This window comes from Oryctolagus cuniculus, chromosome 8 (assembly GCF_964237555.1).
Source record: "Oryctolagus cuniculus chromosome 8, mOryCun1.1, whole genome shotgun sequence".
NCBI lineage: Eukaryota > Metazoa > Chordata > Mammalia > Lagomorpha > Leporidae > Oryctolagus > Oryctolagus cuniculus.
In genome coordinates this window covers 55,140,504-55,386,422 of record NC_091439.1, presented here as the reverse complement: position 1 = coordinate 55,386,422, position 245,919 = coordinate 55,140,504, and the positions used below count along the sequence as shown (strand labels likewise).

The 245,919-nt window shown below is 43.4% G+C and overlaps 6 protein-coding genes and 2 pseudogenes across 19 annotated transcripts in view; 4 read left to right on the top strand and 4 right to left on the bottom strand.

Annotated features, from left to right (window-relative positions):
• The first annotated feature begins 2,505 nt into the window (after nucleotides 1-2,505).
• MCUB (mitochondrial calcium uniporter dominant negative subunit beta) lies at nucleotides 2,506-107,742 on the top strand. 2 transcript variants are annotated; one of them, XM_008267492.4, is made up of 8 exons: nucleotides 2,506-2,743; nucleotides 88,377-88,452; nucleotides 89,249-89,419; nucleotides 94,129-94,233; nucleotides 102,107-102,267; nucleotides 104,730-104,933; nucleotides 105,779-105,895; nucleotides 107,541-107,742. In XM_008267492.4, exons 1-8 carry the CDS (start codon nucleotides 2,651-2,653, stop codon nucleotides 107,616-107,618), a joined length of 1,005 nt encoding a protein of 334 aa, XP_008265714.1. In that variant the 5' UTR covers nucleotides 2,506-2,650; the 3' UTR covers nucleotides 107,619-107,742. The 2 variants fall into 2 exon arrangements, with proteins under 2 accessions (XP_008265714.1, XP_069903860.1); XM_070047759.1 differs by lacking the exon at nucleotides 94,129-94,233.
• On the bottom strand, nucleotides 2,792-16,533 carry LOC138843447 (glyceraldehyde-3-phosphate dehydrogenase-like; annotated as a pseudogene).
• Nucleotides 107,743-108,375: 633 nt separating the features above from the next.
• On the bottom strand, nucleotides 108,376-136,037 carry CASP6 (caspase 6). Of its 3 annotated transcripts, XM_070047760.1 has the most exons (8): nucleotides 135,844-135,946; nucleotides 126,855-127,104; nucleotides 126,511-126,553; nucleotides 125,874-126,020; nucleotides 125,395-125,471; nucleotides 123,113-123,288; nucleotides 120,631-120,790; nucleotides 108,376-108,998 (listed from the first exon to the last, which is right to left on the bottom strand). In XM_070047760.1, the coding sequence occupies exons 3-8, from the start codon at nucleotides 126,537-126,539 to the stop codon at nucleotides 108,757-108,759; spliced, it is 831 nt and encodes a 276-aa protein (XP_069903861.1). In that variant the 5' UTR covers nucleotides 126,540-126,553; nucleotides 126,855-127,104; nucleotides 135,844-135,946; the 3' UTR covers nucleotides 108,376-108,756. The 3 variants fall into 3 exon arrangements, with proteins under 3 accessions (XP_069903861.1, XP_008265713.1, XP_069903862.1); XM_008267491.4 differs by lacking the exon at nucleotides 126,855-127,104 and having other exon boundaries at nucleotides 135,844-136,037; XM_070047761.1 differs by lacking the exon at nucleotides 126,855-127,104 and having other exon boundaries at nucleotides 135,688-136,025.
• A 4,772-nt stretch (nucleotides 136,038-140,809) lies between these two features.
• On the bottom strand, nucleotides 140,810-159,942 carry PLA2G12A (phospholipase A2 group XIIA). Its single transcript, XM_002717190.5, has 4 exons — nucleotides 159,517-159,942; nucleotides 149,398-149,474; nucleotides 146,639-146,804; nucleotides 140,810-141,361 (listed from the first exon to the last, which is right to left on the bottom strand). The coding sequence occupies exons 1-4, from the start codon at nucleotides 159,704-159,706 to the stop codon at nucleotides 141,243-141,245; spliced, it is 552 nt and encodes a 183-aa protein (XP_002717236.1). The 5' UTR covers nucleotides 159,707-159,942; the 3' UTR covers nucleotides 140,810-141,242.
• A 9,615-nt stretch (nucleotides 159,943-169,557) lies between these two features.
• CFI (complement factor I) lies at nucleotides 169,558-230,998 on the bottom strand. 9 transcript variants are annotated; one of them, XM_070047754.1, is made up of 17 exons: nucleotides 230,935-230,998; nucleotides 230,400-230,535; nucleotides 229,602-229,695; nucleotides 226,090-226,140; nucleotides 204,874-205,153; nucleotides 203,229-203,382; nucleotides 197,788-197,969; nucleotides 196,063-196,176; nucleotides 195,814-195,924; nucleotides 191,913-191,936; nucleotides 191,737-191,757; nucleotides 185,438-185,473; nucleotides 182,242-182,345; nucleotides 181,966-182,069; nucleotides 177,957-178,234; nucleotides 171,450-171,554; nucleotides 169,558-169,971 (listed from the first exon to the last, which is right to left on the bottom strand). In XM_070047754.1, exons 5-17 carry the CDS (start codon nucleotides 205,097-205,099, stop codon nucleotides 169,754-169,756), a joined length of 1,677 nt encoding a protein of 558 aa, XP_069903855.1. In that variant the 5' UTR covers nucleotides 205,100-205,153; nucleotides 226,090-226,140; nucleotides 229,602-229,695; nucleotides 230,400-230,535; nucleotides 230,935-230,998; the 3' UTR covers nucleotides 169,558-169,753. The 9 variants fall into 9 exon arrangements, with proteins under 9 accessions (XP_069903855.1, XP_069903854.1, XP_069903856.1 ...); XM_070047753.1 differs by lacking the exon at nucleotides 229,602-229,695 and adding an exon at nucleotides 208,210-208,477; XM_070047755.1 differs by lacking the exon at nucleotides 230,935-230,998 and adding an exon at nucleotides 230,685-230,910.
• LOC138843513 (programmed cell death protein 5 pseudogene) lies at nucleotides 206,351-206,806 on the top strand (annotated as a pseudogene).
• GAR1 (GAR1 ribonucleoprotein) lies at nucleotides 230,999-239,785 on the top strand. 3 transcript variants are annotated; one of them, XM_051819521.2, is made up of 7 exons: nucleotides 230,999-231,288; nucleotides 231,642-231,858; nucleotides 234,955-235,109; nucleotides 235,571-235,630; nucleotides 237,143-237,226; nucleotides 239,035-239,106; nucleotides 239,468-239,785. In XM_051819521.2, exons 2-7 carry the CDS (start codon nucleotides 231,654-231,656, stop codon nucleotides 239,645-239,647), a joined length of 756 nt encoding a protein of 251 aa, XP_051675481.2. In that variant the 5' UTR covers nucleotides 230,999-231,288; nucleotides 231,642-231,653; the 3' UTR covers nucleotides 239,648-239,785. The 3 variants fall into 3 exon arrangements, with proteins under 3 accessions (XP_051675481.2, XP_002717233.1, XP_051675482.2); XM_002717187.5 differs by having other exon boundaries at nucleotides 237,085-237,226; XM_051819522.2 differs by lacking the exon at nucleotides 230,999-231,288 and adding an exon at nucleotides 231,383-231,403.
• A 3,126-nt stretch (nucleotides 239,786-242,911) lies between these two features.
• Nucleotides 242,912-245,919, top strand: part of RRH (retinal pigment epithelium-derived rhodopsin homolog) — a 15,165-nt gene continuing 12,157 nt past the window's right edge. The window contains exon 1 of the mRNA XM_002717186.4: nucleotides 242,912-243,154. Coding sequence (XP_002717232.2) covers nucleotides 243,049-243,154 — 106 coding nt within the window. The 5' untranslated portion in view covers nucleotides 242,912-243,048. The remainder of the gene's footprint in view (nucleotides 243,155-245,919) is intronic.

Sequence of the window (245,919 nt, the reverse complement as noted above, 5' to 3'; positions counted from 1 at the left end):
GCAATGGGTTAAACCCCACCTGTGATACTGGAGTCTCATATGGAGTGCCAGTTTGAGTGTCAGCTGCTCTGTTTTTGGTCCAGCTCCCTGCTAATGTGCTTGAGAAAGCAACAGAAGATGATCCACGTACTTGGGCCCCTGCAATCCACGTGAGAAACCTGGGTGGAGTTCCAGTATCCTGGCTTCGGCCTAGCCCAGCCTCATTGTTGCAGCCATTTGAGATGGAAGATAACTCTTACTCTCTCTCTCCCTCCCTTTGTCTCTAACTCTTTCAAATAAATGAAGTAAATCTTTAAAAAAAAAAAAAAATTGGCCTGAAAGTGAAGAGCCAATAGAAAAGATCTGCTTATCATGACTAGAAAAAACATAAGGGTAAGGCAAAATCCTCAGTAAATGAACAGGATCTTCTTGTGTGTTCATTCTACGTTGATGTCTGGGTCTCATTTCTGAAATATTTTCCTTCTTTTTTCTTTTTAATTTTTGACAGGCAGAGTTAGACAGTGAGAGAGAGAGAGAGAGAGGAAGGTCTTCCTTTTTCTGTTGGTTCACCCTCCAAGTGGCCGCCACGGCCGGCATTCTGTGCTGATCCGAAGCCAGGAGCCAGGTGCTTCCTGCTGGTCTCCCATGCGGGTACAGGGCCCAAGCACTTGGGCCATCCTCTACTGCACTCCTGGGCCACAGCATCTCTGGACTGGAAGAGGAGCAACTGGGACAGAGTCTGGCGCCCCAACTGGGACTAGAACCCGGCATGCTGGCGCCGCAGCAGGCGAAGAATTAGCCTAGTGAGCTGTGGCGCCAACCCTTAATGTCATTTTATAAACCTCTTTCTTACTAAATAGTTAGGATTTTTTCCTTACTAATCAATTTTAAAGAAAGGAGCTACCCTTTTTAAGACACTTGCAACATACTAGATCCTTTACTATCTCATTAACCCTCATTTTAATACTATGGCTCAGATTATTAGTATTATTCCTGTTTTCCACATAAGAAAAATGAGGTTCATCGAAGTGAAGAACCAACACAAGACCACAGGTTAATTAGTAGCAGAGTGGGAGATTTTTAATTCAAGCAGTTTTAAAATTAGGTTCTTTCTATAAAATGAGATGGAACTTTTTTTCTTGGTTGATGACAGATATCTTGATTTCCCGAAGATAAGCTCCTTGCATAAATTTACAGAAAAAAAAAAAAACACTAGAGACATATGAATTATAGTTGTAACTTTTATTGTTGCTTTTTTTTTAAGATGTATTTATTTGAAAGTCAGAGTTACACAGAGAGAAGGAGAGGCAGAGAAAGAGAGAAAGAGGTCTTCCATTTGCTGGTTCACTCCTCAATTGGCCGCAACGGCCAGAGCTGCGCCGTTTGAAGCCAGGAGCCTTTTCCAGGTCTTCCCACGTGGGTGCAGGGGCCCAAGGAGTTGGGCCATCTTCTACTGCTTTCCCAGGCCATAACAGAGAGTGGGATTGGATGTGGAGCAGCTGTGTCTCGAACCAGCACCCATATGGGATGCGGGCACTGCAGGCGGCAGCTTTACCCGCTATGCCATAGCGCAGGCCCCAGCAATTGTATTTTGAAACAGATGCTAATTAACACATGCGAATCAGTTTTTAATTTTTACTATCATAGAAACTTCCAGTTCTTTTTTCTATAAAGACAGAAAATCATCAGGAGTGATATGACAGCTGTGACACTGTTTGCTAACTTTGATTAATTAAACATTTTGCAAATAAAAATACGGGGTGCCCAGTTAAATCAGAATTGAAGGTAAATAATTTTATATATGTATATCCCAGATACTTCATTGATTAAAGAATAAGTGTGACCCAGGTATTATTTGAGACATAACTCATACTAAAACATAGTAGTTGGCATGGAACTCAAAAAATTATTATATGAAAGGTGAGAGTGAGTGATCTCCCCCCCTTACAGGTTCACTCCCCAAATGCCCTCAATAGCTGTGGCTGGGCCAGGCCAAACCAGGAGGCTGGAACTCAATCCCTGTTTCACATGTGGGTAGCAGAGATCCAAGTACTTGAGTCGTCTCACCTGTTGCCTTAGCAGGACGCAGAAATCAGGAGCCCAAGCACATATGGGATGCGATGTCCCCAGGGGCATCTTCCCTGCTGCACCAAGCACCTGCGCCTGAATGTTCTGTGACAACCCTCTTGAAAGCTTGGTTTCAGTTGCTTTTCCGTGACTTGTGTTTGTTTTTACAAACAAGAAGTTGCCAACACACAAGTGTCCAGACTTGACGAATTTTGCACTCGACAGCTCGCAAGGGGTGAGTCATCTGCTCCGGTTCATCCCGGAAGGGGCATCTGCGGAAACAGGAGAGGCCCCTTGGCGCCCCAGCCCGGGAGGGCGGTTCAGTCTGGCCCTCGTGCTCTGTTTCTAGCTCCTTCCCTCACACTGGGTCTGAGAGAAAGCACCCGCGTTGCGCCGGGGCGTGTGTGAAGCGGAGACGTGGAAGCAGAGACACCACACCCTCCCGTCAGTCCGCCCACGGCGCGCGGCTCCGGCTAGGAGGCGGGGGGCGGGCTGCGCCCACGGCGAGCGCCCGCTGCCAGCCGCCCCGCGCTGACGAGGAGCCGGGCCGCGCCGGGAGGATGCGCCGCTGACGCTGCGGGAGCCCCGGCGCCCGCGCACCACGATGCTCCCGAGGGGCCTCCGGCCGTGGCGCCTGCTGCTGCCGCCGACGCCCGGATCCCGAGGCCGAGCACGTCCGAGGCCGCGGCCGCCCCAGGTACGAGACCCGGGGGACCGGCGGGTGAAAAGTTTGCGTCGGGCAACTTTAGCCAGAGCGAGAGCCGGGGCTGTCCCCTGCGTTCAGCTGCCCGCAGGCTCCACGCGCACGGAGGCCCGACAGGTGGCGGCGGGCAGTAGCCGTGGGCCCTGGGGCCCAGAGAAGGAAAGGCTTGGAGAGCACGCGGGACGCCTCTCGACGGCCCGGACACCGTGCGCGGACCAAGGCGCTGAGCCTCAGGGAGCGGCTAGGAAACCCAGGGAGCAGTTGCTCAGCGTTCAGACCACGGGCAGGAGTACGTCCCCAGGGCGGCTGTGCCACCTGCAGGTTCCCGCTGGGCGGTGGGCACAGGAAGCGGCTGATAGGGTGGAGGGCAGGGGGCTGAGGAGAGGACGGAGCCGCGCGGCGACTGTCCCGAGGGCGGGCTGTCCCGGGAGAGGGAGCTTTCCATCCTGAGAACCGCGCGCGGCTCCCTTCGAAAGAGGAAGGACGAGCTCGCGGTCTGCGGAGAGGCCCGAGAGCCGCTGAGTAACACTCAGCTGGGCCGGCACGGCCGTGCTGCGGTCTGGGCAGGACCGTTGCTAGGAGGAGGGAAGAGTGCGGGGCTCCGCAGGGCGGGCGGGCCGTGGGCTGAGTGTGACCGGGGTGGTGAGGCAGGCTGCGGGGAGCCTGCTGCGTGGGTGTGGCCGGGCAGCGAGTCGTGTTAGAGGAGTTTCAGATGGCTCGAGGTAAAAGTTTTTTGGTTTGTTTTGTAACCAGCTGTGCAGTCTGAAAGAGTGAGCAGCGCGATTCTCTGGTCACTTTGATTTCCTGTTTCTTTGGGGAGCCTTTGCTTTGTTTTGTTTTTCTCTCTTCGCCTGTCTCAGAGCTTCAGAGTTTGGAGTGGCGGAGGAAGTAGTTAAATGTGTTACTGGGAAGGCCATTTTGTTACTACTACCTAAGAAGGGGCAGAGGGCAAACTCCTTAAAATGTAAAATGGGAGACTGAATAGAGTAATTGGAGAGATGGGCTTTTTGAACTTTTAATAATTGTACTTTTATTATAGTGTTGCAATTCATAAAGTTACATCAAACATTAAAACAACCCAATACAAGGAACTCCCTTCACCACACACCATTTAAACACAGATGTTTGATTGTTGTCTGTTAAATCCGTTTAACATCTTGGATGGCATTTTTATGGATCTCGGGACAGGCTGCCCTATCTTATATGATGAGCTACAGAGTGGGAGTTAAGATGCCCATGTTGCACATCAGAGTACCTGGGCTGGATAACTTGGCTCCGGCTGCTGTGCAGACCTCTGGGAGGCAGCAGCTGATGGTTCAAGTAATTGGGTTCCTGCTGCTCCCATGGGAGACTTAGATTGAGTTCCCCCACTCCTGGCTTAGGCCTAGCCCCAGTCCTAGCTGTTGTGGGTACCTGGGGAGTGTGACAGTGAATGCAAGATCTCAATGTGTCTCTCTCCGCTTCTCAAATCAAAATTCAACATATCGACTCCAAGCTCCTTTCTCCATAATTCCTAGTGCTATATGGGGAGGCACTCTTCTTTGCCTGCTCTAGCAAAGGAAGACCTTTCTCTCTGTCTCTCTCTCTCTCACTGTCCACTCTGCCTGTCAAAATAAATAAGTAAATAAATAAAAAAGATTTTAAAACTGATAGACCTTTTAAGCCTTAATGGGGAACAGTGGTTAGTATGCTGCCTTTAGGTAATCACCTTAGGAAGCCTTACCCTTGAACGTTTCTGTAACTTGGAAATTTTTTAGTCAACTGTGCTATAGAGGCAACATGCAGGACTTCAAAAGTGGAAATTCTTCCATCATTTTATCTGTCTGATAAAATACCCCTGCCCGCCCACAAAGTATAAACACAAGTCTGTGAATTTGCTTTATTTGAACTTTGAAATCTTGCCATGAAAGAACTGACAAACATTCTGGTCCCTCAGGTGTTTATACAGGGCTGCTAAAACAGCTTTCTGAAAATCAGATGACTCGGCTGTCAGGACATTTTTCAAAGTCTGTCTGTTTTGTGAGTGTGCCATTTGATAGAAACATCCTGTGGCTAAAGACAAGTATTATTTCTATGTAATTTGTTGTTAAATTGAGACTCCTGGAGCCTAGAAAGCAGTTTGGAGAAAATAAAAGAAGTGGTTTGGACCTGACAGCTCATAAAATCCTAGCCTGCAAGGACTTGTTATTAGTAGTATCTGAAGTAAGTGTTCCCAGTTATAATCGGCCTTTTCTGAAATTATGAGTTTGCTTTATAGGAGTCTTTAATCAGTGAAAAATATACAGTTCTCATCCTTCATGTGGTAGGTGGATCATTATCTGCCAGTGTTTCATGGTGGGAGAGAAAAACCGAGTTTGTTGACGTGGATATGTTTAGTGTAGCAGAACTATATTTTAAAGAGCACATTTAGTCTGAACCGTCAGAGCTGGAGCATATCGTATTATCTTCAGCCACGGCATGGCCTGGCGTCTCTGAGGACTCATGGTGGCAGCCTCTCTGCTCTCAGCACGCAGGCTGAGTGGTTGTCAGGGCAATCTGCGGCTCCTGCGCGTGTTTCCGTGCACAAGGACACAGCTTTGAGTGATTATGGTGCCTGGTGAATTCCCTCTAAACTGAAAGCTCTTGCCTAGTTGTGCCTTTTTAAATTAGGTTTTCTGTTCCTTAGGTTGAGAAACACCTTGATAGGATTTTGTGCTCCTCATACAGCCTGAGTCCCCACGTAAGCTACTTCACTTTTTTGAAAATCATGTGTATTTTGCAGAGAAGCTTATCTGTAGTGTGTGCCTTTTTACAAACTCCTAAAAACAAACCGTATGGATATTTTAATTTCATCACAAGGTGTTAAATTAGGAATCGTTTTAATTGTTTGAATTTAATGTCATTCTTATTTGATGCTTTCCTGTATCTGCAGTTGGCACATTTTAGTCTGTCATACTGTTTTGAGAGCACTCTTCTGAGGGCTGCTGCTTGTGTGTGTGGAGGTGGGATTATGTTCACACTGTAAAGAGATTGATGTTTTCATCACAGACTAATTTGAAATGAGTTTGTCTATTAAGTATTACCACCTTCCCAGCACTTACATATTAGTGCTTTTTTATTCAGATTTTAGATTTTCTTTATTGTAATTAAGCAGTGCAGTTTTTGTGCTGTTTTACAGTAAATGCCAAGCTAGGAAATCAGTTGCATCTTGGCAGGAAATATTTGTTGACTGAGGTAGCTGTGAAACTAACGGAGAAAACCTGAGTATTGGTTCATGTAACATCTATTATATAAACTGTGTTTAGGTCCTAAAATAGAAATGAGAAACTAATTTAACTAATGTTAGGCAGTTGATCCATCTGAGTGCCAGCCACCCTGGCCCTCTACCACTTATCTCTGTCCATTTAGCCAAGTCATTCAGTTTGTCTGGGTCTGTTTTGTCCCCTTTTCAAAACAAAGGGATCTGTCTAATTGGCCTTAAAATCTTTTCTATCTATAAAGTTGCCACTTTGTTATTTTACCAGAGGATGTAAATATACCATTGAACAAAGTATTGTCAGTGTTGGGATGGTTGTTGTAATGATTGAAAAACTTTTATGATCGTCCATGGTCAGTAGAACAAGTGGTATTTTTACTTAGTGGTTCTAATACTGTTTGTCCTTGCAAAAGAAATTAAAAGTTGTTTGATGGTATTAGCATGTCAGAATAGATTCTGTAATGCTTCATTCTGTCATTATCAGTGTTTTTGTTTTTGAAATGTTGCTTGTTTGAGAGTATCTAGTAGGGCCAGCATTGTGGTGTTGCTGGTTAAGCCACTGTCGGTGATGTTGGCATCCCATATTGGCACAGGTTGGAGACCTGGCTACTCCACTTCCAATCCAGCTCCCTGCTAATGGCCAGAGAAAAGCAGCGGAAGATGGCCCAAGTGTTTGGGCTCCTACCACCCACTGGGAGACCCTGCTGAAGCTCCTAACTTTGTCCTGGCCCAGTGCTGGCCACTGCAGCCATCTGGGGAATGAACTGTAACTCTTTTCTTGTTTTAAAACACTTATTTATTTTGAGAGAGAGCATTATAACCCTAAAATGATTGTGTAGTAAACTAACCTACAGGCTATAAAATCAGTTTGTAATAAATAAAACATTTTCTTAGACATTTTCTAAGTGACTTCTTTTTTGATCATTTAATTTACCAATATCAACAATATCAATTTTGATTTTTTTTTTTTTTTTTTTTTTTTTGCCAGCAGAGTTAAACAGTGAGAGAGAGACAGAGTTATACACAGTGAGAGAGCCAGAGACAAAGGTCTTCCTTCGTTGGTTCACTCCCCTAATGGCCGCTATGGCTGGCGCTGTGCCAATCCGAAACCAGGAGCCGGGTGCTTCCTCCCGGTCTCCCGTGTGGGTGCAGGGACCCAAGCATTTGGGCCATCCTCCGCTGCCCTCCCGGGCCACAGCAGAGAGCTGGACTGGAAGAGGAGCAACTGGGGCTAGTATCCGGGGTGTCAGCGCCGCAGGCGGAGGATTAGCCAAGTGAACCATGGCCCGGGGGATTTGGTTTTTGAACAGTACTAGCTCTCTGTTCTCTAAGCTATGTGTTTATGCTTTGTGGCATGGGATTCCCCACCCAAGTCTTTTTGCTGAATTTTCTGCATCTGCACACCTTTTCAGAAACAACTCCATGAAACGTAGTCAATTAAAGGGTGGCCTGTAAAGGGACCCATGAAAAAAACTGCTGTCTGATCTTAGAACACTAGGGTTTTATGGAGCAGGTAAAATTGTTATTGCTTAGTGGTGGTGTCTATACACCTGCTGCTGGCAGCTTAGGGTCAGGTTTTTCACTCATTAACATGTGAAATATCTTATGACGCGTATGTTATGTATTCACAGTATTCATGGTTTTGTCTTCACCTTCATGTTTTTCTTACATTCATGTCATCACCTGTTTCTCAATTTTCTTTAATGGGAAAAAGGCATAAGTAGGTTTTAAGAAAATTTAAAAACCAGCTCTGGTGTTTGAACAGATATATTCTACATAGTGAATTGTGAAATTGTGTGGCAAGCTAGACTTTCTGGTTCATGTAGTGTTCAATAGATACAGATTGTGTTGAATGGAGTTGCCATAAGAATACCTTTTTTTTTTTTTTAAGATTTGTTTATTTGAAAGGCAGAGACACAGGGAGGGAGAGACAGAAACAGAGTGCAGAGGGAGGAGAGAGAAAGAGAAAGAAATCTTTGATCTGCTGGTTTACCTCCCAAATGGCTATAATAGCGGGGGCTGGTCCAGGCCAAATCTAGGAGCCAGGTCTCCTATAAGGTGGCAGGGGCACAAGTACTCAGGTCATCATCTGCTGCTTTCTAAGGCACATTATCAGGAAGCCATAGCAGGACTTGAACTAGTACTATAAATATGGGATGCCAGCATTGCAGAGGTAACTTAAGCTGCTGTGCCACAACATGGGCCCCAAGAATTTACATTTGATACTATGGTTCCCTCTTAAAGAAAGGTGATGTTGCTGAAGTTAATTTATTTCTCTTTATGCAAAGAAATAAATTCTTCTCTTTTTCTCTTTCTACTACCCTTACCTGCCCTAAATCTTCCTATTTCTTTGCTATCCCCACCATCCCCACCAGAGTTGAAATAGTGTGGGTCTGACTTACTCCTATGGGTAAAGCTAAAAACTTGCCAAATCCCATTAAGCTAGGTGGTACTAGTGCCATCTTACTAAAGTGATCATTTTAAGTGTGTAACTGATCATATAGTTAGGAATAAGTGTCAAGGGGATCACATAAATAAGACCAAGTGTCTGCTAATGACAATAGATAAAATGGAGAGAAGGATTCAACATGGGAAGCAGGCCACACAGCAGACTCATCGAATCACAACCGCCCTAAATAACACTCTGGCAGAATCAGCCCTTAAGGCATTCAGAGCTGGCTAAAAAGCCCATGAGAGCATTTCAGATATGGAAAGCCAAAACACTGTGGCAAAAAATGACCTACATGAAGGATCTCTGTGAATGAGATCCCAGTGGAAAGAAGGGACCATCAAAGAAGGAGGTACCTTTCTCCGAAGGGAGGAGAAAACTTCCACTTTGTTTATGGCCCTGTCTAAAGACTGACGGAGTTTGTGGACTCAAAAGGCTTCCATAGCCTTGGCAGCTCATGACAAGAGCTTTGGGTGATCACTGACATCATAAATAGGATTGTCAATTGTTAAATCAACAACAGGCGTCACTGTGCACTTGCTCCCCATGTAGGACCTCTGTACTTAATGAGTTGTATTATGAGAATTAACAGTAAAACTTTTCTTCAAACAGTACTTTATACTTTGTGTATTTGTTTGGGTGCAAACTGTTGAAATCTTAGTATAGAGTTGGTCTTCGGTATATAAAGATAATTGAAAATGAATCTTAATGAAGAATGGGATGGGAGAAGGACTAGGAGGTGGGATGGGAGAGGGGATGGGAGAGTGGGTTGGGGGGGAAGAACTGATAAATTCCTAAAGCTGTACCTATGAAATTTATATTTATTAAATGAAAGCCTTCTAAAAAAAAGAGAAGAAAGAAATATAGTGTGGGTTACTACCAGGACCTGTAAATTTCTTTGAGAGTTTCCTATTTCATGAATCTCTAAAATTAAATGGCACCAATATTTGATTTTACCACATTTTAACCTTAGTTATAGGTTCATCATAAAGGGAAGAGGAAGCATTATAGCTTTGAATTTTTAATTTTATAATTTTACTTTAATTTTTTGTTTGAAGGACGAAGACACACACACATACACACACACACACACGGATCTCCTATCTATTGGTTTACTCCCCAAATGCCTACAATGTTGGGCCTGGGCCAGGGCAAGCTCAAGAGCCTGGAACTCAATTCCGGTCTCCTGTGTGGGTGGGAGGGGTTAAGTACTTGATCCATCCCTTGCTGCCTGCCAGGGTGCATGTTAGTGCGAAGCTGGAATTAAGAACTAGGACTTGAACCCAGACACTCCAATAGGCATCCCAAGCAGCATCTTAATCACTGTGCCATACACCTGTGCCAGGATTATTATTATTTTTTGGCATCTCTTTAGGGGATAATTAGATTTCTAAGATTGACAATATTAGTGAGAAATGATACATGAAATCTGCACTATGAACAAAGTTCATTTAACAGTTTCTTTAAATAGATGTAAGGATAAGAAATAGAGAGCTGTGAAAGAGAACCAATAAGTTGGTCTAGAGTTTAAATTGTTACATTGTGGGGGTAGTATTGTGGTATAGCTGGTTAAGCCACTGCCTGCAGTGCTGGCATCCCATATGGGTGCCAGTTCGAGTATTTCCAATCCAGCTCCCTGGTAATGCTCCTGGGAAAGCAGTAGAAGATGGCCCAAGTGCTAGGCCCCTGCACCTACATGGGAGACCTGGAAGAGGCCCCTGGTTCCTGGCTTCAGCTTGACCCAGCCCTGGCTGTTGTGGCCATTTGGGGAGTAAACCAGCAGATGGAAGACCTCTCTCTGTCTTTCCTTCTCTGAAACTCTGCCTTTCAAGTAAATAAAATAAATCTTTAAAAATAAAGATTTTCTTCAGCTTGTAAGCAGAATCAAGAAGTGCTGTAGGGGCCGGCGCTGTGGCGCAGCAGGTTAAAGCCCTTGCTTGAAGCGCCAGCATCCCATATGGGCGCTGGTTCTAGTCCCGGCTGCTCCTCTTCCAATCTAGCTCTCTGCTATGGCCTGGGATAGCAGTAGAAGATGGCCCAAGTCCTTGGGCCCCTGCACCCACGTGGGAGACCCGGAGGAGAAATAAATAAATCTTTAAGCTCCTGCTCCTGGCTTCAGATTGGTGCAGTGCCATTTGGGGGGTGAACCAACAGAAGGAAGACCTTTCTCTCTGTCTCTCTCTCTCTCACTGTCTAACTCTGCCTGTCCAAAAAAAAAAAAAAAAAAAAAAAGTGCTGTAAAACACTATCAAGAAACCGACAGATTCACAAAACTTCTTTGTGGCAAATTTCAGGGAGGAAAAGTCTTGGAGGCTGGCCAGTAGTTCTCCCTGAGGGTCTTGTGATAGTCACTGTTTACAGTAGATGGTTCCGTTAGATTTTGTTTTTTCCTCTTTATTTCCTCTTTTTTTTTCCCCTTGAACTGCGTAGATTAGTGGTAATCCTATTGTATTCAATTGTAATATATTATGTTTTAGACATGGCAGCAATTAAGAAATGGACTGAACCTGGCTGGAGGAAGGAAGAAGGTATCATTTCTATTTGACATATTTTTGTTTTTCTGTGTGTATGTGTATGTAGCTCTCTCTCTCTGGTTAAACATTTTGTCTGTCTTCAATATATGAAATTTTCCTAATGGGGGCTGAATTGAGTATTTGAAGAGGGATCTGGAAAAGAGACTGACAGTAGTGTGACCATAAACCTGGAGAAAAAAATGTTTTGGAAAATGTTTTGCAAACAGATCAGCACAGCATTGGCTCTGTAAGCCATTGCTGGAGGATATTTTTTGTGAAATTTTATAGCCCAATGACTCATTTCTGCAACTCTGCTTTGAGAATGTTAGATAGTGTATAATAAAACAATTTTCACTTTTTAGGAGAAAGTATAATTTCTTTGGACCTTGTAGATACCCTTTTATGGGTTTGTTGTTTTTGAAGCCAAGGCAAGAGTGCTTTGAACATAAGGTGCACTTGATCCAGAACCATGCTGTAGCTCAGCCCTCTGGCTGTACTTCCTACGCCATGCCTTACATAGCCTACAGACCAGTGCATCTGCACTAATACTTCTTGTGCCTTGCCATTGGTTTCATCCTTCCCTGTTGGTGTTGTGGGTTCCCCAGACAGTAGTATCTCCCTCTCCCTCCCCTCCATTTTCACCTAGTCAAATAGCTGCCCTCCATCCCAGCTTTGATGAAGTCTCTGTATAGTTAATTGCAGGTGGAATTGATTACAGTTTCCTTTTCGCCCTAGAGCACTGAGGTCATTTGACCGGGCCTTATTTTTGTGCTCATGTGATCCTCTGCCCTCTATCCTCCAAGCCCCACTGCTGCCTGCCAGAGATTGTCAGAATTACTGTGGTCAGAACTATTTCTTCTCTATCTTGATCACCACTGCCCTAGCATAGTAGGTGCATAATAAATGCTTGTTGTAAAGAGGAATGAGTGAATGGATGATAAAGATAGAAATATTATAAGTAGTCCTTTAGTGATATGTTCTCTTCAGATCATCCCAATTTTCTCTGCTTTATTTATTTTTAGGATTTATTTTATTTGAAAGGCAGAGTGACAGAGGATAAGATAGGGATCTTCCATCTGCTGCTTCACTCTCCAATGCCTGCAGTTGGGGCTGGGCCAGGCAGAAACCAGCGGCCGGGAGCCCCATCTTGGTCTCTCACATGGGTGGCAGGGGCTCAAGTCCATCTTCAGCTAGCTTCCCAGGCACATTAGCAGGGAGCTGGGTTGGAATTGGAGTGTCTGAAACTTGAATCAGCGTTCTGATAGAGCATGCATCACAAGCTCCAGCTTAACTCGTTGTGCCACAATGCCTGCCCCTTCCAGCTAATTTAGAAAGGGTAAAGCCTGAAGGTTCTTAGCCACTTTGTGTGGAACTTTTTGAATAATTGAAGATTTTTTAAAAATTAGCCAGAATCTCTTTATACATGTTGCATTTTCTGCTATGAGCAGAGAGGGTGCTAATGAGGTTCCAGCTATTACCAGAGCCTCTGTCACTTCCACCATGGCTTAGAATGAAGATGTAGGAGGGGTGGCCCAACTTGGGCCTTCTGGAGGCACACAACCCTCTAGAGGGTGGATAACTAGATAGAAGGAACCTAGACATCTGGATGACCATTAGGTCATCTTCCTCATCCTCAATTACTTTTATAGAGCATAACAGTTAGTCCCCTGTTCACTTGATCTGCCACTTACATATTCTAGTTGTGACTAAAAGTCCAGAATTGATGTCACCACTTCCATGAATAAAGTCTCTCTTAATTACCTAGATGGAAATCATTTTTTCTTATGTCTGCATATACTCATAGTGTTTCTTTTTAGTCCTCATCTGGTACTTGTATAATCCCCTGTGTTACGGTTTTTTTTTTTTTAACCAGCATTCCTGCCTCCACATACATATTTCTTTTTGAGAGGTAGAGTTACAGACAGAGAAAGGGAGAGACAGAGAGAAAGGTCTTACATCTGCTGGTTCACTCCCCAAATGGCCACAATGGCTGGAACTGAGCTGATCCAAAGCCAGGAGCTAGCAGCTTCTTCCAGTCTCCCACAAGGGTGCAAGGGCCCAAGCATTTGGGCCATCTTCTACTGCTTTCCCAGGCCCTAAGCAGAGAGCTGGATTGGAAGAGGAACAGCCAAGACTTGAACTGGTGCCCATATGGAATGCTGGCAACACAGGTGGAAGCTTGATCACAGACCTCTTTTATTCTATAGCATTTCCAAGAACTTCTTCCAGAGTACTACTTGGAAAACATTCCATTAAAAATTAGATTGAGTTTCAGTTCACAATTGATCATAATGAAAGGACTAAGAGTCAAAGGGAGCACATAAACAAGTCTAGTATCTGCTAACACTAACCGATAGAATAAATAAAGGGGAGAGTGATCCAACATGGGAAGTGAGATACTCAGCAGACTCATAGAATGGCAGATGTCCTAAATAGCACTCTGGCCTCAGAATCAGCCCTAAAGGCACTCGGATCTGGCTGAAAAGCTCATGAGAGTATTTCAGGCATGGAAAGCCAAGACACTCTGGCAAAAAGATCTCTGTGAGTGAGATCCCAGTGGAAAGAACAGGTCTTCAAAGAGGGAGGTGCCTTTCTCTGAAGGGAGGAGAGAACCTCCACTTTGACTATGACCTTGTCTAAACAAGATAAGAGTCGGAGAACTCAAGGGGCTTCCATAGCCTTGGAAACTCATAACTGGTGCATAGGGAGATTACTGATGCCATAAACAGGAGTGTCAATTTGTAAAGTCAACAACAGGAGTCACTGTGCACTTACTCCTCATGTAGGATCTCTGTCCTTAATGTGCTGTACACTGAGGCTTAATGCTATAACGAGTACTCAAACAGTATATTTCACTTTGTGTTTCTATGGGGGTGCAAACGGTTGAAATCTTTACTTAATGTACACTAAACTGATCTTCTGTAAAAAAAAAAAAAATTATCAATTCCCAACTTGACTCTCACTGGGATTAAACATGACAATAGGTCTGATCTGATTTCATCATCATTTAAAAAAAAATCATCTATTATTTTTCACTTTATGTTTCTGTGTGGGAACAAACTGTTGAAATCCTTACTTAAGGTATACTAAGCTGATCTTCTGTATATTAAGATAATCGAAAATGAATCTTGATGTGAATGGAAGGGGAGAGGGAGTGGGAAAGGGGAGGGTGGTGGGTGGGAGGGACGGTATGGGGGGGAAAACCATTGTAACCCATGAGTCGTACTTTGGAAATTTATATTCATTAAATAAAAGATAAAAAAAAAAAAAAACAAAAAACAAAAACAAAAAAAAATTAGATTGAGGACATACTATGTGGAAAAACAGGTGCTTATTATATTACTCCCTAGCCTAGTCTACTACACCACAGCGATGGCCCCTATGTTGTAACTTTTGAAGAACAAGTGCTATATCTTTTATATCTTTGTATATTTATACTTGTAAATAAAATTTTAACTGGGGAAGAGAGAGCACAAGTTGGTATTCTTCTTACTGGGTCAATCACTAAATGCATATAATGGCTGGAGCTGGGCCAGGCAAAAACCAGGAGCCTGCAGTTCAATTCAGGCCTCCCATGTGGTTGACAAGAACCCATTTCCTTGAACCATCACCACTGCCTCCTAGAGTTTGCATTATCAAGAAGGTAGATTGGGATTTGAACCCAAGCACTCTGATGTGGGGTACAGACATCTCAACCAGTGTCTTTACCGCTAGGCTAAATGCCTGTCCCATGTCTTTGTATTTCTTGTTCTGCAAATACACATACTTGTGCTGCTGAAGAAATTAGGTATAAGGAGACAGCTATCACTATCTGTTTAGTTGTCCATCCAATGCCTGCTTTACACCTTTTTTTTTTTTTTTTTTTTGACAGGCAGAGTGGATAGTGAGAGAGAGAGACAGAAAGAAAGGTCTTCCTTTTGCCGTTGGTTCACCCTCCAACGGCCGCCACAGCTGGTGCGCTGCGGCTGGTGCACCGCGCTGATCCGAAGGCAGGAGCCAGGTGCTTCTCCTGGTCTCCCATGCGGGTGCAGGGCCCAAGCACTTGGGCCATCCTCCACTGCCTTCCCGGGCCACAGCAGAGAGCTGGCCTGGAAGAGGGGCAACCGGGACTAGAACCCGGTGTGCCGATGCCGCTAGGTGGAGGATTAACCTATTGAGCCGTGGCGCCGGCCTGCTTTACACCTTAAAAATATATATTATTGGGGGCTGGCATTGTGGTATAGTCAGTGAAGCTGCCACCTGCAATGCTGACATCCCATATGGGCACTGGTTCCTGTCCTGGTTGTTCCACTTCTAATCCAGCTCCTTGTTAATGGTCTGGGAAAGCAGCAGAAGATGACCCAAGTGCTTGGGTCCCTGCCACCTTCATGGGAGACCCAGATGATGCTTCTGGCTGTGGCATGGCCCTGGCCGTTGCAGCCATTTGAGGGAGTGAACCAATAGATGGAAGATATCTGTTTTTCCTTCTCTCTGTAACTCTGACTTAAAATAAATAGATCTTAAAAAATTATTTGTTTGAGATGCAAAATGACAGATTGAGAGAGTTATTGAGAGAGAAAAAGATCTACCCACTGGTTCATGCCCCAGATGCCTACAAAAGCCAGGGATGGGCCATGCTAAAGCCAGGGGCCCAGAACTCCATCTAGGTCTCCTGTGGGGTGGCAGGGATCCAAGTACTTGAACCATCATCTCCTTTTTCCTAGTGTGTGTATTAGCAGGAAACTGGATCAAAGGGAGGCAGGACTTGATCACAGGCACTCCAGTATGGGATGCAAACATCTCAAGTGGCAGCTCAACCTACTGTGTGAAAATGCCAACCTCTTACCACTTTTTTATGTGATATTTGGCAGCTTTCTTCAGATGGCAGGTTATATCCACAACTGACACATTGTCAAGTGGGCACATGGAAGGCCGTGTGTATAAACTTCTCATTCAGCTCAGAGATGACTGTGTCCATCGCTTTGCTAGTGCCACTAGATGCAAGGACAATGTTCTGGGCACCCCATGGGCGTCGTGCCACAGTTTCACAGAAGGTCTCTCCACATCCTTCTGAGTGGCAGTGATGCCGTGAACTGTGGTTGTGAGTCCCTCTGTAATGCCAAAGTCATGATGGATGACTTTGGCTAAGATGACTAAGCAATCGGTGGTGCATGAGGCTTTGCTGAAAATCTTGAGGGAGTTGGTAACACTTCTCATGGTTCACACCCATCATAGACATGGAGTCACATCAGCGAAAAGAGAAGAGAGGATGCCCCTGCTGGCTTCCTTCAGGTGAGCGTCAGAATTCTCTAGGGTAGTGAAGACAACAGTGGACTCCACAACATTTGCTGCCCCAGCATCAGTCTGTTTGATATTCATGGGATCTCACACCTGGAAGGTGGAGATGGGCTTCCCATTGATGACAGACCTCACCTTCTCAGCCTTTTTGTTCCATTGAACTTGCCATGGGTGGAATCATACTGGAAATTATAGACCATAGAGTTGAGGTAAATGAAAGGGTCATTGATGGTGACTTTGCTAGATTGAAAAGCAGCCCTGATGACACATGGCCAATACAACCAAACTCATTTGCTGCAGCCTTCACCATCATGTCTCAGGGACTTTTGACTGAAAAAATGTGGCTGTCTTTCAAACATGGAGGAACAGAGTACCAGAGAATAGACACTGTAGATGTTGTGACTTATTGCTTCTGTCCCTGATACTTGATTCTTCCACTCTTATGTGAAAGCAGATATGAACAGTGCATAAGCAAATAGACATTGTTGTGTTCCAGTACATTTTATTTTTTAATTTATTTTTTATTTAGTAAATATAAATTTTCAAAGTATGCAGGGTCTGAGTCCACCCGTACAAGGATGGACTGGGTCTGAGGAAAGGTAAGTGCGCCGCTCGCCTGTTCCCCAGCCTCCTGATCCTCCTTGACACCGTGGGGAGTCAAGTCTAGCAAGAACTCGTTTATTTCACGCATAACAGAGCCTTTTAAAGCACAAAACTGCAGAGTCATTGGGGCAGGGCTAAGGACCAACCAATCACTTAAATGGTCATTTTATGGGGCGATTTTCATAGGACTAGCCATATGTCTATACACTTGATATCAGTTGTTGCCACTTCCCCTGATGTTGCTTAGCCAATTAGTTTTAGTGGTAAACAACTTTGGATTCCACCCACCTTACTTCCTCTGGGCACCATCTATTAATTGCTTCATGTAACTAATTTCCCCACAAAAGTACAGTTAATGGGTTACAATGGACATTTTATTTTTAAAAACAGGAGACAGATTTGGCTGATAGCCATAGTTTAGCAACTCCTGTTCTGCTGGATTTTTTTTCAGTAGTAATAGAGATGTTATGCTAGAAGATAGATTTTCATTGTGGTATGAGGTGAAACAGACAAATCATGACGTCATGGATACCGTACATGGAGCTGGAGTAATCATGGAGCTGGTGGAATCAAAAGACAAGGGGAAGACTGTGAAGATGTGTAGAGATTTCAGCAGTTTTCTGTGGTTAAGCTTATACCCAATCATGGGCCCACAGTGTTCATTCAGCAAGTAGGAGAGAGGAAGAGAATGGGAAGGCTGGGAGTATGGTGTACAAAAAGTTGCTGTCTGGAGTAGAGGCCAAAATGAGTCTTGTGATAAGTTCTGATTACAATGGGAGAAATGACACAATGGGCAAAAAAGGTGAAGGCTTAAATAAGGAATGTCGAAGGGGCAGTGTACCTGCACAGGCATTTAGTAGACTTATTTTTCTTTTGGATTATCATTAAACCGTAAGAATGACTTGCCTTTCATTTGAGCTGAGCATTAGAACATGCACAGTGTGTGTGTTTTCCCTTTTACTTCCCCAGACCTTTTCACCTTTCAGTTAAAATTTTTGTTAGCATTTAATACTTGTACACCTTTATGAGACAGTGTAATATTTCAACAAATACATATATCATTAGCTGATTAAATCAGGCAGTCAGCATTCCTCACTTCCCACCCTTCCTCCATGCCAAACTTTTTTGTTAAAAATGAATTTTTTTCTTTTTATAAGATTTTTTTTACTTGAAAGGCAGAAATAGGAGAGAGAGAACCTCTCAACCACTGGTTCATTGTGGCCCAATTGGCCACAATGGCTGGGGCTGGGCCAGGCTGAAGCCAGGAGCTTCCTCAAGGTCTCCCATGTGAGTGCTGGGGCCTAAGGAATTGGGTCATCTTACCCGCTTTCCAGGTGCATTAGCAGGGAGCTGGATCAGAAGTGGAGCAGCTGGGACTCGAACCAGTGCCCATATGGGGTGCTGGCATCGCAAATGGCAGCTTAACCTATGCCACAGCGCCAGCTGTATCTCTATTCTGCAGTATAAGCTATGCTGCTAAAACAAAAGACCCAACAATAAACTTCTGTATTTTTTCAAATATTTATTTATTTATTTATTTGAAAGGCAGAATTACAGAGAGGCAGAGAGGCAGTGAGAGAGAGAGTGTGTGAGAGAGAGAGAGCGAGCAAGTGTGAGAGTGAGTGAGTGTCTTTCATCCACTGGTTCACTCCCCAGATGGCTGCAATGGCCAGAGCTGCACCAATCTGGAGCCAGGAGCTTCTTTCAGGTCTCACACAGGTGCAGGGGCCCAAGGACTTGGGCCATCTTCTTCTGCTGTCCCAGGCCATAGCAGAGAGCTGGATGGGAAGTAGAGCAGCTGGGACTTGAACTGGTGCCCATATGGGATGCCGGCACTGCAGGCAGTGGCTTTACCTGCTATGCCACAGCGCTGGCCCCAACTTCTGTATTCTTAAAGCCAAATTTTTTTCTGTCTTAGGAAATTATTTTGTGTTGAGCTTTACAGGTCAAGCCTCTGCCCCTCGCAGTCATTCAGAGCCCTAAGATGACATGTTTGTCACTTTTCCACACATGGTTTCCAGAATAAAAAACACAGTTTTTGTTTTGTTTTGAAAGTCCTGCAAGGTATTATGGACTGTGCCTAGGAGTATTACATGTCATTTGAATTCATTTTCCATTGAGCATTTCATTGAATGTGTCAGTTGGCTACATTTAGCTGCAAGAAGGCTGACGGATGTAGTCATAGCCAGGAGCCACATTCCAGCTAAGACCTGATTTCTGTGGAAGATTTTACTGGACACTTAGCTGTATCTGCCACAGTCCACCTTTGCCAAAAATAGTATAAATAGTATTTTTTGGTGGAGGAGGAGGGGAGTAGTTACTGAATTTCCAAGGCTTTGCCGAGCCTCACTTACAAGTATTCCTCAGCAGTAGCTATTTACAGGGAAACAATTTCTCTCTGAAAAGCTTGAAAAGCAAAATGTGAGATTTCAGCAGTTTTCATTTGACATAGAACAGGGACATTTGACACCTTGTTGGGTTCATTATAAACTACCCTCCAGGCTGCAATTTAATAGGAAGGGGTATAGTCTCACTTCTGTATACTCCAAGGGAGGAAAATGTATTCTAATGGTTCACTAAGAGTTTGAAGCCAAAATTCAAGTTTATGCAATGACACATGATAAGGAAGAAAAGAAGAGAGCTGAGAAAACATGCTGACAAGCTGGTTTTTCTAAGGAAGGACTTCCTTTAGAGAAATTATGGTAATATATATGGTAATAGGTAAATGAGCAGAAGGTGAAAGTTATAAAAGTATCATGCATATCTAGTTTATGAATTTAGTGGCATTTTATAGGCTAGCTTATTATAAATATGGGTATGGTCCAAGAAAATTAAATCTTGGATACAATGATTTAAAGATGATAACTAGCTTAAAATATATCTTTTTTTTTTTTTAATTTTTTTTGACAGGCAGAGTGGACAGTGAGAGAGAGAGAGACAGAGAGAAAGGTCTTCCTTTGCCGTTGGTTCACCCTCCAACGGCCGCTGCGGCTGGTGCGCTGGGGCCGGCGCACAGCGCTGATCCGAAGCCGGGAGCCAGGTGCTTCTCCTGGTCTCCCATGCGGGTGCAGGGCCCAAGAACTTGGGCCATCCTCCACTGTACTCCCGGGCCACAGCAGAGAGCTGACCTGGAAGAGGGGCAACCGGGACAGAATCCAGTGCCCTGACCGGGACTGGAACCTGGTATGCCGGCGCCGCAAGGCAGGGGATTAGCCTATTGAACTGCGGCGCCGGCCTAAAATATATCTAAGTATATAATATAATACTAACTAATCCACAGTAGTTCAGGGTGTGTTCAGAAAAGATTTATTAATGTCTTGGGGCCGCTGTTGTGGTGTAGCCGGTAAAGCTGCCGCTTGCAGAACCGGCATCCTGTATGGCCACCAGTTCGAGTTCTGGCTGCTCTATTTCTGATCTAGCTCTCTGCTATGGCCTGGGAAAGCAGTAGAAGTTGGCCCAAGTCATTGGGCTCCTGCACGCATGTGGGAGACTGGAAGAAGCTCCTGGCTTCAGATTGGCACAGCTCCAGCCATTGCAGCCATCTGGGGATTGAACCAGCGGCTGGAAGACTTCTCTATCTCTCTGCCTCTGTGACTCTGCCTTTCAAATAAATCAATAAAGAAAATTTATTAACGTCTTACGCAATGTCTCTTCACATTATTTAATCAAATCTTTTGGCATATACACAAACTTTTCATTTTAAGTTTCTAGTCTTGCATATCACTGTTACTCAGTATATTGTTTTTTAAAGATTTATTCATTTATTTGAAAGTCGGAGTTACACAGAGAGAGGAGAGGCAGAGAGAGTGGTCTTCTATCCGGTGGTTCATTCCCCAGATGGTTGCAGTGGTCGGAGCTGCGCCGATCCAAAGCCAGGAGCCAGGAGCTTCTTCCAGGTCTCCCATGCAGGTTCAGGGGCCCAAGGACTTGGGCCGTCTTCCACTGCTATCCCAGGCCACAGCAATGAGCTGGATCGGAAGAGGAGCAGCTAGGACTAAAACCAGCACCCATGTGGGATGCTGGCGCTTCAGGGCAGGGCGTCAATCCACTGCGCCACAGCGCCAGCCCCATGTTGCTCAGAATTAAGTCCATAACTTGAGATACTAGAACCACTTTCCTTTTCCACTGCTTTTCATGATATTTCAATATAATTTTTTAAAAAATGAAATGATTGGATTACCTGCTTATACATTCCTTGATATTAGACACTTTGTCTGGAGTGTCAAACATTAATAAGCCTTACTTGTCCTAAAGGGTTGTAATATATATGTGAGGTCTTCAAAACTTACATGGAAAATGTACATTGTGAAAAAACTATGAATGTATTTCAATTTCTTCTGCACCAAAATAAATTTACCTTCTAATTCCATTTGCATGAACTTTTTGAAGAACTCTAGGTATTAGTCAGCTTTGCATCACTATGACAGATATCTTAGAGCAGTTACTTATGAAGGAAGGAGGTTTATTTGGTCTCATACTTCTGCAAGTTTTCAGTCACAGATCAGGTGGACTCCAATGGATGACATTTGTCTGGTGAGGCCAGAGGATGTTAAGAGAGGTGTATACGTGAAGGAAGAGTTATACTGAGCCAGGAGGCAGAGAGAACAGTTGGGCCCAAATCACACTTTTATAACCAGTGTTCTCAGGGACCACCTTCCAAGGGCACATCCCCAGTGACCTGAGGACCCCCCAAGAGGCACATCTTCCAGACACTATAATTGGCTCTGGTCTCCTCCTGTTAGTACCATCAGTCCATGACTGGGACTTAACCATCTGCATGAGTTTGGGAGCCAATTCTTGTTAAAACTATAGCACCTTATATGTAATACTGAAAGTATATTGGGGCCGGCGCTGTGGCATAGCCGGTAAACCTGACACCTGCAGTGTTGGCATCCTATATAGGCGCCGGTTCATGTCCCAGCTGCTCCACTACCAATCCAGCTCACTGCTAATGAGCCTGGGAAAGCAGCTGAAGATAGTCCAAGTCCTTGGGCCCCTGCACCCACCCAGGAGACCTGGAAGAAGCTCCTGGCTCCTGACCAAGGATCAGCCCAGCTCTAGCCCTTGCAGCCATCTGAGGAGTGAGCCAGCAGATGGAAGATCTCTCTCTCCCCACTCCCTCCCTCCCTATAAGTCTGCCTTTCAAATAAATCTTTTTTAAAAAGTATATAATATTACTCATTTAAACATATACACTGTGTGCCTGGCCTGACCATGTCAAAATATAAAAGGTCTTTGTAGGTCCTGTGGAATTTTTTTTTCCCTGCCTGGAAGCTTGTATTCTCATCCCAAATTGGAGCATTCTGATCTGGGCTTGGAAGGCTTTAAGAGGAGTAGAATAAAGCCAGTTTATCAATGCCAGAAAAATGCACAGTTTCTCTTAATGGGGAAAGAAAATAAGGATTGAGGAAGTCTTGGCTTGGTAGTTGTGTCTAAAGATCTGGGAGTTTCAATTGACATAAGTCACCTGATTCCAGAACACTAATGTGGCTCCAGGCCACAGAAAGTGAAAGTCCCAGTACATCTTATTGGGATTGTCAGACTGTTATGGAGGCATTATGTTTTGTTGATGGGGTGATACTTGAAAAAGAGCACTGGTGAACCAGTGGGAAGAGGAGTGCATCCAGAAGGTAATTAAGATGCTGAGGATTCATACAGGAGTTGATGAAGGGGTGGAATATTTTCAGTCTGGTGAGAAGAAAGCAAAGGAAAAGCTGGAATGAAAGGTATTTGGATTCTGAGACAGTGTCATGTGAAACAACCTGGCCATTCATGTTACTTCAGAGGGAAGAAATCACTCCCTGGATTGGGCAGTTTAGATAAGTTCAGCTCAGTTTAAGAACTGTATCCAGGGCTAACATGGCATAGTGGGTAAAGTTGCTGTCTGTGATGCTAGGTACCATTCGGATGTCGGCTCCTGTCCCAGCTGCTCTGCTTCCAATCCAGCCCCCTGCTAATGACCTAGAAAGGCAACAGAAAATGGCCCAAATGTTTAGATCCCTGCCACTCATGTGGGAGACCCAGAAGAAGCTCCTGGCTTCTTAGTTTGCCTGGCCCAGTACTAGCTGCTGTGGCTATCTGGGGAGTGAATCAGTGAATGGAAGGCCTCTCTCTCTCTCTCTCTCTCTCTCTCTCTCTCTGACTTTCAAATAAATACATAAACCTTTTAAAAAAATAAAGAGACTGTGTCCATTCTGGCCGTTCACCAAGGCTGCTTCCTGAAGTATAGGACTTCTGGGTTATTGGAGGAAACCAGGCAGGAGCTAGAGAAACATCAGATACACCACCAGCACTGTAAGAGCCTGGTTCAGGAGAGCCTGTATCCAAGTGGTAGGAGCCTGGAAGCAAAGCCTCCTTCCTCATTCCAGTGTCTCTCCTGCATCTTCTACTGACAAAACTTTGGTGCTGGCCAATGAAGGAAAAATATGTTAATGAAGGGCCCCAGATACCTTTTCACAGAGCAATCACAAAGGGTGAATTTGGAGCACACAGGCAATACAGGAAGAATGAGGCAACACCCGTGCAGTAGTTGAAGGTGGCAGCAGCATTCATGAGCATGGCCAAGGTGGGATGGGGGACAGAGCCTTCCTGTGGTCAGGGAGCTGGCGAAGGACTGCAAATTTTGAACACAGTGCTGTAGCCCAGAACAGAAGTCAGGAAGGTAGCACGTGGCTGTTCAAAAACAGAGACCCCAATACAAAGACGGATTGGGTAAGAAAAAAACAGTCTGAGTCATAAGTAAATGACAAAATTGTAAGTGCATCAGAAAATTAGACTGAGCAAATAGGAAGATGAGGGCTAGATGATTGAGAAGCTGAGATGTTGGCCTGACTGGGGATTAGGAACTGGGAGTGGCCCAGGTCAAAATGGAAAATGTGGTGGGTGATCACAAAGTCAGAAACTGCTACGGATTGATAAACTCACACAGCTGACTAAAAATTTGTCAGCTGCTGCTCTTACCCTGTCCAGCCTTCTTCTTATCACTTGCCTCCCCAACCAAGAAAATCTTCGAATTCTTTGTGGTGTAATAACTATACCTTTTATTTTTATGAAATTAATATTTCTATAGAAAATTTGAATTTATAATGTTTGCTATGTGGTTTTGCCTGGATACAACACACGTGTGCTCCAACAGGCTATAGTCCCTCTTAGCACATGAAATTCACACTATAATGAATCTAGGCAGATTCATTTAATTAACGTATTCTGTGTCGTGAGATTGTGCTGCCCCTTAATCAGTGAAGTCTGAATTTGTGCCACTGACAAAGCTTTATAATCAACAGTTGTTACTCCTGTAATTATGTGAAAGGCTGAGTCAGTCTCAGTCTCTCTCTCTCTCTCTCTCTCTCTCTCTCTCTCTCTGTGTGTGTGTGTGTGTGTGTGTGGGAGAGAGAGAGAAGGAAATAGATACAGATCCATCTTCCATCTTCTGGTTCACGTCCAAAATACCTTAAATGCCTAAAGCCAGGAGCCAAGAACTGCATCTGGTTCACCCATGGGAGAAGCAGGAGTGAAAGTGCTGGGACTGTCATCTGCTACCTACCAGTTGCATTAGCAGGAAGCTGGACCGGAAGTGGAGAAGCCAGGACTTGAACTGTGTACTCTAACACAGGATGGGGAACATACCAAGCAGTGCCTTAACCTACTGCACAGCAGCACCAACTCCAGGATGAAAAATCTTAATATTAATTATCTCATTTACTTAAGGCTAACAGGCATCAGAAGATCTTTCATAGATACATCAATGACATTAAAATTATTAATGCTGGGATTGGTGCTGTGGCGTAGCAGGTTAAGTTGCCACCTGCAGTGCCAGCATCATATATGGATGCTGGTTTAAGTCCCAGCTTCTCCCCTTCTGATCCAGCTCTCTGCTGTGGCCTGGGAAAGCAGTAGAAGATGGCCTAAGTCCTTGGGCCCCTGTACCAACATGGGAGACCTGGAGGAAGCTCCTGGCTCCTACCTTTGGATCAGCACAGCTCCAGCCATTGCGATCAACTGGGGAGTGAACCGGCGGATGGAAGACCTGTAGGTAGAAGACCTGTCTCTCTGCCTCTCTTCTTGCTGTGTAACTCTTGACTGTCAAATTTTTTAAAAAATAAAATTATTTCTAGAGCCTATGCAAACACATGGAGACTGAACAACATGCTCCTGAATGAATAGTGGGTCATAGAAGAAATAAAAAGAAATCAAAAACTTTCTGAAAGTAAATGAGGATAACAACACAACATATCAAAACTTATGGGATACAGCAAAAGCAGTGTTGAGAGGAAAGTTTATAGCAATAGGTGCCTACATCAAGAAATTGGAAAGGCACCAAAAACATGAGCTATCAATGCATCTCAAGGATCTAGAAAAACTGCAGCAAACCAGACCCAAAACCAGTAGGAGAAGAGAAATAATTAAAATTAGAGAAGAAATCAACAGACTTGAATCAAAAAAAAAAAAATACAAAAGATCAGCAAAACGAAGAGCTGGCTTTTTGAAAAAATAAAATTGACACACCATTGGCCCAACTAAAATAAAAAAAAAATACCCAAATCAGTAAAATCAGAGATGAAAGCAAGACCCCTACCTTACACCTTACACAAAAATCCACTCAACATGGATTAAAGATCTAAATCTACGACCCGACACCATCAAATTATTAGAGAGCATCGGAGAAACTCTACAAGATATAGGCACAGGCAAAGACTTCTTGGAAAGACCCCAAAAGCACAGGCAGTCAAAGCCAAAATTAACAATTGGGATTACATCAAATTGAGAAGTTTCTGTACTGCAACATAAACAGGAAAGTGAAGAGGCAACCAACAGAATGGAAAAAATATTTGCAAATTATACAACCGATAAAGGATTAATAACCAGACTCTACAAAGAGATCAAGAAACTCCACAACAACAAAACAACCCACTTAAGAGATGTGCCAAGGACTTCAATAGACATTTTTCAAAAGAGGAAATCCAAATGGCCAAAATACACATGAAAAAATGTTCAGGATCATTAGCAATCAGGGAAATGCAAATCAAAACCACAATGAGGTTTCACCTCACCCCAGTTAAAATGGCTTTCATACAGAAATCTACTAACAACAGATGCTGGCGAGAATGTGAGGAAAAAGGGACACTAACCCACTGTTGGTGGGAATGCAAACTGGTAAAGTCACTATGGAAGTCAGTTTGGTGATTCCTCAGAAACCTGAAGATAACCCTACCATACAACCCAGCCATCCCACTCCTTGGAATTTACCCAAGGGAAATTAAATTGGCAAATAAAAGAGCTGTCTGCACCTCCATGTTTATTGCAGCTCAATTCACAATAGCTAAGACCTGAAATCAACCTAAATGCCCATCAATAGAAGACTGGATAAAGAAATTATGGGATATGTACTCTATAGAATATTATACAGCAGTAAAAAAAATGAAATCTGGTCACTTGCAACAAAATGGAGGAATCTGGAACACATCATGCTGAGTGAAATAAGCCAGTCCCAAAGGGACACATATCATATGTTCTCCCTGATCTGTGACAATGAACCGAGTACCTAAAAAGAAACCTGTAGAAGTGAAATGGACACTATGAGAAACAATGTCTTGATCAGCCCTTGTCCTGACTGTCCAGGAACAACTTACTATTTTATTCCTTTTAGTATTTTTTTGTTCTACTTATTACCAGTAGTTGAACTCTTTAATTTACACACAATTTTTCTTATGTGTTTAAATTTAACTGAAAAATGATCCCTGTTAAATATAAGAGTGTGTATTTATTAAATTATTAAATATGAGAGGGAAGAGATGTACAGTTCGGCACGTGCTCACTCAGACTTACCCTTAATGGTAGAGCTAGAAACGTGCCAGGGGATTCCAATTCAATCCCATCAATGTGGCATGTACCAATGCCATCTTACTAGTCAAAGTGATCAGTGTCAGTTCATAATTGATCATAATGATAGGATTAAGTGTCGAAGGGATAACATAAACAAGTCTGGTGTCTGCTACTACTAACAGAGAATTAAAAAGGAAAGAACACTCCAACATGGGAAGCAGGATACACAGCAGACTCATAGAATGGCAAATGCCCTAAACAGCACTCTGGCCTCAGAATCAGCCCCTAAGGCATTCAGGTCTGGCTAAAAAGCCCATGAGAGTATTTCAGGCATGGAAAGCCAAGACACTGTGGCAACAAACAAACAAACAAACAAACCCTAAATTTAAGATCTCTGTGAGTGAGATCCCAGAGGAAAGAACAGGCCAGCAAAGAAGGAAGTACCTTTCTCTGAAGGGAGGAGAGAACTTCCACTTTGACTATGGCCTTGTCTAAATAAGATCGGAGTTTGTGAACTTAAGAGGCTTCCATAGCCTTGGCAGCTCATGACAAGAGCCTCTGGTGATTACTGACGCCATAAATAAGAGTGTCAATTTCTTAAATCAACAAGAGTCACTGTGCACTTACTCCTCATGCAGGATCTCTGTCCTTAATGTGTTGTACTATGTGAATTAACGGCATAACTAGTACTCAAACAGTACTTTATACTTGGTGTATCTGTGTGGGTGCAAACTGTTGAAATCTTTACTTAGTATATACTAATTTGATCTTCTGTATATAAAGATAACTAAAAATGAATCTTGATGAAGAATGGGACGGGAGAGGGAGTGGAAATGGGATGGTTGTGGGTGGGAGGGTGGTTATGGGGGGAAAAAGTGCTATAATGCAAAAGTTGTACTTTGGAAATTTATATTATTAAATAAAAGTTAAGAAAAATAAAAATAAAATTATTAATGCTATATTTTAGTATAGTAAGCTCTCTTTTTTAAGATTGATTGCTTTATTTTGAAAGTCAGAGAGACGGGTCTTCCACCAGCTGATTCATTCTCCAAGTGGCTGCAGCAGCCAAGGTAGAGCCAGGCCAAAGCCAGGAGCTTTTTTGGTCTCCTACATGGGTGGCAGGGACCCAAGCACTTGGGCCATCTTCTGCTTTTCCCAGGTCATTAGCAGAGAGCTGGATCTGAAGTGGAACAGCTAGGACATGAACTGGTGCCCATATAGGATGCCATCCTTGTAGGTGGGGGCTTTACCTGCTATGCCACAGCACTGGCCCCAAGTTCTTGATTTTGAAATGTTAGAAGACTGGCCAGTGCCATGGCTCACTTGGTTAATCCTCCGCCTGCAGCACTGGCATCCCATATATGTGCCGGGTTCTAGTCCCGGTTGCTCCTCTTCCAGTCCAGCTCTCTGCTGTGGCCCGGGAAGGCAGTGGAAGATGGCCCAAGTGCTTGGGCGCCTGCACTTGCATGGGAGACCAGGAGGAAGCACCTGGCTCCTGGCTTCGGATCGGTGCAACACCAGCCGTAGCAGCCATTTGGGGAGTGAACCAACGGAAGGAAGATCTTTCTATCCTTTCTACCTCTCTCCCTCTCACTGTCTAACTCTACCTGTCAAAAAAAAAAAAAAAAAAAAAAAAAGACAACTTGTGGCCTAGTTAGTTGAAGGCAGTTCCTTAATGTTCCTGGAAACTTGCTCCCTCATTTAATAGGCAGAATTGGCCATCTTAGTGCAATGCAACATTTGTTCAGGTGACCACCTGAGCTAGGAAGTTGAAATTGGGTCCACGATTCCCAGCTCCACTGACTGCACTTATGAAAAGTGGAGTTGTACCTGTTTGGTGACCATTTTCTACCATGTGGAGTAGGAAGTGGTAAAAATCATTTGGCAATGATAAGCAGAATGACACTAATGTGCAGAGAGGACACAGAAATACAGATCACGAGGACTTCCAGCCTCAATATGATATTCCAGTCCTTGATTCTAGACGATTCCTGAGATTTAATTGAATTCCTCTATTTTGGCCCAATGAGATACAGCCCTATGTACTTAAACTTCCATTCTTGCATAAGCTGTCAAATAGGTGTTTGCTCCTTTTATCCAAATAACAAACACACATGAGGCGATCATTCAGACTTACAAGAAGAACACTAAGATCTCAGAGAGTAATGGGCAAAGGACATGATGTTTCTCAGAAAAGCAGATAAAGTGCAAATATAAAAATGGTCTCATTGATAGTGAAAGAAATGCAAAAACAGTAGTATAGAGTATTTCTTCAACCTTCTGACCCCCCCCCCTTTTTGGCCCATCAAATCAGCAAAGACAAACAAAGATAATATTCAAAGCCTAATGTACTGTTCATGTGGGATCCCTTTTGGACTGCTGGAGAGAGTGAAAAGTGATTGTATAATTTCTGGTTCCAGAAGGAAGCAGATGGCCCACTCAGATCAGGGTAATTAGAGGAGAGTTTATATACAAAGGATTAGTCACAGAGGAGTGGGTGGGTGCCGAGAAGCTGCTAGAGATGGTACTGTAACCCCGGACTAGGATTTGCCAGGGCCCAGGGGAAGGAAGACCACAAACTGGAGTCAAGGGCTAAGCCAGATACTCAATTATTTCTTCACTGTTCTTTTTTTTTTTTTTTTTTTTTTAGCATGACTTTTAAAATTTATTAAGCTCAAGGATAAAATGTAAGGGAACTTTTTTTGGTGGTAAGAATATATTTTTTGAAGGCATTTATCTAATGTATACAAATTTCATATGTATAGCTTTTAGGAATATAGTGATTCCCCCCCGCCATTCCCACCCTCCCAACCCCACTCCCATCCTACCTCCTATTCCCTCTGCCATCCCATTCTTCATTAAGGTTCGTTTTTAATTGACTTAGTATAGAGTTGGTCTTCTGTATATAAAGTAAAGATTTCAACAGTTTGCACCTACACAGACACACAAAGTATAAAGTACTATTTGAAGACAAGTTTTACTGTTAATTCTCATCATACAACTCATTAAGGACAGAGGTCCTACTTTGGGAGTAAATACACAGTGACTCCTGTTGTTGATTTAACAACTGACACTGTTATTTATGATGTCAGAGATCACCCAAGGCTCTTGTCATGAGCTGCCTAGGCTATGGAAGCCTTTTGAGTCCACAAACTCCGTTAGTATTTAGACAGGGCCCTGAGCAAAGTGGAAGTTCTTTCCGAAGGGAGGAGAAAAGTACATCCTTCTTTGATGGCCCCTTCTTTGCAATGGGGTCTCACAGAGCTCCTTCTTGCAGAACATCTTTTGCCACTATATCTTGACTTTTCTCATCTGAAATGCTCTCATGGGCTTCTCAGCCAGATCCGAATGCTTTAGGGACTGATTCTGATGTCAGAATGCTGTTTAGGGCATTTGTCATTCTATGAGTCTGCTGTGTGGACTGCTTCCCATGTTGGAACTTCCTCTGCCTTTTAATTCTATCTATTGTTATTACCAGATACTTGGTCTTATTTATGTGGTCCCTTTAACACTTAATCCTATCTATATGATCAACTCCACACATAACATAATCACTTTATCACATAAGATGGGATTGGTACCACCCAGCTACATGGGATTTGGAGTCCCATGGCAAGTTTTTAGATTTACCCTTAGGGGTAAGTCTATGGGAATGTGTGCCAAACTGTACAGCTCCTCCCTCTCTCATTCCCACTCTCATTTTTAACTGGGATCTATTATCAATTGACTTAATACACCTATGATTAACTATGTTAAGTAAAGAGTTCAACCAATAGTATTATGTAGAAAAAATAAACAAAAAATGAAATAATAAACTATTCCTCAACAGTCAACACAGGGCTGTTCAAGTAATTGCTTCTCATAGTGTCTGTTTCTTTTTTTTTTTTTTTAATATGTATTTTATTTCTTTGAAAGAGTTACAGAGCAAGGTAGAGCCAGAGAGAAAGAAAGGTCTTCACCGACTGGTTCACTCTCCAAATGACCGCAAAAATGGCCAGAACTGAGGTGATCAGGAGCTAGGAGCCTCCTCTGGGTCTCCCACATGGGTGCAATGGCCCAAAGACCTGGGCCATCTTCCAGTGCTCTCCCAGGCCATAACAGAGAGCTGGATCGGAAGTGGAGCAGCCAGGACTCAAACCGGTGCCCATATGGGACGCCAGAACTGCAGGCCGCAGTTTTAACCTGCTGTGCCATAGCGCCGGCCCCTATAGTGTCTGTTTCACTTCCATAGGTTTCCTTTTAGGTGCTGTGTTATTTATCACAGATCAGGGAGAACATATGCTATTTGTCCCTTTGGGACTGGCTTATTTTACTGAGTCTGAAGTTTTCCAGACTCATCCATTTAGCTATAAATGACCGGATTTTGTTTTCTTTTTAAACTTTTTTTTTTTCCATAGAGTACATATCCCATAGTTTCTTTATGCAGTCTTCCGTCGACAGGCATTTAGGTTGATTCCGTGTCTTAGCTATTGTGAGTTGAGCTGCAATACACATGGAGGTGCACATGACTCTCTTATTTGCTGATTTAATTTCCCTTGGGTAAATTCCAAAGAGTGGGATGGCTGGGTTTTATTGTACGACTATATTCAGATTTCTGAGGTATCTCCAAACTGTCTTCCGGGGTGGTTTTACCAGTTTGCATTCCCACCAACAGTGGATTAAGGTGCCATTTTCCCCACACCCTTGCCAGCATTTGTTGTTTGTTGATTTCTGTGTGAAATCCATCCTAACTAGGGTGAGGTGAAATCTTATTATGGTTTTGATTTGCATCTGCCTGATGGCTATGCACTATTCTTTCAGCATCAGCATTTTAACACACATTAAAACTGAAATTTCAAAATTCTGAGTCTAGACCAAGACTGCAGGTGGCTTAGCCAATCATTTTTAATGAAGGAGCTAATTTTTCAAAGTTAAGCCTATACATATGTTTTTATTTATTTATTTATTTGAAAGAGTTACATAGAGAAGGAGAGACAGAGATTTTCCATCTACTAGTTCACTCCCCAATTGGCTGCCAACACTGGAACTACGCCGATCCACAGCCAGGAGCCAGGAGCTTCTTCCAGGTCTCCCATGCGGTTGTGGGGGCCCAAGAACTTGGGATGGTGGCACTGGAGGAGGCAGCTTTACCCACTATGCCACAGCGCTGGCCCAAGCCTATACATATGTTTTATACTGACAGCTATTGAAATAACTGCTTTTGTTTAATTAATAGTATTATAAAATAATAGCTAAAAGTTAACATGAGGACACTACTGTAAGCTCTTTCTCACTCAGTCCCCCTTCACTACTGTCCTGGAGTGCCAACATCACCCTCTTGATGGAGCAAGTAAGGCTCAAACCAGGCCTCTCAGACCTGCATTTCACCAAGCTGGTCTGCTTTGTTGCAGAGGTGTCCTTTCTCTTTGAAAACAAGTAAAGAAGCAAAGCAGTGTCCTTTCAGGCTTTGGTGCTTCAGCTTCCCTTTAGAAAGTGCTTTGAATATTGCTGAAACTTGATGACTTTGTAGTCTAAAATGGGCTCTTGAATTCTGTAAGAGCTATGAGATTAAATTTTAAAAGGTACCACAAAGATGACCTAGCCATATCATTTTCATGTGGAAAACTTGTTGCTGATAGAAAAGTATAAAATTATCTAAAGTCTTTTTTAAAGGTTTCCAAATAAACTGCTAAATAAACTGCTGAGTAAAATTCCAAATAAACTGGAATTTTGCCCCCAAAATAAGCAGTTGGTTTTACAGAGAAAAAAAAATCAAGTTAATTATCTTCAATTTTAATTAAAAGAGAACTTGTTCTTTGCAAAGTCGGTCATATGTCAACTCTGTCTTCACACAATCCAAGAATATTGGACAAAGAATTTTTAAGGACATTTGGGTAAATATATTTGTAGCAAGATTATAGTTAAACTGTACATGGCTATCTCCTGATACATAAAATCACTCTTTCCTTTGGAAAAGGAAACAGGCTAGTGTCTTAAATTTTAAAACTAGCCTCTTAAATGCTCATTAACTGATATACGATTGAGTACTCAGAATCTGAATGGCTAATGGGTGGAAATTTGATAACTCAGTAAGAATAACTTACTACAAATTTCTGTATACACAGTCTTATACCATTTCAACACAGCCTCATCATACAGCTATTTGGCTTGTACGGGTAGGTAAATAAATACCCATCCATAAATAAATTATTAACATAAGTAATTAAGTTAAATTATTCACATAATATAAGTAGTAGAACCATTAGGATCTGGACTTACATCTGTACTTTGAGTAAACTAATGTGCCCTATTTTTTTCCTCCTTTCTCCTTTGGAGCACAAAAATAATAAACTAGAGTAGGGCAAACCCAAGATTGAGGCTATGAAGGAAATCTTAATTCTTGGATGGTGAAAATGAACAAAACAAATCGCAGAGAAAAGCAGCTTGCTGTTTGAGGGCATCAGGGCTCTCGTAGCCTGGTTTCCTTTCCTTTGTATCCAGGTCCTGTCCATTGGAGTCCTGCCAGCCCTGCAGTGTTCTCTAACAACTCTCTTCCTTCACATTTGTTTCCACTGCCTTCATTGTCATTGCTTATATCATAAAGAGCATTGAGCATCCAGGTGATTTGTACTTGCTAATTCAATTAGAAGGACGTTCTCTGAGGCCAGGGACTATGTGTTTTGTACTTTAAAATGCAGGGTTCTGGATTTGAAAATTGGAGTTTGAGGGTTGATCTCCTTTACCTCTACAGCATATTTTAGTAGTTGAGACCCTGATTACACTTCACGTTTGGAACCAAACAGAACCACCACTTGGGTTTGTGCAGGTCTGTGCTTATTCCAGAGTACTGTATGTAAGGGTGGTATTTGCATTGTGGATAGGTGCATTTGTGATGATCCTCTGAACATTAATCTGAGGAAGAGGAGCTGACTTCTAAATTCATACAAATGTATCCATAGGTTACTGCAAAATTCCTGACCACTGCCAAATAGAAAGCATACATGTATTACAAAAAAATTTTAAGCTTGTTCAGCAAATAGATCAAAATAAAATATTTAAAGTCTGAAAATAGCATTAGATGAAAGAAGAAATAATAAGCCAAATCCCCATAAACAAACAGAAAACTAATTACTTTCACAGCAAGTTTAAAACAAAAGCTTATGGGAAATGAAATTATTATTTTAAAAAATTCTAGATTATAACAAGAAGCAGCCATTAAATGACTAAGTTATAAATCTGTATTTTAAGTATTGTATAGTTGAGGTCAAAATCTTTTTCCAAGAAATGGACCCGTATTAAAATAGCAGATACCAGTTCATTCTGGAAGCTTTGTAAATGAATTAAATTCAAAATTATTTTTCTTACTGGATGTTGTGAGTTTGCTGTTTTTAGGATAGTACTGAAAAAATTATAATAGCAGCAAAAAGTTCATTTAGCTATTTTAGTTGCTAGATTTGAAATAATTAGTAGCAGAATCCTAAGTGATTGATGGCTGTGATACGATTGGAAATACAGAAACCTTAAAGAATTGCATTCATTATCTAATGGACAGATCTAAAAACGTTCACTTTTTTTTCTCATTTAAGGAGTTGTTTTTGACTACTTAGTTTAACAGTTGTCCTTGTCCTCACAGATGTGAAGCCAAATGATAGTTTTGTGATTGCCTCTTTGCCTCAGTGTCCTGACTGAAGGGCTGAGTAGACTTGTGGCCCAACTGGGAAGAATACTTCGTTTAAAATGTGTCTGGAGTGCCTGGTTCGAGTCCTGGCTCCTCTGCTTCTAATCCAGCTTTCTACCCTGATCCATACCCTGGGAGGCAGCAGATGATGGCTCAACTACCTGAGTCCCTGCCACCCATGCAGGAAACCCAGATGGAGTTCTTGGTTCCTGGCTTCAGCCTGGCCCAGCCTGGCCATTGTGGGCATTTGAAGAGTGAACCAGTGGATGGAAGATCTCTGTCTGTTTCTCTGCCTTTCATATAAATGTAAATGAAGAATTTTTTTTTTTTTTTTTTTTTTTTGACAGGCAGAGTTAGAGAGACAGAGAGGAAGGCCTTCCTTCCGTTGGTTCACTCCCCAAATGGCCGCTACGGCTGGCGTGCTGCGCCAATCCAAAGCCAGGAGCCAGGTGCTTCCTCCTGGTCTCCCATGCGGGTGCAGGGGCCCAAGTACTTGGGCCATCCTCCGCTGCCTTCCTGGGCCACAGCAGAGAGCTGGACTGGAAGAGGAGCAACCGGGATTAGAACCCGGCACCTATATGGGATGCTGGTGCTGCAGGCGGAGGATTAACCAAGTGAACCACGGTGCCAGCCTGTAAATAAGAATTTTTAAAGTATCCATTTCTCACATTTAAAGATAATTAAGCTAAAAGATGACGCATCAAAGTGAGAGTGAAATCTTAAAACCAGTGGATGGGTTGATGCAAACCGTCTGACAACTCATTGTTTTCTTGGGCAGCAGCTGAGACATTGCTGTGTGACTGCAGAGAGAATGAGCTTTGTGTTTGAGTCACCAAACTGTTGCATTTCACTGTGTGTCAGCTAAATGGATGTTTCTGTGTTTTTTGTGGAGATTTTGATGTTTGGGAAAACCATCAGCACTTACCAAAGTTTGATGTTGGAAAGGACCATGTGAAAGGAAATGTTAACTTGCTACCACTCTCACCCATCCCCAGTTGAGGATTCCATTTGCTATTTTTAGCTTTTATGAAGGGTTACATTTCTTTGTTCAGTGCCAGCAAAAATTCCTCTTCTGACAGATTAACATCTTTGTTAGGTAAGTCAGCCTGAGTTTTTTTCCCCCTGTCCTACCTAGTAAGAAGGCAAGAGCCAAGTGTTGTGCTTCGTTATGGTAGCTTTCCAAGCTCATAGCACCCATGCTTAACTTTCAAAAACCTGTTTTAAATCATCTCTGTTAGTTTTGGTTACTCCATATTTTTGTAGGGACTGAATGGGATTTTTAAAATGATGAATGAAATTATAAAGCCATGCATTAGGATTTTTCATGGACAGTGAAAAATTTTGAAATTACTCTGGAAAAGAACTGAATCAGAAATTTTAGAAAAAGGAACAATGAGAAAGGACTTGTCATAACAGATGTCACAGAAGGCAATCATGATTAAAACAGTGTAGCATTGATCTCCGAATTCTAAATGGGTTAGGGGCTAGAATGAGTAGAGAAATAGACTCCACATTAATGAGAATTTAGCACGTTGTAAAAGTAGACTTTCACATCAGTCAGAAGGTATATTGTCTGGCCAATGGTTTTAGGACTTGATTATCTATTTGGAGAAATAGAGAAGTATAAATTAGTATTCCACAAATAATTCACAAAGTAAATTTTGTATGTATGTAGGAGAATATTTCTATTCCTGAGTAGGAGCTAAAACTGGAAAATTTGATAAATTTATATGTAAACTTACGCCATAAAGTTAAAACACTTATGTGGTTATTAGTACATTAGCAAAATTCAGTAGATATACTTTTAATATTTGCATAGTATTGCATAATGTAATTATATCATTATTTACCTAATAGTTCTCAGTTACATTTCAGGTTCTCACATACAATTCTTTTTTTTTTTTTTTTGTAAGATTTATTTATTTATTTGAAAGGCAGAGTTACAGAGAGGGGGAGAGGCAGAGAGAGAGAGAGAGAGAGAGAGAGAGAGAGAATATCTTCCATGTGCTGATTCACTTCCCAATTGGCTGCATCAGGTAGGGCTGGGCAGGGCCGAGGCCAGGAGCTGTTTGCAGCTCTCCCATGTGGGTGCAGGGGCCCATGCACTTGGGCCATCCTCGAATGCATTCCTAGGAGCATTACCAAGGAGCTGGATAGGAAGTGTGGTTGCGGTACATATGTGATGCCAGCATTCAGGTGGCGACCTTATCTGTTATGCCGCCACACCAGCCCCTCACACAAAATTCTTTAAATCCTCCAATAAATTTGTTTTCTAGATGGTACTCTGAACTGGTTCCCATAATGAGAAAAGCTTTAAATTAGAAAATTCTCTTCAATTATTTTTCTTTCTTGGAATTTCTCATTTGATATTCTAATGAGGAATAGTTTTTAATATATTTTTAAAGTTACCTTTTAATATCACTCTTCTAAAATTTGTTTTGAGGGGCCAGCACTGTGGCATAGTGGATAAAGCCACCACCTGCGATGCCATTATCTCAAACGGGCACTGTTTCCAGTCCTGGCTGCTCCACTTTTGATCCAGCTCCCTACTAATGTGCCTGGAAAAGCAGCAGAAGATGACCTAAGTTCTTGGGCCCTTGGACCCACGTGGGAGACCCGGAAGAAGCTCCTGGCTCCTGGCTTTTGGTCTGGCCTAGCCCTGGCTATTGGTAGCCGTTTGGGGAGTGAACCTGCAGATGCAAGATTACTTCTTCTTTCTCTCCCTCTCTCTAACTCTGCCTTCCAAATAAATAAAATATATCTTTAAAAAAATTTAAAAAGATAAAATTTGTTTGAATTGTTTTATGGTTACCAAACTGTTTGCTCCCCCATGTTATTTGTGAGTGCTTTGGTAAATCACCAGTCATATAATAAGAAATAAAGAACATAGATTTACAAGGTTTTCAGGTTTAAGTAGTGGAATTTTGTTCTCAAGGGCTGTGTCTGGACTATGAAGCAGATGAAATTGGCCTCGAGCAAATGGTGGTGGGGTTGCAGATTCTTCATGTGTCTAGCCTTTCTTCCTGCCATCTGCCACTAGGTTTGCAAGGCTTCTCTACAGATTTCAAATTGGAATGCATGTTGAAAATCACTGACATGAAAATAGTGTTTGTGTGTAGTAATATAATATCATTGTTGTCATTATTTAATAATAATACTGATATAACTCCTTGGTTTAGGTTATTGATTAATTATGATGATGATGGTGATGATTACTAACAAAACAAAGTTGTGAGTATAGTAGTAAACCCATTAATGTTCCCAGGACTTAAGTGCCAGTCTTCTTTTTTTTTAACTTTTATTAAATAAATATACATTTCTTTTCCCCCCCATAACTTCCCTTCCACCTGCAACCCTCCCATCTCTTGCTCCCTCTCCCATTCCATTCACATCAAGATTCATTTTCAATTATCTTTATATACAGAAGATCAATTTAGTATATATTAAGTAAAGATTTCAACAGTTTGTACCCACACAGAAACACAAAGTGTAAAGTACTGTTTGAGTACTAGTTATAGCATTAATTCACATTGTACAACACATTAAAGACAGAGATCCTACATGAGGAGTAAGTGCACAGTGACTCCTGCTGTTGACTTAACAGTTGGCACTCTTGTTTATGGTGTCAGTAATCACTCTAGGCTCTTGTTATGAGTTGCCAGTCTTCTTTAAAGTGAGCATATCGGGGGCCAGCCTTGTGGCACAGCAGGTTAAGCTGTTGCTTGTGATACTAGCATCCCAGACTGGAGTGCCCCTTGAGTCCCAGCTATTCACTTATTTTTTTTTTAAGATTTAATTTATTTATTTGAAAGAGTTAGAGAGGAAGGAGGGATTGGGGGGAGGGAAGGTGAGAGAGAGAGAGAGGAGGGAGAGAGGGAGGAAGGGAGGGAGGGGTCAGTCTTCCATCCGCTAGTTCAATCCCCAATTGGCCTCATCGGCCAGAACTGTGTCGATCTGAAGCCAGGAGCCAGGAGCTTCCTCTGGGTCTCCCACACGGCCCAAAGACTTGGGCCATCTTCTACTGCTATCCTAGGCCATAGCAGAGAGCTGGATCGGAAGAGGGGCAGTTGGGACTAGGACCGGCACCCATATGGGATGCTGGCCTTTCAGGCCAGGGCTTTAACCCGCTGTGCCACAGTGCCGGCCCCCTGATTCACTTCTTATCCAGCTCCCTGCTAATGTGCCTGGAAGGCAGCATAAGATGGCCCAAGTTCTTGGATCCCTGCCGCCCTTGTGGAAGACCCAGATAGAATTTCTGGCGTCTGACTTCAGCCTGGCCCACCCCTGACTGTTGCAGCCATTTAGGGAATGAACCAGTGGACGGAAGGTCTCTTTCTCTCTCTTTTCATCCCTCCCTCTTTCTCTGTCACTCTGCTTTTCATATAAATAAGATAATTTAAAAGTTATTTCGTGTAACCAAGATGGCATTCTTCAGATGATATCTACTGATGCTCTCCTAAATTTCTTTGGAAGTGTTAGAACTTCTGCTATTTTTTAGGCTCAAGGTGAAGGCCACGCCTGTGCAAACAGTGCTTCCTGTGTGAATCAGTAGGGTAGGTGTTCTCAGAGCACCCTGTTTGCCAGAAGACAGGACAGAGCTGGTTTGACTCCTGGGTGTAGCTCATTAGCTATGCTCTGGCATTTATCTGCCTGCCAGGAAGGACTTTCAAAGGAGCTGGTCTGCAGAAAAACACTTGGTTCACTCTAACCCAAAAAAAATGCTCGCTTGTCAGTAAGTGATTTCCCTGTCTCTGAGATAGAGATCCGGAGCCAGATCAGCTTTCTCCTCGCTTTGCCCTAGTTGAAAGCAGTAGAGAAACCCTTCGGCTTCTGGATCTGGAGCAGAATCCACAGATAAGCTTCAGTTTAGTTGCCATCTCCTGCAGTGGATGTGGAAATGGAGCACAGATGCAGACCTTATTGTAGTGTATCGAGTCTCTTACCGGTGAGTTTAACTGCAGCTTACTGAAGCCAGCAGGTTTCTCATAGTGGTTTTCTTTCTTGGAGACCTCCTGAGTAGTAAGATCTGAGGGGAAGGTTGTAGTATGTTCATTTTGGGTCCACCTGGCACAGGGCAGGTGCTCAGTGCATCCTGTGACCTGATTTTTGTGCGTCTGCCTGTCTGTGCTGGAATCCTCATGTTTCTCCCTCAGAGAGGGCCTTATCAAACCTTAGACAAGCATGGTAGGAACATCTTGTGTTTCTTTTCCTTGCTTGATACAAATCCCCACCCCCCCCTCCCCAAAATTTTCATCAATCAATTTGTCTGGTGGTAAGTCCCCTCCATTATTTCTTTTTTTTTTTTTTTTTTTTTTTTTGACAGGCAGAGTGGACAGTGAGAGAGAGAGACAGAGAGAAAGGTCTTCCTTTTGCCGTTGGTTCACCCTCCAATGGCCGCCGCGGCTGGCACACTGCGGCCAGCGCACCGCGCTGATCCGAAGCCAGGAGCCAGGTGCTTTTCCTGGTCTCCCATGGGGTGCAGGGCCCAAGTACTTGGGCCATCCTCCACTGCACTCCCGGGCCACAGCAGAGAGCTGGCCTGGAAGAGGGGCAACCGGGACAGAATCCGGCGCCCTGACCGGGACAAGAACCCGGTGTGCTGGCACAGCAAGGCAGAGGATTAGCCTAGTGAGCCGCGGCGCCGGCCTCCATTATTTCTTTTCTTAACTGGTGGGAAATACTGCTCCATTAAGCCCAGTTGTATCAATGATCTGTTTTGATTCTGTTGTTTTGTGAGGAGGGAATTTAAGATTTATTTTATTTATTTGAAAGGCAAAATTAGAGAGGGAGCGATACAGAGAGAGAAAGAGTGAGCGAGTGAGCTAGCTTCCATCTATCAGTTTACTCCCCAAATGACCAAAAGGCCAGGACTGGTCCAGGCTGAAGCCAGGAACAAGGAGCTTTGTCGGGGTCTCTGACATGGTTGCAGGGGCTCAGAGACTTAGGCCATCTTCCACTGCTTTCCCAGGTACATTAGCAGGGAGCTGGGTCAGAAGTTGAACAGCCAGAATTCAAACCAGTGTGCATATGGGATGCCAGCATCGCAGATGGTGGCTTAACCCACTACACCACAGCGCTGGCTCTGAGGGCGGCAATATTCTTAAAAGCTGACGTTCCTTTACAGGCAGTTAGAATTAGGCTAGGAGCAATAGAGGTCTTCATTTTTTTCACCTATTTCTATGAGTGAGTATCCCTGTAATCTCCACTTTCTTTACTTATTAAAAAAAACTTTGAAGATGTGGGAAAATGATACATTTGAAAAATATTTTCTGAACAGTAAGGTGCCTGCAGTTGTTACTCTAAAATTGACTTATTTATGTTTTTTTGTTTGCTTACAACTTAAGTCTTTTCTACTCCAGTTTTAAAACGTTGATTAGAATAGTGAAAACTGAACATAGTGCAGTTTTCATGTGTTATCTAGCTATTTCATGGGGTTTAAAAACTATTATTAGAAATATAAATGGAGATAAAGGGAGCAGTCTTCCATCTGTTTGTTCACTCTGTAAATGTCTGCAACAGCCTTGGCTGAGCCAGGCCATAGTCAAAAGCCATGAACTCAGGTTGGGTCTCTAGATTGACAGAGCCCCTCTTTCAAAAGATCCGAGGGCATCAGTGTGTACTTGTAAATGATACATAGCTTAAAGCCTTTTCCTTGGGTTTTGTTCGTATTGAACTTGAGATGGAAAGCATTTTCCTCAGAACTTTAGACGTCCTTCTCAATTATATTTTAGCTTCCATTGTTATTTTGAAGTCCAATGCCATTTTGATTCTTGATGCTTAATAGGAAACCTATTTGATTATTTTTGAAAGCTTATAGGATGTCTTCTTTGTCCATGGTGTTCAGAAAGTTCATACAGATGGGCCTGGGGCAGATAGATTTTCTGGATCATTGTGCTGAGCACTTGTAGGCCCTTTCAGTCTGGAAACTGGTGTCTTTCAGCTCTGGGAGTTTCTGTTACTTAATGGATGATTTTTCTCAATCTTCCTTTCTATAATTAAGCTTCTTAGAACTCCTGTTACTTGGATATTGAACTTACCTCTGACTTTTCTACTGTTCTAAACTTTTTTCTCTTAATTACCATTTCTTGGCTTCTTGTTTTCACTAAGAGGATTTTCCTTAACCCAGTATTTTACATGTTTTTTTGAGAACTTCCTTCCTGCTGTTTTAATACTTCAGTTTCCAAGAACTCTTATTTGCTGAATTTCCTCCTTTAAAAAAATCCAGTAGCATCCTGTTGCTTTGTGGACAATGTCTTCTTTCTTCTCTGAAGATATTAATGAGAGGTTTGATTATCTTCTTCCTTGTTTACTCCAGATTGTTTCCTTTCTTTGTTGCTCCCTCTTTTGTATTATATATGTGGTACTAAAGTAGCTTATTTGGAAACTCTACCTTTAGATGACGTTCACCTTACATGGCCAACACCCTTTTCAGTACAGGTACATAGTCCTTTATTTACATTTCCAAAATTTAAAAAGTTCCAAGTGCCAGTATCAGTAGTTATTTAAAGATGATTGTATTCAATGGATTTTTTTGCTATCATTATTTATTGATATGCTCAAGTGGACCTAGATTAGGCCAGTTGGAGCCCCTTCAAGTCTGACTTTTGCATCCTTACAAAGCCATCCTGTCATTCTGTGAGCAGTTCTTTGCTTTTGGTACAACAAGAAGTTCCAAGCTCATTTCATATATTTCCTACCCTGATCTTAGAGTTAACTTTTTCTCCAAAGGGCCCGAGTTTGTTAGTGGATACCAGTATTTATAAAGCAATATCTGTGGCTTGCTGAGCTCCTTGCTACGATCTCAGTTATAGTGTTAGCCCAGAAGACCAGACTGGTAAGTAAAAATATTAATATATACTTAAAACATCCCTGCATATTTTATAACACATTATATGCATTTTATTTAACACACCATAAATACATATTTGAGAGCAATCATTCCAATATCACACTAAAGGTTACATTCTCCTGTTTCAAGTTCCATATGTGTAACCAACTGCTCTTATGGAGAAATTTGTTTGACATCATTTCAATACATTTAATCATTTCTTCAAGCCTAAAATATACAGAAAATAGTAGTTTTAAAATCACTATTCTATCTTGTTGCAAAAAATAAACCTGCTCATAAGAGTCCCATCTTTGTTTATAGTTCTTGTATAGATGAAATTTACATACATTGAAATCCACACATCCTCTGTGCACACTTTTGTGAGTTTTGAAAATACAAAGTTCCATGTAGCCCATGGCCCTGTAAAAGATACAGAATATTTCTACCACATGGAGAAGTTTTCTCATGCTTTTTCTCTATTTTGAGGAGAATTTTTTCAAGATTGATTTATTTATTTGTTTGAAAGCTACAGAGAGAGAGAGGGAGAAACAGATAGAGTGGGTCTTCCATCTGCTGATTCACTCCCCAAATGGCCACAATGACCAGAGTTGTGCCAGGCTGAAGCCAGAAGCTTCATCTGGGTCTTCCATGTTGATGACAGGTACCCAGATACCTTCTGCTGCTTTTCCCAGGCTGTTAGCAGGAAGCTGGATTGGAAGCTGAGCAGCCGGGACACGAACTGGCACCTATATGGGATGCCAGCATCTCAGGCAGCAGCTCTCCATGCTACACCACAACACTGGCCCCCATGGGGAGAATTTAAGATCAGTAATATACACATGGATGTTTTGAAAGTAAGAGAGTCAGGAAAAAAACATTTTTAAGGCTTGCCCTGTATTAATTCAGTCCTTGTTATGCATTTACTTAGGAGATACCACTAGGATTTTATTTTCTTTCATGGTAACAGACTAGTGTTTCAGTGCCAAAAGTGCCAATACACACTGTAAGCCTAAAGCAAATTGGTTCTACATGTGTACAAATACCAATGCATGTATCTTTCTTATGTGAGTGGAGAGTGGGGAGAAGGTAGTGGAAAGGTATGATTTGGATCATGCCCAATGGTATTTTAGGAATCTTATTTCGTATCAGGAATCTTGCTTCATACCATCAGTATTTCATTTCCTATATACTTAAAGTTTTCTTTAAAGATCATTGGTACAATTATAATAAACACTACAGTACTCTAATACATTGTTTTGTTGGAAAGCAGGCTTGGGGAGACATACCCACTGCCCTTTATTTCCAATTTTCCTATGGAGCTTAGTGAAGGTACTATTGGAACAGTAAGCCCCACTTGTAACCTGCTTGCTTTTCCAGCCTATCAATTGCTCATTCTGGTTAGTATATCCCACTTGTTTCTTTCTTTTTAAAGATTTGTTTATTTATTTGAAATAGTTACAGAGAGAGACAGAGATGGAGAGAGATGTTGCATCCACTGGTTTACTCCCCAAATGTTTGCAATGGCCAAGGCTGGGCCAGTCCAAAGCCAGGGCCAGGCAGAAGCCAGGAGCCAAGAGCTTCGTTCACCTACATGGGTGTAGGGGCGTAAGTGCTTGGGCCATCTTCCCAGGTGCATTAGCAGGGAGCTAGATCAAAAGTGGAGCAGCTGGGACATGAACTGGCATCCATATAGGTTTCCGGTGCAGCGGGCGGCAGCTTTATCTGCTGTGCCACAGCACTGGCCTTTGTCTCACTTGTTTCTGTGTCTGAATATGTGATGATCAGGCAAAGTGTCCAAAACAGGAAATGACTTTTAGTCAGATGTATTTAGAACTCTAAGGTGAATACTCTTGTTCAGAAAGAAGGAAAGGACTTGATTGAAAACTGGCCCTATTAACTGAGAAAACAGTTATCTTAAGATCGGCAGTGCAGTATGCACTTTTATCTCCTTCTGTGGATCTAGTCATAAAGTAAGCTAATGATACCATAAGAGGAGATTTATCCCTTTTGAATTGTTCTGTATTATCTTTAGTGAAATCATGCAGTCAATATTTTGTTTAGATAATTTGGCTCAGTTATTCCCTGGCATCATATCTGATAGATTGGAAGCCAGGGGGCAGAATTAAGACTGTGTCAACTTCCCAGATGTGGTCTCTGTGCTCTTTGAAGGCTGTAGTAGTCCACAGATAATGTCAGCCCTCCAGAAGCACTTGTCAGCTTATCCACAGACAGGAATCATTGGCAGAGTTCTGCTCCGTTGCACTAGAGGAGAAAAGCCTGAGGGAAGAGGTGTGTGTAGCCCGTTCTCCTATTTAATTATACCTGCTGCCTAGAAGACTGTCCCTTCTCTTCCAAATTTAGCAGATCTCTGAGAATTTCTTAATATTTGCCATGGGAGACAGTCTGTATTCTGGGCACTCAGTATACATCTGTGTAAAGCCTTGCTTCATGGAGTCTGCACAGAATGTTGAGAACTAGCCCTGCTGTGAGGGTTACAGTTCTCCAGGGAGGTTCTGGTTTTCTACCTTGTGACCTATTTGCAAGTTACTAGATTTTCTTTCTTTTTTTTAAAAGAAGTATTTATTTTATTTCAAAGGCAGAGTTGCAGAGAGAGAGGGAGAGACAGAGAGAAAGGTCCTCTGTCCACAGCTATACTTCCCAAATGGCCTCAACCACTGGGGTTGGGCCAGGCTGAAGCCAGGAGCCTTGAGCTTCTTCCTGGTCTCCCATGTGGCTGCAGGGGCTCAAGTACGTGGGCTATCTTCTCCTGATTTCCCAGCTGCATTAGCAGGGTGCTGGATCAGAAGTGGGGTAGCCAGGTCATGAACCAGCGCCCATGGGATGCTGGCATAGCAGGCGGTTTTACCCACTATTCCACAGTGCTGCCCCCATGTCACCAAGCTTTCAAAGAGAGCAGTGAACAGCACTCTGGTGCCCACTGGTATGTTGCTAGATGCTGGCATTAAAAAGAGGGAGGAGAAGGCAGCCCCTTAAAAAACAAACAAAAACCCTGGAGAAAATGCCTCAGATAGACAGCACCTCAGCCCAAAATGGGGACAGAAAGGAGCTGCCAGAAGGACATGTATTTCAGGCTGGGATTGGCAGGGTGTTAGGGGAGGGCTGTGAGTGCAGCATGAAGTGGTGCCCTATGCTCCATCTCCTTCCAGCTCCTTGGTGTAAATGGATTGCAACCATACATCTGAGAGAGGGTCTTCTGGAATGAGATGAAATCTCAGGAAAGGGGCCAGCCAATCCTGAAGCTGACTAAACCACACACACCTGCGACCCACATCAAAGCACTGGTTCAAGTCCTGGCTGTTCTGCTTCTGATCCACCTCTCTGCTAATTCACTTGGGAAAGCAGTGGAAGATGCCCATGGGTCCCTTATACCCATGTGGGTGTCCCGGATGGTATTCCCAGGCTCCTGGCTTCAGCCTGCCCTTCTGGCCATTTGAGGAGTGAACCAGCTGTTAGGGGATCTCCCTGTTTCTCCCCTTTTCTCTGTTACTCTGCTTTTCAAAGAAATCTGTTTTAAAAATCTCAGGAAAATTGGGTCATACTCTTTAAGCATAATCTGATTCCTTTCTAAAAATCAATTTCTTTTTAAAATTTTTACTTTAATTTTATTTGAAAGGCAGTGAGAAAGAGTGAGACAAAAGAGACAGATCTTCGATCCATTGGTTCTCTCCTCAAATGCCCACAACAGGCAGGACTGGGCCAGTCTGAAACCAGAAACCTAGAACTCCATCCAGTTCTCCCCTCTGGGTGGCAGGGACTCAAGTACTTGCAACATCATTTGCTGTCTTCCAGGATGCACATTAGTGGGAAGCTGGATCAGAAGAGGAGTAGCTGGGACTTGAACCTGGCACTTTTTGGGTGTCTCAGGCTCTTGCACCAAATGCTGACCTCTGGGCCTTTGATTTTCATATTGCCAGTGAGTCCTATCTACAAAGGATTTGATTGAGAACTTCAAATTGAGACCTCTCTTTGAGTCCTTTTACTTTCAAAATACATAGAAGTATATGTAGTTGTTCTTACTATAGTCAAATGGGTAATTTTGTTCTCTGAATCATCATCAAAAGCAATAATTGTGGAAGTATTTCAGTAGAGCAGTAGGCATTCACTGTTCAGAATAGTCAGCAATTCTGTATTATCCAAGTTTGTGTCAGAATAAATAGGCTGAGCATTAATCATCTTTGAAGGATGCTTAAATGTAACTTTGGATGAAGAAGCATTGAATGACCTTGACATTTAATACATTTACAAAACACTGTCACTTCATTTGGGGGGAAAAAGTGAAAGTGGAGAAGGTATTCTTAACAATGGGTATTTAATAAAGTTCTGTGGTCCAAAACCAGAATTGAACATCATGGCTTACAGTGGAATTTGAAGCTTAAAATAAGTGCTGGGCTCTGCTTAGGTTTGAATGTCAATCAGGTGAGACTTGTTTTTCATATGGTTTCCTTTCAGCACCCCTTCCACCCATCCATCCAGGCTTTGTGCTCCTCTGCCGCCTCTCTTGGTTGCATGCCTTACATGACTGAAAACATGTGGAGGTAATGGAAACCATCAGAATGACAGAAAACAACTTGGTAGCTTTTACTCTTATTTCTAAAGTTAAATATTTTTAGTTCCAAAGCAAATAGAGTGTCTTTGGAAGGCTATCTAGAAGCTCCTGAGAGGAGACCCTAACTTAGCATGTTTTTCTGTGCTAGAACCTGTGAATGTTCTTGAGGATTCAGAATCTTGATTTCTGTCAGTTCCCTTGGGTGGTTCAGCCCTAGTGAAAATTGAGCTGTGCTGGCTAAACCTACACTTATTATTAAAATTATATTAATGTTAATTACAATGCAAAATCGAATGAAGTGCAAATCATTCAGAAAGTTGTTGGCCAGCATTTAAGGGATATATTATCTAGGCTGTGATGAACAAGCCACTTCTGTTATATAATATAGATTTTTAAAAAATTGTATTTATTTATTTATTTGATAAGTAGAGTTATAGGCAGTGAGAGAGAGAGACAGAGAGAAAGGTCTTCCTTCCGTTGGTTCACCCCACAAATGGCCGCCACGGCCGGCGCTGTGCCAATCCAAAGCCAGGAGCCAGGTGCTTCTCCTGGTCTCCCACGCGGGCGCAGGCGCCCAAGCACCTGGACCATCCTCCACTGCCTTCCCGGGCCACAGCAGAGAGCTGGACTGGAAGAGGAGCAACCAGGACTAGAACCCGGCGCCCATATGGGATGCTGGTGCCGCAGGCGGAGGATTAAGCAAGTGAGCCACGGCGCCGGTCCTATAGATTTTTTTAAATGGTTAACCTGAAGAAGTATGTCATTACAAATCAGGAGATCTTTGTTCTATGATAGTTCTGCTACCATCTGTGCTGCCTCAATAATTCCTTCACCTTTTTGGATCATGGGGCCCTCATCTGGAAAAGAAGAGCTGAAGCTGGGTGACCTGGAGTCCATGAGACTTGGCAGCTCAGGGGCTACATTTTTTTCTTTCCCTTACTAATGCTTGAAGCATGCAACAAGTTCCTACTCTCATTGCAACTGCTGTGGAGTAGCCTCCATGTTCCACTTTTGGCTTTCTATGTGGAAAGCATAAAAAATGGTGGATGTGGCCTAGTGAAAAGGTAGATCTGTAGGTACAAAGCCATTGTAAAGATTAGTTCAGCAGTCACTCATCTGATGTTTGGGGGAGCCCATAGTGAGTGACTTGATTGTGGTCAGCTCTTTGGGGCTGAAACTCTGACTTGGGTAATTAGACATTCCCAAGTCCTTTGGTCCCTTGGTAGTAGGAGTTGGTCTAAGAGGAGGCTGAGGGAAAAAACTTCCATTCCTGAACTTAGCATTGACAACAAGATCTAGTTAGGATGGATGACAATCCAGAGACCCACTGCTCTTCCATGGGGCAAGGTGGAGTGTTCTCTTACACTTTTTAATGTAAGATCCTGTTGTTATAGTCTCAAAGTAGGAAGGCATGGGCCAGGTTCTTTTGAACTTCAGAATGAATTGAAGGAGGCTCAAACACAAGTGTAATAGCAAAAGTTTGCAATAGAAAAGAAAGTACACTCCTTGAGGGTCTAGGACCAGTCAGACTTGAGGTCCCTATGGCATTAGTGGTTGTGACTTTTATAGGGGTGGTTAGATATTGGGTGAGGGGCCTGAGTTTTTTTTAGTGTTTTTTGAAGGTTTTTATTCAATGAATAAAAATTTTCATATGTACAGCTTTTAGGGATATAGTGTTTCTCCCCACCACCACTACTCCCATCCCACCTCCTATTTCCTCTCCCATTCCATTTTCCATTAAGATTTGTTTTTAATTGACTTTATATACAGAAGACCAACTCTATACTAAGGAAAGATCTCAACAGTTTGTACCTACACAGACACACAAAGTATAAAGTACAGTTTGAAGACAAATTTTACCATTAATTCTCATAGTACAACTCATTAAGGACAGAGGTCCAGCATGGGGAGCAAGTGCACAGTGACTCCTGTTGTTGATTTAACAATTGACAATCTTATATTTGACGTCAGTGATCACTTGAGGCTCTTGACATGAGCTGCCAAGGCTATGGAAGCCTTTTGAGCTCACAAACTATCGGTTTTTAGACAGGGCCCTGTGCAAAGTGGAAGTTCTCTCCTCTCTTCAGAGAAAAGTACATCCTTCTTTGATGGCCCCTTCTTTCCTCTGGGAACTCACTCACAGAGATCCTTCATACGAAACTGTTTTTGCCACTATGTCTTGGCTTTCCATGCCTGAAACGGTCCCATGGTGTTTTCAGTCAGGCCTTAGGGGCTTATTCTAATGTCAGAATGCTGTTTAGGGAGTTTGTCATTCTATGAGTCTGCTGTGTGGACTGCTTCCTGTGTTGAAACTTTCTCTCCTTTTTTAATTTTTTTTTTTTTTTGTGGGATGCCAGTGCTTCAGGCCAGAGTTTTAACCCGCTGCGCCACAGCGCCGGCCCCCCTCTCTCCTTTTGAATTCTATTATTATTATCAGGCATTTGGTCTTATTTATGTGATACCTTTGATTTATGGTCTTATCTATATGATCAATTCCATACTTAATATGAATATGGCTCTTGGTTCCTCTCTAGCCTCCTCCTCTGGTCTCTTAGCTCTCCTTTCCTGCTCTCTGCTCCCCTCTCCTCCTCTTGGCTCTATCTTCTCTCCTCACTAGCTCCTCTCCTCTGGCTCTCTTATGCTTTCTCTCTTTTTCCTTCACCGCCCCTTCACTCTGGTCTGTAGGGTGTTCCCCAATAAACCCTTTCCCTTAAAAAAATATGAATATGATCACTTTATAACATAAGATGGGATTAGTGCCACCCAGCTAACTGGGATTTGGAGTCCCATGGCAAGTTTTTAGCTTCACCCTTAGGGGTAATTTGTGGGAATGTGTGCTGATCTGTACAGCTCATCCCTCTCTCATTCCCACTCTTATTTTTAACTGGGATCTATTTTCAGTTGACTTAATAACATCTATGATTAATTCTGTGTTAAGTAAGTAGTTCAGCCAATGGTATTAAGTAGAGAAGAAAAAAGAATAAAAAAAAAGTGATATAATAATCTATTCCTCAACAGTCAAGACAAGGGCTGGTCAAGTAATTGCTTCTCATAGTGTCAGTTTCCCTTCTACAGTTTTCCTTTTAGGTGCTCTGTTGTCACAGATTAGGGAGAACATATGGTATTTGTCTCTTTGGGACTGGCTTATTTCACTAAGTATGATATTTTCCAGATTCATCTATTTAGCTGTAAATGACCAGATTTCATTTTTTAAACCACTGTGTAGTATTCCATAGAATACATATCCCATAGTTTATCCAGTCTTCCGTTGATGGGCATTTAGGTTGATTCTATGTCTTGGCTATGGTGAATTGAACTGCAATACACATGGAGGTTCACATGACTCTTATTTGCTGATTTTATTTCCTTTGGTAAATTCGGAGGGGTGGGATGGCTGGGTCATATGATAGGGCTATATTCTGATTTCTGAGGTATCTCCAAACAGTCTTCCATAGTAGTTTTACCAGTTTGCATTCCCACCAACAGTGGATTAGGGTACCTTTTCCCTCATGTCCTTGTCATTTGTTGTTTGTTGATTTCTGTATGAAAGCCATTCTAACCGGGGTGAGGTGAAACCTCATTGTGGTTTTGATTTGCATTTCCCTAATGGCTCATGATACTGAGCATTTTTTCATGTGTCTGTAGGCCATTTGGATTTCCTTTTTTGAGAAATGTCTATTTAAGTCCTTTGCCCACTCTTGACTGGGTTGTTTGCTGTTATTGAGTCTTTTGATCGCTTTATATATTCTGGTTATTAATCCTTAATTAATATTCTGGTTATTAATCCTTATCTGTCTCTTCTCTTGTGTCAACTTCTCCACTTAGCTCACCTCTGCCTCTTTTTAAGATTTTTTTGATAGGTAGAGTTACAGACAGTGAGAGAGACAGAGAGAAAGGTCTTCCTTCCGTTGGTTCACCCCCAAAATGGCCACTACTGCTGGAGCTACTAAGATCCAAAGCCAGGTGCTTCCTCCTGGTCTCCCATGTGGATGCAGGGGCCCAAGCACTTAGGCCATCCTCCACTGCCCTCCCCGGCCACAGCAGAGAGCTGGACTGGAAGAGGAGTGACCAGGACTAGAACCCGGCACCCATATTGGATGCCGGTGCCACAGGTGGAGGATTAACCTAGTTTGCCACACCTCAGGCCTCTACCTCTGCCTCTTGTCTCATGGTTAAGAACAAGGGAGGCAGCCGGCACTTCGGCTCAATAGGCTGATCTGAGGCTAAACTGAGACCAGAGAGTTTTGGAATTTGCTTTTCTCAGCTTCCCCAGTTAACCCTTAGCTGTCTCTTGTTTCAGTTCTAAGGAGGTCCTTTTCTCCAAAACTGATCTAATATACTGAGGGACTTGTTTGCTTTCTAACTTGCTAATATGGTCTTAGGTCTGCTGTTCCCTGCTGTTTTGTCAAGACTGCAAAAGTTTTCAGCTGCTGAAACATTGTGAAGTTAATATGAATATATGAGGCAGCTTCAGAAAGCTCATGTTTCCATGAACTATTTGAAGTCCCTTCTCAGGTGTGTGTGTGTGTGTGTGTGTGTGTCTTAATATCTGTGGGTAATATGGGGAGAGTTGGGGAAATTTCTCTGTGCTTTGGCAGATTTCTCCCTATAGACATGAAACAGAACAATGTATTTTGTCCATTTATATAAAAGAGAACAGCCTTACTTCTCCCCCTCACAAAATAGGAAAAGCTTTTTTCTTTGTTCTTTTGAGATAAGATGGAAAGGATCTGGGTTCTTAGCAACCTTTTGGAATGCAAATGTATCTTTTGCAAGGGCCAGATAAACATCCTGGGGTGCACAGTGAAGGAGGCAAGTGCCATTCACCAAGAGATATCTCCAAGGCTTGGATTTATGTCAGTACCCTGGAAGATAGTTCCTTCCTGGTATGTTACAGTTTAGCCTGAGGGCCTATTCTGAGCTGTACCACTTGGAGAGATAAGAAAAGTTTTATCATCCTGTTGGGTCAAAGCAATTAACTAGACAAATGGCTACAGAGCCTAATCCTTAGGGTATGTGAAAAAATAAAATGCTTCCAGGGAAAGTGAAAGCAAACATTCTCTGACTTTATATCCTTCATGATTACTTCAGAAGTTTGTGGAAACTTGGAATTAAAAATGAATTTAGGGATGGGCATTAAGCTTAGCTGTTAAGACACCTGCATATCAGAGCCAGTGTTATAGCATAGTGGGTAAAGCCGGAGACACCAGTGTCCTGTATGGGTGCTGGTTTGTGTTCTGGCTGCTTCATTTCTGATCCAGATCCCTGCTAACGTCCTAGGAAAATCGTCAGAGAATGGCCCAAGTTCCTGGGCCCTTGCCACCCATGTGGAAGATCTGGATGAAGCTCCTGGTCTTCCAAATGAAAGAGTTCTTTCTGTCTCCTCCTCTCCTCCTCCTCCTCCTCTCCTCCTCCTCCTCTCCTCCTCCTCCTCCTCTCCTCCTCCTCCTCCTCCTCTCCTCCTCTCCTCTCCTCCTCCTCCTCCTCTTCTCCTCTCCTCTCCTCCTCCTCTCCTCCTCTCCTCTCCTCCTCTCCTCTCTCCTCCTCTCCCCTCTTTTCCTCTCCTTTCCTTCCTTCTCTCCCTAACTCTTCATTTTTTTTTTTTAAAGCTACGGGAGCTGATCTACTCCTTCTCTCTCTCTCCCTCCTTTTTTCTCTTTTTTCTTTTTTTTTTTTTTTTTTACAGTGAGAGAAAGAAAGGTCTTCCTTCTGTTGGTTCACCCCACAAATGGCCACCACAGCCGGTGCTGCGCCGATCTGAAGCCAGAAGCCAGGAGCTTCTTCCCAGTCTCCCACGCAGGTGCAGGGACCCAAGCACTTGGGCCATCCTCCACTGCCCTCCCAGGCCACAGCAGAGAGCTGGACTGGAAGAGGAGCAACCAGGACTAGAACCTGGCACCCATATGGGATGCTGGCGCCGCAGGCGGAGGACTAACTAAGTGAGCCACAGCGCCGGCCCCTCTCCCTAACTCTTAAAAAAAAAAAAAAAACCTTAAAAAAAAATGACACCTGTATCTCACATCAGTTGCCTGGATTCCATTCCCAGCTCAGGCTCTGGCTCTCAATTCCAGCTTCCTGCTAATGCTCATCCTGGGATGCAGCAAGTGGTGGCTCAGGTAGTTGAGTCTTCACCACCCACATGAGAGAACTGAGTTCCCAGCTACAGACTCCAGGCCAGGGCCAGCTCTGGCCATTGAGGGCATTTGGGGGAGTGAAGTAATAGATAGGATATTATCTGCCACTCAGGTAATAATTTTTGGTGCAAAAAAAAAAAAACGGAAATACATCATAGTTTTTTCATAATTAGATTTTCATCAACTTTTTGAAGACTCATCGTAAACATGGATTTCAATTTTTAAAAATTTTTTTATTTAGAAGGCAAGTTAGAGAGGAGAGACAGAGATCTTCCATACACCAATTCACTCCCCAAATGGCCATGATGGCTGGGGCTGGGCCTGACTGAAATCAGGATCTAGGAGCTTCTTCTGGGTCTCCCATGTGGTTGGCAGGGGCTCAAGGACTGGGGCTATCGTCCACTGCTTTTGCAAGCCATTAACATGGAACTGGATTGGAAGTGGAGCAACCTGCACTTGAACTGTTGCCCATATGGGATGCCAGCACTACAAGCAGCAGCTAAACCACTGTGCCATAGCACCGGCCCTGATAGCAATGTTTTTTACCAAAATAGATTTATCTCTTAATATGCTTTTCTATAAACTTTTAAAAATACCCTCACATGTATTTCCTTGTCTCAGGAGCACTGAGAAATCCAGAAGAGTTTTATTTACCCACAACTGGTGTGGGCATGAGCATATTAATTTGTATTCCAGGTTCTTGCCTCATGCAGATAATAAGAATTCTGAGTGGATATTACAGTCATGAAGGGGAGGGTGGTTACCAGAGCATGTTTTGTGGGTTCTTTTCCTCAGTTTAGTACAGATAAAAAGGCAGGAAATAATTTGCAAAAAGAAGCAAAAATTTTATTTGGTTTGCAAAGCAGCTGCAAAATATCTAGTCCAAGAAGAGACCGGATGGAGAACCCCATCGGACACTGGCTTTCAGGAAGTGCCCAGGGTTTCTATGGGCATTACTGTCTTTTCATTGGGACATTCTATGGGGGTACCCATTGCATGGGGGTTTCACCTGCTGCATGTTGATTGGCTTGGGGCTTGGGGACCATGGGGATAGCCTTAGGGTCTCAGCCTCTTCCTCTGCTAACTCTGGGTAGAAGATGGCAACTAATTTGAAGACATGGTTAAAACTACAGGCTCGCATATACTGAACAGGAGGCTACTATAGTGGGGGAGATGCCAGCAAGTCTGGAAATAAAGCTTTCCGTCAATGTTTGGCAGCCTGCTTGCACAAAACTTGCAAACTGCTTTGTGCAGGACATTCTACCTATGTCTGAGGGACCCCACAGACCCCTAGTCCCACTAGACGTCCTCAGTGGAGACTGGTAATGTGTGCAAATAGGAACAGAATTTATTTAACATTAGGGGAATGAACATAAATTTCCGTGTGAGTGTGGGTCACTCCACAAATACTCATCATGAATAGGTCAGAAGATGCTCATGAGAAGGCAAACAATAGGAGTACCTTTAAGTGTGGTCTGTGGCAGAAAGAGCCCTCTTCCCCATTCTCAGCATCTTTCATGAGGTAGGGGGTGGTATCTTAATTGGATATACTATTTTTTTGTGTGTGTGTGACAGGCAGAGTGGACAGTGAGAGGAGAGACAGAGAAAAAGAGAGAAAGGTCTTTCTTTGCCGTTGGTTCACCCTCCAGTGGCCACTGTGGCCGGCGAGCTGCGGCTGGCACACCGTGCTGATCCGAAGGCGGGAGCCAGGTGCTTTTCCTGGACTCCCATGGGGTGCAGGACCCAAGGACTTGGGCCATCCTCCACTGCACTCCCGGGCCATAGCAGATAGCTGGCCTGGAAGAGGGGCAACCGGGACAGAATCCGGTGCCCCGACCGGGACTAGAACCCGGTGTGCTGGCGCCACTAGGCGGAGGATTAGCCTAGTGAGCTGTGGCGCTGGCCTTAATTGGATATACTATTGCTGTGGGCTCCTTGTCTGTGCCTTGGTCCCAGATGAGACAGGTGCATTCTGGGAAGGTGGATGTATATCAAGCTGACAGTTAAAGAGATAAACAGTACTTTTCAGGCTTGTGAGAAATCCAGCTGACCTAAACTTGTGCTAAATGCTTAGTTATATCATATCATAACTACTCTACCAAGGATACTTACACAGTGTGCCATTACCTGTTTTTTTTTTTTTTTTTTTTTTTTAAAGTAACCACTTGGAGCTGGCATTGTGGCATAGTGAATAAAGCTGCTGCCTGCCTGCCATCCCATATGGGCGCTCATTTCCCATATGCTCCACTTCTGATCCAGTTCCCTGCTGATGGCATGGGCCACCCACCTGGGAGATCTGGATGAAGCGCCTGGCCCTTGGCTTTGGCCTTGCCAAGCCTGTCCATTGTAGCCATCAGAAGTGAACCAGCAGATGGAAGATTTCTCTCTCTGTCTTTTCTTCCCCTTCGCTTCCCAACTGTTTCAAATAAATTTTTTTTAACTTTTATTTAATGAATATAAATTTCCAAAGTACAGCTTATGGATTACAATGGCTTCCCCCCCCCCATAACTTCCCTCCCACCCGCAACCCTCCCCTTTCCCATTCCCTCTCCCTTTCCATTCACATCAAGATTCATTTTCATTTCTCTTTATATACAGAAGATCAGTTTAGCATACATTAAGTAAAGATTTCAACAGTTTGCACCCACACAGAAACACAAAGTGAACAATACTGTTTGAGTACTAGTTATAGCATTAAATCACAATGTACAGCACATTAAGGACAGAGATCCTACATGAGGAGTAAGTGCACAGTGACTCCTGTTGTTGACTTAACAAATTGACACTCTTGTTTATGGCATCAGTAATCACCCTACGCTCTTGTGATGAGCTGCCAAGGCTATGGAAGCCTTTTGGGTTTGCCGACTCTGATCATATTTAGACAGGGTCATAGTCAAAGTGGAAGTTCTCTCCTCCCTTCAGAGAAAGGTACCTCCTTCTTTGATGACCTGTTCTTTCCACTGGGATCTCACTCACAGAGATCTTTCATTTAGTTGTTGTTGTTGTTGTTTTTTTGCCAGAGTGTCTTGGCTTTCCATGCCTGAAATACTCTCATGGGCTTTTTAGCTGGATCCGCATGCCTTAAGGGCTGATTCTGAGGCCAGAGTGCTGTTTAGGGCATTTGCCATTCTATGAGTCTGCTGTGTATCCCACTCCCCATGTTGGATCGTTCTCTCCCTTTTTTATTCTATCAGTTAGTATTTTCAGACATTAGTCTTGTTTATGTGATCCCTTTGACTCTTAGTCCTATCATTATGATCAATTGTGAATAGAAATTGATCACTGGGACTAGTGAGATGGCATTGGTACATGCCACCTTGATGGAATTGAATTGGAATCCCCTGGTATGTTTCTAACTCTACTGTTTGGGTAAAGTCAGCTTGAGCATGTCCCAAATTGTACATCTCTTCCCTCTCTTATTCCCACTCTTATATTTAACAGGGATCATCAAGTAAATAAATCTTAAATAAAAAAAAAAAAGCCTTAAATAGGTCAAAGGGGTAATGGAGTTGTCCAGGTACCATACCAGTGAGGATTTCCTGAAATTAGAGTGAAGCCTCACTGTGGTTCAAATAGAGCCCATGGTCTAGGCATGCATTTTTTTCATCTCTGTTAAAAGAAGGCTGATGATTTGAAGGCTGTTCCTTTTTGTTGGTATGGCTCATGCTTGTGAAAATGCAGCAGATGGCAAACTGGGGCATTTTAAATTCCACTGCAGTCTGAAACTATAAGAAGGAAATAAAGCCCTATGATTATGTTGCTTTGACCAAGTAATTAAAACAAGAGAACATTTTGTAACATGGAATCTCTCTTGAGCTCCCTGAGTAGACTCCTGGCACAAAAATTTTAGAGCAACCCATTTAAAAGAGATTGCTTATTAATTCTGTTTGTCATTATTTTGTATTCTGTGGTCTTTGTGTATGGTCTGCTTAGTTTGCTATAACAGAATACCAGTAGATTACATAGCTGAAACAAGAGACATTTATTTCTCCCAGTTCTGGAAGCCAGAAGAGCTAAGATCAAGGTGCTAACAGATTCCATTCCTACTGCGGGCCTCCCTAGCTTGCCGAGGGCCATGCTTGTTTTGTTCTCACACACAGTGAGAAAGCTTTGGTATTTCTTCCTCTTCTTTTATGGTGTCAATCTGACCCTAGGGGCTGCACCTTCATGACAGCTTCTAGGCCTTTCTTCCAGAGGCTCCACCTCCTAATGCCTTCAACATATGTAGTTAGGGGGAAAACAAACTTTTAAGATTGATTTTATTTATTTGAAAGGCAGATCTGCAGTGGGGGTGGGGACATACACACACACACACAAAGAGCGGGGAGAGGAGTGAGTGGAGAGGGAGAAAGAGACAGATCTTCCATACACTGGTCCACTCTCCAAATGGCCGCAATGGCTGGAGCTAGGCTGATCAGGAACCAGGAGCCTTCTCCAGGTCTCCCACATGGATGCAGGGGCCCAAGCACTCAGGCCATCATCTGCTGCCTTCCAAGACCCACTAGCAGGGAGCTGGATTGAAAGTGAAGCAGCTGAGACATGAACCAATGCCCATTAAGATGCTGGCATCACAGGCGGTGATTCTACCTGCTATGCCACAATGCTGGCCCCAGAAACATTTAGCTTATAACAAAAGACTTGAGGGTGACTTCCAGTAAAACATGGCAGGATCAACAAATATATAATGGTTTTCTTCTGACATCCTAACAAAACAAGAATACAGGAATAAAAAAAAAAAAAAGATAAGCCTACAAACATAAAGACATTGGAGAATGAAAAAAGAGGCAAAATTGGAGTAAAAAAAAGAGGAACAGATAGTAACACTCTTCTATTAATTTATTGTTGCCTGACAAAATATACTAAAATTTAGAGACTTAAAAAAAAAACATGCATCAAGGGCTGCTGCTGTGGTGTAGTGGATGAGCCGCCACCTGTAGTGCTGGCGTCCCATGTGGATGCTGGTTCGGGTCCTTGGCTGTTCCACTTCCAATCCAGCTCCCTGCTAATGTGCCCGGGAAAGTAGCGGAGGAAGGCCCAGATCTTTGGGCCTCTGCACCAATGTGGGAGACCTGGAAGGGGCTCCTGGTTTCGGATTGGCCTAGCTCCAGCTGTTGTGATCGTTTTGGGGGTGAACCAGCAGATGGAAGATCTCTCTCTTTGACTCTCCTCCTACCCCATAACTTTGCCATTCAAATAAAATGAATAAATCTTAAAGGCGGGGGGGGCTGATGCTGTGGTGTAGCAGGTAATGCTGCTGCCTGCAGTGCTGGCGTCCCATATGGGCACCGATTTAAGTCCTGGCTGCTCTACTTCCGATCCAGCTCTCTGCTATGGCTGGGAAAGCCGTAGAAGATGGCCCAAGATCTTGGGTCCCTGCACCAACATAGGAGACCTGAAAAAATCTCCTGGCTGCAGATGGGCACAGTTCCAACTGTTGCGGCCAGTTGGGGAGTGAACCAATGGATGGAAGACCTCTTTCTCTCTCTGCCTCTCCTTCTCTCTCTGACTTTCAAATAAATAAATAAATCTAAAAAAAAAAATACATCATGCTGGTGCCGTGGCTCAATAGGCTAATCCTCTGTCTTGCAGCGCCGGCACACCGGGTTCTAGTCCCCGTTGGGGCACCGGATTTTGTCCCGGTTGCCCCTCTTCCAGGCCAGCTCTCTGCTGTGGCCGGGGAGTGCAGTGGAGGATGGCCCAAGTCCTTGGGTCCTGCACCCCATGGGAGACCAGGATAAGTACCTGGCTCCTGCCATCGGATCAGCGCGGTGCGCCGGCCGCAGCGCACCGGCCATGGCAGCCATTGGAGGGTGAACCAACGGCAAAGGAAGACCTTTCTCTCTGTCTCTCTCTCTCTCACTGTCCACTCTGCCTGTCAAAAACAAACAAACAAACAAACAAACAACAACAAAAAAAAACCAAAAAACCACATCATAATCTCCCGGTTTCTGTGGGCCATGAATACAGGCATGCTTCAAAGTCTTGCAGGCTGAAAGCACAGGATTGGTGGGAGCTCACTCCTATTGTTGTTAGGATTCAGCTCATCACAGGGGAATATGGCTGTAGGCTTCCTATATCACTAACTTTTGACTAGAGACTGCCCTTAATGCTTGGCTACCTGAACCCCTCCAACATGGCATCTTTATCACAGTGTGCAAAGAGGGAATCCACGGAGCCAGGCCTTCACACAGAAGTCATTGATTGGTACCTAATCATTGAAGTGACATCCCATCACTGTTTCTATGTTCTGTTTGTTCAGAACACTTCTCTGCCGGCCTGGCATTGTATGTAACCGGTAAAGCTGCTGCCTGCAATGCTAGCTTCCCATATGGACACTGGTTTATGTCCCAGATGCTCTACTTCTGATCCAGCTCCCTGCTAATGGCTTGGTAAAGTAGTAAAAGATGGCCCAAGTGTTTGGGTCCTGCCAGCCATGTGAGAGACACAGGTGAAGCTCCTGCTTCCTAGCTTCAGCCTAGTCCAGGCCTGGCCATTGCAGCCATTTGAGTAGTGAACCAGCAGATGGAAGATTCTCCCGCTTCCTCACTCTCTCCCTCCCCTCTCCCTCCTTCCCCTTCTTCCCTCTCCCTCTCCATCTTTGTAACTTTGCCTTTCAAATAAATAAATGTTTTTAATTTATTTTTAAGGAATACAGATTTCGTAAGTACAATTTTAGGAATATAGTTATTCTTCCCACCATGTCAGCCCTCCCATCCACACTCCCACCCCTCCTTCTCCCTCTCCTCTTGCCAGTCCCATTCTCCATTAAGATTCATTTTCTTTCTTTCTTTCCTTCTTTCTTTCCTTCTTTCCTTCCTCCCTCCCTCCCTCCCTCCCTCTCTCCTTACTTACTCACTTACTTACTTACTTGAAAGGCAGAGTTACACACAGAGAGAAGGAGAGATAGAGAGAGAGGTCTTCCATCTGCCGGTTCACTCCCTAGTTGGCTGCAACAGCCATAGCTGTGCCGATCCAAAGCCAGGAACCAGGCACCTCCTCTGGGTCTTCCCATGCAGGTGTTGGGGCCCAAGGAGTTGGGCCATCTTCTACTGCTTTCTCACGCCATGGCAGAGAGCTGGATCAGAAGTGGAGCAGCTAGGTCTCGAACCAGCACCCACATGTGATGCCAGTACTGCAGGCTTTACCCGCTACACCATAGAGCTGGCCCCCATGATTCATTTTCAATTAACTTTGTACACAGAAGACCAACTCTATACTAATTAAAGATTTCAATAATTTATGTGCACACACGCTCACACACACACACAAACTGAGAACTGGTTTTACAGTTAACTCTTAATACAACTCAGTGAGTACAGAGGTCCTACATAAATAAATCTTTAAAAAAGCCTCTGGAGGACCAGCGTTGTGGCACACTGCAGTTTAAACTGCTGCCTGGGACACCAGTATCTGCTGTGAGCACTGGTTTGAATCCTGCTCTGCTTCATATCCAGCTCCTTGCTGACGTGCCTGGGATAGCAGCTGAGGATGGCTTCAATACTTAGGCCATACTTATTACCTATGTGGGAGATCCGGATGGAGTTCCAGGCTCCTAATTTTGGTCTGGCCTAGCTCTGGCCATTGTGGTCATATGGAGAATGAACCAGAAGTTGGAAGATATCTCTGTCCTTCAAAAAAATAAAATAAAAACAACAACAACAAAAACCAAGAAACAGGTTGTTGGGTCCTGCCCACACTGAAGGGGAAGGGTTAACATAAGGGTGGGAAAATCAGGAGTCAGCGTTTTTAAAAATTTTTTTTTTAATTTGTTTATTTGACAGGTAGAGTTGTAAGAGAGAGAGAGAGAGAGAAAGAGAAAGGTCTTCCTTCCGTTGGTTCACTCCCCAAATGGCCAGGAGCCAGGTGCTTCTTCCTGGTCTCCCATGTGGGTGCAGGGGCCCAAGCACCTGGGCCATCCTCCATTGCCCTTGTGGGCCACAACAGAGAGCTGGACTGGGAGAAGAGCAACCAGGACTAGAACCCAGAGCCCATATGGGATGCCAGCGCTACAGGCGGAGGATTAACCAAGTGAGCCACAGCCTCGGCCCCAGGAGGCAGTGTTTTTAAAATGAGAATACTTGTTGAGATATTCACAGGCAGTTTGTAGGAAATAACATAGAGGAATCTGGTGTATACTTTTTCATTTTCTCCAAAGGTAACATTTTGTAAAACTAATGAAATGTCACAGTTAGGATGTTATATTGACATTGAGATATCTACCAAACTTGGGCACAGTTCCCAGTTTTACTTGTTGGTATATGTTTACTTTTTAAAAAAAATTTATTTATTTGAAAGGCAAAGAAGGGAGAAGAGAAGAGGATGAGACAGAGAAAGAGATCTGCCATCCTCTGGTTTACTCCCAAGTGATTGCAACAGCTGGGCCTGGGCCAAGCCAGAGCCAGGAGCCTGGAATGCCATCCAGGTCTCCAGCGCAGGTGGCAAGGGTCTAAATACTTGGGCTGTTTTCTGCTACTTTGCCAGACACGTTGAAGGGAGCTGGATGGGAAGTGGAGCAGCCAGGGCTTGAACTGGCACTCATATGGGAAGCTCGTGTCACAGGCAGCACTAACACTGCACCACAATTCCAGCCCCTGTGTATGTTACTTCTATACACACGTATCACATGTGTAGGTTTGTGTGTCTACCACCACAATCTAGGATCCTTCATGTTGAAGGACCATATCTGAAAGCTACAAATTTAATAGTTTACTTGATGATTTTCATTCCCCAACATGCAAATCTATATTAACCTCTTTCTGAAGCTCCCCAATTCTCCTAATACAGCATCAACTCAAAGTCCAGAATTGTGGTATCTGAATCAAGTCCAGGCCTTGACAGCAGATCCATGATTATAGTCCATGTCCATCTACAGACTGTGCTGAATGTTGGTGATTACCCCCAGTTTACCTGTTGAAACCCAAATCTGCAATGTGACAGTATTTGGAGATGGCATCTTGAGAGCAGTTTGGTGTTGAGTCTTCACATACACCATTCTGACCAATACACATTTCGCTTCTCCGGATCTTGAAAGTATTGGGGAACAGTATTCCATCGCGCCTTACCCCTAGTGCATACACAGTGCGACTGTATTGTCAATGGCCTGAGCCACTTACTACCCAGCAGTGCAGCCAATGGCGAGGAAACAGCAGACTCCAAATCTTATTATTCCCCTTGTAATCTAGTCCAGCTTTATTTTGCTATAATTTGGACTTGACACTCACCTTAAATATGTGTGACTTAGCCTGTCTTGCTGACTTGTGGATCTTCTTGAGAGACTTGCAAACTTATCTTTTATGCTACTCAAAGTTCATTAAAGAAGAAAATGAAAATCTCTGGTAAGTTTGTAACTCAGAAGTAACAATATTATTATTTTGGTATTTTTCCTATTAGTCATTTCTCTGTGCACAGGCATGTGTGTACAGTGTCTCTTAAAAACATGTACCAGGCCAGCACCGTGGCTCACTAGGCTAATCCTCCGCCTTGCGGTGCCGGCACACCGGGTTCTAGTCCCGGTCGGGGCGCCAGATTCTGTCCTGGTTGCCCCTCTTCCAGGCCAGCTCTCTGCTATGGCCAGGGAGTGCAGTGGAGGATGGCCCAAGTCCTTGGGCCCTGCACCCGCATGGGAGACCAGGAGATGCACCTGGCTCCTGGCTTCGGATCAGCGCGATGCAGCGGCCACAGCGCGCCGGCTGCGGCGGCCATTGGAGGCTGAACCAACAGCAAAAGGAAGACCTTTCTCTCTCTCTCTCTCTCTCTCACTGTCCACTTTGCCTGTCAAAAAAAAAAAAAAAAAAAAAAAAAAAAAAACCACCATGTACCAGGAGCTAGCGCTGTGGCACAGTGGGTTAATGCCCTGGCATGAAGCGCCAGCATCCCATATGGGCACCAGTTTGAGACCGGGCTGCTCCACTTCCAATCCAGCTCTCTGCTATAGCCTGGGAAAGCAGTAGAAGATGGCCCAAGTCCTTCGGCCCTTGCACCCACGTGGGAGACCCAGAGGAGGCTTCTGGCTCCTGGCTTCAGATTGGCACAGCTCTGGCCATTGTGGCCAATTGGGGAGTGAACCATTGGATGGAAGACCTCTCTCTCTCTCTCTCTTTCTTTTTCTCTTTCTCTCTCTCTCTCTGCCTCTCCTCTCTCTCTGTAGCTCTAAGTTTGAAATAAATAATAACTCTTAAAAAAATGTACCTAAGTCAAAAGTACAAATGAGTAAATATTTTTGTATGTATTTGTTGTCTTCCAAGAATTCAAGAATATGTTATAAAATTGCAAATGATACCTCATCTTTTAGATACATATCAGAATTATGAATTTCTAGTATTTACATGTTGACTTTTATATTTTTTGACTTAGAATTGAATACATGTGTATTTAATTGACCGCAGCCTAAACTTGACTTTAAATTAAATATGCATGACTCTTTGCACTCTGTTGATTTTCTTCTTTGTTTCAATAGAATTTTGAGCTGTCTGCTTTATATTACCATGGACATTTTGATTGAGTCATCTTCACCCAGTTTTACAAAATCATCGTACTATACACAAATAAGCAGTCCTAATTTTCTGCAACTTTCTGGCACAGATACTTGCAGAACTGAGCTGTTGATTGGTGTGGGATCATCTCAATGTTTCTTCCTTACCTCCTTGTTTTCAGTTATGATACTGTTGGCATTTTGGTGGGAGACTTTTTCTTGTTCTGTTTTGTACATTGCAAGATGTTTATCATCTCTGGCCTTGTGTACTATATGTTTGTAGTACGCACCAGTCAAAATGAAAACCCAAAAAGGGCTGTACCCAAGTTTCCATGGGAGGGGTCACCTTAGATGGTTAGCAGATGCAATTAAATCCAGATTTTGTGTTGAGGTAGTTTAGAAGTAAAAATGTACAATTCTGATGGTGCTGCTTTTAAAATGTAAGAAATTTGAAGATTACCTGTTTACTGCTTTTACACAATTACAATGACACTATATATAGTTTTGGGTCTAAATTCTATCAAAATGTCATGCATCTTTTCTGGTATCATTAGTAATTTGAAGACAATTTAATGGATAATAATATTTTATATATTCATAATTTACTTCACTCTTGCACTATTACTGGACAGTTGGATTGTTTCCTGTTTTTTGCCATTACAAATAATGTTGCAGTTAACCTCCTTTAGAAGTAAAATATAATTATTTATTAAGCTCAGTGTAACAATTTTAGGCAAAGATTTTCTTTAGGCAAAGAATTCCTCTTCCTTGCTTTTTAAAAAAAGATTTTATGTGTTTGAAAAGCAGTTAGAGACAGAGACAGAGGTCTTCCATCTGCTGGTTCACTCCTGAAATGGCTTCAACAACCAGGACTGGGTCAGGTTGAAGCCAGGAACAAGGAGCTTCTTTCTAGTCTCCCACATAGGTAGCAGGGGCCCAAGTACTTGAGCTATTTTCTGCTTCTTTCCCAGGCACAAACAGGAAACTGGATGGGAAGTGGAGCAGCCAGAATTCAAACCAGGCCCCATATGGGATACTGACATTGCAGGTGGCATCTCAACCTGCTGCATCACAATTCTGGACCCTCCCCCCTACTTTTGATATATTATTATATCTATTTTAGGTAAATATATTTTCTTTTTTTGATATATTTATTTTAAAGGCAGAGTTATAGAGAGGCAGAGAGAGAGAGAGAGAGAGAGGTCTTCCATCTGCTGGTTCACTCCTCAATTGGCCGCAACGGCCGGAGCTGCACCAACCCGCAGCCAGGAGTTTCCTCTGGGTCTCCCACAGGGGTTCAGGGGCTCAAGGACTTGGGCCATCTTCTACTGCTTTCCCAGGCCCTAGCAGAGAGCTGAATTGGAAGTGGAACAGCTGGGACTTGAACCGGTGCCCATATGGGATGCCAGCACTGCAGGCGGCAGTTTTACCCACTATGCCACAGTGCCAGCCCCAGTAGAGATATTTTCAAAATTGTCTAGGGAAGATCAAGATAGTAATATCTTCCTCTTATTTCTTGGAAATGCCTGGGAAGTCTTATTTTCACTGTGTAACTTGTAACTTGAGTGTAGAAGGTGCCTTTGAAACGTGTATGTGTCCCTTTGCCCACCTGTGATCTCAGTTGTAAATGTGGTTTCATGTGGATTCTGACTCACCTTCCCTTGCTGGCATTTCATCTCAGACTCATGTTATACCCATCTTCCTGCATGCTCCTCAAATACATTCCACACAGGAACCAGGGAGTTTGCTGAGCTTGTATGTTAATATTGCTCCTCCCTTCTCTCCCTGACCTCAGCCAGCAGAGATAACAGGATAAATGACCTAGCCCACCTCTCAGATGGACATTTCTGGAGATAGTCTAGATGCGTCTCCTGGGTACTGACAGGATAAGTCCCCTGTTGTCTATGCAGTGGCTTCAGTAATTCTCTTACATTAGCTTTTCTTCCTTCACTGAGTCCTGCCTCCCATTTTCACTCCCGCTTCATAGAATCACCTCCCAAACAAAGTGCTGCATCCAAATCCTTGTCTTAGCCTCTGCTTTGGGGAAACCGAAGCCAAGACTAATATAAGTGTGACTTTTGTGCTTATCATGCTTCTTGATCGCACAATATATTTTTACTTAACCAAATGGTAAGTAAGAAAACATCCTGATAACACGTTATAATTAGCAAAGAGACAAAACCACAGGGCAAAAGTTAAGTAGGACCTGTATGGGAAATAAAATATCCTATGACCTAATTAATAGTATTCTTTCTAGTAAATACTATTTGTGGTTAAGTAGTTGCTTAGTTTAAAATTTACTTAAAATAATAGTTTTGGGATTGGTGGAAGAAAGAAGGGAGGGAAGTATGGTTAATCTTAGAATTGTGTTTATGAAATACATAAAAACTGTCCTTTATGTTAATTAAAAAATTAACTGGACAATAAATGTAGACATTTTAGGGAAAAGTAATAGCCTTTCTTCATAGGCTCTTTCTTATGACTTACGTGCTGTAAATAAAATGATCAACATAGAGGATGTACTTATACCCTCCCCAGACTTAAGCATTGTATGTTGCAGATGGTTTCAAGCCCATCATTGAATATTGAATCTTTTGTGATATGTTTGTTCTTCTTGAAGGTAACAGAACTTTTAGGTTATCAGTGAGTTAGTTTGTGATTGTGTTCAGGGACCATATTGCTTCTGCCTGAGAATTTACATTATTATTGTAGTATTTGATGTTGTAGCACTTACTGAGTGCTAAGGTACTTTACATACCTGCTCACCTTGAATGTTGTGTCAACTTTGTGAAGTAGGTAATTATCCCATTGTATGGGTAAAATCACTGAGGTTTAGAAAAGTTAATGTACCTGGGCCACAAGGCTATTGAGTGTCACCTTAGATGTCCATTCCTGCCTGCCTAACTCAGCTCTGCCTTTAAATAATTATGCTTATTCGTTGTCTCATCAGATGGGTTCTGAGGCCTCTAGGAATGGATATGATAGCACTCTAAATGACAGAGGCACTGCTGAGCGGATTCAACTGTTTATTTGCTTGTTATGAACAGGCCCTGAAAATCCCAGAGAAATCATTTGCTTATCTTTAACATCAATGTGCTATCAAAGCAAAAGTTTACAGAGGACTCCTGGCTCACCAACCCTAGTGCAGGAAACAGTTCCTCACTGGACAGTACTACTTATATTTTGGCATCAGAAGTTGTAAGTTAAATCATAGGAGAATTTTAGTTGGTAACCTTCACTCCTAAAATTTCTTATACATGTTCCCTAAAGAATAAATTTATAAGGAAATTCTAAGTAACTTACTAGCTGTGACAGAGAAGATGGTAGGGAGAGGAATGTTTGTTTAGAGCCTCCCAAATGCTGGGTATTATAATTTCATGTGGGTATAAATGATCATTGTTTTTATTGTAAATGTCTCTCTGTCTCAATAATTTGATGACAGTAACTGCTTTTGTCTTTGCTATTGATGGAGAGATTGACTTAATTGAGAGTAAATAGGATTTATTTTTCCAGAAATTATTTGAAAGAGAGAAAGAAAGAAAGAGAAATCTCCCATCCAGTAGTCGCTGGCTTACTCCCCAACAGCTAAGTCTGGGCCAGGTAGTGGCCAGGATCCAGGAACTCCATCCAGTTCTCCCATATGGATGGCAGGAACCCAAGTACCAAAGCAACTTCTGCTACTTTTCCAGGCACATTAGCAGGCAGTTGGATCTGAAGCGATGGCTGCTGTCAGCAAGGAACAGCTTAACCTGCTGCACCACAAACAAAGCTGGCCCCCAGTAAAAAGCATGTGTTAATAACACATTGTTTATGATACTTTATATTCCACAAAGCCTCTTCCTCTGAGCCTTCCAGTAACTCCATGTAATAAAGAGGTAACTTGATGAGACTGAAACTCAAGAGAAAAACTCGCTCAGAGAGCAATAGTTTCAGCATTCTTGTAACTATAAACCATAGTAAATCTTACCTGTTTACTACTGGTCTCCATGAATAGTAGTAGACTTGTTTTTCCATGAATAGTAGTAGACTGGATTGGTTTGGAAAAGAAGGGCTGAAGAGGAAAGACTGAGAGATTATGAAGTGTTTTGATTGAAAATTATACTGCTTATTTTACAGTCTGGGCGGTACAAAGAATAGATGATCTCATTTTCTGTCTTTATCTCTTGCTTATTTGAAAAAAGGCGGTGATTACTCTAGTTATTTCTAATGCAAAATGCAGAAATGTTGCAAGATTGATTAACTGAAGGCTCCATAACACTCTGAAATGCTTAGAAGAAAAAGTACATAAATTTTTCTTGGCAGTATTGAATCATAATGCCCAAGAGAAAGGAATGCAATGTTCTATGGTTTCACACAGAAGAAAGCAAGCAAATGGTACTCCTTAAGATGTGCTGTAATAAGGGGCAGAGTGCATTAAATAGAGTATTCTCATTTTGTACATGTTCCTGCTTAATGCTAAATCACACAATTACAATGCCAAGACCAAAGTTATCACACAATATCACACAATAATAAGTAAAGCACAATGAAATGACTTTAGTATACTCCTATATATGCAGTTGATCCACAGAAAACATGAACATAAAATAATGTATGGATTTTATGACATTGTTAATGTATGTGCAATATGTGCTTCTCATTTATAAAAAGGAATACATGTTTATTGTAAAAAGCTTAAAGAATTCAACTGTTAGGGGGCAGCATTGTGGCACACTAGGTTAAGCTGCCGCCTGAGATGTCAGTGTCCCATATGAGCTCTGGTTCAAGTCCTGGCTGCTCCACTTGTTATACAGCTTCCTGCTAATGCATCACCTGAGAAAATAGCAGAAGATGCCCTGCCACCCACATGGGATACCCAGATGGAGTTCTAGGCTCCTTGCTTCAGCCTGACCTAACCCTGGCCATTGCAGCAGTTTGGAAAGTGAACCAGTAGATGAAAGAACTCTTTGTCTGTCTGTCTGTCTGTCTGTCTCTCTCTCTAACTCTGCCTTTTAAATAAATAAATATTTTTTAAAAGATTCAGCAATTAGAAAGTAGAAGACAATGGTCTGTTCTTCATCTTTCCTCTCCCTTTATACTCGGTGTGGTAATTTGCAGTGTATATTTATTTAAATGAACAAAAAATTAGTAAAGAATATTAAAACTAATGTGAAATTTGGGAGAAAATACTTATACATAAAATAAACCAAATTGCTTATTGACAAAGAGTTTCGAATGGATGGAAACTAAAAAGTTAAAAAAAATATTGGAAAGATCTTTATGATATTATAAAGCTATTCTGCAACTTGAAGGTTGTTTCATTTCTAGCAGAAATGTCAGTATGATATAAGAGTAAGAATCATCTGAGGCACTTTAAAAGTCAATCATCTAGACTGCAATTTTGATAAAATGTCCTCCAGTCACTTGAAGATTAAACCATATAAATGCCTGTCTGGATGTACCCACAGCACCCTGAGCTTAATCCATCATAGACTTTATCGCACAGCATTTCAATTGTCTATTTCCTCATCTATCTCACAGAGTAGCGAATGTGTCTTGTTTGCCAGGATCTGGTACATTATATAACAAATAAAATATGTGCTCAATAAATGGTTTTGTGAGACAGGGAAAGGGGTGCAGGATGAGCAAGGCACTTCATCTTTCTGAGGACTGCTGGTTTTCTGTTGGGTATAATCAGAAAAGCCTTGAGGTTGTCTGTCCCAGTCTTTGACTTAATGATCTTTCTAGGATGCATCTGTCCTAGAATATTAAAGCTCAGGAGCAATTGAGTTTTACCTTTTTGTTGTTGTTGTTGTTTTTACTGTTGTTTCAATTACAAAGAGTAACCTGAATTAGCATTCCTACTGGGTGGTGTCTGACATTCTACGATAACAATCCAAATGAAGTTCAGACTCTGAGACTGGGCCTATCGTGGTTCCCTCCTTGGTTTCACTTCTCATGGTTTCAGTTACCTATGGTCAGCCAGGGTCCAAAAAAATAGAAAATCAAAAAAATACACAACTCATACGTTTTTTATTTTGTCTGTTCTGAGGAGTATGAGACCTTGTGCCATCCCTCCCTGTCTCACCTGTCCATGAATCCCCTTATCCAGCCTTCTCTCTGTTAGTCACCAAGTAACCATCTCAGTTATCAGACTGATTTTCGTGGTGTCAGTGCTTATGTTCAACTTACTACACTTACTAAAGGTCCCAAAGCACCAGAATAGTGATGCTGCCAATCTGGATATGCCAAAGAAGAGTCAGTAATGTTTTTCATTAGGTGAAAACGTGGATGTTCTCAACCTAATAAGGAAAGGAAAAATTGTATGCTGAGGTTGCTAAGATCTATGGTAAGTTGTTGTTAATCTCTACTATACTCAATTATGTTTTAAACTATTTTAGAGATGTATATATTGGAAAAGACAAAATATCTGTAGGGTTTGCTACTATCTGTAGTTACAGGCATCTACTGGGAGTCTTAGAATGTATGCCCAGATGATAAGAGGGTACTATTATATGACTGGTCAGCATGTTCACACTGAACACTCCTCTCTGTGACATTACATCTTTTGCTTGATTTTACAATTCATGTTCATTGCAAATTCCTCCTAGAAATTCTTCTGTTTAAAAAAATATTCACGTATTTGAAAGAGAGGAAGACACACACACACAGAAAGAGAGAGAGAGAGAGAGATTGAGATTGATCTTCCATCATCTTGTTCACTCCCCACATGGCTGCAATGGCCAAAGCTGGGCCAGGTGCCAGGACTTCATCTGGGTCTCTATGTGATCACTTTAACAATTAATATGATGACTTTAACACTTAAGGTGGCATTTTTACCACCTAGCTTAACGGGATTTAAGGTCCCATGGCAAGTTTTTAAACTGTAGCCTTAGAAATAAGTCCAGGCCGGCACCATGGATCAATAGGCTAATCCTCCGCCTGCGGCACTGGCACCCCGGGTTCTAGTCCTTGTCAGGGTGCCAGATTCTGTCCCGGTTGCTCCTCTTCCAGTCCAGCTCTCTGCTGTGGCCCGGGAGGGCAGTGGAGGATGGCCCAAGTCCTTGGGCCCTGCACCCTCATGGCAGACCAGAAGCACCTGGCTCCTGGCTTCGGATCAGCGCGGTGCGCTGGCCACAGCGCGCTGGCTGCAGCGGCCATTTTGGGGGGTGAACCAACGGCAAAGGAAAACCTTTCTCTCTGTCTCACTGTCAAAAAAAAAAAAAAAGAAAAGAAAAGAAAAGAAAAGAAATAAGTCCATAAGAATGTATGCAGAACTATACAGGTTTATAGTTACAAGCTTCCTCCTCCCTCTCTTATTTTTTACTCAGATCTATTTTCCATTAACTTTATACACATATAATTAACTATGTTAAGTAAAGAGCTCAACAAATAGTATGAAGAAGAAAAGAAAAAAAAACTGTTTCTCAAAACTCAAGTCATTGCTTCTCAAAGTGTCAATTTCACTTATAGACTGCCTTTTAGGTGCTCTATTGGTTATCACAGAACAGGGAGAACAAATGGTATTTGTCCCTTTGGGACTGGCTTATTTCACTAAATATGATGTTTTCCAGATTCATCCATTTGGTTGCAAATGACCAGATTTCATTTTTTTTTTTTACCACTATGTAGTATTCCATCGAGTACATATTCTATAAGTTCTTTATCCAGTCTTTGGTTGACAGGCATTTAGGTTGGTTCCATGTCTCAGCTATTGTGAACTGAGCTACAGTAAACATGAGGGTGCAGATAACTCTTTCATAGGCTGATTTCATTTCCCTTGGGAAAATTCCCAGGAGTGGGTTGGCTGGGTCAAATGGTAGGTCTATATTCATATTTCTTAAGTATCTCCATACTGTCCTCCAGAGTGGTTTTACCAGTCTACAATCCCAGCAAAAGTGGATTAGGGAACCTTTTTCCCCACATCCTTGACAGCATTTGTTTGTTGATTTCTGTGTAAAAGTCATTCTGACTGGGGTGATGTGAAACCCTATTGTGGTTTTGATTTGCATTTCCTTGATGGCTAGTGATCCTGAACATTTTTTTAATGTGTCTGTTGGCCATTTGGATTTACTCTGAGAAATGTCAGTTTTAAGTCCTTTGCCCATCTTTTAACTGGATTGGTTATTTTGTTGTGGAGTTTCTTGATCTCTTTGTAAATTCTGGTTATTAATCCTTTATCAGTTGCATAGTTTGCAAATAATTTCTCTCATTCTGTGGGTTGCCTCTTCACTTTCCTGAATGTTTCTTTTGCGGTGCAAAAACTTCTCAATTTGATGTAACTTCATGTGTTAATTTTGGCTTTGACTGCCTGTGCCTCTGGGGCCTTTTCCAAGAACTCTTTGCCCATGCCAATGTCTTTCAGGATTTCCCCAATGTTCTCTAATAATTTGATGGCTTTGTGTCATAGATTTAGATTTTTAATCCATGTTGAGTGGATTTTTGTGTAAGGTGTAAGGTAGGGGTCTCACGTCTTACTTCTGCATGTGGAAATCCAGTTTTCCCAGCACCATTTATTGAATAGACTGTCCTTGCTCCAGGAATTGTTTTAGCTCCTTGATCAAATATAAGTTGGCTGTAGATGTTTGGATTGATTTCTGGTGTTTCTATTTTGTTCCATTGGTCTATCCATCTGTTTTTGTACCAGTACCATGCTGCTTTGATTATAACTGCCTTGTAGTATATCTTGAAATCTGGTACTGTGATGTCTCTAGCTTTGTTTTTGTTGTATAAGATTGCTTTAGTTATCCAAGGTCTCCTGTGTGTCCATATGAACCTCATAATTTTTCTGTATCTGAGAGGAATGTCTTTGGTGTTTTCATTGGTATTTCATTGAATCTGTAAATTGCTTTCAGAAGACATTTTGATAATACTGATCCTTCTAATCTATGAACATGGAAGATTTTTCCTTTTTTGTATCTTCTAATTCTTTTTTAATGTTTTGTAATTCTCATAAAGATCTTTGAAATCTTGGTTAAATTTATTCCAAGATATTTGATTTTTTTGTAGCTACTGTCAATGGGATTGATCTGAAAAGTTCAGTTTCAGCCTTGGCATTGTCAGTGTATACAAAGGATGTTGATTTTTGTGTATTGATTTTATATTCTGCTACTTTACCAAACTCTTCTATAAGTTCCGATAGTCTCTTGGTGGAGTCTTTTGGGTTGCCTATATATAGAATCATGTCATCTTCAAATAGGGATAGTTTGACTTCCTCCTTCCCAATTTGTATCCCTTTGATTTATTTTTCTTACCTAATGGCTCTGGCTAAAACTTCCAGGGCTCTACTGGATACCAGTGGTGAGAGTGGGCATCCTTGTCTGGTTCTGGATCTCAGTGGGAATGCTTTCAAGTTTTCCCCATTCAGTAGGATGTTGGCTATGGGTTTGTCATAAATTGCCTTGATTGTGTTTGAGGAATGTTCCTTCTATACTCAGTTTGCTTAGAGTTTTCATCATGAAAGGGTTTTGTATTTTATCAAATGTATTTTCTGTATCTATTAAAATAATCATATGGTTTTTGTTATTCAGTTTGTTAGTGTCATGTATCTCATTGATTGATTTGCGAATGTTGAACCTTCCCTGCATACCGGGGATACATCCCACTTGGTCTGAGTGGATGATCTTTCTTGGGTTCCATTGGCCAGAATTTTGTTGAGGACTTTTTGTTTATGTTCATCAGGGAAATTGGTCTATACTTGTCTTTCTCTGTTGTGCCTTTCAGATTTAGGAATTAAGGTGATTCTGGCTTTATAGAAAAAATAATCTTGGCCAGAAGACTTTTGAAATCCATGAGTATTTTTTTCCTAATACACATTTTCCACAAACTCTTTATAAAAATTTTATTTGAGAGAGCAAGAGCAAGAACACTCCAATTGTCTGGCTTACTCCTCAAAAGCCAGCAATGGCCAGGGCTGAAGACAGGAGCCAGGAACACTAAATCCAAGTCTCCCATGTGGGTGGCACAATCTCAATTACTTGAACCATCCATGCTGCCTCCCTGGGGTCTGCATTGGTAGCTGGAGTCAGGAACCAGAGGCAGGAATTAAACCCAGATACTCCAGTGTGGAATGTAGGCATAACTGCAGGACTAAATGCTCATCTCTCCATGAACTTTTTGAAGACCCCTCCTTCCACTCAATCCATCACCATTCTTCCTAGTTTCCTCTCCTTCCATATTGTAATTCCCTTCTTTGACAGGAGAAGTTTGGCCTCTATTTTTTTTAAGATTTATTTATTTAATTGAAAGGCAGAATTTTAGAGACATAAGGAGACAGAGAGATCCTCCATCCACAGGTTTACTCCCCCAATGGCCTGAACGGCCAGGGCTGGGCCAGGCTGAAGCCAAGAGCTTCATCCCGGTCTCTCGCATGGCTGGCAGGGCCCAAGTCCTTGGGCCATCTTCTGCTTTCCCATGAGCATTAGCAGGGAGCTGGACTGGAACTGTAGCATCTGGGACTTGAGTCGGTGCCCATATGGTATTCCAGCATCACAGGCAGTAGCTTTACCCACTATACTGCAACACTAGCCACTCCATTATTCTTGACGCAGCTGCTTCTATGCTCAGTCTTCTTGTGTGGGACTCTGTCTCCCCTGCATGCATGCCTTCCTCACTGTGTTTGTTCTCCAGCTCCTCCTTTTCAACCTTCTTCTCATGCGGATGCTGCCTTCCTCCCATTTAGGCTGTGCCACTCCACACTAACCAGCCTTCAACTCTGTGGACTCCCTCGTTGCCCTGATACTGTGTATTGGGCTGCCCCTCTGAATAGACTCCATCCACATTATACCTGAGCTCAGTCTCCCCACACCAGCCTCCAGCACCTGCCATGAGTCTCCTTCTTAGAATGAATCTTTGGATTTAAGAATTGTAATGAGTTTTATGCAGGCAAAATGAAATTAAATCTGTAGCTTACACACTGTAATAAAAATGTAAACCCCAGAAGCAAAAATCTTAAAATTCTTAAGAGTGTTAAGAAAAAGAAGTGAATTTACAGAAGACAAAGCAAAGGATTATCTTCACAATGTTTTAGAGAAAATAATGATCTACAAAACAGTAGGCTCTTTCCAGGAAGAACGAAAGTGAACATCTAAGAAAACAAGACCTGAGAAGAATTAGAGAGGAAAACAGTTGGAAAACTTGCTTGAATCTAAGAAGTTGTCACTATATAAAACAATAGACATGGTGGCAATTTAGTAGCTCTAAAAAAAAGTAAGAAAGAACTTCTTTTTATTCATGATTGTTTCATTCTTAAATCCTTATTGTTGGCCAATAGCAGAGTAGAGAAATTAACTTCACTTTCTAAACCAAACGTGTCTCAGAATGCAAAGGGCAAACACTGAAATAATAGAGAAAAATGTGTGTACTTCAAATCAACAGGGAGCGATAAAGAAGTATTTAAAAAAGTGAAATCATTAGAAGACAAGAAAGGATAAAGGAAAGAAACAGAAAAATCAAGATAAATAGAACAAAATAAGACGATAGATTTCCAAATTTGTCTTAGATCACAATAAATGTAAATCATTCATCTCAACCATTAAAAGCCAACAGTTGAATTTATAACAATACAGACTGAGGGTTTACTACCCACTGGAGGCACTACTCAAAGCCAGTGAACAAAATGTAACACGGAGGAAATAAGAATGCAGAAAAAGTGTTAACTAAGAAATTGGTAAAATACATGCCTAAAAGTTAATTCAATTCATCACTTTAGTATGTTCCACTTATTGTGTAGTACTTAGAGGCAATATGTGAAGCAAGCAAAATGATGCTTTTGGATTTAGGTTGCTTTGTAAACTCCTGAGTTAGATAATTGTTTTTCTTGGAAGCTTGTCCTTGGGTTCATGAGTTTCTACCCAGTGTTGCATTATGCTTTTTAATAGAACTTTATACAGTGCTTTCATGATTTCTTTTTGCTGCACTGTACAACAACAGACTTAATAAAAATCAAACTACTTCATGCAGCTCTTTTGATGAACTCCTTACTTGCTTTAGATTTACATCCTAAATTGGCCTAATAACAGTTGTATTTCAAAGCATGTATTAGACAGTTAATTCGTATTTCATCTTCTCTCTGGTATTAATCATCCCTGTTAAAATAAATATTTTCTTTTTGGTAAGAATGGTCTAAGAAGGGTTGTTGTAACACAGCATGATTGAAACAGAAGTGATACATACAGCATTTGGCTAGTAACCAACAATAACTCCCACAGGTTGCTGCAGTATCTCTGCCAGTGTCCTCTCAGCCAGGCCATGTATATATGCCTTCTATGCATGAGGCATTTAAGTTATTCCTCTCTTCAGACTGACCTTAGCAGGTCCCCTTACGTTAAATTCTTATATAAATGTATCTGCCTGCCTGCCTTCTTCCTTTTCTTCTTTTCAAGAGGGAAATGTTTTTGAGAGCAAATATTAAAGAATTACTACTCAGAGAGAAGATCCTAGACTAATTTGACTTTTTGTTTGTGGCCTGTTAGAAAACTAACTGCAATTCTTGTGTATATTGGCTTAAAAGAGCAATACAGCAGCAGGCACAGTAGGTTAAGCCACCAGTTGGGTTATCTGCATCCTGTATGGGAGTGCTGGTTCAAGTCCCAAAACCTCTGCTTAAGATCCAGCCTTTCTGCTGAGGCATTCTGGGAAGCAGATGATAGGTTAAGTGTTTGGGGCCCCACCACCCCTGTGAGAGACTCAGATGGAGTCCAGCCAGGCTCCTGGCTTACTACCTGGCCCAGACCTGGTTGAGTGAACCAGAAAGTTGAAGAACTGCCCCTTTCTCTCTGTGTGTTCCTCTGCCTTTCAAGCAGATGAAAAGAAAATTTTAAGATTTATTTTATTTATTTGAAAGGCACAGTTACAGAGAGAGACAGAGGGGGAGAGAGATCGATCTCCCATCTGCTGGTTTACTCCCAAATGGTGGCAGCCACAAGGGCTGGGTCAGACCGTAGCTAGGAGCAGGAGCTTCTTCCCTTTGGGGTCTCCCACAGGGGTGGCAGGGGCCCAGGGGCTTGTGCCATCTTCTGTTGCCTTCCTAGACACATACACAGGGAACTAGATGGGAAGTGGAGCAGCCAGGGCTCAAATCAGCACCCAAATGGGATGGTGGCTCCCAGGCGGCAGCTGTACCCACTACACGACAGTGCTAATAGCCCTGATCAAAAAAATGTTTTTAAATTTTTTTTTTATGTAATTTGAGAGGTAGAGTTACAAAGATAGGGAAACAGAGAAAAAGGTCTTCTATCCACTGGTTCACTCCTCAAGTGGCCACAATGACCAGAGCTGGGCCGATCAGAAACCAGGAGCCAGGTCTCCCATGTGGGTGTAGGGGCCCGAGCACTTGGGAGTCTTCCACTCCTTTCTCTCGTGATAGCAGAGGGCTGGGTCAGAAGAGGAGCTTCCAGGACACGAACTGACACCCATATGGGATGCCAGCACCGCAGGAGGAAGCTTAGCCCACTACATCACAGCACCAGCCCCAAAAATATTTTTTAAAAGAAAACTTATTATTTAAAGTTAATAAATTACTTTCCACATCATTGTGTAAATGCAGTTTCTTAAGATTTGCTTGTAATAGGCATGCTTAGTATTTTCCCCTCTAGTTCAGATTATGTATGCCTGGAAGCCTTTTCCATGGGTTTCAATAGTGTGGAAGTTGGTTTGAACAGCTTCTGTTTATACCTGCCTTGGACCCCTCCTTACCCTTCATTCGGAAACGAATCCCACTACTCCCCATGAGGCAAGTGTGAGCATGTGATAACCTGTGCCAGGTGCTGTTTAAGAGGTGGCAGTACAGGGAGGCACTTAAAAGGGTAGGGTATTCTAGCTACAGTAGTTGACTATTTCACTTACCAGCTGCATGACTTTGAACAGACTACTCAATCTCCTTGTGTTCCATTATTCTAATCATTGAGATAGAAATAGATTGCTCACAGTTTGTAGCCACTTTATTCATAATTGCCAAAATTTGAAAGCAGCCAAGATGTCCTTCCGTAGATGAAAGGATAAATACTGTGGCACATCCTGACAACAGAATGTTGTTCAGCACTGAGAGAAATGAGCTATCAAGTCATGAACCGTAAATGCATACTTAGTAAGTGAAAGAAGCCAGTCTGAAGGGGCTGTGTATTGTGATTCCAACTATATGACATTTGAGAGAAGGTGAAATTGTTGAGACAGTAAAAAAAAATTACTGGTTGCCAGGGGTTGAGGATGAGGAAGATAATAGAGCACAATCACTTCTCAGCCTTTTGGCTAAGATCAAGTGTAATAGAGCACAGAGAATTTTAGGGCAGTGAAACTACCCTGTCTGATACGATAATAATGGGTACAGGTCATTATACATTTGTCCAAATGCATAGAATGTACAGCATCAAGAGTGACCCTTAATGTAATGGGCTGTGAGTGACAGTGATACGCCAGTGTAGGTTTATCCACTGTAAGGAATGAGCCACTGTGGTGAAGGATGTTGACAGTGCTGGAGGTTACATGTGGAGTGGTAGACACGGCCTACATGGAAACCCTGTACTTTGTGCTCAATTGCTGTGAACTAAAACTGGTCTGAAAAAGTCAAAAGCCAGTGTTATGGCATAGTGGGTAAAGCTGCTGCCTGCAACACCAGCATCCTGTGTGGGCGCCAGTTTGTGTCTCTGCTGCTCTGATTCCAATCTGGCTCCCTGATAATGGCCTGGGAAGCAGCAGAAGGTGGCGGAAGTGCTTCAGCCCCTGCTACCCACATGGGAGATCTGGAAGAAGCTCCTGGCTTTGGTTTGCCCCAGACCTGGCCATTGTGGCCATCTGGGAAGTGAACCACTGGATGAAAGATCTCTCTCTCTCTCTCTCTCTCTCTCTCATTTTCAAATAAATCTTTAAAAAAAAAACCAGCAAATAGTCTTTTTTTTTCTTATTTATTTATTTATTTTTGACAGGCAGAGTGGACAGTGAGAGAGAGAGAGAGAAAGGTCTTCCTTTTGCCGTTGGTTCACCCTCCAATGGCTGCCGCAGCCAGCGCGCTGCGGCCGGCGCACCGCGCTGATCCGATGGCAGGAGCCAGGAGCCAGGTGCTTTTCCTGGTCTCCCATGGGGTGCAGGGCCCAAGCACCTGGGCCATCCTCCACTGCACTCCCTGGCCACAGCAGAGAGCTGGCCTGGAAGAGGGGCAACCAGGACAGAATCTGGCGCCCCGACAGGGACTAGAACCCGGTGTGCTGGCGCCGCTAGGCGGAGGATTAGCCTAGTGAGCCGCGGCACCGGCTATTTATTTATTTATTTTAAAGGCAGAGATAAGGAGAGAGACGGAAGAAGACAGAAGAAAAAGAGAAAAAGAAGGGGAGAGAGAGAGAGATCTTCCAGCCACTGGTTCATTCCACAAATGGCCACAGTGGCTAGAGCTGGGCCGGTCTGAAGCCAGGAGCCAGGAGCTTCTTCTGGGTTTCCCACATGGGTGCAGTGGCCCAAGGACTTGGGCCATCTTCTACTGCTTTCCCAGGCGCATTAGCGGTGTGCAGAATCAGAAGTGGAGCAGCCAGGACTTGAACCAGTGCCCATATGGGATGCCAAAACTGTAGGTGAAAGCTTAACCTTCTGTGCCACATGCTGGCTCCAAAAATAGTCTATTTTTGAAAGAAAAGGAACAGGTAAGGGAAAGAGAGCTGAATTTGCGCCACGGGCTGTCTTTTACCAGATTCTGTTCTGTAGTTACTTTTTATTATATCAACACTGAGCTAGTTTTTAAAAATAAATTAAGCGGGCTGGTGCCACAGCTCACTAGGCCAATCCTCTGCCTGCAGCACGGGCACCCTGGGTTCTAGTCCCAGTCAGGGCGCCTGATCCTGTCCCAGTTGCTCCTCTTCCAGTCCAGCTCTCTGCTGTGGCCCAGGAAGGCAGTGGAAGATGGCCCAGGTGCTTGGGCCCTGCATCTTTGATGTACTTGGTTAAGTTTATTCCAAGGTATTTGATTATTTTTGTAGGTATTGTGAATGGGATTGATCTTTGAAATTCTTTTTCAGCCGTGGCATTGCCTGTGTATACAAAGGCTGTTGATTTTTGTGCATTGATTGTATATCCTGCTACTTTGCCTAACTCTTTTATGAGTTCCAATAGTCTCTTGGTAGAGTTCTTTGGATCCCCTAAATAAAGAATCATCATCTGCAAAGAGGGATAGTTTGACGTCTTCCTTCTCAATTTGTATCCCTTTAATTTTTTTTTTCTTACCTAATAGCTCTGGCTAAAACTTCCAGAACTATATTGAATAGCAATGGTGAGAGTGGGCATCCCTGTCTGGTACCAGATCTCAGTGGAAATGCTTCCAACTTTTCCCCCATTCAACAGGATGCTGGCTGTGGGTTTTTCATAAATTGCTTTGATTGTATTGAGGAATGTTTCTTCTAGACCCAATTTGCTTAGAGTTTTCATCATGAAAAGGTGTTGTATTTTATCAAATCTTTCTGTGCCTCTATTTGAGATAATCATATGGTTTTTCTTCTGCAGTTTGTTAATGTGATGTATCCCATTGATTGATTTGCGAACATTGAACTATCCCTGCCTACCAGGGATAAATCCCACTTGGTCTGGGTAGATGATCTTTCTGATGTGTTGTTGCATTCTATTGGCCAGAATTTTATTGAGGATTTTTGCATCTATATTCATCAGGGATATTGGTCTGTAATTCTCTTTCTCTGCTGCATCTTTTTCAGGTTTAGGAATTAAGGTGATGCTGGCTTCATAGAAAGAATTTGGGAGGATTCCCTCTCTTCAGATTGTTCTGAATAGTTTGAGAAGAATTGGAGTTAGTTCTTCTTTAAATGTCTGGTACTATTCAACAGTGAATCCATCTGGTCCTGGGCTTCTCTTTGTTGGGAGGGCCTTTATTACTGATTCAATTTCTGACTCATACACACATACTTAATTGTAACTTTGTTAGAAAAGTCTCAAGATTTTCAGTATCCTTGGCCAATCCTGAATATGAGCAGGACCTTTGTATGTTCTGACTTACTGAATATAAAATACCAAATTCTAATTAACATTTTTCACTCACTTTAACACAAAAGTTCTATTTAAAGTATTTTATAGTACACAGCTTATTTACCAATGTATTCTACATCTTGGTGCTTGGGTTGGTCAGTAAGGGTTTCTGTAACAAAGTACCACAGCCTAGGTGGCTCACAGACATCAGAAACTGGTTTTCTCTCAGGTGTCTAGGACAGTAGTCCAAGATGAAGATGTCAGCAAGACTGGTGTCTTCTGAAACCGTTCACCTTGGCTTGTAGGTGGCTGCCCTCTCCCTGTGTCTTCACTTGTGGATGCACAGGTCTGTGTCCAAATCTGCCCTTCTCAGAAGGACACTTGCTTATATTGGATCAGGGCCCACACTAGGGATCTTAACTTTTTTTTTAAAGATTTATTTACTTACTTGAAAGTCAGAGTCACAGAGAGGCAGAAGCGCAGAGAGAGAGAAGAAGGTCCTCTGTCCACTAGTTCACTCCCCAGACGGCCGCAATGGCCAGAGCTTTGCTAATCCAGAGCCAGGAGCCTCCTCCGGGACTCCCACGTGGGTGCAGGGGCCCAAGGACCCAGGCCACCCTTTACTGCCCTCCCAGGCCACAGCAGAGAGCTGGATCAGAAGTGGAACAGCCGAGACCCGAACCAGCGTCCACGGGGGATGCTGGTGCTGCAGACTGGGTTCCTAACCCACAGCGCTGGCCCCAGGATCTAAACTTTCTAGCTTGCATTCTGAGACACTAGGGCCTCAACATATAAATTTGGCAGGAGGAACACGATGCATTATGCTCCCTAAAGAAGTTCCCTAGTGAAGATCTGTGGGCAGGAGAACATGCAGTCTGTATCTCTGAAAGGACTTCATTGTCTTCAGCTGCCATTTTCCTGTGTCTCGCTTTCTAGGGTCGTTATCTCCCTTTAGCACCTTGCAGGTGCTCATGCATTCATTCAACATGGATTTGTTGAGCCTCTGTGGTGTGTCAGGCACGGTTCCAGGTGCTGGGGATACAGCAATAAACTTGACCAAGTCCCTGCCTACTCTCAGGGAATAGAAGGAGGAAATTAAACGGTATTTGTACAGCCGGTATGAATGTAAGTTTTCACCTCTCTGGGGTACGTGGCTAGCCATTGCTGGGTCTGTATAGCTTGGTAAGAAACTGCCACACATTTTACAGCAAGATGAAAATTAGTTGCTTTTTAAAATTTTTTTAAAGATTTGTTTATTTGAAAGGCAGAGTTACAGAGAGGCAGAGGCAGAGAGAGAGGTCTTTCATCTGCTGGTTCACTTCCAAAATGGTTGCAATGGCCACAGCTGTGCCAATCTGAAGCCAGGAGCCAGGAGTTTCTTCTGGGTCTTCCCATGCAGGTGCAGGAGCCAAGGACCTGGGCTGTCTTCCACTGCTTTTTCCAGGCACATTAGCAGGAAGCTGGATTGGAAGTGGAGCAGCCACTCAAACCAGCACTCACATGGGATGCTGGCATTGCAAACTGTAGCTTTTTTTTTTTTTTTAATTCCTTTTTTAATTTTTATTATTTTTTGACAGGCAGAGTGGACGGTGAGAGAGAGAGAAAGGTCTTCCTTTGCCGTTGGTTCACCCTCCAATGGCCGCTGTGGCCGGCGCACCACGCTGATCCCAAGCCAGGAGCCAGGTGCTTCTCCTGGTCTCCCATGGGGTGCAGGACCCAAGGACTTGGGCCATCCTCCACTGCACTCCCGGGCCACAGAAGAGAGCTGGCCTGGAAGAGGGGCAACCGGGACAGAATCCGGCGCCCCGACCGGGACTAGAACCCGGTGTGCCAGCGCCACAAGGCGGAGGATTAGCCTAGTGAGCCGCAGCGCCAGCTTAACACAGCATTGCCACCATGCTGGCCCCTCAGTGCTAATTTTTATAAATATAAATTTAAAAGACATAATTTATTTATTTTTTTGACAGGCAGAGTGGACAGTGAGAGAGAGAGAGAGAAAGGTCTTCTTTTTTGCCGTTGGTTCACCCTCCAATGGCTGACGCGCTGCGGCCAGTGCACCACGTGGATCCGAAGGCAGGAGCCAGGTGCTTCCCCTGGTCTCCCATGGGGTGCAGGGCCCAAGCACTTGGGCCATCCTCCACTGCACTCCCTGGCCACAGCAGAGAGCTGGCCTGGAAGAGGGGCAACCAGGACAGAATCCGGTGCCCTTACCAGGACTAGAACGCGGTGTGCCGGTGCGCAAAGTGGAGGATTAGCCTATTGAGCCGCGGCACTGGCCTATAATTTATTAAAATAAGTTTTGGATGACTTATTTTCAGTAAAGTTAATCTTCAAAATAAATTTGTTGGTTCTTTTTTAAGCATTTACTTTCTCATATTTAGAATTTAGGATTGCAGACTCTAAGCAGGAGTTACGTTTCTGTAGTTACCCCTCATAATTTTGTTAAAATACTTTTTTGGAAGGTATTGAGACAGGTAGACAGATCTCTCATCTGCTCTTGTACTCTCCAGATACTCTGATAGCTGAATTTGGACCAGACCAAATTCAGGAGCTGGCAACTCAAGCCAGAAATCTTATGTATCCCATGTGAGTGGCAGGAACCCAACTACCTGAGCCATCACCTGCTGCTTCCCAGGGTGCACAAAGCAGAAAGCCAGAACGAGGAGCAGAGCTGGGACTTAAATTCAGGCACTCCAGTCTGGCGTGTGGGTCTAAACCTCTATGCCAAATGCCTGCCCTATCCCTTTGTAATGTTATATCTCCTCCGACTTTGGCCTGAGCCCAGACTCTCTTCCTAATCTGCCAGGTCATTGTCCTGGAGATATTGCAGATATGACAGAGCAAGCCAGTCACTGGAAGACCTGGTGTGGTCTTGCCATGGGCCACTTTTAGTGTCTCCCTGCACGAGAGTCAGACTCTCAGTTGCTTCTGGTTTTTGTTTTTGTTTTTTAAAAAAGATTTATTTATTTATTTGAGATACAGAGTTACAGGCTGAGGGAAGAGACACAGAGAGAGAGAGAGAGAGAGAGAGAGAGAGAGAGAGATCTTCCATCCGCTGGTTTACTCCCTAAATGGCTGCAATGGCACTTGATCGAAAGCCAGGAGCCAGGAACTTCTTCTGGGTCTCCCATGCTGGTGGAGGAGCCCAAACACTTGGGCCGTCTTCCACTGCTGTCCCAGGCAGTTAGTGTGGAGCTGGACTGGAAGTGGTACAGCTGGGACTTGAACCAGCGCCCATATGAGATGTGGTGCCGCAGGTAGAGGCTTAACCTACTACTCCACAGCCCCAACCCCTGCACTATTAAGAGATCAGTTTCAGGGGTAGGTGTGGTGGTTCAGCAGGTTAAACCACCACTTGTGATGCCTGCTTCCCAGGTTGGAGTGTCTGGGATTGAATTCTGCCTTTGCTTCTGGTCCAGCTTCCTGCTAATGCACATCCTGGGAGGCAGCAGGTGATGGCTTAAGTAATTGGGTCTCTGCCTCCCACATGGGAGACCCAGATGGGCATTTGGGGAATGAACTAGCCAGTGGAAGATCCCTCTCCCTCCCCCTCTCCCTCCCCCTCTCCCTCCCCCTCCCCCTCCCCCTCCCCTCCCCCTTCCTCCCCCTCACTCGATTCTACTCTGCCTTTCAAATAAAAATAATTTTTAAAAATCAGCATAAAATAATTTTCAGAAAAATTAACACAGCTGTCATACAAATGAACTGTTTCTACCCATGGAACATTCCTAACACTAAATGTGTGGAGTTTTTTTTTTTTCACTCTAACGAGTAATTCTCCAACTCTCTAGAGCATCAGCTGAATGTGATTCAATTCTGGCACTAACTACCTGGAGTTAGCATCAGATGCAGCAGGATAAAGGCTCAGTCCTGCAAGACTGCGCCTGCTTCACATGCCATTCACAGTCCCAGGCTTCCTGCACTTCTGACCAGCTGGCTGTGAATCAGAAGTCCCCACAACTCCCTCTTTGGCTGATGGTTTGCTACAACAGCTCACAGACCTCAGGGAAGCACTACTTATGTTTACTGATTGAGCATAAAGGAATACAAATCATATCATAAGGAATACATATCATAAGGAATACAAATGAACAGCCTCGCCCCCTGAGGAGGTCCCTAGGGCAAGGTCTAGAAGTATCCCCAGCCCAGGAGCTTCTGTCCTGTGGGGAGCAACTCGGACTAGACTAAGTTACTGGAATTAAGACTTATTCTATGCATCTGCTCTCCCACAATATGGCGCTGGGAGAGAAGAAAACAGCTTCTACACAGCTGCCTCCAGTTCAGCCAATAAACTGTAGGACTTGCTCCTGATTGGAGGAGAGCAGCGTACTCGGCGTGTGGGCAGCCGAGTTAGGATTGGCGGAGGAGGACTATAAAGGAGGAGAGAGACGGCATGCACCAGGAACATCTAGGAGGAACATCTAAAGGGAACATCTGAAGGAACACCTGTGCAGCCCCCGAGAGAGCCAGCCGGCGGTGTGCCGCTCCCCTGTGGAAGTGGGGAATGTGGCAGGGGGAACCGCCCTTCCACGGAGGTGGAAGGGACAGTAGCCAACCCGGGAAGAACCAGCAGCAAACCCGGGGAGGGCCAAGCAGACAAAAGAACAGCGCAGGGTCCTGTGTCGTTCCTCCACGAAGACGGGGAGCGACATAATGGTGCCGTGACTCGGATATGAAGCCTAGGCAGGGCTTAGTGTCGTTCCTCCATGAAGAGGGGGAGCGACATGTCCTGTTTAATTATGGTGTGCAGTTCCTGGTATATGGATGCATTTTCTGAACCTTGTCATTTAGAGGCTTTCATGTGGGTTTCATCATATGGGCATGAGAGAGTATTAACTCACTCTCTAGAGGAACTGGAAGTTTGAGGCTTCTGATCAAGGCTTTTCTTTGTTAACAACCAGCCTGCATCCTAAGGCCAAGATCCCACCAACAGCTGCCTCATTAGAGCAGAAGAGGCTCCTGGAACCCAGGAAATGACAAAGCCAGGAGCCAGGCACAAAGATCAAATACATGTTTCCTATTATTTAAGAAGGAGCCAGACAGATGTTAAATATATGTGGTTAAAAGGAAAAATTGAAACAGCACAAATTTATATGGCAACAGGAATGTTAATGGAGCAAATAAAAAATCCTACTACACTCAAGGGGAAATGTCAAATCACTGCCAGATTGAAGAGAATTTGCATACCTTTCAGTTACCTACTTTCACAAATAGTTGCAAAAAGAGTACAAGCTAATGAACAGGACTAGGATCTGACAGCCTGGAGAGGTGCATGGTATCGTGTGTGCACTATATTCCACAGAAGCATTTTTTTCTGCAGGACCCAGAACCCAGCTGACTCTCCACCGGCACATTTCGTTTCTCTTTTGTTTCTGGTACATGGAGATACTTAAAATCAACTCTCAGTATCCAAGGGGTCCACATCCAGCTTTAACCAATTGTGGACAAGGAACAGTTTTTAAAAATTGTGTCTTGACTGAACATGTTCAGACTTTATTTATAAAGCATTTACATTGTATTAGGATTCATACCTAATCTAGAGATGATTCAAAGTATACAGGAGGATGTGTAGGTTAGATGCCAATAACATTCCATTTATAAAAGGGATTAGAGCATTTCTCAGATTTTGGTGTCTGCAAGGGCTCCTAGAACCACTCCCCTCAGAATCCTAATGGATAATAGTATGCTGTTTTTTAATACAGAGTAGAGGAGGCCCTTAAGTATGAATTTAAACCACCATCTTGAATGGAACTTGTGCCTTCTGTAAATAGTAATATGTTCAAGATATGACATAGCTATAAGCTCAACTTTAATTTGCCCCAATGGGATTATTATACATTTCTCTGCTAACACCTCTATTAGAGACCAGCTCTCCAAAGGGTTTATTCAGGAATAGCAAGATTGTAATCTAGGATATATGAGCTATAGCAGACCATAGATACATCCAAGGAGTTTCAGACAAAGGGGATGCTTTTGAGACAAAAAAGGAGAAATTGACATAAGCCATTTTGAAACAAAGATCACTGATTACAGGGGCCTGGGGCAGGAGTTAGCTTTAATTCGTTGGTGGAGACAGCCATTGCAGGTGTCCACGTGCAAGGGGCCTATCTGTAATGGTGGCTTTGAGGACTTTCTTGCACAGTTCACAGTTCCCATCTTAGGCGTATGTGTGTGTGAGAGCCTGCCTTCACCACTTCCCTGCCCAGCTCTACTGTGTTTGGATTTGACAAAGGTGACTATTTTTGTTCTGACAAGTTTCACACCTGACTCCTCTTCCACTTGGAAGTTCAAGCAGATCTCTCCCATACTGATGATGACTTTCCCCACTCCTGTCTTTTTCTAACCATAGCTCTGGCTCCCCTCTGCACTGCCAAACTTGTCCTCTTCCCCCCAACCCCCCTCACTTCTTCCTGAACCCTGTGCCTGAAAAAGATGACAGTTGCCTGTAGATGTATTTAGAGGCTAGGATTTTGCTTGTGTTCTTTCACCACCACCCCCTCCCCAGGGAGATTTCAAGGACAAAATTATACTGCAGCTGGATCTTGAGGGAATGACAGGATTTTGTTAGGCAGAAGTGGACAAGGAAAGACACTTAATGATAAGTCAGTGACAGGTAGACCCTGCAGTACAGCAAAATAGGAGAAAAATCTGGGACCAAGGTTGTGGCTTGCATCCCATATTGGAGTGCCAGTTTGACTCCCAGCTACTGTTATTCCAATCCAGCTTCCTACTAATGTGCCTGGAAAGCAGCAGATGATGCCCCAAGTGCTTAGGCCCCTACCACCCATGTGGAAGGCCCTGAATGGGACTAGAACCCGGTGTGCCTGCACACTAATAGCAGCAGTTACCTTTGGGGGTAAGGGGTGGGCTGGTAGAGAAGTTGTTATGGCAAAAAGGCAGCTGAGAAATTATTATTACCTCGGTTCTTTGTCTCATGTGGAAGAATTTCAAAGCAGACAAGCAGAGATTTTAAAATATTTATTAGAGTCAAAGACCTGTAGCCAGAGCGGCATGGAGGGGGGCTTCCAAAAGAGGGAAAAAACCCAAAGGGCCCCGTAGCACTGGGGTTTTTAAGTACAATTTCGTTGGAAAAAATACTTGTCAGATTGGCATTTAGTTACCAGGCAGGGACAAAACCCATCAAAAGACCTGATTTACAATTCTCCATCCTGTCTGGCCTGTTCATGATAAAACAAAAACCATCCAGAAGGGCTGTGGGATGGGTAACTTGTTTTCACATTAAGCGGTGGTGCTAATTCTCTAGCATTAAGTTCAAATTCCAAATGCCTGCGAATGAATTATTCAGTGTCCTTGTTTCTACTACTGTAATATCTTTGTTCACACAGTGCATGATGGTGCCTTTGGGTCTTCATTACTTACCAATCAATACATCTGTAAACACAAGCGCCAATGCAAGCCCTAAAAATGTGTTTCATAATAAAGTGGGCCAGATATAGACTCATCAGGACTGCCCGGTGGAGTGTTCTGTGATGATGGAAATCCTCTATTTCTGTGCTAATAGGGTGACCACTAGACTTACAGACTGCGGAACACCTGAAACGTGGCAAAGGTTACTAAGGAACCTAAGTTTTTGTTTTGTAATGTAAATTTAAGTAGCCCCAGGGTACAATATTGGACAGCCTGGATCTGGGGCAATGTTTATCAAACCCTCATGTGCATGGGGATGCACTTGGGGACCTTGTTTAAATGCAGCTAGTCCAGTAAGTCTGCAGTGCCCCTGAGACTGCATTTCCAGTCAGCTTGGAGCTGACTGGATGCCGCTGGTCTGGGGGCCTCCTTTGGGACACAGTATCTAGAACATGTGTGCCTTGTATCTATTTGCTTAAATGATTGCCTGGAGGGAAAAGCAAACTTTAAAATTCTCACAGAACTCTAGGATTTCTAGGGGTCCTCCCACCCCCGCCTGAGCCATCCTGTCCCCACAGGTTACAGCCCTGCACAGAGAGCAACAAGCTTGCAGGCGGCCTGACAGGCAGATGTAGATGTGCCCAGGGTGTGTGTGGGAAGTTGCATTTTCCCATCGTGCTTGTCATACGAGGTTAAGGAGAATCTTCTGATAAAGACACTTAGTTCAGCTTTTCTGCCTTTTTAAAAGAAAAACTAATTTTCTTACAGGTTTTGTGTGTGAAGCACTGTGGAAACCTGAAGGACTACCAGTCACAACTTTATAGTACAGTGGCGCCACCTGATGGTAAGGTTTCACATCACTTCTTTGAGTCATATGCTAATCAATTTCTCTTCTTCCAAAGAGAGGTATGTGAGGTGTTTTGGTTTATTGGGGGGGGGGGGTTCTTAAAAGATTAGTTTGAAAGGCAGTGATGGGCAGCAGAGGGACAGACACAGGAAGAGAGAGATCTTCCACCCAGTAGTTCACTCCCCAAATGAGCCAGGCCCAAGCCAGGAGCCAGGAATGCCATCTTAGTCTCCTACATAGGTGTCAGGGGCCAAGTACTTGGACCATAATCTGCTGCCTTCCCAGGTGCATAAGCAGGGAGCAAAATCGGAAGCAAAGCAGCTGGTTTGAACCAGCATTGTGATACGGGATGTGTGTGTTGCGAGCAGCCGCTTAACCCATGCCAGGATGCATTTTAAGCAAAACAAGTGATTATACTTGCACTCCCCTACCCTAGTCCATCCCGTCCCTTGGTTAAGTTCCTCCCTTTGCTGTTCCTAGAACATATGTTTTTGACAGACTACCATTCTGGCAGACAGGAGCTAGAGATGAATAAGAACCAGCTGTATTTGGGAAAGCTGGAAGCAGATGATTATAATACAGTGTGGTACAAGCTGCGATAAGATGTTACAGGATGGTAGAGAACACATAGGCTGTAGTGTGATGCCGGCACCGTACAAGCCATGCAGCTTTGCATTGGAATTCAGAGGCTTATGAATTCTCTGTGTAAGCATTCCTTTTAGCATTCTTGAATATTAAATCCTTTTTCACAAGTAAATATTTTTCATTTCTGTATTCTTTTCTTTTTAAACAGAAGTAACAATTAATTATCGACATGGCCTTCCTTTGATAACACTTACTTTGCCATCCAGAAAAGAGCGCTGTCAATTTGTAGTCAAACCAGTACTGTCAACAGTGGGGTCATTCCTTCAGGACCTCCAGAGTGAAGACAAAGGTGTCACAGCTGCAGCCATCCTTGCGGCAGGTATGCATGTGTTTTACTGCTTTGTCCCAAGTCCCACAGCCTCGTCCTTGCTTTTCCCAACCTTTGTTTTCATCCTTTATTTTTCTAAAAAGAAATTGATTCTTTAATTCATTATATAATAAGTTATTGACCTTTACTGAGAACTTAAGTTTTTACACACCAGTGATTTTTTTTTAAATTTAACTCCATTGAATAAATAATCAACAGAATAAGTTTAATGTAAGTTTCAGTTTCTTTCAAACTTAGCCTGAAAATATTCTCCCTTTGTTGTGGGCAAAGTGTTACCTACATACCTATTCCAGGTCCTTGCATTTTACCTAGAGAAGCAATCTAAGTAGAGGCACACACATGGTGATAAAGTTTATTTAAAAGCTGAGTAGAACACACACACAAGTGGGAATTGTTCAGGAATAGAGTGGGCCAGGAAGGGAAAGGATGGGGGAGGGAAGTACAGAGACGACGCTTCAGTGCCTTGTCTTGTCCTCCTCTGCAGAGAGGGAGTCCGCCACCCAGTTGCCCTCCTCTTCTGAGGATGGAGAGGAATGGGTGACGTAGAACCACCCCCAGCTGCCAGGTGAAGGGAGATACATCCTGTGAAAGGGATTATTTGACTGACAGGTAGGCGGATAGGATTACATAGGGCAGAGGAGGTATGGCTTCCCAGCTCATGGCCCTAACTTAGCTACCTGCCTTATCATAAATCACCTTCAGAAATTTTAGCATGGGCATTAGCATGTAATTTTCAGCAAAATTTGAATAGAACATGGAATGCGATTTCAGTGAATAAGATAGCCAGTGAGTAGTTAAAATACATACATTGTTCATTTTTCTTTGTTATAAAGCAATTACAGCCTAGTATTTTTTGACAGAATTAGCTCATTATTTAATAACCTTATTTAGACATTTTAAGTTTATGATATATTTTTTATGTTCTCTAAAATGGTCTTCAACCAACTGCTCCTAAAATAAGGAGTTCTTTGCTTCAGCCCAGCATACAGAAGCTACAAATACAGATACATTTATACATCCGTCTTGTTACTTTAACGTAGTAGTAAATACTGAGGAAAAAATTATTTAAAGGGTAATAGATACTATTGCAGTGTTGAAAAAGAAACATTTTTCTTCCTTACCCAATTTCATAACCATTTAAAGTTAGCTACAGAAGTTTGACAAATGGGGATTAAGGAATTGGACTCATTTGACAAATACTTGCTGAGTACCTTACATATACCAAGTACTGTTGTAGATATTAGAGCAAAGAGCAGAAGGGATAAAACGTCTGCCCTTATAGAACTTACATTGCAAGAGGAGACAGTAACAAGATAGAGAAAGAAATTATGTTTTATGTTTGATAATAAGGGTATTGGAGAAAGCAGAGTACGGGAGTAGAAGTGGCGGGGTGGGGAGGGGGCGGTGGTGTGTCTCACTAATGTCGCACTTGAGTGGAGACCTGGAACAGATGAGGATGGAAGGTGGGACCCTGGAGGCCTAGGCCTTGAGGTCAGAGCAGACTCCAGTGTGGCTCCAAGGAAGGAGCTGGGCAGGAAGAAGAAATCTGAGAAGTGGAGGGGGCCAGATTATGAAAGCCTTGATGTGAGGCCTTTGGTGGAACTGGAAGGGGAGCTTGCTTACTACTAAAACATGGAATGTAGAATAAGGTTTAGCTCTTTGACCACAATGAACATACTAATACTTCATCCCTAAACTAGACCCTTCCCTGGGGCACGGGGGCAGTGGGGGCCCACGGGCCTTCTCTAGGTGGGCAGGGCCTGCCTTCCTGAGCTTCTAGGAGCTCAGATGCAGACCTAGAGCTGGGAGGGGTTGAACTGAACAGTGCTTGTCTGGGACAGGTACTCAGCAAGCATTAGTTAAATAAATGACATGAGAAAGGTTAAAGATGTTTACCCTGCTAATTTCTAAAAATAATTTGAGTGACTTTGAAACAGCACAAAGAAAGAGACTAGGAAGGAACTAAGACTTTTCTCTGAGGTTTAGAGAAAAGTTGGGTTTAAATTGATACTGGCCCAGGAATGTATGAAAAATTCAATGTTGTATCATTGGCTCCTATTTTAGGTCAATATTTTGATGTTCATACGTTTATGTAAAGGGTAATGTATTATTTCAACAAAAATTGTACTCAGTTGATTTCTTTTTATAGTAATACTTATAGACGCTGGTTTGAAGTCATTTAAAGGTAAGTTTTTAAATGACACTTGGAAAGTCAATTAAGAGGATTGGTGTGTTATTCATGCTTTTTAAGAAAATTGTGTGGGAATTTGTGCTTGAAAGAGTATTCTGAGCTTGTCAGTTTGCCCATAGTGTGGGTTGAATTATTTAGCAATTCTTGGAAAAGTGTTCTCACCTCAGCTGACGAGTGGGAACCGGAAAATCCAAGTTCTAGGAACAGAGACCTTGCAGACTTGACTGCTGCCTTCTGGAACAAAAGAACTACAGGGAGCCAGACAGGAGGTAGGCAAGCAGGTTCTTCGTGTTGTCCTGCATGTTAATGTGACTGAAATTGCTCTGCGTGAGTGTAGCCAAGCACTCAGCTGGCCAAGAGAGAGTAGACCTCCAGCATTCTCTTGCAGTTCATTTCACATAATCTATGAACTTTTCTGTAGAAGAGATGACAGAAAGAAAAACCCTACCCAGCACCAGTTTTTAAATTGTTGTTCAATGACTACTTTCTTAACACCTGGGTTACATTAAAGTTTAGTTCAAATATATAACAACTAGGCCATATGAGAAACTGAGCAAAGCACATTGAGGTTAAAAATTTCCAAGAAATTTTTTTTCTAAAATGTTCCTGGGATACTTGAATCTCTTCTGCTTCTTTCCTCACCTCAATAAATTAAACAACAGAAATGCGAATTTTGTTTTAAAAATTATTTACTTATTTGAAAAGAAGAGCAAAAGAGAGACCAAGGTCTTTCATCTGCTGGCTCACTCCCCAAAGAACCCTACAGCAGGGGCTGAGCCAGGTAGAAGCCAGAAATCCATCCAGGTCTCCAACATGGGTGGCAGGGACCCAGCTTCCTAGGCCGTCATCTGTGCCAGGTTCTCGGGGCTTTATACCCCAGTAAGGGGAAGAGGCAACGGACTGAGGCAAGGATTTGAACGGGAAGACAGCAGAGAAAAGGGGGTGAGGAGTTAACTTGCTTGGACAGCAAGTGGGGGTCCTGAGAGAAAGCTCAGGCCCCTGGGTGGCAGGCAGTTGTCTTCTTTATACCTCTGGCCTAGGAAAGGGCCCTGTATACGTGCAACAGCCCAGGGCCAAAGTGACATCTACAGTGATAAGGCAGACACCTCCTTGACAGGCATTTATCAATGTCAACAATTTACAATGTGGGATTTTAATCCGCTTGGGATGTCCCAAGCTAGTGGCTGTGAAAGCCAGAACTGGCAGAATCTTAGGCCATGAAAAACAAAGTGCCACATGACTTCTTCAGTGTCTTCATTAATTGGGCTCAGTTTGCCAAGTGTGGTGTTATCTATTTGTGTCCCAGCAGCCTAATAAGTCCTAACAATCTGCTGCTTCGTAGGTGCATTAGCAGGAAGCTGGATTGAAAGTGGAGCAGCTGGGACTCCAACCATCACTTGAATATCGGTGCTGGTATGCCAAGAGGCAGCCTAACCTGCTGTGCCACGATGCCAGCCCCCCAATTTATTTCTTAGCCTTAATTATGTTCATTACTGTCAATGCCACCCCCACCTCCTTGAAGTTCTGCCTCCTCTCATTTTCCACAAGCTCTCCAAAATGGTGGAATGAGCCAGGGTGGTGGTGGTTTGTGGTGCTGTGTGGCCATGAATTTTCAGCTGACACCAATCAGTCACCTCTAGTAATTCAGAGAAAAGTAAGCTTTAAAAATGTTGCGACCTGTGTGCTGTAAGCAGAAGCAATGGACTTTGGCTAAGCAGAATAATGACATTGGGCTCTTAGACTGGAAATGACAGAAGGGGACATGAGCAGAGACAATGTTTACTGATGGGCTGTGCTGCCAACACTCCCCAGACACTGCAACCTCCACTGCCCCAGCCTTGCTCTGAGGAGGTTCCACTTTCCTTGAATCTACATGAGCTTCTGCAGGTGTAGTTGGGCATTAACCTAGATTCCAGCCCAGCTGACCCAGTGGGACAGTGAGCTCCTGCCTGTTCCATTTGGTCCAATGAAATGGGAGGTAGAGGAGTGGGAGCTGTGGGGCATTGGGTTAAGTTGTAGTGCATTGGGTGCACTTGGGCTACCTCCATCTCATATCACAGTGGGATAGAGTCCTGCCTCTGGTTTCCATCCAGCTTCCTGCCAGTTCTCACTGTGGGAGTCATCAGATTATGGCTCAAGTACTTGAGTTCCTGACACCCACTTGGAAAATCCAGATGAAATTCTTGGCTCCTGGCTTCTGCCTGGCCCAGTCTTAGCTATTGCAGGCATTTTGGGAGGACACCAATGGCCGAGGATATCTCTGTCTCTGTCACCCTGCCTTTCAAATAAATAAATAAATCTTTACAAAGAAAAAGGAAGCAGGAGGCAGAACACCAAGGAGGAATTAGTCCTTTCAATAGGAATGCTGTTTGAGTTTGGAGGAGCCTCCCAAAAGGCAGATCTCCATGCTGTATTGTAAAGACTTGGGTCAGTAACTTTCTGTGTATTGGAAAATGGTTCTTACAAACAAACAAACAGACAGATATTTGTATTATGTTTTTGCTTTCAGATGGCAGTGAGATTCCAGCTTCCACCTTGATGGGGATTTTGCTCATGAAAGATTTTAAACTTGTCATTAATAAAATAGCATATGATGTGCAGTGCCCCAAGAAAGGTAAGAAACGCATCCTAGCCAACTGTCTCAACTGGGGCTTCTAAAGGGAGCAGAGCAGACCTTGTTGGGAACAGAATTCTTTGACATATTTCAAAATGGCTACTTTTTTCCTCCCACTGCTAGAAGCAGGAAGGGGCTTTTCTAATTTTTACTGTGAGAACCTGGTAGAACTTCCGAGGTAAAGCTGATTAAAGTGTGGATATAAATCTCAAGAGTTGTCCTCACTGAGCCCCCAGCAATTTGCAAGTTACAGTGCAGGTTTCCATACCCTGGGTCTGGTTACTTGCACGTCCTCGATCATGGTGGTCTGCTCCAGGAAGTCATGGTTCTCTGTATCCACTTCTGTCTCAAGTTCAGGGGTAGTAGTTTGTCCTGTGACTTCAGTTCTCTTAGAGATGTGAGGTGAGTTGCTGATTTTCAGTTTCTTCAGCTTTTTTGCTTACTGTTAAGATGGAGTGGACTGCCATTGTGGAACAGCAGGGTAAGCCGCTGCTTGCAATGCTGGCATGCTATATTGGAGTGCCGGTTCTAATGCCGGCTGCTCTGCTTCTGATACAACTCCCTGCTGATGTGCCTGAGAAGGCAGTGGATGATGGCCCAAGTGCCTGGATTCCTGCCACTCACATGGGAGACCAGGATGGAGTTCATGGCTTCTGGCTTCAGCCCAGCCCAGCCCAGCCCTGTTTATTGTGGCCATTTGGTGAGTGAACCAGCAGATGGAAGATCTCTCTCTCTCTGTCTCTCTGTCTCTCTCTCTCTCACACACACACACACACATACAGAGTCTTTAAATAAACCTCTAAAAAATTTTTAAGAAACAGAGTGAGGAGTTCTAGGCTCCTATGTGTCAGATTGAGAACCAGAAGTCTTAACTCTAAGACAGCTTCCCCCCACCCCTCATTTCAGAAACTACAGGTTGAGCATCCACAATCTGAAACTCCAAAACCTTTAAAGTGCTGATATCAATCCAGAGGTGAAAAATTCTACACCTGACCCTCATGATGGGTTGTAGACAGAACACAGGCACACTAACCTTGAGCGGCAGTAAGTGATGCTCCAGTGGTTGGGTCCCTGTTACCTACATGGGAGACCTGGATTCAGTACCTGGCTTCTGGCTTTGACCTGGCCTAATCCTGGCCATTGCAGGCCTTTGGCGAGTGAACGACTGGATGGGAGCTCTTCCTGTCTCTCTCTGCCTCTCAAAACGAAATAAAAAAATCACAGGTATTCTAAATGTATTTTATATACTTAATTTCAGGCTGTGTGTAAAAAGTATCTGAAACATAAATGAACTTTGTGTTTAGATTTGGTTTCATCTCCAAGATATTTGACTGTGTTCATGTAATATTCCAGAAACCAAAATCAGAGATATTTCTATCACCAAACATTTTCTACCAGTGATATTCAACCTTGTTTTTTAAGATTTATTTATGTGAAAGGCAGAATTACAGAGAGGCAGAGGCAGACAGAGAGGTCTTCCATCTGCTGGTTCACTCCCCAGGTGGCCACAATGGTCAGAGCTGTGCCGATTCAAAGGCGGGAGCCAGGACCTTCTGGGTCTCCCATGTGGGTGCAGGGGACCAAGGACTTGGGCCATCTTCTACTGCTTTCCCAGGCCACAGTAGAGAGCTGGATCGGAAGTGGGGCATATGGGATTCGAACCGGCACCCATATGGGATGCCGATGCTGCAGGTGGCAGCTGTATCTGCTATGCCACTGCACCAGCCCCTAAACCTCTGTCGTTTTTACCTTCAGCTTTTGGAACGTTTTCAGCCATCATTACTTCCAATATTGCCTCTGTTCCTTCCTTTCTTCTTCTAGTATTCCTGCTTTGTGTGTGTCATACCTTTGTAATTGTCCCATAATCTTAGGCATTCCATTAGCATTTTCCCCATTTCTTTCTTTGGTTTTTAGTTTAGGAAGTTTTTATTGATACATACCCAGCTCACAGATTGTCTTCTCTGTAGTGTCTAGTCTGATAATGAGCCCCTCCAAGACATTCTTCATTTCTGTCTCAATGGTTGTTTTGATCTGGCGGTCCCTTTTGATTCTTTGAGAGTTTCCATCTATCTGTTTGCATTATTCACGTGGTCCTGTATATCGTCCAATTTTTCTATTACAGTTGTTTTAATAACCCAGTCAGACGGCTCCAGAATCTTTGCCATGGTAGGGCCTAGTTTTGATGCTTGCTTTGTCTCTTCAGACTATGCATTTTTCTTGCTTTAACTTTTTTTTCCCTGAAAGCTGAACATAATATATCAGGTAATAGAAAGCAAAGTAAGCAGGTCTTTTAGTGTGAGGTTTATGTTCATCTGGGTGGGAGTTAGGCTATTTAATGTTTGCTTTGCTGTAGGTATCAGAGGTTTCATTTTCCTTTTGTGCCCTATTTTGGTGTCTCACACTCTTTTTTGGGGTTTCCCTAGAAATTCCTTCTTAAATAGAACCTGTGTCTTGTATAGAACTGGAGCCCAGATGATGTGCTGAAGTACTGAAGAAAGGAAGCATGTATAATCTAAGGATTGAATATTTGGTTTTATTGGCCTGCATCCCTAGGCTGTAGCTTTCACAATAATTTTCTAGCCTTTTTCTTTCCTCTTTTATCCCCTGTGTAAGACAGCAAGACTTCCAGGGGCTGGAGTTGGTTAATTGCCCTTCCCCAAGGTGGATTAGGCTCTAGGGTAGAGTGGTCTCCTTGTTCTCAAATGAAGAACATATAGGCAGGGCTATTTCAAAATGATGGCCTTTCCTCTCCCCTGCCTGAAGCAGTGGAGTGTTTTTCTTTGGTCTCTGATCTGCAGTGTGAGGAGCTGGTGAGGTTCCTGGAGGGGAAACTGATGAAAGTGTGGAGTTCTGCTTCCCAGGCAGTCTACATCGAGCCTCCAGCAGCAGTTCAAGTTCACCACCAGTCTTGGCTGCAGAGGCTTCGGCTCCCCCTGAGCGGTGATTACAGACTGCTAAGGGGAAGGGGAGGAATCCTGAGTTCATGCCTTATGAACTGATGATCAGTAAGTCAAAGAAGGCTCTTGCTGACATTTGGAATGCTGAGCGCTGCCTGGTAAATGTCGAAGGTTGTTGGAGTTGGGAAATCACCATTTTGCAGCCAGATTTTACATCATAGTAATCATCAATAGATGCTAAATGGGGGAAGGAAGAACGTAAGGAAATGTTAGGAAACGGGTAGGAGGGGAGGTATTTGGCCTCGCAGTTGAGATGCAGTTACGACTGCCTGCTTCCCAGGTCTGAGTGCCTGCTTCAATCCCAGTTCCTAGCCCCAGCTTTCTCCTAATGCAGACCCAGTGATTCAGCAGCGATGGCCCAAGTAATCAGGTTCCTGCAACCACATGAGAGAACCTAGATTGCTTTCTTTTTTTATATATATATTTTATTTTATTTGGAGTGGAGCAGCCGAGACTCAGACTGGCGCCCATATGGGATGCCGGTGCCACAGGCAGCGGCTTAAACTGTTATGTCACAACGCAGGGCCCTGGAAGCCTTATTGTCTCCCAGCTTTTGCCCTGGACATTGTGGACATCTATGGAGTGAACCAGTGACAGTGTGTTGTCTGTCACTTTGCCTCTCAGAAAAAGGGAAGAAAAAGGGAAGAAAAAATAAAGCTTCTGTTCCGAGGAGCCCAGCAGCCACCTCCAGTATAATTTGAACACCAGTGGCCCCTGTGTCTGTGACTTGTTCTCATTTTTTATTTTTCATGCATTTCTTTTTGTTGTGATATAACTAGATGATCCAGGCTGATCCTGTGCCCATCATGTCCCAGCACTGGGATTAGCCATTTCTCTGAGGATCTCTGAAAGGAAAACATCTAACAACTTTCTAAATTGTATATTTGAGCATTACATGGAATTTTTAAACACAAACAATAGAGAAAATGAATCACAAAATAGATTGAGTGATTCATCTTAACAGTTAAAACTTTCTTCTTTTTTTTTTCTAAGATTTATTATTTAAAAGGCACAGAGAGAGAGAGAGAGAGATGTCTTCCATCCACTGGTCACTCCCCAGATGGCCACAATGGCCAGAGCTGAGCCAATCCAAAAGGAGCCAGGAGCTTCTTCCCGGTCTCCCACATGGGTGCAGGGGCCCAAGGACTTGGGCCATCTTCCACTGCTTTCCCAGGCCATAGCAGAGAGCTGGATTGGAAGTGGAGCAGCCAAAACTCGAACCAGTGCCCATATGGGATGCCAGCACTGCAAGTGGCAGCTTTATCCGCTATGCCATGGCTCTGGCCCCCTTAATCTCCTTTAAATTGGGGCAAGGGCAGGCATTTGACCCAGCAGTTATACCACTTGGGACACCCACATCTTATATCAAGGTGCCTGGATTTGAGCCTAGCTCTGTTTCCTGCAAATGTACACACTGAGAGGCGGCTGATGATAGCTCATGTACTTGGGTTCCAGCCACCCATCTGGGACACCAGCATTGAGTTTCTGGCTTCTGGCCCAGCTGCAGCTGTTGTGGGCATTTGGGGACTGAATCAGCAGAGGGAGATCCCTGTCTCTGTTTCTGCCTTTCAGATAAACAAAAGTTAAATAAAATCAGGGCTGTATTTAACCTCAAAGCAATAGCGGGCAGAAGTTGAGAAATATGAAAATAGAAACCCCTGTTAAGGTCTAGTTTTCATGTCCAGTGGGTTCCTAACACCTGGTAAGGCCTTCCACTTCCTGTTCTGAGTTGAGCATCTGAGTGAGCAGGTGGGAACAAGTGTTTTCAGGGCTTCTCATTGCACTGCGTGACCTTCCTCTCCCTCGAGCCCCCAGGTGGAGCTCAGCACAGCGCACCAGCTCCCGCTGGCGCACTAGAAGGCCCTTCTGCCTGTGCGGAGGGTGCTGTGTTGGGATTGAGCATCACAGGCAGACGTCCCAGGTCTCACTGTGCCTCACCGAACACCGAGTGAAGCTTGCCCCGTGTCGCACAGTAAATTCCCAGTGGGCACAGTAGGCGTGGTCAGAAGGAAGATAACAGGAGACATCCTGCACTAATTAAAACATCAGCAAGCTTAGATATGAAAACTGAAGGGTGTGAAATAAAATCCACATATGCAGGTAAAGGAATAAGCAGCTTCTGAAGAAAAGAGGACGGAGTGATTGTGCCTCAGAGCCTGGGTTGGTAATGGATTCTGGGGCTCAGGCTTGTGAAAGCATTGCCAAGGGCACTTGTCACCGAGCTTAGATGCACATTTTATGTCACTTCCTGTCCTTCCTAGTGGGGAGAGAAGACTGGCTCTTTTGACTCATCCACCTGGCCTATGCAACCTGCAAATTCTTGGCACAAATGATTTCATCCACACACACAGACTCACACCCCCTTACCCCCACAACATTTACACGCTTCTAACAGCTCCAGGCAGCTGCCCCCAAGTGCCTGCTGAGAGAACAGCACTGTCACTGTGAAGAGAACTGAAATCCTGCTGTTCAGCCAGTGCCTGGCTCCTGAGCCCCTATCAGAACTATCACTTTGTAAAATTTTGCGATTATAAACCCTTCTCCAGCCACACTTTTTAAAAAGGATTTATTTATTTGAAAGGCAAAGTGACAGAAAGAGCAAGAGACAGATACCCATTGATTCACTCCCCAAATGCCTGCAGTAGCCCAGGGTATGAATCTTCCACTGCTCAGACCCATGTCTCAGGGACCTGAGTTGTTCTTTGAAACGCTGTTTATTTCACTCCACAGCATTGGACAAACTGGGCCCTGTCTATGCCTTTCTTTGTGTGTAGACCTTTTAGATACCAATACCTTGTTCACAGTAGCAGGAGAGCTTTTTATTTAAGTGAATTTAATTGTTTTTCTGTGAACTTTTAAAAAAAAGATGTATTTATTTATTTGAAAGGTGGTGTTACAGAGAGGCAAAGGCAGAGAGAGAGATCGATCTACCATCTGCTGGTTCACTCCCCAAATGGCTGCAATGGCTGGACCTGGGTAGATCCAGAGCCAGGAGCTTCTTCTGGGGCTCCCATATGGGTGCGGGGCTCCAAGGACTTGGGCCATCTTCTATTGCTTTCCCAGGCCGAAGCAGAGAGCTGGATTTAGAAGTGGAGCAGTCCAGAAGCAACTGGTGGCCATATGGGATGCCAGCACTGCAGGCGATGGCCTTACCCACTCTGCCACAGCGCCTGCCCCAAGGAGGACTCTTCTACAGACCTAAGAAGCCTAGAAAATCACTCTTGGCTTTAGGTACCTTCCAGGCTTTAGCTTGGAATGCAGAAGGGGTTAAAGGTCACAGCCAAGTCTTGAAGAATGCAGTGGTGGTAGATGAAAAGTAACTTCAGGGTGAGACCTGATACTGACTCTGGGATTGTAGTTTGCAAGAACCCTGTGGCGAGGACCATCTTCCCTCTGCTCACCTTGTCCCCTCCCTCAGGTTCTCGTATAACTGATGATGAATTAAAAACTCCTGGAAAGGGGTCACTGCAGCCTAATTTTATGTGGATTTATAAACTCACAGTGGAGGAAGGATGAGAAGCCCATAAATCAAAAGAACTCTGTGTCAAAAACACTGAAACTGACTCCTGTAGGGGTTGAAAAAAATATTTTTCCCTCTACCATTAGTTCTTAGCTGGTGTGATCCTTGTTAACACAAGAGAGATTAATAAGATCAAAACAAATAATAGCTTATTAACATGTATATTTCAAATATACATGGGAGAATCCTGGAAATAAATCTCAGAGGCAGTTTAGACCTCTGCTTATGTAGCATCTTAGAATAATTTCTTTGAGAAATGACAAAGGGGAAAGACCTTGAGTCTTCACGGGCAGCACATTCTGGGAGGAGGACCAAATGGCTTAATGGCAGACAAAACTAGTGTAGTGTGTTATGCAGGTTCCCAGCTGCCGTCTCCAGGGTAATAAGGGTCTAAAATGTTCTCTGGTCATCAACCTTTGTTCTTTCTGGTAGTCGGGGAGGTGGACACCATTTGTAAATTTGGATTCTGCTTTTAGGCAAATGGGAAGAGCCAGAGAGCTTTTCTTATATCTGTTTCTTCATTGCCTTCAGCTCAAAATAATCTTTCTGGCATGGTGACATATCTATAGTGGCATATTCTGGTCCCCCACATATGAGGGTTCTTCAGTTAGTGTGTGGGAAACAGAATTTATAAAGTTTTTTTTTTTTTTGACAGGCAGATTTAGAGAGAGACAGAGAGTTATAGACAGAGACAGAAAGGTCTTCCTTTCCGTTGGTTCACCCCCCAAATGGCCGCTGTGGCCAAGGGAGCCGTGGCTCCGGCCAAGTTGTTTGTTTTTAACTGTGCAAAACATTTTGAAATCCATGCATAGCTTTTTTACAGTACTCATTTTGCAGACATATTAAAGCATCTGTGTACTGCCTTTCAGATTTACACTGTTGTTTACTGTGACTCACTCTTGTTCAAAAGATCATATACTTGAACTTCTCAAACATACACTATACTTTTGTTTGCATGCTTGTATTCCAGTTTCTTTCCCTTGTGAGCCCTAAAAATAATTTTTGGAAAGATGGTTGGGGATAGAGAGGGACCTCAGGTGTAAAAGTGAACCAACCCATAAACCGATGTGTTACCAGTTAGGGTGAGGAATGAACCTGCATTCTGGAAAATGAATAATCTCCTTCTCATGTGGGCATATTTTAGGAGACCCCAAAATTTGTATTGCAAATAAGACAACAAAAACCAGGATCTTTAACCCCATTGTGCTGTAGTTTATCTCTCCAGATTGTCTTAATCTGAGACTGATGGACTCATCTCGATGTGACGGGGAGATAGGCCAGGGCCCAGTGCCTCACCAGGCTTTGGGAGTGCTCTGGAAGATGCAGATTGGGTTCCCTGGACCTTACGGGGGAAAGCGCGGTGACTCCCTTATGTTTCCCTTGTGTCTTTTCTCAGAACATCTAAATAATGAACACACCACTGAGATGGAAAATGTGAAATCCTTGGTTCACAGGCTGTTCACAGTTTTGCACTTAGGAGAATTTCAGAAAAAGAAAGAACACCATTTACTGGAGAAAATCGACCACCTGAAGAAACAGCTGCAGCCCCTTGAACAGGTTAGGAAGTACCACAGTTGTCTGTCAGAAAATATGACCTCGTATTTGGTTGAGCGCACCTCATGTGAATGCTTTTCTGAGTGCTTTTCATATGCTTGCTTCTTGACTCCCCAAAGAGCTGGGAGATCAGTACTGTTGTCCTCGTTTTCAGTGAACAGCTAACAGGTGGGAGAGCCTGACGTGAGCGCAGGCGGTCCAGCTCCAGAGCTGCCATCTTCCACCCTGCGCCTCCCCTTCAGGGACAAATTGGGACAGTAGACTGGAATGCACTTGCTGGGTGCTCTGTTTCCTTTTCTGGGAGTAGCCCTTGGCCCCAGCTCTGCTGATCAGAATTGTAGCTGCAGTTAGTAACAAAGGCTTCCTAACATGATCAGTGTAGAGGAAAAAAATTAGATTTTTGTAGAGGGGTAGGGGGCAGAATCTGTTTTACGAGAGAAACTGCTCTAAAACTCAAATCCAATTTGTGAAGTTTTGTTTTAAAAGGAGGGTATATGTGTGTCTTTATGTGAATAAGTTATTTCTGGAAATATAAGTAATCTTAGTAGTATCTCTAATGGTACTTAAGGGGTAGCAGAGGGAGGGATCTTTTGTTGTTTTCAAGATTGCTTACCCACGATTTAATTTTTTTCTTTGCCTTTTACAAAGTAAAACTGTGGGGCTGGTGTGGTGGTGCTGGTTCGAGTCCCAGCTATTTTTCTTTTTTTTTAAGATTTATTTATTTGAAAGGCAGAGTTATAGAGAGGCACAGGCAGAGAGAAAGAGATATCTTCTATCCTCTGGTTCATTCCCCAGATGGCCACAATGGCCAGAGCTGCGGCAATACGAAGCCAGGAGCCAGGAGCTGCTTCTGGGTCTCCTCCCACATGGGTGCAGGGGCCCAAGGACTTGGGCCATCATCTTCTGCTGCTTTCCCAGGCCATAGCAGAGAGCTGGATTGGAAGGGGAGCAGCCAGAACTTGAACCAGTGCCCATATGGGATGCCAGCACTGCAGGTGGCCACTTTACCCACTATGCCACGGTGCCGGCCCTGTAGCTGCTGTTTCTAATATCTGTGCTGTAATGTGCCTGGGAAAACAGCAGAACATGGCTCAAGTGCTTGGGTTCCTATTACTCAAGTGAAAGACCCAGATGGAGTTCCAGGCTCCTGGTTTTTGCCTAGCCTAGACCCAGCTATTGCAGGCATTAGGGGAATGAACCAGCAATGGAAGAATTCTTTCTCACTGTGTCCCTCTGCTTTTCAAAAAAAATCTTTTTAAAAGTGAAAATATTTAAAAATTTAAAAATCTAAAATCTAATGGATAGTTCTCCTCTTGTCCTATCCTTCCAGTTACTACATCTCCCATACCTATGAATCATTTCAGATTTTTTAAATCCCTGTACATACTCATATCTTTTCACTAATAATGTATCCTGGAAATCCTTCCAAATTGGTACATAGACAGCTTCCTAATTATAGTCACATGCATCTTGATTAACTTTGGACCGTCTTGTGCTACTAGCAGTGAACTGTAAGGAATTCACGAGTGCAGCTGCACCTGTAGGTTGACATCCTAGATGTGGAACTGCTGGGCCCAACAATGGGCCTGTATTTTAGAGGGTCCAGAGGATGACTTCTAAGTTCATTGCATACCATTCTGTAATATCTGTTCCCCCTGGCAAGTACCATCCTGAGGGTTTAAAAAAGATGAGCAAACTGATGGGGAAATGAGTAACTACTCAGCCAGGTACGCATGCTATAGAAAATTTCCCATACATGCAGTCTGTTCAGGATGTTGCGGATGTGCTTTGGTCAAAGGAGTCCTTTCAATCAGACTTACTGACTTGAAAGTGTTAGAAAAGTCTTCTATGTGCTGATTCACTCCCCAGATGATGGTAATGGATAGAGTTGGTGGTGATGGATAGAAGCAGCCAAGAGCAGCTTCTGGGTCTCCTTCCTGGGTGCAGGGGTCCAAGGACTCGGACCATCCGCTGCTTCTCCAGATGCATCAGCAGGGAGCTTGATCAGAAGTGAGGCAGGGGCTGGTGCTGTGGTGCAGTAGGTTAAGCCTCTGCCTGAGTGCAGCATCCCACTGGGCACTGGCCCTGGCTGCTGCACTTCCAATCCAGCATGCCTGCTATTGGCCTGGGAAAGCGGTGGAAGATGGCCCAAGTTCTTGGGCCCTGCACCCATGTGGGAGATCTGGAAGAAGCTCCTGGTTCCTGACTTTGGATCAGCCCAGCTCCGGCCACTGTGGCCATTTGGGGAGTGAACCAGTAATGGAAGATCACTCTGTCTATAATTCTGCCTTTCAAATAAATTAAGAGAAAATAAAGTGAAGCAGCCAGGACTTGAACCAGTGCTGATATGGGATGCCAGTACCACAGGTGGCAGCTTACCCGCTGTACCATGGTTCCAGCCCTCTTTTCTTGTTCTTTCTTTCCCTTAAGTCACTTGTAAACTGGATTGTTTCCTGTTCCTCCAGGTGAAAGCTAGAATTGAAGCTCGTTCAGAAGCCAAAACCAGTGGGCTCTTGTGGGCTGGATTAGCACTGCTGTCTGTCCAGGGCGGGGCCATGGCCTGGCTCACTTGGTGGGTGTACTCCTGGGATATCATGGAGCCAGTCACATACTTCATCACATTCGCAAATTCCATGGTCTTTTTTGCATACTTTATAGTCACGCGGCAGGTGAGTATCTTTGCAAAGAATTCATTATCCAAGTAATGAGCAATAAAGGCTTTTTATGTACTTAATTCCTACAATCTGGAGTTTCGTAAGCGGATACTTCATTGTTTTCCACAAGGCTGGCTGGAGACTTACATACAGCACAGAGAAACTGTATAAATAATTAGTATAACACAAATTCCTCCACTGGGATATACTTTTCCAATTTGTGTTCTCTACACCCTCATTTATAAATAAAATTGAATTTATAAGGCCAGCACCGCAGCTCAATAGGCTAATCCTCTGCCTGAGGCACTGGCACCCTGGGTTCTAGTCCCGGTTGGGACGCCAGATTCTGCCCCAGTTGCTCCTCTTCCAGTCCAGCTCTTTGCTGTGGCCCGGGAGTGCAGTGGAGGATGGCCCAAGTGCTTGGGCCCTGCACCTGCATGGGAGACCAGGAGAAGCACCTGGCTCCTGGCTTCGGATCAGTGCGGTGCACCAGCCGCAGCATGCTGGCCACAGTGGCCGTTGGGGGGTGAACCAACGGAAAAGGAAGACCTTTCTCCCTCTCACTGTCCACTCTGTCAAAAAGAAATTTATACTGCAAAACTCCCTGTAACTATCTAGTGATTATTTTGTCAGTCGCCCTTTTTCTCTTCCAATATGTATAATTCTGTCCTACCTTGCTTTTAAAAGCCACAGCTGATGCTTAGATGAAACTGTTATCTGTGATGGCTTATTCTTGTTCCGATGGTTACTACAGTATTTACTCATCCATCTGCCTGCCTTTGCTTTGGTGTGGCTAAATCACATCTCTCTCTTACAGAGGTATTATGTCTTTTCAAATCACGTTCTTTTTTTCCCCTCAGAATTACACTTACTCAGCTGTTAGGAGCAGGCAGTTTCTTCAGTTCTTCCATAAGAAATCACAGCAGCAACATTTTGACGTCGAGCAGTACAACAAGTTAAAGGAGGATCTTGCCAAGGTATTCTATTACAAATACATCTTACAGCTGATTTTCTTGGTAACTAGACCCTGTGTCAGGAACACAGTTGATGGCTCATGCTTGCAGGTTACATCCTGGGCTTAGGCTTAGGCTTTTGCATGCTGTACGGCTGTTGAGTGAAACAGCTGGCATAGCCAATAACAAATTTCATATCCTGTTTGTATTCTCTACCTGGGTATAGTTCAAATATGTGTGAAGACGTCTTCAATAATGTGGAGTGAAGTAAAAGGATTCCCATAGAAAGCTCTTTTTAAGCAAAGAGAATTTCAGTAAGATGAACACTGTGGTAAGGAAGTAAGCTCTAAGGGCATTTACGTTGCTTTCCCCAAGGACAGAAGAATCGTTAGTTTGCCTCCTGTGTTTTCCCTTTCACAGGAGGAAACAGGCCCAGGCGCACACTGCCAGGGTGTCAACAGCTTCCCTTGTGAAGCCTCAGGCCTGTCAAACATTTTACCGTATCTGTTTAAGCAGCTTTAAGAAAATTATTTGAAGGGGGTAGGAGGGGAGAGATCTTTCACACACTGGTTTACTCCCCAAATGGCCACCAGCTGACTTTGGATCAGCCCAGGTCTGGGCCAGGCTGAAGGGGCCTGAAGTACTTGGGATGTCACCACTGCCTGCAAGGCACATTAGCATGGAGCTGGACCAGAGCCGAGCTGCTAGGACTGAAAGTGATGCTCCGGGCTGTGCGGCAGTCATGCGTTACCACTGCACCACATCGCTGGCCCTTAGCAGCTCTTGTCTCTGGACTCCTGCTTTACTCACTGGCTTTGTTCAGGTGACTTCTCAGCACATAACTGTAGTTTTTTCTTAGTAATTTTATAACAGAATAGTTGTTCGTTGTGGCTGGCATTGTGGTACAGCAGGTTAAACCACCACTTGTGACTCTGGCATCCTGTATCAGAGTGCTTCTGATCCAGCTCCCTGCTGTGGACCCAGTGCTTGGGCCCCTGCAACCCACATGGGACACCCACATAGCGTTCCAGCTTCCTGGCTTTGGCTTGGCCCAGCCTCTGCTGTTGTGGCCATGTGGGCAGTGAATCAGCAGATGGACGATCTTTCTCTGTCCCTTCCTCTATCATTATGCCTTTCAAGTAAATCAACTTTTAAAAAAAGAATTCTTCATTGCTAAATGCATACTCATTTAATAGTCAACATTCTATCTTTTATCTGTACCTTCTAAATTACCCTCCCTGAAATTATTAAATTGAACCTTTAAAAAACTATTTCATGTAATCCTTATGTAGGACAAAGAGTAATTTTGGGCACTCCCCTTACATTTGAATGATCCAATCCAACATTAAGGAATGGATGTTCTCCCAGCTACTTTAAAGGACAGAGACGCTTAAGATTTAAAATGACACCTGTAAAGTACTACTTTTTCAGTAATAAAGGGGAGAGAAAAAGGATAAGTCATAGGGGTTTTTTATGAAAGGTTTTTTTTTCTTTAGAAACATTGTTAAAACATTTTCTAAAAAGAGAACCCTATAAAATTGACATTTTAGATATTTACTACTTAGTAGTCTAGATATGTTTCATTGCCCTAAGGAGACATTCAGCGTACAGAAGCCTCTCAAGCAGCAATGCTTTCTCTGGTCACGTGTGTTTCTTTTTCCCATGACAGGCTACAGAATCCCTGAAACAAGTGCGCCATTCTCTCAATTGGAGAATGAAAGTAGAGGAGCTCCGTGAGAAGAATTAATCTTAACGTTTTTAAACCTCATTGGATTTCTCCATGTGTTGATTGTATACCTTACAAATGACATGCGTCTCATAGTTCATTTCAATCTTTCAGTTTTTAGTTAATAAATTCTTGTAAAAAAGTATTCTTTGACGTTCTTTAGTTATTGCATTTTCATAACTCGCTACTATCAACACTGGCCTATGTCCGTCAAGCTGCTGCTGTCGGCTGAACCCCGGGGCGAGCTATCGCGTGTTCATTCCTCTGTGAAGGGGAGACGGTCTGTGTGCTTGGCACGCACTTCACTCTCAGGCTTCATCTGCAATGGTCTTCTCATTAGCCTTATCAAAAAGGTATGAATGCCCCACTAACCATAATGCCTCGTTGGTACTTTTTAAACCGTAAGTGAAACAGAGGCACAGTGTTGCTTTTGAATGACCAACTCACAAATTTTAGTTACCAAAGCCACCATTCCCCATCTTCAGCCTCTGGCAGATGATTAACAATTCAAACCTTTATGTGTCATGGTAATAATAAACCTTCACGTGACTGGGTATCGTCAGTGTATGAAGGTATATCAGAAAGCTTGTGGAAAATGAAATGTTCATTTTTGGTACAAAAAATTGAGATCCACGCGTAGTTTTTTCATAATAGACATATTCCAATAACTTTCTGAAATACCCTCCAGTAACTTAACACAGAAGATGCTGACAGTAAGACTTTGCAGGTGTTCAGCCTACAGTGGCTGAGAATTATTTTATATTTCATCATCAGAATGTCAGTTCATAAAAGGCTGTTTATTTTTAAGTGGCAGTTAAAGTCATATACAAAATGTGATAATCAGCTATTATGACCAAGTAAAACAATTCTACAAATTACAAAAATGGGAATTACAAAAATTTAATAAAATATGAATTTCAGTTTTTTTCAGGGAATAACAATGATCGATTCTCAGGTTTTAAAAACACGGTTTGGGTAACATTGAAGTTTACTAAAAAGATTAAATATTCCAAATGCTTATCAAAGCCTTATACCATGTCCACCATGGGCTATTTAAATAAAGTTTTCTGTTGAACATTAAACCTTAAAACATTTTAAATTGCTGGTGACATATCCAAGAAAGGAAACATTTTGAACACATCATAAGACAAGATAGTCCCTATTTGTTAGCTTTTGGAAAGAAATGCAGCTTTTTAGTTAGCATCGATGCAAAGCAGGGAACCTGTTTCTTTCCGATTGCACTGGGGTCTTTGCAAAAGTCCACTCGGCGCTGAGAAACTTTCCTGTTCACCAGTGTGAGGAGTTCTGTGAACTCTAAGGAGGAGCCGTATTTTCCCAACATCTCACACAAATCTTGAATGTACCATGAGCCATTCACGGTTTCTCGGTGAGAATAATATCCTAAGAAAGATGTGAAGGAGGGAAAAAAGGTCAGAAGTTTCCTGGCTTTCAAACAGAACTACAGAAGTTTTCCAAAAGCCTTGAAAATGATTGAGATGCATCCATACTTTATATTCTATGGTTTTACATAAATGGCACTAATTCTATATAATTTCCCAAGAAATCCCCAAGATGGCAGCCAGTGACTGAGAGACAGGAATTAAGTGAAAGAGGTTGCGTGGGGAGGCTGAGCAAGATGATGGCTGAGTAAGAGGCTCCAGCAACCATCTCCCCAGAGACACCAATTTGAACAGCTGTTCGTACACTAAGCCACCTTCACAAGAACTAAGGGAAGTTGGTAGGATACCACCGTGCCTGGTTTTAGTTTATTAATTAATAAAAGACAAGTTGAAGAAGGCTGCAGGGAAAGAGGTGCTCACCTTACCCCTCTCCCAGTTCCAGGGAGGTCACTCTAGAGAGAGACTTCACTGCCTACCTGGGCAGGAACAGGAAATTAAGTCCAGACCTTGGACTTGAAACAGCACCAGACCTGGTATGGTGAAACCCAGTGCCAGGTAGGACCCCACCGCCCCTGCACCAGGCCTGCAGACAGAGCCTTTGAACCCTCCTTAGCGAACCGTCTTTATTATCTCTGCCTCAGGCTCCAACAGCCAGGGGAGCAAGGCTCTAGCTGATAGGGAGCAGGGCAGGAAGGTGAGCTTAGGGTTTTTGCCTTGAAGTGCAGTTCCAGATCTGCAATATTAAGATTCAGCACCAAATAAAGCTCAAAGACCTCATCCCCAGGCCAGTACTCACTGCTCCTGCATCACTGCCAGCCTATGGGGACCTGGTGTGAATTCTCAAGACTTCCCTGGGCCTAGTGAACTTAACAGCCAGGTATGACCCATCTGACTGTCAGAATGGGTGGCCAAGGAACTCCCTCTTCTACCCCCTGTCCCCATCTCTGGAAGACAGTGGAGCAAGACTCCAACTGCTAAGGAGTGGCTGAGCACAGAACTGCATCTTCAGAATCCGTGCTGGCCTGGTAAAACCCAAAACTGAGCTGATCCCAATGGCACCTGTCCCCAAGCCAGTGCCTGCAGTAAACAGAGCCTGTGGACTTGCTCAAGTGCCAAGTGGAGACCCATGGCCCCAAGTCAGGTGGACTTACATCCCAGCTGGCATCATCTGTAGCTGGGTAGAACAGTCTCAGGCCCCAAGTCCACCTCCACAGCAGGCAGCTCACAGCAACGTGGGCCTTGGCCCAACCCTCTTGCTGCACTGGACTTGGTGGGCTGTGGGGCTTCAGATGGGGTCTAGCACCGGAGTCGTAGGTGGCCACAGGGCTGCTCACTCCATTCCTCCCACAGCCCTAGGCAGCACAACACAAAGAGTAACTGCCTGCCTGGAAGGAAAGTTAGACATGCGCATAGAAACGTGGAGCTGCCCATGCATCCCTACCAAAGGTGGGGCTGGCAATATTGTGGCCCTGCCCACTCCTGCCACTGCAGGAACCAGAGTGGCCCCTCTGACATTGGGCAGGTGCTCCTATGACCTTAAAGTCCTGGCCTTGCTTGTTGGGGCACCAAGAGACCCAGGCCACCCATGCTGGGACTGAGCAGAATGCAGAACACACCCACTGCCGCTGCCATCAATTACAGCAGAAGACACGGGGACTACGTAACACCAGCTGGAACTACACATCTTCAAGGAAAAGCCTTTTACCACAAAAGCCATTCTTTGCACATCTGGCAAACAAGTTGTCACCTGTAAACAGCTGCCAGGTAATAGGATTACCCCAACCACTAATGCTTTAGTAAAAGACTGCAGAGAAAAGGAGAATGATAAAATGTCTGAGGAAGAATGATAAGGATGTTCAGAGAGAGAGTTGAACAAATTCCAGAAAACAATGCAAGAGAAATTTTGAAAATGAAGAACTCCGTCAATAAAAATACAACTACAAATCAGCATATTAGGTCAAGCAGAATAAAGAATGTGAATTTGAAGATGGGTCTTTGAAACATCTGTCGGAACAACAAGACTACATGAACAAATATTTCTATTTGGGGGATTTCTGAAAGAGAAGCGAGGAGTAAAGGAATAGAAAACCTCTTCAAAGAAAGAATAGCTGAAAACTTCCCCTAGCTTGAGAAAGATAAGCACATCTAAGTACAGAAGACCCACAGGGTGCCAGACAGACATGACCAGAAGAGAGCATCATGACACTTTACAATCAAATTCTCAAAAGTACAACACAAGTAGAGAATTCAAACATTTCCAAGAGGGGCCGGCATAGTGGGTAAAGCTGCCAGCTGTGGGCATAGGTACGACACCAGCCGTTCAAGTCCCAGCCGCTCCACCTCCAGTCCATCTCCCTGCTAATGATCTGGGAAATGCAACGGAAGATGGCCCAAGTGTTTGGGCTCCTGGCATTCATGTGAGAGACCTGAAGAAGCTCCTGGCTCTTGGCTTCAGCCTAGCCCAGCCCTGGCCATTGTGGCCATATGAGGAATGAACCAGAAGATGAAGACCTCTCTAACTCTGGCTTTCAAATCAACAGATCTTTAAAAAACTTTTTTCTAAGAGAAAAACCCTACATCTCATTTAATATGGTCCCCAAAAGACTAAACAGCAGCAATCTTCCAGGTAAGATGACATTTATAGAACAAAAATATATTACAGGGACTGACACTGTGGTGTAAGCAGGTAAAGCCACCGCCTGCACCACTGAAATCCCATATGAATGCCGAATTGAGTCCTGGCTGCTCCACTTCCGATCCAGCTCTCTGCTATGGCCTGAGAAAGCAGAAGATGGAGGCCGGCGCTGTGGTGCAGCAGGTTAATGCCCTGGCCTGAATCGCCGGCATCCCATACGGGTGCTGGTTCTAGTCCTGGCTGCTCCTCTTCCCATCCAGCTCTCTGCTGTGGCCTGGGATAGCAGAATGGGCCCCTGCACCCACGTGGGAGACCTGGAAGAAGCTCCTGGCTCCTGGCTTTGGATTGGTGCAGCTCCAACTGTGGTGGTCATCTGGGGAGTGAACCAGAAGATGGAAGACCTCTCTAACTCTGCCTGTCAAATAAATGAAATAAATCTTAAAAAAAAAAAAAGAAAGCAGAAGATGGCCCAAGTCTTTAGGCCCCTGCACCTGCACAGGAGACCTGAAAGAAGCTCCTGGCTCCTGGCTCTGGATAGGCACAGCTCCAGCCATTGCGGCATCGGGGGAGTGAACCAGCAGATGGAAGACCTCTCTCTGCCTCTGCCTCTCTGTAACTCTGCTTTTCAAATAAATCTTAAAAAAAGTTCTGAAAGAAAAAAAAATTGCCAGCCAAGTACTATACCCAAAGTTATGCATCATAAACACAGAAATGAAAATTTCCCAAGAAAAACCAAAGAGGAAATTCATCACCACCAGAGCAGCCTTACGAAAGTGTTAAAGGGAATCCCCCACAGAAATAGCTACCACCATGAAACATGAGGAAGCAGACGGCCCAGTGGAACAGCAGACAGGCAAGAGGACCAAACCACAGCAACAGCACACTGCTCATCCACAAAGAAACAGAAGAACAGACCAAAGGAACAAACAGGAGTTTTTAAAAATAACAAGACTGTCCTTACTGATCAATCATAACCTTGACTGTAACTGTACTAAATTCCTCACAGACTGGCTGAATGGATTGAAAAAAAAAAAAAAAAAAAAAAAAAAAAAAAAAAACCAAGACCCTACCATATGCTGCCTATAAGAAGAAAATCAGTAAAGAGACAGACTGAGAGTGAATGAATGGAAAAAGATATTCCATGTAACCAAACTAAAAGGGAGCAGGAATAAGCATCCTTATAAAATAGACTTTAATACAAGAAGTATAAAGAGAGACAAAGAGGGGTCATTACATAATGATAAAGGATCAATCCAAAAGATAGTGATCATAAATGTATATGCCCCTACTGACACTGCACCCAGTTTTATAGAACAAATGAGGTCTACGGGAGGGATAAAGCTCCGTCACAGTAACAGTGGGGGATTGCAGCAGCTCACTTTCATCAATGGACAGATCATCCTAACAAAAAGTCAGTATCGGGACATCAGAGTTAAGCTATACTATAGATCAAATGGTCCTAATAGATATTTACAGAACATTTCAGCCAACAGCTGTAGAATACAGAGTCTTCATCAGCACATGGAATGTTCTCTAGGATAGACTATTAAACCACGAAACAAGTCCTAACAAATTAAAAAAAAATTGAAATCCCACCATCTATATATTCTGATCAAAACAAAGTAAAGGGGCCAGCACTGTGGCATAGCGGGTAAAAGCTACCGTTTGCAGTGCCAGCATCCCATACGGGTGCAGGTTCAAGTCCCAGCTGCTCCACTTCTGATCCAGTTCTCCGCTATGGCCTGGGAAAGCAGCAGAAGATTGCTCAAATCCTTGGACCCCTGTACTGTGTGGGAGACCCAGAGGAAGCTCCTGGCTCCTGGCTTTGGGTCAGCACAGCACCGGCCATTGCAGCCAATTGGGGAGTGAACCAGTGGATGGAAAACTTCTCCCCACTTCCCCTTCTCTCTCTCTGTTACTCTGACTTTCAAATAAATAAATCTTTAACTAGAATAAAACGAGGAATTATACAAATATATGGATACTGAACAACCTGCTTCGGACTAAACACTTGATCACTGAAGAAAAAGAAATGAAATTCCTCAAAAAGAAGGAAAATGGACAAAATTTACCAAAACTTACTGGGTACAATAAAAACAGTAATCAATCTATTCAGCTAGTCTGTCTCTTAATTGAGGTTATTATTGATCAATAAAGATTTAATCTTGTTATTTTAAAAAATTCCCCATTTGTTCTGAATATCTTTTGGTCTGTTCTGTTTATCTTTGTGGTTGAGCAGTGTGCTATAGAAGCAGTAATAAAGAAGCCAAGTTTTTAGTAATACGCATCTACATAAAAAAAACAAAACAAAACAGAAGGATACCAAATAAATGACTGATGCATCTCAAGGACCTACAAAAGAACAAAGCAAAGCCAAATTTAGTAGAAGGGAAAAAAAATTAACGAAACATGAGGGCAGGCCATTTGGCTTAGTGGTGAAGACACTGCTTGGATGTCCACATCCCACATCAAGAGTGCCTGGTTAGAATCCCACCTGCACTTCTGATCCAGCTTCCTCCTAATGTGCACCCTGGGAGGCAGGAGATGGCTCAACTCCTTGAGTTCCTGCCACCCACATGGGAGAGCAGGATGGGATTCCTGACTTCTGCCTGGCCCAGCCTAGTTTTGGCTGTTGCAGGCATCTGGAAAGTGAACCAGTGGATGGAAGATCTCTGTCTGCCTTTCAAATAAAATGAAAATAAATTTAAAAATAAATGAAACAGACTTTAAAAAGACCAATACAAACATAAATAAAAATCAATAAACTTTGGCCTAGATAGAAGATGCAAAGACAAAGCTGAAAAGGTATTAAAACTGTACCACAGATATATAAAGGATCGTTAAGGACTATTATGAATAATTATGTCAAATTATAGAACCTACAGGAAATGGATAGATTTCTGGACATAATATTTAACAAAATTGAACCACAATGATACAGAAGGCCAGCAGAACAGGCCAGTAATGAGATTTGATTAGTAACAAAAAAGCCTCCAACAAAGAAAAGTCCAGGACTAGATGGCATCATTACTGAATTCTACCAAATCGTTAAGGAACTAATAACAGTTCTCAAATTATTCCAAAAAATTAACAGGGAACCCTTCTAAACTCATCCTAGGCCAGCATTACTAGATTCTAGAACTAAAGACCAATATCCCTGATAAACATATATGCAAAAACTCAAAATACTAGCAAATCAAATTCAATAGCGTATCAAAAAGCTGATCTACAGTCAAGTGGCATTTACCCCAGGGAAGCAGTGATGGTTCAACATGTATGTATGTGTGTATTAGTTAGCTTTTTCTTACTATAGTGAAATACCTAACAGAAACTACTTAGGAAGGAAGGAAGCCTTTTTCAGCTCACTTGTTTCTGTGGTTCACAGTTCATGATCTGGCAGCCCCCAACTGGTCTGGCATCTGGAGATGGCATTCTTGTAGGCAGAGTCCCAAGGCCCCATAGAACATGACGTGGCAAGAGGGGAAGCACAGAGTGCAAACAGAGGAAGGATCATATGGTAAGCCAGGAAGCAAAGGGAGAATGACTGGGCCCAGCCCAGGCTTCTTCAACCAGCCCTCTCGGGAGAACTGCCTTCAAATGACATGCCCCCCTCTGGGGCCGGCACTGTGGTACAGTGGGTTAATGCCCTGGCCTGAAGCGCTGGCATCCCGTATAGGCGCTGGTTCTAGTCCCGTCTGCTCCACTTCCGTTCCATCTTTCTGCTGTGGCCTGGGAAAGCAGTAGAAGATGGCCCAAGTCCTTGGGCCCCTGCACCTGCGTGGGAGACCTGGAGGAGGTTCCTGGCTCCAGGCTCCTGGCTTTGGATCGGCGCAGCTCCGGCCATTGCGGCCAATTGGGGAGTGAACCATCGGATGGAAGACCAACCTCTCTCTCTCTCTCTCTGCCTCTCCTCTCTCTGTGTAACTCTGCCTTTCAAATAAATAAATAAATCTTTTTTAAAAAAATGGCATGCTGGCCGGCGCTGCAGCTCACTTGGCTAATCCTCCGCCTAGCGGCGCCGGCACACCGGGTTCTAGTCCCGGTCGGGACACCGGATTCTGTCCCGGTTGCCCCTCTTCCAGGCCAGCTCTCTGCTGTGGCCCGGGAGTGCAGTGGAGGATGGCCCAGGTGCTTGGGCCCTGCACCCCATGGGAGACCAGGAAAAGCACCTGGCTCCTGCCATCGGATCAGCGCGGTGCGCTGGCCGCAGCGCGCCGGCCGGCCGTGGCGGCCATTGGAGGGTGAACCAACGGCAAAGGAAGACCTTTCTCTCTGTCTCTCTCACTGTCCACTCTGCCTGTCAAAAAAAAAAAAAAGAAAAAAATGGCATGCCCCCAATGACCTGCAACTGCCCCTCATAGACATCATGCCTGGATTAAGTTTCCAACTTCCTAACACCACTGACTTAGGATCTGTGGATTTAACTGTCTGCATGAGGTAGACAGCTGAACAGAGGCATCTCCTATTCCAACCATAGCGATATGCAGATCCGTAAGTTACAAACCACATCACAGGATGAAGAAGAAAAACCCTGTGATCATCACAATAGATGCAGAAAAAGATTCAATAAAAAATTCAACATCCATTCACGGTAAAAACCCAAAACAAGTTGGGTATACGAAGAACATCCCTCAACATAACAAAAGGTATTTATGACAAACTCATGGCCAACATCCTATCGAATAGGGAAAAGTGGAAAACATTTCTTTCAGATGCTCACTCTCCGCACTTCTGTTAACTATAGCACTGAACATTTTAGCCAGAACAATTATGCAAGAGAAAGAATGAAAAGGCATACAAATAGGAAAGGAGGAAGTCAAATCATCTCTTTGCAGATAACATGATTATATATATAGAAAAACTCAAAGACCCTGCCTGAAGACCTGATAAAAGAATTAAGTAAAGTTGCAAGATATAAAATCAAGACACAAAAATCAGTAGCATACACCAATAACAAACATGCTGAGAAAGAAATTAAGTGCAACATCTATTTTAAAAAATAATACACCTTGGAATGAATTTAACCTAGGATGTGAAAGACCTATGCAATGACGATTACAAACCACCAATGAAAGAAATTATAGAAGTGACACAAAAAACCCCATGAAGATCTCCTATGTTCATGGATTGGAAGAATGGTATTTTTAAATACTGATTTATATTTATTTGAAAGGTAGAGTGTCAGTATATGCTTCCATCCACTGGTTTACTCCCCAAATGCCCACAACACCCAGGGCTGGACCAGGCCAAACCCAGGAACTCCATCTGGGTCTTCCACATAGTGACAGAAACACAGGCACTTCAGCCATTGTCTTCCCAGGTGCATTAGCAGGAAGCTGGGATCAGAAGCGAATGAGCTACGACTTACACCAAACACTCCAATATGGGATGTGGCATTCCAAGCAGCCACTTAACCCACTGTGCCAAATACCCACCCTGAAGAATATTTTTTAAATCTTTAATTTGTTTTTATTTGAGAGACAGAGATAGATCTTCCATCTACTGGCTTACTCCCCAGATGCTTGCAACAGCCAAGGTTGGGCCAGGCCAAGGCCAAAAGCACAGAATTCAATCCAGGTTCCCCATCTAGGCGGCAGGGAGCCATTCCCTGATGCTGACCTGTGCACATTAGCAGGAGGTTGGAATCGGAAGCAGTCAGGATTGGTCTCAGGCACTCTCATATGGGATACAAGCAGCCCAGGCAATATCTTTTTTTTTTTTTTTTTGACAGGCAGAGTGGAGAATGAGAGTGAGAGTAAGGTCTTCCTTTTTGCCGTTGGTTTACCCTCCAATGGCCGCCATGGCCGGCGCGCTGCGGCCAGCGCACTGCACTGATCCGAAGCCAGGAGCCAGGTGTTTCTTTTGGTCTCCCATGCGGGCAGGCAATATCTTAAAAGTCCAGTCCCTATTATTTAAATGTCCATACTATCCAAAGCAATTTACAGATTCAACACCATCTCCATCAAAATACCAATGATAATCTTCACAGAACTAGAAAAACCAATTCTAAATTCTATTTGGGGTCTTCAAAAGACCCTAAATAGCCAGAGTAATTTTGAATAAAAAAAAAAAAAAAAAAATTGAAGGCATCACAATATCTGATTTCAAAATATACTACAAAGGTACTGCAACTAAAACAGCATGGTACTGGAGTGCAGACACATACACCAAATGCACAGAGACCCCAGAAATGAATCCATGTAGCTTCAACAAAATCACCAAAACCATACACCTGAAAAAGGATACAGCTGGTGCTTGGAGACAATCAACAGGAAAACAATGTGAAAGCATTCATCTGAGAAAGGATTAACATCCAGAATATATAAGCAAGTCAAAAAACTCAGTAACAAAAAAATCCAGTTAAGAAATGGGCAAGGGAGGCCCAGCATTGTAGCACAGTGGGTAAAGCCCTGCCTGTGATGCCAGCATCCCATATGGACACCAGTTCATGTCCTGGATGCTGCACTTCCAATCCACTCCCTGCTAATGGCCTGGGAAAAACAGGGAAAGATGGGCCAGGTATCTGAACTCCTGCACCCGCGTGGGAGACCTGGATAAAGCTCCTGGCTCCTGGCTATTGCAGCTAAATGGGAAGTGAACCAGCAGATGGAAGATCTCTGCCTCCCTATAACTCTGCCTTCCAAATAAATAAATAAATCTTAAAAAAAAAAAAAGGGGGCTAGCACAGTGGCATAGCAGGATTAGCCACTGCCTGCAATGCTGGCATCCCATATGGGTGTCAGTTTGGGTCCCAGCGGCTCCACTTCCAATCCAGCTTTCCAACTCGCCTGGGAATGCAGCAGAAGATGGTCCAAGCACTTGGGCCCCTGCACACACATGGGAGACCCAGAAATATATATGTACATATACATATATATACACACATATATATCTATATATGATCTCCTGGCTTTAGCCTGGGCCGGCGGCCACTTGGGGAGTGAACCAGTAGATAAAAGGTGTCTCTGTCTCTTTATCTCTCTAACTGCCTTTCAAATAAATAAATCTTTAAAAAAAAGACAAATACTAATATAAAAATAGAAGAAACATGAACATACATTTCAAAGAAACAAGAATGGCCAAATATATGAAGAAGTGTTCAATATCACTAGCCATCAGGAAAATGCAGATCAAAACCATAGTGCAATATCATCTCATTCCAGTTAGAATAATCATTAACAAAAAGATAAAAAAAAAAAAAAAAGAAATACTGGTGAGGATGTGGAAAAAGAAACCTTTATATACTAATGGTAGGAATGCAAATTAATATAGCAATTATGGAGAACAGTATGGAGTATTCTCAAAAACTAATAGATCTGCCTAAGCTCCCATGAACCTTGCAACACTGTTCACAACAGACAAGATTCAGAATCATTCGAGGTGTCCGCTGATATTGAGTGGATAAAAAAATATAAAATGTAGGCCGGCGCCGCGGCTCAATAGGCTAATCCTCCACCTTGCGGCGCCGGCACACCGGGTTCTAGTCCCGGTCGGGGCGCCAGATTCTATCCCGGTTGCCCCTCTTCCAGGCCAGCTCTCTGCTGTGGCCAGGGAGTGCAGTGGAGGATGGCCCAAGTGCTTGGGCCCTGCACCCCATGGGAGACCAGGAGAAGTACCTGGCTCCTGCCATTGGATCAGCGCGGTGCACCGGCCGCAGCGCACCGGCCACAGTGGCCATTGGAGGGTGAACCAACAGCAAAGGAAGACCTTTCTCTCTGTCTGTCTCTCTCACTGTCCACTCTGCCTGTCAAAAAATAAATAAATAAATAAATAAATAAATAAAATGTACACACAATGGCATCTTACCCAGCCATTTTTTACAATGAAATCTGACATCTGCAGTAACATGGATGAATCCAGAGAGGTCATTAAGTGAAACAAGCCAGACACAGAAATACAAAGTGTCATATATTCTCTGTAGTATGTGGAAGTTACCAAAGTGGGGGGGGGAGGAAATATCCTAGGAGCTGGAAAGCGTTGGGGGAGGGGAGCTAGGAGGAGGAGGAGCAGGTACCAAAACCCAGACATAATATGAGGGGGCCTCATCAATTTTGTGGAAAGGAAACTGAAAGACAATCTGTTTCCATGAACTTTTCTGAGGACCTGGGGTTCAGTTCCAGTGCTGCACAGCACAGTGGGGCGACCACAGGTCCCAGCCATGTGTTCTATACCATATGAAGAACTGGGAGACAGCAGTTGGGAAGCTTCAGACATAAATGAAAGGAAAGGAAAATGCGAATCGCCCGATTTGATCAGCTTATGCCGTATATGTGTGTAGAATTACTATACTCTGCTGCATAAAAATGTACGAGATGTTAAAGTTTTTAACACAAAATTATTTACTAGAAAAACAAAGAGCAACTATTACCAAATTATTGTTCAGGGCCAGCGCTGTGGCTTAGTGGGTAAAGCCTCCATCTGCTGTGCTGGCATCCCATGTGGGTGCCGGTTCTAGTCTCAGCTGCTCCACTTCCAATCCAGCTCTCTGCTATGGCCTGGGAAAGCAGCAGCAGATGGCCCAAGTCCTTGGGCCCCTGCACCCACGTGGGAGACCTGGGGGAAGCTCCTGGCTCCTGGTTCCGGCCTGGCCCAGCTCCAACCATGGCAGCCATTTGGGGAGTGAACAAGCAGATGAAGACCTCTCTCTGCCTCTGCCTCTGTAACTCTGCCTTTCAAATAAATAAATCTTTAAAAAAATTATCGTTCAACAAAGCATTGCATGAATATTACCACCGTCAGTAACGGAAAACCAGCCACTGACAGCCACTACGACGTGCCTTGTTGCTTTGTTCAACGGAAGTCAGGAGTGACTTTCCTGAAGGCATTTCACTCTTTCATCTCTCACTCTGTGCCATGTGATTCAGGAAACCCTTTCTACCTCTGTGAGCCTGAGGATCGAATTTCCACGTCCCAGCACAAAGACCTGACGTACTCCGAGGTGACCCTACAGGGCCCTGGCCGAGCGCCAGCACCGTGTGCACGTGAAACACCAACCCACCTTCGGCCACAGAGTAACACATGAGGAAGTCCGCTCCGGCAGGCAGCGTGTAGACCGAGGCTGCGTCCACCTCCGTCATGTTGGCGTCCTGCCTGCCCGTCTTGTGATCCACCGTGTCCAGAGGGATGACTGGCACGTCGTGCTTGTTTCCCCGACAGGCCTGCAAGACAAGGAGGAGTGAGACCACCTTCTTCGCCCACTGGTTTCTTCTCAGTGCTTGAGGGTTCCAGGGAATGTAAAACTCGGCCCGCCTAGCTGTGGAGAGTAACAGAAGCCACAGCTACGTTCGGAGCCGGCGTCGTGGAGTTGCAGGGCCACTGGTATCCCATATGGGAGGCAGTTCAGGTCCCAGCTGCCTTTTTTTTTTTTTTTTAAAGATTTATTTATTTATTTGAAAGTCAGAGTTACACAGAGAGAGGAGAAGCAGAGAGAGAGAGAAAGAGAGGTCTTTCATCTGCTGGTTTACTCCCAAAATGGTTGCAACGGCTGGAGCTGTGCCAATCTGAAGCCAGGAGCTTATCCCACGTCTCCTCTGTTGGTGCAGGAGCCCAAGGACCTGGGCCATCTTCTACTGCTGTCCCAGGCCATAAGCAGAGAGCTGCATAGGAAGTAGAGCAGCTGAGACTCGAACCGGTGCCCATGAGGGATGCCAGCACTGCAGGTGACGGCTTTACCTGCTATACCACAGTGCGGGCCCCCAACTGCTCCATTTCTGACACAGCTCCCTGCTAACGGCCTGGGAAAGCAGCAGATGGCCCAAGCACTACTCTCACATAGGAGACTGGAATGAAGCTCCCGGCTCCCGGCTTTAGCCTGGCCCAACCCTGGCTGTTGCAGCCATCTGGGGAGTAAACCAGCAATGGGATGATCTTTCTCTATCTCCCTCTCTGTCCATAATTCATTCAAATAAAGAAATCTTTAAAAATTTCAGGTTAAGAGGGCACTTGAGCTGACACAGTTGTTTACTTACCTAAATTTTTAGTTAATAAACACAAAGTGGGGGCTGGTGCTGTGGCGCAGTGGGCTAATGCCCTGGCCTGAAGCGCCGGCATCCCATATGGGCACCGGTTCTAGTCCTGGCTGCTCCTCTTCCAATCCAGCTCTCTGCTATGGCCTGGGAAAACAGTAGAGGATGGCCCAGGTCCTTGGGGCCCTGCACCCACTTAGGAAAAAGCTCCTGGCTCCTGGCTTCGGATTGGCACAGCTCCGGCCGTTGCAGCCAACTGGGGAGTGAACCACTGGATGGAAGACCTCTCTCTCTCTGCATAACTCTGCCTTTCAAATAAATAAATAAATATTTAAAAAAAAAGTAAATAAACACAAAGTAGCATCCTCAGCGACACACCAAATGATGCTGGCTGAAAGGATACCCTAAGGGAGGAGAAAGCTGCTGCAGTTTTAAGCTTTCTTTCGGATGAACCGCACTGGTGGCACCAAGAGCCACCCTCTCCTTTGGAAGCTTTGGTATTTATTTAAGTCTTTCTATTTTATCAGAACATTTCCAGGTGGGGATTTGCTTGCTGGCTGCTGCCACACACCATGAAGAGTCAAAAATGCCTCTGCTGGCTTGAGATGACAGCTGTCACTGCGCCGTCCGCATCTGCTCCCACTTCAAAGTGAGGCGCAGTAGTTGTTCATAATCCTGCAGGCTCACCTGTGCTCTCCTTCCCCCCTCATTTTTAGGTTGGGCTCCTAGCTCACCGCCTCAAATTTGTATTTGGAGACAGGGCCTTTAAAGGGTTAATAAGGATAAGCAGGTCCACTGGGGCCCTAAGCCAATATGACAGGTGTCCTCCTATGCACAGGGCAATGGCAGATGTGCAAGGCAGAGTCCAAGCAGAAATATGAAGATGAGGCGGGCTAGGCCTAGAACTCTCTTCCCTACGATCTTTCATATGCTCTACCGCTCTAAGCAGGCTGCCTGTTCAATCAGCAGATGCCTCTCGTAGGGGTCCCAGCCTTGGCCAAGGAGCAGCACATCAGTTACTGCGTGAGTCACTTCAAATGTCAGTCCAAATACTGTTCTATGAAATAAGGATACAGTATTAACATTTATTACCAACAGCTCAAAATGCAACTCTGGCCAAGATTCAAAAAGAGCCTTCCCAATTTCTGGAGAAAGTAACTCAGAGCTGGCATCGCATGCATTCCTCATCAGAGCACCAGTCCGAGTCCTGGTACTCACTTCTGACCCAGATTCCTACTAACGTGCAGGGAAAGGCAGCGGAAGATGACCCAAGTACTTGGGCCACTGCTACCCATGTGGCAGCTCCTGGTTCTTGGCTTCAGCCTGGCCCAGACCTGGCTACTGTGAGCACTTGGGGAATGAAGCAGCAGATGGAAGATCTCGGCGTCCTTCCCTCTTTCTAGCTCTGCCTTTCAAAGAAATGAACCAAAGTTACCTTGAAACTGGCTTTTAGATGTTTATAATCGCATGTACAGGACCATGGGTTTTAAAGTAAGATAATAACATCAGTCTTACCTGAATGATAAATATCTTGGGTTTTCCAACCAGGCTTTGACATTTGTCTCCTTTGAACAAGCCAGTCAATGTCTGGATTTCAATCTTGGCATCATAAGCATAAATGTGATTGCCTTCACCATGGCTCAGGAAGACACACAGGAAGCAGTCAGCATCTAAGTGGCTAGAGGTTGACACTGTAAAGGCCCCAGAAGTGCATACAGAAATGAAGATGCTTGTTAGCCGCATATAAAACATACATCTTCTAATACTAAAGAAACATTTATGTGATCGTGAGAAGAAAATTTGTTATTCTTTAATAAATATATCTGTATTTGTCGGTGCCGTGGCTCACTTGGCTAATCCTCCACCTGTGGTGCCGGCACCCCAGGTTCTAGTCCTGGTTGCTCCTCTTCCAGTCCAGCTCTCTGCTATAGCCCGGGAGTGCAGTGGAGGATGGCCCAAGTGCTTGGGCCCTGCACCCCATGGGAGACCAGGAGGAAGAACCCGGCTCCTGGCTTCGGATGGGTGCAGCGCCAGCCATGGCGGCCATTAAGGAGTGAACCAACGGAAGGAAGACCTTTCTCTGCCTCTCTCTCAGTCTATACTTTGTCTGCCTGTCAAAAAATAATAAAAAAATAAATATATCTGTAATGAAACACAACTTTAATCAAACAGAGTAATGTATACCATTTTGTATGATTTTTTAAAAAAGTTCAGAGTAAGAGAGCTTGGACGAATTTCATTAGCTTTTCCATGATACAGAATAATGATCTAGAAAACATCACCACGGGGAGGGGCTTGTTCCTTTGCAATCCAAGTTACTTTGACAGTAGATTAAAAGTTTCTTTGAATAAGTAGACCTTCTTAGAGCAGTCTGGAAAGAGCTAGAAATACTGTGCCAGCACTCCCCACATGCTGTCACATCTCCAGTGAGGGCCTCGTTGGCCCTGCATGTCCACCCACAGCACTGGGAGCATCTGAAAGAGCACTAAGACGGGATTCTGACGTCCTCCGAAGCTTATGAGCCATGGAGAAAACCTGGTGTGCAGCCAGTTGAAATGATCTACAATTTAAAGAAGCTCTCTGAAGGGCCGGTGCCATGGCTCACTAGGCTAATCCTCCGCCTTGCGGCGCCGGCACACCGGGTTCTAGTCCCAGTCGGGGCGCTGGATTCTGCCCCGGTTGCCCCTCTTCCAGGCCAGCTCTCTGCTGTGGCCAGGGAGTGCAGTGGAGGATGGCCCAAGTCCCTGGGCCCTGCACCCCATGGGAGACCAGGATAAGCTCCTGGCTTCGGATCAGTGCAGTGCGCCAGCTGCAGTGCGCCGGCCGTGGTGGCCACTGGAGGGTGAACCAACGGCAAAAGGAAGACCTCTCTCTGTCCACTCTGCCTGTCAAAAAATAAATAAATAAATAAATAAATAAATAAAAGAAGCTCTCTGAAGAAAGTTTAAAAGAATGACAACTATTGTCTTGGTCCACTGGCAGGTGATTTGAAAACCTGAGGAATGCAGTGATTCTAAGTTATATGATAACTGGAATAATACTGCATAGTGAAATTATAGAAATTAAGAGAAAATGTAGATAAGTCAACACTGTTTTGAAGCCAATGGAAAAAATGGGGTACGAGTCAGTTATTCTGCCCAGCATCTGTAGTATTTGCATTTCAAACTTTTATACCAAATGCTAAGTCATTTCATTCCTTTCTAGAGTAGCAGACTACAACAAATTGTACACTAGATACAAACTTTGGAGGCATAATTCTTTACAATGTTCTCTAATTCTGGTAATATTTCAACCCAAACCTATAACCCATGCTGTATTTGATATATTAATACTTTTGGGGGAGGGGCATCAGGGCTGTGGTGCAGCGGGTAAAGCTGCTGCCTGCTCTGGCAGCATCCCATATGGGCAGTCAGTCGGAGTCCTGGCTGCTCCACTTATAAGACAGCGCCCTGCTAATGCATCTGGGAAGGCCGCAGAGATCAGTCCAGGTTCTTGGGCATCCGTACTCATGTGGGAAACCCAGACAGAGCTCCAGGCTGCTAACTCTGGCCTGGCCCAGCCTCAGCTGTTGCAGCATTTGGGGTGTAAGCCATCAGATAGAGGCCGTCTCTCCCCCTCCCTGACCCCACTCTGTGTATGTGTTTGTGGTTCTGTTTGTGTGTCTCCCTCTGTAACTCTGCCTCTCAAATTTTAAAAAAATCTTTTTGCCAGATAATTAATTTGTACCTGTTTTTACAGATAGGATAAAGAATGCAATCCCATCAGAGGAAGATGAACTATTTAACAAAACTACCTACCCTCATGAATTTTGAGTAGTAGTTCTTCTGCTTTAAGATCGTTAAAGCATTTCACTTCGAATCCTAGATCTGAAAACCTGGTGATATATTAAATTGAATATTAGCTTATGAGATTTCCAATGTTGTTGAATTCCGTCACCTGTGAGGAATCTATGAATATTTTTATGACATAAATTTATTTTTCTTTATGGAAAAAGAAAAGAAATCAAATATGACAATCCTTGATCCCCCACAACAGGAAAAGATTTAATCAAAATAACAGCGAGTTTGATTTAAATATTCCTGTCTACTATGCAAATGAATTAGTAACAAGGCAACACTTGTTGCGTTTATTAGAACAAGGTAAAGAATATAGACACTTCTTAAGTGACGCTGGATCAAATTGAAACTCTTGAATTGTTAGCAGTGCCAGCAAGTTATGACAAGTAATTCTGCTATCCCTTGGGCATCTCATCTTGACATGCAGATAAACCAATTACCTGCGTGCAAGACTGTCTCGGTCTGCATTAGTGCCCCGCCTCTCTGGCAGCATTAAGTGCCAGAAGAACCTCTCATGATTGAAGATTAAAGCAATTCCTCTCCGCCTGTGGTCCATTTTGTACTCTTCTGCCGGATCAAACACTTCCCTGTCAATGAAAAGTTTAACCAACAAGTGCTTCCAGTTATATCCAATAATGAGCTCCTCCAAGCCCGGCTGATACTCCACTGGTGTGCACTGGCAAGGCCCATGCTGGTAAGCAAAGTCCTGAAATATTTCTGGACCAAATGGTAAGTGGCACCCATGCGCTTTCCCTCCCCCTCTTCCACAGCTATGTCTTTTCCTCTGGTCCCTAGCATCCTGCAACCAAGAAAACAACCTAGCTCAGGACCGCGCTCTTTCTTGGTCTACACCTAGACCATACCAATTAGTTAAGTATTTTGAACATTACTCTAAGCGCTTTGATAACCAGGGACTGCTACTAACCTGCCAATCCACAATCAACTCCCCAAATGCTCCAACTTGACCTACTGAGTTCTACCATCTAGCTGCCACATCAGATTCTTGCTCTGAATTCTACAGTATGATCACTACCAACAAAGGAAGAGACCTCTGTTATAGAAAAAGCACATTTTTACCTTTTATAGAAGGCATCTGTTTCTGTCATGTTTTGCTTCCCACCTATTAAAAACAAAGTTGATTTTTGTTAACTTTTTGACTTAAGGTAAACACATGAGCTCCCACCCAACTTCTGACTTCCAAACACTAAGACCCTCGGAATGAAAGGGAACTGCTCAGTAATAAATGAACTCTATACTAACAGCTCAAGGCTTTCTCAACCTCAACTCCTATCTGCAAAACAAATGATCTTAGACATGGATAAAATATTACATGAATGTATTCATTGCAAAGTAAGGGTAACCGATCTGTGATTATGGAGCTCGAATGAAACATGAAATTACGGGTCGGCGCCGTGGCTCACTTGGCTAATCCTCCGCCTGTGGCGCTGGCATCCCATATGGGTGCCGGGTTCTAGTCCCGGTTGCTCCTCTTCCAGTCCAGCTCTCTGCTGTGGCCCAGGAAAGCAGTGGAGGATGGCCCAAGTGCTTGGGCCCCTGTACCCACATGGGAGACCAGCAGGAAGCACCTGGCTCCTGGCTACGGATCGGCTCCTGGCACCAGCCGCGGTGGCCATTTGTGGGTGAACCAACGGAAGGAAGATCTGTCTAACTCTGTCAAAAACAAACAAACAAACAAAAAACAAACAAACAAAAAAAACCAAAAAACCATGAAATTACTTTCTTAGGCAGAACATGTTTGAATGGTTCAACATTCCCAAATCAATCAATGTGAGATATCACTTTAACAAACTGAAAAACAAAAAACATTCTTATCTCAACAGATGCAGAGAAAGCATTTGACAAAATACCACACCCTTTCATGATGAAAACTTTAAACAAATTGGGTATAAAAGGAACATTCCTCAACACAATCAAGGCAATTTATGACAACTCACAGCCAGCATCATATTGAATGGGGAAAAGCTGTAAGCATTCCCACTGAGATCTGAAACCAAACAAGGATGCCCACTCTCACCATTGTTATTCAACATAGTCCTGGAAGTCTTAGCCAGAACCATTAGGCAAGAAAAAAATCAAAGGGATACAAATTGGGAAAGAGGAAGTCAAACTATTCCTATTGGCAGGTGACATGATTCTATATATATTGGGGATCCAAAAGACTCCACTAAGAGACTATTGGAACTCATAGAAGAGTTTGGTAAACTAGCAGGATACAAAGTCAATACACAGAAATCAACCACTTTGGATATACAGACAATGCCATGGCTAAGAAAGAACTTCTAAGATCAATCCCATTTACAATAGCTAAAAACAAACAAACAAACAAAAAAACCTTGAATAAATTTAACCAAGGATGTCAAAGATCTGTACAATGAGAATTACAAAACATTAAAGAAAAAGAAGACACAAAAAAAATGGAAAAATCTTCCATGTTCATGGATTGGAAGAATCAATATTATCAAAATGTCCATATTACTGAAGCAATTTACAGATTCAATGTGGTGACAATCAAAATACCAAGGACATTCTTCACAGATATATTTCTATAGAAAAAATGATGTTGAAATTCATATGGAGACACAGGAGACCCTGAATAGCTAAAGCAATCTTATACAACAAAAATATAGCCAGAGACATCACAATACCAGATTTCAAGACATACTACAGGACAGTTAGAATCAAAACAGCATGGTACTGGTACAAAAACAGTTGGATAGACCAATGGAACAGAACAGAAACACCAGAAATAAACTCACACATCTACAACCAGCTTACTTTTGACAAAGAAACTAAAATCAATCCCTGGAACAAGGACAGTCTCTTCAACAAATGACGCTGGGAAAACTGAATCTCCACATGCAGAAGCATGAAGCAAGACACCTACCTTACAACTTTCACAAAAATCCATTCAAAGTGGTTAAAGACTTAAATCTGCTACCTGATACCTTCAAATTATTAGAGAATATTGGAGAAAATCTGTACAACACTGGCATAGGCAAAGAGTTCTTGGAAGAGACCCCGGAGGTGCAGGCAATCAAAGCCAAAACTGACAAATGGGATTACATCAAATTGAGAAGCTTCTGCACTGCAAAGGAAACACTCAGGAAAGTGAAAAGCAACCAACAGAATGGGAGAAATTATTTGCAAACTATGCAACTGATAAAGGATTAAGAGATCAAGAAACCCAACAACAAAACAAAAATTCTTAACCCAGTTAAAAAGTGGGCAAAAGACTTAAACAGGCATTTTTCTTTTTTTTTTTTTTTTTTTTTGACAGGCAGAGTGGACAGTGAGAGAGAGACAGAGAGAGAAAGGTCTTCCTTTGCCGTTAGTTCACCCTCCAATGGCCGCCGCTGCAGCCGGCGCACCGCGCTGATCCGATGGCAGGAGCCAGGAGCCAGGTGCTTTTCCTGGTCTCCCATGGGGTGCAGGGCCCAAGCACCTGGGCCATCCTCCACTGCACTCCCTGGCCACAGCAGAGAGCTGGCCTGGAAGAGGGGCAACCGGGACAGAATCCGGTGCCCTGACCGGGACTAGAACCCGGTGTGCCGGCGCCGCAAGGTGGAGGATTAGCCTATTGAGCCACGGCGCCGGCCTAAACAGGCATTTTTCAAAAGAAGAAATCCAAATGGGTAACAAACACATGAAAAATGCTCAGGATCACTAGCTGTCAGAGAAATGCAAATCAAAACCACAATGAGGTTTCACCTCAGCCTTGTTAGAATGGCTTTCCTACAGGAATCAACAAACAACAAATGCTGATGATGTTGGGGGTGGGTGGGGAGGTACCCTAATCCATGGTTGGTGGGGAGGTAAAATGGTACAGCTACTGTGGAAGACAGTATGGAAATACCTCAGAAATCTGAAAATAGCCCTTCATAAGACCCGGCCATCCCACTCCTGGGAATCTACCCAAGGGAAATGAAATCAGCATATGAAAGAGTTATCTGTACCCCCAGGTTAACTGCAGCTCAATTCACAATAGCTAAGACATGGAATCAACTCAAATGCCTGTCAACTGAAGACAGGACAAAGAAATTATGGGATATGTATGCCATGAACACATCAGTAAAAAAAATGAAATCTTGTCATTTGCAACAAAATGATGAAACTGGAAAACATAATACTTAGTGAAATAAGCCAGTCCCAAAAGGACAAATACCCCATGTTCTCCCTGATCTAATAGAGCACCTAAAAGATAATCTATAGAAGTGAAATTAATACTTTTAGATGCAATGACTTTGAACAGCCCTTGTCTTGACTATTGAGGGACAGGTTTATTACTTTTTTTCACACAATTTGTTGAACTCCTTATTTAGTATAAAGTTAGCGGTATGTGTATAAAATTTATTGAAAGTAGATTTAGTGAAAAATAAGAATGGGAATAGGAGAGGGAGGAGGAAGAGAGGTGGGAGTAATGGTGTAAGGGTTGGTACAGTGCAAAGAATCACTATATTCCTAAAGTTGTATTTATGAAATGCATGAAGTCTGTATTGCTTAAAGAAAAGGTTTCTGGGAGGGAAAAAAGGACCTATATTATGAATCTATTCTTACCTGACAAATTCACTAGTCTAGTGGGGAGAGAGAAAGTAATGCATAAACAGTAACATGTAGTACAGAAAGATGTTACCCTGGGTCGGGGTCTCTGAAGGAAGAATGACTAATGTGCAGACTCCTACCCTGCACCTTCCAGCCAAAAAGGATGTGTGCGCCACACCCCCCCCCCCCCCCCAAACACCTGGGTGTTCTAACCTCATTTTCTCCTGGAAAAAAAATACACGGAGCCAGCACTGTGCCATGAAAGACTAAGCCTCTGCCTGTGGTGCCGGCATCCCATATGGGCGTTGGTTCAAGTCCCGGCTGCTCCACATCCAATCCAGCTCCCAGATAATGTGCCTGGGAAAGCAGTGGAAGATGGCCCAAGTACTTCTGCCACTGCACCCACATGGGAGACCCAGAAGAAGCTCCTGGCTCCAGCCTAGCCCATACCAGGCCATTGCAGCCATCTGGGGAATGTACTAGTGGATTAAAGATCTCTCTCTCTCACTCTCTCTCCTTCTTTCTCTGTATCTCTGCCTTTCAAATACATAAATAAACCTTAAAAAAACAAAAACGTGCCAAAAGTGAGGGTGAGGTGGGAATCTGGCTCAAGCCCCCTTCAGCATTTCCTTGTCCAACTGCCCAAGTCGGTTTTTCCTCAAGCTCTCCATCAGAATTCCTGGGGCAGGTGTTAAAACACAGACCCTGAAACCTAATCTAGATTGACAGCCTCAATCTTGGAGGAAGGAGTGACAATCTACATTAACAGATTTCTGCACCAAAACTGGAGAGCCAAAAGCAACCTCTTTTTGGCCGCCCCACTCTCCAGTGGCTTCTTTCAGGGCAGCTGTGTGGCAGGTGAGGAGGCTCTTTATAGTCTGACCCCTGCCCTAGGTGATCAGGAACCAGGCACTTCCTGCCTCACACACGGCTCTGGGGACAAAGTACAGGCGTGTCACTCCTCCCATTTTCCAAAGCTGCCCAGGACCTGTCTCCTTTTGATAACCTCACCTCCTTAGCTTGTACCAGGAAGTCATGGAATAATTTCAATCAAGCAAACACAACCCACATGTCAGAAAACCAATCGTCCTCTTCAGCCCCAAGGGCTCTCTTGCACAGCTGGGCAAGCACCCAGTCTCTTCCTGGGTGGAGAAGGTGGCAGAACACCAGAGACCAGCAGCTCTCCTCCTCCAGCTCCTGCACCACAGTGGCTGCTGAGCCCAGGGTGGTTCAAAGTGTACCTGGCTGAAGCTGCGCCCCATACAGGCCATGAAACTAATTCAGCTCCCTGAGACGGAAAGCACTGGACATGTCTCTTTTCATTTTAAATGAAAAGACAGGAAATGAGAGAGAGCGAGAGACAGAGATGCAGACTGATCCTCCATCAGCTGGTTCACTTCCCCAGTGGCCACAACAGCCAGGCCTAAGCCAGGCCAAAACCAGGAGCCTGGAACTCATCTGGGTCTCCCACATGCATGGCAGGGGCCCCAGCAGTCAAGCATCTTCCACTGCGCCTCCTGAGTGTGCACTAGCAGGAAGCTGGATCAGAAACGGAAGAGTTGGGACGTGCACTAGCACTCTTCTAAGTGTCGCGGTGAATGAACTACTGTGGCGAGTGCCTGCCCCAGGACACGTACTCTTGATTGGGTCTTTTTAAAAATTAATTAATTTATTTAAAAGAGTTACAGAGAGAGAGGTAGCTTCCATCCACTGGGTCACTCCCCAAATGGCCAGGGCTGGGCCAGTCTAAAGCTTATCTGGATCTCCCATGTGGGTGCAAGGACCCAAGGACTTGGGCCATCTTCTAGTCTTTCCCAGACGTATTAGCAGGGAGCTGGGTTGGAAATAGAGCAGCCAAGACTTAAACCCACACCCATGTGGGACGCCAGCACCGTAGGTGGCCACTTACCCTGTTAAGCCACACCTGCTAGGCCCCTCTGATTGGGTCTTTAAAGCTCTTTTTATTCTCCAAAGGAGCTTCACAATGTTTTCCAGCTGTTGCAACTGTAAGATGTGCGTCTAAGTGATCTCAAATCCTGCCCTCAGCTTAATCAAGATCTACGGACTTAGAAGTGAGCTAGTTGTAAGTAGCTGCTGGAGAAGAAGTGCTTAAAACCACATTCAATTTTGGGGTGCTGGTGTGGTAGCACAGTGGGTTAAGCTGCTGCTTGCCACACCAGCCTCGCAGGAGTCCGGGCTGCTCCACTTCTGAGCTAAGTTCCCTGCTAATATGCCTGAGAAAGCAGAAGATGGTCCAAGTACCTGGGCGCCCACCACTCACGTGGAGACCTCAATGGAGCTCCTGGCTTCCACCTGGCCCAGCCCTGGCTGCTGTGGCCATTTAGGGAGTGACCAGAAGGAAGATCTCTTTCATTCTCTTCTCTGCCTTTCAAATAAATAAAATAAATCTTTTAAAAAATTCAATTTCAAAACTAAAGGATTTGGCAATCTTAGTAAGGGAGTTTAAAAAGATTTTTGCTGCTATTTTTAATGCTATGGATATAGAGAGAAACTGAGCTCCAGAAACCTTGGTTCTAATCCTTTTGTACTCTAACCTTCTATATTTTTTAAAATCTTTCATACTAATTTGTATCCAATGTTATATACCTGTGGAAGTACACATATTTGCTCAGTGGACAATGATGACATCCACAGGGAACTTAAGGGAAGTAAGACTGTAAACACTTCATCACACAGAACCTAACAAACTCTGAAGGGGGTTATTCCACAGCTGGGAGTCCTACTTCAGAGACACATGGCACAGTCACACGGAGACTGACCAAACAGAACACAGGAGAACTCCCACCAGCTGCCTGGACAGGTCTGCAACAACAGGTTATGTTATAACGCAACCTTATGTACTCTTGACTCACCCAAAGTGCAAGAACGTTTGGCAGAAGTCATAATACCCTACACAAAATATACAAAAAAGACAAGCTAGCTGCTTGTTTAAGGGAAAACAGACAGTTAAAAATCAATGGTCCGGCTCAATAGGCTAATCCTCCAGCTAGCGGCGCTGGCACACTGGGTTCTAGTCCTGGTCGGGCGCCGGATTCTGTCCCGGTTGCCCCTCTTCCAGGCCAGCTCTCTGCTATGGCCAGGGAGTGCAGTGGAGGATGGCCCAAGTGCTTGGGCCCTGCACCCCATGGGAGACCAGGAGATGCACTTGGCTCCTGGCTTCAGATCAGGATCAGCGCGGTGTGCCGGCCGCAGCGCACCAGCCGTGGCGGCCATTGGAGGGTGAACCAACGGCAAAAAAAAAAAAAAAAAAAAAAAAAGGAAGACCTTTCTCTCTGTCTCTCACTGTCCACTCTGTCAAAAAAAAAAAAAAATATTAAAAGCAATGGCTGTGCGCCGGGAACTGCCTGCCCGTCTGAGGGTGGAAGGATTGGGTCACGACCACTGCCAAATGCAGGTACTATTGTAAGTGTTGAGACCACTTCTAAAATCCATTTCAGTTCTTGTGCAAGATTGGTTTCTTCTGCAGTTGCCCAATGTTGTGACGGGGAATTCGCTAAAACCACAGGGAAAAAAAAAATTAGGGACTAAGAGAAGACATTTTTCTTTCCTTTAAAAATATTTTGTTTTGCTATCACCTACACACTTTACAACAAAAGACAACCAAGCAGCCGATGTGGTTAGTCTTTGTTTTTGGAGATTACAGTCTCGCTAGATGACTCACAACCCAAAGGGTGCTAGGCTGATTCTGTGCTTAAACAATTTCACAGCATAAAGATATTAAGGACGATGGGGGTGTGTGTGTGTGTGCCAATTGGTTATTGGTAATATTTTTTTCCCGCTATGGATCCCAGGCATCTTATAAATACATCTCTGCATCTTGTCTTAGGTCAGCAAGAATCATCTTACCAAACAAAACAAGCCACCTGGGTGCTCATTAGCTGGTGCTGGAATCAGAAGCAGGGCTGGGCCTCCAGCCAGGCTGACATGAAATCAGAAGCCCCAGACACTGTCTTAACCACCAGGCTAAACGCCTGCCCTGCATCACGGCCTCTGTCCCTGCCTCCTGAGCTGCGCTCGCCAAGCAGGATTCGTGGGCTCTTCTCACTTTTCCATTCCACTAGAACGTACCCATCACCTTCTTCTTACAATCAGCTGTATCTTCACTACAACAATCATTCCTTTCTCTCCTCACCTAATTTGGTATTTCCTTCAGCTAATCCTACCAACTAGCATTTGCAGACGGCCTGCGCTTCAGAAAACGTATCTCACTCAGCTGCACAGTCCAGAAGCAGGGATAAAGTGGGTCAGGCTGTTGGCCAAGGTCAGGGCTGTAGAGCTGGTATCAAAAGCCGGGTGGTGCATGAACTCCAAAGTCTGCAGCACACACCCTTGCATCACGGCCAGGCCTGCTATCCTTCTAAACTCCATGCTCGGTTCTCGAAACTTCGGTCATTCCACTGGCACCATCTTCAGCCACTGCAATTTCTCTGAAATTCGACCCACAGCCCCTAGGGACGCTCTGTTTAATAACCTGCACTGGGTAACCACGTCAGACTTAGACCACGCACTGGAAAGGGGAGAAGGGAAGGGGGCAGGCGAGCAAAGGAATAGGCAGAAAGCACCGCCCGGCGGCAGGGACCCTGCCCAGCTTCCCACCTCCCGCCGCTAGATGGGAAAAGCTGGCGACGGTCACCGCCTGAACGCCGGGATGACTCTCACAACTTGCCCTTGCAGCAAAGCCTCCTTTGTGCTGCCAGCAATCAAAAGCTCTGAAATAAAGGCGCTCTGTGACCACCTGTTAGCGTTAGCACTCCCTTTATTAAAGAAAGAAAAGAAAAGAAAAAAGCCCAGACTTAAAGTTTCTGCACTTAGGCCGGCACCGCGGCTCACCAGGCTAATCCTCTATCTGCAGCGCCGGCACACCGAGTTCTAGTCCCGGTCGGGGCGCCGGATTCTGTCCCGGTTGCCCCTCTTCCAGGCCAGCTCTCTGCTGTGGCCAGGGAGTGCAGTGGAGGATGGCCCAGGTGCTTGGGCCCTGCACCCCATGGGAGACCAGGAGAAGTACCTGGCTCCTGCCATCGGATCAGTGCGGTGCGCCGGCCGCGGCGGCCATTGGAGGGTGAACCAACGGCAAAGGAAGACCTTTCTCTCTGTCTCTCTCTCTCACTGTCCACTCTGCCTGTCAAAAAAAAAAATTCTGCACTTAGCCAGGAATGTAACTAATGACAAGAAAAACGTCCGTAAGTACGCGTTAGGCGGCTCATTATTTTGTAGAGAAAAGTTACTGTGGCTTTAACCCAAGCTGTCCGACAGAGGCAGGCTTCCCGGAGACCCGGGAGAGGGAGGGACGAGAGGGAGCAGAGAGCGAGACCACCAAGGCCTGGCCTTCGCCTCCAGGCTTCGCTGGGCAGGACCCAGCCGCCACTGCCCAGGCACGCCGCGGGCTAACTTTACTTCCGTTATTACCCGGTCCAGCCACTTCTGTGTACTTTCTAACGCAGGAGTGCACGAACAAAACGAGATTCAAACCCCCACAAGTCAACTTTTTATGGCCAGGAGCAGGGGGAAGTACCAATCATTTAAAGTTTAAAAGGCCGGACGCCAGCCAATAGCTCCCGGCCGGAGGACAAAGACGGCAGGGGCACGCCCCAGCGCCGGCGCCGCTACCCGGGGCCCCGAGGTGTTTTCCGAGGCCCAAACCCGAAGCTGCCCGGACCAGACCAGAGCGCTTACCTGCAGGCCCCGCCACTTCTCGAACCCGTCCAGCCAAGCCAGAAGAGCCGAGCTCCGGCTCCGCTCCGGGCACCCCGCCTGCGTCCCTGGAGTCCCGCCTCCGCCCGCGCACCGCGCGCGCACCTGCCCGGCGTCCTCTCGCTGCCCCCCGCCTACCTGCAAGGCGAGCCCCGCGGAGCCCCGGTGCCGAGCTCATCGCGGCCGAGCACACAGCCAGACGCCCGCTTCGGCTCCGCTTCCTGAATCCAGGGGCGCGCAGCCCCCGCCCCTTCGCTGGCGCTCCGCCCTCGCCCTCAGTGCCCGCCCCAGCCAGTCGGCTCGGGCCTCGTGCAGCCCCCGGCTCCGGTCGCACCCCGGCCGGGGCTTCCCTCCGAGTTAGCGTTCCCTGCAGGCTCTGGGGCCGGGCTAGGGACGTGAGCTCATCTTCCCCGACGCGCGGAGAGCGCCCGACCCTCGGGCCAGGCGCGTTGCCGCCCGAGGCGGCCTCACGTCACCTGCGCCCGCTCCGCGGCCCCAGGTGTTCGCTCTCCCCACTCCCTGGTGTGTAGCTGTTTCACAGGGAGTCTTTCACCCGGTGCCTTATTTTAAATGCGCTGCTTGCGTAAGGCATTGGGCCGAAGTAAACTGGAGGCAACTGCTGGGTTTCAGCTCGGACTTTCGTAGGTAGAGCTCATCTGGGGAAGGAATCGCTGAAAATCGCAGAACGACGTCCGCGGCTCAAGGCTTTTCACGAAGCACAGCTTGTTCTCGCCCCTGAAATGCCGCCCACGTGCTAATCGTGGTGCTAATCGTGTGCGCTGGGTTGCATTTAATTTAGGTCCTCCTCGGGTGGTTGGTGTAAAACTTACTTCAAGGAACACCTTCAGATTGAATGAAAAAGTGGTTTCCTCTAACTTCTCCCGACCTTGTCACTTAAAAAGTGGCATGCAAGGGTGAGCGTTCTGGTGTAGCCCGCATCGCACACGGAGTGCCTAGGACTAAGTGCCAACCTCGCCTTCTAACGCGGCTTCCTACGAATGACTGGGAGACAGTACATGATGGCCCAGGAGCTGGCCCCTGCTACCCACCTGGGAGACCCAGAAAGAGTCCTGGCTCCTGGTTCTCCCCTGGCTGAGGCCACTCTTGCGGGCATATGGGGAGTGAAGCAGCCAATGAAAAGACCTCTTATTTGGCTCTCCCTCTCTCTGCCACTCTGCCTTTCAAATAAGTAAACAAAAATTCTTAAAAGCCCACTGTATATAAAAAAGTAGTCAACTTCAGGCTGATAAAATATTTAAGTATGTGAAGGCACTATTTCCAATACACTGAATATAGGAGATGCTTGAGGATGAGACCCAGTTCATGAATATTATATTGCATGGGAAAGAAAATCTTCATTTGGCAACTTTTTAAAAAAAAGATTTATTTATTTGAGAGGCAGAGTCACAGAGAGGTCTTCCATCCACTGCTTCCCTCTCCAAATGGCCCCAACAGCCTGAGCTAAACCAGGAGCTTCTTCCAGGTCTCCCTTGTGGGTGCAGGGCCCAAGCACTTGGGCCATCTTCAACTGCTTTCCCAGGCCAGAGCAGACAGCTGGATCGCAAGTGGAGCTGCCGGCACTTGAACCCGTGTCTATATGGGATGGGGGCTCTGCAGGCAGAGACTTAGCCCACTGCACCACAGCGACCGTTTCCACTTGGCAACTTTCAGGGCAGATGCTGTGACGCAGGCTGAGCAGCTGCTTAGGATGCCTGCATCCCATAGAGGAATGCCTGGGGTTTGAATCAGCAGATGGAAGATCCTATTGCCCTGCCTTTCAACCAAATAATAATGTAACTTTACTACATGGGATTCGAAAGTCTTGGTCATTAAATAGGTTATGAAATCAATGAAGGGGTTTTTACTTAAACCATTTATTGTTCTTTTCATTGTGTGCATATTTCAGAAATCACCAAGTACCTTATCCTGCAGTTAAAACGGACTATCCACCATCTCCCTTGTATGCTGGGTGTGAGGACAGAGTTAAAAGACTAAATTACTCAGAACAGTGTTTGCCATACTAAGAACTCCATGCATATTGGTTATCACCATCTTCTTAGCAAAACACAAGGCTGACTTTTTAACTTTTTTTATTTCCTCATTGCCTAGCCTGGTTGCTTACTAGGAGGTAGGAAGTGCTCATTAAACTACACAGCCATTGAAGGGCATTCAGGGTTTCAGCATCTTCATTCTGGATTTTATGTAGTTATAAGTTATCAGACCACCAGAACTTCCTGTTCTTTTGCCTCAACTTTCAGAGACCCTGTAGAGGAGCAGAAATCTAACTAATTTACATTTCACTTACCTGAATGGAGATGAATTCGTCATTTCTCCCCAGAGTATCTTGTTATTTCAGAATACTGCTTTTATAATCTATGTGATTATATATTTGGGTACTTATTTCAGAATCAAATTTATAATTGGAACCTGTTAAAGCAATAGCTACCCACAGTGAAATGGTTGAGAAACAAGCTGCCTGGGTTCTAATCCTGGCACCACCATTTTATTAACTGTGAGACATGTGGCAGCTAACACAACTGAACCCCTCACAGGTTAAAATTTTCCATAAAATAGGGAACAAACTTACTCCACAGTTTTTAAAACAGTAAATACCAGAGTCATAGAATCGTACCTAGCTCACTTCTCAAAACTGGTCCCTGAGCCATCAGTGTTAACATCAGCTGAGAACTTGTTAGATATGCACATTCTTGGGCCCACCCCATATATGCAACCAGAAGCTCTGGGGTGGGTTCCAATGTGTCTTAACAAGCTCTCTGGTGATTCTGATGCATGCCCATTTGAGCACCGCTAAGACAGAATGGAATCCTAGCAACTAAAGCGAATCCATGTTATTATAACAATTCCGACACACTAAGACAGAAGGTTAACTGACAGGACGGATTGATTCTTCTTCCATCTGAAAGCCAGTTCTAGGAAACTGAAACTGAAGGTCTTAGCTTATCACCTATCCTAGGAACGAAATGAATTGGAATACAACTGAGTCCAGAGATGATTATAAAATTTAACTTTGGTCACTGTTTTCAATGTTTAACCCACTAACTCTCTAGTGTTTTTGTGTTACAGAAACCACAGAAATATTCTGATTCCTCTGTTTAAGAAAACTTGAGAACCAACCAGAAAATATAAAGTTTTCAGCAAGGAGATTGGGTCAATAGCCAAACTAGAACAATTTGAGCAACACAATAACTATTATCCAAAGTATAAAATAGTAAACAAACATCCACAGTATAAAATTATTGCAAGATATTTAAAAATCCATACAGGCTGGCATAGTGACCTTGTGATACCAGCATCCTATATCACAGCACTGCCTCAAGTAGTTCTGGCTGCTCTGCTTCTGATCCAGCTCCCTGCTAGTGTGCCTGGGAAAGCAGAAGATGGCCCAGGTACTTGGGTCCCAGATGGAGTTACAGGCTCTTGGCTTTGGCCTGGCCCATACATGGCTGTTGTGGCCATTTGAAGATTGAACCAGTAAATGGAAAATCTTTCTCTCTGTCTCTTCTCTTTTGCTTTGCCTTTCAAATAAATAAATATAAAAATCTTCTTTAGAAAATCCAAATGTATAAAACCTGTTCCTTCTAATTTTTGCATAGCTTATGACCATGAATTAAATATTTTATAGACATTCTGAGTTTGTCTTCTTGAGAATGCCAATGCTGCTGAGAAAATCCATGAATTCATTATAACCTATAGTTACTTGGTCAACTATTTCAGTAATAAATAATAAAGATTAAATATTAATAATGGCTTATAAAACTCTACCTTTTATAAACATTTGAAATAAAAATGTAATTAAGAGACCATTTTGCTCACTTAGCCACACTTGCCTTGTGTAATGGAGGCTACACTTCTTAGCAGAATGGCTGCCAGCATCTCAAATTTCAGAAGACACTAGGTTCCCAGCAATGGCATTTATTCAATGTTAGCAACATGGTCTTTTCTCCGGAACACAGATTTGTCCTTCTGCCCAATGCTGCCTATAATGACCTAACAAAGACCTACCTCTCCTTATGTGGTGTCCTTCTCTCACTCCAAGCACTTTACATCTAGCTTGGCATCATGGGCTAGGAAAAATCAACAACTAGTGGAAGCAAAGAGCAGTATGGGAACATAGCTAAGCACTCAAAGGGATTGGAAAGTTTTTGGTATTTTTAGAGAGATATGAAGTTTTGGGATTTATTCTTAAATGTGAATTTTAAATGTACATAAGAGACCCATAATAGATAGTTATTTGTATCTTACTACTTACATCTCCTTTGACACTACAACTAAAGACTTAAAAAAAAAAATTAAGGGGTGAGGGAGCCTGCACTGTGGTACATTGGAATAAACACCTGCCTGCTTCCCAGATCAGAGAGCCAGCTGGAGTCCTAGCTGCTCTGCTTCTAATCCAGCTCCCAGCTAATGTGCCTGGGAAAGCAGTGGAAGATGCCCCAGGTGCTTGGGCCCCTGCACCCATATGAAAGACTCAGATAGAGTTCCAGCTCCTGGCTTCAGCCTGGCCCAGTCCTACCTGTTGTGGCTATTCAGAAAGTGAACCAGTAGACAGACAATCTCTCTTTCTATTCCCCTCTATTATTCTGCCTTTGAAATAAATAAAATAAATCTTAAAAAAGAACGAGAATAATTTTTATTCATACCACAACTGGTTAAAATGTTACAGTCTTAAAAATCTCCCTGAATCTACTAGGAGGAACACTTGCTAGAAAATAAACATCAAAGCATACAAGCACGTAAGTGCTGTAATGTGTGTTATGTTAAAACATAAAGCCCGTTTTTTTCTCTAATTTAGGCAGAGGATACAGCAAAAGATGACATTTGTCACGCAAGTGGTTCATAAAATGGGAGTGGCTGTACTTCTGAACCTGTTCACCTCACCTTCTATTACCTTTCTACTTGGGTATCCTGGGTTTGCCCCTAGAGACTGCCACCAGAGATTCCAATTTTACAAGAAAAACAGACATGGAAACCTGTCCTTATAACTAGGCCTAAAGGAAGTGTGACTTACTCATTGGCTCAATGGGCTACAGAGAAATGGCAATCCATTATGTATAATTAAAACAGAGGAAAAATAAACTCAGTCTTTTCCAGGCATAAATGTGTATTTAAAATTTCATAGTAAACCAAGATTTCCCGTAGTTCCAAATCAGATAATATTGAACAGACCTTATAATGGATTTTAAATTTGATCTATTTTTTTTGTAAATGTGGTTGCAAAAATTGTTACACACTCTTCTTTCCAAAAATTTTCTCCTTAACATACACCTGTTTTTGAGACTGACCAAGGCATCTGGCACACAAAGGCAACAATGACCAGGACGATACCTGGGAAGGCAGGCATGTCCTCTTCACAACCCCATTTTTTTCACTTGATGTTTTAACATCAAAATATAAAGTCCTGTAAAGTCTTATTCCTTTCACATACAAAAATGACATCTTCATGCCGTATAAACACTGCTTCTTTGCTCGAGGTTATCTCGTCCATCCTCAACTGTCACCAGCTGTCAGCATCTTCTTTAAAGGTCGGTTTTTTCTTCATAGCGACATGTGCATGCAGCTCGCTGGCTGTCCAGGTATGGTTTACAGCCCAAGTGTATGACGCTGTCAAACAGGAGCTCCACTGTTGTTTCACACGCTGCAAAGAAAGAAATGCGATTACCGTCGGGAAACTGCAAAGCATTGTCCTCCTTTCACCTGTTACATGCTAAAGCACAAGGTCAAGCACGTCTCTAGTGAGCTTACTCACCTGTATTAGGTGAGTTTCATCCCAAACTCAAACTAAAGGAAAAAAGTGTCTAGACCTCTGTAAAACCACACACACACCTGGAGACTTTCGGTTTTAATTTCTGTATATGTATCTTGAATTATGTTTTTATCTAGGTGTTTAACCCAACCTTTTGTACTAGACAAGTAATAATCTTTATCAACAGTTCTGATCAGTTAATCAGTGTTAACTTTCCATTTATCTGGAAAATATAATCACTATTAGTAGGAGGAAAGAAAGAATAAAAATTAGAGAATAAAGAAAATTAAAACATAAAAATACGAAAGATCAGTGAAACGAGGAGCTATTTTTTGAAAAAATAAACAAAATCAGTACACCACTGGCCAAACTAACCAAAAAAAAAAAAAAAAAAAAAAAAAAAAGAGAAGACCCAAATCATTAGAATCAGAAATGAACAAGGAAATGCAACAACAGAAACCACAGAAATAGAAAGAATCATCAGGAATTACTACAGAGAACTGTATGCCAACACACTGGAAAATCCAGAAGAAACGGACAGATTCCTGTGTACACACAATCTACCAAAATTGAGTCACGAAGACATATAAAACCTAAACAGACCAATACCCATGACAGAGACTGAATCCATAATGAAGACTCTCTCAACAAGGAAAAGCCCAGGAACGGATGGCTTCACTGCTAAATTCTACCAGACTTTTAAAGAACTAATTCCAATTCTTCTCAAGCTCTTCAAAACAACTGAAAGGGAGGAAACCCAACCAAACTCCTTCTATGAAGCCAGCATCACCTGAATTCCTAAACCAGAAAAAGAAAACAACAGAGAACGAGAACTATAAACCACTATCTCTGATGGAACATCGATGTAAAAATCCTCAACAAAATTTTAGCTAATTGAATCCAACAACACATTAGAAAGATCATTCGCTCAGGGGCCGGTGCTGTGGTAAAGCAGGTTAAAGTCCTGGGCTGCGGAGCCAGCATCCCATTTGGGTGCTAGTTCAGTTCCCGGCTGCTTCACTTCTGATCCAGCTCCCTGCTGATGTGCCTGGGAAAGCAGTGAAAGATGGCTCAAGTCCCTGGGCCCCTGCAATCACATGGGAGACTGGAAGAAGCTCCTGGCTTCAGATCAGCTCAGCTCTGCCCGTTTCTGCCATTTGGGGAGAACCAGCAGATGGGAGACCAAGACTACCAGATCCGGGTTTTGAGCTTTAGTTTCTCAATGATTAGAGAATCCAGGGAGCAAAGTGCATGAATTCCTATCTTTCTCTACCTTAGATCCCCCCTCCCAGTGTTTCCTACACTTTTGGCTTTTTTGACCATAAATCATTGTGGATTACAAATAATCAGCCCCTCACCTCAGGAAATTGAAGAGGCTGTACAGCAATAGATAATAATAGGGTATTTCAAAAATTTTTTGATCAACAGAATTAAATAAAACTATATTTTGGTACAAGAAATTTTGAAACACATCCAAAAGTTCATGAAAAATGCATATTAGGAAAAACTGCAAGGATTTCCAAATTTTTTGCACCAAAATAAATGTATCTTTTAATTACACTTCTCTACAAAGTTTTTAAATTTTTCAATTATTTTTATTTATTTGAGAGGCAGACAGAGACAGACATAGCTCTGGTACTTGAGTTTGTTTACTCCCCAAATGCCTGCCAAGTCAGGCATGGGCCAGGCCAATGCAAGGAGCTGTGAACTCAACCCAGGTCTCCCCATAGTGGCAGTTATAGTTACTTGAGCCATTGCCACAATCTCCCAGGGTGTGCATTAGTGGGAAGCAGTAATTGGGAGTGGAGTTGGGACTTGAACTGAGGCACTCTGCTGATATGTAACACAGGCATCTTTTTTTTTTTTAATTTGCATCTTATTTCTTTTTAAAATTTTTTATTTATATAAGGTGAACAATTTTCATATATACACATCATTAAAGAGCATAATGATACTTCCACCCTACCCTCCTTTCCACCCAAAGTCCCACCTTCCCTCCTGCTTCCTTATTTTTTCTTTTAATTTCTACAATGACATACTTTCAGTTTATTTTATAATCACAGTCTTAAACCTCTACTAAATAAAGAATTCCACAAGTAGTAAGTAAAAAAATCTACTGCTCCTCGAGTATAGACAAGGTCTGTAAACAATACTCTAATCGTAAAATGTCAATTTCCCTTATATTCATTACATTTTTTTGTACTCTGTATATTAGTTAATACAAATCAAGGAAAACACATATTTGTCTTTTTGGGACTGGCTTATTTCACTAAGCAAAATGGTTTCCAGTTATGTCTATTTTGTTGCAAAAGGCAGGATTTCATTCTTTTTTATGACTGAGTAGTATTCCAGTATATATATACCACATTTTCCTTATCCAGTCATCAGCTGATGGACATCTGGGTTGATTCCATATCTTAGCTACTGTGAACTGAACTGCAATAAACATGATGATACAGATTAACTCTTGCATATGCTAATTTCATTTTGTTCGGGTAAATTCCCAGGAGTCATATGGTAGATCCATTTTCAGATTTCTGAGGAATCTCTACAGTGTCTTCTACAAGGACTGTACTAGCTTACCTTCCCACCAGCAGTGGATTAGGGTACCTTTTTCCTCATATCCTCACCAGCATTTATTGTTTTTTGATTCTTGGATGATAGCTATTCTAACTGGAGGGAGGTAAAATCTCAAGTGGTTTTGATTTGCACTTCCCTGATGGCTAGTGATCCTGAGCATTTTTTATTTTTTAAATAAGATTTATTTATTTATTTGAAAGGCAGAGTTACAGAGAGGCAAAGGCAGAGAGAGAGAGAGAGAGAGAGAGAGAGAGAGAGAGAGATCTTCCATCTGCTGGTTCACTCCCCAGATGGCTACAATGGCTGGAGCTGTGCCAATCCAAAGCAAGGAGCCAGGGGCTTCCTCTGGGTTTTCCATAAGAGTGCAGGGGCAAAAGGACTTGGGCCATCCACCACTGCTTTCCCAGGCCATAGCAGAGAGCTGGATTAGAAGTGGAGCAGCTGGGACTTGAACCAGCACCCATATGGGATGCCAGCACTGCAGGTGGCAGCTTTACCTGCTACACCACAGCACCGGCCCCCTGAATTTTTCAATGTGTTTGCTGGCCATCCATATATTTTTTTTATTTTTTATTTCTTGACAGGCAGAGTGGACAGTGAGAGAGAGACAGACAGAAAGGTCTTCCTTTGCCGTTGGTTCACCCTCCAATGGCCGCCACGGCCAACGCGCTGCGGCCGGTGCACCGTGCTGATCCGAAGCCAGGAGCCAGGTGCCTCCCCTGGTATCCCATGGGATGCAGGGCCCAAGCACTTGGGCCATCCTCCACTGCCCTCCCGGGCCACAGCAGAGAGCTGGCCTGGAAGAGGAGCGACTGGGACAGAATCCGGCGCCCCAACTGGGACTAGAACCCAGTAATGCCAGCGCCGCAGGTGGAGGATTAGCCTAATGAGCTGTGGCACCGGCCATCCTTAGCCCATTTTTAACTGGATTGCTTATTTGGTTGCTTTTAGGCTACTTGTGTTCCTTATGTATCCTGGTCATTGCAATGAGCCTGCACACTGTTTTGGATAACATGGACATTCTGATGATACTATTTTTCCAATCCATGAATATGGAAATTTTTCCATTTTTTGGTATCTTCTTCTATTTCTTTCTTTAATGTTTTGTAATTTTCATTGTAGAGTTCTTGTACATTCTTAGTTAAATTTATTTCAAGGTATTTAAAATTGTTTTCTAACTATTGTGAATGGTACTGATCTTACAAGTTCTTTTCCAGCCACGCCATTGTCCGTATAGAAAGGATATTGATTTTTGTACAACTGCCAAATTCCTTTATGAGTTCCAGTAGTTTCCTAGTGGAGTCTTTTGATTTCTCTATATATAGGATCATGCAAACAGGGACTTCCTCCTTTCTAATTTGTGTCCCTTTGATTTCTCTTTGTTGCCTAATGGTTCTGGCTAAAACTTCAAGGACTTTACTAAATAGCAATGGTGAAAGTGGGCATCCTTGTCAGGTACCAGATCTTAGTGGGGATGCTTCCAACATTTCCCCATTCAATATGATGCTGGTTGTTGGTTTGTCATATATTGCCTTGATTGTGTTAAAGAATGTTCCTTCTATACCCAATTTGCATAAGGTTTTTTTCATGAAAAGATGTTTTATCAACTGCTTTCTCTGCATCTGTTGAGACAATCATGTTTCTATTTTTCAATTTGTAATTTTATATATTAATTTTTTTTGACAGGCAGAGTTAGACAGTGAGAGAGAAAGACAGAGAGAAAGGTCTTCCTTCCATTGGTTCACCCCCAAATGGCCACTACAGCTGGTGCGCTGCGCCGATCTGAAGCCAGGAGCCACGTGCTTCCTCCTGGTCTCCCATGTGGGTGCAGGGCTCAAGCACTTGGGCCATCCTCCACTGCCTTTCCGGGCCACAGCAGAGAGCTGAACTGGAAGAGGAGCAACCGGGACAGAACCGGCTCCCCAACCGGGACTAGAACCCAGGGTACCAGCGCCACAGGCGGAGGATTAGCCAAGTAGCCGTGGTGTGGGCTGATATATTAATTTTTTTAAAAAAAGAGTTATTTATTTACTTGAAAGGTAGAGTTATAGAGAGGCAGATACAGAGAAAGAGAGATCTTCCATCTGCTGGTTCAATCTCCAAATGGCCGCAACAGCAGGAGCTGAACCAATCCAAAGGTAGGAGCCTAGAGCCTCTTCCAGGTCTCCATGGGGGTTCAGGGGCCCAAGGACTTGGGCTGTCTTCTACCACTTTTCCAGGCCATAGCAGAGAACTGGATCAGAAGTGAAGCAGCCAGGACTTGAACTGATGCTCACATGGAATGCTGGCACTGCAGCAGCAGCCTCACCCGCAACGCCACAGCACCAGCCCCATGTATCACATTTTTGATTTGTGTATGTTGAACCATCCCTGCCTGAATGCCAGGGAGAAATCCCACTTGGTCTGCGTGAATGATCTTTCTCATGGCAACACAGCCATCTTAACTGATTTTTTAACTGCTAGGCCAAATACCTGCCCCTCTATGAACTTTTTGAATGATTTCTATTGGTAAATCCCATACTAAAACATAAGGCATTCAATGAAACTTTGAAAACTGCAATCACCTCCAACCCACCAGACTGTCCTTACCCTGAACATGCTGAGCTAGTCCTAGTGTTTTCTGCACGTCTCGGCAAATTTTGGAGAGGCAATACTGGAACTCCTCATCACAGTCGTTCTTGCTTTTGCCACATGTCTCATAGCACCTATCATGTTGGTTGCAGCACTTTGTCAGGGAAGGGATGCCAATGTTAAGCTGCAAGAGGCATTTGAATGGGTTATTGTCAAGTAATAGCAAACTCGTCTGCTGAAGTACTGTACTGAAACAGACTTAATAGAAATAAGTAAAAATTTAATTCTGGCTGGTGCTGCAGCTCACTAGGCTAATCCTCCGCCTAGCGGTGCCGGCACACCGGGTTCTAGTCCCGGTCGGGGTGCCGGATTCTTTCCCGGTTGCCCCTCTTCCAGGCCAGCTCTCTGCTGTGGCCAGGGAGTGCAGTGGAGGATGGCCCAAGTCCTTGGGCCCTGCACCCCATGGGAGACCAGGAGAAGTACCTGGCTCTTGCCATCGGATCAGCATGGTGCACCGGCCGCAGCGCGTTGGCCGTGGCGGCCATTGGAGGGTGAACCAACAGCAAAAGAAGACCTTTCTCTCTGTCTCTCTCTCTCTCACTGTCCACTCTGCCTGTAAAAAAAAATTTTTTTTAATTCCTCCTACAGACGTTTCCTATGTTATCAATCCCTTCTTCTTATTCACATCCACCTATGTCTTGTCTCAGCTATGTATCACTGCTTCCTTCTTGCAACGTTAGAATCCTCAGTTATCTGTCAATAATAAGCACTTGCTACTGTCCAAAAAACAAAACACAATTTTAAAACAGAAATATAAGGCTAAGGGCATTAAAAAATTAATCCCGGGGCTAGAAAAGTGTGATTTTTGGATAGTTCAGAGTTTCATGCTCCACCTTCCTAAATAAAATGTGCTTTTCATGAAATGTTACAAAGAACTGCTAATTGCTTACAACTAAATATCTTTTTTTAAGCTTTAAAGTACATACTCATTCCATAAGGAAACTGTTATTTTGAACCCATAGCTTATCTTTAAGACAACTTTATTCACCAAACTCTTTTGTCTAGGAATCATATTCATAAACTTTCTTCCCCATAATTCCAGGCTCAGATCTAGTCTTCCTTACAGCCACACTGCTACTCTCACTGGACCTGGTTTTAGTACTGAAAAAACATGCTTGGGCTGGTGCCACAGCTCAATAGGCTAATCCTCCGCCTTGCGGCGCTGGCACACCGGGTTCTAGTCCCAGTCGGGGTACCGGATTCTGTCCCGGTTGCCCCTCTTCCAGGCCAGCTCTCTGCTGTGGACCGGAAGTGCAGTGGAGGATGGCCCAAGTGCTTGGGCCCTGCACCCCATGGGAGACCAGGATAAGCACCTGGCTCCTGGCTTCGGATTGGCGCAGTGCGCCGGCCAAAGCATGCCAGCCGCGGCAGCCATTGGAGGGTGAACCAACGGCAAAAGGAAGACCTTTCTTTCTGTCTCTCTCTCACTGTCCACTCTGCCTGTCAAAAAAAAAAAAAAAAAAAAAAAAAGAAAAGAAAAAAAAAAAAAGAAAACATGCTTTATCCATATGAGGGCACATCAAAAAGTTAACGGGAAATGGAATTAAAGATGTTTGTTTCAATGCAAATATTTTTGAAAAGTTCATGAAAAATATGTATTATGATCAAACTGCATCAATTTCAAATGTTTTTGGTACCAAAATAAACTTACCTTTAAATTCCATTTTTCTATGAATTTTAAGAAGTATCCTCTTACTTTTTCTCCCTTAAGTAGTATTAATTCTGTACGCTAAACTTATTTTAAAAGTTTAATTATTTTTATTTATTTTAAAGACAGAGTGAGGGACAGAAAGAGTGATCTTTCATCTCTTGGTTCACTCCCCAAATGCCTCCAACAGCTGCAGCTGGGTCAAGCTGAAGCCAGGAGCCAAGAATTCCATCTGAGTTTTCTACATGGGTGGCAGGCCCATCATCTGTTGACTCCCAAGATGCACATTAGCAGGAAGCTGGATCTGAAGCAGAGGCAGGAATGGATTGCAGGCACTCCAATACAGAGTATGGGTGTCCTAAGCAGTGGCTTAACCCACTGTACTATATCACCCGTCCCTGTACTCCGAACCTTTGAACCATATTTGTGACATTAGGAAAACCATTTAAATGGTATTAACATCTACAAGATCCAAAAATAAAACATTATCTTTACTTCATTTAATTTTGTTAGGAGTTATTAAAAAGTTTTCCATAAAATAATGTAATAAACCTGGTCACCATTACAGCAAGTAAAATTATTTGTAGACCTGAGAATACACTGATAGTCCTGTGTGATCCAAAGAATTACACAGCCTACCAGTCATAAAATTTAGCAAATAAAAAACAATACCAGAGCCTGTGCTGTGGAGCAGCAGGTTAAGTTGCTGCTTATAACGCCCATCATTCCACTTTGCAATGCTGTTCCACTTCCAATCAAGTTTCTTGCTAATGGTTCCAGAAGGCAGAGGATGATGGCCAAATACTTAGGCCCCTGCCACCCATGTGGGAGACCAAGATGGAGTTCTAGGATCCTGGTTTCAGCCTGGCCCAGTCTTGGCTGGTATAACCATTTGGAGAATGAACCAGGGAACGGAAGATAGAAGAGCAATCTCTCTTCTCTCTCTCTCCACCACTCTGTCCCTTTTTGTCTCTGTTACTCTGCCCTTCATGTAAATAAATAAATAAATAAATAAATAAATAAATAAATAAATCTAAAAGAAAAACAAAACCAAAAATACAATACTTACATGAACACCAAACAATGGAGAACCACATCCATTTGGTGGGGAGGGTTTATAACCATAACGTGGGAATGGCTTAGATCCTATAAAACATAAACAGTTCCATAATTATTTGTCAAATATGATAGAAATAAAAAACATACTCAAAAAGATCCACAGTGTACTAGCCTTCAAAATATTTAATATTTTTTGGATGTTGACATAAGTGAATATGCCTATGGTTTGAATGTTTGTAACTCCCTGCCCACCCTCAATCACCAAATCCATAAATGTTGAGACTAATGTGATGGTATTAGTTGGTGGAACCACTGGGAAGTGATAAGGTTAGAACCCTGGAATAGTGTTCTTACAAAAGAGGTCCAGAGGGCTGCCTTGCCCGCAAGCCGTGTGACAACACAGTGAGAAGGCACCATTCTATGAACCAGGAAGTGGGTCTTCACCAGACTGTGAATCTGCTGGTGCCCTGATCTTGTACTCCCCGGCTTCCAGAAGTACGAAGAATACATTTCTGCTGCTTATAAGCAACCTGGTTTATGGCATTTTGTTACATCAGGCCAGACTAAGACATTCATGTTCTCAGCAAGGCCTCCCCTGACCATACCATTCTGTGGCGTATATGATTTCTAACATACTAACATCACTAATCTATTTATTTCTTTTTTTATCTGTCTTGCCATGGTAAAATGCAAACTCCCTGAGGGCAGGAAGTTTTTGGTCTGTTTTGTTACCCCAGTGGCTGAAACAGTGCCTGGCATATGGTCAGTTTCTCATATAAATATTTACTGAACAATGAATAAATGAATGAATACTGAGCACAAAGACTTGGAAGGCTGATCCTCATAGCAGTTATATACTCATTACAAATAAGATGGTGTCGCTCCCCCTCTTCGTGGAGGAATGACACTAAGCCCTGCCTAGGCTTCATATCCGAGTCACGGCACCATTATGTCGCTCCCCCTCTTCGTGGAGGAACGACACAGGACCCTGCGCTGTTCTTTCGTCTGCTCGGCCCTCCCCGGGTTTGCTGCTGGTTCTTCCCGGGTTGGCTACTATCCCTTCCACCTCCGTGGAAGGGCAGTTCCCCCTGGCCACATTCCCCACTTCCGCAGGGGAGCGGCACACCGCCGGCCGGCTTTCTCGGGGGCTGCACAGGTGTTCCTTCAGCTAGATGTTCCCCTTAGATGTTCCTGGTGCATGCCGTCTCTCTCCTCCTTTATAGTCCTGCTCCGCCAATCCTAACTCGGCTGCCCACACGCCGAGTACGCTGCTCTCCACCAATCAGGAGCAAGTCCTACAGTTTATTGGTTGAACTGGAGGCAGCTGTGCGGAAGCTGTTTACTTCTCTCCCAGCGCCATATTGTGGGAGAGCAGATGCATAGAATAAGTCTTAATTCCAGTAACTCAGTCCAGTCCGGTTTGCTCCCCACAGATGGTACTGTTGTCTACCCTTCAGTCTCTTTGAATTTGTGTTCACCAAACATTCAGCAGCCTCCAAAGACTGTTCACTTCTAGTTTGTCACATTTCTTTAAATTGTGGCATCCAGGGGCCAACACTGTGAGACAATGAACACCAGCTGAACACCAGTATCTCATATCGGAGTGCTGGTCTGAGTCCTGGCTGCTCCACTCCTGATCCAGCTCCCTGCTGATACTGCTGATATGCATGGGGAAGCAGTGTATGATGGCCCAAGTCCTTGGGCCCCCGCCACCCATGTCGAAGATCCATATGGAGTTCCTGGGACCTGGCTTCAGCCTCACCATTGCGGCCATGTTGGGAGTAAACCAAAAGGTAGACTTTTTTTTTTTTTTTTTTTTTTTTTTGACAGGCAGAGTGGACAGTGAGAGAGAGAGACAGAGAGAAAGGTCTTCCTTTGCCGTTGGTTCACCCTCCAATGGCCGCCGCGGCCGGCGCGCTGCGGCCGGTGCACCGGCACCGCGCTGATCTGATGGCAGGAGCCAGGAGCCAGGTGCTTATCCTGGTCTCCCATGGGGTGCAGGGCCCAAGCACCTGGGCCATCCTCCACTGCACTCCTGGGCCACAGCAGAGAGCTGGCCTGGAAGAGGGGCAACCGCGACAGAATCCGGCGCCCCGACCGGGACTAGAACCCGGTGTGTCGGCGCCGCTAGGCGGAGGATTAGCCTAGTGAGCTGCAGCGCCGGCTCAAAAGGTAGACTTTTTGAATACTTTTCTTCTATATCCTTTTTTTTTTTTTTTTAAGATTTATTTATTTACTTGAAAGAGTTACACAGAGAGAGAAGGAGAGGCAGAGAGAGATCTTCCATCTGCTGGTTCACTCCCCAGTTGGCCACAACAGCTGGAGCTGGGCTGATCCGAAGCCAGGAGCCAGGAGCCTCCTCCAGGTCTCACACATGGGTGGAGGGGCCCAAGGACCCGGGCCATCCTCCACGGCTCTCCCAGGCCTTAACAGAGAGCCAGATCAAAAACAGAGCAGCCAGGACTCCAACTGGCGCCCATATGGGATGCCGGCACTGCAGTTGGCAGCTTCATCTGCTACGCCACAGTGCTGGCCCCATGCCTTTTCTTTTTTTTCAAGACTTTTTTAAAAATTTATTTGGAAGGCAGGGTTACACAGAGCGAGAGGCAGAGAGTGAGAGCGAGAGAGAGAGAGAGAGAGAGGTCTTCCATCTGCTGGTTCACTCCCTAAATGGCTACAACAGCTGGAGCTGAGCTGATCTGAAGCCAGGAGCAAGGAGCTTTTTCCAGGTCTCCCACGTGGGTGCAGGGTCTCAAGGAGTTGGGCCATCTTCTACTGCTTTCCCAGGTCTTAGCAGAGAGCTGGATCAGAAGTGGAGCAGCTGGGACTCAAACTGGTGCCCATATAGGATGCTGGCACTGAATGCAGTGACTTTACCTGCTACGTCATAGCGCCGGCCCCCACTCTGCCTTTTAAATAAAACAAATTTTTAAAAATAAAATATGGTACCTAAACTGAACATCATCAGGTATAATGGGCCTTTTACCCTTTTGAGCTAATAACAGCCTAAGACTGTTAGCATGCTTTTCAACTGTCTCACTGCTAACACACACCAGGCAGTAGTAAAAACATTAATTTTTTCTGAAATGAAATTTTTCAAATCTACCTCTAGAGGCTTAGCACTTCTGCCACTTTATTTTTGAGACTAAATAAAAGACAATATAATTCTACCTTGCTAATTTCATTTTTTGAAAACAATTATCTATTTATTTATTTGAAAGGTAGAATCACAGAGGGAGAGAGAAGGCGAGACAGAGAGGAGATCCTCTAGACGCTGGTTCATTCCCCAAATGGCCACAGTGGCCAGGGGTGGGCCAGGCTAGAGCCAGGAGCAAGGAGATTCCTCTGGGTCTCCCATATGGGTACAGAAGCCCAAGGACCTGGCCATCTTCTGCTGCATTCCCAGGCACATCAGCAGGGAGCTGGATTGGAAGTGGAGCAGCAGCCAATATGGAACCATTAACCCACTGCGCCACAGCACTGGCCTTTTTTAAATTTTATTTTATTTTGTTTATTTATTTTTTAAAGATTTATTTTATTTTTAAAGATAGAGTTACAAAGAGAGGTAGAGCCAGAGAGAGATGTCTTCCATCCTGTGGGTCACTCCCCAAATGACCCCAATAGCCAGAGCTGAGCTGATCTGAAGCCAGGAGCCATGAGCTTCTTCCGGGTCTCCCATGCGGGTGTAGGGGCCCAAGGATTTAGGCCATCTTCTACTGCTTTCCCAGGCCATAGCAGAGAGCTGGATTGGAAGTGGAACAGCCGGGACTTGAACCAGTGCCCACATGGGATGCCAGCACTACAGGCCGGGGCTTTGACCCTCTGCGCCACAGCACCGTCCTCATTTTATTTTATTTTTAAACAATATTTATTTATTTATTTGAAAGGCGGAGTTACAGAGAGAGAAACAGAAGGAGTTTTGCTATTTTTAGGTCATCATCCAGGACTGCTCAGATTTTAAATCAAGAGCTATTTTCCCAGTGGTCCCTGGATTCAAAACTTGAGACATACACATTAACCAGGACAAAGGGGATCAACACCTTCTACAGATGAGCCCTCACCATAAGCAGCCAGGAAGTCACTAACCCAACTCTTTGGATACACTACTCAACTGATTATGGAGGTACCTCAATCAAGTCTACCCAGTCTACATTTCTCACAGATATACCATGAAAAATGACACATTTTATCTATGGTCTTCTTTGTCTTACCATACTACAGAACTCATCAGAAAAAAAGAGGCTGGACCACTACTATATTATTGCAGAACACATTCTAATTCCTTACACTTCATCACTAAGCTCTCGTCAGCATTTTAATAATAAAATGTTTAAAACATTGGGGTCAGTGCTGTGGCGTAGCGGGTAAAGCCTCCGCCTGAGTGCTGGCATCCCATATGGGTACTGGTTCGAGTCCTGGCTGCTCCACTTCTGATCCAGCTCTCTGCTGTGGCCTGGGAAAGCAGTGGAGGATGGCTCAAGTCCTTGGGCCCTTGCACTCATGTGGGAGACCCGGAAGAAGCTCCTGGCTCCTGCTGTTGCGGCTCTGGCTGTTGTGGCCAATTGGGGAGTGAACTACCAGATGGAAGATCTCTCCCTCCCTTCCGCCTCTCTCTCTCTGCCTCTCCTTCTCTGTCTAACTCTGACTTTCAAATAAATAAATCTTTTAAAAAATTAAAATAAAACATTTAGAAACTTATCTAGAGATATATATTAAGCAATGGGTCAAACTGTTAATCTGGAAAAAGTAAATTAAATGTACCATACAGTATTCAAAAAGTCTGGAAACAGGAAAAGCAAGTTATTTACTATGTCTACTTTTTAGGTTAACAGTTGGACTTACTGTTTTAAATTTAGAAGTCTATCACCTAAAAAGATGTCAGAGGATAAAGAAAAACACATGGGGGGTATTATTTAAAATTGTAACTAACAAATTGTTTATCTTATGTTTCCAACTTTATGTATGTATATATTGAGAGACACAGAGAGAGCTACTTTCTGCTGCTTTACTCCTCAAATGCCCACAACAGTCAGGGTTTCGTGATGCCAAAGCCGTGAGCCAGGAACTCAATGCAGTCATGCAGATGGCAGAGACTCTAGTACATGAACTACCACCTGCAGCCTCCCTGGGTGCCCAGCAGCAGGAAGCTGGAACAGGGAGTGGTGCTGTGACTCAACCCAGGTGTCTTAACTGCTGGCCCAAATAGCTGCCCCTGTTCTCAACTTTTTGGAAACCTTGTACATTCCCCTCCTGTGTGCCAGTCTCCAGATTTCCACAGGGATGGAAGATTACTACCCTCAGACAACCGGTAGAGGCGCAGAGTTTAAAGGCATATGTGTTTCTATATCCTCTTCTCAAGTGTCTTTTTTTTTCTTTTAAATCAGGAAGGTATTTCCTCTAATGTAACAACAACAATACTTCTGTTTTCCCTTCTCAATGTATTTTATCTAAAGTCACAGACTTTTCTTTGATTCTGAGTCTACAACTACACTTCTTGACATTTCAGTGATGTGTAATGATAGTGATTCATAAACAGGTTATGTTCATGGCTGTGTTTATATGTTTATACATAGACATTTTCTCATTTCCTAAAACTTTTGAATGATCAGAAGCAAATGAAGGCAGGAAACAGACATTTCTACTTAGGGGAAAAAAGAGGAATTGAGATAGTACATGAGAGTGAATTGTATAAAATGAAAACGGAGGCTTTTAATTACCCAAAGGAGAGAAGTGAATAAAATTGAGTGACAAAGAACCAGTATAGGAAACCTGAGATAGTAACACTATGAAATAAAAGCTGGGAAAGCTAGATCCCAAGTACAACCTGCAGAAGGGTTTGTGTGTTTGGATTTTGGTTTCCTTTAAAGCAACTTACCATTATTCACTTCCTTGCTGACATCATTCACTTCCTCCAAGGCCTTCCTTGCTTACTCCATCTACAATAGCATCCCCTCATTTCCATATCCACTCTACACACTAAGGTTGGTCTTGTTTTTCTTCTAGCTATTTTTTAAAAAATATTTTTATCTATTTATTTGAGAGATAAGAGTTACAGATAGTGAGAGAGAGAGACAGAAAGAAAGGTCTTCCGTCCATTGGTTCACTCCCCAAATGGCCGCAGCGGCCGAAGCTGCGCCAATCCGAAGCAAGGAGCCAGGTGCTTTTTCTGGGTCTCCCACATGGGTGCAGGGGCCCAAGCACTTGGGCCATCCTCCACTGCTTTCCCAGGCCACAGCAGAGAGCTGGATTGGAAGAGGAGCAGTCGGGACTAGAACCGGCACCCATATGGGATGCCAACGCTGCAGGCGGAGGATTAACCAAGTGAGCCATGGTGCCAGCCCCTCTTCTAGCTTTTATCAACCAAATTAACATCAGTTGGTTTCACCTAGAACATGCCTGCCACAAGATGGGCACCTAAGAAATTACTGCATGAAAAAAATGTATTCTTTAGCCACGAACTTGGAAGTAACTAGCTTCCTGAAGTATTTCAGAGTATTCTGAAGTTCTACATTCATCTTTAAATTGAAATAATTATTTCTACACAAGACAATAGAACATTATTTGTTAAAGATTAAATTGATTCAGTTACAAAAGCATTAGTATCATCTTCAATTTTGTCATAATTGGTGTTATAATCTGCTGAACATAAAAAGAATTTAGCACTTCCACTGGTGTGAGCTTTCACAAAACAAAACAAAACCTCAATAAGAGGAAAAAATGGAATGGGAATAAGAATTAAAAAACAAGCAAAATTCATTGTGTATAACTGCATGGACAGACTATTCATTAATTTCACTTTTTGACTTAAGCAATAGTTCTTTCCCTTGGCACTTTCTCTTGATGTTTTATCATCTGTGTGAACAGAGGAAATTAAATATTTGCCTAGATTGAGACAAAGTTAGTTTTTCCCCTAAATTTGATGTAAATACTTCCCAAAAGATTGACTTTTTTTTCACCTGAAAGAAGATGAAGTAGATAAGAAGCACGGGGGAAGGCTCATGGATCACACACTACGTCTTACAGGAACCTCAGTGGTAGAATCCCAACCAGTGTTCCCAAACACATGCATCTTAAATGCATGATCATTTATCTCTGTAGGGCTCTTAATGCTACTTTATCTTTCTGGTCCACTCACTGTCTCCCTCAAATCTCTAACAGTTCTAGTCCTATCATTTCTCTCAACTGATGACCCTGATGACCCTGATTCCCACTTCAATGAGAACACTGAGGCAATCAGAAGACCTTGAACATGACCATTCTAACTGGCATTTGTGCCCACATCCTCCACCTGCATTCCTATGAACAGGAATTGCTCTTGGCCAACCTCTCATTTTATGTACTAGAACCTAACCCTCCAACTTACCCGAGGATATCACTCAATAATTCCCGCCCCCTCCAACAGTCTCCCTCATCAGTGATTCTACTCTCAACCAGCTGCAAAAGCATATAAGCATGCTGTTATTCTTCCTAATGTTTAAATTTCCATGTTCTTCATTATTTCAGTAAATGGTAACTCTCTTTCCAGTTGCTTAGGCAAATATTTTGGTGCAATTTTTTACTTTACTCATAATCTACTTCCAAGTCATTAGCAAATCCTTTAGGTTCTCTCTTCAAAATATATCCAAAATCAAATAACTTATCTCCTCTATTGCTACCAACCTAGACAAACCACCGTCTTTGGTCTGGACTCTCGCACTCATTATCCTGTCTCTATGTTGATCTCCCACAGCCCTTGACCCATTTTATTCTCAGCACAATAGTCGGAGGGATCCTGTTACAACATATATCACTGAATGAATTAATGACTCATTCATAATTCCAAATCATTTTATAAGCAAACTGTATTCTATTCTTCAAGGGAAATTGAAAAGTTTTCTTCTTCAAATCTTTTCTGCTATCAGGAAGGAAAAGCTAAGAAAAAAGTCAGCAACCATCAAGTCTGTTCCCCTAAATAATTTTACTTAACTTTCAATAAAGCCCAAGTCCTCCTCCCCAAGAGTAAGGCAGTCAGTCTCCAGAAAGCCAGTCCCTCAGAGAATGCAAAACACTGAAGGCAACATGCCCATGGGCTTCAATCTGACCCCTCAACTTTCCTATCAGTAAAAATTAAAAAAAAAAAAATAATGAGTTACCTTGATCTCTTTCTTGCAAGAAAAACCACCCCTTACCATTTTCCCCTAGCTCTGGGATCTATGTTTCTATTTGATTCTGATTTGGTCACTTGCATTCCAAAACATAGGAAAGGCTGCATCATTGTTCCAGAGAGACATCTCAAGTTACAGCAATTAAAAGGATGATTATCAGCGAGCTGGAATTATCAGCATGGTGACTCTGAACCACATGTCCTCTCAATGGGGAATGCTTGTCAACACACAAGTGGATTCTTACTGAAGCATACCGTTTCTTACATTCACGAATTCAGTTGTGTTTTTTTGATGCGGAGACCTTGCTCTAAATTCCAAATAGGAAATTTTGTGAGGCTCATGGGAAATGAAAAAGATTAAGTAAAAGGAAGGAGTAAAACAATCATTTAAGAGGATAAAGTGTCCATTTAACTACAGAGGACGCATGTAAACAAACTGTAGAAATCTGGACTCATGATACATTTTTAGAAGACTTAACTTCTTCCACATTTTCCTATCTCTAAATGACAACTGTATCCTGCCTTCATCTCAGGCCCAAAATTAGACCTTGACTGGTTTTTCTCCACAGTGTCACTGTACTGCTTTCAGCTTTCTTCTCAAATTCTCAGTGAGGCCTTCCCTGAACAACCTTCTTGAGAGAGTAACCTGCCCAGCACTGCCACCGCTGTCTTCCCAGCTGTACCAGTCAACACTGCCACACACACCTGCACATGCTCCATATTTGGCTTATTTTACTTGTTGGTTACTTTATGGATCTTCTCTTGCCACCAGAACCATAGTCCCATAGACAGGCATTTTCTGCTTTGTTCACTGATGAGTCTCCAAGTAGCAGAACACCTGACACATCGTTGTGATTCATACTTGCGTAAGACGAAGTAGAACTACAACATTTGCTTCAGGAAAGGCTATAATTTAATTCTTAGCCACTTGTTCCTCCTAATAAATCCTACAAGGATAAAACTTTCTGATGCATAGATACAGGAAGCAATGACAGGTGGCTCAGCACTCACAAGCCTACTAGACAGAGTTCATTCTTCACCCCCACTAACACAAAACTAGAAATTGTGTTTAGAATTACAGGCAGTAGGGGGCAGCACAGCTTTACACCATAGAGGTTCCTCTTAAGTCCACCTATGGACTCCAGTAGTCATGGAGCTCCCTACACCGCCAGCTTTAACTAGCCTCACACCTTGGCTGATCTCACTGGAAACGTGTGCTATTTTAACATTTTCAGTTTCCAAATAGAAGCCCAAGTACTTATTTTAAACTCTTAAAATATTTAAGTATTCAACAAAGTCAAATGCTCTATGAAGCATCTGTTTGAAATGTCCGAGTTTATTATTACATTTCCACCAAACAAGTTCTCAAACAGAACTACAGTTTTAAAAAATACGTGAACAATCACATTTGCATCAGCCAACGAAGAGGGGTCACTGACATTCAAGAAAGGAAAACTGTTTAGTCCTGATAGACTACTTTCTACAAGAGTTATCAGAACTCTTTCTCAACAATCGGAGGCACAAAAGTCTGTACAAAGGTCGCAATTTCTTTTCGTAGCGTTGCAGGGGGAAAAACTGAATACCAATTTTCTAGAAAGACATAATTTTACAACTCTTGGGGTTTTTTGGGGGGAGGGGCTGGCTTTTTTTTTTTTTTGGTATGCTCTGCTCACTCACTCACCAGCCCACCCAAAAAATACAGAGCTAAAACCAGTCCTTTTCACTCCATTTCCATGATTCATAAGTCAGTAAGTTCTTAGGCAACTTGGTGCGATCGCCAATACAAAGTAATTCAGAAGCAGCGCAACCCAGAGGGGACACCCTCAGGCGAGCTCTCGCATTCCAGGGTAGTAGTGCGAATCTGTAAGCCAGGTTGCCCAATCCCAAGGCAAGATGCCTTGCATCTGTCACTCTCACACTCCACGACCTCCCTCACCCCAGTGCCCCTGACAGCGCCGGCCCCGCGGGCCCCGGGTGCCCTCTCACCGTCACGGCACTTGTACTGGCACAGCCCATCCTCGCCTCCCAGGAGGTCCAGGGCGGCGTTCAGGTACGTGTCTATCTTGTGGACGCCGTTCCTGATGGTCTTCAGGGTGGCCCGCCAGTCGGTGGTCTGGGCCTGCTCCTGGGAGGCCACAGCGGCCACCAGGAGGAGCAGGAGCGCGAGCGAGGCCATCCGCACGGCGCCGGGCCCCGCTGGTCCCCCGTGCCCCGGAGCCGCGGCGCAGAGCGCGCTCCCACAGAGGCCCCGGGGCGCCCTAGGCAGCGGCTCCAGCCCTGGGCTCCGCCGCCGCCTCCATGCCCACGCCTCCTTCCTGGCTGGCTGACGCGCCCTCACCGCCGCCTCAGCACGGCAGCGGCGGGCAGGCGGAGGCGGCGCCTGCTCCCGCTCACCTAGGCGCGCGTCCGGCCCTGCGCGCCTGCGCCGGAGCCTGGTGCGTCACGGGCACGCGCGGGGCGGTGGCGTCTTCCCCGCCCGCGGGGTCGCTCAGGCGCTCCCAAGGGTTTGGGGCCTCATGACTGAGGAGTCGGGTTACGGTGGGTTCGGAGTGGCAGTGGGCATCGGTATTTCTTAAAAGCATAACGAGTGGCCGGCGCCGCGGCTCACTAGGCTAATCCTCCGCCTTGCGGCGCCGGCACACCGGGTTCTAGTCCCAGTCGGGGCGCCGGATTCTGTCCCGGTTGCCCCTCTTCCAGGCCAGCTCTCTGCTGTGGCCCGGGAGTGCAGTGGAGGATGGCCCAGGTGCTTGGACCCTGCACCCCATGGGAGACCAGGAGAAGTACCTGGCTCCTTTGCTTCGGATCAACGCGGTGCGGTGGCCATTGGAGGGTGAACCAACGGCAAAGGAAGACCTTTCTCTCTGTCTCTCTCACTGTCCACTCTGCCTGTCAAAAAAAAAAAAAAAAAAACAAAACATTCCAAGTGCTAGTGCTGTGGCCAAACTGCCGAAATCGCCATGGCCTACTTCTGATCTGTCGGGTTGAGCTCGGTCACCCAGAAAGCCGGGTTTCCTGGGTCTGGACAACATTGGGAGAATGAGCTCAGGCGCTCCCAGGCCGGGAGCATGGCGGCGGGTCTGCTGAGTTTTGGGTTTGAAAATGTGATGCTTCAGCCCTTCAGGCATTTGGATCTGGCTGAAGAGCCCATGAGTATTTTAGGCATGGAAAGCCAAGACACTCTGGCAAAAAAAAAAAAAAAAAAAAAAAAAAAAAAAAAAAAAAATCTTTGCGAGTGAGATCCCAGTGGAAAGAACAGGCCATCAAAGAAGGAGGTACCTTTCTCTGAAGGGAGGAGAGAACTTCCACTTTGACTATGACCTTGTCTAAATAAGATCAAAGTCGGGGAGCTCAGGGTGCTTCCATGGCTGCCTTGGCAACTCATGACTAGAGCCTGGGGAGATTGCTGACGCCTTAAACAAGAGTGTCAAATTGTTAAGTAAACAACAGGAGTCACTGTGCACTTACTCCTCATGTAGGATCTCTGTCCTTAATGTGTAGTTCAATGTGAATTAATGCTATGACTAGTGCTCAAACAGTATTTGGCACTTTGTGTTCTGTGTGGGGGCAAACTGATGAAATCTTTACTTAATATATACTAAATTGATCTGTATATAAAGATAATCTAAAATGAATCTTGATGTGAATGGAATGGGAGAGGGAGCGGGAGATGGGAGAGTTGCGGGTGGGAGGGAAGTTATGGGTGGGGAAAAGCCATTGTAATCCATAAATTGTACTTTGGAAGTTTGTATCTACTAAGTAAAAGTTGAAAAAAAAAAGTGGCAATACAAAAGATTGTGATTCTTTTAGAGAGGAGCTCTCAGGTTGCAGGGCTGGGCTGCGCCTCGCTGCCGGGTCTTAATGCGCCTTGGGGTATGGTGAGCAGGGTCCGGGGAAAGTCACCCCAAGGCCATGGCAGTGTTTGACTTTAACGAGGATGAGCTAGAGGTTGGTTTAGACTTTCTGGGACTAGATGGTTTGGCAGTAAAAACAACAGGTTTCTTTCCCTGGTGAGGAACTCAGTAGTCTATACTGGAATGCAGTATTTAAAAAAAAAATCATAGTCAAGGCAATCACCATTTTTCTTTTCAAGGTGTTCTGTAACTTGATAGTTCCAGTGACGTTTCTCTGCATTTTTCCCAGCACTGTGCAGGATCCATAAATAAAGACTGCAGTACATTTTACCAGAGCTATAAATATCTGGTTGCTTTAGTATCCCAGCAGTTTTTGGATGGATTGAGGGCAATGACGTAAATGTTAGGAATAGAAGCATACTTTGTATAAGGACTACCAAGATTCTGGTTTGGTGTTTTGTGTTTGTGAGGAGCTGCCTGAGCTTGGAGTACAGTGGCCCACGTTGGGGTGCAGCAGGTTAAGTCCCTGCCTGCCTTGGCGGAATCTGCTTTGCTTCTGATCCAGCTCCCTGCCAATGTGCCTGGGAAAGCATCAGAAGATGGCCAAGTCACTGGGGTCCTTGCCACCCATGTGGGAGACCCTTCTGGACTCCCGGCTCTTGCAACCATTTGGGGAGTGAACAAGAGAGTGGAAGATTTCTCCGTCATTCTGCCTTTCAAACACATAAATCTTAAAAAATGCAGTACAGAGTTCCTAAGGATTACATCCTCTTTATCGAGGGCTCACTCTTGGCCAGGCATCTCATCTACCAGACCTCTCACATTCAGAGCCCAGCTTGACCGGGATGTAGGTAGCCTTTGGGCCAGTTAAAAACAGAAAGATGTCCCTTCCTGTGAACTGATGTAGCACAACCCTGGGCTGGGTTAGTGGAGAGCTAGCAGACTTAGTGTCAACTCAGACCCTTAGCCAGGTTGCCTGCAGTTGGCTTGAACTCCTGCTACAGTGGAGGAGTGTGCCCAGTGGAGTTGAAGTCAGGTGACAGTATTCAAACTAAGGCTCACACACTGCAGATTTTTTGTCCTGTATAGCATATTGCAACATATTCAGAAAAGGGAACACAGAATCATTTCCCTAGCTTTCTGGAAGATTGATGTTTTCATCTCTATACAGTGTGGATGTTCGGCTTGAATATCTCAGATCTCACTCACCCTCACCACCAGAATCCTTGAACAAGGCTGCATTCTTTCAAGTCTTCTTCCAGAGAAACCCCTGGCTCAGGAATAAGTCTTTGAAGATTGGGCAGAATGTAGGAAGGTAACCTGGTGCTTGCCCTCAGTTAAGACCCAAAGAATCCTCCCCTTTTCTCTGAATATTTATTCTTTTGTGATCACATCTAGTTTCTTACATCTTAGTAGCACCCTCTGCTCTGAACACTCAGTCTTCTGTGTCTCATCTCTCTGATGCCAGTCTCTCTGGATGATGAAATATTCTTCTTCTCTCAAACAGATCTTGGTTTTCACTCTGTATTCCCATGGTAATCACCACCAGCGTTCACTTCCTCTTCACATTCAATCATTATATATTTGTTGTTCAGCTGCAGGAATTCCAAAATTTCCTCTCTCCTCTTAATTTCTGCTGTCAAATATCAAGTTTTGGCATTAACCACAGACCAACTGTACAATTTGCATGACTTGGTGAAAAAGTTTAAATGCAGGACTCCTTATTCAAAAAGTGAGAATTTCAAGATGATGACAGCATTAGTGCAAGTGCAGAGCCCTTCGCAGTGCAAGGCCTGTGCCACTGCAAACAATGCATGCCCTGACCCACCTTGTAACTTCTTCCAGATGACTCACAGCACCCTTTCATCCCAAAAGTTAGCACAAAATGTTCGAAGTGTGTCCTTCACGGGGCACTTTCATCAACAAAGACTTTCTGCTTGGAAAGGTATACCATTAGACAAGTTTCACCAGGGAGAGACTTCCAAGTGATACTTGTGGGTAGGATGTACGCTTACTTGGTGTACTGGAGAAAATGAACCAGAACCCACTTCGATGAGGTTGCAGGGCTGTAGACCATCAGGACAAATTCAGGTGTGTGGTTGATTTCTCTTAATTTCTTCTAAACCTGTAGTTGATTTTCTGCTTTGTGTTTACACATCTACACTGGATTCCTATAGGTACCACAAATACAAAAATACATTGACTAAATTTGCTTCTATTCCTCTGTTCTATTTCTGTAGTCATTCACAATGCCACTCACCTCATTATCCAAGAGGAAACCTAGGAATCACTCTAGACAGAAATCATTCCCCCTAGTACCCTGTCATCTATTTTGTCCCCAGATGTCACTGAGGAGTATTTCACTCCGTAATGTATCTGAAATCAGTGCCATCTCTCTTCCCCTGCTTTTGTTTCTGCCTCCAGCATTTTCACTGGGATTACTCGAAGAGTCTCTTAACTGTCTTCCCTATTCCATCTCATTTCCCTCTAAAGTATTTTCCTCACTGCCTTCAATTTCAAATTTCCAAAACCTGTTAGTGTTCCCAACTCTTGGTGCACCTAGGGCTCTAGTCACATGGCTCTGTTTCCTTATGTAGTTGGCTCCTACCACTACCACTGCAGGAACTTTGCATTTGCATTTGCCTTGAAAGTTCTTCCATATTTCAGACTAAGTTTACCTATGGATGCTCTCCTTGACACTTCGGGCTGCTTTCCACATCTGTCTTGAGTTTTCTTTATCTTTGGACCTGGCAAAATATAGCTTCATAACTTATTTTCCTGTCTGCCTCAGAAATAGTGAGTTCTGAGGCCAGGGTTAAATATGATGGCCAACCCTCACATCTGATGAGTGGTGTCCCCTGAGCACTCTCAGGGAAGGCCATGTGAACACAAAGCAGCAGCAGTGGCAGGGGACCAGCAGCAGCACCAGTGCTCAGCCTCTGCACTACAAGGTACACTTGGAGACTGTGGTCCAAACTAATGGCTGTGGAAGTTGCTGATGGAACAATCCTAAGGTGGACTCTGTGCGTTATTCCCAGATGTGTAGACTCCAATTTTTTTTGAGATTCTGTGACCTGCATATTTTTGAGCAAATATTTTTTCATTAAACCAATTAGATTTGCTTCTGTTGTCTACAATGAGGAGTCCTGAGGTAGACCTCTGAGCTGGGAAAACCCTGGGGTTTTCTGCCACTGTTCTGGGCTGCTGCCATATGCAGTCACTCTGGAGAGCTTGCTCTTGACCCTTCAGACCCTGATCCTGGTCTACTCTATGTTGGAGCCTCAGGCTTCAGGTACTATGCAGACTGACTTAATCCTTCAAGGTGCCATCACATCACTAGATTAGTTGAGGGTGCCTACATCCTATAGCCCTTTAGTACCTTTGTTTATTTCACACAAACATCTTGTAAGTTGCCTCTTTACTCTTGCTCTGTTAAACCAGGACAAGGTGGATTTAAAAACACGTCCAAGGTCTGCGCTGCGGCTCAATAGGCTAATCCTCCACCTGTGGCGCCGGCACACTGGGTTCTAGTCCCAGTCGGGGCGCCGGATTCTTTCCCGGTTGCCCCTCTTCCAGGCCAGCTCTCTGCTGTGGCCAGGGAGTGCAGTGGAGGATGGCCCAAGTGCTTGGGCCCTGCACCCCATGGGAGACCAGGATAAGTACCTGGCTCTTGCCATCGGATCAGCGCGGTGTGCCGGCCACAGCGCGCTGGCCGCGGCGGCCATTGCAGGGTGAATCAACGGCAAAGGAAGACCTTTCTCTCTCTCTCTCTCTCTCTCACTGTCCACTCTGCCTGTCAAAAAAAAAAAAAATATTAAGGCTCACAGCCCAGGCACCAGACATGTGAGTGAAGAAGCTTCCAAGATAATTCTGCTTCAGCCCATCTGACAGCAGCTGCATGAGAAACCAGAAAGGCAATTGCTCATCTGAGCCCAGTCAACCCCCAGGTTCACAACCAGAGTTACTGAAGCCACTATTAGGGGGTTCCTTCTTGCACATCAGTTTTACTGGTAATAACTGCAAAAGTAGTTTAAAACCTGGGCAGTAGGGGAAGGTGGAATGAAGAGTTATTGCTTAATGATACAAAACAGAAGAGCAGAGTGGGCTGACCTGACTTCAAGGTTCTCACAGTTTGTTTATTTTTAAGATTTATTTATTTGCAAGTCAGAGTTACAGGGAGAGGTACAGATATATACATGTGTGTGTATATATATATATATATATATATATATATAGAGAGAGAGAGAGAGAGAGAGAGAGAGAGAGAGAGATGACTTTCATCTGCTGGTTCACTCCCCAACTGGCTGCAACGGCCAGAGCTGCGCCTATCTGAAGCCAGGAGCCAGGAGCTTCTTCCGAGTCTCCACGAGGTTGCAAGGGCCCAAGGACTTGGGCCATCTTCTACTACTTTCCCAGGCCACAGCAGAGAGTTGGATCGGAAGTGGGACAGCTGGGTCTTGAACTGGCACCCATCTTGAACTGGCACCCATATGGGAAGCCAGCACTTCAGGCCAGGGTGCTAACCTGCTGCCCCACAGTGCCGGCCCCGAGTTCTCACCGTTTATAGAGTCTGCCTCAGGACTCCTCATTGCAGACAACAAAAGCCAATCTAACTGGTTTATTGAAAGCCAAAAAATTGGAGTCCATGAATTTGGGAATAATGTGCAAAGACCACAGTAGGAGTGTTCCAACAGAAACTTCGACAGCCACTGGCTTGGACCCAGCTTCTATGCGCAGCTCCATGTGAATATCCCAGTTTGGAAACATGAAAAATGTCAGAGATGGATGATAGTAATGGTTGTACAACAATTTGAATGTACTTAATGCCACTGAACTATGCACTACAAGTGGTTAAAATGGTAACTTTCATATTATGTGTATTTCACCACAATTTTAAAAAATGGAAAAAAACCTGAGCATCACCTGATTTTGCAAAGCTATATAAAAATGAGCATTTCTATTATTAAAACAATGCGGCTGTATCCAATTGGACCCCAATACCATACAAAAGGTAATATTCATGTGAAGAATATACTTCCACCTTCAGGATGATAGCTGTAGTTTAAAAAACAATAATAAAAGCAGGTAGTGTTATTCATTAAGCACCTTCTATGAAACAAGTACTGGGTTTGCAGCTAGAAGACAGATAAGGTCTCACCTCATATGTTTTATATTATAGTTGAGAGAGAGCAGTATGGAAAAGAAGTGGACAAATCAATTAAAAGAGAATAGGTTGGAGGATAGTAAGTGATAAACAGATTAAAGCAGAATGATGTGATGGAAACTAGATGCCCTCTGTACCCGTAAGTTGATGGTTGTGCCCTTTACTGAGGTGAGGAGGAGCAGGTTTAGGGAGGAGCAATTGTGAGTTTTGGGTTGGGCATTTCTTCTGAAATGCTACTAGATATCTACAAGATGTCGTCAAGTCTTCAGTGACATGCAGTGGTCTGGATCCAATTCTAGGAAAGGTCAAAGCTGAACGTAGGATTTGAGTGTCACTGGACTATGGGTCAGATTTAAAACTGAGTCCAGATAAGATCAGCAGGGAAAGTGTCAAGTGAAAGCAGCAACAAGAAGGAAGTGGCTGGGGGAGTGATACCCTGAAGGGCTTAATGCTGCTGAGATAAGAACAGTTTAGTGTCTGTGAGGTTTGACACAATGGAAGTCAAGCATTGTATGATAGTATCTCAGGAGAAATTTAGAGGTAGGGTCAAGGAAAACTTTTGAAGGGAGGGTCCAAAGACAATTTTTTTTTTTTTTTAAGATTTTTATTTGAAAGGCAGGGACACAGAGAGAGGGAGAGATTGAAAGAAATCTTACATCTGCTGGTTCGCTTCCCAAAAGGCTGTAATGGCCAGGGCTGGCCAGGCCAAAGCCAAGAGCTTCATCTGGGTCTCCCACATAGGTACAGGGGCCAACCCACTTGGGCCATCTACGGCTGCTTTCCCAGGCACGTTAGTAGGGAGCTAGATGGGAAGTGGAGCAGCTGAGAATATAACTGGCACCCATATGGGATCCCAGCATTGCAAGTGGCACCTTAACTTGTTACAGAAAAGACAAATTTTGTTTACCCCAAAGACAAATTTTCCAAGATTTTAATATGTAAAGAAGCAGAGAGGGGAGGACTAGTAGTTAAGGTGTCAGTTAAGATGCCCATGAGGGCCGGCACTGTGGCATAGTAGGCTAAGTCTCCACCTACAGCACCACCATCCCATATGGGCGCCGGTTTGTGTCCCAGCTGCTCCTCTTCCAATCCAGCTTTTTGCTATGGCCTGAGAAAGGAGAAGATGGCCCAAGTTCTTGGACCCCTGCATCCTCATGAGAGACCTGGAAGAAGCTCCTGGCTCCTGGTTTTGGATCAGGATCAGCTCCAGCCGTTGTGGCCATCTGGGGAGGGAACCACTGGATAAAAAACCTTTCTCTCTGTCTCTCCCTCACTCTGCCTATAACTCTACCTCTCGAATAAATTAAAAAAAAAAAAAAAAAAGATACCCATGAGCCACATCAGAGTACCTAGGTCTGATTCCCAGCGCTAGATCCTGATTCTGGCTCCCTGCTAATGCAACCCTGGCAGGCAGTGGTGACGGCTCAAGCAATTGGGTTCTTGACACCCATGTCAGGTAGCTGTACTGAGTTCCTGACTCCAGGCTCAGTCCCCAGCTGCTAAGGAATCTGGAGAGAGAACCAGCAGACAAGAACTCTCTCTCTGCTTCTCAAGCTCGCTCTCTCTCTCTCTCTCTCTCAAATAGTTTTAAAAAGTGTTGAATTCTGATTGAGAATCATATTATGTCAGAATTAAACAGAACCAGAGTAAATGCTTTAAAGGACACTTTTTTTTAAAAAAAAGATTATTTATTTATTTGACAGGTAGAGTTACAGACAGTGAGAGAGACGGAGAGAAAGGTCTTCCCTCCGTTGGTCCCAAATGGCCCCAAATGGTCCCAAAACTCCCCAATTGGCTGCAACGGCCAGAGCTATGCCGATCCAAAGCCAGAAGCCAGGTGCTTTCTCCTGGTCTCCCATGCGGGTGCAGGGGCCCAAGCACCTGGGCCATCCTCCACTGCCTTCCCAGGCCACAGCAGAGAGCTGGACTGGAAGAGGAGCAACCGGGACCAGAACTGGTGCCTATATGGGATGCCAGTGCCACAGGCAGAGGATTAACCTAGTGCGCCATGGTGCCAGCCCCAAAAGGACACTTTTCTTAAAAAGACAAAAGCAGCAAAGACATAACAAGGGTTATGAAACTAGGGTAGGAGTTGTGGTATTGTGGGTTAAACTGCCCACATCCCATACTGGAGCACGAGTTTGACTCCTGGATCCTCTGCTTCTGATACAGCTTCCTGTTAAGGCACCTGGGAAGGCAGGAGATTATGGCTCAGGTACCTGGGTCCCTGTGACCCAAACTGGAGATCTAGATGGAATTCCATGTTCTGGGCTTCGGTCTAGTCCAGCCCTTGCTGTTGTGGGCATTGAGATAATGAACCAACAGGTGAAGATCTCTTTCTCTTTCTGTCACTCTGCTTTCAAATAAACAAATTTTTTAAATTTTCTTTTTTTTAAAGAAAATTTTGAAAATTTTGAAAGGCAGAGTTACAGAGAGGCATAGGCAAGACAGAGAGAAAGCGAGGTCTTCCATCTGCTGGTTCATTCCCAGATCACTGCAAAGGCTAGAGTTTCGCCAATCCAAAGCCAGGAGTCAGGAGCCAGGAGCTTCTTCCAGGTCTCCCAAGTGGTTGCAGGGGCCCAAGGACTTGGGCCATCTTCTACTGCTTTCCCAGGCCATAGAAGAGAGCTTGATTGGAAGTGGAACAGCCAGGACTTGAACCGGCGCCCATATGGGATGCCGGCACTGTAGGAGGTGGCTTTATCTGCTATGCTACAGTGCCAGCCCCAATAAATAAATCTTAAAAAAACAGACCCCCCCCCAAAAAAAAAACAGGCTGTGAGGCCAGTTATTACTGTGTGACAGGCACTATAACAACCATTTTATATAGGTACACGATTTCTTTTTCACGCATTTCCAGTTTTCACTGGGTCAAGCTAAGGGGGTGGTAGAGTTGTGGTTTAAACCCAGGGTTAGGTAAATTCAATGCCATTCAACTAACTGAATGTTTTATACAGTCAATACACCATTCTTACATAAAGAGAGAAATCAAATTTCCTGATAAATCAAACATATGCTTGATCAAAATATTTATTTGAGAACTGTACAGTAAAACTCCAACACAGCATGAACACTGTAAATATATTTAAAAATATCCAATAAGATTTGCTTCAATTTTTCCCCTACAGAAGCACTGATTATACAGCTTACTTTCAATTAAAATGGAACTCCTGAGAGATAAAGGGGCAAAAAAAGGAAGATCACAATTTTATATATTATACCTAGCAATAAGCGACCTTCCCACATGATAACTAATCCAGTCAAAATAATTAGCCACTTTGGTGTAAACACCTGGGAACTCTGGTTTTCCACAGTTTTCACCCCAACTCACAATGCCCCAAACGTAGGTCACATTGTTGATATCCTTACAGACTAAGGGGCCTCCAGAGTCTCCTTTACAGGCATCAATGGAACCATCATTTGTACCTGAAAAAAAAGGGAAAGAGAAAATCACATATTTCCTTCCCTTTTCCAAGGCCACCACAGTGACTGCCTGCTTACGCCACTGGTGCAGGCAATGACTTTCTTTCTTACACTTTCCTGAGAGGAAATAACATGAGTGAGGTTGTCCCTTCTTACAGGCCCCTTCTGCACTTGCAGGGTTGGAAAGATTAGGAAATACTCTGTAAGTATTCTATTCATTCCTTCAGTTTAGCATATTTTTGCTGTGTGAGTATGCTGGGATGAGACTGCAGCCTGAACACAGCATTCTAAAGCTAACTGGGAAAATAACAGGAATACTTGGTGTTTATTAAGTGTTTACATGTATCATTCACTGTTTTAATTTATTTATTTATTTTTAAATATTTATTTTATTTATTTGAAAGGCAGAGTTACAGAAAGAGAGGGAGAGAAAGAGAGGTCTTCCATCTGCTGGTTCATCCCCCAGATGTCCACAACAGCCAGAGCTGGGCCAAGCTGAAGCCAGGAACCTCTTCCGGGTCCTGCTGCATGGGTGAAGGGTCTAAGCACTTAGGCCATCCTTCACTGCTTTCTCAGGCACGTTAGCAGGGAGGTGGAAGTAGAGCAGCGGGGACTCCAACCAACCAGCACCCATATCAGATGCCAGTGCTGAGTTGGTGGCTTAACCCCTACATCACAGGCTGGCCCTGGCACTTTCTTCTTACTCTTATGACTTTCTAAGATTTTTAAACCATTGTATCTAATAATTCAATAGAATATTATTAACTCCGCCTTTTCAGTAATACACTATTTATATATAATAGTATATTATAGATATATATAACAAAATAATTTCAATAAGGTATACTAAATGCGTTACATTGGCTGGGACTCTGGCTTTGTATCACCTCCAGGATTAGGAGCTGCAGTTCTGCTAGATAAGAGAACTGGCATAATTACGATAGCAAAGGTGAGTGTTATATAAGAAGTGCACTGTGATTTCCAAGAAGGGAGAATTCATTTCTATCTGGAGGCACCTGAGATCAGGTAACTTTAAATTTTATTTAGTATTTTTAGTTTTGATCCTGCTTGTACCACTTTTTGTCTGTAGGACTTTGGGAAAATCATTTAACTGCTCTACATCTCATTTGCCTTATCTATAAAGAGCCTCAATTTGCAAATGAGGAATCTTGCTCAAGGTTACATGACAACAAACTGGTAAAAACTGGTTTATGAATTCAGGCAGTCTGGTTCCAGAGTCTGTGCTCAGTCGTAGACTAAGAGCTAAACTGCTATCTAACAGCTTAAGGAAGATTTTTTTCTCTTAGTATTAGAATGAGGAACTTGAGCTACGGGGGAGCGGCTGAAGGAGTTTGGCAATGCAACAGACAGAACACATGGAAAGGTTCAAGGCCCGGATTAGGGGAGGGGGTACTAGGGGGAGGAGGAGAGATTTTGGTAGGTGGCAAACATATCTCTCAGATAAACCACTTAGTACTTACCTGCACATTCCATTTCTTTTTCATAGAAGCGATTTGCATAAAACTTAGAGCAGTTGCTTAAAAGGTTAACTTCACCCCAACTAAGTGAGTAGACTTTTTGATTATCTAAACAAAGTGAGAAAACAGAAAGTCGAAAGTCACATATGAGAAATGTAAATCAATACTCGTTTGGTAAACCATTATGAATATAAAAGAATTTACACATGTATATTCTTTAATACATATACAAATTTTGAGGAAAATTCCTTAGTATTAAAAAAAACTTTAACTTATTTTATTTGAGAGAGACAGAGAAAGACAGAGTTCCCATCTGTTGATACACTCCCCAAATGCCTGCATTAGCTGAGGCTGTACTAGGCCAAACCCATGAGCCAGGAGCTTAATCCAGGTCTTCCCTGTGGGTACCAGGGATCCAAGCACTTGAGCCATTACCTGCTGCCTCCCAGGGTGTGCATGAGCAGGAAGCTGAAGTCAGGAGCACAGCCAGCATGTGAACCGTGACTCTGATGTATATGGGAACTCTAGGCCAAATGCCCACATCTCCTGAGCATATTTAATTATATTTTCCTCATAGCCTTAGTTAGTATAATTTACTAAAATTTAGACAGATGGTCAAAGGGAATTATTGAATATATGTCTGTATTCATACTCATTTAATAAACAGCCAGTACCTTGAAGTGAAAGATCAAATCCTTCCCCTATGGTTGCTGAGTTCAGTGAGGGAGTTGGACAGGAATCAGTGATGGAGTCTTCTCATAGAAACACCTCCTATCTCCTTATAGTCCCTTATTCCTTGGAAGCGCTCGTTAGAATAAAGAACACATATATCTAGTTATAAATGGGCCTGTTTTTATGTGTCTGTGAGGAAATCTATCTTCTAAGTAATTTTAAATGATCGCGCCTGGGAAATCAACGGAAGATGGCCCAAGTATTTGGACCCTGCCACCCATGTGGGAGGCCAGGATGAAGTCCCTGGCTCTTGGCTTCAGTTTGGCCCAGCCCTGGCTGTTGCACCCATTTGGGGAGTGAACCAGCAGAGTGAAGATCTCCTTTTCTCTCTGTTTCCCTGCCTTCCAAACAAATAAAATAAATCTTAAAAAAGAAACCATGTAAGAAAGGTTCTAGTTAAGTGACAGTTTGGGGGCTTGAATATCTATGATTCAAGGAAAGATAAAGGCCAGGTACTTCTGACTGATGGAACAAGAAGATAAGAAAATATAAAAAATATTGTAAGATGCCTCAGGGGTAAAGAGAGACTCTTTTTTTTTCCCCCAGTTCACAGCAATTTTTATGCTGTAGTTTCTCATTCAGTGTAAGCTTCCTCACTCAAAGCTCCGGGAGAGTAGGAGGTAGGTCTGTCTCATTCTGCGCCAACATGCAATTATGTGAACCCAAAGAAGTTGCTTCATGAATATTTATGTAATGAATGAACCTGAGCTCACAGTAATTCAGCTATATACTAATGTCTTATGGCAAATCATTCTCCCCTCCATTTATCTATAAACTCCCTGGAGACAGACACCTCTCTAGTTTATCCTGTAAGGATACTCCCATGATACCCTAGCACTGCAGTGAGACATGGTATTAATTGTAGAACTAACACAAACCTTTTAGAAAGCAGAAGGACATGAAAATCCACCAACATACATGGAAATTAGGCAGGAATTTCATTTTATTCAATTCTTACATTAGGTGAGTGTCAAGATGGCTGCCTTCCTCAAGATATGAGATTTTTTTTTTTTTTTAAACAGGCAGAGTGGACAGTGAGAGAGAGAGACAAAGAGAAAGGTCTTTCTTTGCCATTGGTTCACCCTCCAATGGCCGCCCTGGCCAGTGTGTTGCGGCCGGTGCACCGCGCTGATCCAAAGCCAGGAGCCAGGTGCTTATCCTGATCTCCCATGGGGTGCAGGGCCCATGGACTTGGGCCATCCTCCACTGCACCCCCAGGCCATAGCAGAGAGCTGGCCTGGAAGAGGGGCAACCAGAACAGAATCTGGCGCCCCGACTGGGACTAGAACCCGGTGTGCCAGCGCCGCTAGGTGGAGTATTAGCCTATTGAGCCACGGCGCCAGCCCTGGATAAGATAAGAGATTTTTAAAATTAGTAATTTATTATTTCCCTAGCTCAGCAAAAGCCTTTTCAAATTGTGAGCAATTTTTCATGGCTCATATGTAGTCTTGTTGTGTACACTTCCTAAGGCACCTGTTGCATTCTGCTATATGATGGTGGCATTCATATTTGATGGTTCCTCTGTATAGTAAGCCCCTTCAGAGCTAGCCTTCGTCTGTCACTTTAGGGTCAGGTTCGCCTCTTGTTTGTTGATAGGGTCCACATTTTCGTCCGTAGAATCCTGACACTTCAGCATTACTATCCTGCAACCACAGTCTGAGGGTACTTTGAAAAGTTAATGGAAAAACAGACTTAAAAGGTAAGTTTATTTTGGGGCAAAACATTATTTGAAATAGATGAAGAGTCTTCAAAAAGTTCATGGAAAGTGTGTATTACAAGTATTATGTTGTAACATTTCCCACAAACTTTTATTTTATTTATTTATTTACTTACTTACTTATTTACTTACTTAAAAGACAGAATGACAGGGTGAGAGAGAGAGACAGGGGGAGACAGTAAGTTGGCTTCGATCCTCTGGTTCATTTCTCAAATGCTTGCAGCAGCCAAGGCTGAGCTAGCCAAAGTCAGAGCCTCAACCTCGGTCTCCCAAGTAGGCTGCAAGCACCCAGGTACTTGAGCCATCATCTGCTGCCTCCTGGGGTACTCCAACATAGACGTGGGTATTCCAAGTGGTGACTTAACCCACAGGGCCACTATGCCTGCTCCTCCAGACTTTTGAAGTACCCTCATAAATGCTCAAGAAATATGCTAACCCACATTAAATGTGTTAATGCATATAAAATCAAACTTTTAATAACATATGTAACTACCAGTTTATAGGACATACATGGAATAGAAGAACATTTTAAATGCCAGATCAGCAATATAATCAGCCAAATTCAAGGTATGGAAATTCTAAAGTGAGAAGTCTCCAGTTATTTTAATAAATACATCTTAGATGGAAGGAAGGAGTAACTCTACTAGATTAAAAGATATTTAAGAAAAGTAGCCATGCAGTGGGTAGATTTTTATTTATTTTTATTTTATTTTTTGGATCCTGATTCAAGTAATCAGATTGTAAAAATATTTTTGTAGGTAAGTGAGTAGTATTAAACAGAGACGGGATATTATATCATTTTAAGGAATCACTTTCAGGGCTAGCGCTGTGGCACAGCGGGTTAATACCCTGGCCTGACGCGCCGGCATTCTATATGGGCGCTGGTTCGTGTCCCAGCTGCTCCACTTCCGATCCAGCTCTCTGCTATGGCCTGGGAAGGCAGCAGAAGATGGCCCAAGTCCTTGGGCCCCTGCAGCCAGGTGGGAGACCCAGAAGAAGCGCCTGGCTCCTGGCTTTGGATCGGCACAATTCCGGCCGTTGCAGCCAATTGGGAAGTGAACCACCGGATGGAAGACCTGTCTCTCTCTCTCTCTCTCTCTGCCTCTCCTCTCTCTGTGTAACTCTGACTTTCAAGCAAAATAAATACATCTTAAAAAAAAAAAAAAAAAAGAAAGGAATCACTTTCACTTTGTTGGGTATGAAAATGGTGTTGTGTCCTTATCTCTAAAGCCATATAGTAGAGTGTTCATGGATGACATGAAATGTCATCTGAGATTTAATATACTCTAGGAAAAACACAGGGCGAAATATGCCAAGTTAACTCCTGATTATCCCTAAACCTGCTCTCCACTCTTTAATGCTCTGTCCCTTGCCTCAAGAGGAGTTCCTTGGCTTTTGAGTTCCAGCTAGTTTCAGATGAAAAGGACCTCAGCAGTGGGTTAGGAGAAAAAGGAGGATGGTGAGCCTGGGACTGATTACAACCTTCAACTTAGGGTCAATGCTTTTCTCAAGGCAGCCTGCCGTACCTGAGACTCTCCATCTGATAACTTCTCTTATACCTTCAGTTCTAGAGTGGCCAAAGCTCAGGTACTACTAGGCCTGGATCTCACTATAGCCCTTGTGGTTCCCCAACTTTCATGTACATCTGGGTAATTAACCCTCTTATAAATATACCTTCATAATTATCCTATTGAGACCTGATTGATACAGGGAGATACAACAAAAATGGCCAAATGTTGACAACTGTGGAAAGCAGCTGATGAATATGTAAGGATTTATTGTATTTTCCTTTCTACTTTTGTGTATATGCGTATCTGTAAATGTACATAATGTGTTATTGGAAAAAAAGCAGTAAATATAAGGATATGATGCCTTCTAGATGAATTCCTAATGAAATTAAGTATTTTATAAGTCTTGGGTATTCACACATATCATAAATTCAGATTTGTTTATACATATATTTTGTACCTTTTAATATAACTATAACAAGTGTGTTGCCATATAATTCTGCAAACCACTGTGATGAAGTTACTTAGAGTTTCTGTTAACAAAGAGTTAAGTGATCAGAGGGAAGCTAAATTTCAAAGCTAAATTTTCAAGATGAAGGGAAAAGTGTTGGTTAGTTAATTCTAATCAAATCTTTATTTCAGGCCGGCGCCGTGGCTCAATAGGCTAATCCTCCACCTTGCGGCACCGGCACACCAGGTTCTAGTCCCACTCGGGGCGCCAGATTCTGTCCTGGTTGCCCCTCTTCCAGGCCAGCTCTCTGCTGTGGCCAGGGAGAGCAGTGGAGGATGGCCCAAGTCCTTGGGCCCTGCACATCATGGGAAACCAGGATAAGCACCTGGCTCCTGCCTTCGGATCAGCGCGGTGCACCGGCTGCAGCGCGCAGGCCGCGGTGGCCATTGGAGGGTGAACCAACGGCAAAAGGAGGACCTTTCTCTCTCTCTCTCTCACTGTCCACTCTGCCTGTCAAAAAAAAATCTTTATTTCAGAAGTTCTTTCTAATAATTCATCTCTGTTTACAACTCTTCTTCTTTCTTCTTCTTCTTCTTTTTTTTTTTTTTTTAACAACTCTTATTCAAAGGAACTGTTCACCACGAGTCTTCCTAGAAGCTCAAAGACGGGTGGGCATTTGGTTAAGATGCCACTTGGGATACCCTTATCCAATATTGGAATGCCTGGTTCAAGTCCTAGCTTCCACTTCTGATCTAGTTTCCTGCTAATTTGCATCCTGGGATGCAGCAGGTGATGGTTTAAGTACTTGGGTTTCTTTCACCCATATGGGAGACCTGTACTGACTTCAAGATCCTGGCTTTGGCTAGACCCAGCCCTGGCTAAGGCAGGCATCTGGGGAGAGAACCAACAGATGGAATATCTTTCTGTCTCTCTGCTTTCTAAGAAAAAAACTTTTTAAAAATAAATTTAAAAAAGAAATTCAAAGAATAAAGTCCTTTTGTTTTCTTTCTCTTTCTGGAGAGGTGGAAGACAAACTAGGGGACAGAGGAGGGAGGAGGGTTTTTGTGATCAGAGATTCAACATATACTAAGGCTATCTTTTTGCATATCTTTTAAATCTTCCATTCACAACTCTCCAACAAATTCATAAAGTCCATGCTGTAAGTCTGTCTCCCTGTCTATATATTTTTTTTCCTGAAGAATGGTTATGACTTGAGTTTGCATCAGGATCACAGAGAAACTTTATATGTCCTTTGAAATGTTGGCATTTCATATCAGAGTGCTGGTTCAAGTCTTGGCTGCTCTGCTTTCAATCCAGTTCCTTGCTAATCCAAGAAGGCAGCAGAAGATAGCCCAAGTGTTGAGTCCACATGCAAGACCAGGACAAAATTCTTGGCTCCCCCTGGTTCCCAGCTTTGGCCTGGCTCAACTCCTGCCTTTGTTGCTGTTTGGGAGGTGAACTAGTAGATGGATGATCTCTTTCTCTGTCTCCTAACCCCTGCCCCTGTAATTCTGCCTTTCAAATAAATAAATAAATCTTTAAATTTTATTTATTTGAAAGGCAGAGTTACAGAGAGACAGAGAGATCATTCATCCACTGTTTCACACCCCAAATGGCCACAATGGCTAAGATTGGGCCAGGCTAAAGCCAGAAGCCAGGAGCTTCACCCAGGTCTCCTATGTCGGTGGCGGGGGCCTAAATGCTTGGGCCATCTTCAGCTGCATTCCCAGGCGTATCAGCAAGAAGCTAGAAGTGGAGAAGTTGGGACTCAAACCAGCACTCATATGGGATGTTGGCATCAAAGGCAGCAGTTTAAACTACAGTAACACAATGCTGGCCCTTTAAAATAAAGCTTTAAAAAAAAGAGCAAACTAACTTGAGGCTGGTCACAGCACAGCAAGTAAATCAAGCCTGGAGCCCTCTTGAGCATGAAGTGCTGGGCAACTGCACGGTGGCCCCTGAAGCTGGCCATGGTCAATACTCACTTTTCAGGGTTGGATGTTATGTTTCTCTTAAATAATCTCAAGATTATCTCTCATGCATTTCTATTCCCATTCATTTCCAAACCCTAGATTTTAATTAACAAATTATAAAACATATACCTTTATCTCGACCCCAGCCAGAAATGATGCATCTCTCATTAGGTTGAAATAGATATGGAGACCAGGGGAGGCAGGCAGGTACGGAATTAGGGAGATCACACTGTTTTTGGTTTGGACGTTTTTTCATTTCAATCAAAGCTATGTCATTTTGGTAGGTGGTTCCATTGTAGTTTTCATGGATAATAATTTTATTCACTAATTCAACTATTAGCTCAGAGTTCGGTATTATCCAATTTAGCAATCCTGTCCATATTTGGTACTGGTGAGCTTTATGGGCGCTATAACAGAAAGGAAAAGGAAAATAAAATATATTGAGAAAAATGTACAAATATGGAATTCCAATATTCTCCCTTTTCAAGGACCATTTTAATTTTCCCATTTATTTTTTAATCCTTGCTGTTTTGTAACACTGAGATTGCATTTATTTAAAGCAGAACTAAGTCAGTGGTAAATGAGGAAAAGAATAATCCATCGAACTGCTCAATATTAGTAACACAAAGAATTGAGCAGCAACTGGAGTACCCAGAAGAAGCATGATTTTGCTGCCTCTCGAGTGAGTGTTCATCATTGCAGTGGGTAGAGAATCAACAGCTGAACCAATTAAGAGGCCACTGGCATAATCCACATGAAAAGTGAAAGCAGGGCAATGTGGATGGAGAGAAGTTTTGAGAATGAAACAAGTATGCCATCTGGGGGCCAGCGTTGTGGCGCAGCAGGTTAAGCCACCGCCTGTAGACTCGGCACTCTGTACAGGTGTACATACAGCCAGTTTGAGTCCTGGCTGCTCCACTTTCTTTCTTTCCTTATTTCCTTCAGGTCTTCCACACAGGTGTAAGGGCCCAAGTGCTTGGGCCATCTTCTACTGCTTTCCCAGGCCATAGCAGAGAGTTGGAGTGGAAGAGGAGCAGGTGGGACTAGAATTGGTGCCCATATGGGATGCCTGCGCCACAGGTGGAAGATTAACCTTCTGTGCCACAGCGCCGGCCCCATAGTCCACTTTCAATCCAGCTCCCTGCTAATGTGCCTGGAAAAGGACGGGTCAAGTGCTTGGGCTCCTGCACCCTTGTAGGAGACCAATAAGAAGCTCCTGGCTCCTGGCTTCAGCTTTACCCAGGCTTGACTATTGTAGCCATTTGGAGAGTGAACCAGCAGATAGAAGGCCTTTCTCTTTTTCTCTCTCTGTCTTTGTAACTCTGCTTTTCAAATATATAAAATCTTTTTTCTTTTTTATTTATTTATTTATTTTGACAGGCAGAGTGGACAGTGAGAGAGAGAGACAGAGAGAAAGGTCCTCCTTTGCCATTGGTTCACCCTCCAATGGCCGCCGCGGCCAGCGCGCCGCGCTGATCTGATGGCAGGAGCCAGGTACTTATCCTGGTCTCCTGTGGGGTGCAGGGCCCAAGGATTTGGGCCATCCTCCACTGCTCTCCCTGGCCACAGCAGAGAGCTGGCCTGGAAGAGGGGCAGCCGGGACAGAATCTGGTGCCCCAACGGGACTAGACCCCGGTGTGCCGGCGCCGCAAGGCGGATGATTAGCCTAGTGAGCCGTGGCGCTGGCCAATCTTTTTTCTTTTAAAATCATCTTAAGTTACTGAAATACTGGCTGGGCTAGGGGATAGATGAGGGAGTGAAATACTGTGATTCTTACATTTCTGCCTTGTGTAACTAGACAAATGGTGTTATCATTTACTGAGATAAGATACACTGCAACAGAACCATATTTAAGGGAAGAATAATATCATGAACTTTAGTCTTGAGACATTTTGAATTTGATGTAATATAAAAAAGTACTACTTGAAAAGGAGAGGGAGAGAGAGACATCTCCCATCTGCTGATCCACTCCCTAAATGTCCCTAACATTAGGCTCAGGCCAAAGCAGGGAGCTGGGAACATAATCCAGGTCTCCCAAGCGGGTGGCAGGTGGCCAACTACTTGAGCTATCACTGCTGCCTTCTAATGTCTGCATTAGCAGAAAGCTGCAGTCACGAGCTGGACCTGGGAATTGAAGTTAGGTACTTTGATATTGGATGCAGTTTCACCTCTAGGCTAAAAGCCTGCTCCCAGATATAATTTTGATATAGCCAAGAAGCATTGATAGGAAGTTGACCACAGGGTCAGTAGTTGAAGAAAAGGCCCAGGACAGTATTTATGCTACAGATAACTTTAGGAAAAAGAAGTAAGAAGAGATGAAGTTAGGCTAAATATTGAGGAACCCCAGTGTTTCAGTTGAATAGTAATGCTGAAACACGGAAGGAGGAAAACGCATAAAGGGCGAAGAGGTATGGTCAGAGAAAGAAACAGAAAACTTTGAGAATGTTGTGTCACAGGAGCCACGAGAAAAGGATCATTAAGAAGGCAGAAGCTGGGACAATGTTTTGTCTTCCAGCAAAGAACCTCAAGTTCCAAATCCGAGTTCCTGGGTTCAATAGCCTGTTGTACTCCTGAGTTAAGTTGTACTCCTGAATTAAGCTCCCTGCTAATGTAGACCCTGGGAGGCAGCAATGATGACCCAAGTATTTGAGTTCCTGCTACTCACAGGGGACACCTGGACTGAGTTCCTGGCTCCCAGCTTCAGTTCCAATTGGGGCTGTGGTAAGCATCTGGAAAGCGAACCAGTGGGTGGGAGCTCTCTCTCTCTGGCTCTCAAGCAAATAAATTTAAAAAATTAAAAAAGGAAATATATTAGATTTGGCTCATTTCTCTAATATATGAGGATTTTTATAGGTGTACTTCAACATACTTAATCATCAGACATAGTTGTTATCCCTCCCAATGTTGGACCACTGTATATATGACAGGTCTTTATCCAAGCTACTGTCAAAAATGCGTAACTTAATTTTATCTACTATTACAGATTGCCTGTGCAGCTTTAGCCAAGTCATCTGACTTCTCAATCCCAGTCTGCTAGTCCACAAAAAGGGAAGAACAGCATTTCCTTTTTAGGACTGCTGAGAATACTAAACAAGATAGCATATGTCAAAGTATCTAGTCTGCAAGAAGTGCTTAATAAATGACATTCCGTTCATTCTAAAGATCATTAAACTAATAATCTTGAGCTCTGCCCTTCTATAAGTTGATTTTGATTTATTAACCAATACCTTCTGGGTACTGTAATTCAGCCATTGTTGTAGACTGAATTGTTTCTGCCGTATATGTTAAAACCCTAAGCCCCAGAGTGACCAAATTTGGAGACAGGACTTTTAACAGGGTAATCAAGGTTAAATGAGGTCATAAAAGTGGGACCTTAAACCAGTAGAACTGTTGTCCTTCAAAAGAGAGAGAGAGCGAGACAGAGACACCATGGAAGTATGTGTGCAAAGGAAAGGCTGTTAAGTGGACACAGGGAGAAGGTGGCCACCTTCAAGTCAAAGAGAGAGAGACCTCAGGAGAAACCATCCCAGCTGGCACCTTGATCTTGCCCTTCCAGCTTCCAAAACTTTGCGAATGGAGATGTCCGTAATTTAGTCCCCCAGGCTGTAGTATTTTATTATGGCAGCCTAACCAAACTAATACAGCCACTTATAACTTGCCTTATTGGACTTGCATCAAACTTGTATTTACCATTCACAGGTAATTACGAAAAATGTTTAACTAACTAACATCTCTGTTGAGAACAGGACCAGAGAAAATGCTTGGTTTAGTATTTTCCTTTGTAAACTCTCAGTCACACACTCTTCCAAACATTTTGATCCTAGCTCTATGAAATGTAAGTAGTAACTACTCACTTTCCTACCATGCAAATGAGCCAAGTGAAGTAATTTTGTACCTATGGTTTTGATTTGCCCTTGCCAGTAGAATCAGCAATTCAGTCTGTGCAGAACATTCTAGGTTCCGGGGGGCTGGCCTCAGGAGTCTCAGCCATGAACATCAGCAGGTATGTAGCAGTTCACAGAATGGAACTGTCAATGACTTCTCAGACACACCCATTCATTTAATATCTACCACAATTTCTATTATCCATTTTCACTGTTTCAGGAAATCCAAAATGTACTGAAGATATTTTTTTTACCTGACACAATGTGCAGCAGTCAGAACCCAACAGCCACCAATGTAAATTCCCCCACAGTTGATTCTATTGTCATGCTTAATTGCCACTTGCCATGGAAATTGCCCCTGTAAAAGACATTCCTGTGGTCATTTCCTTTCTACCAGGTGACACCAGCAGGCAGTCCCAAGGATGTCCATTGTAAGATACCCATCTCTTTGGAATCACTTCATCCCCCCTAGTATTCCCCAATTTAGGCTACTTCCAGGAAGCAGCTCTGTGACTTTCATGCAGGCTTACCACTTGAGCTGGCTTTCCTCCCACGATTCGTTTCCTTCGAGTTTGCAAGTTTTTTCTAACTCCACAGGAGAGTTTAGGTAATAATGATTTTATCCGTCTTCTTTCTTTAAGAAAGGAAGAAATTGTATCAGTACTATTTTGGATCCACTACTTTGTGGGAAGACATCTCTTGATTTTATATGCCACAAAAAGAGCAGAGTCACAGCTAATACCAACCAGTCTGGATTCATTAGTAAATTAATTTGGATGCTAAATTATTGACCTTGCTTAAAAATTCTGAATTAATATTAACATTGGCTTGATTCACTGAAGTTATGCTGTAATGTGGACTAGTGGAAGAAAGAGGCTGGCCAAGAGCTAAATATTCACCAGCTTCTGGCAGATGCCAGATGCCAGGCATCAGTGCAGTGACAGCTCAGGACAGGTGGGTCACATTCTAAAACTATCAGAATAAGCTAATGACACAGAAAACTGCATCTTCTTACTCTCTTAGTTTTTCCCTTACAGAGGCTGTTTATATGGAACTCTTTCTAATAAAAATTAATATTAACACTAGTAATATCAATGAGAGTATTTTGTGTTTGTCAGTTCCTATACTGAGGACTCTGTTATCATTCATCTCATTTAACCCTGATTTGTAATATGCCAGGGACCCTCTTGGTCAAGCAGATCAGTGCGATAGGTTTTTACTTATTTGTTTGTAGTCATTTGACATGTGGTGACATTTCCTTCCTTTATGTGCACAGAGAATTTGTCACTGAGAAAACATGGTAGATCAAGACTTAAGACATGAATCTGCTTGGCCAGTGTCATGGCTCACTAGGCTAATCCTCTGCCTGCGGCACCAGCACCCCAGGTTCTAGTCCTGGTTGGAGCACCGGATTCTGTCCCGGTTGCTCCTCTTCCAGTCCAGCTCTCTGCTGTGGCACGGGAAGGCAGTGGAGGAAGGCCCAAGTGCTTGGGCCCTGCACCCATATGGGAGATCAGGAGGAAGCACCTGGCTCCTGGCTTCGGATCAGCCATAGAGGCCTTTTGGGGGGTGAACCAACAGAAGGAAAACCTTTCTGTCTCTCTCTCTCACTGTCTAACTCTGCCTGTCAAAAAAAAAAAAAAAAAAAAAAAAAAAGTGTACATGGCCAGCACAGGGCTGCCAGAGGAGGAAAAGCAGGGGAACCCAAGCAGGGGAACCCCAAGGGTGGGGACTATGTGCCCCTGCAGGTCAAGGGCGGCGGCGGCGGCGGGGGGGGGGGGGGGGTGTCGCTGTGTCCTGGCCCCAGCCACTCCAATGCCATTCTATGTGCTCTCCAAAAAAAAAAAAAAAAAAAAGACGTGAATCTGCAAGACACTTCAAGAAAAAGGAAAAAGAAAAGTATAAGAAGCTCTTTTTATTCTCTATTTTATTGTGTTATAAAAATTTCTATAAATTCTGCCTCTTATCCCTACATGAGAAAGGAAAATCAATATCACTGTTACTCATTTTGGACATACCAAAAGGAGGTAAGCTCCTAGGGAGAGAAATTATGAGTGAATGTGGATAGAGTTGTTTTCTTTTGTTCATTTGTTTGTTCCTATTCATTCTAAGGGTTAGAAGAAGAGTGAGATGTCTTAAACTTCTGCTTGGACCGTTGAGGAAAGTCTATGGAGGACTATGAAACCAGCTTAGGCATCTTGAGTAGGAAATGAAGGGCCTGTGCTAAAAAAAACCCCTTTTGTTTGTTATCTAAAGTTTCAAAATCTAAATCTTTCACTTATTGTCGTCTGGTTTTTTAAAAATGTTCATTAATTTTGTGGCCGGCAATTAGAAGGGAGGCTTACACGAATGAAATTCAGCTTAAACTTTCCATATAACAACGGGGAGCTATTTTATTCCCAATTTGTATTTGAGGTTAACTTACTCACCTAAGGCTACACAGTTAATAAATAACTGAATCAGGGTTTAATACAAATCTGTCTGACCCAGATGCTCTAATTGGTGACTATCTTCTCAGGAACTTAGTAATTTAATTTAATGTGGTTCTTATTGTCAACTGGCCAGGAAATAACTCTGCAAAGCCCTCGGTGATTTAAAAACACTGTAAAAATAAGTTTAATTTAATTGACACCTATTATTTTTCTATTTCAGAATGTATGTCATGAATAATGATTGAAATCTGGCTGAGATCTTTTTGACAAAACTGGCCTCCCAAAGTTTTTATCAAATAAAAACTATGTCAGACTATACTTCAAAACTAGTCATATGAATTAACCCAGTTTTAAAACTAATGCTTAAGAATCATTTATAGGCCGGCGCCGCGGCTCACTAGGCTAATCCTCCGCCTTGCAGCGCCGGCACACCGGGTTCTAGTCCCGGTCGGGGCGCCGGATTCTGTCCCGGTTGCCCCTCTTCCACGCCAGCCCTCTGCTGTGGCCAGGGAGTGCAGTGGAGGATGGCCCAGGTGCTTGGGCCCTGCACCCCATGGGAGACCAGGAAAAGCACCTGGCTCCTGGCTCCTGCCATCGGATCAGCGCGGTGCGCCGGCCGCGGCGGCCATTGGAGGGTGAACCAACGGCAAAAGGAAGACCTTTCTCTCTGTCTCTCTCTCTCACTGTCCACTCTGCCTGTCAAAAAAAAAGAATCATTTATGCTTTTCTTCAAAGTTATTTTCATACAGGGCAGGAAGAAAAATGCTATATATTTTCTTTTCTTTTCTTTTCTTTGATAGGCAGAGTGGACAGTGAGAGAGAGAGACAAAGAGAAAGGTTTTCCATTGCCGTTGGTTCACCCTCCAATGGCCGCCGCGGCCGGCGCACCGTGCCTATCCGAAGGCAGGAGCCAGGTGTTTTATCCTGGTCTCCCATGGGGTGCAGGGCCCAAGTACTTGGGCCATCCTCCACTGCACTCCCTGGCCACAGCAGAGAGCTGGCCTGGAAGAGGGGCAACCGGGACAGAATCTGGTGGCCCGACTGGGACTAGAACCCGGTGTGCTGGCGCCGCAAGGCGGAGGATTAGCCTAGTGAGCTGCAAGGCCGGCCGCTATATATTTTCAATTTAAATTGATAACGAGGTTAATTGCTGCTTCAATCAATTATATATACATAAATGCATAGACACAAATGACATTAAATGCAAGCTTACAATAAGAAAAAAAAAGCCAAACCAAAAAAATGCAAGCTTAAATCAGCGAATCAGCAGTAAAAAAATATAACATTAACTTACCTGCATCCATATCAACAGCCAAAATTTTTGTTGTTTCTATTGTAAAACAAAAGTTTCAAGATTAAAGGTGGGTTTACAGTGAAAATTCAATCATTAAAAATCATTAAAACTTTTGTAAAAATTTTCTGTTTTAACTTGGGCTGGGGCTGGCACTGTGGTATAGCGGGTAAGGCTGCTGCCTATAGTGCTGGCATCTCATATGGGCGCTGGTTCTAGTCCCGGCTGCTCCACTTCCGATCCAGCTCTCTGCTATGGCCTAGGAAAGCAGTAGAAGATGGCCCAAGTCCTTGGGCCCCTGCACCCACCTGAGAGACCTGGAGTTATCTCCTAGCTCCTGGCTTTGAATAAGCACAGCTTCCAGCGAGTGGAAGACCTCTCTCTCTCTCTCTTTCTCTGCCTCTACCTCTCTGTAACTCTTTCAAATAAATAAATAAATCTTAAAAAACAAAACGAAACAAAAACAAGCCCTGAGCTCCCCAAAGCATGATATTTTACTTCTGTTCAATAGCTAGGAAATTGTAAAGGCTCAAGATGAGTTACACAGATATTCTTGCTAGCACGATCTGCTGATATGAGTGAGTGGTGTGACTTGAAAGTGTCACAAGTTCATTTCTTTTTTCTTTTTTGTATTTAGAGTAGGCAGAATGTATGGGACAGAGATAGAAAGCATCTCTTTCTTTCTTTTTTTTTTTTTTTTTTTTTTTTTTTTTTGACAGGCAGAGTGGACAGTGAGAGAGAGAGACAGAGAGAAAGGTCTTCCTTTGCTGTTGGTTCACCCTCCAATGGCCGCCACGGCTGGTGCGCTGCGGCTGGCGCACCGCACTGATCCGATGGCAGGAGCCAGGTACTTCTCCTGGTCTCCCATGGGGTGCAGGGCCCAAGCACTTGGGCCATACTCCACTGCACTCCCGGGCCACAGCAGAGAGCTGGCCTGGAAGAGGGCAACTGGGACAGAATCCGGCGCCCGACCGGGACTAGAACCCGGTGTGCCAGCGCCACAAGGTGGAGGATTAGCCTAGTGAGCCGCGGCGCCGGCAGAAAGCATCTCTTTCAATCCTCTATATTCATAAGGCCTTTTCATAAGGTAAGGAACAGTCATGACACTGATGAACAGAGTTCTGAGTTAACATTAAAAAGGCACCTCTAACTGGTACACAGATCCTGCATTGGTTTTAGGATTACATTAGCATTTAGCTAATGCTATTTAGCATTAGGCATTTGAGATGCAGAAGTCAAAAGGAAAAAAGACTCTCTTTTCTTCTTCTGACTTTTGCTTGAAGTTATATAGGATGTTTGATTCCATCTTCCCTTGCCACCCCAAAGAATTTTTTTTAAAGATTTATTTATTTATTTGGAAGGCAGAGTTACAGAGAGGCAGAGGCAGAGAGAGAGGTTTTCCATCCACTGGTTCACTCCCCAAATGGTCACAACAGCTGGAGCTGAGTTGTCCATCTGAAGCCAGGAGCTTCTTTACTTCCAGGTGTCCTACATTGGTGCAGGGGCCCAAGGACTTAGGCCATCTTCCACTGCTTTCCCAGGCCATAGCAGAGAGCTGGATCAGAAGTGGAATAGCCAGGACTCAAACTGGCACCCATACTGGATGCTAGCACTGCAGGCATTGGCTTTACCCGCTATGCCACAGTGCCAGCTCTCCCCCGCCACCCCCACCCCAAAGCATTTCAAAGTACAGAATGGTAATTTCTCTGGCTTGGAGATCAGAAGATGGATTTCTGTTCACAAGTGCTCTGCCATGAATACTGATGTAGCTGGCATTGGCAAAGCCTAGAAAGTAAAAGTTATGGGGCTGGCATTGTAGTATAGTCAGTTAAGCCTCTGCCTGCAGCACCAACATCCCACTTGGGTGTCAGTTCGAGTTCTGGATGCTCCATTTCCAATTCAGCTCCCTGAATCCTGGCTTCAGATTGGCCCAGTTCCGGCCATTGTGGCCATTTGAGGAGTGAACCTGCAGATGGAAGACCTTTCTCTCTGTAACTCTGCCTCTCAAATAAATAAATAAACCTTAAAAAAAAAAAAGTCAAAGTTGCTTCGTGGTGGAAGTCCTATGTCTTGTCTCTGGGTTTCCCAAGTTCTCTTTGGGACAGGCATATGTGTATCTGTCATGCCATGCAGCCAAGTTGTTTTCTGCAGCAGAAAAGCTCTGCTCAGAAGCATTCACAAAAGCACTCTCATGAATTAGAGAAGACTCGAATATACACGTTAATGTTCAACAAAAGAAGGTGAGGAAACTCCAGTGTAGCTTAAATGTGCTGAATATTAGAAGATTAGCAGAAGACTTCAAAAACACAAACCATATTGCAGCACTATTCAGAATAGCCAAGAAATGGAAGCTTTCTATACACATCATGGAAACTATTTAGCCATAAAAATGATTAAATCTTATTATTTGCAGCAACATACATTTAACTAAGGTCATTTAGTTAGGCCAGGCACAGAAGGACAAGTACTACTTGATCTCAGACATATGTAGAATCTAAAAATTGATCTCATAGAAGTTGAAAGCAGGATGGTGGTTACCAGAGACTGGGGAGAGTAAGAGGAAAGGAGGAGGATGGAGGAATATTGATTAATGGGTGTTATGTGATAATTAGATAGCAGAAAAGAGTTCTGGTATTCTTTTGCACAGTAAGGTGATTAGATAATGATAATATCCTATGAATATATAAATATATATATTTATACTTAAAGCTAGAAGAAAATATTTTGAAGGTTTTCATATAAAGAAATGCTGATACAACCCTAAAATTCAATTTTAAGGTAAAGAAAAAAAGATTGCAAGAAATAAGAATATTTGGAGGGCTACTCTGGGGGGAAAAAAGAAATGATAGATATTTGAGATGGATATGTTTATCATGACTTAACACTACACAGGTATACATGCATCAAAACATCACATGGTACCCTATGAATATGTACAGTTTTCATGTTTCAGTTAAAAATCCGTAAGTAAATAAGCATAAACCATAAAGAATTGATAACTTTGATATTAAGGATTTTTATTCAACAAATCTCACCACCACAGACGGAGTTAACAGATTTGTGACAGAAGAAAGTATTTGCCACGTCTAAACTGACAATATATTGATATTTAGAATATAAAAAAAAACAAACCTGTAAATCAATAAGGATGTTTTCAAAGAGAGAATGATGAAGTCAAACAAAGGATGGGGATTAGTGAAAGGAAAGAGGGAAGGAAAGGAAGAAGAAAATAAAAAAAATTGATAATTACAAAAATTCAAGTTAATAGACAATGCTATCTTTTGACAGTATGAGATTAGCAAAATCAAATAACTAGATAACACTTGATTTTGGTGGGGATGAGAGAAACCCTTGGGTGTTTCTGGTGGAAGTGAGAACTGGTATATAACGGCTCTGCCAAACACATCCAGGCACTGGTAACTAAATTCAAAAGATGCACCCCAAGACTCAGTAATCCTTTGCCCAGCCAGATGTCTCAAAAAATACCCTCCCAAATATCCTGAAAGAGACAATATTCATCATAGCATGAGTGTGGACTAAGGATCCATTATTGAGAAAGTAGAGAGTAATTGTGAAAGATGGACACAGTGGAGTGTTTTTTTTTTTTTTTTAAGATTTATTTATTTGAAAGAGTTACAGAGAAAGGTAGAGACAGAGAGAGCTCTTCCATCTGCTGGTTCACTCCTCAGATGGCCGCAATGGCTGGAGCTGCGCTGATCTGGAGCCAGGAGCCAGGAGCTTTTTCCAAGTCTCCCAGTTGGGTGCAGACGGAAGAGGAGCAGCCATGACATGAACCGGTGCCCAAATGGGATGCCGGCGCTTCAGGCCAGGGCTTTAACCTGCTGCGCCACAGCACTGGCCCCCAGTGGAGTGTTTTATGTGTCAGTTAGAAGCAACAGATAGATGAATACATAGCCAAATGGACAGATCTTTAAAACACAATCTTGGGGCCAGTGGTGTAGTATACCAGGTTAAGCCACCTGCAACACTGGTATCACATAAGGGCACTGGTTGGAGTCCTGGGTGCTCCACTTCCAATCCAGCTCTGCTAATGTGCTTGGGAAAGCAATGGAGGATGGCCCAAGTGCTTGGGCCCCTGCACCTAAGTGGGAGACATGGAAGAAGCTCTTGACTCCTGGTTTCAGACCAGCCCAGCTCTTACTGTTGTGGCCATTTGGGGAGTGAACCAACAGATGGAAGACCTCTCTGTCTCTCGCTCTCTCCCTCTCTCTCTGTAACTCTGCCTTCCAAATAAATTTAAAAAAAAACTTAAAAAACAAAAACAAAAACACAAGCTTAATGAAAAGAAAAAAAAACAGAACATCTAGCACATAATGCTACATGAATTAACAATGTATGCTCTCAAAACAACAATACATACTTCGGAGAAGAATGCATATAAACAAATAAAGACCTATAAAATGACATTACAACAGTTGCTGATGTGGGAGGGGAACAGGGGTAAGATATGGGGATAAAGGGAAAGAAGTAAGTAAAACAAGACAGGGACCTTGCCTGGATCAATGATGCCCATTTACAATGGATTGAGGAATGTCATTAACTGACCCCATTGCCCCTGAGGTACAAAACTAAGTAGGGAGAAGGAAGGAAAAGGATAGAGGGAAGGGTGAAAAGAATAAAGACAGCAAACAAAACACAGAAAGGAAAACATCAGCAATTTCAGAGGGCAAGATGCAGTGAGGGGGAGTACAATAAAATAATTGAAATCAAGCCGGCGCCGCGGCTCACTAGGCTAATCTTCCGCCTTGCAGCGCTAACACACCAGGTTCTAGTCCTGGTCGGGGCGCCAGATTCTGTCCCGGTTGCCCCTCTTCCAGGCCAGCTCTCTGCTGTGGCCAGGGAGTGCAGTGGAGGATGGCCCAAGTGCTTGGGCCCTGCACCCCATGGGAGACCAGGAGAAGTACCTGGCTCCTGCCATCGGATCAGTGCGGTGCACCGGCCGCAGCGCACCGGCCGCGGTGGCCATTGGAGGGTGAACCAGCGGCAAAAGGAAGACCTTTCTCTGTGTCTCTCTCTCTCTCACTGTCCATTCTGCCTGTCAAAAAAAAATTAATAATAATAATAATTGAAATCAGGCTTTTACACAGAAAGGGAGGTCTTGAACTAGTTGGTCGCCCAGAAATCCTAAGAAATCCTAAGGGGGACCCTGAACTTCCAGTGGTAAATGGGCTGCAGATTTATTTATATGAATATTTAAGGAAAAGGTGACCCCCAAGAGTTGGAGATTTTGGGGAGATCTGGCTCATATAATAGGAAAATAACTATCATGAAAACATGTTATCATTTTTTTGCTGGCAATTTCTTCAGGATCTGCCTTGGTTTTAAGGAAAAGTTAAAAGAGGAGAAATGTATTAGGCAAAGGAGAAGCAGGAAGGGAAAAGCCCCTTTGGGTGTTTTTTTGGTCCTCAGGCTGTGGATCGGAAAGGAGTGTGAGAACTGAAAGAGGTCTGTGTGTCTGATTAGTAAAGCTGCGCTCTTGCTAACACAGTCATATCATGCTCAGTTAATAGCTACATTAGTCATATAACAAGACAACAGGATTTTAGTTTGTTTCAGTTTTTTCCAATGTCCTGAGATTCTAGTGGCGTAGTGGGTAAGACTGCCGCCTGCAGTGTTGGCACTCCATATGGGCACTGTTTCAAGTCCTGGCTGCTCTACTTTCTTTCTTTTTTCTTTTTTTCTTTTTTTTTCTTTTTTTGACAGGCAGAGTTAGACAGTGAGAGAGAGAGAGAGAAAGAGAGAGAGAAAGGTCTTCCTTCTGTTGGTTCACCCCCCAAATGGATGCTATGGCCAATGCGCTGCACCAATCCGAAGCCAGGAGCCAGGTGCCTCCTCCTGGTCTCCTATGCGGGTGCAGGGCCCAAGCACCTGGGCCATCTTCCACTGCCTTCCTGGGCCACAGCAGAGAGCTGGACTGGAAGAGGGGCAACCGGGACAGAATCCGGGGCCCCAACCAGGACTAGAACCCGGGGTGCCGGTGCCACAGGCGGAGGATTAGTCAAGTGAGCTGCGGCGCTGGCCTGCTCTGCTTTCAATCCAGCTCTCTGCTATGGCCTGGGAAAGTAGCAGAAGATGGCCCAAGTCCTTGGGCCCCTGCACCTGTGTGGGAGACCCAGAATAAGCTCCTGGCTCCTGGCTTCAGATTGGCGCAGCTTTGGCTGTTGCGGACAGCTAGGGAGTAAACCAGCAGATGGAGTACCCCCTTTCTGCCTCTCTTTCTCTTTCTGTGTTAACTCTTTCAAATAAATGAATAAATCTTAAAAAAAAAAAAAAATTCCTACCTTGAGCCACAGGTAAAAAGTCTGAAAAAAACAAAACAAAGACAAAAAAAAATTACCACTGCAAAGGATCATTTTTAATTGGGAACAAATATCATATCAATTCTATATATCTCATCAAAATGAGGTATTTTATTTTTATCTGTAATATAAATTTTGTTTTACAAAAATAGATTTACCTTGAACTGCACGATGGTCAGCTTCTAAAAAGAAAACAAAAAAACTCATTACAAACAAGAACATTTCATTGAATAAAACATACACAAATAATTGCTACTTCAGAAACAACCTAGGGGCTGGTGCTGTGGCAAAGTCCAGCCCTGGCCATTGCAGCCATTTGGGGAGTGAACCATTGAATGGAAGGCCTCTTTCTCCTCTCTGCAACTCTGACTTTCAAGTAAATAAATAATCTTAAAAAAAAAAAAAAGGCACATCCTAGCAAATTAATAGCTACAAAAAGATAAAAGGAAAGCAAATAGTATGCTGTCATATTTTAATTTTTAATATTCCATAATATGCCTTTCATCTTGCATTTAAATATATATCAACTTCAGCATAACAAGGAAATTATTTAAAATTGAATTTTAAAAATAGATTAGTATTTTAGGTATATTTGAACATATACTCAGCAACAAACTTACTCTGCAGTTATACATAATTTATAACTTTTTTTTAAAGATTTATTTATTTGAAAGTCAGAGTTACACAGAGGAGAGGCAGAGAGAGAGGTCCTCCATCCAATGGTTCACTCCCCAGTTGGCCACAACAGCCAGAGCTGAGCTGATCCAAAGCCAGGAGCCAGGAGCTTCCTCTGGGTCTCCCACGTGGGTGCAGGGGCCCAAGGACTTGGGCCATCGATCAAAAGTGAAGCAGTCAGGTCTCGAACTGGCACCCATATGGGATGCCTGCGCTTCAGGCCAGTGTGTTAACCCGCTGTGCCACAATGCTGGCCCCTTATAACTATTTTTTAACATACTAATAAAAGGAGACTTTATAAAATACAAATGCAATGAAGATCTAAACCAAACCTCCCTTGACTTAGCAACTCTGATCTGGCCATTTAAAATGGAGGTTAATAAATAAATTAATATTTTTATTTTACATCTCTTTTTCCATTTGCCTTTTCTTAGAAAAAAAATAGAACTATTAGTGAAATACAAAGGCAGAACTCATCCTAATAAACGAAAGTAACAATGGTAGTTGACTAAATCTATCTTTGCTACAGATTCAAGGAATCTATACAAACACAAGCTTTGAATTTTTTCTGATACACCAGAAATTATATTCCTTAATTTTAAATTTCAGAATTTCTTTTTTAAAGACAGTGACAGAGAGAGGGTGGGAGGAAAAGAGAGAGAGAGAATCTTCCACCTGCTAGTTTTCTCCCCAAATGCCAGCAACAGTCACAGCCGGATCAAGCTGAAGACAGGAGCTAGTAGCGCCATCGGGGTCTCCAATATGGGAGGCAGGGACCCAACTACTTGAGCCATCACTAATGCTTCCCACGGTATACATTAGCAGGAATCTGGAAGCAGAAGCAGAGCTGGTACTCAAATCCAGAGATATCATATATAGGATGTATCCCAAGAAATATCTTAAATGCTGTGCCAAATGTCTGGCCCTAAACTTTTTAGAGTTTTAAATGCAAGGGAGTAGAAGGGGAAACTGAGGAGGAAGAGGGTATATATATATATATATATATAGAAAATTACATTGAAGAAGTGAGATCAAACTGTAGAGCTTCACTAGACAAGTCATATTTTACTATCCTCCTCCCCGAAAAATTTTCCTTTCTTCCTCTTTACTAAGGATTGAATCAAATGTAATGAAAACTAAAGTTCTTTAACTCAACTGCTTGTACATCCTTCTCAAGAAAAAATACTATTTGAAATCCTAAAGTGCATTCTTCAACCTAAGAATGGTATCAATGGAAGATTAGATAAATTTTCAATAAGTCTAACACTGGGAACACCAAGTAATGGGCAAGACAAAGTTAAATAAATTCATTAATCCACACATATCTTCAGTATTTACTTATACTTTATGTATAAGGTGCTTCTCCCAGGACATTTGGAACATAAAAATTATTAGGTAGTTTCTATTTTCAAGGTGTTTACTGTTGAGAAAAAAAGGTGAGTTAAATACCAAAAAAACAAAAACAAAAACAAAAAAAAAACAACAACAAAAAAAAAACCCCTGTAATAAACCACTAAAAGTAATGGTGTGCTGTCACTGACTGGTACAAGTTCACAAGAGCCATCACTTCCCAGCTCATTTTTCATGCCATCAACTCAGCAATATCCCCATGGTGGGGATATTTCGGCCACAATAATTGGCAAAAGCTATAAATCAGGGCTTTCCTCTCTCTCTCCATACCTCCTTGTTAAACATTTACCAGCAAATCACTTGACAAGTTCCACAAATGAGCTGGCCTACTTCTCCTACAGCCTTCCTCAATCTTGGTGCTAGCAACTCTATCCTGTCCATTCTCAGGCCAAAACCCTTATGATCATCCTTGAATATTCATTTGTTCTCACACCCTCATTTGACCTATTGGAAAATCTGTTGCTCCACCATCAACACATATCCAGAATCTGACTGCTTCTCTTAATTTCCATTCCTACCAAACTTGTCCCAGTCACTATCATCTCTTCCCTGGGTTATTACAGTAACTTCACAACTGGTGTCCCTGCTTTCCTCTTAGCCCTTCCATAGCCTATTTCCCACTGAGTGGGGAAAGGCATCTTGATGTGAAATGTTAGTGACAGGGGCCAGTGTGGCACAGCTTGCAACAATAGCATCTCATATCAAGGCGTCACTTCCAGTTTCAGCGCTCCACTTTCACTCCAGTCTCCTGTTAATGAGTCCCAGAAAGCAGTGGAAGATGGCTCAAGTACTCGAGTCCCTGCCACTGATGTAAGAGACCTGGATGGAGTTCCTGGCTCCTGCTTCAATCTGACCTAGAACTAGCTGTTGAGGCCATTTGGGGAATGAACAAGTTGATGGAAGATCTCTTCCTAACTTTGTCTTTCAAACAAATAATCTTAAAATACACACACACACACACACACACACACAAAAGAAAAAGAAATGTAAGTGATCGGCTCAGTTGTTTGACTTAAAGGTTACGACAGCTCTTCGGGACGTCCAGATCCTATACTGGATAGTACCTGGGTTCAAGCCTCTATTTCCCTGTACACATTAACTTTGAAAAAGGACATATTTTACATAGTTGGGGAAATCTGAACATGCCTTTGATTAAATGATGTTAGGCAATTACTATTTTTAGGTTTACTAAGGAGAGGATGGTTTTATATATATGCAATTATAACATTTTATCATTATCAAAAACACATTGGAGAAGTGACATATTATCTGTTATTTGAAATTTGTTTTAAAGTACTCCAACAAACAAGCTAGAAGAGAAATGAATAAAATTAGCAAAATAACAATAAGTACTGCAGCTAGGAGGTGGGTACAAAGGGGCTTGTTCTTTCTTTCTTTATTTATTTATTTTTATTTTTTTATTTTTTGACAGGCAGAGTGGACAGTGAGAGAGAGAGAGAGACAGAGAGAAAGGTCTTCCTTTTGCCGTTGGCTCACTCTCCAATGGCCGCTGCGGCCAGCGCACCGTGCTGATCCTATGGCAGGAGCCAGGAACTTATCCTGGTCTCCCATGGGGTGCAGGGCCCAAGGACTTGGGCCATCCTCCACTGCACTCCCAGGCCAAAGCAGAGAGCTGGCCTGGAAAAGGGCAACCGGGACAGAATCCGGTGCCCCGACCGGGACTAGAACCCGGTGTGCCGGCGCCGCAAGGTGGAGGATTAGCCTAGTGAGCCGCGGCACCAGCCTGGGGCTTATTCTAATAGTTTTATCTTTCTTTATCTATATGAGAACTCTTTTTTATAAAAAATTCTGAAATAACAAGTATCAAGAGATGAACATTCTAGAGTTCTTCAAAGGCCCACATAGTAATATTATTCCTGCCACATTTATGTTCACTTACAATTTACTTGAAGAAAAGTGTTAGAATGCCTGTATTCCATAATGAGGAAAAGTCACTATGAAACTTTGAATTACCTTCACAGCCAACTTCATCTTCTCCTGTAATGCAGTCCAACTCATCATTGCATATATGTTGGCGTGGAATACAAACACCCGATTTGCAAAGGAAACTTTCCCCTTGGCACCCTGTGCAAACATAAGGAGAGGTTTCATCCATTTCTTAAAACTGAATGAGGTGGAATTTTAAATTCAATGGTAATGGTGCTTCTACTTTTCTAGTCAGAAGATTGATTTGGAGGACTTAATGGATAGGTTTATGTCTACCTTTACAGCACAGCTCATCACTTTGGTCTCCACAATCATTGACACCATCACAGGCCTTTTTCCAAGGAATGTTTTTCCCATTCACACATTGAAAGGACTCGTTTTTTGGAGAACCTGCAAAGCAAGGATTATGTTTTTTTTTTTAATATTTATTTATTTATTTGAAAGTCGGCGTTACACAGAGAGAGGAGAGGCAGAGAGAGAGAGAGAGAGGTCTTCCATCCAATGGTTCACTCCCCAATTGGTCGCAACGGCCAGAGCTATGCCATCCAAAGCCAGAAGCGAAAAGCTTCTTTGGGTCTCCCACGTGGGTGCAGGGGTCCAAGGACTTAGGCCATCTTCTACTGGTTTCCCAGGCCATAGCAGAGAGCTGGATCAGAAGTGGAGTAGCTGGGACTTGAACCAACGTCCATATGGGATGCTGGCAATGCAGGCAGCAGCTTTACCTGCTACACCACAGTGCTGGCCCAGGATTATCTTTGTAAAATCTGCTTATGGAATAGTGGCATGATATGCTTATTACATTTTTAGGAAAAATAGAATCATTAAGATAAAATCAGGCCTCAAAAAATGATGTGAAATGTTTTAGTACTATCAACATAGTACATATGACTAATTTTAAAAATGCAAAAAGATACCTTATGGAAGTCATTTCAATTATCTCTGAAACTTAGTATTTACTGTGGCAGCACAGACGTGCTTACACGGGAGAGGAGGGGTTCAGAACTCAGCAACACTTGCCTACATTGGCAAACACTGGTTCTCACCCATCTCTCATAGGCTACTGCACTGTTTCCCACCCCTACTCCCAAGACCTGCATGGGCATGGATAGCACCTACCTTTTTTTTAAAAAAAACATTCATTTATTTATTTGAAAGGCAGAGTTACAGAGAGAGGGAGAGCCAGAGACAATGTGAGAGAGTGAAAGCGAGAATGAGAGTGAGAGAGAGAGAATCTTTCATCTGCTGGTTCACTCCCCAAATGGCTGCCAACAGCCAACACTTGACCAGGTTGAAACTAGGAGCTCAGGACTCCATCTGGATCTCCCACATGGGTGGCAAGGACCCAAGCACTTGGGCCATCTTTTGTTGCTTTCCCAGGCACATTATCAGGGACCTGGATCTGCAGTGGAACAACCAGGATTCCAAACAGCACTCATATCAGAAGTTAGTGCAATGGGTAGTGGCTTAAACCCACTATACTACAATGCCAGCTCTGCCATTTACATTTTGATGGCACTTCTTTTCAGCACTGAAAAGTAAGGGTATAGCTTTGGTGTTTAATAACACACATATAGTTAAAATATTCCGGTGTCCATGCCTGGACACTGAGGTCCCAATATGGTCATTTAGTTACTGCAAAGGGATGTACAGGGGCTAGGACTTTCAAAGGAGATGCTGAGCTTTCCTTTCATACTTAATTAACTTTTGCATGTTACAGTAACTTTAATCCAGGTATCAAGAAAGCAAAGTGGACCCAGGCAACTTTGCTTTCCATACAGGAACCTAGATAGAACATTTGAATGGCAAAAAGTTACAACAGGCAAAAAGCATCAACTTAGGCTCTAAAATTCAAAACATGATGGAGTCCATATCATTGACCCTATGACTGTCCATATGTCCATATGACCCTATGACTGGATTTCAGTCACTTGTTTATTATAGGACTGGTATAAAATAAACAACTTTGAAGGAAGGAAAATATCAGGCAAGTACTCCACCAACCTGCATTCTGTGTGAAACACACCACACCAGCTAAATTCTGGTAACCCTTATTTCTTCTCTTAGTAAAAGTACATTCAGCCAAACTGGTCTCTAATCCTTGACAACGCACATTCAGACATTCAGTGGAATTTATATGGAGATTTTCAGGAAAGTGGAATCTTCCTTGAACATCAACAGCACCTCTGCAGATAGAACAAATGAAGCATTTTGGAAGATTAATTAGTATTTACATTTATAATTTTATTGTAGGAGGTCAGGGACTAGAGTAATTTTCTCTAATCTTCTACATATGAGGTGCAAATTGGACAAGATATTTAAATTCTCTGAGCTTCAACATATTCACCTATAAAAAGTAACTGTTAACTACTTGACTGGGTTTGTTAAGATTAACTAACATAATCAATTTAAACTAACCAGCCAGGATTCAAAACCTGGCAAGCGCTCAGCAAATACAGGTTTGTTTCTTCTTCCTGGTTTCTTACTAAGGAGTGCATCTTTCTCACCTCTGATGTTTCCTTCCAACCTCAGATAAGCCATTCCTGGCCTCTGTATCCCAGAATCACTCTTCCTTCCAGATAAAAGAGTGGATTACTTTGATCAGAGGATTTTGGAAATATAAATCAGAAGGGTGCACTGAGATTTTCATATTTTTCTCTTGGGAGTCTTTGCACCTGCCCTATGCTGTAAGGCTGACCTGGTTGGTCTACTACTGTTTAAAATTTGGGCGGTTAAATTGGTTTAGTTCTAGCAGATTCATTCTGCTATTATATTAAGCTACAGTCCACAATTCAGCCTTGACAGTACAAAGGAGATATTTTCTCATCTATATGCCATTGTTAGGACTTCTCAGTCTGTTCAGAATTTTCGTAAAGAGAACTCCACAGTTACCTAATATCCTAGACATGAAGATTTTTTTAAAAGATTTATTTATTTTACTTGAAAGTCAGAGTTAGATAGAGGGAGAGGCAGAGAGAGAGAGAGGTCTTCCATCTGCTGGTTCACTCCCCAAATGGCTGCAATGGCCAGTGCTGAGCCAATCTGAAGCCAGGACCAGGAGTTTCTTCCAGGCTTCCCACATGGATGCAGGGGCCCAAGGGCTTGGGCCATCTTCTACTGGTTTCCCAGGCCATGGCAGAGAGCTGGATAGGAAGTGGAGCAGCCGGGACTTGAACCAGCACCTATATGGGATGCCACCACTGTAGGTGGTGGCTTTACCCGCTATGCTACAGTGCCGACCCAGACATGAAGATTTAATTTACTATTCTTTCAGGGCATTCAATTGCTCCTTGCTTTTTTTTTAGAAGCAAACGAGGAAAATAAGATAAAAATAAAATGCTGAGCAAAGACACACCAGACAAATTGAAATAAAAATAAAAGAGCAAGGGTAAAAGAAATATAAGATTAACTGGAATAAAAGGTAAAGAGAGAACAAGAGAGGCTTTTAAAAATTCTTTCAGATCAATATGAAGATATATTCATTTGGTAGTTGTGAAGCTGTTCCATAAGAACAAACAAGAGCCATTGGGGTGATCTGACAGTAAATAATCTGAAAAATCTCACAATCTAATAATATCTAAAAGTACTACATAAAATGCATTGAATTCCCTCAATGAGCTCTTAAGGATGTAAAGCAAATCTCTGCTGTCTCAAACCAGAGAATTTTGTCCATGAGCTGAAAATCAAAAATAGCCTCAGTGTAACAATTAGAGACTCTCACTAATGAACTACTAGCAGATGTGGTATAGAGGAATACTGAATTTAGAGTGAAGAAATAAGATGCAAGAAAGAATAGAAAATGTTAGTAAATAAATAAATAGTAAAAGTTAGTAAACACGAAGTAAATCTGAAAGACCACTGACTAAGCAAGTTATAATAATTGCTTATTACATAATCATAGTGATTGACTTCAGGGATATATAAAATAGGGTAGAAATGAATGCCAGGGGCTGGTGCTGTGGTGCAGCGGGTTAACACCCTGGCCTGAAGCGCCGGCATTCCATATGGGCGCCGGTTCTAGTCCCAGCTGCTCCATTTCTGATCCAGCTCTCTGCTATGGCCTGGGAAAGCAGTGGAGGATGGCCCAAGTACTTAGGCCCCTGTGCCCGCGTGGGAGACCTGTAAGGAGCTCCTGGCTCCTGGCTTCGGATCGGTGCAGCTCACCCATTGTGGCCAATTGGGGAGTGAACCAGTGGATGGAAGACCTCTCTCTGTCTCTCTGCCTTTCCTCTCTCTGTGTAACTCTTTCAAATAAATAAATAAATCTTAAAAAAAAAAAAAAGAAATGAATGCCAGAAAATTTGAGGGGTAATGATGTTTTTTTCTATTTTTACTGAAGAAAGTGAAGACTTCCTAAGTCAAGGGTCTATGATATGAATTCAAAGATAACCACTAAAGGAATAGAAATGAAATGGATAATTTCCAAATCAAGTACAAGAGAAGATTAAAAAAGAAACTATTACTCTAATAGACATTAAAACAAAAGATACAAAGCACAGAAAAATCAGGATAAACAATGAGCTCGAGCCGGCGCCGTGGCTCAATAGGCTAATCCTCCACCTTGCGGCGCCGGCACACCGGGTTCTAGTCCCGGTTGGGGTGCCGGATTCTGTCCTGGTTGCCCCTCTTCCAGGCCAGCTCTCTGCTATGGCCAGGGAGTGCAGTGGAGGATGGCCCAGGTGCTTGGGCCCTGCACCCCATGGGAGACCAGGAAAAGCACCTGGATCCTGGCTCCTGCCATCGGATCAGCACGGTGCGCCGGCTGCAGCGGCGACCATTGGAGGGTGAACCAATGGCAAAAGGAAGACCTTTCTCTCTCTGTCTCTCTCTCTCACTGTCCACTCTGCCTGTAAAAAAAAAAACAAAAAAAAAAAAAAAAAAAAAAAAAAAAAAAAAAACAATGAGCTCAAAATAAGATGGGGAAAATACAGTCAACAATGTAAGTAATCATAATAAGGAAACTGGACAAACTATTCAGTTAACAGTGATTGTCATATTGGATTTTCAAAAAGCATCTAGGTATATTCTATTTATAAAGGATACTCCCACAATATAAAGATCCAGAAAAATTGAAAATTAAGAAATGGAAAAACAGTTGAAAAAGAAGTTAACGGCACTGGTACTGTGGCATGGCAGGTAAATCCACCACCTGCAGTGCCGGCATCCCATACTGGAGCCCTTTTGAGTCCCAGCTGCTCCATTTCCGATCCAGCTCTCTGCTATGGCCTGGGAAACCAGTAGAAGATGGCCCAAGTCCTTGGGCCCCTGAACCTGTGTGGGAGACCCAGAAGAAGCTCCTGGCTCCTAGCTTCAGATCCGCGTAGCTCCAGCCATTGCATCCAATTGGGGAGTTAACCAGCAGATAGAAGATCTCTCTCTCTCTCTCTCTCTGCGTAACTCTTTCAAGTAAATAAAGAAATCTTAAAAAAAAAAAAAAAAGTTAACACCTTGCATAGTCTAATGAACAATGAATTTATTAAATAGAATGAAGCACATGGAATATTTTAACAATACTCAGCCACAAAGAAATTCTCAATATTTTAAAAATTGTCATCAGAGCAGCAGGCACTATGGTGTAGAAGGTTAGGCCTCTATCTGCAGTGTTGGTATCCCATATTGAGTCCTGGCTGTTCCACTTCTGATCCAGCTCCCTGCTAATGTGCCTGGGAAAACAGCAGAGGATGGCCCAAGTGCTTGGGTCCCTGTACCAACGTGAGAAGAAGCTCCTGACTCCTGGCTTTGGATCAGGCCAGCTCTGGCCATTGTACTCACTTGGGGAGTGAAACAGCAGATAGAAGCTCTTGCTCTCTCTCTTTTTTCCCTTTTCTCTCTGTATCTTTGCCCTTCAAATAACTACATAAAACCTTAAAAAACACTGTCATCATATAGAGACATTCCTTGACTATAATGTGATTAAATAGGAAATCAATAACCAAAATTAACCAAAAGCAAACTAATATGAGGGATCTGAAGAGTTCATGGAAAATGTGCATTATGAAAAAATTATCGGGGCTGGCGCTGTGCTGCAGTGGGTTAATGCCCTGGCATGAAGCCCTGGCATCCCATATGGGTGCCAGTTCGAGACCTGGCTGCTCCACTTCTAATCCAGCTCTCTACTATGGCCTGGGAAAGCAGCAGAAGATGGCCCAAGTCCTTGGGCCCCTGCACCCACCCACGTGGGAGACCCAGAGGAAGCTCCTGGCTCCTGGCATCGGATTGGCACATCTCCGGCCGTTGCGGCCATCTGGGGAGTGAACCAGTGGATGGAAGACCTCTCTCTCTCTGCCTCTCCTCTCTATGTAACTCTGACTTTCAAGTAAATAAATGAATATTTAAAAAAAATAAAAAGAAAAATTATGCATGAGCTTCAAAATAAATATATTTTTTATTCCATTCTTCACACACTTTTTGAAATGTCTTTGTATATACATTTGGAAAGTAACGGAAATTTCTTTTTTTCTTTAAAGACTTTATTTATTTGAAAAGCAGAACTACAGAGGGAGGGAGACACACACACACACACACAGAAAGAAAAAGAGAGAGAGATTTTTCTATCCCCTGGTTCACTCCCCAAATGGCTGCAACAGCCAGGGCTGAACCAGGCTGAAGCCAAGAGCTTCTTCCAGGTCTCCAACATGCATGGTGGGGGCCCAAATACTTGGGCCATCTTCCACTGCTTGCTCAGGCACATTGGCAGGGAGGTGGACATAAAGTGGGGCAGCCAGGACTTGAACCAATACCCATATGGGATGTTGGTGTTGCCGGTGATGACTTTACCTGCTATACCACAATGTCGGCCCCAAGAAATTTCTAAATTGCATATGGTTAAAGAAGAAACTAAATTGAAAATTAGAAGATGGTTTGAACTGAATAATAAATAAGATGCCATTGATGAAAGCTAATGGTATGCAGATGAAGTATTACTTAGAGTCTGGGAGTTTGTACCTTAAATGTTTATATTAGGAAATAAAGAAAAGTTGAAGATGGTTGAGTTAAGCATTCAACTTAAGGAATTAGAAAAAATACAAAAGTGAAAAGAAGGGAAGCAAAGATTAATGAACTATAAAATAAAGAAACAAGAGACCATTTATAAATTAAAAAATCAGAAAGATTAATCAAGTAGGTAAGTCACTGTAAGGCTGATCAATAGAAAAAAAGAAAAGCCATAAACAGTACTTGATGTGAGGAAACAGACATTAATTATCAATGAGTATAAATAGACAGTAACATATTTGGGACTTACAGAATCACCAAAGGATTCATATCCAGGCACTATCACAAAACTATAGTTGAGTGCTAAGCAAACATGAACACGTTTAATCTTCCTACAATGCTATGAAGTAGGTAGTTAATAATCTCAGGTTACACACAAGGAAATTGAGAAACAGAAAGAAGAGGTAGAACAAGAAATCAGCTCAGAAAAATCCCCTGACAAAAGCACTCACTGTTGAAATCCAAGGTCAAAGCAGACTACATTGGCTTCCCGTATGCTCCAGCTTCTCTTACATATGAACATACTCTTATCTTGTTCCACAAGTTTCACTTCAACAATTCCCTCTGAGTCTGTATTGCCATACTTCAAAGAAACATTGAATTTTCCTAAAACAAAAAGTCAAAAGGATGAGCAATATTTAGGTAATTATTTTTACCCTCTTACTTAAGAGATTTTAAAATAATAAAAAAGAATTTCAATTAATTTTGAACACCATAAATATTTCAACAAATAATAATAAGTGATTATTTTAAGAGTGTTCATAACATGTTAGTGCTATGCTACTTAGTTATACAAAAGATCATTAAATCCTCACACCAACCCTAAGAAAATCAAGCCTGTATTGATTACAATGTTCACACATAAGGAATCCAAATCTAGAAGTTATTTCCCCAAATAGTGGAGCCAGCAATTGAACTGCTGTATTGATTTTATTCTACAGTACACACTCTTAGAAGTAGGCCAAGCAATTAAAGAAAATATAGAAAGAATCCTCATTTATTTAAGGCAAACAATGTAACAAGAGCAAAAAAGATCCAACACTGACAAATAACCTCCACTTTGGCCTTTTTGCTCTCCAACAGATAACAGATGGCCTCAAACAAGGAGCTTTTTTCCCCTCCTTTTCATAATACCTCAACATCTTAACCCAACATCATAACAATATGCAGGCTTCTGTGAACTGGTAAATGAAAGATTATTTTAAGGATCTCTCTGTAAATTTACAAAATGTCTACGGTAACTTGACATCAGAAGACAGTGAACCTGAGTTTTGCTATCATAGCTAAAATTTAATGAGTACTTCCCATGTGCCAAGTACCGTGTGAAATGCTTTACATATCTCATTTTATTTAATACATAGTCTTGTGACTAGGAACTTTTATTCTGCACATGTTACAGATGAGGGAATTGGGGTTGAGGTCACACAGCTTGCCGACAACAGGTCAGGCGGGTATGGAGGTACTAAATCTGATCCACAATGAAATCTCAAATTTTAGCCACTCCATTAGTCAGCATACAAAGATCTCAATCTCCTCAATATATTAGGCCCCTGGATGGAGTAGAGACAAGGTCTCTGGTCGGATGTGCCAAGCTTCCTAGGTCTGCAGTGGCTCCCCTTGGATAGCAGGGCAACTGGAGTTGGGCCTGAGAGAAAGGGCTGGGGGCTGAGGAGATGAAAATGGAACAAACTGACTGGGCTGGAGGTCCAAAGCAAGGCCTGAGGCCCAACTGGACTACAAGTCAGTATCAATCTCACAGATGGGCTTTTCACTGGGATCTGAACCAACCTGATGAGCCTGGGAATAATCCCCTTAACCAAGCAGAAGTCATGGTGTCATGGTGACAGTTCTAAAGGACTAGGCAGCAGAGAGTGGAGCAGGCACTCATGGGGAAGGCCTGGCCTCCTTTCTGTGTGTTCTGGATTCAAGGAAGGTCTGGCTGGATTCTGGTGACCCTTGATTTCTTTAGCTTCATCACTATTACTATTAAGGATCTAGAGAAGAATTTTGAGTTATCATCATAAGATTTCACAGGAAAAGTGTGCTATACAATTGAGCTAGTATCACAGAATAACTTGAAAACTAGGCTTATCCTACCTTCAGGTGTGCATTTTCCATTATTTAAAAACTTTGTCCCTGGATGAAGACATTCAAAACTCTTTTGGTGACAGTAAGATGGGTAGCTTTTGCCATTAGTTGCACACACTGAGGTACCATTCTTTGGGCACTGATAGGGGAGTTTACAAACACAGGTTCCATCAATGCATTTCTGCCACGGCTGGCAAAAGACTTTACTGCAGGAGAGATGTGTGTATTTTTTCATTAAACATTTCTTCTCCACAAGATCCTCTGGAGATGCATTTGATGTTGAAGTGACCTATCAAACATACAAAAACATTAACTTGACAACAGGCTACAGTCTTCTTTTTGAAGGTAAGTGACACAAAAGAAAAATACAGAACTACCCCACAGTACAGATGAAGGTGATGTGATCTGGTGGTTTTAAGAATGAAACAAACCTGGTTTCTAGACTTGGCTTGGGCACTTAAAGTTATTACGGCCTTGGGCAACTTACCCTCATAAAACATAAATTTTCTTATTTATTAAAGGAATATAATAGCTCATCTCCTGCTAGGTTTTTGTAAGGCTCAGAAATAATGTATATGGGGGTCAGCATTGTGGTATAAGGGTTGAACTGCCACCTACAATGCTGGCATCCCATAGGGGTGATGGTTCAAGTCCTAGCTGCTCCACTTCCAGTCCAACTCCCTTCTAATGTGCCTGGGAGAGCACCAGAGATGGTCCAAGTGCTTGGCCCCTATACCCATGTGGGAGACATGGAAGAAGCTCCTCTCTCCTGCTTTCAGCCTGGCACAACCCTGGCTGTTGCAGCCAATTGGGGAGTGAACCAGTGGATGGAAGATCTCTGTTTCTCCCTCTCTCTGTAACTCTGCTTTTCAAATAACATAAGCCTTGGGGCCAGCAGTGTGGCGCAGCGGGTTAATGCCCTGGCCTGAAGCACTGGCATCCCATATTGGCACCGGTTCTCGTCCGGCTGCTCCTCTTCCAATCCAGCTCTCTACTATGGCCTAGGGTAGCAGTGGAAGATGGCCCAAGTCCTTGGGCCCCTGCAGCCGTGTGGGAGACCAGAAGAAGCTCCTGGCTCCTGGCTTCGGATCGACGCAGCTCCGGCTGCTACAGCCAATTGGGGAGTGAACCATCGGATGGAAGACTGACCTCTCTGTGTCTGCCTCTCTCTGTAGCTCTGTTTTTCAAATAAATAAAACAAAGCTTTAAAAAAATAACATAAGCCTTAAAAAAAGAGAAATAATATGTAACAGTTGACATGTACTAGGCTTGCAATTTATAGGAGCTGGTATTATGCTGAGGTCAACATAAAGTTCTACCTTTGAAGAAATCAAAGAATCTCAGCAGTCATGTTAGAGAATAACAAACTTGGTGCTGACAAAGTCTTTTGTAATGATTTGATGGATGACATTTGTTAATTCTATTTTTAGGCCTGTGCAGTGCTGAAGGCCACACTCACGCTGACAGGTTGTGGGAGCTACCTCAGCGTGAGTGGGAGAATATCTGAGGCCTCATACTGACACATCATGGCGGAGGCGCTGAGGAAGCAGAGGCTGGCGGAGCTGCAGGCGAAGCACGGGGATCCCGACGATGCAGCGCCACAGGAAGCAAAGCACAGGGAAGCAGAAATGAGAAACGGTATCTTAGCCCAAGTTCTGGATCAGTCAGCCCAGGCCAGGTTAAGTAACTTGGCACTTGTAAAGCCTGAAAAAACTAAAGCAGTAGAAAATTCCCTTATACAGATGGCAAGATATGGACAACTGAGTGGCAAGGTATTAGAACAAGGTTTAATAGAAATCCTTGAAAAATTAAGCCAACAAACAGAAAAGAAAATAACAGTTAAATTCAACAGAAGAAAAGTAGTGGATTCTGATTTGGATGACGATTATTAACTAAAAAACTGTTCAGAAACTGGAACTTAATGCAACAGATATAACATGTTTACCTTGTTTATTGTCTATCTGCCTTTTAAAAAACAGTTATGCAAAATAAAAAAAATTATTTTTCAATGCAGGGGCAGGCATTGAGTGTAATAGTTAAGATGCTGCTTGGAACATCTGCATTCCATATCAGAATGCCTGGATACAATTCCTGGCTCTACTTCAAATTCCAGCTTCCTGCTTATGCACACCCAGCAGGTAATGGATCAATTACTTGGGGTCCCTATCACCCACGTGGGAAACAAGAATTGAATTCTTGGTTCCTAGCTTTAGCTTGACCAAAACCTGGCATTTGGGGCAGGCATTTGGGGAGTGAACCAAATGAATGATCCAAAGTGAACCAGATGAATGATCCCTCTCTGACTCCGTCTCTCTCCCTTTAAAACAAAAATGTCCATCAACTGATGATTAGGTAAAGAAATTACGGTATATATGCGCTATGGAATACAACTCAGTGGTTAAAAAAAAATGAAATCCTGTCTTTTGCAACAATATGGATGCAACTGGAAACCATTATACTTAGTGAAATAAGCCAGTCCCCAAAAGACAAATATCATGTTTTCCCTGGTCTGTGGTAACTAACAAAACACCTAAAATGTAATGTTTATGAGTGAAACTGACATTTTGAGATTCAATGATTGTTTACAGCCCTTATATCTACTGTTGAGGAACAGTGTTTTTTTTCTTCATACTATTTGTTGAACTCTTTACTTTGTGTAGGCTTAATCTTATGAGTATAAAGTAAACTGAATATAGATCTTTGTAAAAATTAAGAGTGGGAAGAGAGAGGAGGAGGAAGGGTGGGAGTGTGGGCAGGAGAGAGGGTAGGGTTGAAAGTATCTATATTCCTCAGTTCATAAATCTGTTCATATAAATACATAAAATTTGTATAACAAATAAAATTTAAAAAAAGAAAAATAAACATAAACATAAAACTTAAATGCAAACTCTTTTATTAAATTTCCACTATATGCAAAACCTTGCTAAGATAAATATGACACAGTCTTTATCTATTAAAGACTTTTAAGGCAATAAACTAGAAACATACTTGATAGCTAGTACACAGGGTACAGCCTGGTGATACACCAGTGGTACAAACAGGATGCAGTAATTTTAGAGAACTGGGGTAGATGAGGATAAATCTTTTTAGGGGGTGTATAAAATCTCATGGAGGCAGTAGCAGTTGAGCAAGAACAGGAAAAATAGGTGTAGCTGCCAGAAGGCTGGTTCTAGCAACATAGAGAAGAGATGGTGTTGAACATATTTAGGGCTTCATAAGCCAACTCAACATCAAGTATACAGCATTGAATGTACTTCAAATGGGGAGATCACTGTCAGAAAACTGGAGAAGTTGGGGCTAGAGTAGAGCATAAGAATAGCTTTGAGGGCCGGCGCCGTGGCTCACTTGGTTAATCCTCTGCCTGCGGCACCAGCATCCCATATAGGCGCCGGGTTCTAGTGCCGGTTACTCCTCTTCCAGTCCAGCTCTCTGCTGTGGCCCGGGAAGGCAGTGGAGGGTGGCCCAAGTGCTTGGGCCCTGCACCCGCATGGGAGACCAGGAAGAAGCACCTGGCTCCTGCCTTCAGATTGGCGTAGCTCCAACCATAGCGGCCATTTGCGGGGTGAACCAATCGAAGGAAGACCTTTCTTTCTGTCTCTCTCACAGTCTAACTCTGTCAAATAAAAAAAAAAAAAACAAAAAACAAAAAACAAGAATAGCTTTGAAAGACACTTGAACAAGTAAAAGCAATAAGGTTCAACAATTTAATCCATGTAGGGGTTGAGGGTAGGTCTTATTTTTTTTTTTAAAGATTTATTTATTTGAGAGGCAGAGCTACCAAAAGGCAGAGGCAGAGGCAGAGGCAGAGGCAGAGGCAGAGGCAGAGAGAGAGAGAGAGAGAGAGAGAGAGGTAGGTCTTCCATCCACTGGTTCACTCCCCAGATGGCTACAATGGCCTGAGCTGAACTGATCTGAAGCCAGGAGCCTGGAAATTCTTCTGAGTATCCCACATGGGTACAGGGGCCAAAGTCTAGTTTTCCCAGGCCATAGCAGAGAGTTAGATAGGAAGTGGAGCAGCTGGGACTCTAACTGGCATCCATATGGAATGCTGGTGCTGAAGGCAGCAGCTTTTACGACACCACAGCACCGGCCCCAGCTCCTAGATTTTGATGCTGAGTGAATGAATGATGCTGGATCAGCTATTTCACTAAGTCAGCAGTATCAAAAGACAATCTGGAATACAGTTTTGTATCCAATGTCATTAATGGCGAACCTCTCACTGTATACTTATGTTCATGATGCTCTTTTTAACTTATTTTTTAAAGATTTATTTATTTATTTGAGAGGCAGAGTCTGCCACTCATTTGGGTCTCCCTCATGCATGCAGGGGCCCAAGGGCTTGGGCCATCTTCTGCTGCTTTCCCAGGTCATTAGCAGGGAGATGGATCAGAAGTGGAACAGCCCACATGGAATGCCGGCACTGCAAGCAGAGGCTTAACCTATTACACAGCAGTGACAGCCCCTCATGATGCTCTTTTGTGAGGTATTTTTCCCTAATATGCCATAAGAGTAAAATGAAAAAAATCTCAAAATCAATGAAATATATTAGTGGCATTATCCTATGAAAGATCAATGGTCAGCATGATTATTAAAATATAATGTATATGTTTAAATTTTGTTTTCAAAGGTATACTTATTTATATAGAAGTGCATTTATTACTCATAAATATATTTACATATACCAGGAACACATGCACAAATGTAATTTTTTAAAGATTTATTCTCTCGAAGGCAGAGTACAAAGAGAGAGGGAGAGACAGAGGGGTCTTCCATCCTCTGGTTCACTTCTCAAATATCCACAAAGGCTGGGGCTGGGCCAGGCTGAAACCAGGAGCCAGGAGCTTCATCCAGGTTTCCCACGTGGGTGCAGGGCCCCACACACTTGGGACAATTTCTGCTGCTTTCCCAAGAGCATTAGCAGGTAGCTGGATCAGAAGCAGAGTAGCCAGGACACGAACTGACACCCATATGAGATGCTGGGATTGCAGGTAGCGGCTTAACCACCTACACCACAATGCCAGCCCCATAAAATATTTTTTTAGCATTATTACTACAGCCTCATCTATAAACATGATTCCAGTGCTTTAAGTTGCTGCTGTTTATTTGTGTACATAGCCTTTTTTTTTTTTCCTTTTAGGTCATGTCTGTGGTGTTTGCAATGAAATAATAATAATAATTATTTTTATGTGAACTCTGCCTTTGTTCTCTAGGCAGGAGTGGAACAAAACCATTTTAGATAGATAGTCATTCATTAGAAAGCAAATTGGAGGAGTCAGTGCTATGGTATAGCAGGTAAAGCCGCTGCCTGCAGTGCTAGCATCCTATATGGGTGTTGGTTTGAGACTTAGCTGCTCCACATCTGATCCAGCTCTCTGCTATGGCCTGGGAAAGCAGTAGAAGATGGCCAAGGTCCTTGGGCTCCTGCACCCGATTAGGAGATCCAGAAGCTCCTGGCTTCTGGCTTCAGACCAGCCTAGCTCTGGCCATTGTGACCATTTGGGGTGTGAAGCAGTGGATAGAACCCCTCTCTCCCTCTCTCCCTGCTTCTCTGTAACCCTGCCTTTCAAATAAATTAATAAAAAAAAGAAACAAAACAGTCACCTAGGCCTTATCAACCCCAGCACACAGCCACTCTGCTTTATATCAGAATTGTCACCTTATTCATTTTGTTATATTTCACCTTTACCTATAAACACAGGGGGAAAAAATCAAATATGACCAAATTGAGGAAAAGTCTACCACCTTCCTCTTCTTTTGGGCATTATTAGAAATCCCTCTTTGAACTGCTAACTAGCTGAGTGATCTTGGCTATGTGACTATACTTTTCTTATCCTGTATCCTCTTACAAAATGTGGAAATAAAAATAATATTCTCACAGAGTTATTGCTAGAGAAAGACACTGTAGTGAGAGACTGCAAAGAGCTAGAATGAAAAGAGAATAGAAGATTTAGGGCTGCATACAGTCTACCACAATCATCATGTTAGCAGTTAAACTGAATCTTAAATTTTTTTGTGTGCTTTCCCAAGTATTATTTATTTGATTTTTAGCAATAACTCTGTGAGAACATTATTTTCCCCTTTGTTTATAGGTAAAGGTTAAAAATAACAAAATGAGTAAGATGACAACTCTGTTTTTGTTCCAAGAATAAAAAATGGAGCTGAATTATTATTTTCAAAATAATTGTAAAGTAATAATACACATTCATTTTAATAAAGAATGAATAAAATAAAAAATCTGAACTCTGGAATTCAGAAACTTATAAAACAAGAAATAAAATCACAGTAATCCCATTAGATTGCAACTGTTAACTACCAACCCATATCACACAAGAATTTTTTAAGCAACTATAAGTATCATTCTTGTGTTATCTGCAATTGTATGTAAGACATGGTTTTCTTCTTCCTTGACAAAAATAAGACTGTAGTAGGACATTTTTAATTATAATAAATATAGAACTATACCATTTTAATGACTACATGATGGTTCATTTATGAGTTATAATAATTCAGTAAACTTCTAATTAATGAGCGTTTCATTTATTCATTGTTCTCTATTATAAATTGCAACAATAATACATATTTTAGAAGTTACAGGAAACTACAGATGTAATTCTGATTTTTTTAAGTAGTGGCATTAAGACAAAACATTTTTGGAATCTATTACAAAAGTTGGTAATCACTGATCAATTCTAAAATGTCTTTAACACTATTAACCTTAAAAGGCAACCCTCTAATTTCACTACATTGTGTCATTTCAGTTTTTCCTCCTTAGTAGTTAGCAAGATATTCACACTAATCCTTCATCTGAAGGAGCCTGGTGCTTTGCTGACTTCTGCCATCTGTAGCCATTGCTGCTTTTCCTGGCTAGAAGGGCTGGTAAGCACGACTCTGTCTCACCACTGATCAAACCTAATTCTGGATTATAGGTCCAGCTGAAATCCTACTTGGTCTATAATCTTTTCTTGACCTCTCAGCATGAAATGATCTGTCTGACCATTAAAGTTCTTTGCCATATGCTATTTGTATCATAAAGTAGATGGTCCTCAATTTATGACACTTCACAAAGAAGGAATTAGTGAACATTTATTGATTAATTAGAGTAAATTAGAGCCTTGCATTATAAAATTCTTCTTCAGATCAATGTCTAAACACATACGTAAGGATATAAAGACTGTTTTTAAGATATTAACATATTTGGTATTGACTGTATAAAAGCATGGATGACAACTGAAGTATGTAACATTTAGGTTAAAATTGCACCTTTAAGATTTTCCCTATATTCTATAATCTTTAAATAGTTCGCATAAAGATTAAATTACTTACCCTGTAAAAACTTAAGTAGAAGCACAAAAGTGACAGAAGAACATGAATAAGCTTCATGTTAGAGGTGTTCAGGATCTGTCTCTGCCGAAGATGTTTTTCCAACCACATATACTTTTGAAATTTAATTTTTAACCTCTGAGAAAATATTTAGAAAGAGCAAGCCTCCTAAAGAGTTCTGTACTTTTGAACTCTTAAAGAATTTGACTAAAATCCAATGTTTTACCGTAATCGAAACCAAAAATGGCCTTCCTAGTAAACAATGGAGGGAGGTGACCATTAGGAGCTGTGTTTCCTCTACTCCATAAGAGACTGGTTTCCCTGTCTGGTTAATGAACAGTGCCTCAATTCTGCCTTTCTGGGGAAGACAGGACTTATACTGGAAGCAAATTTCTTATTCTTTTTGTAAAATACAAGACTTTTTTTCACTTAAGGTTGAAAACTAGGAAAAAGCAAGAATAAAAATGCATCATACTGAAGGCTGCACTAAATACATTAAACATGAAAAACTAAACAACCATTTCCTTTACCATGCATTGGTTGTGCTATAATCAAATTACGTTCTCTAAGCAGAGAACACTTTTTTAAAAAAATTTATTTATTTTTTGAAAGTCAGAGATACAGGGGAGGAGAGGGAGAGATAGAGATCTTCCATCTGCTGGTTCACTGCCCAAATGGCTTCTGTGGCCAGGGCTGGACCAGGCCAAAGCCAGGAGTCAGGAGCTTCTTCCGCGTCTCCCATGTGGATGCAGGGACCCAAGAACTAGGGCCATTCTCTACTGCTTTCCCAGGCACATTAGCAAGGAGTGGGATCAAAAATGGAGCACCTGGGACTCAAACAGGCACCTGTATGAGATGCTGGCACCACAGGCAGCAGCTTTACTCTCTATAGTACAGCACAGGCCCCACAGAAAAGTTTTTAAAATAAGTATTCTCGCCCCAATACCAACTATAGTTCAGGATTCATTGTTATTTACAATAAGAATTGCTGTCAGATCAGAGTTGGTGAACTCAAGAGGTTTCCATAGCCTTGGCAGCTCATGACAAGAGCATCAGGTGATTACTGACTTCATCAATAAGAGTGTCAATTGTTAAATCAACAACCGGAGTCACTGTGCGCTTGCTCCCCATGTAGGACCTCTGTCCTTAATGTGTTGTACTATGCAAATTAATGGTAATACTACTACCTAAACAGTACTCTATACTTTGTGTGTCTTTGTGGGTGCAAACTGTTGAAATCTTTACTGAGTATATACTAAGTTGATCTTCTGTATATAAAGATAATTGAAAATGAATCGTGATGAAGAATGGGATGGGAGAGGGAGTGGGAGATGAGATGGTTGTGGGTGGGAGGGAGCTTATGGGGGGGAAGCTGCTATAATTCAAAAGTTGTACTTTGGAAATTTATATTTATTAAATAAAAGTTTTTAAAAAAAAGATTTGCTGTCAGTTTGGGTTCTGCAGAAGCAGACTGGAAGCAGAGTTTTGGATCATCAAGAGAGATGAAGCAGGACTGAGCATAGAAGCTGAAGTGCAATGCAAGTTCTACAAAGTTTTGGTCTCCCCATGGAGAGCCCTGGAGTAAGTATGACCTGGTGTTCTTGGGTCCAGTCGATATGGCCGGGCCACCACATCATGCATTATTCAGTTACTTGATATGGATTACCCAGGCGGAGCGTATCCTTCAGTGAGGCAGTGCTGTGTAGCTGAGGCATAGGCCCTGGAGGCTCTGACAATTATTTGCTACCAGGAGAAGGTGTCCTGACCACTCATCACAGCCATGCAGCAAGGCCTTCCTTGTGGGGGGCGGGAGGCAGTCTGGCAAACTCATCTCAGTGTTTTTCAGAATCTACTGGTCCATCTTTTAAAGATTTATTTATTTATTTGAAAGTCAGAGTTACATAGAGAGAGGAAAGGCAGAGAGAGAAAGAGAGAGAGAGGTCTTCCATCCGATGGTTCACTCCCCAATTGGCTGCAACGACCGGAGCTGCGCTGATCTGAAGCCAGGAGCCAGGAGCTTCCTCCGGGTCTCCCACAAGGGTGCAGGGGCCCAAGGACTTGGGCCATCTTCCTCTGCTTTCCCAGGCCATAGCAGAGAGCTGAATGGGGAGTGGAGCAGCTGGGTCTCGAACCAGTGCCCATATGGGATGCTGGCACCTCAGGCCAGGGCGTTAACCCACTGCGCCACAGCGCTGGCCCCATGGTCCATCTTTTAGATCTACTTTCCATCTACAGTCCAAGAGTGGCTCCTTTGGAATTCCACTGGGTCTCTCTTCCTGAGAGGATGAAGGAGTTAGCAGGGAAAGACTATAGCTTTTGCCCTTGCTGTTGATCATGAGGCTGTAGGTGATACTGATTCTCTCCTTTCCTATCCATTCTAGATTCCCTTCACCCTGAGCTTCTACCTCCGTCATTCTCAGTGGCTTACTTGGTGGAATTACCTACAACCTCTTCCAGGAGTGGTCTGAATCCCTGGTTATAATTCACTTCTCAGGCAGAGTTGCTGTTACTATACCTTTCCTGTCATAAGAGGCCCTTCAAGGATCATGTAGGTTTCACACAAACTCCTCCCTGCTCCCACTATAGTTACAGCAGCTCAAATTCCTCTGAAATGATTAGGATAAATTGTCCCTGTCAAGATAAAGACTCCTGGATCAGCGCGGTGCGCCGGCTGCAGCGGCGGCCATTGGAGGGTGAACCAACGGCAAAGGAAGACCTTTCTCTCTCTGTCTCTCTCTCACTGTCCACTCTGCCTGTCAAAAAAAAAAAAAAAAAAAAAAAAAAGATAAAGACTCCTGGAGCCAGTGCTGTGGCGCACTGGGTTACTGCGATAGTTTGGGTTAAGCCACTGCCTGCAATGCTGGCATCCCGTATGGGTGCCAGTTTGAGTCCCAGCTGCTTCACTTGCAATCCAGCTCCCTGTAAATGTACCTGGAAAAGCAACAAAACATAGCCCAAGTGCTTACACCTCTGCACCCACATGGGAGACCCAGAAGCTCCTGGCTCTTAACTTTGGATTGGTCTAGCCCCAGCTGTTGCAGCCATTTGGGGAGTGAACCAGCGGGTGGAAGACCTCGCTCTCTCTCTTTCTCTCTGTAACTCTGCCTTTAAAATAAATAAATCTTAAAAAAAAAAAAAAGATAGCATCTCCCCTTCTTTCCTTTGTCCTAGACCTTACCTTACAATGCAATAGGATTCTTGCTGTGCCCCTATTGAAAGTATAGTCCCAGGGCCAGCACCATGGTGCAGTAGGTTAATCCTCCACCTGTGGCGCCGGCATCCCATATGGGTGCCGGTCCTAGTCCTGGCTGCTCCTCTTCCAGTCCAGCTCTCTACTGTGGCCTGGGAAAGCAGAAGATGGCTCAAGTTCTTGAGCCCCTGCATCCATATGGGAGACCGGGAAGAAGCACCTGACTCCTGGCTTTGGATCGGCGCAGCTCCGGCTGTTGCGGCCATTTGGGGAGTGAACCAACAGACGGAAGACTTTTCTCTGTTTCTCCCTCTCACTGTCTATAACTCTACCTCTCAAATAAATAAATAAAATCTTTAAAAAAAAAAAAAAAAAGAAAATATAGTCCTTTGGAGACCAAGACCTTTAACTCTGCAGAATCTATAGTTAAGGGGACAGGTAGCAAAGCCCCCAGTTGGTCACTGGAAATGATGTCAAGTGTGGTCATTCCTAACTCTGTCCCATGGTTCTTAAACTCATGTATACTTCCTATTGTGAATGTGATGCTATATGGAGGTTTTCAGTTCAATGCATATGTTGCTTCTTAGACGACAGAACCCCATCCTCACAGAATATTGCCTTTAGCATTTTAGCCCCGTATTCATCAGGTTATTCTAATTCTCTATCAGGCCACTAGCTTCTGGATGGTGGGGTATGTTGTGACCAGTGGATCACATGGTCACAGGCCCTTTCGACATCTCCTTTGCTGTAAAGTGGGGATTGCCGCCTGGAAGGATGCTTATGTGGAATCTGGAAGATTAGGCACTCTGATCTTTTGGATCATGGTGCTGAGGACCTTTAGGCAGGAAAAGCACACTCATACTTCATTCTTGTGCTCTGATAATGGAAGACCAGCTGATACCAAAATGGCAGAGCGATTTTGTTGGTTACTTAGTGCTTTTTCTCTGGTGGATGTTCTCTGGCATGGATTAACATGTGACATACAGCCAATCCATCTGTAAACCAAATGCAAACTTTCTTTTCCTTTAGCTTGTCATATCAGATTCTCCAAAGAGCCATGGTATGATCTGAGGGAGTGGCATGGGTATAACTGGAATGTTGGGTTGTCTAGGGCTACTTACTTATTTTTATTCTTTGTTTGTGACTTCTGGTCCTACTTGTGTGTGGTTGGGGATGCAAGATTTCCATCTCAATTTTGCCAGGCCTGTTGGATCTTATGTTCCTTTTTAATTATTTTAATTATTTATAAAAAGGGAACAAATTTCATGTATTTCATATTGGATTTTATGTTTCATAAGTCTGTTGGACTCAGCTAATAATGGGCAGTTCTGGCCACATGGGGACAGTTTCCTATGCTCCTTTATTCAACATTCATCAGGCACCAGTTATATACAAGTTATTTCTCAAAAGCAGTATAGTTCTCTGCTTTAGATGGCATAGCCTTGCTCTACAACCCCAAGGTCTTCTACTGTCGTTCTACCACTAGATCTCCCTCAAACAACACACATTTTCCCTGCCATTGACACTTCAATACCATAAAGTCTGCTGGGTCACTGCAGAAGTTTTTCTTGCTCTGGCAGCTGGATCTACATGCTTCAGTGTGGAATATTTACTCCCAGAGTCCAGAGTCTCACCAGGTTTTCTGTTTCCTTCTTTATAAAAGGAAGTACAAGATGCACTAACTCATTTTTTCCTTTGAAGAGGATAGTTTGGCAGGTTCCTGAGCCCTCACTTCCTGGAAATTTTATTGACAAGCCAGACGATGTTGCTCATCCTCTGGCACACGTGTCTTAATAACACATTCAGGGCCGGTGCTGTGGCATAGCAGGAAAACAGCTGCCTGCAGTGCTGGCATCCCATTTGGGCACCAGTTCAAGTCCTGGCTGCTCCACTGCTGATCCAGCTCCCTGCTAATACACCTGGGAAAGCAGTGGAAGATGGTCCAACTCCTTGGGTCCCTGCACCCACATGGGAGACCTAGAAGAAACTCCTGGTTCCTGGCTTCAGATCAGCCCAGCTCCGGCCATTGTGGCCATATGGGGAATGACCAAATGGAAGATATCTCTCTCTCTCTCTCTCTCTCTCACCTCTGCCTCTCTGTTAACTCTGCCTTTCAAACAAATAAATAAATCTTTTTTGACAGGCAGAGTTAGACAGTAAGAGAGAGAGACAGAGAGAAAGGTCTTCCCTCCGTTGGTTCACCCCCCAAATGGCTGCTACGGCAGGTGCACTGCGCTGATCCGAAGCCAGGAGCCAGGTGTTTCCTCCTGGTCTCCCATGCGGGTGCAGGGGCCCAAGCACTTGGGCCACCCTCCACTGCCTTACCGGGCCACAGCAGAGAGCTGGACTGAAAGAGGAGCAACCGGGACAGAATCTGGCGCCCCAACCGGGACTAGAACCCGGGGTGCTGGCGCCGCAGGCAGAGGATTAGCATAGTGAGCCAGGCCGGCCAATAAATAAATCTTAAAAAACAAACAAACAAAAACACAAGGCATTCAGCATACTAAATGCCTCATCTGTTCTGATCAAGGCAATACCATCAATGTAAAATAATGGGATGTTTTACAGAAAGCTTAGAGGATTCCAACCTCTGTAGATTTTATTAAAACAGAAGGTGTGAGAGAAGGCTTGGGGAGAAAGTTCAAATGTAGTGCTGCCTACCCCACGTGAATAAAAACTGTTTCTGTTTCTCTTTTCTGCTTAAAATATCTAGAGTGATTTCGGTTTTCCCAACCAAATTCTTTCTTTTTTTTTTAAGAAATTTACATTTTTATTTTTTCTTAATTTTGTTTAAGGTATGCAAATCATGCATTTCAAATATACAGATTTAGGAACCTAGTGATTCTTCCAATCCTACCCTCCCTCTGCCCACACTCCCACCTTTCTTCCTCCTCTCTCTCCTATTCTCACTCTTAATTTTTACAAAGATCTATTTTCAGTTTACTTTATACTCATATAAGATTAATCCTACACTAAGAGTTCAACAAACAGTATGAGGAAAAAAAAAATCACTGTTCCTCAACAGTAGAGACAAGAGCAAGCTCTAAACAATCAATGAATCTCAAAATACAATTTATAACACTGCTAAACCTAGAATCAAGGTTCTTATCTATAAAATATATTCCACTGAAACAATACTAAACTTTAGGTAAGAAGTGGAATTTCCAAGTTTAGAAAGAACAAAAAAAAAAAAAAGAAAGAAAGAAAGAAAAGACTTTTATGTATTGTTATGGGTTGAATAGGACTCGTCTCCCCCAGACTCAAGCAGATGTTTAAACTCTGTTGTCTTGAGCCGGCGCCGTGGCTCAATAGGCTAATCCTCCACCTTGCGGCGCCGGCACACCGGGTTCTAGTCCCGGTTGGGGCGCCGGATTCTGTCCCGGTTGCCCCTCTTCCAGGCCAGCTCTCTGCTATGGCCAGGGAGTGCAGTGGAGGATGGCCCAGGTGCTTGGGCCCTGCACCCCATGGGAGACCAGGAAAAGCACCTGGCTCCTGGCTCCTGCCAGGATCAGCGCGGTGCGCCGGCTGCAGCGGCGGCCATTGGAGGGTGAACCAACGGCAAAAGAAGACCTTTCTCTCTCTGTCTCTCTCTCTCACTGTCCACTCTGCCTGTAAAAAAAAAAAATAAAAAATAAAAAAAAAATAAAAAAAATAAACTCTGTTGTCTTAATGTTAATGGTTAATGGATTAAGGGTAGAGACTTGAACTAATAATGGTCTGGGCGGGGCGGGGGGGGGTTGTTAGGTCACTGGGTGACTGCCATGGGAAGGTGGTTCTTGCATGAGGGTTATTTGAGTTCAAGTCTGCTTAGCTGCTTTTCTCTCTGTTTCCTGGTTACCAAGTGATCATTTCTCTGCACACATCAAGATGAGCTCCCACCAGACATTAGACTATGAGAATGCCTCATCTTGAACTGTAACCTCCAAATTGTAAGCTGAAATAAACCTTTTCTTTTCCAAGAAGCTCCTCTCAGTTGTTTTAAAGTACTGAAAAGCAGTTCAATACATATATCCAAATTACATTTTAAAGTTAACAACAAAAACACTGGGAAAAAATAAACTAATCATGCAAGTGAGGATATTATGTAAAAACCCCAATAAAATTAAAAGGGATAGAAAGGAAATAATAAAGATATAAGAAATATTAAAAACATCTTAAAGTATAAAGTCTTATAGTTGATAAAACAAAGAGTTATTTTGACAAACAAAAAATAAAACCATACAGTGTGAGCAATTACAGGGAGCTATTCAAATCCATTACCCTTCATGACAGGTTTACAATTTTCTCCAGAGAATCATCTTTCGCTGTTGTGGGTTTTTCTTATTGGAGAGTTATTCCAGATACATACTTTTAAAACAGAAGATGAAAAATCTATATTTAGCCTCTTTTCATTCCCTTTTGTAGTCTAGGATCTGATTAAAGCCTCTCTCTCTTTCTCTCTGAAAACTGAGTTAAGTAATAGAACAGAAGAAACAGTCAGGAATTATTTATTGCTGCTGCCGACAGTCCATTTTCATCAACATCATAATCGCCATCATCATCATCATCATCATCATCATCCTGGTCAGACTGTTTCTGAGACACTCCCTCTAACTCCTTTGACCCTCTTGAGTATCCTTAGTTCTTAAGCCTAGTTTCTCAGCACCCCATCAATTCTTGAACATTACCTTACAAATTTCATTTCATTTTATTAAAATTAGCCAGAATTGCATGGATGGTTTATCATCCAGAAGTTTAAGTGATAAAACATGTGCAGGGGTGGGCATTTAGCCTACTGTTAAGACATTGGTTGGAATGCCTGTGTTCCACCTCAGAGTAACTGGATTCAATACTGACTCTGGCTACTCACTTCACCCAATGCAGACCCTGGGAGGCAGCAGTGAGGCTCATTTAATTGAGTTTCTGTTATCCAGGTGGGAGACCTAGATTGAGTTCCCAACTCTGAGCTCTGGCCCAGAGCATCCCGGGTCATTGTGGGGATTTGGGGAATAAAACAGTGGATGGAGGTGTGCTTGTTCTCCCTCTCTCTTTGTCTCGCAAGTAAATAAAAATTTAAACAAACAAAACCACGTGAAACTTAGCAAATGAATCTGAAGATCTGGATGAAAAATTTTAAGCAACTTAAAACTATCAGAATTTCATGAGTATATTTAGTCAGCTTTTATTACTTTAAGAAACATATGAAGGAAGAAAATTTCAGCTCATGGTTTGGAAGTTCACAGTCCAAGATGGAGTGACCTCATTAGTGTGAAGAGGCTGTTGGATGGCAGATATATGCAGAGAGAGGGTCACATCTCAATCCAGGAAGCAAAGAGAGAGACAGGGAGACTTCTAATCTTCCATGTGGACCCCCCCTTATAAAGCTAACGTGATTCAATCATGGGGTCTATCCTCAGCAACTTATTAATACATTCTAATTACTTCCCAAGGCCCCACCTTCAGACACCATAACTGGATTAACTTCCATTCTTAATCCATTAACATAAGACTCTGGGGATAAAGCCCTTAAGACATGGACCTCTGGGGGACACCCAAACAACTATCCAACATAACACTCTGGAAAACACAAATATTGTCTTGCACTGCCTAACATTGGAGATACAGTCTGAGAAATGTTTTTTCAGGATATTCTGTTGCTGTGTGAACATTCTGGAGTGTAAATTACCTAAACTTAGAAAGATAACGCCTACCACACACCTCTGTACACAAACTCACTACTCACTGTGACATCATGTAATGAGTAATGATTCTTGAATTGCTGAAACCATGCAGAGGTTATTAGTAAATCCAACTTCATTGTCATGTGTTGAAGTTGATTTGTTCCTGAGAGGATTTGTTCTGAGAGGAGGAGCGTGGTGGGGGCAAGAGGCACGGGGTCACCACACAGACCCCAGGAGTCGGGTGAAAGCAGGCCTGAGGCAAGCAGCCCACAGACTCGTTTATTTCAGTTCCTATAGCTGCTTATATAGCCAAGGCATCCAATCCGGTCAAGGGGCAGTCTATGCCCTAACCAATCACAGCCTGTTGCCAGGCAGTTTCCAAAGCCATCCAATCACAGCCTGTTGCCAGTTAGGCTCTTGTTGCCAGGCAGTTCTGAAACCATCCAATCACGGCCTGCTGTCAGTCAGGCTCTGTTGTCATGTGGTTTCAGAAGCCATCCAATCACAGCCTGTTGCCAGCGGCCATCTTGGCATGACCTTTTCACCTTCTCATTCCACCACATTTCCCCTTTTCGTTTATTTTTGAGCAACGGGAGGCATGATTCTTGGCCATACCATTGTTGACCCCGTTTCCGTGTGGTCTCCATATGCAGCTGTGCCTGTCTTAGGTTGTCCCCCAGGGGATCTTACCCGTCATTGACTAACCAGCGCTCAAAACGAGAGACCACAGGATTGCTTGCTCAGATAGGGGTAGGAATGAGGAACAGTGGTAATCAGGGATGGCATGACCGCACACAGGCTGTGGGCCATTCAAGTGGCTGACTAGGGCTAGTGGGGTATAAAACAATAACGGATGTGGCTATGGGGGCACTGGGTCCAGCTCAGCCCAGGCCCGTGGAGCAGCTGATGATGCAGTACACAGGCTGGATGCCTCCTCTCCAGCAGCTGCCGCGATGTGCTTGGAGCCAGGCAAGGATGGATGAACCTGAGTCAGGTCCCGGTGAATCCACTACCACTCCTCAGACACCAGCGGCCCAGCCTTTCTGCAGTTGTTGCTCATCATGGCATTCACCTCCTTGTTCCAAGTCCAGCGCTGGGGCTCCACAGGATCCAAGGAAGAACACTGCAATGCTGGACACCAAGAAGCACTCACATTCACCCACGCTGTGTAGCCCAGGAGTGGGAGTCTCTGCAGCTGCCACATGGCCTGGGGGTCAAGTGATATGGGGGACCCCGTGCCCAGCTCAGGCCAGCAGGCACCACCTCTCTTCTGAAACCATCCAATCACAGCCTGCTGTCAGTCAGACTCTGTTGTCATGTGGTTTCCGAAGCCATCTAATCACGGCCCGTTGCCAGGCAGTTTCTGTTGTCAGTGGCCATCTTGGCATGACCTTCTCACCTCAGTGGCCATCTTTGCATGACCTTTTCACCTTCTCATTCCACCACAGTCATGGCCAGCTTTTCTTGAAACACTGCAAGCTTTTTGTTTTAGCCATGATTCTTACAGTGTCAAGAGGAATGTACTTTTTTTTCTTTCTTTTTTTTTTTTTTTATTTGACAGATAGAGTTAGATTGTGAGAGAGAGAGAGAGACAGAGAGAAAGGTCTTCCTTCTGTTGATTCACCCCCTCCCCCCAATGGCTGCGACGGCCGGAACTACGCTGATCCGAAGCCCAGAGCCAGGTGCCTCCTCCTGGTCTCCCATGCAGGTGCAGGGGCCCAAGCACTTGGGCCATCCTCCATTGCCCTCCCAGGCCACAGCAGAGAGCTGGACTGGAAGAGCAGCAACCGGGAACAGAACTTGGTGCCCATATGGGATGCCGGCACCGCAGGCAGAGGATTAACCAAGTGAGCCATGGTGCCGGCCCCAATGAATATACTTCTAAGTCTGGTTTTCTGTACAGGTCATTAGATGTTTCTCCATATGTGATATGGTCCTCTGCTGAATTTTTGTGTCTCATTGCCTTCAGTAAGGTAGATTTGTTAATATTTCCTGTCATTTTGTTCTTGTTCTTTAAGATCATAACTAAAGTGGAATGGGACATGCATGACTGGCAACCAGTAATTGTCACTGATTTTCCACCTTTGTATTCCTTAGTGACTTTTTAATTTTGTTTCTAGGTCAATCACTCGATAAAGGCTTGTACTGGCAACACTAGCAGTGGATTTTTTTATGCTTAGGGACCATAGTGAACAAACAACATGAGATTATAGAAAGCAGAATAGAAAAAGATAAGAGACAGAGCAAGATGGTAGTTGAGTAAGGTATTCCAATGATCGTCTCTCTACCAAGACACCAATCTGAACAGCTATTCACACACTAAGCCACCTTTATAAGAGCTAAGGAAGCCTAGTAAGGGAAGACGGTGTCTAGTTTTAGTATAATAAGAAAAGGTGCACTGAAGAGGCAAGATTGGAATTAGAAAGCTAATACTGGCAATTCTTCCCAACAGCTATGTTTCATCTCCCATTTGGGGGAAGGAGATTTAATTAAGTCCAGACCTCAGACTTGAAACCCAGAAACAGGCCTGCTGGATAGGGCCCTATGGCCTTCCCCAGTCCTGACTGAGTCTTTGGAACCTCTTTAGCCAGGTAACCAAGGGACTGCATCTAACCTCCTCTTCTAACCTCCAGCAGACGGTAGAGAAAAGCACCAGCCACTGTGGAATATGGCAGGAAAGTGAGCCTAGGTAGGTTGGGATCAAGACACTGCATAGAAGACTGAGGCTCGCTCCACAGGCATCACTCCATCAGACTCAGTACTAGCATTACTGCAACCTTAGCCACACATCTGCCTCCAGGGATTTGAGTGAGCCTCTAGGACTGTAGGTCAGCATTCACATGACCCTAGTCACTGAAGATTAGTGCCCCCGCATTCCCAACTCCACTTTGCAGACTTCCACTGTGACCCATACATCCCTTCCAGAATTAAAAAGAGGGCCTCATGTCTCAACTGCTGTTGCTATTGATTACAGTAGAAAAGAATATAGGGAAACTACACTATAGTATCCAATTGGAACTAAAGGCAAAATACCCTACCAAATTGACATCCAAAGACATATCTTCAGCAAAAAGATTCTACCACAAAAATTACTCTTGAAAGTGACAGAAGGCCGGCACCGTGGCTCAATAGGCTAATCCTCCGCCTAGCGGCGCCGGCACACCGGGTTCTAGTCCCTGTCGGGGCGCCGGATTCTGTCCTGGTTGCCCCTCTTCCAGGCCAGCCCTCTGCTGTGGTCTGGGAAGGCAGTGGAGGATGGCCTAAGTCCTTGGGCCCTGCACCCCATGGGAGACCAGGAGAAGCACTTGGCTCCTGCCTTCGGATCAGCACGGTGCGCCGGCCACAGCGCGCTGGCCGCGGCGGCCATTGGAGGGTGAACCAACAGCAAAGGAAGACCTTTCTCTCTGTCTCTCTCTAACTGTCCACTCTGCCAGTTCTAGTCCCGGTTGCTCCACTTCCTATCCAGCTCTCTGCTATGGCTTGGGAAAGCAGTAGAGGATGGCCCAATCTTGGGCCCCTGCACCCATGTGGGAGACCTGGAGGAAGCTCCCGGCTCCTGGCTTTGGATCTGCACAGCTCTAATCACTGTGGCCAACTGGGGAGTGAACCAGTAGATGGAAGACCTCTCTCTCTTTACCTCTCCTCTGTTAACTTGAACTTCCAAATAAATAAATAAATCTTTAAAAAAAGGCCTTATTTCTTTTAAAGTCCAAGTTACACATACTGATCTTCCAACTGCTGGTTTACTCCCACGATGGCCCCAACAGCTGGCGTTGGGCCAGGCCAAAGCCAGGAGCCAGGAGCTTCCCCCAGGTTTCCCATATAGATGAATAGGGTCAAAGCACTCAGGCCACCTCTTGCTGTTTTTCCCTAGGCTATTAGCAGGCAGCTGGATCAGGAAGTGGAGCAGCTAAGACTCAAACCACAGCCTATGTGGGATGCCAGTGTTGCAGGTGGCAGCTTTACTAGCTACGTCTAACATTGGCCTTGTAAAAAAAATTGCTTAAAGATTTGAGAGGTCAGTACTGTGACGTAACAGCACTGTGTAGGCATCCCATATATCGGTGCTGGTTCAAGTCCAGCTGCACCACTTCTGATCCAACTCCCTGCTAATGTTTCTGGGAAAGCAGTGGAAGATGGTCTAAGTCCTTGGACCTCTGCACCCATGTGGGAAACCCAGAATCAGCTCCTGGCTCCTGGCTTCAGTCTGGCCCAGCCCAGACTGTTGTGGGCATTTAGGGAGTGAACCAGCTGATGGAAGATTTCTTTCTTTCTCTCTGTGCCTCTGCCTTTCCTTCTCTGTAACTCTGATTTTCAAATAAATCTTTAAAAGAGAGAGAGAGAAAGAGAGAAAATTGGTTGCTTTAAAAAAAAATTTGAAAGGCAAAGTTACAGAGCGAGCGACCGAGCAGGGGCAAGAGCAGCAGAAATCCTTGGTTTAATCTCCAAATGGCCACACGGCTGGGAGCTAGGCCATCCACATCTCCTACATGGATGGCATGGGTCCAAGTACTTAGGCCATCTACTGTTGCCTTCCCACATGCATTTGCAGGAAGCTAGATCAGAAGCAGAGCAGCTGAGATTTGAACCATGCCCATATGGGTGCAGGCAGTGGCTTAATCTGCTGTGCCATGCTAGCCCCAGCATGTAAAACTACAGACAGTAAAATGCTAAGACTTGATGTAACATGAAAACCGAAAAAATGCTTCCTTTTCAAAGTTTGTTAAATTGATGCGATTAGCTATATGTCACATATGATGAATAGTGCCAAAAACCCCAACAACTTCTAATCCAGATCTGTGAATTATCAGAAATGAGCAACAGTAACATTTTTTAAGATTTATAAATTATTGTAAAATTCAAGATTATTTTTCTGCTATAAGTACTACCCAAATTAAGCAATGGTCAAGATATATTTAATGCTATCTTCATGTTGGAAACAAAAGGTATCCATGGAGAAACTGTGTTGGTATATGAATCGATGGCATCCCACCAATGACTGGCTCCCTGAAAGGTTTTACCTCTCATAAAAAGAGGAGATTCCTATGTACTCACAGCACTTTGTGCTCTTCCTGGAGAAGTACAGACATCAAGACATTTTTGGGGCTGCAACAAAAGAAATTCTGGATGATTACACAAAAAAGGCTAACCTCATCAAATACAGACCCCCCAAAAATCCATAAAATTTACACACATGGCAGATTTACATGGTTTTTGTTCCTTTTTGTACTGTTTAAAAAACTTCCTAGTTTCTTTTTTCAAATATTTATTTTATTTATTTGAAAGGCAGAATCACAGAGAGAGGGGGAGACAGAGAAAGAGAAAGGGCTTCCACCTGCTGGTGCACTCACCAGATGGCCGCGACAGCCACAGCTGTACCAGGCGGAAGCTAGGAGCCAGGGGCTTCTTCTGGGTCTCTCACGAGGGTACAGGGGCCCAAGCACTTGTGCCTTCCTTTACTACATTCCCAGGAGATTAGCAAAGAGGTGGTTCTGAAGTAGAGCAGCAGGGATTGATATGGGATGCTGGCATTGCAGACAGTGGCTCAACTGGCTACACTACAATGTCAGTCTCCTAGAGTTTTTTAAAAAATATTCTGAGTTAAAAGTGGCACATACAGATTTCATTTTCAGCCAAAAGGAAATAGTCGTTGTTCTTGCTCTATTTTTTTTTTTTAATATTTATTTGAGACAGAAACAGATCTTCCATCTGCTGGTTTGCTCCCAAAATGGCTACAATGGCGGGAGCTGCGCTGATCCGAAGCCAGGAGCCAGGAGCTTCTTCTGGTTCTCCCACGTGGGTGAAGGTGCCCTTGGACCATTTTCCACTGCCTTCCTAGGCCATCAGCAGGCAGCTGGACCAGAAGTGGAGCAGCTGGAACTCAAACAAGCACCCATATGGGATGTTGGCGTCATAGGCAGAGACTTAACCTAGTATGCCAAAGCACTGGCCCCTCTATTTTTTCCTCTTACTGCTCAATCAACAAGAAAAAGAAAAAGCTTGCTCCCACAGAGAAGTTGAAAGTACTGTAAGATGCTTAAATACTTTACTATGAATCGCAGAATATTCTTCCTTCCGGAAGTTCAGAACTTAAAGCAGGGCAGGTGAGTAAATTTCATCTTTTGTTTACAGTTAAAAACTCAAAAAGTTCTTCCACTTCTCCCAACATCTGATACTGAGGGGTAGGCAGGCCTTTGTTGGCAGTAGTTAGGTTATGTCACTGCTTAGGATGACTGCATCTCATATTGAAATGTCCAAGTCCAAGTCCTGGCTACAATCCTGATCCAGATTCCTAATGTGCACCTCAGCAAGCAACAGGTGATGGCTCAAGTACTTAGGTCCCTGACAGACCTGCACTGAGTTTCCAGCTCCCAGCTATAGCCTGGCACAGCCCCAGCAGTTATGAGCATTTGGGGAATGTATCAGCAGATAACAGCTCTATTTTAAGAGAGAATTTATGTTACATATATTTTACTAGTTTTAAAAACTATTGATATTTATTATTTTATTACCATGTCTACAACTTGTTTACCATTCTAGATTCCTGAGCCATGAAAATTGTTTCAATTGGATTGGCATTGTGGTTCAGCAGGTTAAGCTGCTGTCTGCAGTGTTGGCATCCCATGAGTACTGGTTCGAGTCCTAGCTGCTCCAGTTCTGATGCAACTCCCTGTTAATGTATCTGAAAAAGCAACGGAAGGTGGCCCAATTGCTTGGGCCCCTGCCATCCATATGAGAGACTCAGATGGAGGTCTTGACTCACAGCTTTGGCCAGCCTGGTCCAGCTCTGGCTGTTGTAGCCATCTGAAGAGTCAACCAGCAGATGAAGATCTCTCTTTGTGTCTCTCCTCTCCCGGTAACTCTGCCTTTCAATTAAAATAAATAAATCTTTTAAAAAATTATATTCAACTATTCCTCCAAATTACAAATACGATCTAGGCAGGAGTGGAGTACACTCGATCCACAGGTCATATATGGCCCATGAAATCATTTGGTCTGGCACTGCCAAGGCAGCCACAGGTGGGCCTTGAAATTCAGTAAGTCTACAGTGGGCTAATTTTTAACTTGATTATTTTGTATGGCCTGCAAATGATATGATAAATACCCAAATGGCACTTGGCAGAGAAAAGATTCCCACCCTGGTCTAGTAGATGGGAAATGGGACTTCTTCAAGCAAGAGTGTGTGACAAAAGTACAAAAAGGGGCCAGTATTGTGGCATAGCAGGTAAAGCCACTGCCTGCAACATCAGCATCCCATTTGGGCGCAGGTGCGAGACCCAGATACTCTACTTCTGATCCAGCACCCTGCTAATGTGCCTCGGAAAGAGGCAGAAGATGGCCCAAGTGCTTGGGCCCCTGCACCCACATGGGAGATCTGGAAGAAACCCCTGGCTTCAGCCTGGCCCAGTCCTGGTTGTTGTGGTCATTTGGGGGATGAACCAGTGGATGGAAGATCTCTTTCTCTCTCTTTGTCTTTTCCTCTATCTGTGTAACTCTGACTTTCAAATAAATAATCTTTTTTTTTTTTTTTTTTTTTTTTTTTTTTTTTTTTTTTTGGACAGGCAGAGTGGACAGTGAGAGAGAGAGACAGAGAGAAAGGTCTTCCTTTGCCGTTGGTTCACCCTCCAATGGCCGCCGCGGCCGGCGCGCTGCGACTGGCACACTGCGCCAATCCGATGGCAGGAGCCAGGTGCTTCTGGTCTCCCATGGGGTGCAGGGCCCAAGCACTTGGGCCATCCTCCACTGCACTCCCAGGCCACAGCAGAGAGCGGGCCTGGAAGAGGGCAACTGGGACAGAATCCGGTGCCCCGACCGGGACTAGAACCGGGTGTGCTGGCGCCGCAAGGCGGAGGATTAGCCTAGTGAGCCGCGGCGCCAGCCAAATAAATAATCTTAAAAAAAAAATGCAGAAAGAGAAGCAAGGGAATGGCGCTAGCTTGATAATAAAATTAATTATACAGAAAGCTTAATTGATGGAGTTTATTTGACTTGTTGCTAAAGGAAATGAAGGATTATTTTCAGTCCCAAGGATGGGTGTGGTATGAAGAAGCTGCTTTAGTAAGTTCAATATTGCATCATATGCAGTAGAGATGGGAGGAGGAAGTGAAGCCTGGAAGCATTTAGTTTAAGGCAACAAGGATACTCAGAATGGGACAGCATGTTGTGATGATTTCTTGTGGTTTTACTGGGTAATTTAGGATAAGACTAACAAAAGGTAACATGTGGCGGTGACAACTGAAGACCTGTAGTAAGTTGACAGCACAAAGCTACCTTAGAAAGAATGAACAGAAGCTGACTACTTTGCATAAGAGGCAGCAGCAAAGACTAGGGTGGGATGGTTACAGATGACAGGGTCGGAGAAGAGTGCTCAAATATGTAAGGATTAGGAACCAAGAATATGATGCTACCACTAGGACATATAGTGTACTGGAAAGAATAATTTGGAAAAAGGAAAGGGTAAAAGCAGGGATAAAGAAGGACTGAGGGTTGTGAGAATTCAAGGTTCTAGCTTGCCCTTCTAACTAGCTGGGGAAGTTACTGCTCTTGTCTGAATGTCATTTCCTTACCTGCAAGGTAAAGAGGTTAAGTACCAGGGGATTTTGAAAGTCCTCTAGGAGATCAATGGTTTTGTCACACTGAGTTGGAGGTAACAGTGGAACACTAAATATATAATGAGAAAGACATACTGAATACAATGTTAAATGCCACAAAGCAAAATAGAGCATGGCAGTTATAACTAATTCCAGCACTGTCTGATGCACAGAATTTAAAGCACACATCAAATACTGTTCAAATACATCTATCAGATTCCATATTGATTGTTACGTGCTCCCTTCATAGGCTTATATTTATTTTCCTTTTTTTTTTTTTTTTTTTTTTACAAAGAGAAAGAGAGAGAGACATAGAGAGGTCTTCCATCAGCTGGCTCACTGCCCAAATGGCCATAAAGGCCAGAGTTAGGCTGATCCGAAAGCCAGGAGCCAGGAGTTTCTTCCAGGTCTCCCACGTAGGTCCAGGGACCTAAGGACTTGACCATCTTCCGCTGCTTTCCCAGGCTCATTAGCAGGGAGCTGGTTTAGGAGTGGAGCAGCCAGGACTCAAATCCCCCACCCACCCCAGTGCCCATGACAGGCTGGCACTGTAGGCTGCAGCTTATTCCCCCTATGCCACAACGCTGGCCCCCTATTTTAGTATTAATTCCCAGTATTTTTATAGTAAAGTTTTCAATGCTTTTTAATCTCATTAATAACCTTCTGAAATAGGTACCCATCTCCACTCTCTTTCAAAGACAACTGTTTCAAAGTATCAAGGTAAAATTCTAGAGGATTGCAGGGGAAACCTGACCGAAAATGGGAAGTCACCACCTTTAAGGGTTCTGCAGGATGTAGGGGCAGCTGATGGCAGATGCCAAGGGCTTCAGGAGAAAAGAGAAGAGGAACTTCCCGTGTAGACTAGTACACAGCCTGTCGGGGCTCAAAGTGTACTTGTTGAATGCGTGACCTGGTGAAAAAGATTAAAAGAGCTTAGTTTCGTTTCCAATAACAGCGGCTTTGAAAATACACAAACACATATTCTATTTCTCCCTTTCATTAAAAAAATTATGTGACAAAAGAACAGGCCCAGTTTAGCCTACAACGGAGCCGCTCAACTTTTTCGCTGGTCGTGATAGGCTCCGATGCAGCTAGATCCACCACCGGCAAAGAGCGGCTCAGAGCTATTTAAGGGTTGCGGCGACACTTTCTGGAGTTTGCAATGAACTGGTGGGTGAGGTTGAGGACCATTTCGAGCTGAGAAGCAACAGCGCCCCGCCCGCGGACCGCGACTACTGGAGCCATGGCGCCACAAACACTAACACCCGTAAACCCCAGCAGAAAGAACAGGCGGAGCCCTAACACCAACCTTCTCCGGGAGACACGCCCCCTGCTGCACTTCCGGAATGTCCTGGGGCAAAGGGCGCCGCTATTATACGTCACTTCCGCCGCGGTTCTTTCGGCAAATTTACCTCACTGTCGTAAAGGAGAGGCTGGAAATTGGATATTACTATTACTTTTTCGGCACTGAAGGCTGTTTTGGGAAAGTGCTGGTGCCTCAGGATCTGTCAGTGAGCGGAGAAACCCGTTATTCGAGTTTCTGCCCCTTCCCTGCCCTTATAAAGCCCTAGCCGGTACGGTGGCCGAGAGTTGGGAGTGAGGCGGAAGTACCCAGCGGGTGGGTGTGCGCGCACCTCGGGAAGCAGGGGTGCACGTGGAGACGGTGAGTGGCCCTAGGAGCTGAAGGATCTGAGAATGTTGGACCTGGAGCTTAGCTGCGTGAGGGATGGAGAGAGGAAGGAAGGGAATGCAATGCGGCTTGAAGCCCTTGCTGCTGGGTAGGGGAGGTGGTAACCCAGGGGCGACAAGGATAACGTGTTGTCGGTCGGCGCTCTCAGGGCGGTGGGGAGATAGTCCTCACCCATCGGGTTGTCACTAGCAGTCTGGTCATGGGCGAGGAGGCAGAGCTGCTATGGGTTTTGTCCCCTTCACTGTCTCAGATTGGTTAGAGGTATCCTCGGGGACCACACCGATCAGAAGGCACGAACCTTGTTTTTCGTTTTTCTTTTATACCAGGTAGGAGAGATCATGTCTTTTCGAGGAGGAGGTCGTGGAGGCTTTAACCGAGGCGGAGGCGGTGGCGGTTTCAACCGCGGGGGCAGCAGCAACAACAGCCATTTCCGAGGCGGCGGCGGCAATTTCCGAGGCGGCGGCCGAGGAGGATTTGGACGAGGGGGTGGCCGCGGGGGCTTTAACAAAGGCCAAGACCAAGGACCTCCAGAACGCGTAGTCAGTATGTCGGCTTCGAAGACTAACCTCATCGCGCGTGTGGGGCTGGGTTGTGGGTTCGTGGCACTGGCGGATTTGGGAGTGAGATGCTGACAAGTGGGGCCCGCAGCTCACGTAGGGAGGTTGCAGCTTGGTCCCGGAGGCAAGTCTGTGTGGAGAATTCTGTAACTGACTTAAAGAGTGTAGCATGTAGAGAGATCAGAAAAATGAGTTGCATTTAAATTGTGTTAACAAGGTGTCGTTTGAGCTTGGACGGAAAGGGGTTATATAAACAGTATTGAGTGCTTATCCCTGTTTCCCCCCATTGTAACAGATGAGTAAACTGTGATTCAAAGCCAAGTCTCTCTGCTAGGATCATAAGGTTAGTGATAAGCGCAAAACAAGGAGGCTGACGTTGTGGCCCAGTTTCTGAAGCCGCCGTCCCATATTGGAGTTCCTGGGTTTGAACCTCACTTCTCCTTCTGATCCAACTTCTGACTGATGCACAACCTGAGTGGCTTGGGTACTTGGGTCCCTGCCGTCCGTGTGGGTGATTGGGATGGAGTTTCTGACTGTCGGTTTGTAGGCATTTGGAGAATGAACCAGTTGATGCAAATCAATTTTTCCCTCTCTTTTTCCCTCCCCACCCTTCTCTCCCATCGCTCTGCCTCTCAAAAAAAATAAAAATGAGTAAAAGGTTTTTTTTTTTATTTTTTTTTATTTTTTTTTATTTGACAAGTAGAGTTATAGACAGTGAGAGAGAGAGACAGAGAGAAAGGTCTTCCTTCCGTTGGTTCACCCCACAAATGGCTGCTATGGCTGGAGCTGCTCTGATCCGAAGCCAGAAGCCAGGTGCTTCTTCCTGGTCTCCCATGCGGGTGCAGGGGCCCAAGTACTGGGGCCATCCTCCACTGCCCTCCTGGGCCACAGCAGAGAGCTGGACTGGAAGAGGAGCAACTGGGACAAGAACCCAGTACCCACATGGGATGCCGGCGCTGCAGGCAGAGGATTAACCAAGTGAGCCACGGCGCCGGCCCCCAAAAGGTTTTTTTTTTTTTTAAGTCTGTTTACTCTAAAGCTCATGTTTTCAACTGCCTTCCACTTACTTTTCAATTACTTTTCTACTCAAAAGTAAGGAAAAAAATTGCTTGAGAGGGAAACTACAGGAGGGGAAGTCAGGAAAAAGAACTATTTAGAGTAAGTTTGGAATCATTGTCAGTGAAGTCGGGTGGAAGACACATAAAGTAAGGAAGAGGTTTGGCAGTCGAAACCTACAACTTTGATCGGGAGATGGACGAACCCCTTAAGAATGGATTAGATCCATATGCGGGGTGGATTGAAGGGAAGAAATGGCTAGAGTAAGTGGTCTCAAAACAGGCTTCTGCAGGTGACAGGGAAAAAGGAAAGGGAGATAGGAAAGAAGTTTCAAGGGAAACAAGATCAGTGGAACTTGGCTAATGTTGGAAAGGGTTGCAGGTTTTGAGCTTCAATGGAAGGGCAGGACAGTTTGTTTTGCAGGCATGTTGACATGGTGACAGTCATTTAGAAATAAAGGTAGTTGCTTTGAGATTCCAAACTAACTTTAAAAAGATTTGGAGAAGGCTGGCGTTGTGGGGTACTGAAAACACTATTGCCTGCAATGCTAGCATCCCATATGGGCACCAGTTCTTATCCTGGCTGTTCCACTTCCTATCTGGTGCCCTGCTAATGCTCCTGGGAATTCAGTAGAAGGTGGTACAACTGCTTGGTCCCCTGCTACCCATGTGAGAGACCTGGATGGAGTTCTAGACTCCTGGCTTTGGCCCATTGAAGACATTTGGGGAGTAAACCAGCAGATGGAAGATTCATTCTCCTTCCCTCCTTCTTTCCCTCTCTCCCTCCCTCCCTCTCTCCTCTGCAACTCTTTCAAATAAATACATAAATCCTTTAAAAAAAAAGATTTGGAAGCCGGCGCCGTGGCTCAATAGGCTAATCCTCCACCTTGCGGCGCCGGCACACCGGGTTCTAGTCCCGGTTGGGGCGCCGGATTCTGTCCCGGTTGCCCCTCTTCCAGGCCAGCTCTCTGCTGTGGCCAGGGAGTGCAGTGGAGGATGGCCCAAGTGCTTGGGCCCTGCACCCCATGGGAGACCAGGAAAAGCACCTGGATCCTGGCTCCTGCCATCGGATCAGCGCGGTGTGCCAGCTGCAGCGGCGGCCATTGGAGGGTGAACCAACGGCAAAGGAAGACCTTTCTCTCTGTCTCTCTCTCACTGTCCACTCTGCCTGTCAAAAATAAAAAAATAAAAAATAAATAAAAATAAAAAAAAAAGATTTGGAATCATTGGTAAAGACATGGTAGGAATGGATAGGTTCTAAGAAGACAGAAGAAAAAGTCAAGAAAGAACAAAGGCTGATTCACACTTAGGAGCTGGGGAAAAGGAAGAACCAAGAGAATGATGCATGGTGTTTAGTCAGTATTGCAATAAAATAATTGTTTTAGGTTGAGTGTTCTCAATATGCCAGGAAGTGTCTTGAGCCCTTGACATTTGTTATTCCTCTTACTTATTATAAACTAACCATAGATATCTATTTATGTTATTAGCCATATATTAAAGATGAGGACACTGAAGCAAAAGAAGGTGAATATTTTCCCCCAGCTCACTTGGCTGGTGTATTGTGGAGTTGGTATTCCAACCCAGGAAGTCTACTTTTTTTTTTTTTTTTTAAACATAGTACTTATTTGAGTGGAGAGAAAGAGAGCTGCCATTCACCGGTTCACTTCTGAGATGCCTGCAATGTTGGGATTGGCTTGGCAAAAAAGAAACCAGAAACACAGCCCAGGTCTCTCACGTGGGTGGTAGGAACCCAGTTACTTGAGCCATTACAGCTGCACCCAGAGTGTGTATTAGTAGAAAGCTGGAGTTGAGGAGCTGGTGCCTGGAATCTGATATGGGACATAGTATCGTGACTGGCATCTTAACTGTAGGTTAAATGCGTATCCTCCATATACTTAAATAACTGCCCTTGTGCTTCATAGTAGAGCAGGTATGGTGAGATCCCAGGTAACCAAGCTTCCAGAAGTGGTTGGTTAATATCCTTTGAAATAATTGCATATTTTAAATAATTTCTCATCTTATTTCAGTATTGGGAGAGTTCCTGCATCCTTGTGAAGATGACATAGTGTGTAAATGTACCACAGATGAAAATAAGGTGCCTTATTTCAATGCTCCTGTTTATTTAGAGAACAAAGAACAGATTGGAAAAGTGGATGAAATATTTGGACAACTTAGAGATTTTGTATCCTTTTCTGTTGGAAGACCTGGTAACCTCCTTGAGAAGTTATTTTTTTTCTGAGGCAATTAAATATAAATTAGACTTCTTGTTTTATTAAATTAGACACTATTGCAACAGATTGAAAATGAAAGATGATCAAGAGAGAATGTATTCATCTAAATATATTGGATTCATAGATCTGAGAAAGTTCACTTATATTTTGGAAAGTTCTAGAAATGATGTCCATTTGGGTAAGTGCTGTAAGATTGAATTGATTGTTTTGGATATGATGGTCTACTGGAATAGTATCATAGAATTGGAAGTTTGAGTTGTTATAAATTTCATTTTCTGTTGAAAACCTTTTTTGTAGCTCTCTTATATGTGTCCATATATTCTAGCCTTGTTTTTAAATAAAACATGAATTCAGAAGGTTTGAAATCTCCTTTTATCGTAATTTACTATTTGTTCCTTAATAAAATTACTAGTATTTTTCAGTTAAATTGTCAGAAAATATGAAGGCATCTTCCTTTAAGAAGCTACAGAAGGTAAGGCAAGCTTCTGATACGTAGAATCCTTGGTTTACTCTAAGGTAACACTGAGCCTTAGGACAGTCCTTGGGGACCCTAACTCCCTCAGTATACCCTATCTGAAGCTTCAGTTGAGATGTTCTGTCTTATAAATGTGAGATTACTGACTTCTAAAAGTAATTGATACAGCCTTTTGGAAAATATTTCTTGCTCATATTAGCAAAATCTTTAACTGTTACAGTATTTTTTTAGTTTATCTGACAGTCTTACAGGAAAGTTTGTATGACCAAGCATTCTATGCAAGCTGTTAGATTATAAACTTACATGATTTGGGAGAATGTGGATACTAAATGATTTCTTAAGTATTTCAATTTATGATTTCTGGAGTGAGGGAAAAAGATGGGCTGCTGTAAGAATCGTTATAGTAGGAACAGGTTAAGCCTACAGACTTCCCTTGAAGAAATGATCTTGAAGCGGAAACTGGAGAGTTGATGAGGCATGATTCTCCCAACTCAGTAGTATCTGCAAGGAGCTTTTAGATGTCCTTTTAGGTCTCATTCCTGCAAATTTGACCCAGGAGCTCTTAGGAAGGACCCTGGATTCAATATAAAAAGAAAAGCTTTTGGATAATTTTGATGTAATTAGACAAGTTCTCAGGAGCCACGGGGGTAGTCAGAGAGGAGGAGGAAATGTATTCCAAGTAGAGAAGACAGCATGTGCAAAGTCACTGGGACATCAGGTGACCTGAAGGATTTTAAAAAGAGCTACAGCTTAGATGCAGAACATTTAGGATCAGTGGGAAGGTTGTAAATTCAGACTGATATGGTGAGGTAGGAAGGGGACTGATTATTACTTAAGCCTTTATGTCATGGAAAAGAGTTTAGACTTTAGTTTTCACTTTTTTTTTTTTAAGATTTATTTATTTGAAAGGCAAAATTACAGAAAGAGAAGGAGAGACAGAAATCTTCCATCTGCTGGTTCACTCTCCAAATGTGTATCATGGCCAGTCTCAAATTAGCTGGCATGCCAGTACTTTATTTTGTATTTTAATGCCATATTTTTAATAGTTTGGTTTTCTATGATAATTCTTTTGAGTGAAAATGTTAGTGCAGGGAGCATTATTCTAAAAATAAATGAGATTAGTCTTGGTTTCTTTATGTATACTTGCTATGCTTCTTGTATGTCAAAGTATAAGTGCCTTATATGTATTACTTTTTTGATTTTCATAGAACCATGTGAAGTTGATGGTTTATTATCTTTATCTTACAGATAGGAAAACTAAGGTATTATCTTTATCTTACAGATAGGAAAACTAAGGTATTAAGAAATTAAGTTCTTGCCCAAGGCTACACAGTAAAAAGTCATAGGGTTGGGATTTGAATCTAAGCACTTTTGATTCTAGTGTATGGTTTTTAAATGGTTATTAAATTGTCACCTGAGTCATCACACTGATGGTTTCTGTCATACTTCAGTTTTATATAGACCCTTATAAGCTACTGCCACTGCAGAGGTTTTTGCCTCGACCTCCAGGTGAGAAAGGACCTCCGAGAGGTGGTGGCAGGGGAGCTCGAGGAGGAGGAAGAGGCGGAGGTGGCCGAGGCGGTGGCAGAGGCGGTAAGTTACTTGTCTGGGAAAATGCCTACTGAGATTTCCAAGTCAGCCAATTCACATGTAATAGTTTAATTTTTAGTCAGCTGGTTCTTTTTAGTAAAATTATTTTCAAATATTCACAAATTACCCATAGTATTGATTCTTAGTTTGAACAAATAACTTAAATAGAAAAAGCCTAATAAAGTGCACTTATGAGGGATTTCAGCTCTTTGGGTTATTCATGTCTTATGCATTTTAGTAAAGTATAAGATTATCTTAAACTGAATTTTAGTTAGTTGGCTAATATTGAATGTCGATTGTATGCCAAGGGCTGGTCACTTTTTTTTTTTTTTTTTGACAGATAGAGTTAAGACAGTGAGAGAAAGAGAGACAGAGAGAAAGGTCTTCCTTCCGTTGATTCACCCCCCAAATGGCTACTATGCCGGCACTGCGCCTATCTGAAGCCAGGAGGCAGAAGCCTCTTCCTGGTCTTCCTACGCGGGTGCAGGGCCCAAGCACTTGGGCCATCCTCCACTGCCTTCCCGGGCCACAGCAGAGAGCTGGACTGGCAGAGGAGCAACCAGGACAGAATCCAGCGCTCCGACTGGGACTAGAACCCAGGGTGCCGGCGCCATGGGCGGAGGATTAGTCTAGTGAGCCGCAGCGCCGGCCCACATATTCTTTTAATACCCATATATATCTTAGTATTCAACAAAACCTTTCAAGATAGATGATACTCTTATTTTATGGAAGAGAAAATGGAAGTTTATGGGGTAAAGTTTGTCCTGTTCTGTTAGCTGGCAGACCCAGAGTTAAAATTGTCTTCTGATGTCAACAGTTATTACCAATAACTTCGCAGTGGTTTCAGTCTTCATGCATGTGTTTCCCGAAAGCGTTGGTGCATTTGTCATTATGGAGCGCTAGGTGGTGAGCAGGGCTGCAGTCTTGGGTATGCTGAGATCTGGGAACACTTTCCAAAGTGGAAAAAGATAGGAGTGAGCAGCTGGGCTTGGACAACTCTGCTACTGAGTTAATAGAAAGTGAACTCTGCACCTACCTTTGCATCTCTTAATTTAATAACAATTTCACTATAAGTGCTTGTTTGGGTAAATAAGTGGGAGACAATATCTCTAATTTTCTTCCTTCAATATTTTTTGGGAATACCCCCTTAAAGAAAAGATCCCCTCATTGTATGTTCAGTTTCATGTGTAACAATAAAAAAATTTCATAGCTAGTTTATTTTCTTAAACTTTATATTTTTATACCAGCATTTTGAAATTCTTCCTATAATCCAAGTGTTCTTTGTGAAGTTAGTGCCCAAAATAAACAAAAATGGAAACTGAAAAATAGGCAGCCAAATATGTGTAGATTAATAGGAAAATAAGTAATTTAAAAGTGTTAAGGCTCATGCACAGGTGAGCATCAGCTATGGCCTATACGCAGCTCAGTTAACCTTGAGTCATCCCATATCTGCCGTGACTTGTTTTTGGGGTAAAAGCCCTTAGTTTAATCAAACTGTACTTGATTCAATCCAAAAACTATTTTCCCTAAACAGAAGTTGAGATAATCATGCATTTAACCATAGTACTAAATTATACTTTAGGGTAGCGAATTTTTCAAATTTGTTAAAATGGAATACTGTATGAAAGGTGGTAAGCTGAGGTTTTAGCCTATTGACCAGTTGGTAAATTACTGTAGTTTCTCCATTGTTATCTTTTAAAAATTTTTCTAAGACTATGTGAATCAATGTTCTTTATAAGTGTAGGAGTTTATTGATTTTTGTAGGCTTATTAGAATATGAGTTTGCAATTAATAAATATTTCCCTTTTCAGGTGGCTTTAGAGGTGGAAGAGGAGGTGGAGGTGGGGGCTTCAGAGGAGGAAGAGGGGGCGGTGGTTTCCGAGGTGAGAGTGAAAGCAATGTCTTTAAAGGGCTGAATGTTTAGAATTGTCTACCGTTTCATCTTTTTGTTTAAGTTTGTTCTCTGCCATCCACTATACAGAACACAGTGGTGTTCTTTGCTTTAGTATAGTTTCATTTTAATCACTCTGTTGCCTTCCCCTTTTAATTTTTTCACCTATGTCTAGCTTGTTTTTCCATATTGCTAGTTTGAAAAATAAAGCTGTATGATATGGATGACAGTTAAATTTGATAGAGTGGTTTACTAAACATTATAGGAACTAATGTTGATTTTAAATTTGAGATTCAAGACTATTTAAAAAATCATTTTCCATACCCCTAACACTTTAATTTTCTCTTAATCAGGAAGAGGACATTAGATGTATTGATGGACAGACTTCACCAGTTGAGTTCTGCATTAATCTGCATGATCTACTTCTTCTGTGGATTGGAAACTTGTTTTTCGAACAAGTGTTGAAGATATGGTCATTTGTGACATTACAACTAAGATGTCAGCTTCATGCAAAAATGAGTGCAACAGAATAATCAGTTTTGCTCTAAAAGAGCAAGAAAAATGTTTCAATGTTTTGTACAGTACCTGGCACTCTGTGGGTGCTTAATACATGGACAGGAGTTTTCATTTGAAACATTGAATTTTTAAAATAAAGCATTTTATTCCTTTTAGTTGTTTAGAGTGTGTTTATTAAGCCAAGCTGTCTCTTCGAAGTTGAGAGGAACAACTAAACCTTAAACCCAGTGTATTATAGACAGGAAAAGAAGATTTGTTTGAATACATTACAGGTATTTTTTAAAAATAGGTTTACTGGAGCAGTACTTTAAGATTATTTACACACTACTATACCTTGCAGAATGTTTCTATTTTGTATTTAAGAACATTTCTGGGGGCCGGTGTTGGAGCACAGCTGGTTAAAACTCTTCCTGTGGCACTGGCATCCCGTAGGAGCACTGGTTCCGGTCCCAGCTGCTCCACTTCCCATCCAGCTCCCTGCTAATGTGGGTGGGAAAGCAGCAGAAGATGGCCCAAGTACTTTGGAAATCTGGATGGAATTCCAGGCTCATGGATTCAGCCTGGCACAGCACCAGCCATTGTGGCCATCTGGGGAGTGAACTGACTGATGGAAGATCTCTCCTTCCCTGACTCTCAATCTGACTGTAACTCTGCCATTCAGATAAATAAATAAATCCCTTTTTTAAGGAAAGGAACATTATTGTATTTTCTTTTGGGTTTTAGTACAGAAATCAGGAGTGCAATTTTACTAATTACAGCTGATAGTTGATTTTGAAATTTTATTGTAAATCTAAAGGTGAAATATAGTGAGAACTAAAAAACATTTCTGAAGAAAATTTTCTCATTCAAAACAGAGTATTGAAACTTTCACAGAATGTTCCTATTTTATTTTTTTAAAGGACAGAAATTTTTTTTTAAGATTTAATTATTTATTTGAAAAGCAGAAGCAGATAGAGAGAAATCTTCCATCTGCTGGTTCACTCCCCAAATGGCTGCTATGGCTGGCGTCCTGCGCCGATCCGAAGCCAGGAGCCAGGTGCTTCCTCCTGGTGTCCCAAGCAGGTTTAGGGGCCCAAGCACTTGGGCCATCTTCCACTGCCTTCCCGGGCCACAGCAGAGAGCTGGGCTGGAAGAGGAGCAACTGGGGCTAGAACCATATTGGATGCCGGCACCACAGGCAGAGTATTAACCAAGTGAGCCACAGCGCAGGACCCAACCCATAGATTTTTAAAGTTTATTACCTTGGGAGTTATGTTCAGTGCATTAGGATCATTTGAGAATATTTTGGTATTTTGGAATACTAATGAGATTCACTTCCGAGTATAGGTGCTCATCAGTATTACTTTACATTTATAAAAATGTGACTTGGCAGCTATAAGATCTGTGACAGATCAATCAGCCTGTTAAGTTGACTTTATATACAGGTGAGTTATCTTCGGTCCTTCCTGAAACTACTGTTACAATGTTAAGGTACATGAGTAAATATAGCCCTCTAGTGGTTCTCTTCTATGCTTACACCTGCAATAAGCATTTTTCTGAAATTTTTTACTGATTTTATTGAGAAGAATCAGATTTTAATGTTACATGGTATAAAGAATACAGAAAAAGGCATAGTAATGATACATTATCATTTTAATAAAGTGTTAACATTGTACACCATATGACAGTCCAGAGTATAATTGCCTGGAACTTTACAAGATGAATGAGTCCAGACACTTTGCTGTTAATGTATCATCAAATAATCACTCCTATATATATATATCAACATGTGGGGTTAATTGAGGTAAATCTTAGAGACCTTGGTATATCCATACTATGAAATGTGTAGCTAGTAATATTATACTAATAAGTAAGGTTTATTGACCTGGAATTCATTAAGTGGATTTAAGAGAAAATAAGTTGCATAGTATCTCTCTCCTCTCTATGTATATGCATACATAATATGTATATTTCAACCATATATTGTTTAATTGCAGGAATGCACATTTCTACAGACATTTTTTTTTCTTCAAGATTAATTTTGGAGCCAGCAATGTGGCATAGCACGTAAAGCTACTGCTTGTAGTACCAGCATCCCATACAGGTGCCGGTTTGAGTTCCAGCTGGTCCACTTCTGATTCATCTCTGCTATGGCCTGGGAAAGCAATAGAAGATAGCCTAAGTGCTTGGGTCCCTTCACCCACATAGGAGACCCAGGAGAAGCTCCTGGCTCCTAGCTTCAGATCAGCCCAGCTCCAGCCATTGTGGCCATTTGGGGAGCGAACCAGCAGATGGAAGATCTCTCCCTCTCTAACTCTGCCTTGCAAAAAAAAAAAAAAAAAAAAAAAAAACCTTTTAAACTTGGGCCATCTGCTGCATTCCCAGGCACATTAGCAGAGAGCTGGATCAGAAGTAGAGCAGCTGAAACTGGAACCGATGCTCATATGGGATGCTGGCACTTCAGGCAGCAGCTTAACCCACTACACCACAAAGCCAGCCCCTTCATGGACTTTTTGAAGACCACCCCAGCACAATCTCATTTTGTTTAGAAGAAGAAAGTAGGGAAAACATCATACACTCCTATGAATATATAAGCAAAGAAAAGTGTAAATAAAAGATTCACACCAAGCAATACTGACATCTTTAGGGAAGTGATATTTGAAGTACAGGGCAATATTGCTTCATTCAGGGTAGGCATTTAGCTTAGCAGGTAAGCACCAGTTAGGATGCCCTCATCTCACATTAAAGCTGGGGGTTAACACCTGGCTCTGGCTTCCAGAGGGAAGCAGTCATGGCTCAATTAGTTGGGCTCCCACCACTACAAGGGAGACCTGAATTGCACCCCAGGCTTTGGCCTGGCCTGGCTCTGGGCCACTGGCAGGCTTTGAGAAATGAACCAGCAAGTAAGAGCTCACTCTGTCTCTCAAATTTATCTTTTTAAAGAGATTATTTCTTTCTCTAATTATTTAAGATGTTATGGAAAAAAAGAAACTGAAATGGAAAAACTCAAAGGGTCAGTAGAAATCAAAGGCCTTAATCTATTTCGTAGGAGTAAGGCTGGTCCTTGATTTCAGAAGCGATTTCCAGCAGAAAACAGTTATTTGCCGCACTGATCTGAGTTTGCTTATTGCTTAAATGGTATATGTGTGCTTGCTAATCTTCTTATCTAAAGACTAATGCCCAAATTGGTAAAAATGTGTGGAATTTGGTGTTTCTTTCTTTGTTGTGCCAATAAGCTTTCCCCTTGTTGTGGGAATTAAAATCCTTTCTCTTTTGTCCAGTTAAATTTGTTAAGGGAAAGCCTCTATGAAATGGCCTTTCTTGGAGTTTTCTAAGTCGAAACAGTTGGTCCTGAAAAATCACTCTGCAGCATTTCATAAGATCATTCGTAATTATTGAAGGCTTCTTATGAAGACTGCGTCAGTGTCTTCATTACGAAATGCTAAGGAATAACTTAAGCAACAGTTCAGACTTTAAACATGAAGATGGCTCTGTCTTTTCCCAGGCTGAACACAATATTGTGGCAACTTACTTGATTCTGGCAGGTATGACTTTTTACTCCATTAAGAGTCATTGTTTTCAGCATAATTCTATGGAAAGAGGATGTGTTGTCAAGTTCCATATTCTGGATCAGTCTTGACAAGTCATTTAGCCTGTCTGAGTTGGCTTCCTCACGTGGTAAGTGAAGATGACAGTATTATACTTCTGGCCTGGGAAGGTCAGATAAGACAAGAGATGAAAGAATGAGGGAAAGCATTTATAATGGAGGTTAATGTCACAGGTCATTTTGAATTTTGATAATGTGAAAACAGTGAAGCAGGCTGAGAAAAGTTTCTTGTAAAATGAATAGTTCTTAAATAAAAATTGTTCCTATATTTGGTTATTGCATTGTCAAATTAGGTTTTTGGGGAAGGGAGAGAAAAAAGAGTGTACCATGAGGAATTATATTTATATATCCTTTACTTTTCTCATTCATCATTTGCATTATTTTGTTCAGGGTAGTAGAATCCAGCTACAGATTGAAAGAAAGTTAAAGAATGAATTTAAATTAATTAATGTTGGTTGATTAATTAATCTAAAGAATTAAATTGAAAAAAAATTAAAGTCCTCAAAAGAGAGTCAGGTATGGTACTATCATTGAGGTCAGAGTTTGAAAATTCAGTTCATCCCAGAATGCTATATTGGAAAACTCTTGAGTTTTGGACTTCATTTTTTAGTATCTTTGTAACTGGGAGCAAATTCTTCCCCTTACTGTTCTTCCACGTTCTTGCCTGAAAAACAGAGATAAGAATAAACAAGCTATCTATGATTGCTGTGAGGAGGAAATTGAAACATGAATGTGCCTAAATCACATATACAGTCGGTGTTGGACAAATACTTGTCTCTTCCCCCCAGGTATTCATACTCATCGGTGCAAATATTAGGCTAGGATACAGGCTTGTTTGCAGGGGGAAAAAAAAATGTGGGGAAAGAGAGTAGAAATTCTTTTTTTTTTTTTTCAGTGTATTGGTTTAATTGTGGTGTAATTTTTACAGTGAGCAGGGGCTTAACTTTGATTTTATTCTCAGTATCAACTTTTAGAAGTGACTCTGTTATATTGGGCTCATTATTTTTTAGATTGACTTTCATGAAAGTTTTCAAACATCCAAAAATAAAAAGTGTAACAATTTCTCTGCAACCAGTTTATTCTTTATAAAATAAGTCACAACTAGAGTATTATGTCTTGTACAAGAAATTGTGAATTCCTTAATTTTTGCAGTTTTAGTGACATGTTAGCTCATTCATTTGAATACTTCCCTGTGATAAGTACTGATCAAGTTCTATTTTCTCCTTTGCTTTGCTGATGCAAAAAATGAGAGAGTCTCACTGTCAATTTTTTAAAGATTTTATTTATTTATTTGAGAGGTAGAGTTACGGACTGAGAGGGAGAGACAGAGAAAAAGGTCTTCCATCTGCTGGTTCACTCCCCAAATGGCTGCAACGGCCAGACTTGGGCCAATCTGAAGCTAGGAGCCTGGAGCTTCCTTCAAGTCTCCCACACAGGTGCAAGGGCCCGAGTGCTTGGGCCATTTTCTACTGCTTTTCTGGGCTATAGCAGAGAGCTGGATTGGAAGAGGAACAGCCAGGACTGGAACTGGCACCCATATGGGATGCTGGCGCCACAGGCATAGGATTAACCTACTTCACCACAGTGCTGGCCCCTCACTGTTAATTATATGGAAATACTTTGTATGTAAATTTTTTACTTAGTTTTTGTAGATGCCAGGAAAAACTACCGTGATTTTCATCTGGTTACAAACGGAGCATTTTTCTAAGAAATGGTTCTGTCTGGTTCTCATGCCTGTAATAATGATGATAATAGTAATCTAACTATTAGTACTAATGCTATCTTTGAATAATTGTTATGTACTTAGCACTGTTACATACATAGATTAATTTATCCTAATTCAGTAAATTACTTTTTAGCTTTATTTTCCCTGTTTATAGAGATGAAAAGTTTAAGAAATTTTCCCTATGTACATCTACTGAGTAGCTACACTAGGATTTGATTCTAGCCACTTTGGTTCTACAGCCCTCATGCATAACTCCAAGGGTCAGTTTTATCAAGGAATGCCATGAGTATGTGTTGTTTACTTGCTTATGTTTTTGGTAGATGTATTAAAGGAAGCATGTTTAACCTCTCATGCTTCTGTTCTGCAGTGAAAGCATTTATTTTACCTACTAATTTTTAAAAAAGGATTAATTTATTTGAAAGATAGAGTTACAGAGAGAAAAGGAGAGAGAGATCTTCCATCTGATGGTTCACTCCCTGAATGGCTGCAACAGCAGGGGCTGGGCCAGCCTGAAACCAGGAGCCAGGAGCTTCATCCTTGTCTCCCATAATGGTGCAGGGGCCCAGGCACTTGCATCATTTTCTGTTGCTTTCCTGGGCACGTTAGCAGGGAGCCAGATTGGAAGTGGAGCAGCCAGGACTGAAATGGTGCCCATATGGGATGCTGGTGCCACAGGCTGTGGCTTAACCTGCTGAGCCATAGCTCTGACTCCTCACTTATTAATTTTATCAAGACCATATTTAGATTTTTTCATTTTAGATTTAATCTCTCATGTAGATTTTAGCTCCAGTAAATGTTTACCAATGTCTAGTGCAACAGACATTGATCGAGTGAGTATCCTTGATCACTCACTCCAGTTAAGGCTGGGAGGTGGAAGGGCAGGTGAATTTAAGGATCTAAAATAATTGATTATGGATGAATTCTAATCAGATGCAGGATGAGAGACAGGCTGATGAAGAGGGCTGAGTGCCAGGCGA

Excerpts from the sequence above, each read along its gene's own strand:
- MCUB (XM_008267492.4), top strand. The coding sequence starts at position 2,651 with ATGCTCCCGAGGGGCCTCCGGCCGTGGCGCCTGCTGCTGCCGCCGACG. Across the intron at positions 89,420-94,128 it reads TGCAGCCATCCTTGCGGCAG|ATGGCAGTGAGATTCCAGCT; the intron begins GTATGCATGTGT and ends TTTTGCTTTCAG. Across the intron at positions 104,934-105,778 it reads ACTTTATAGTCACGCGGCAG|AATTACACTTACTCAGCTGT; the intron begins GTGAGTATCTTT and ends TTTTCCCCTCAG.
- CASP6 (XM_070047761.1), bottom strand. The coding sequence starts at position 135,883 with ATGAGCTCGGCACCGGGGCTCCGCGGGGCTCGCCTTGCAGGTAGGCGG. Across the intron at positions 125,472-125,873 it reads CGAGACAGTCTTGCACGCAG|GTTTTCAGATCTAGGATTCG; the intron begins GTAATTGGTTTA and ends ATATATCACCAG. Across the intron at positions 120,791-123,112 it reads CCAAGATATTTATCATTCAG|GCCTGTCGGGGAAACAAGCA; the intron begins GTAAGACTGATG and ends CTTGTCTTGCAG.
- PLA2G12A (XM_002717190.5), bottom strand. The coding sequence starts at position 159,706 with ATGGCCTCGCTCGCGCTCCTGCTCCTCCTGGTGGCCGCTGTGGCCTCC. Across the intron at positions 149,475-159,516 it reads CCAGTACAAGTGCCGTGACG|GATCTAAGCCATTCCCACGT; the intron begins GTGAGAGGGCAC and ends TATGTTTTATAG. Across the intron at positions 141,362-146,638 it reads ACTAGCTCAGCATGTTCAGG|CGTGTGAAACAACAGTGGAG; the intron begins GTAAGGACAGTC and ends CTTTCTTTGCAG.
- CFI (XM_002717131.5), bottom strand. The coding sequence starts at position 212,295 with ATGTGGTTGGAAAAACATCTTCGGCAGAGACAGATCCTGAACACCTCT. Across the intron at positions 182,346-185,437 it reads GGCTGTTGATATGGATGCAG|AAAGAAGACGGATAAAATCA; the intron begins GTAAGTTAATGT and ends CCTTTCTTAAAG. Across the intron at positions 182,070-182,241 it reads GAGGAAAGCCAGCTCAAGTG|GGGCAATTTCCATGGCAAGT; the intron begins GTAAGCCTGCAT and ends TGTCTTTTACAG.
- GAR1 (XM_051819521.2), top strand. The coding sequence starts at position 231,654 with ATGTCTTTTCGAGGAGGAGGTCGTGGAGGCTTTAACCGAGGCGGAGGC. Across the intron at positions 235,110-235,570 it reads TTGGACAACTTAGAGATTTT|TATTTTTCAGTTAAATTGTC; the intron begins GTATCCTTTTCT and ends TAAAATTACTAG. Across the intron at positions 239,107-239,467 it reads AGGGGGCGGTGGTTTCCGAG|GAAGAGGACATTAGATGTAT; the intron begins GTGAGAGTGAAA and ends TCTCTTAATCAG.